At 41.7% G+C, this 288358-nt stretch overlaps 3 long non-coding RNA genes across 4 annotated transcripts; 2 read left to right on the top strand and 1 right to left on the bottom strand.

Annotated features, from left to right (window-relative positions):
* Positions 1–84045: 84045 nt before the first annotated feature.
* On the top strand, positions 84046–86523 carry LOC122459357. 2 transcript variants are annotated; one of them, XR_006279984.1, is made up of 2 exons: positions 84046–84176; positions 85504–86523. It is a non-coding gene; the product is annotated as an uncharacterized LOC122459357 (long non-coding RNA). The 2 variants fall into 2 exon arrangements; XR_006279983.1 differs by lacking the exon at positions 84046–84176 and adding an exon at positions 85147–85393.
* Positions 86524–101139: 14616 nt separating this feature from the next.
* On the bottom strand, positions 101140–270524 carry LOC119854099. Its single transcript, XR_006279981.1, has 11 exons — positions 269596–270524; positions 268447–268803; positions 267864–267935; positions 253902–256924; positions 252411–252578; positions 217810–217907; positions 115049–115149; positions 107017–107160; positions 106659–106829; positions 106273–106366; positions 101140–102119 (listed from the first exon to the last, which is right to left on the bottom strand). It is a non-coding gene; the product is annotated as an uncharacterized LOC119854099 (long non-coding RNA).
* LOC122459356 lies at positions 184777–265503 on the top strand. The gene is made up of 3 exons (XR_006279982.1): positions 184777–185358; positions 217719–217932; positions 264432–265503. It is a non-coding gene; the product is annotated as an uncharacterized LOC122459356 (long non-coding RNA).
* Positions 270525–288358: the final 17834 nt, after the last annotated feature.

Here is a 288358-nt window from a genome sequence, read left to right as displayed (position 1 = left end):
TCATCAGTGACCACTCTGGAGATCATTCTCAACTCTGCTGCTCTGCAGCCAGGTACACAGGAAACGGCCCCTTCCCTGATAAAGGCCCGGGAATTTTTGATTTCCCTTTTCCTGTTTGATCAGCATTGGGAGCATACCAGCTTGAGCACAGCTGATCATGGAGACTACACTTCCTAAACGTGCTCCAGCCTGACCTGCACAGGAGGTGGTGGATCTCATCACTGTGTGGGGAGAAGAGTCTGTCCAGGCAGAGCTCTGATCCAGCAGAAGAAACGCTGACATCTATGCAAAGATCGCTCATGGAATGGGGGAGAAGAGCTACACGAGGGACACACAGCAGTGCCATGTGAAAATAAAAGAACTTCGCCAAGCGTACCAGAAGGCAAGGGAGGTGAACTGTTCTTTGTGCTGAACCTCACACATGCTGGTTCTACAATGACCTGCATGTGATTCTCAGGGGTGACCCTACCAGCACCCCTACAAGCAACATGGACACCTCACAGGTGTATGAGTCTAGGGACAACAAGGAGGATGATATGGTGGATGAGGAGGAGGAGAGTGGGAGATAGGCGAGAAGTGGATCCATTCTCCCCGAGAGCCAGGAAATATTTTTTAACCCTGGAGCCCTGTGGGTTGCAGGACATCATGGTGGCTGACAGTGATGCTGGGGAAGACACCTCTGGTGAGTATACAGTTACAATCAAAGTCCAGTTAAACTTTAGTGGGCACACACACATTTGGTAGTATTGCATGTGGCGAGGTGCTGTGGCTCTTTGCTTACAAGAGGTGCTCCAGCTATGCAGAGGGTGGCCCCTGGAAAAGATTATGTGGACTGGGATAGCCTGGGAATCCTCCATGGATATCTCTGGGAAATTTTCATGGAGGTACTCTGCAATCTCATGCAACTCCTGAAAGAATTCTGCTGGCATCATTGCAGTACACATCATAGCAGCATAAGGACCAGGTCTATACCCAGACACTTGCAGCATCTCCTTCCTTTCCGCCTCTGTTACCCAAAGGAGACTGAGATCACACAGGGTCTCCTAGGGGAAACAGGGGAAGTTCTCATTAAAAGTGCTCTTTCAAGAGGGGGGAAAAAAAAAGGGCATGTAGACCCACCCCACCCACACACATTCCAGATCACCAATCACGCGGCCACTAATGTGCCTTTACTGTGCTCAGCATGGGTTGGCAAGTAGTTTATGTGGCTGATCAGGACTGGGGCTTCACATGTTAGATTCTGCAATTTGGGAATGAAAAGTTTCCCCCGCCTCATTCGTAAAATTTCCTGTGGTGCTATGGTGAAGGGCCATTATTTGACTAGCTACCTCTGCTCCCGACATAAGCCTGCTATAAACTTCATTAAAAGTGCAGTCACCCATGACGCGGGGGGCCTACTCATCACGGCTGGAGTAGCAAAACGGCACAGTGAACAGTTGCGGATTCTGATTATGTTATGGCTTGCACCTAGTGTAATAAGGATTGGTGTTTTATGAAAATAGCCTTGCTGTAGAAACATTTTATGCATGTACAATGGATCCTTTATTTTTTCCCATGACTGACATCTGGAAATGTTTCATCAACACCTGAAAGCAGACTTTCGCTGATTAGAAGGAGGAGAAAAAGTAAGTGGGAGGACATATTCACTGAGATAATGAACACCTCCGGGACAGCTGACACAGAGCTGAGAGCATGGAGGATTTCTTTGTCTGAGAATTTAGACATGGACATGGAGAGCAGGAAAGCTTCCAATGAGCGACAGTGTGTGATGCAGGCTGAGATGTTTTGGATTATGAGGGACCAATCAGACATGTTGAGGCATCTGGTTGAACTGCAGGAACAGAAGCAGGAGGGGAGAATCCCTCTGCAGACCCCTGGTGGACAGCTAGGCAGCATGACCTGGCGCAGAATCACTCTCCCCCAAGCGTTCCAAGAGGCGTGGGTGAAAAGTGCATTACCCCTTTTGCTTAACTCAGGGGGAGGATACAAAGAACAGAAGGAGGCCATTCACAGACCTTTGATTGTCTGAAATGCGGTGTTATGTTACACAGCTGAAAATGTTTTTCCCGTTCCAACTTTACAACCCCCTTTCCCCAAGGTTACCTTTTCTTTCTGTTCTCCCTCTTTACTTATATTTGTTAAATAAAGTAAATGGATTTGAGAAATAAATTTTCTTTATTGAGTAGAAGCAGTGGGTTTGGGGAGGTTGGCTTTACAGGGACAGAGATACAAGCCAGGTGAAGGTTTGAAAAAGCACAATGCAGACAAGCAGCTCACATTACTGTGACCCATTACTGAAATGGCTTTTCAAAACCTCGCAGATATGCAACACCCCTTGCTGTGCTCTTCTAATTGTCCTGGTGTCTGGATGCATAAAAATGGCTGCCGTGCTATCTGTCTCAACTGCCCATCCCTGTGGAAATTCCCCCCCCCCCTTTTTTTTCTCAGATATTATGGAGCACACAGCAGACAGCTATAACCATTGGGATGTTCTCCTCACTAAGGTCCAACTTTGTTAGTAAACTTCTCCCACGCCCTTTCAAATGACCAAAGGCACATTCAACCACCGTTCTGCACTTGCTGAGCCTATAGTTGAACTGTTCCTTACTGCTGTCCAGACGGCTGTTGTATGGCTTCATGAGCCATGGGAGCAAGGGGTAGACTGGGTCCCCCAGGGTAACTATAGGCATCTCAACATTGTAAATGTTCATTTTGTGGTCTGGAAAGAAAGTCACGAATTGCAGCTTTTTGAACAGATCAGAGTTCCTAAAGATGTGCTTGTCATAAATCTTTCCCGACCATCCTATGTTGATGTCATGAAATGCCCCCTGTGACCCACCAGCTCTTGCAACACCATTGAAAAGCATCCCTTTCACTTTACATGCTCTTTGGCAAGGTGGTCTGGTGCCAAGAAGGGGAAATGCATGTCATCTATCGCCCCACTGCTATTAGGGAATCCCATTGTGCCAAAACCATCCACTATGTCCTGCACATTTCCCAGACTCCCTACCCTTTGTAGCAGAAGTCGATTAATGGCCTAGCACACTTGGAGCACAGCAGCTCCCATGGTTGATTTTACCTACTCCAAATTGATTCCCCACTGACAGGTAACTGTCTGGCGTTACAAGCTTCCAAATAGTGATCGCATCTCGTTTTTGTGTTGCGGAACTACAGGGCAGGGGAAACCTCTGCACAAAATTCCTGGAAGGTGGTCTTCCACATCTGAAAGTTCTGCAGCCACTGCTTTTCATCCCATATCCACAAAACAATGCGGTCCCACCAATCAGTGCTTGTTTCATGGGACCAGAAATGGCGCTCAGATTGCAACTGCTCTGTGACTGCCAGCAGCAACTGTGAATTGTTTGGGTTTTTTTCCAACGGCTTGCAGCAGGGCTGCTTGCAAGACATCGCTATGTTCTATGGGGCAGACCATACTTCGGCTCTGGAAATACTGCAGGAGAAGGCACGAGGTGTTTGAGATGTTCACAGCAAGAGTGCACAACTGAGCAGGCTCCGTGTTTCTGGGGTTATGGCATACGTGCGGTGGTTTTAAGGCATGAAAACCACTGGGTGGTTTGCCGTTGATATAAGGGAGGGAGCACAGTGCATCATGGGATGCCGACACAATGTTCCCATTCTCCCCTGTGGCAATGTTTTGGTCCCATGAGGCTGTGCACAAAGTTCCCAAAACACACTGTGGCAAGTTGCACTTTGGGATTGCTACCCACAATGCACTGCTTTGTGCATCCATGCAGGCGCTGCTAGTGAGGACACACTCTATTGAGACAATGAGCATGGTGTGGCCACGCACAATTGACTTAATCCAGAGGCTTGAGGTTGAATTAGATAAAGTCGACTTAATTTTGTAGTGTAGATAAGCCCTAAGTGGTCTTGGTGCCACTAGAGGGGACAGAGCACCACACCCAGGAAGTGTGTGGGTTACATATTTCCCCTAGCTGAGGAAGCGTGTCCTGAGCTTCAGAGACATCTCAGTTGAATTCCTAGATGAGCCCCCACTTGTAACACCAACAGATCCCGGTCAGGATTGAACCTGGAACCTCTGGAGCTAAATGCATGAGCTAAAAGCTACATGGCCCTTAGCTTAGCCTGTAGCAGACTCATTAATCTCTATATGGTATCAGTGCCAATAGAGGGGGTCAGAAAACCACATTCAAGAGGTGTGTGGGTTACACTATGGTGGAGCAGCTGCAGCATTTTAAGCATAGAGAAGCCCTTGTTGTGTGTAGTCCAATATCCTGTTTCCAACAGAGGCCAGTGTGGCAAAGTATCTTGTTCTCCTCAGCAAACTCAGTCCTTTTTAGCCTTGGTGACACTGGCTTGGGCAAGGCAAATCCTTACAAGTAGCACAGGGTCCGGTTATTCCTTTCCCTAATCAATCCCTTGTGCTTGCTTTCCTTCCCTTCTGGGGAGGGAGTACAGCCTCCCTTCCTGGAAGGGTTGGGTGTCTTGCTGCCTTTAGCCTACTGGCAGCTTCCCTGCTTCTCTCAGTCTCTCACCCCCCATCCTTCCACACAGGGGAGGGTTTTAAAAGGTCTCCAGCAGTTGGAGCCAGCTGAACCTAATTAGCTCCCTAGCAACCCCTTTTCCAGCTGAACCTTATTTCCCAGTGGTTCTCCCCAGTGGACAGGGAGAGGCCTTTTAATCCCCTGGGACTAATTACTACCCCTCCTTTTTTTGTAGCTGTTTGTCCTGGGTTTACCACACCAGTAACAGCTGCCAAAAGAAAGGTTCAAGAAACTGTGCAATAAGCTTCTTAATTCTTGTTCACATGACTGCACCAAAGACCTTCAGTCATGGATCGGGACCGAGTTGTGCTAGGTGCGGTACAATCACAGAACAAAAAGTCATCCTCTTCTCCAAAGAGCTTACAATCAGGCATCGGATAATCTGCTCCAGGAAAAGTTTCCTCCAAAGTAACCCCCAATAGTTAAAGGTTGGCTTATACTCTTCCAGAACTCTCATTACCTTAATGTTGACTATTAGAACTCATGATAAGGTTGTTAACACTATAAATCGCCAATGTTATTTTGAGGGTTCTAAATGTTATGATATCATGGTCATTGTTTCATGGGACATTACTCCCGTAGCAGCTTTTGGGGTAAAAGTAATCAAGGTAATGGGGAAGATTATTAGTAAACTAGTTATTAAATTTTATCTAGAAGAAGAAATAAACTTTGTGACAAATAACACTGAGATAGAGGAAGAGAAGACAAGGAAACAAAAAAACTGCTTAGGATGTTATTTCTAGCTGAGAAATACCTCAGAATAAGTGTATGGAAATCAGCGGGACTGACTGCTTTCTCACAGAACTTGGTTACAACATGTAATAAAAACGTGTGTTGCGGGTAGGTAAAGGGGAACTCACCTATCATTAAAAACACAAAATAAAATACCTCCCCCAATTCTTATCATTTTGGTCCCCCTCACTTGATCACTTTATTTGTCCTAATGAGCACCACCGAACCAATGAATAATTGAAAACTGTAGGGCTTCATAGCCTTAAGTAATGTAGTATCCTGAAGCAAAAGAAGAAGTAATAGGAAAAGGAAACCATACACAACCCATTTGGGGAAAAAATGTGCCATTGATATTGGCTCTATCACTTGGGAAATTAAATAGAAGGTGCTGTTAGAACTGGATATTGTTTTGGTCAATTTTTTTTTTTTTTGGTAATGCTTACGCAGTTTTCTCCCAGGGAGAGGAAGGGAGAAAGAAGGAAAGAACCACATATGACAGATGCTAATCAAATTGCCTTTCACACTACAAGAAGGTACCCAAATACAATGGAGCTGTATGGGGTGCACAAACCTGATTAGAATAAGTTTCAATGGAACAGAAATAATATCTTTTCTTTTATTTAGAAAAGAAGAAAAGAGAAATGTGGACCCTGATAGTATTTATTATTCTTATTATATTTATATTATTATTTAATGCCTTTTACTATTGCAAAATATTATTCTATTGTTCTTTTTTGCTGGTGTATTTGTACATGCACTTGAAAGTTCTTCATTACAAATCAAATCAAAACACATGATGTTGCAGTACTCTGATCCAAAACATTGTGGCTGCATTATCGTAAACTATAGTGTTTTGGGCCATTACTGTAGAAATTTATTGTATGCTTTTTAAGTGTACTATATTAAATCTTCTTATGGACAGCCAGGCCTCCCATGAGTTGTGGGAAGTCACAATATGTTCCCTGTAATGATGCAAATGCTTAACAATAGAAGCTCTATACCATAGTTCAACTATACACCATAGTTTGTCATGGGAAATGAAAAATAATACTATATCCACCAGAAAATGCTTGTGCCTTCTTCTGGGGGAACACCCTTCAGCGAGGGCAGCAGGAACTGCCCTCACATCAGCACTGAAAAGAAAAAGGGAGTCTATATAGTGGGAAATAATCTCCAGAGTTAATGTCCTGATCCAGTCATAGGAAAGGGAATCTTTAATTTAAAGTCCTGTGTATGAGAACAAAGTGACAATATTTCAATGTAATGATGACAGTACTGTTGACACTTACAAGAATATTGCAGTGACTGTCATCTGTGAAAGGGTAGTATATATATTTCTATTAATACCTTACATTAAAATTTAAGATTCCTGGCTCAATTAGTATTTGTTGCTTTGAAACAGAGCTTACATAACGGAGCTGGCATATAGTCAAAACAACATTTTATTTTTTTGTCAAGAAAAAATCCCAAAGTCATAAAAATGAAATCTATCCAGAGAGGCTAGTGGAACATATAATTTACCTTCTGAACCCATACACAGTATTTTGTCTTCACTCCATACGGTAACTCACTCAGGAGTTTATGAATGACACAGTGCTCCAGGGAGACTGTGGTTATCTTTTCTTTCAAGGCTACAGTGTTAGCCCCTGTGATAACTTGAAATCCCCTCAAAGAAACTTCCATAATGCAATAATGGGCGGGAAGGGAAAGAACTGGAAAGCCTATAAGTCATGGCGGGGAAAAGCTCTAAACAAAGTATTTTATTGCAAAATATTCCTGGCAGAGTTGGGGAAGTCTGTTTAGCCATTTCTTTATAAAAGGAATCTGGGAAGCATGGATGTTTATGTACTACTCTGGCAGCTACTCTGGTACACGTGTGTGCTTCCAGGAGTACTTGAGACACATCGAACAAAACAGTCACCCAGAGAGAAATTAAATGGTAAACTATTTTAGATGCTATCCACGGTTATGTGAATGTGTATACACAATAAGTTTGTATATCCAATATACAACATTTAGTAAAGCTGTCCTACATATAAGTGGTGTCCAACCTTTTCAGATTAATGGCTGAACGGATTCTTTCAAAAAGGCCAAAGAGTCACAACCAATACTAGGAAGCAGAATCTCTGCCCTTTCCATTCCATTTGCATCAGTCAGGCAGCACAAAAGGAAAAAAGAAAAGGAGTACTTGTGGCACCTTAGAGACTAACAAATTTATTAGAGCATAAGTTTTCGTGAGCTACAGCTCACTTCATCCGATGAAGTGAGCTGTAGCTCACGAAAGCTTATGCTCTAATAAATTTGTTAGTCTCTAAGGTGCCACAAGTACTCCTTTTCTTTTTGCGAATACAGACTAACACGGCTGCTACTCTGAAACCTGTCACAAAAGGAAAGGAAGCTATCCACAAGTCTATTTGGGATTGCCCTGGCATAAGGGATCCCAATGGGGGAATAGCCAGCACAACCTGTTCCTAGGCCTCTCCGCTCACATCCCCTGATTCATCTCCTGTGCCAGGGTCTGGTGGTAAAGTGTGCTGCATGCTGGCTCCCCTCAGCATGGGGATACTCTCTTGGAGAGCCATCACTAGCTGATGCAGGTAACCTGCCTTGGGGCCGAGACTAGACTGTAACTGGTTGTTGGTTCTTGGCTTCTTTTTCTCCGCTCCCTTGAGTGAGATCGCCCCAGTTTTACAAACTTGGGAGGTTCAGAAAGTCTGTGCGAGCGTCACCCAACTACTTGAACTTCAGGATGCTTTTCAAAAAGAAAGCTGATCTCTGGTGCTTTCAGGATTTTCCCATCAATTCTCTCTCCACAAGACATGATAGTTCGGGAGGGTTTTTATATATATACATATACATATTTACTTCCCTGGGTCTTCTAGATGAGATTGTTTTGTAAGCAGTGAATTGGTTTTTGTTTTGTAAAAGATAAATATTTTATGAGGAAAAAACATTTAGGAACTGACATGGTATCATTTCTTACTCTCTGAGTGGGACCTGTTATGTTAATTCTGAGAGAAGCAAGAAGAGGGAAAAAATATCAGTTCTGAATTTGATTTACATCCTACTCATAACACAGTATAGATTAATATTTGTAAAGCCAAATACTTATGAGTTGTTGAGATAAAGTACACTTCAGGAACTGATGTTCTCTAAAGAAAGGCAAGCCTTGAATAACCAAATTCAGACCCGTACCAATTGCCAAACTCCTTGGTAACCACAAGAGGCAGTCAAGCAAAGGGATTTTTCACCGAGAAAACTCAGTATATAGATAAAAAAGCCCAGGAATTTTCCATGTGGTGGAAACAACAATAGAAAAGCCATGACCTTGGGATGGCGCCAGGCAGCTGAACAGCTTGTCTATTGTGTGGGAACAGCTGACTTTTGCACAGGAAGCAATCCCTGTTGATTAGAGATTGCAAAACCCCAGCCTCGAATTTCATCCTTATCTGCTACATTAACGTTTGCACCAGCAGCCCTTCTATGAATCAGTAGGCACCTTCATGGGCACCTCTGCTCATCTACAGCATCTGTAGCTATGGCAGTATATCCAAGGAATGTAATTTTAGGAGAATATTCTTATTCTGCCCTTTTTAGTCCAGTACTCTTTCGCCTGCCACTGCCATCTGATATACATTATATTTCCTCCCACATGCCCTGCCCCTGCACCACTCTCTACCCACTGATGCATGCTTGAAGCATTGCCTCATACCTATACTTGATCAGCAACTTTGTGGGCCAGATTCTCTGCTCTAGTACTAGATAGAGCTACACCAGTTGAAGATCTGGCTTTCTGTTTTTACTGACTTGAGTTAATCCCAGAATGTCACAATCAAAGCAGGAATTTTGTTTTTAACATTTACTTTCCTTCCCACCAGACCTCCCAATCTTTGATGTGACTAGCAGGACTGTCATGGTGTATCGATTAGTTAGAAGTTAAATTAATGCTAGGCAGGCCCTTGTGTCAGCTTCAGGGTTAGCTCCTCAATAGTGACTCACAATGGTGAAAGGCTTCTGTCTCGGCTGACTTCGACATGCAGGGAAAATAGCAAGTCACAGAACCAAATTGAACTGCTTTCATGTAGGATATATAAAAAATCATAGGCTTGCTCACAGTCCCTTAGTTTTGTTCAATTGATAGCTCCAAATCAAATGTATATAATAGACAGGCATGAACAAAAGAGAGGACGGAGCAGGAAAAGGAAAGGAAAGTGTGCATGCTCCTTTTACACTTACACTTACAAGCTGAGTGACACAGCTATACCTCTGTAAGAGTGCTTGTGTAGCCATTTTATGCCGACGAGAGAGAGCTCTCCGGTTGACATAATAAAACCAACTCAATGAGAGGTGACATAGCACTGTGCACATGAGCGCTTAGGCCGGCAAAACGTATGTCACTCTCGGGGGGTGGTTTTTTTCACACCCCTGAGTGACAAAAGTTGTGTCGACATAAGTGCTAGTGTAGATATGGCCTTATGATTAGATTCACAAGGGGGGCTTAGGTGCCCAATTGTCCTGTCAGGTGCCTGAGGGCTGGTCTACACTGAAAAGTTACATCAGCATAGCCACATCTCTCAGGGGTGTGAATTTTTCACACACCCCTGAGAGGCGTAGTTAAGCCAATTTAACTGCCACTGACTGATAAAGTCATAGGCACTGACTCCATAGGTGCTCCAGGGCTGGAGCACTCACAGAAAAATATTAGTGGGTGCTTAGCACCCACTGGCAGCCAAGCTCCCCTCCCTCCCCCTGCCATGCCTCCCACCTGCTGTGGATGAGCTGTTCCGTGGTGTGCAGGAAGTGTTGGGAGGGATGGGGAGGAGTGGGGAATGAGGCATGCTCAGGGGACGGGGCAGAACTGGGCAGGAAGAGGCAGGGTGAGGTCCTGGGATTGGGAGAAGGGGTGGAGTGGGGGTGGGACCTGGGGCTGAGTGGGGTTTGAGTACCCCCAGTGAAATATGGAAGCTGCCACCTGTGGATAAACTGTCAGTATGATAGCTAGTGGTGAAAGTCCCAAAGGTAAAAAATATGTCTCCAGATCTGGATTGCAAGCCCCTTTAAAATGTAAGGGTGTTCAGATCTATGGTTTGGGATCTGGCCTAGATCTAATAAGTAGTTCATTGCAGCAGAGTCCCTTCACCAATATCATCCTGCTGTAGTTTGAATCTTCATGACATATTTCAGGGCAAAGGATGCCAAAAGAAGAAGTAAATTTGCTTCACTCTTTATATGATGCCCTGTAACAAGGAAGGTAATGTATTCCCCAGAATTCAGAGAGAACATTTGCTTCTTACTATTTGCTTTTATACTGTGAGGTTCAATTATGTAGCTACAGGTGTTGCATGCAGACAATAACACATAAATTACTCATATGTACATGAAAATAACCTTTACTTCAATCTTTGCTAAACACCTACAAGTGCATTTAGTTATAAAACTTTGCCAAAAATAACAAGAGCAAAGCCAACAAAAAACCGCAAAAGCTGAAACAGAACTTTAACTTGCGGCACAGTGACAAGAAAAACGCTGATTCTTTTCATGGCTAACGTGTCTTTTTCCTAATGACACTGGTTTTTTTATACTGCATTCCTTTAATAATCAGGTTTGTATTGTACAGAACATACTGTATGTGAATCACAGTAGTCTCCTATCAGCAGTAGTTTACCCACATTTCCAGCGGAACCCTCAAAAGAGTATCAGAGGGGTAGCCGTGTTAGTCTGGATCTGTAAAAGCGGCAAAGTGTCCTGTGGCACCTTATAGACTAGCAAACATATTGGAGCATAAGCTTTCGTGGGTGAATACCCACTTCGTCAGATGCGCCAATGCTTATGCTCCAATACGTCTGCTGGTCTATAAGGTCTGCCACAGGACTCTTTGCCGCTCAAAAGAGTGTACCATTTAAATCTTACCACATCATGGGTGTACATGACCTTTTCTTGAAGTGAAAGCACTGATTCTCATAGGATCACTGATGACAGATTTGTATGCTTTTAGACAGTTTTATAACAAGTGTGATGGCGAGGTAAATAAAAATACAGTCTACTTCCACTATCGTGCTCACTGGGGAACCTTGATTACCTAGCACTATTCTTTTCCAAAGTAAAGAATAATGCTCTTTACCTAATTATATTGTATGTCTGCCTAACCGTGCTGCCTTCTGTCTGCAGCAAACAAAGGAAATGCATCAGGAGCTCACAGCTACAGATGGAATGCACATCACCAAGCAGGAATCACACCATAAGATTCCTCAGATGAAAACGATTTCAATGAACATTGTGTTTCAAAGCCCACTTCCTTTTGCTCCTCAAAGCTTAAGAAGGAACATCCCACTTCTGTCTGCCGACACAAAGGAATGCTGTGGCTTGAGAGATGTTATCGGGCCTTCCTGTGCCACTGCAACAGTGCCCCAGTTGTGTCTCGCAAGAATTACTCATTGTTTCAGGGGAGGACTGACTCCTTTGGGTGGGATCCCAATGGCATCTAATTCAGTGGAAGTAGGTGGCGTTGGGAGGTCAGCCAGGCGCATGACACAGTTCTCTGGCTACAGAGGAGCCAAATATTGAAGCCAAGACAACAGAGCTCTTAGTAATCCTAGATTGATTCATAAAATGCAGCCTTTTATGTTTTTTTAAATATAGTTAGGAATAAAAAAGTAATTGGATAACGTTAAAAGCAGCTTTCTGAAACTGAGACAGCCTCGTTCGGCCTGTTTTCTCTTCATTTTCAAAGGTAATATTAATTCTTACAAATAGTTTGGCCTAATTTGCAGCCTGAGGCCCAATGCTCTGACCATATGTGCAATGGGAGAATAGGGATCGTGGTTTTTAAAATAACTTGATTTGAGGGCAGAAGCTTTCAAGTAGTACTAGGAAACCTCTAAAGACTCTGCCTTCAGTTCAGTTCCTAACAGCCTCTCCAAATGTGGATGCATATTCAAATTATCTAAACCACTTCAGTTACCAAAATTAGACTGGGAAGTATCATAAGAGGCTCCCTTGTGAGATTTCTAGTACTTGTGCTTCCACTTCTGGCTAAAGATACTCTGTGAACAGCAGCTTTTCTCACAGTATTTTGGCACTTATGCTCCCAGATAGAACCGGAAAGTGCATAGATACAAAATGGAAAAGAAAGAAAGATCTAGATATTTCAGGGCCTCAGTAAAAAATTGTTTTCAGTTGGATTCTCAAATGTGCAGGTATTTTAATTTTTTTTTAAATCAGCCCTCTTATTTCTGCCTATAGCACACACTATGTTTAAGGAGGCCAGTGAAACTTAAATTGTGAAATAAAAACAAAAGCGTCATCTGCCAAAGGAGACATTTTACATCAAAATAATAAAGATTAAAAACACATTTTTTATGTGGGGCTGAAGGAGGGAAACAAATACAGGCTTTCCAAAAGGAAAACATTTAGCCTATCTTCAAAGGATAGCAATTTCCAAGTTTAGACATTGTGCTATAGGCAAATGTACAACACTGTTGGCTAACTACATGGAAAAAAATCCTCTTGTAATTCTATCACTCTTGTGAGAGGAATGAGACAAAGCCACTAAAGCACATTCGGGGACAGTGGCAATTTTCTGCTAAGGCCTAGAATATGTGCATTCAGTTATGTGTATTCAGTATTGAATACTTGTTCTTGTGCCAAAGAAATATCTTGTTATCATCCAGTAAAATATGAACTTGCAAATTGCCATCAGTGGGAATGCTGTAAGCCCCAGCTACCGCCCCCAATAGACAGCATCCTTAATGACTAAGTGAGCCCCGTGAACTAGTGGCATGAGTTAACTGCATAGTTAGCCTAAAATAACACTGTTATTTTGTGAAAACTATGCAATAACTCCATGGCAACTCCACTGAAGAAGATGGTGACTAAATTGTGACAACAGTGCCACATTATCGCCTGATAATGCTCATGTCCCCATTTGTTGAATGTGTTGCCAGCCTAGTCAGACCCCCTATGGCATGTTGCCATCAGCTAACTAGAGAGAGAGAGTGAGAGAGAGAGAGAAGGGTCATATTGCATTTGCTTCTGAGAGAATTGTGGGCATATATGGTCAAATGTAACCCTGCTGTAATTTTTTGCTTCAGCACTTACATCAGGGATGAATGGGACTCATGGATATGTTCAAGCCACTCTAATAGGGTGTATGCCATCTCTGTGGAGGAGTGGGGAAAAACCTGTGACACTAGGACACAATTAAATTGAAATTGTGAAACTGTGTGTTAAGCTACCTACCATGGAGTAAGGAAGGTATCACTAACACCTGACTGGATAGTATATGAAACACACGGAAATAATTAGAAAGTGTGGCAGGAGAACACAAGACACTCCAAAATGAAATCAGTGGTCCAGATCCAGGGCTGCAACTGATGAATGGCTCAGTGGGAGGGGAAGGCACAAAACCATATTCGTGCTCTCTCCCAATCTTGAACTGCTCTGTGTCAGACTGGTGCTTGGTGCAAACTATAGTTGGCTGCTGAAGGATCCCAATGATAGCAGCTGCCATTAGCCCCAAGGGGCCAGTCCAGTAGCCAGGTAAAAGTGGGGCATAAGGGAGTTCTGGCCATATCCCCTTTCCCCTAGTTACACCCTCTGGCAGCAGACAGGAGAGCAGGGTCTATAGGCCCTGAGAAATCTGCTATGTGTCGAGGTAACCTGGCAATCTGCACCTGTCACTGAGAGCAGTTCTGCCCTACATCCAGGTAGTCCCTAGGGTCAGTGGGGGTGAGTGTATGTAGCTGAGGGCAGAATTTGAGTCTAAAACATGAGTGAAAAAAAACTGGAAGTCCTTCACTAGCAATGCAGGGCCAGATTTTCAAAGGTATTTAGGCAACTTCAGATGCAAGTAGGTGCCTAGTGGGATTTTCAAAAGCAACTAGTCACCTAATTCATTGCTTTAGATATTAAGTACCTGGTTACTTTTTAAAATCCCACTGGGTGCCTATCTGCATTTGAAGGTGCCTAAATGCTTTCAAAAATCTGGCCCACAGTGTCTAGCTCTTGGAATTAGAGCAAAGGCTGATACTCAAGGTGAAACGGAACAAAGTGAAAACTATATATTTGAAAGCAGCTTTTATTAACCGGTCTCCCTACTTTATCTCAAAGGCAAACCCATCTGCTCCACCTGGAAGAACTCATTTCGAGGTATTGAGGCTCCATAACTTCACCACTGAGCAGTATTATCTGCTTGCCTTGGGCATACCGACAACAAGGGAGCAGTAGCTTTACTGAGTTAGCGGAAATCTCTGAGAGCTGCACATGTCTTTAGTGAGACAGTGATAAATACTGACAGATTTTGGACCAATCTAAAGAGCTGCTGAAAAACTGTCTTCCTATAGTCTTATTCTGAGAAACATAAACAGTTTTGTCACTGCTCCTGATCTTCCCATCCCAGGATGCCAGCTCAAAGTGACTGCAAGGCAATTTCAAACTAGTGAGCTTCATAAGCCTGACAATGGAAGGAGACAGGCCAGGCACTGATTTTTAACAGTGTTGCATAAAATTCTGGAAAATGCCCCTAAAATGACCATTCTAGCTAAATATTTCTTTGGTTAAAAATGTACCTCTGCTCTGTCCACCCCCAAGACCTAATGATGACACAAACCATTTTTTACTGCTTTCAGCATTCAGTGCCTCGTATGATGAATTGAAGGAAACCCACTCTTGAATTTTAATAGGTCTTTTGTCTGGTCCAGAAGTCTTGCACTCTCAGATGAGATAGATGATATCTCAGCAGCTATGATGCTGACTGAGTCTTCCATTTTCAGTTAGCAGAGAGGAAAATGGTCAGCTGGCTTCTTCCACAAGTCAGTTACACCACTTTAGCACAAAACACATGTGTGGCCTTAAAGCAATGCACTGTAGAGCCCAGGAACAAACTGACTATTTTTCCTCCCAGTAAATACTACCAAGTGCTATTCTAGGTAACAAACCATAGAGTGGAGTGGCAATGCAAAGCCCTTGGGGCCATCTATATATCTCAAAGGCAAAGCTAGCATTTGAGGCAAGATTTTCTGCTGTGTCTGAAATCCATTCAGTGCAACGAATAAAGGGGAGCTGTCAGGGAGCCATTTCTGATTCCTTGTTTCTCTGCTTGCCTCCCCACCAGCCCCAGCATATATTAGAGCAACCCCTCAGGCTGCTCTTACCTACACCACTTAACAAGATCCTCAAGAGGCCATACACCAGCTGAGGATGGCTACTTTGACCATCCGTTTGTCCACTCCTACAAATGTCTTTGTGTGTCTACCACATTCTAATGCACACAACTTCTTCCCTGGACTGATCCATAAGGCTGCTTAACCTCTTTGCCTTCAAATCCCTCCTCAAAACCCATTCCTTCCATGACATTTTCAAGAAACCAGCCAGTGTATGATGCCAAGGCTGGTGCGTAGTTGGGGAAATGTAATTTTATGGACTTGTAGAAACTGAAGCAGTTGCAAAACTTTCTTTTTTTAAAAAAAGTTATAAATGTATCTAGAACTCATATGAACTGAATGTCTCCCTTTCTTTAATCTCTTGATTCATTTGTTTTTTTAGACAAAACTCTGGCACAGCAGGAGCCCAATCCTCCTCAGGAACGCTGGGCCCTACCCTAATGTAAATATTCAGTAATAATGAGCTAATCTGTTTTTTTCTGATTGTCACCTCATTTCAGGCTATGTGATGGCACCATCTTGGTTTGAATGGAGGTCTGCTAGAGCTAGAATATATATAAAGCTGTAGCTTATGAGATATATCTATCTATCTATATATCTAGCTATATATATAGCTCACAAGCTGCAGCTGTTTTAGCTGGAGCCCAATCAGATTCACCTTCCATAGATCAGCGTGGAGGGGGACCTGTAACACACAGCTACCAGTGAGTTACTCCTGCCAATGGTGCCTGAGTGTGTCAAGGAGAGGCGATACTAGAGAGCTCCCTTTGTGTGCCCACTGCTAGAGGGCCCCTGGCAGAGAGGGGCAAGATGCCTCTCCCTGGCATTCCTTTTAGGAGAAACTTATGGCCCAGAGGACACTTAAAGAGACTACCACTGGTCACCGGGACAGGACAGTTGTATGGTGTCTGCACCTACACTAGCATGACTGGGTCTTGAGTACCACAGATGCCAAAATCCTAATGACATAATCCTAATTCCCACTTTTTTATCCTCCCCACCTTTTCCTCAGGTTTGTGCCCCCTTGTGCAAGAAAGTTTGCCCACTGAGTTTTTCTGGTTCTGCATATGCACTAATTATTGGGCTTGCTTGTCAGCTGTGCTTAGTGCAGGGAAGAGTCAGTGGGCATGAGGCTCTATGCAGCCTCAAAGTAATGCAGAGCTTCTGCCAGGTACCGCTAAATTGCATCACTAGAAGAGAGTCCTCAATGGACCCTGTATCAGTAGAGGATTGACATGGGGGAGCAGAGCTCTGGCATGCCCCACCCCTTCACTGACATGCTCCCTCTCTCCCTTGACATACACCCTACTTCAGGGTAAGCAGCACAGAAGCACAGGGCTTGGTTGCAATGCAGATGCACCTGCAGGGAGTTCCTCAGTATTTTCTGCTGGGCATTTGTGGCTGGATTAGGACCTTCTTGCCCAATAACCCAGTTTGAGAATCTGGCCCCGTGCTTATTTCCTAACTATTTCCAGGTGCAGGCACCAGATGCTAATTAAGAATCAAACCCAGGGATCAATTCCATCAAGGCCACAGTCTTCAGCCCTGTAAGGCAATACAGTGGTATCAGGGTTGCTACTATAATAATTAATAGAACTAGTAGAATATTTTCTGCCAAAGTCTTTTTTTGTTGAAATGGAAATTTACGCAAGAAATGTCTTTTTAAAATTAAATTTGGGGGGCATTGTTGAAAAAAAGAATTCCTCCTCCCAAATTTAGTATTTGAGTTTTCAATAAAAAAAATCCCCGCAACATTAAACAAAAATTGACAGTATCAAACAAATGTTCATTTCATCATATTTTTTCACTGAAAAAGAAAGTTCTGACCAACTCTAATTATTATTAATAATAGTTAATGCTTTAGTTAAGTAATCTTTCAACTAAGGCTGAATTCAGGCCCTGAAAGTCTGACTTTGACTTTATAACTTGATAAAGGGTAGAAAAATGTCTCAAGCAATTCCAGTATCCTCTTAAATCCAGATCATCACAGTATATGGAGCATAGATGTCATTACACAGTAAGGTAAAGCTTGTATGTCACTGAAAGTTCTGTGCAAGAAAATGATTTCCCCACTCTATTGCAATATCCGAATATGTACCCAAGATTAAATGAAAGTTCATTCTTGGTTGAGATCCAAACTGACATTATTCAAAAGAGTTTAAAATATTCATATTCAGAAAACCCGCTCTAAATGTGTTTTCATTAAAACAGCTAGAAAGTAATCTACTGTAGAATGAAACATCAATCAGTTTGGCTGCCAATCTAGGCCTCTTTGTAGGTGTGGGGAGAAGGATTATGACTGTACTGTTTGAAACCTCCCGTGTTGACTTTTTTTCTAGAATGGGTAATTGATAAATTGGATGAATCAAGTTTAAATGGATTTATTGAAATGTATGATGAGAGATGAACCAAGGGGTATGTACTCAGATCAACATTAAGTTAAAGCTAAGGTTTGGTTTGAATTCAATGGTGCCAAATTCTAATTAGAGGTTCACTTTCAGTTTTAGAGGGCAAAATAGCAGATATCATACAAGTTTACCAATTTTTACAAGACTTTTCCACCTTTTTGAACAGTAGCTGAATTAGACCTGGAAAGGGAATCCTAGATTCTGATTCTAGAACTAGAATTTGGTTGAAGACCCAACCTGGGTCCAAACTCATAGTTGCAGGTTTAGATCCAGGGATCAGGACATAATTCCCTACCCCAGAAATTCAGGGTTGACAGGGTTGTAATTGATATTCTGGTTTATTGGATATCCACACTACCCTTTTGCCCTCCTTCCCCCTACCAAGCCTACTCAGTGAATCCTCTCTATGCATTTATCCCAGCAGGGCTGACAGATTTAGAATGCTTTTGTAGAACATAAATGCAAAACAAAGGAAAACTAGCACTCTGTTTTGTTGCTGTTTTGTTTTACTCTAGGAAGTGAGGAGACACTAGCCCAGACAGCAGAAATGACAGGTCATGGAGTGAGCTCTTCCTGTGAAGCAGGAACCTGCCTCACCCTGCTGGCTGCTGACTTCCTCTTGGTCCTTTGTACTTTTATTGCCATGTTGTGTGCAGTGGATGCTCAGAGGGACTGTTACAATGGGAAAGGCAAGGCACTGCAAAGGAAACTGTCCATACAGCTTTGCATTCTGTGTCAAGTGCTGTGAGCACACAAAAGGCTCTGGCTGAGTTATGAAGAGCAGTGTGATGCAGATGCAATTACTCTGAATACCAGAAATTTAATCAGTGAGTAGCACTGACATAATATGCAGCTAAAAAAGTGTGCAGCATGAACGGGATGTTCCTATAGTAAGCATAGATGGAAAATTCCCAAACTGCTTAAAAGGCATCTTTGTTTTCTCTCATACCTTAATATACTCCCTAGCTCTTTTGGCCACAGCTTCACACTGGGATCTCCTGTGCAGCTGATTGTCCACCATGATCTAAGCTCCCTGTAAGCTGCGCGGCCACACAGCTGCACAGCAGCCTATTTAGCGCCACACAGGGGCTTAGGGATCTGCCTGGGGACCTGCCATGGTGGGGGGAGGGGCACCCCTCCCCCAGCCCCAACTCACCCTGCTGCCTGGACCTGCCGCGGCTGGAGCAGCCTGAACCCAGCCGCAGCTGGATCAGGCCCAGATGCAGCCACAGGTGCAGCGGGGGCAGTGTGGCCGGAGTGGAACGGACTTAGCTGCAGCCGGATCAGGCCCAGGTGTGGCCCGGGTGGCCCGGCCCTGCTGGGTCTGGCGGGAAGGGGCGCCTGTCCTGCAGCCCCAGCCCCAGAACTCCCACGGCGGCAACAGGTGCCTCTCTCCACCAGCCCAGGTTCTGCTGTGGGGAGAGCGCACTGGGGTGAGTCTTCTCTCCCCACAGTAGCCCTGGAGAACCCTCCTGCAGCCCAAACCCCTCATCCCCGGCCCCACCCCAGAGCCCGCACTCCCAGGCGGAGCCCTCACCCACTGCACCCAACCCTCTGCCCCAGCCCTGAGCCCCTCATCCCCGGTCCCACCCCCAGAGTCGGCACCGCCAACAGGAACCCTCAAGCCCTTGCACCCCAACACTGTGCCCCAGCCCTGAGCCCCCTCCGACAAGAACCCCTCAGCCCCATCCCGTCACATGAATTTTGTTATGTGCACCGAGATGAAGTTGATGTGTCACACATCACCTCCATATTGGTGCACATAACAAAATTCATTCCACACATGGGTGGAAAAAATTAGAGGGAACACTGACCATGACTCCCAAATCTTTTTCAGGTTTCAGAGTAGCAGCCGTGTTAGTCTGTATTTGCAAAAAGAAAAGGAGTACTTGTGGCACCTTAGAGACTAACAAATGTATTTGAGCATAAGCTTTCGTAAGCTACAGCTCACTTTATCGGATGCATTCGGTGAAAAATACAGTGGGGAGATTTATATACACACACAGAGAACATGAAACAATGGGTTTTATCATACACACAGTAAGGAGAGTGATCACTTAAGATGAGCTATTACCAGCGGGAAGTGGGGGGGAGGAGGAAAACCTTTTATGGTGATAATCAAGGTAGGCCATTTCCAGCAGTTAACAAGAACGTCTGAGGAACAGTGGGAGGTGGGTTCGGGGGGAGAAAAAACATGGGGAAATAGTTTTACTTTGTGTAATGACCCATCTACTCCTAGTCTCTATTCAAGCCTAAGTTAATTGTACCCAGTTTGCAAATTAATTCCAATTCAGCAGTCTCTCGTTGGAGTCTGTTTTTGAAGTTTTTTTGTTGAAGAATAGCCACTCTCAGGTCTGTAATCGAGTGACCGGAAAGATTGAAGTGTTCTCCGACTGATTTTTGAATGTTATAATTCTTGACGTCTGATTTGTGTCCGTTTATTCTTTTACGTAGAGACTGTCCGGTTTGACCAATGTACATGGCAGAGGGGCATTGCTGGCACATGATGGCATATATCATATTGGTTGGTGCGCAGGTGAACGAGCCTCTGATAGTGTGGCTGATGTGATTAGGCCCTATGATGGTGTCCCCTGAATAGATATGTGGACAGAGTTGGCAACGGGCTTTGTTGCAAGGATAGGTTCCTGGGTTAGTGGTTCTGTTGTGTGGTGTGTGGTTGCTGGTGAGTATTTGCTTCAGGTTGTGGGGCTGTCTGTAAGCAAGGACTGGCCTGTCTCCCAAGATCTGTAAGAGTGATGGGTCATCCTTCAGGATAGGTTGTAGATCCTTGATGATGCGTTGGAGAGGTTTTAGTTGGGGGCTGAAGGTGATGGCTAGTGGCATTCTGTTATTTTCTTTGTTGGGCCTGTCCTGTAGTAGGTAACTTCTGGGTACTCTTCTGGCTCTGTCAATCTGTTTCTTCACTTCAGCAGGTGGGTATTGTAGTTGTCAGAATGCATGATAGAGATCTTGTAGGTGTTTGTCTCTGTCTGAGGGGTTCGAGCAAATGCGGTTATATCGTAGAGCTTGGCTGTAGACAATGGATCGTGTGGTGCGATCTGGATGAAAGCTAGAGGCATGTAGGTAGGAATAGCAGTCAGTAGGTTTCCGATATAGGGTGGTGTTTATGTGACCATCGCTTATTAGCACCGTAGTGTCCAGGAAGTGGATCTCTTGTGTGGACTGGTCCAGGCTGAGGTTGATGGTGGGATGGAAATTGTTGAAATCATGGTGGAATTCCTCAAGGGTTTCTTTTCCATGGGTCCAGATGATGAAGATGCCATCAATGTAGCGCAAGTAGAGTAGGGGCATTTGGGGACGAGAGCTGAGGAAGCGTTGTTCTAAGTCAGCCATAAAAATGTTGGCATACTATGGGGCCATGTGGGTACCCATCGCAGTGCCGTTGATTTGAAGGTATACATTGTCCCCAAATGTGAAATAGTTATGGGTGAGGACAAAGTCACAAAGTTCAGCCACCAGGTTAGCCGTGACATTATCGGGGATACTGTTCCTGATGGCTTGTATTCATAGATATTCATAGAATATCAGGGTTGGAAGGGACCTCAGGAGGTCATCTAGTCCAACCCCCTGCTCAAAGTAGTCCATCTTTGTGTGGAATGTTGGTGTAGAGGGCTTCTACATCCATAGTGGCTAGGATGGTGTTTTTAGGAGATCACCAATGGATTGTAGTTTCCTCAGGAAGTCAGTGGTGTCTCAAAGATAGCTGGGAGTGCTGGTAGCATAGGGCCTGAGGAGGGAGTCTACATAGCCAGATAATCCTGCTGTCAGGGTGCCAATGCCTGAGATGATGGGGCGTCCAGGATTTCCATGTTTATGGAACTTGGGTAGCAGATAGAATACCCCAGGTCGGGGTTCCAGGGGTGTGTCTGTGTGGATTTGTTCTTGTGCTTTTTCAGGGAGTTTCTTGAGCAAATGCTGTAGTTTCTTTTGGTAACCCTCAGTGTGATCTGAGGATAATGGCTTGTAGAAAGTGATGTTGGAGAGCTGCCTAGTAGCCTCTTGTTCATATTCCGACCTATTCATGATGACAACAGCACCTCCTTTGTCAGCCTTTTTGATTATGATGTCAGAGTTGTTTCTGAGGCTGTGGATGGCATTGTGTTCTGCACGGATGAGGTTATGGGGCAAGTGATGCTGCTTTTCCAGAATTTCAGCCCGTGCACGTCGGCGGAAGCACTCTATGTGGAAGTCCAGTCTGTTGTTTCGACCTTCAGGAGGAGTCCACCCAGAATCCTTCTTTTTGTAGTCTTGGTAGGAAGGTCTCTGTGGGTTAATATGTTGGTCAGAGGTGTGTTGGAAATATTCCTTGAGTTGGAGACATTGAAAATAGGATTCTAGGTCACCACAGAACTGTATTATGTTCGTGGGGGTGGAGGGGCAAAAGGAGAGGCCCCGAGATAGGACAGATTCTTCTGTTGGGCTCAGAGTATAGTTGGATAGATTAACAATATTGCTGGGTGGGTTAAGGGAACCACTGTTGTGGCCCCTTGTGGCATGGAGTAGTTTCAAGAGTTTAGTGTTCTTTTTCTTTTGTAGAGAAGCAAAGTGTGTGTTGTAGATGGCTTGTCTAGTTTTTGTAAAGTCCAGCCACGAGGACATTTGTGTGGAAGGTTGTTTTTTTATGAGAGTATCCAGTTTTGAGAGCTCATTCTTAATCTTTCCCTGTTTGCTGTATAGGATGTTGATCAGGTGGTTCCACAGTTTCTTTGAGAGTCTGTGGCACAAGCTGTCACTATAGACTATGTGGTATGTAGATTGTAATGGATTTTTTACCTTCAGTCCTTTTGGTATGATGTCCATCTGTTTGCATTTGGAGAGGAAGATGATGTCTGTCTGTATCTGTACGAGTTTTTTCATGAAGTTGATAGATTTCCACTCCATATGGCTAAATTCAGTGCCTTGCATAATGACAGGTTTCAGAGTAGCAGCCGTGTTAGTCTGTATTCGCAAAAAGAAAAGGAGTACTTGTGGCACCTTAGAGACTAACAAATTTATTTGAGCATAAGCTTTCGTGAGCTACAGCTCACTTCATCGGATGCATTCGGTGGAAAATACAGTGGGGAGATTTATATACACACACGGAGAACATGAAACAATGGGTTTTATCATACACACTGTAAGGAGAGTGATCACTTTAGATGAGCTATTACCAGCGGGAAGTGGGGGTGAAGGAGGAAAACCTTTTACGTTGATAATCAAGGTAGGCCATTTCCAGCAGTTAACAAGAACATCTGAGGAACAGTGCGGGGTGGGGTGTGGGGGGGAAATAACACGGGGAAATAGTTTTACTTTGTGTAATGACCCATCCATTCCTAATCTCTATTCAAGCCTAAATTAATTGTATCCAGTTTGCAAATTAATTCCAATTCAGCAGTCTCTCGTTGGAGTCTGTTTTTGAAGTTTTTTTGTTGAAGGATAGCCACTCTCAGGTTTGTAATCGAGTGACCGGAGAGACTGAAGTGTTCTCCAACTGGTTTTTGAATGTTATACCATAAAATGAGATTATATCATCTGTTTTTTTCTCAAGATACAGGGTAGAAATATTTATTGAACAATTCTGCATAGTTATTGATAATTTTACCATTACGGTCTAGTAACAGACCAATATCATTGTCAGGATTCTTTTTTATTCCTAATATATTTTTAAAACTCTTTCTTATTGTCTTTAATTCTGGTGACCATAGATTTCTCCTTGGCTTCCCTTAACAATTTTCTACAATTCCTAACTTCTGATTTATATTCATTACTATCAACTTCCCTTTTATTCCATTTGTTATACATACACAACATTATATGTCTGATGAAGTCATGATCACTTACATGTGGGGATGAGCTGCCATCCACATGTGTGTCCCATATATATATATATATATATATATATATATATATATATATATATATATATATATTATAGCTTCATTCACTTCCCTTTTAAAGTAGGTTATTTTTTTAACAGTATGGCCTTAATCCTCATTTGTGGGATTGTGTTTTTTGGTCATCTAGTAAAGTATTCTTAAATTATTTTCAATTATCATTCACATTTGTTTGATTAAATTCTTCCTCCCAACTGATTTGGCTCATAATTGTTTTCATCTCTGTGAAACTGGCCCTGTTAAAGCACCAAATACATATATTATTGGTCTGGACTTTATTCTGTTTGCACATTATAAATGTGATCAAGTCATGATCACTTACTTATACCTAAGCTACAATTAACTTTTAGTTCTGTGATCAGTTCCTCTTTTTATGTTAGAACAAGGCCTAATATAAAATTCCCTTGTGTTGGCTGCAACACTTTTTGAGATAGGAAATTGTCATCTATAATATTGAGAAATTCCAAGGATATTTTAGTACTGGCAGTCCCCTGTGACTATACAGCTTTTTTTCCCCCTACTAATTGTAGATAGGTGCACAAGTGGTCATCCTTTTCTCTGGTGTGATCCGGTGGTCTGTAGCAGACATCAACCAATACCCCATTTTATGCTTTATCTGTTAGGACATTCACCCATAAGCATTCAAGATAATTTTCTTCCAAGTTATCAGTAACTCAGAAACAGGTAATGTCATCTGATATAAAGTACCACTTCCCCTCCCCTTTTGCCCATTTAATCTTTCCTAAATAGATTATAACCATCGATTCCAATCATCCCACCAGGTTTCAGTAATTCCAGCTAGATCAAATTTATGTTCATAAATGAGGAATTCCAATTCCTCTTGTTTGTTACCCAGGCTCCTAGCATTGATATAGAGGCAAATTCATCTCTTTGTGTCCTTTGGTTCCTTGATTAATTTTGTTCTCAACATCTCGATTTTGTGCTGAGGCTCATATCTTCCCTCGTTTTACCCTCCCCTTTTGCTATTAGTTTAACTCTCTCCTGACTACTTTAGGCCCCCTTTCCACTGAGGTGGAGACCAGCCAAACTATGCAGCCCTCCGCTCCATAAAAGGTAGGCCAATGTTCCACAAAACCAAAACCCTCCACCATACACCACTTACCTAGCCAGTGATTCACTTCTAGAATCTTCTGCCTTCCTTTGCTCATGAAACAGAAAGGATCTCAGAGAAGATTGCTTGTACATTATTCTTCTTCAGCACACTTCCAAGTTCTCTGAAGTCATCGCTATTTGTGAGATATCCCACACGCAGTGTCATTAGTACAGATATGAACCATTACCAATGGATGCTTGCCTGTCAGAAGCCCATAGGCACTGGCTTTCTCCTTTCACCCGGGGTGCTCAACCCCCGCTCAGCCTCAGGCTCCGCACCCACTCCACCCAAGATCCTGCCCCGCCCCCTCTTCCCACCCCTGCTCCACCCCCAAGCACACCCATCCCCACTTCTCTCCCTCCCCTCCCAGCACCTCCTGGACACTGCGGAACAGCTGACTGCTGTGGGCAGAAGGCGCTGGGAGGGAGGGGGAAGAGTTGATTAGCAGGGCCACTGGCTGGCAGGAGGCACTGGTAGGGATAGGGGAGCTGGCTGCTGGTGGGTGCTAAGCACCCACTAATTTTATCCATGCGTGCTCCAGCCTTGGAGCACCCACAGAGTCGGCACCTGTGCAGAAGCCTATCCAATCTTGGAGTGATATTTTGTGTCTTGACTCTGGGAAGGTAGCACTATTTCCTATTGTCCACCAGTCCTTTGCAGAATGTTCTTTCAATTCTTCAAAGTACTGAATCCCCAACAAAGGTCATCTGTCTTCTTTGGATAGCAGAAAACTCTTTGTGGGTAAACTGAATTTTCTTACAGGTGGGGTTGAGCTGCTGTCCACTTGTGTTCTCACACATCTCTCCATTCCCTTGGACGTGCTGGATTTTGAGAGAAAGAAACAAAGAAAGAATCAGGATCACTAGTCTGTTTTTAGATATTTCTCCAACACTGGGAGATGCAGTTTCCCACTATTTGTACAGTACTCATAGAAACTGCTTCTTTGTGGCTGCATAACCTCAACATACTCTGTTGTCATAACTATTTGTCTTCTACCACCATATAAAGGGAACTCTTTTGTAACGGTGCAAAAGTATTAGCTCATTAGTCAATGTTTGTAAAATACTTTGAACATGAAAAAGCTATAATTATTTTATTTTTTATTAAAAGGTGTAGCTTTTGCCCCCAAAAGTAGTCACAGACTGATATTTTTTCAAGTATTTTCAAAATTCGTCCAGGATGAGATGTTTTCATTTTAACTAGCTATGAGAAGAGTGGAACTCCTCTAATTGGGCAAACCCAGGCATTTTCTTCAAGCCTTTTTTTCTCCAAAAGGACAGTTTTTAAGTGTGACAACTGCTTCCTTTGTTGTATAGAGAAAGGGGGGGAATCAAAGTAAGAACAAAGACCATTCCTCTTTTTATCCAGTACATGATGAAGCCTAGACACATGATATCTTATTAAAAGATTTATGATCCCATGCTGTATGTCAGTCAGTTGTTGAAAGACATTCTGAAATATTAAATAAAATGACAGAATCAGTGATTCAGAGAAAGAGCATATGAAGCAGACTGCAAAATAGGTCTCATAATGGGATCCGATTAGTTCCTGAGTTTCGAGGAAGTGGCTTTCCAGTGATTAGATGTCTGCCTTGCAGTAACATTTATCTCTGTCTTTTTAATGAAGACACTGGGCCAGCAATATCAAGTTGTCTGTCAGCTGATGCAGCATGATATAAAGGTAATAATCAAAGACGGAAAGTATTAGTAAGCAATGAAGCTTTTCAGTGAATATGAAGGGCCTAATTCATCCATGGTGACATCCCATTGAAGTTACTGGAGTAGTTACACTAGAAATGAATTAGGTCTGATGAGCTTTGTTTGTCCTAGAGAAATGCATCATTGCTACTTTCCCCTGTGTGGTTGAGCCAGTGCAAGACATAGCAGCACAGCGTGTCCACGCTTACCAGCCCATTTCAGGTGCAGTATTGCCCCACATCAACACACAGCACTCCTTACAGGTGCTTGGGTGGATATAGATGGTTGTCTTTTCCCCCCGATTCCTGACTCAAGTCCCAGGTGCAGGGACATAATGTATAGTATATGGGATATAATGTCTGTTCAGAATTTGATTTATTCCAAAAGATGCTTTGATTGACACTGCCCTGTACAAGTATGCACATGCAAGCAAGCTCATATTGGCATGTTGGAGGGTCATCAGCTCCTGCCTCACCTGATGCCCAAATTACTCTTGGCCTGGAGATCCATGGCTTTCAACGGTGAGCACCAGCACCTCTGAGTAGCAGTGCTCAATGGGGAAAGGAGCGGATGGTTTCTTTTCTGCTGTTCTTTTCATTCATGCAATGATTTTATGTTTTGTTGAGTGGTTGTTTTGCTTTCTTGGTTTCTTTTGTTGTTCTTGTGAGTTCATCTGATGAGCAAATGCAGTTCAGGAGGGCAGAGATCCAAACAGGACACTCCAGGAAGCCCAGTCAGTGCCCTGTTCCTCCTCCTGTAGTGCAGGCTGAGGCATGTGTAGATGGTTGGGAGAGCTGTAGGGGGCAGCCGGGATTATTTTTTAAAGATGTTTTCTTTCACATCATCATTATATTGTTTCCAACTAAACTAAACAGAAAAAAAAATGTAAGGGAGAACTGTGCTTGGAAGGGATTGACTCAGTGTGAAATCCTTCAATATGTTCGTAAATCTGGCTGTTGATCTTTCCTGTCCCTACAACCTACCATGCAGAGGTCCTGTCCCCCTACTACAGTATGTGAGTAAAGCCCATTTCAATCAATGGGAGCTGCCCATATTATCTGATAAGAAAATAGGGCCTAAGCAAATACTTGGGTTTCATTTCAGTTCCTGAGCAGCTTTCTCATCATAGCAGGTGAAGAAGAAATTTGCTGCCAAGAAAATTTCTTCTTTGTATATGTAAGAGGTTTCTTTATAGACACTAGGTAATCTGAGCCTTTGATAATAGCAAACTGGATTTAGCTTTAATTGAATATTATAGATTTTCTTTTGGCAGTGCCCAGCTACAGTAATAACAGTTATTTATTTGCATAGTGCCTCCCACCCTGAAGAATCCCAGAGCACTCTATTAACTTAACACATTTATTTTATGGAGCAGTGGCAGCCATGACGGCTAAGAATGAAGATGAGTTTGCATTTTAAACTGATTTCTCCAAATCTTTGAAAGGATTTTCAGAATCTAGGCTGCCCTCAATCCCATCCTTAAAAGAAGTCTATTGGTTATTGGGAAATTAAAAAATGGGTCTGGGAAGTAGCTTACTATTATATTTCATTTCTGTTCACTCAGCGGATAATACAGTCCCCTCTATGATTCTGGTTTAATATCACTCAGGGGGGAGTGTTAAAAAAACTACTAGTATTAGACTAACAGAACCCATTGAAACTGCTGTTTTCATGAAGAGGAAATAAAGTTTTTCTGAGTGTAACATCGCTATATTTATTTTTTAAACCCTTTATTTTTAAATAAAATTAAAGCACATTTCAAGTCCCACATTGGTTTCAATGTTATTCCCACTTGCAGCTCTTTGCTTTGAATAATTCAGCAGATTCAGTAGCCTATGCCAAGCATAACCCCACATTTACAAAACTTATTTTAAAGGTTCTCACCCTAAGAGGTACATTTCATAAATTATGTATTTTCCTCTAATATACATTTTCCAATGGATTGCAAATAGCCCATACATTATCCCTGATACTATTCATTTTCACATTAAAGGAAGAGAAAAGCTGAATATGGTATAAATATTTCCTTAGCCAAAAGCCTGAGTTTCTATTCTCCAAATTTCACCGTGAGAAAATTTGGCACAGTAGAAAAGCCATTATAGGTTCCTGCAATCAGTACTAGTTACAACTGTATGCAGAAAATGAGAGGTAAAATTCCAATTAAACTTATAATGATCTCATTGTTTAATTTACCAAAGATATAATGTATTGTACATTTACTGAGAAAAATACAGAAGAAGGAATACTCTACATAACCTGGTAATTAGCACACAGGCTTAACAGTTTCAAACTAGAAATGGGCTTGAGCTGCAAATTTTAGATTTGGATCCTGATTTTAAACACTCTAAAGTTTAGGGGTGTTCAGATGTGGCATTTTAGTTGAGGCCAATGAAAAAGATATGGGCCACCTTTCAATAGTTAGATGAACCTGTTTAGATTCCAAAACACAGTGATGGTTTCAAGTGCAAGGTTTTGGTTCAGAATAATTACCCTATACATGAATAAACATAATACAATGTAATTAAAATGTTAGCTATGAAGCTGAAGGGCTAGATCAGGGATCAGCAACCTTTGACACATGGCCCATCAGGGAAATCTGCTGGCGGGCTGGGGTGGTTTGTTTACCTGCAGCATACGCGGGTTTGGCCGATCGCAGCTCCCACTGGCCGCGGTTCGCCGCTCCAGGCCAATGGGAGCTGCAGGAAGCAGCGTGGGCTGAGGGATGTGCTCAGGGCAGCATTGTAAAGTTACAATGCAGCCTTTAATGTCTCTGAGCCAAACCTTTGTTTAAATGTATCCAGTCCAATACATATTAGATTTTGCCTTCTCCCCACTTCTCATTTTTTCCCTCTGGAATTGAACAGTGAGAAAACCCATTAGGGCTTGTGTTAGTAACAGTCAGTGTTCTTGTGAGCACATGTAGGGTGAATCAATTCATTTCCATTAGTCTGAAAGCATATGGTGAAAGCATAGCATTGGCCTAATATACAGATCCTTTTTTGAATGACTTGCCTTATTCCTCTGTGTTTGCACTAAGAGTGAACTTTATGCATTAGCCTGATGCCAAATTAGGTTTAAAGATACAAATTGACTTTACAAACCCTATATAATGCCTGCAGAGAAAACTGTTTCACATTTTGAAATGCAGTAAGTTTTTGGGGTGGGTGGCTAGGGCAGCAATTACCTAGCTTACTTAACTGAATTACACTTCTAACTTGTAGAAGTGTATCACAATGAATCACTTCCCAGAAATAAATTATTATTTGTATTACAGTAGTTCCCAGAATCCCTGATTGGGGCCCCATTCATTGTGCTAGGGGCTGTAAAAATATATACCCAGAATAAGTAAAGGAGACCGAACCTGGCCCAAACATTCTTGGGACCAATCGCCAAGAGCCAGATTCTGCTGTCCTTACTCATGTTGATTAATCCTGCAGTGTGAGACACCCTGCTGACTTCAATCAGACTTGTGGTGAAGCAAAGTACTATACAGTGTGCTGGCTTGTGGAACTCTCACTCCAGCTGGTAAGTAATGACTTACACGAACACTCCCACTGAAGTCACTGGGACTCGTGTGAGCGACAGCTCACACATGGGAGTAAGGAGTTCACAGTCTAGCCTAATGTGACTGAAAGTATCACAATCTGGCTCTAAGTAGCCATATGGAATATAATGGGAAAGGCCTATGTAACAACAGGTGTAAAGAATCCCAGAAATAACAGAAGCAATCAGAATGGAGTGAGAAATATGTAACAAAATCAAAAACTATGTGGAGTCCCGTGGCACCTTAAAGACATCAGATTTATTTGGGCATAAGTTTTCATGGGTAAAAAACCCACTTCTTCAGATGCATGGACAAAGTGGGTTTTTTTTTTTGAAGAAGTGGGTTTTTTACCCATGAAAACGTATGCCCAGATAAATGGTAGTCTTTAAGGTGCCACCGAACTCCTCATTGTTTTTGTGGATACAGACTAACACGCCTATCCCTCTGATAACAAAATCAGGTTCTCTGGGAAGATCTAGCACAAAACCAGAACCAGTAGTATCATTTATTAATAAATGTTCCTTTTATTTAATCAAAGTATGCACAAAGAGGCATGTTATTTGAAGAGATAGAACACAAAAACATAGTATAAAAACACACTTTCCCCTAAATGATATTAGTCAACCAATTCGATTCCTGCCATATCGCTAACCTATACAAACGTTCCCCAGGGCATCACTGAGAAAAATACACTGCAGTCTCCATTGTCCCTCACCTTTATTTTTTCAAGGTTTAACTGGATTTTAGCACCTGAAGAAGCATTTTGTGCCTTAATGGGAATGAAATGGCTGTTTAACCTCTCTTGGAAGTTTTGCTGGAGCTGACTGTATAGGTTCAGTCCTATTGTGAGTAATGAAATATCTATGATTGAAAATATCCAGTTTCCATCTAGCAGATGTAACCTTTGTAATTTGCCACTGTTCAGAAATAGCTGCTTCCTTTCGTGTGCTGGAGCTTGCTAGCAATATATGTTCTACCATATTCTTTCATGAAAATTTTTTCTTGAGAGCAAATAAACTGCAAATTGTAGGACAAAAGACCAGATTTTTTAAGGTTTTGATGCATCAAACTCCTATTGATGTTTATGGAATAAAGGACCTCACCCGTATTGATTTCAAGGGGAATAAGGTGCCTAAATACCTTAAAATAAATTTGGTCATAAATACCCTGCCTCCATAGAAAAGCCCATGGAAGAAACAAAAAATCAATCAATTAAACAAACAAGCACGCAAAAAACTCCAAGGCTTTTCACTTACAGACTGACCATTCTTGGAGCTGGGGGTCTGATTCCTAGCTTGAGGAGATATACTCGCACCAGCTCTATTCAAGCCAGTGCACTAAAAATAGAATGTAGCCATGGCAATATGAGCAGTGGGATAGGTTATCCTTCCTGAGTCCATGCCTAGGATCTCTGACAGGTACATCTTCAGGGAGGCTTGCCCCTCCAGCAGCTTGCTCAGCCGCAGCTCCATTCTAATTTTAGCATGGTAGTTCGATGAGAGGTGAATATGTCTCCTCAAACTGGGAATAACATCCCCAGCTCCAAATGTAGACATACCCGTGGAGATACTGATACAGGTTCCACCCAGAGGTGGAGATTTGCAGAGGGGGACAGTGGGACCAGTGATAGGCAGAGAAACCTGTCCGCATCCAAACAGATCTTGGTGCATCTGTGAAGTGAGCTGCCAGCTTCTCTGTGCTACCAGCCAGCCCCTCTCTCCTTTCTTCCTCCACCACATAATTGAATCTAGGAGCCATTCTATTTTTGAACTGTCCCATCACATCTGTGCACTCCTCTTCCCTCCTTCAAGCAGGAGGATGCACACTAGCTGTTTATGCTGGCCTGAGTTGGTACAACCCCCACTCCCTGCGGGCCCTGTTTCCTCTCTGTGTATTGTGTGACTGGGAGCTGGAGTCCTTCATACTTTGTGTTTCTGAGCTGTGGTTATAAAGGGATTCTTCTGTTTAACAGATCAAAACGTCAAGCAGTCTCCAGGGCACTCTGCCATTTGGATGGAATATCAATTGTGAATAATGGTTAATCAGACAATGTAAGAAAAGTGAAGATCTGCAAGAGTGCTAAATGAGACCTCCTACAAATTCATCTGCTATCAGATTCCAAGTACATTTTCTCTGACTAAACTCAGAGACCCAACAGAGGCAGGTCTTTCAATTAAAAAAAAAAATCAAGGAATTTGTAATAAATGGATGAGCTTCTTATTATCAAACCATCATTGACTAAAAAACTAGTAGGCAAAGTGGAAGGGGAGGAGGAGGGGAGGGCATTCAAGGGTTTGGATCATGTTCTGCTAGCTTGGCTATTTGCATAGCTTCAGAGCCATCAGAAACCCTACAGGAAACTACTGGAAGTTGGAGCGATAGGCACTATTGTTACATGGACAATCAGTTGACTGATATATGCCGTCATGTGCCAGCAATGCCCCTCTGCCATGTACATTGGTCAAACTGGACAGTCTCTACGTAAAAGAATAAATGGACACAAATCAGACGTCAAGAATTATAACATTCAAAAACCAGTCGGAGAACACTTCAATCTCTCCGGTCACTCAATTACAGACCTGAGAGTGGCTATCCTTCAACAAAAAAACTTCAAAAACAGACTCCAACGAGAGACTGCTGAATTGGAATTAATTTGCAAACTGGATACAATTAATTTAGGCTTGAATAGAGACTGGGAATGGATGAGTCATTACACAAAGTAAAACTATTTCCCCATGTTATTTCTCCCCCCACTGTTCCTCAGATGTTCTTGTTAACTGCTGGAAATAGCCTACCTTGCTTCTCACCATGAAAGGTTTTCCTCCTTCCTCCTCCCTGCTGCTGGTGATGGCTTATCTTAAGTGATCACTCTCCTTACAGCGTGTATGATAAAACCCATTGTTTCATGTTCTCTGTGTGTGTATATAAATCTCCCCACTGTATTTTCCACCAAATGCATCCAATGAAGTGAGCTGTAGCTCACGAAAGCTTATGCTCAAATAAATGTGTTAGTCTCTAAGGTGCCACAAGTACTCCTTTTCTTTTTGCGAATACAGACTAACACAGTTGCTACTCTGAAACCAATCAGTTGACTGTATCCCTTTCAAATTATGTAAATAACACAACAAATGAACCCAGAGATCTATATACAATTAACTCCCTGTCCTTGATATATATGTGCAAAAGGAAGTTGTGCTGGGGCAGTTCCTGCAGAAGAAAGCTATGGAGCTCCTAATGTGTGCAGATAAGGGCACAGCTACATTCAGTCACCTGCTCCATACCCTGCCTCTGCACGGGGAAGTTCTGAAGGTGGCTAGGAGGAAGGGGCTCTGTTCCAGAGCAGGTGCTGCCTCACAAAGTTGCTTTCTGACTTTTCTGTGGCTGCTGCCTAGACTCCACTCTGCCATTCATCCAATCCCAAGCCCGCTGGCTCACCATGTAGGCAGCATGAAAAGGGTTTATGTAACAACTTTAATTTGCAGGGCCATGTAGATGAATAGCACAGTGGGTCTCATCTGTTGATTATCAGCAGGCCAGACTATAAAAGCCTGTAGCATATTACTCTATGTTCTGATACCATCAGCACTCATAAATTAAGTGGTATCAGATGAGGTTATTACTTGGATGGGAAACAGCTGGTTGCAGTTTAAAATAGGCTTGATGGTTAAGTGTTTTTTGCCTATGAGTCAATATGGGAATGTTTCCCCAGCATGGCACATGGGTGCTGGGAAGCTGCAGACTGTTGGCCTGATTCTCCTCACAGTTACACTGCTGTAAATCAGAATTAACTCCCCTGAAATCAATGGAGTCACGCTGATGTAAAACCAAAATAAGTAACAGCAGAATCAGACCCTATGCAGCAGATCCTCAGATGGTGTAAATTACCACAGCTCCATGAAGCTATGATAATTTTCACCAGCTCAGGATTTGACTCTGTGTCTTTCTGATGAAAAACTAATTTCCTTATCCTCTGACTATTTATTACCATTAAAGCACCCACATTCTTGATAGAGGGGTCCATGAGATTTGACAATGGAATTTCCTGGGTCAAATTTTGCCAGTAAACATGACCGCCTCAGTGTTAATTAAACAGTGTTATTTTGATATATATGCAATTATTTGTTTTAAATTTAAATTTAAAAATTGCTTGTTCAGCATTGCTGTTGGAGGTAGCCTTAAGAATGTGTAAAGTGTGGTAAGAATTTTCCCAGACAGATTAGGTACATAGTTAAGTTTTATAAACTTAGTCTTAACCCTCTTTTGAAAAGCTTCTTTTCTAGGAATTCCATTAAAGCATGAACAGCAATAGTTTGATTTATAAATGTTTATCATGAAGGGCTAAATTCAATCCTGGTATAATCCTGTTGATTTCTGTCAGTTTTAGAACAGAGAGGAATTTTGTCCAAAGGTTTTGGACCAAAATCTGGTGGATGTCTGGACATAAAAACAAATGGATCAGTAAATGAATTCACAGATATGCAGCAAAAACAGTGTTAGTTTATACCTTTGGAAAGTGCAGTCTGAAGCAGAGCACCCTCAAACAGTCTATTTCTATTTGAATGCAAATAACCTGCAAAGTGGGGTTGTGCAGAGAGACTATTGCTGGCTTGGATAGCGTACATACAAAGTATGGTGATTATCACACTCCTAACCCTGCAGCATGCCCCCTGTAGATCCTGTTGCAGAAAGCCTGCTGCAGAACTGAACTACTGGGATATTTTAGGGAAGCAACTATGTGGCCTTGTCTAGCCTAGAAAAGATGTAGTGGTTTAATTGAATTGAGTTTAAATCTATCTATTTAAACTGGTGCAAAGCCCCATTGGATTGACTATTGTTTAAATCAATTTAGCATAATTTGGTGAGTTACGGAAGATTTGGATAGAAATATGATTTTGGAGAACAGCAACCAGTCAATTTTTGTTTTACACTTTGTATCTTTCATATTATTTTGATATATCAATGTTTCTTCTGTATGTGTGCAAATATCTGATTTGTGTTCACTGTTCAAAAATTTGTGCACAAAATTTGTGTGCATAATTGGCTTGTTATTTAGCTAGGTCTCCACCCAACAGGTCTTACAACATAAAGTAAATGGTATACTATGAAGCTAGCAATAGTCATAGCCAATAAACAAAAGATATTTGAGAATTTCCTATTTTTCTCTTCAACGTATTTGTGTTACTGGTAAAAGGATTGGTACTGTAGCAGCTGCCAGGTGCATGGTTTGCACATTCTGAAGCTGACATACTTATGGTGGTTTGCTCTTCCAGAAAGATCAGTGTAGCTGTCTTCTTAAACAGAAAGTTTCTGAGACAAGGATTAGCAGAGTAGTTATTAGTATGATTATATGCTTATTATTTGTTATTTTTAACTCAGTGCAAGATGTTTGGTTATATAATATAGGGTGAGATTTTCAATGCTGTAGAGAATTTTGCCACACAACCTGTAGCTAAATCCATTAGTCAGCTTTGGAATCTCAACCATATCATCCACTGTTAGGTGCTACTCTTTGAATAGCATAGTGCACTAACAGTATTGGAAACATTTTCTCCCCTGTCCTTCTACTTTTCCAAGGACCCTAAAGATTCTGCTGTCTGGCATAGAGGGGTGACAAACAGACCCTGTCCTCCACTTCATTAGAGATGGTTGAAACTCAGAATTTCTGTTCCATGAGAAATTCCAACATTTCAAAATTTCTTTTCATCCCAAATCAGAACAAAAAGTCAAAATTTCTCTTAAAACAAAAATTCCAAAAAAATTAATTTTCGGAAATATTGAAATGTTTCACAGGAACTTATCTGCAAAATGATGATTTCAAAATTGAAATGTTTTGTGGGTATTGATTTTGTCAACTTTTAAACTCAATAATATCAAAATGTTTTGTTTCAATAAGATCAAAGAGCTTCATTTTTTATGGTTTTGACATTTAAATTATATAATTCAAAATGATAAACTCAAATAGAAATACTTCAACCTTATTGAAATAAAATCTTTAGAGAATTTTTAAAGGAAAATTTTGAAAAACCCAATAAATTCCAATGAAATAGTTTGATTTTGTCAAATCAGCATTTTCCAATGAAAAGCTGTTCCATCAGAAAATTTTCAATGAGTTCTGCTGATGGTTCTCAACAGCTGTCTCCCTTGCTAACCTGGCAGAACTTTTAATGAAAAATTTCCTCTTAGTATTTGTGCAATCTCATTAATTTTTTTACTACAGTGCCTGATTAGATTTTTTGACATCTCTTTTTAGTTAACAAGACATACCAACTTGAATGTTATCAAAAATGTATTGTTCAAATTGTTTTCTGCCATTGGATCCCTAATCTTGTTAGCTAATGTACTCTCTCTCTCTCTAAATTAAAATAATAGTACCACACTTTTGGAAGACTACAAGTTCATCTCATAACACTGGTTATTCAGCATCAATCAATTGCATGTACCTACTGATATTGCACAGGAGTTCATGAAAAGGGCCAGGATTGGCAATTTTTTGACCGGAAGTTATGTAGTACAATTAACTTAACAAAATATTAGAATGTCTGCTTATATCGAGGGCTCTTTGGTTTGACCAAAGTTTGTTTTAAAGTGTTCTCATTTTGTAAAATCTAGGTTCATCTCTTTGCTAAATGTTTTTTTCTCCTCTGTACTCTACTGTCGTTTATAACTGAACTGCAGAAGGGTTTGCCAAGTGGTGATCACATGGAGAAGACTAATGCTTCAGCTGATTTTACTTTTCTGGTTTCGTATTTGGAAAAGTTGCCAAACCAACTACAAAAATGTGGCTTTTTGCCCAGCAGTGACTAAGCAAGTTGAAACTAATGCTGCTGTAAATCCCTCCCCTGAGAAGGGGGGATTTGTATGTCCTTTCCTCCCAGTGAGAGCACCTTTCACCATGCAAGCTTAAAGTTCCATTGGATCTACTTTCCTTTCTGAAGTATTTATATCCCAGTTGGTTAACACAATGTAATATATACTAGAATGAAGCAGGGTGGGTCCCATAAACAACAGGAGGTAGTCAGAGGCACTTTATCATGGCAATTCACCATGGAAACATCAAACATAATATGGTGCTCCTGTGTCTATTTATTTGTAGTGTTTAGTGATAGCCTGGAACTAACTGATGGAAATCCTGGCTGCTGGAAAGGTTCTGTCACAGGCTTCTAAAGTGACAATGTGAAGAAAAAATCGGAGTGCTTTTGTACAAATAATTTGCCCACCAATCTATCTTGTTTTTATTGTCTGTATGATGGTTGTTAGCTATGTTGAAAATGCAGCCATCTGAATCTCATCAGCATATTTATAGAAGAAAACTGGCTTTGGATAGAAGGGGGGAATTGGCGAGGGTTTACAGAACCCTGCAAAGACAGGGAAGGAAGGGTTAATTCCTTGTCAAAGGGGCTAAGTGAAGATCATTCCCCATCAGAGACAATCTGCTAAGTCTGCCAGTTGAAGAGAGAAGGTATTTCTGCAGCAGGGGTTGTTTTATATGCATACCAAAAAACGCTGCTTACTCTTCCCAAAAGAGGGACAAGAAGCAGGAGATTCTCAAACCAGGCTTAGGGGTCCTGTAGACTCTGGGAGATAGACTGGCAACCAGAGATTAAAACTTCTCACTCCCAGATAAAACTGCGTATTCTCCTTTTGCTTTGATTATCCCTCCACTGAAATGAGCCTACCTATATTTGGCAATGAGCTCTACCTGGTACATTAGGCTAAGGAAAGTCTTAGTCTTTATCTTTGTAAACTGATCAGAACAGAGAGCAGCCCAGTGCATTAAAGAGAAGTGAACTAGGTGGCTGGGTTTTCCCTTTATTTTTGGGATCCCAATACTAACATGACTTTCATTTATAAACATTGGCAAATAGCAGGTCATGGCAGTAGCAATTTTAGAAATGGATATACTACCTATATCACACAGAGGGCATTGAAGGTTTTCTCCTGCTGCAGATGTGTTCTGCCAGTTGGACATAGGGTAAGGAAAAAGGGAGGGAGTCTTTTCTCAATTCTGTTGTAAAAACTTCATACCTTCATTGTCCCTTGCTTGAGAAGGCAAATTGAAAACCTAATTCCTGGATTTTTAAGCCTGATTGATTCTAAATTAAGCCCACTTCAAGATTCTCTTCTCCCCCAACCCACTCCCACTTCTCACCTGCAGTTAGCTAGTGCTTGTATCCTAGTGTTTTGTGTTTCCTTTTGGGATTGAAGATTGAAGTGTTCCATGAATGGCTACATGAAAAGGCATCAGAAAGCAGTGGTTGCTACTTTGGAATGAGGATTCTGATATTTAAAAGAGGGAAATCAACAACATAGCTTGTACTGGCAGCATTCACAGCCGGCAAAAAGTGAGGATTTTTTTTCCTCCTTAATTAAATAAGTGGTTAAACAGTGTATTTTATACCTGTGTATGATCTCTATTACATACCTGCTTATGTACAAGAAAATTACATTCATGATATGGATCTTTTTCTCCAAACCAGTTCAACCCATTTCCACCATGAAATAATTGTGCTATTTTGCATTTGGAGAAATCAAATTAAATTGACTTTATGCTAAAGATTTAGAGAATAACAAAGCAAACTATGAAAAAAAAATATTATGTACCCATCAGTTTGTTTCAGTTCTGCCAAGAACCCCTTACCAAAATTAAGTATTACTCCAAGTGACTCTATTTCTAGTTCTTTATAACTTTAATTCTGAAAAATATCTTAGTACTTGGCACATTTACCAGAAAGAGTCCAACTGGGCTCTTTATCCAGTGTATTATATATTATTTTACTTTTATTCATTTTATTTCATGGTTCAACTAAAGCAATTGGCAAAACACTCTTCTTTTATTTCAGTTTACATAATCCAACATTAACAATGAGGAGTCTGGGGGCACCTTAAAGACTAACAGATTTATTTGGGCATAAGCTTTCATGGCTAAAACCCCCTGAAGAAGTGGGGGTTTTTACCCATGAAAGCTTATGCCCAAATAAATCTGTTAGTCTTTAAGGTGCCACCGGACTCCTCGTTGTTTCTGTGGATACAGACTAACATGGCTATCCCTCTGATACTTGGCATAATCCAACAATAATAGTCCTTTATTCTGCATGAGATGGAACTGATTTGATGAATATGTACAGATCTGTTTTGGGCCCTGTCTACACCTAAAAGGATTTGCCAGTATATCTATACGTGTGGAACTATGCTGGCAAATCCCACTGGTGGAGATACAGTTTCTATCTGCAAAAGAGTTCTTTTGTTGATATAGCTTCAACGAGTGCCCCAAACTGAATAAGCTACATTGGCAAAAGAGTCCAAAACTGCTTCTACCATAAGGCTTTTACCAGCACAACTGCGTTGGTTAGGGCCTTAGGGGGATGATTTTTTCACACTCCTGATCAACATGCTATGCCAATACAACTTTCTAGAGTGGACCAGGCCTTGGATGGAATTACATACCAATAGGAGAGACCACCATGGAGAAAGCTATTGTGCAGAGTGCCCCAAACTGCAATTCTTGCTCAGGCAAATGGCCTATTGAAGTCAATGAAATATTTGCCTAGGTCTAGGACCATAGATCACACCCATAATGTGGAATATGGTGAGCAAATTAACTGTAATCACAAGCAGTTTGACTAAAACTTGACTTAGGGTTTGTCTACACTTGCAGCGTTGTAGCAGCACGGCTACACCCTTGTAGTGCTTAGGGAAGACTCTACCGATGCTGACAGATTTTCCACACCCCTGAGCAACGTAGTTATACCACCATAAGTTTGTAGTGTAGACCAGGGCTAAGTCTCGTTGAGTGCTAGAGCTGGATGAATTGTGCAAACCTTGACAAATATTTTTAATACTTGTTTGCTTTTCAGTTCCATAATGTTATTTACCCTTTGTTTTTCCACTTCTCCACGAACACTTCTGTGAGTAGGCTTTTATTTGCATTTATTTTATTTTTTTCATATTCATATTATTATTTATTTATTTGTATTGCAGTTGCATCTAAAAGTCCCTGTCAGGATCAGAACTCTATTGTGTTAGGTGCTGTACAAACACAGAACTAAAAGATGATCCCTGCCCCAAGAGCTTACAGTCAAAGTACAATCTTCACACAAATAGCCATATTCATATGTGAATAAGGGGACTTGGGGGGAAATACAGGCATGTGCTATTTAACCCGAAGAGCGCTAATCCTGTTTGTACAATTTCAGACATCTAATCAGGCAGCAGAAACAATAACATGTGACTTGGGGAGAGAGCAACCACGCACCATGAATAATAGCAATGACTGGCTTGTGAACAACCCATAGAAATGTGTTTGCATAAAATGTTCAAACCATTAGAAACAATGAATATTTATACCAATGTAAAAGTCTGATTGTGGGTAGTTTGTGAATTTAAAAATAGGTTACACTTGGCAGACAAAGTATTGGCTAAGAATAGCTACTGCATACGTAGGTTTTAAACCCAAGGAAGAGGTAAATGGATAATTTTACTGCCAGCGCTCTGTCCATAGGTGGTACAAAAATATGAATTGAAGGGCAAAAGAAAAAGAATGGTAGAAAATCAATGTTTCTTTAGCACACTAAATATTTTCTGTAATTTCAGTTCCCTCCATTGTGGCTGCCAAGCACCCTTCATCTGAGTGTGTAGGTTGGCAGGGTAGTTGCATTGTAGAGAAACTGAACACGCTTGCATACCTTCCCTGTCCCTCCACCCTGATGTGGAGGTAGGCTTCAGGAGCTCACTTTCACAGTTGAAGAATCTCTTCTGTGACCTTTCCTATATCTTCAGCCTTTCTGCACACTAGCTCCACTGCCATAGAAAGCCATAAATGGGTGGGGCCACACTTTATAAGTATCTAGGAAAAATGAAATAAATAGTTACAGTGTCCATCTAAATATTACACTATGGGAATCTGAGAACCACTGCAATGAGTACAGGACCTATGAGCTTCTCTCTATAGCATACAAGAAAAGGAGTACTTGTGGCACCTTAGAGACTAACAAATTTATTTGAGCATAAGCTTTCGTGAGCTACAGCTCACTTCATCGGATTCATTGGCATTCATTGAAGTGAGCTGTAGCTCACGAAAGCTTATGCTCATATAAATGTGTTAGTCTCTAAGGTGCCACAAGTTCTCCTTTTCTTTTTTGCAAATACAGACTAACACAGCTGCTACTCTGAAATCTCTATAGCATGGTACAAATTAGATTGTCTCCCCCAAAATAAGGCCGTCAATGTAATTTATCTTCATGTTAGCCACTGAAAGTGTATACATCTTGGCCATTGCTGATCATGGTATGTTATTGTCCTGATATAAATATACTGATTAAATTTTTGTACTTGATTGTAACTCATTCATTAGTAGTATGTGATGTATCAAGCAGGCAGAGATCTGACCTCTTTGTGTCACTCAAGATAATACACTGGAACCAGAATGGGGCCATAAGTGGCCAGCAGCCTGTGGTGCACAAAGCTGGCACAGGTGGCTCCTTCCACCCCTTTCTCTGGAGTAAATAATATGCCAGGAGAGGGACGAAGCATGTAAGGGGTTTGGCAGAGCAGAGTTCTACTGTAACTAGCCTCTGCTGGCCAAGGGTCCACTATAGACTCTGTGCTAGTGGTATGAGTAATAAGAGCAGACCCTGAGTTTGCCACAGCTGGCTACTGACCATCAGGATCAGGGAGCTGTAACCAGCTGCCTGATGACCCTTTCTTCCTCTTTTTGGTGGAGATCTTAGTGGAGCTCATCTGCCACAGAGAATCTGGCCCTGTGTCTCTTTCTGTCTTAAAGTTCCACTACAGAACTCAACTAAGAGAGATTCATAGATTTTTAAGGCCAGAAGGGACCATTATGATTATGTATTCTGATCTGTACAACACAAAGCATATAATCTGCCCTAGATGAGAAAAGATGGAACCCACTGATCTCAAGTTTACCTAAATGCCACACAAAGAAAAAGAGCTGATCAGAGAAGGAAGCCCACATTTTCAAATTTTAGGTTTTAAAATAAAAGCAAATTAACATACACAAACTTTTCATGCAATATTGTACATGTCCATGATTTTAGGATATTGTAGTTACTATAAGGATATTTGACAATGTATCTGCCTTTTTTTAACTGTTCCTTTGCACACTTTTAATTGCTTAGTGTTTTGTCATTTCTCAGCACACATATATTTCAATTTCAATGTTAAATAGCAACCTTAACCTAAAACTAGAAAAAAAAAATCTAGTTTGTCTGATTATTAGCTGGTATTTCAGTTCATAACACAAGTATACACAGATATGGGGTTGGATTATCTAGCTAGACTAGTACTTGAATAAGGCAAATAATAATTTAATCTTTCATTTTGCTAAAGTACTAATTTGTAGACCTTTTGAAATAATGTAATTTGCTTTTTAAAATGTCTATCACATTTTCAGTTTACTGTGATTTATGCACCATTATCACCTTTTCTTAGCTAAAGCACTCACTGCTCACTACAATGGGGATTAGCTTTATTCATGTTTTCCATCAGTTTTTCTTTCTACTTTAGAAATTATTTTAGGCAGTTTTAAAATGCAGCTTGTCGTAAACCCCACTCTAAAAAATTTATATTTTAGGCCGGTGGTGACCCAGCTAGGCTAGGCTATGGTAACTGTAAGGAGAGGCGGAGGCAAACCAAGACAAAAGGGATACTTTTAATTGTTTAGAACTTTAGAAGGGAAACCCCAAAATTGTACCAGGAGCATAAATAGAACATTACCAAAGACTTACTATTTATAATAATAAACTATAGGTTGCCAACTCATTAACATTTGTGAGCTTGTACATACTGTGCATTTATTACCAAATGCAGTGTTATTAACAAGAACAAAAGAGATTACTCTACAATATACTGTATTGCTTCAGAGAAGAATGAATTTTTTGTCTCTTTGGCTGTAAATCCAGCTCCACTCTTGCTGTCCTGTTCTTTACTTCTCTTCGGCTTGAAGTGCTCCTTAGATTGGCTGTACCTCTTTGCACTGAGTTTATCCACAAGTGGGGTTTCTTTACCTACTGAGCCCTCATTTGTCCATTAGGCACCTTTGAACTGTATTCCATCAATAGATGTTCAAAGAGTAATTCTCTCTGTTCACACACTGTAGGTCCTTTGTGGGTGGACATCTCCGTTACTGTTTTTGGGATCTGTTTTCATCTCACACCACTTTTTGAACAATTCCCTTTTTCACCTATTTCCTTTCAGTTTTCTTTTCCCTTGCTCTCTCTCCGGTATGCCTGTAGATTTAATTTCCCGCTATTTTCCTTTTTGGAGTGCCTGCTCATATACCCATGTCTGTTCTTTTTTTCTGCTTCTCCTTTCCAATTTTCCTTCTTTCTTCCTTCTCACTTCCCAGTCCCCTACTTTTATTCTCCTGTTCTTCTTCTAGCTTATCCCCTCACCACCTACTGAAGCTCTAGTTCATCCACTAGCTCAGCATCTAGCCTCTTCTTATCTAACAGCTTTTTCCAGCTACCCCTTCGGGTGGATTCAGAGCCCCAACCCCCAACTCAAGCTGCCCTCTGGTTGGCAGTCTCTCTCCCTAGGACAGCATTCTGTGTTGCTGCATCGCAACTGCAGCAGGTGCTGGTGCCAGTGTGAGGGTAACTGTGCTCCATTCTGAGAAGTGTTCAGAACCAGAGATTATTATTTAATACATTTATTTATTAATTTTACTAGTCATACAAGGGTTTGTGATAGTTATATAAAAAGGGCCAGATTCTCAACTGATTTAATTCTCTATGGCTCCACTGAAATCTATGTTCATTGGTTGAAGTCAAGGGAGCCATGTTGAGTTATACTTGCTGACCATCACACTGAAAAACTAAAAAGAGAGAGTGATTTAAAATGGTCTAGGCCACATTTATCCCTGGTGTAACCCTACTGACTTCAGTGCATTTACACTGAGGATGAATCTGTCCTGTTGTAAATCAGTTCACAACTAGATAGTACAGTTTAATTACAACATGGAAAAAATACAACCAAGTGTAGTAAGTAATTATTATATTAGGAGTGGGCTGAGAAAGTGGACTCTGGATTCCATTGATTTGGTAGACAGCTAATATAATTGCTTTCATAAATACTGGTGATTACAGTTGCCTTTTGGTATCTCCACTGTAGCTCTCTTACAACATGGAATGAGGAGGAGATCCCTGTAATCTGGAAAGAGTTTTATTCACTATTGTGCCTAGGAATGGAATGGAACTTTCATTAGTTTACGAGAGATGCTCAGGATGAAATTAAAGACATAACTGGCAGTCTCTACAATTGACAAAAGATGGAGCTTGTCATGCCAGTCTCATGATAGCCACAGCTGATTTGCCTCAGTGCAGCAATGGAAAATATGCACGTTGGCAGGGTGACTGATTAATTTACCCCTGGGGAATGCTTAAGCAGCCAGTCTGAATTGTCCTGTAATTAAAGCCATCCAGACAATGTAAATAATTGTCTTATAAACTTTCTGCTTTGGAAACTTTCTACAGCTATTTGTTCATTGGTCTGACTTTGTATTTACCAACTTGCCAAATGCACTGGAAGCTCATTAAGTTTTAGTACCTGTTAAGGACTTTCTGTTCCCGTTCCCCTTGTCCTCACATGTAGCATTCCTGGCTGAAGCCTGCAAGTATAACAGTGTTAACTATTCATAGCTGAGGTCTGTATCCAGAGCATCAGCAAAGCAGGGAGGACAGCAGTCTTAGGACCTAATTTTTCAGAAGTCTATGCACTCACAACTTGAAATTAAATCAAATGAGAGCTGAAGATGTTTAACACTGCTAAAAAAAATCAAGGTCTTAACCCTTTGGGAGTTGGATTTGTATATATTATAGGTGGGGCTGGTAGCACTGCTATTAAGGTTGCCCGGTACTTCCATTATAAGAACACATTCCTATCTAAATCCCCACTATCTGGACCCACTTTTCTCCAGTTGTGCCTTTCAATACACATGAATGGAGCTGTAGGTCTAAACTCTCTTGGGCCTTGGACTCCTTCCAGCCAAAATTTGGATATACAGATCAACGCACAGTGGGGCATTGATACCTGGGGCTCCTGGGTGCTATTACATTACAAATAAATAAACAAAGTAAATAAATTATTAATGCTTAATCCATCACTGCATGAAGTAATCTTGAGGGGCCTGCATATCCTTAGCTCTCCTAAGAAATTTTCTTGTAGATCTGTCTGAGCCTGATGGGCTTCTACCAAGGTAAAAGGACTGGAAAGTTCTCCTTATATGCTCCATGATATCATTACTGTAGTAAGAAGTAAGAGTTTGAAAAGTGGTGGAGGTGGTGGTGGTGGTGGGGTTATAATTGCATATAAAATAATGAATGAGGAATGAATATTTATTATAGAAGATGCTGGTAGCCCTGCCTATTATTAAAGTTGCCTGACATTTCCCATTTCAGCTGCTTATAGCTTTGCCAAACTTTAACCATTTGGGCTGAAATTTTCCATGCTGGATATCTGCTTCAAGCTGATATATATAATTTCAGCCAAAACTATCCAGTTGCTTCTAAGAGTGGCTACAGAAAAATACATTCTTTTGGCCATGTTGAAAAGCTCTACTCCAAGCTTTGGAGCATGGACTTGAAATTTGGCAAGGGCGTGGCTTCTATGTCAAGGATGTGCCTTCTGCTGTCCTCATGAAAATCCACCCAAATTTGGCCAGGTTATAAGCCTTTGAAAAATTGCACTAGAGACGTCTTAGTTTTTAGCAGTTAAATTCCCTGATGATTCTGTCCATACTGAACATGTTGTGGGGTATGCCAGATCTCGGTCTTGGCCCCCAGGGCAAGCTTCATAGTTTTTGCCGCCCCAAGTAGTGAAAAAAACTGCCACCACAGCCGTCAAAGGAAAGAAGCTGCCGCCGAATTGCTGCCGTGCCGGGCGGAACAGAGAAGCTGCTGCCAAACTGCCGCCGCGGGCAGAGGAATTGATGCCCCTTTCTAACTGCCGCCCCAAGCACCTGCTTGGAACGCTGGTGCCTGGAGCCGGCCCTGTTGACGCCTGAACTAACAGCAGGGAGCCCCTCTCTCCTGTGCTTTCAATGATGTCCCTACTGGGCCAAGGCAGTGTGGAGAAAGAAGCTGCCTGATTTTTTTAATGCAGAGGGCACACAATCTGGGCCTGCTGCAGACGAGGGTGGGAGTAGATTACAACAAGGAGCCTAGAATGAAGAGACTGGGATTGGGGGCTAGCAGAGGGAGCAAGGGAAACTGGGACTGGGAATTAGGGTGGGTGGAGACTGGGACAGGAAGACCAGATGGGTGAGGTTAGAACTTGCTGGCCAAGAAGATGGGGATGAGAAGCCTGAGGAGTGGAGTCTGAGACTGATTAGTTGAGAACAGTACTGGGATGAGGAGCCAAGGATGGGGAAGAGGCAGAACTGGGATAAGGACAGGTTGCAGGGCATGGCTAAGAAGGGGTCAAACTTTGGGGTGAACAGGCAGAAGAGTGAGTACAGTCCCTTCCATCCCTGCCTTTGCCACACAGTTCCTGTGTGGTGCTGGGCAAGTCACTTAAACCACACTTTTCACACCTGGTCACTAACTGTATGTTCATCATTTCCTGGATGTCTGACCTGGGACCCTGAATACTCACAAGAGCTGTGCTTTGAGCAGAGAAAGTGCCATAAATGGTAAGGATTGTGAAAAATCAGGTACTAGGCATCTCAAATTGGGCACCAAAAATTAATGGATACATTTTACCTTAATCTCTCTGTGCCTCAGTTCCCCAGCTGTATAGGAGTGTTGTAAAATTAAATTTATTAATTGTAGTAAAGCACCCAGGTGCTATAGTGATACTTCCCATAGAAAAGCCCAAGAGGACAGTAATAATTCTGTCATCAGTGCAGGGATTGAAGCATGCATATTTGATAAGGCCTGGGACCATACGCTGGACAGTGATGGTAAAATGAAATCTTTAATAGCTGCTCATTAAGTGAACACCATCCATCCCATGCACTGAATGAAGCAGGCTTCCTCCTGTGGAAAAAAATGGTATGTGAGCATGTAATTGAAGACTGCACCATAATACATGTGCACTGGAGGGTTGAATTAAAGTTGTACCAACAGTCTTAATGCTGGAATGTCTTAACTTTTCATGCTTGACTATGCAACAAGTTGTGTGTGTGTGTGTGTGCACGCGCACACTATAAATACTAGAGACAAGTCAGAAACAACCGAACTTTGGAGGGTTTGGAATCTGAATCCAGACCTGGATCTGCATTTCGCAGCTGACTCCTATCTCTGTGACAGGCTGAACCAAACCCCTATATTATTCACAGTCTGTGTTAGTGAGAATTTAGATCTGAATATGAATCCCCCTAAGTGCTGAAGCATTACTTTGGTCTGCAGGTTGTATGTGGAGTGTTTCAGAAAGTCACTGACTGACAGCCCTTAAGACTGAAGTCTTCTATTTATCCACAGAAATGGTACAGAAGACTCAATGGCTATTTCCTCATGTGTGCTGGTAGGGAACCTTGTTCCCTAGTCCTGTAAGTCAGTCTGACTGACAGTTGGCATCTAACAGAAAAATGAGTCAGTGAAAGGTGAGAGTCCTGGATATTTCTTAGTTGGAATCTTCTTGAGTTTTGATCAAATGTGGGAACTTTTAAGAAGTTTGGTATGTCCTAGATTTCAATAAAAGGATTTATTATAATGCTACAGAGAGGCTCTTATGCTAAGAATACCAATGAAACATAAACTGAGGGTGAAATTCAGCCATATGAAGAGGGCCAGCTGGTGTAAATCAGCTTAGCTCCACTGAAGTCAGTTTTGCGGGTTGGCTGTTTGCTTTAAAAATCCACCGTACTTTCCCCCCAGTCTTCCTGTGTTGGAGGTTAGAATTCCTCGGCTGATTCTCTCAGGGCTTTCCTTTGAAAACGCATCTGCTGAAGGTGAACTATCATGTGAATGTTACACTTTTGCTTTTGAAGGCTATAGAACCTAAGGATGTGTATTTATTGTAAGTGAATTCTGTAAGTGAAGGGTTAAAAAACAGAATCACTGAAGGGTTAATCAAAGCAAGGACTACTGTGATACAGGTGGCAATCTAGGCCACCATCTTTCTATGCAGAAGTGGGGGCAGATGATAGCCTGGGGTACTTTTATGGACTCCAAATTAAAGAAAGCCACCTCAAAGTTAGAGAAAAGAGGAGGACTTCCCCCATGCAGCCATCCCAGAAGAAACTCAGATTTTGCTTTCAGATCTTTCCTGCTGATCACCAAATGTGATGGATGTCTGCCCAAGGCTCCACAAAGCCCCATACAAACACTGGAGCCCAGATCCTCAAAGGTTTCAGAGTAGCAGCCGTGTTAGTCTGTATTTGCAAAAAGAAAAGGAGTACTTGTGGCACCTTAGAGACTAACAAATTTATTAGAGCATAAGCTTTCGTGAGCTTTCCGATGAAGTGAGCTGTAGCTCACGAAAGCTTATGCTCTAATAAATTTGTTAGTCTCTAAGGTGCCACAAGTACTCCTTTTCTTTTTGCAGATCCTCAAAGGTATTTCAGGGGGAGTTAGGTGCCTAAATACTTTGTGTATCTGCGCCTAAGTGATTAAATCTAGGGTGGCCAAAGTTGCATTAACATTGTAGCTGTATTGTCAATATAAATGAAAGAGTCAGAGTTTAGCCAAAGGGTGTCTTTGCCTCCATAATGTTGCTTAGTGCCTCTGTGGAAAAAAAACAAATAAACATGATGTCAAAAGTGCAGTCTCCCTCTGCTGTGCTGGAGGAATGCTCCCTGATTGCTGGAATAGCACCTTCATGGCTGAACAAAGAGTCTGTGAAAACTCATCTGATTTCTGGTTTCTTTAGAGAGTGGTGGAATCTTGCCGACTTCTATAGAAACAGTTAAACCACATAACCTGAAAACAATGCAGGACGATAAATCTAGTAAGAGTCATTCACCCCTTTTGATGCATGGAGCCATAAGCTGAGTATCTCTCTGCTAAATTTTCCCCAGAGAGAAGGAGATCATATTTCTGGGTACTTCTTTTTCCTTGTTTTTTCAACTGTCTTGCTATCCTGTTTTGAAATTATAGCCTCTATTGCTTTCTGTTCACGGACACCTAATGAGCCAATAATGCAATTACTATTACTCACATTCCTCCTTTGGCACAATGTTAGCCTTTTTTTGTTTGTTTGTTTTTGTTTCTCATGTGTCAGGGAAAATAAATCTTTGACTACAAATGAGGTATTTTTTTAAGAAGGAAGGGGCATTTGCTGGAGCCAACTCTTCCTGCTTCTCTAGAAGCTTATCATATCAGAGACTTTGGTGACAGAGACAACCTTTGTTTAATGGAAGAATATTATGTTGAATAGTGCATGAAAACTATTTTCTCTTCATAAACACAGCAGGGACTCATTCTGTAACTCCTAAGGATTTCATATCTGCAAACAAACCAAAACCACTGGGCCTGATTCACCACTGTGTTTACTCCAGTTTTATGCCAGTCTGAAACAAAACTAACATCAGCAGATTTCAGAGTAGCAGCCGTGTTAGTCTGTATTCACAAAAAGAAAAGGAGTACTTGTGGCACCTTAGAGACTAACAAATTTATTAGAGCATAAGCTTCGTGAGCTACAGCTCACTTCATCGGATGCATTTCCGATGAAGTGAGCTGTAGCTCACAAAAGCTTATGCTCTAATAAATTTGTTAGTCTCTAAGGTGCCACAAGTACTCCTTTTCTTTTTGCGAACATCAGCAGAGTTACATGAGCATATAACTGAAGTAATTCAGTAGTGATTCAAACCCACCAAATACCTTTATGCAGCATTCACTGCTATATAAACTGGTCTTGTCACATTTAGAGATTTTAAGTGTTTAACACTGGTTTTCATCGTGGTTTCTTTACTTAAAATATACTTTTAGTTGTCAGAAAAGCAAAAGTAGAGAACTAGAATATACAGTTATCTGAATATCTGAACTTTCCCAGTAGGTTCATTTTAGAAATAAGGGATAGCTTCAAAAATTAAATCCATCTCAAAACCAATAATGTATAGGTCCTAGAATCTAATCTTCTGAATGTTATGTTCTGGGGAAGAAAAACAAAATCTTAAAATAATCTCTCTACACAGTACATTCCACTGTTCTGAAAAAGAATTTAGAGTTCAAGAAAGGTGTGTTGACTTGACAACCTTAGAAACTACCATCCCCTATTAATCCAATAGAATATGTACAAGAGCAGTGCAAGTTTCACCTACAGTCACATGCCATTATATTTCAAATCTAATTTGGAAGGATCACTTTAGAGCTCAAGAGGGGAGTTTGTTCTCTTTACTGCTATTATTCAGTCTGGACTTTCTTGTCTAAGGCTGCCATTGAAGACAGTAATTTTTGTGAGGTAAGCCCCTGATCATTATTTGCAAATGGACTGAAACCACCAACTCAGGCACCTGTTTTAGGAAGACCTCTGTTATAAAGCTACCCCCAATATACATTATACTGCGAGACTGATAATTGTGCTATAACTATATATTGCATTAATATTTTATTATTGGTTTGTTACTACTACCCACTACAAATGTAATGTTGTACAAAACACAGAAGAAAACAGAATCAAGTATTGCCCATCTCAGACATTCAAAAATGAGATAATTTTAAAATCATGAAATTTTAAAAGTTTTTTTAAATTGCCTTCTGGATTTTGAGTCTTTAGGATTCATGCTTTCAACTTTTTCTTTGCAATGATGAGGTTTTGAAACTCATTGTTTTCGTTTAAATGAAAGATGAGATTCTCACATAATCACATGACCCCAAAAGCTGAGGCTTTAAAAAAAGAAAAGAAAAGATCGGCTATTATCAGACTGGCAATAAGATCACAAAAGTTGGCAGTAATGGAGCCACGCCCCAAGGAGCTAACATCTATGTTAGACACAAAGGACCAAATTCTGTTGTCAGCTATAATGGTGTAAGTGTGGAATAGCACACTTACAGATTTCCACCATTGTGGGAGCAGAAATGGGCCAGCTCTGAACCTAGCATTATACTTGAAGACATTAGATTGATACATTTTTAATTTTCCGAAGAAACTAAAAATGTGGGGTGGGGAGGGGTGTCAATAATTTTTTGCAAACATTTTATTTTGAAAAAAAAAGCTATTTTTCAATTAATAAAAATTTGATTAAAAAATTGACCAGAGATATTATATATACAAACATAAAGGGCCTGATAGTGACTTTAAGCCACTGGCTGATGTAGATGCTCCAGAACACTGGGACTGCAGTGGATGGGTCATTACGCAAAGTAAAATTATTTTCCCATGTTTATTCCTCCCCCTGCCCCGCCCCCCCACTGTTTCTCAGACATTTGTCAACTGCTGGAAATGGCCCACTTTGATTATCACTACAAAAGGTACCCCTCCCCACCCAGCTCTCCTGCTGGTAATAGCTCACCTTACCTGATCACTCTCGTTACAGTGTATATGGTTACACCCACTGTTTCATGTTCTCTGTGTATATAAATCTCCCCACTGTATTTTCCACTGAATGCATCCGATGAAATGAGCTGTAGCTCACGAAAGCTTATGCTCAAATAAATTTGTTAGTCTCTAAGGTGCCACAAGTACTCCTTTTCTTTTTGCGGATATAGACTAACACGGCTGCTACTCTGAAACCAGAATACATTGTGTCCAACTCAGTACTTAGACCTTTGAAAGAATGCAGCATTGGTTATTCTCTACTGGCTGGTGCAAGAGAGGATGGATGCTCCTCCCAGTCTCCTTTGGGAAGGCTAGTACTGGTGAGGCACAATCCTTCTTATGCTTACAGAGTTCAAGGATAAATATGGTGAATAGTTTCTATGCAGGGGTGAAGAAAGTGAAGACTTCTGGTGTCTTTTCCTTTCACCCTTTTCTGTGCAGGGCTAGGCACAATTTAGCCCAAAATATGCATGATACTCAGGTTGATGGTTGCGCCCTCATGCTGTCAATGGTTTTATAAGTACTGTATACAGGTACACATGAGCCACTGACTGCATGAAAATGAACACATAAACACAGGGGCACTGGAACAATGTGTACAGTGGGGGTGCTGAGAGCCATTGAATCGAACTGTAAACCCTGTATATAATGGAAACCACTTCAAGCCAGGGGGTGTGACAGCATCCCCAGCACCTCTAGTTCCAACTCCTATGCATAACCATTACTAGCAAAAGACCCTGCAGTTTTCTGTCAAACACACACAGAGGAAGAAGCTTCACAAAAGTAGGGCGTGGCAGGAAAGAAAGGGTGGAAAAATGAGAGTGTGGGAAGGAAACAAAAGAGATGAGTGGAAAGAAAAACTAGGAAGAGCATCATCATCATCATGATGTTTCCATTATGCCTCTGGCATTTAGCTCAGTGATGAAGCTCCTCCACTCCTGTCTGTTTCTGACAAATCTTTCAATGGTTCCCCAACTCCCCCAAGTTTTTCAGCTCGGCTTCCGCAGCTCTTCACCATGTTGTTTTCGGGCAGCCTCGTTTTTACTTGCCTTCAGGTGTCCATTTTGCATAGTCAGGGAAAAAAGGAGTAAGAAGAAATGTGAGCAGAGATGTAAGTTATTTAGAAATTCCAGAGGTTGTTTGTCCTTAGCTGTAAGTGCTGAAAACATCTATTGAATGAGATGTGGAGAATCAGATAAGGTATATGCCAGTGTCCCACAAGCAAAGAACACAAGCAGCAGTAGGTATGCTTTAATAAAGTCCCCTTGGCTCCTACAAATTATGGTGATTTTTCCCCCAGAGTTATCACTTAATCCCTGGCTGCAGAGCTACTTCCTTTGCATTCTAGCCTATATTTATCCACCCCCTAAAACTAAGCTCATTAGATTGTCAAAAGTGTAATACATCTCCCTTGATCTGCCACTTCATGCTAGTTTTCCAGCATGATTAGAGGGCACCACATTCAGTGGTGCTCCTAACTTCAGTGTGTTTGCTTTTTTGGGTGTTTTTTTCAGGGATATACTTCAATCAGATTACATAAATGAGATTACCATTAGCAAATGGAACAGCCTTTTATGGTCCAGCCTGCAGCTAAACTTGTTCTTTCATTTATGGTTATTTAAAGCTGCTATTATTTAGTCAACACAAGTGATAAAGCCTTTACCTCATTCCTTTTTTATTTTTGTTTTGTTTTCTAAGGAAAAATTAAACATTTTCAGTCTCAGCAGGAAATCAAAATTACAGAACCAAACCAAAAAAAAGAGAGAGAATCAACATCTATTAAGGGAACACATGCAACAGACCTGACTGCTGTGTTATGCTGGATCTAATCATGCAGCTCTTGATTGAAATTGGGTGTTATTATAGTGCTGTTTGCCTCATGTAGGGTGGGAGAAGAGCTTGAGAATAAGCTCTTATAATAGCATGGACTTCTATGGCAGAGCTGAACTGTGAATTACTTTCTCAAGTTTTACAAAAATGAGCCCATGGAACATTTCACACTACAGTTATAAATGTAAAAAGGATAGGGAAGACATGGCATTGCATTTTGACCAGTGTATGCAAGTATTATTTTTCATTCCTACAAGTCAACTGAAAATCCAAATGAAAACACTAGATGGGGGTCCAGTGATATTTCCTTGTGACTTGGCTGGTTAAATATGATTTATTAGCCTAGCTAGAAAGGTTAAGGGGGAACTGCCAAGATACTTGCTGATTGGCTGCTTTTCCGGAAGCATTGACCCATAACTAGAGATGGCATTGAGTCAGAGCTAGGTCTTCAGTGCTCATGGGGACATAAGTTAAATGTGGGCTGTAAAGTCTATGCTCTTCAAAGCCAGCTGGAAATATGCTAAGTGAGATTAATATCAAGGTATAGCAACAATGTGGATCCTCCTATGTAAGATAAACAATGTAATTGGGTTAAGGGTGCTGTAGGATTGGAAATTGAGAGAACACTATGATCCCAGGGCAGTTTTATTGGTTTTGTGAGGAGTTACTTCCTGTCTTGGTTTACAGGAATTACAGTAATATTATGTAACTACTTTATACTTGTGTTACATTTTCAATCTGCAGTTAAAATATTACAGACACATAAAAACAGATTAGGGTTATTGTGAGATCTGGGAAGGAGCATTGTCTAATGGCTAAAGAACAGGATTGGGAGTCTGGAAATCAGCCCTTTGTTCATAACTCTATCTGAGTGCTAATGTGTGATCTTGGGCAAGTCACTTAATCTCTCTGTGCCTCTGTTTGAACCTCTTATTGGCAATCTCTGTCATGTGGGAGAACAGTGGCTGCTGTGGAAGGGGTGGTGATTCATCCTGTGGCTTCCACCTAGGGAGCACATCTCTGAAACCTGCTTCACACTCCATTAGATGAAGCTTCCTGTGAGACATGCTGAATCAGCATGTTTCACAGTTTCCCGTGGCCACTTTTTAGGCAAAATGAAATTTTGTAGGTGGCTTGTTTGGGTACATCCCCACTCCAGGTACTGCTGCAATGGACCCACAACCTGGGTTATGCCACCTTCCACTAATGCAACTAAGGGAATGCATTGGCAGAGAGACTATTACCTCAGCGTGCTGTGATGAGATTCTTTTGCACTTGCAGCTCAAAACTTCACTGTCTCCTCACTCCCCTCCCACCACCTGCCCCAAGTCTTGTCCAGTTACTGTCCCGTATCACTCCCAACACTGGTTCAAAGGTTTCTCCCTCTCACTGAATGTCTGTGTTTTGGATTATTTTGCCCCAGGCATAGAAGCCCCCATTTTTATATACTGAATCCTAGTGTGTAATTTTCACATACATTGTATTATTTGCTGATGATTGTAGCTTCTCCCAAATTAGTATAAGCTGTTAATTTCCCTAACATGCAATTTACTTCCTCTTCTATATATTAAACAAGTCAGGAATGTTAAACAAGGGCCTGTAATGTGTGTTGTCACACTCATATGAAAGGAATTCTAGAAGGGCACTGTTATTTTTGAAAGGTTTTGGAGCTTTAAGGCCCAGATCCAATAAATAACTTACACATATACTTATCTTTATGCATTTGAATAGCCCCTGACTGAAATAGGACCATCCATATGCTTAAAGTTAAACACAGGCTTTTTAGTGCTTTTTTAGATTAGTACCTTGGGCCCTGATCCAAAGCCCATTAGAAACCAGTGAGACTTTTCCCATTAATTTCACTTTGGATCAGACCCTCGGTGAGCATCCCACATGTTTGGATGCTTATTCAGTTTTGATTGGTCTTGTGGAAATTTTATGCTCTGATTACGTGTGTTTTAATGTTTACCCAAAGCTCTGGATAGGTGCTTTTTAAGAAAAATGAATAAATACATATAAATATGGGGGCCCCCCTTTCCTTCTGTGATGCAGGGCCAGACTCATGACACATACATCTTGTGCTTGGTGTCACACTGTGCATCTATTCCCCTACATATCAATGTGCTTACCAGCTGTTGCAAAAGTAGAATCAGGAGAGTTCTTATGCTGCCATGGAAATATTATTATTTGTGGCGCATCTTGCGTGGCGAAGTTGAGAAACAGCATCATGTATGAAAACTTGATGAGGTCACCACATAGACATCAGTGCTTCTTGAATGAAGATAAGCTTGAAAATAGCTTGTTTGGTGTGGTCTTTTTTCAAACAAGTCAATAACGAACTCAGGAGGTTTGTGCTGGAAAGGGAGCTTGTCAACTTTAGTGTGCACAGGATTCTAAAGGTAGTTACAGGGTAAGGAGAGAGTATTAGAAATGGTAATACAGTCTCCAAACAGTAACACCACTGTAAGTCAGGTGTGGAAATGGTAACTGAATTTTCCCCAGCTGATCAGCTTTGGGCCAGGAATTGTCTCTTAATCTACACTGCAGCTAGGAGGTGTAGTTCCCAGCTCAGTAGAGATACATATTCTAAAAACAGTAGTGTGGCTCTGGGCTAGTTACTCAAATACCTAAGGATCTCAGATGAGATTGCACTAAAGGAGGTAGCCTGAGCCGCCACGTTGATGTCGCTACCATATGGCCACTTAGTGTGCATTAGTTCATAGATTCATAGATTCATAGATACTAAGGTCAGAAGGGACCACTCTGATCATCTAGTCCGACCTCCTGCACAGCGCAGGCCACAGAATGTCACCCACCACTCCTATGAAAAACCTCACCCATGTCTGAGCTATTGAAGTCCTCAAATCATGGTTCAAAACTTCAAGGAGCAGAGAAGCCTCCCTCCAGTCAACCATGCCCCATGCTACAGAGGAACGCAAAAAAACCTCCAGGGCCTCTCCAATCTGCCCTGGAGGAAAACTCCCTCCCGACCCCAAACATGGCAATCAGCCAAACCCTGAGCACATGGGCAAGATTCACCAGCCAGATACCCAGGAAAGAATTTTCTATAGTAAATCAGATCCCATCCATCTAATATCCCATCTCAGGGGATTTGGCCTATTTACCCTGAATATTTAAAGATCAATTACTTACCAAAATCCCATTATCCCATCATACCATCTCCTCCATAAACTTATCGAGTAGAATCTTAAAACCAGATAGATCTTTTGCCCCCACTGCTTCCCTTGGAAGGTTATTCCAAAACTTCACTCCTCTGATGGTTAAAAACCTTCGTCTGATTTCAAGTCTAAACTTCCTGGTGGCCAGTTTATACCCATTTGTTCTTGTGTCCACATTGGTGCTGAGCTTAAATAATTCCTCTCCCTCTCCTATATTTATCCCTCTGATATATTTATAGAGAGCAATCATATCTCCCCTCAACCTTCTTTTAGTTAGGCTAAACAAGCCAAGCTCCTTAAGTCTCCTTTCATAAGACAAGTTTTCCATTCCTCGGATCATCCTAGTAGCCCTTCTCTGTACCTGCTCCAGTTTGAATTCATCCTTTTTAAACATGGGAGACCAGAACTGCACACAGTATTCTAGGTGAGGTCTCACCAGTGCCTTGTATAACGGTACTAAAACCTCCTTATCCCTACTGGAAATGCCTCTCCTGATGCATCCCAAAACCGCATTAGCTTTTTTCACAGCCATATCACATTGGCAGCTCATAGTCATCCTATGATCAACCAATACTCCAAGGTCCTTCTCCTCTTCCGTTACTTCTAATTGATGCGTCCCCAATTTATAACTAAAATTCTTATTAATCAATAAATGCATAACCTTACACTTCTCACTATTAAATTTCATCCTATTACTATTACTCCAGTTTACAAGGTCATCCAGATCCTCCTGTATAATATCCCGATCCTTCTCCGAATTGGCAATACCTCCCAGCTTTGTATCATCTGCAAACTTTATTAGCACACTCCCACTTTTTGTGCCAAGGTCAGTAACAAAAAGATTAAATAAGATTGGTCCCAAAACCGATCCCTGAGGAACTCCACTGGTAACCTCCCTCCAACCTGACAGTTCGCCTTTCAGTAGGACCCGTTGCAGTCTCCCCTTTAACCAATTCCTTATCCACCTTCTGATGTTCATATTGATCCCCATCTTCTCCAATTTAACTAATAATTCCCCATGTGGCACGGTATCAAATGCCTTACTGAAATCTAGGTAAATTAGATCCACTGCATTTCCTTTATCTAAAAAATCTGTTACTTTTTCAAAAAAGGAGATTAGGTTGGTTTGGCACGATCTACCTTTTGTAAAACCATGTTGTATTTTGTCCCATTTACCATTGATTTCAATGTCCTTAACTAATTTCTCCTTCAAAATTTTTTCCAGGACCTTGCATGCTACAGATGTCAAACTAACTGGCCTGTAGTTACCTGGATCACTTTTTTTTCCTTTCTTAAAAATAGGAACTATATTAGCAATTCTCCAATCATTCGGTACTATTCCTGAGTTTACAGATTCATTAAAAATTCTTGCTAATGGGCTTGCAATTTCAGATGCCAATTCCTTTAATATTCTTGGATGAAGATTATCTGGGCCCCCCGATTTAGTCCCATTAAGCTGTTTCAGTTTCGCTTCTACCTCTGATATGGTAATATCTACCTCTATATCCTCCTTCCCATTTGTCATGCTACCATTATCCCCAAGATCCTCTTTAGCCTTATTAAAGACTGAGGCAAAGTATTTGTTTAGATATTGGGCCATGCCTAGATTATCTTTAACTTCCGCTCCATCCTCAGTGTTAAGCGGCCCCACTTCTTCCTTCTTAGTTTTCTTCTTATTTATATGGCTATAGAACCTTTTACTATTGGTTTTAATTCCCTTTGCAAGGTCCAACTCTACTCGACTTTTAGCCTCTCTGACTTTATCCCTACATCTTCTGACCTCAATTAGGTAGCTTTCCTTGCTGATCCCTCCCATCTTCCACTCCCTGTATGCTTTCTGCTTCTTCATAATCACCTCTCTAAGATGCTATCTAAGATGCTAGTTCTATCAGAGGCAGCACTAACATGTGTACATCTACTTCAACAGGGAATTACACCTCCCAGCTGCACCGAAAATGCACTCTTAGCTATGTCTGTGCAGAACTCAGCACAATGGGGTCCCTAGCCCAGAGAGAATCCTTTGGGCATACCATAATATAAATGTTTACTACTATAGAAGAGTAACTCTATGTGTGGGAATAACCATTTACAGGCCTGTGCCCCAAGTACTGGTAGCATTAGCTAAATTGCAAGACTTTAACTTCAGAGTTCCAAAACCTTTCCTTTTTGCCTGTTTCCTCATCCTTAACAACAATTCATTTTGTACATTTCCCTTTGGCCAAGCTCTTTTCTTATGTGCTTTTGACAGAGACTATTTACAAGATGCGTGGTTACTCCTGGCTTCTTAAAAGAGGTTCTGGGCTGTGTGTGGGGAGCCTGACACCAGATATTGAAACCTTAGTTGCAGGTCTTCCTTTTTACTTTGAATAAACAATGGAAATCCATTATTTACAGACTGCATTGTAAACAACTGTGGCTGAAACGTACTCTTTCTGGGAGTCTGGCATCATAAACCCAACAAGAGAAGAAGGAAGGGCCAACCCATTGAGGGAAATAGGACTGAAGACATTTTAAAACAATCAGCAAGCACTCAGTGGTTCCATTTATGCAGAACATAAACAAGTAAGTAAAACTGAAGATACCTGTGGTGAAATCCTGGCCCCGCTGAAGTCAATGGGAGCTTTTCCATTGACTTTAATGGGACCAGGATTATACTCCTTGCCGTTCATATTATGATCTCAAGTAGACCTCAAAAAATGGCAATTATCTGATGCTGTGACTGGCTAACATACAAGGTGTTCATTTTCTAGAATGACCCGGTACATGTGGTAATAAGGGAAAATAACATTTTATACCTGTGATGCATGCCTGATGGCTAATGATATCATTGTCAGAAGCTGTGTTGGATGGATCTGGGCCAAGTGCATTTCCTCCTCGTCACAGTTTAAAATGCAAAGCAGAGGTACATATGCTTCTTGAAATGTAAAGATGTCTTTGTGTCATTGCTACTCATGAAATCACATTTTTGCTTTCATTGGTAACCCTTTCTACTACTTTTTTCTGAGTTTGGTATAACACTAAGGGTTTTTGTTGGGTTTTTTCCACCGAAAAATAGTTTTTTGTTTTATATGAAAAACGTTACAAACTGTTTGTATCATGCAAAATAGTCCCATTTTACATCCGAATGGAAAAAAAAGATTCTAATTGAAATTCAATATTTTTGCTTTTCAGGTGTTGAGGGGTTTTGGGGGGTGGGGGGGTTTGGTCCCTCTCTTCATTCCCTCATCCCATTGCTTTTCCAGTGGAAAAAATGGGGAGAAACAAAACAGATAGGAGAAAAAAACTGAAAACTGATTTTTGTTTCATTTTGATTAGAATCAAACACAATCAAAATGAACTTTTTCCATTTAGAACATAAGCAAAATGAACATTTTCATTTCAAATTGAATGCAAATGAAAAATTTTGTCTTGAAGAAAATCTGAAAAGATCAGTGAAAAATTGTGAACAAACTGAAAATTGTATTGTTTTCTCCTAAATGTCTTGCAGAAGTGAATTGCCATCTTTCAATCAGCCCTTCATATGATACTACAAAGAACTGGACGCCATTCTAATGTTCTTACTCAGCTAAAGCATCCATTGACTTTGATGGGAATCTTGGCTCAGTAAGGACTGTGGCACAAATTTAGGACTATGGCACTTATGTACCTTTGAGGATCTCGGGCTACAGAATTGGGTTTTCAATAAATGCCTATATTGTATCTTACGCAAAATTCTTTCCAGTATAATGAGAGACTTAGTCTAAGATTTTCAAAGGAGTCTATGTGAGTTACATACCCATCTCCCCCAGAAATTCAAAGGCTTCTTTTGTAATGTTTTTCTTGTAAACAGTAACTATATACTTAGCAGGGTTTTTAAAAACTCAAATATTGATTACACAGTTACAATTTTTGCACTATATTCATCTCTGGAGTAAATTCTATTATATTCAGTGGATTTGCACCTAGGTTGAATCTGGCCTAGTGTTGTTCGCCCAGAATAAGCTCTCCAGCAGAAGATAAATTTTGCTGTATTTATAGAAGATAAAACTAATAAAGTCATAGATTCAGAGAATCTTGAGATGGTTAGGTCATTTAATCCATCTCTATAATAATGCACAATTCATATATTTTTAACAGTTCTAGTAACTAACCAGTGGAACAATCCACCATGGGTCCATGACAGTAATTTTTAAATCAAGATTGGATGTTTTTCTGAAAGATATGCTGTAGGAATTATTCGGATGGTGGGAGGGGGAGTTCCATGGCCTGTGTTATGCAGGAAGTCAGACTAGATGATCACTATAGTACCTTATGGCCTTAGAATCTATGAAATCTAGGAAAGATTGTTCCCCACAGTATATTCTCCAGTACTTTGTGAAGACAAATTTTAAATATCTCAAGTGATAAGCTCTCCACCACTTACCCTGGGTATCTGATCTATGATCTAACAGAATATAGAAAGCTTTTGTTATTACTCAGCCTCTTTTTTCCTTTACTTAACTTTATGTCATTACTCCTAGCTAGGTAGCAAACTCCTCCACAAACTCAGCTACTGCTTTCATTTGCACATTCTCCACCCACACACACACCCAGTGACCTCTGTTATGTACCTAATGCTTAAGATCTAATTTCACTTTTGTTTTTTAAAGATTGATTTAAAGGGAATGGAGAATCATGCAAAATACTGAACACAGAGAGAAAAGGAAATGGATTAGAGACTGCAACTGCTGCCAACAAAGTTAGAGCACTCGACTTGAAGGGCTTATTAACAGTAAGTCAAGCTCAGGTCCCTTACTCCAAGTTAAAAGATAACATGGTTTAGTATGCATACCACTTTACTGTCCAAGAGGGTCAAAGTATAGAGGTGGCTGCATTAGAATCAGAGATCATGTAAAAAGATAAGTGAATTTCATGAGTCATCCAGTACTGAATCTAATCCTCAAATGCAGCCATCTCTAAACTTTGACCCACCTGGATAGTAAAATCGCTGCCCATGGCAGACCACATTAAGAGTGATTTTACATAAGCCCTGCAAGGTCATTGTTGCTGGCAGCTGCCATCTATAGTCTTAGGATATACTTCCTTATGCATACCATTTTGCAAGTTGCTCCCTGCAAGACACTTACAAACCCCAGGCATTTGCCCTAAATAATCTTTCCTAATGGAAATAATATGAAGTACTGATGACTGGAAGTCAGTGAGGCTACACAACTTCTGCCTCAGCAATGAGTAGGCCATTTATGAATCTCTCCTCAGAGTGTTTTTTTAAAAAAAAAAAAAATACTGAAAATAGCCAGATAGGGGTCATGCTGATGAAGAAGAGCTTCATGTTGCTATGGTAACACAAATGTAATTGGTTTCATGAAATGTGATTAAGAAAAGTTTTAACTGGTTATAAAAATATGATTATTTTTCACTATTGTATCAGTAATTAACTTTTAGATGCCATTGATTATGCAAAACGTCCCCAAATGTTTAATTATGAGAATTAATTAATTATCAGGATGCTGATAATCCTTTGTCATTTGAGAAGTGTCTATTTCATACCTTAAAACTTCCTCTGAATGTTTGCAAGCTTTGAGTTTAATTATTCTAGTACACAACAGCAGCCTTTCATGCATTTTGTTTTTGCTCTGTGCCACAGGGTTAGCTGGCCCTTTAAAGGGGGTTGGGACTCAGCCTCGCCTAAGCGAGATTTAGTCCACCTTCCTGCTGGGAGATAGACAAGCAGCCTGTGGCCAACTGGAGGAGATTCCAGAAAAAGTAGACTGGGAGTCAATGCTCCAGAAAGAATGAGAAACCAGTAGGAAAGGGTATAGGATTAGGTCCAGGTTGAGCCCACAGGAAGAAACTTTGGGAAGGAAAGAGAGCAGTTTGTGTTTCCAGCCCAATTGTTTAAGGTCCTGGGGCTGGAAACCTGTGGTAGAAAGTGGGCTCAGGGTCCCTCAAGTTACCTCTGTCTCTCAGGCAGCATCAACTGTTGACTAAATGTAAGAATGGTCACACTGCAACTGACCTTGAAGTCTGTTTAGTTTGGTATCTTGATTTCTGAGGATCTCTCTTTTGACCGCCTAGAATTGAAACACACATAACACTCCCTCTCAGTAGCCTGCATGATTGCTCAATGCACTGTGTTGTCAGGTATTTCTCTACATTATCATTTGCTCCAGCAGAGTCCATTATATGCCAAGTGTTGGTGAAATCCTGGTCCCACTGAAGGCAGTGGGAGTACTTGCTCTACAAAGCTTGCAATCTCTGTAGACGACCAAACAGATAAAGACTAGGGGAAGTAAAAAATATTTTCAAATGTAAGTTTATTTGTGGTCGAATGTGTGGGTGAGTCAAAAGTTGGAACGGTACAAACATAGGAGAAGAAACTACACTGTTAAGTGATCTAGAGAGCAGAACGGAGCAAGCTAGCAATGAAGAGAGGCTTGGAAGTAATAACCTGAAAGTCTCAGAGGTTGGTGAGCAAACAAACCTCGGAAACATTAACAAATAAATGTAACCTGGCAATCACATCCATCACATTAGAGAGTTTATTTTCCTCCTGTCCTAATATCACTTTTTCATGTAACCAAGCAACTCCCACCTACTATGGGGTAAGATGTGAAATTAGCCCTGTAGAAGGGAGATGGCTTTAATATGGAAAAAGTCTAAGAGCCAGGGAGTTAAGCAATTGCCTAAAGCCTTTTTTTCAGCACCCCTTTCCATTGATCTTTCCAGAGCTGACTCCTCAGCTTTGATCCTTAATCTCAGAATCGTAATAATGTTCCGAGCATTAATTGATTCTCCCTAGTGAGTGAGTTTGGAGAACCCCCAAGACCCTCAGGAGGTCTAAAAGGGTGGAGTGTGCTGTAGATTTTGCTACCTCTAACAACAGACACTGCTTGCTCATCTTGATCTTCCAACACACACTGTCTATGACTATGCTTATCTGATGCTTGTACAAGTCAATTGCATTAATTGTGTGTAGGAGAGGATGTGCTTCTATTGACATCTTTTATCTGAAATGAAATGCTATAGCTTTCATCCTGCAAGTGAAAATCCCTTCTATAAATTCTTCCCATTAGCTCAGCCCTCTTACTGGGCACACTGAACTAGTCTCCCTCATAGCACTGGATGTTCTGCTCTGCCTAATATTAATCCTTAATTGCAGTGTAATATTTGGTACAGAAATATCCTTGTCTACTCAGCATGAGCTTTTTGGGAACAAAACTCCATTTCCTTCCTGTATATTTCAGTGTTAACCCTCATTAACAGTTGTTCACTATATAGCATCTGTAGGAAATGCAGTAGTAATTATTAAGATTCAAACAACAAAACAAAAAGCATGTGTCAATGGGTGGATAAAATCTGATAGTTCAGCATTACTGTTCTGAAACATATGCTGCCTGAGAGATGGAGGGCAGAGCAGGAATTTTTATCGTAAAACCTACTCAACATTAGACGTTCTCGAGGGACAAAAAAGTCTCTTTAGAGCCAAGGTATTCCCTTGGATTTTGAGCATATCACTAAATTATTCAGCAATTCTTTCTAACTTTGCTCCAAAGAGACATCTTCGTGATCTGAAACACTCTCTTTTATTTGCCTTTGAATGTGCACCATTGAATCACATGTCACGTTGGCAGGATTTTGTACATATACTGAGTATGCACCACAGTTAATTGTCCTCTGGAAGAAATGCAAGGGGGCGATAAATATAAAAATAAGATTAACAGCATAGCTGAAACTAAATTAAGTTAGGCTCAAAAAGTTCATGGAGCGCAGATGAGGATAAAAAAAGATAGAGGAAAATATTTAGTGAGCTTCTCTCAGCAGGTTTCAGAGTAGCAGCCGTGTTAGTCTGTACTCCTTCTCTCAGCAGAAATGCCAGTATGGGAAGTGGGCCAACCTTCCTGCAGGTCATGCTTTTTCACCCTGCTTCTACATAAAATTTTGCTATGAGGTTATGTGCTGCACTGGAGCCAGAAAAACTGGAAGTAGTCTCCTTATATAGCATTGCTGCGAACTCTTCAACCACTGCCACATTCCACCCCAGCAGTGGTTGCATCTCAGTGGTTGGTGAAGTAGTTCCTCTGTGCATAGATGGAGTACACAATCCTTCCTGCTGAAAAAATCTACATAAACATAATCTATCATTAGTTCTATTGCTATTATTAATAATGTTGTTGGCCTATGTCACTTTTCTCAATCAGATGGGGCCTGATCCAAACCCCATGCAAGTCTATGGAAAGACTCCCACTGATTTAATGGGGATTGGAGCAGGCCCATGTTGAACAACAAATGCAGCTACTGAAATCCGAGTGGTCCAGAGTCCTGCTGTGCTAATCTTCCCCTCAGTGTGGCTGGGGGTAGGGGCATCAGGGAACCACTTACAGATTCCTGATTCTCAGGATGGGGTCTTGCCACCCTGTACCTCAGCAAAGGCTGTTCTAACTTCTGATTACAGGCTACTGTCCCTAAGGCTCATACTCTGGCCATACCGACTACTGCCTTGACATGCCGTCAATGTGTCTTCTCTTCTAGGGTCAGTTGGGGGTATGGCAGAGCAAGAGCCACCTGTGCTGGCTCTGCACCAGCTGATAGTCCCCTGCATCGGGGAAATTCTCATCTGGGCAGAACTAGCTTCTTTTCAAGTCCTTTGAATTGCTCAGGTGACACAAGGGGCCAGGATGCAAAGGAGAAGCCAGCTCACAATCTTCAAACAAAACTCTGAACAAAACATTGAGGTCACTTTGGAAGGATCATCCAAGGTTGTTTGTTAGTTTTTAATATCTTCCATATTTAATATTGTTCATATCTGTAGGAGGGGCATTTCCCAAGTACCATCGCTCTTTGCTGGTTTTGTGTTCCTTGTCAATTCTTCCTGGGGCCTAGGCACTCACAAACTCTAGAAAAGTCCATTTTGTGTATGATTCTGCATGCTTCAGCAGAATTGCAGTCCAAATAAGCAGCAAGGTCACCAGGGATTATTCATCAATCTCCCCAATGAGCTGTTCTTCCTTTTCAGCATGCATGTGTGCTGTTGCTGATGCAGGTTTCCTACTTAGAGGCTTGTCACAATTGCTAGTTTCCTGATTTGAAATGTTTAAACCCTCTCTACACATCTCCTGAGATCATGGTTTCATCATCATATCGTTTGCATATACTTATGAATCTCCTTGCCACTCTAGCTTTATATATAGAGGAGTTCTACCATCTCACATCACTTAAAATTCAACTCTGACCTGAAAAGTAACTCAGTAAAAATGGCACCTTCTCTCTTTTGACATACCTTCTCCCTGTGGGCAGCCAGAGTGGCATTTACTGATGTCAGTGGCAGTTTATTTTACTATTTTGCATAGGCAGCACATGAATGCCCCCTTCAGGGAGGTTAGCCCCCAGGCCCCCCGCCAACCTCATTCCTTCCATACACCCCACACCACCCGAACCCAAAGGCCCCCCCACACTATAGTCGGAGGAGCCCCGGCCAAACCGCTGTGACCCCCGGCTGCCCGTCAGTCCCCAAGTGCTGGCCCAACCCCGAGGCTGCTGGCCAGCTTCGAACCATCCCGGACCACCCCTGGCTGCAGGCCGAAGCAGCCAGCTGGCCAAGCCCTAGCTCCAGGCTACCAGCCTGAGCTAAGACCCTGCCAGCTTCGGGGAGAGCAGGAGCCAGGCTGGGACCTCGGGCCAGGCCGTGGGTGGGACTACAGCCTGGGTTGGGGAGGCTTACCCTCCCCTGGCCTATGATACCCACCGCCCATGCTATTTTGTAGTCACTTTTGCACTGCAGAGTCAGTACAACTACAGGAGAGGGAACCTCATTTCAGTCTACTTTGTGCTTCGTTAAAAGAACTGATTTTCTGAATTCTGATAGTGCCTATTAGTTACACCTGTGCAAGCCTCTCTGAACGTTGCAGAGGTGTCACTGAGGACTGTCCTGGTTACCAGGCAACCTGTACTTTAGGCCTTCTTGAGTGCCCCTCTCAGGTGACAGGTCTGGCAATCTTAATTTTCCTCAAGGGTGTAATCAAGTAGTCCCGACTCTCTTAGGGTTTGTCTTCACTGTATTGTTAGCTCAAGCCATAACTCTAGTTTTATCCTAACCCTGCTCCCATCCACTCACAAAATCCTGTAGCTCCAGTTATGTGGCACTTTTAGTTTGCTCTAGCTAACATGTACTGCTGTCCCTTGTGCTAGTAATGCAGTAGATATGCAGCTCTCCAGCTGCTAATGAAATCACTGTGCTAATCCAATAACTCTGTGTGGTTCCAGCGTTTTGCTGTGTTGTCATTCTCACTTGCACTAGGCTAGCTCAGGTGAAGTACCTCAAGTCCTCGAGCTAATGGTTGCAGTGAACACAAACAGTGAATCTCTGGGCTGCAGCCCTCTCTGTCTCCAAACTATTAATCCAATAGGCCAAATTGAGTTTGCCACCTAAAACCCATGTTGGAAAAAAACATCCTTTTGCTTGTCATCTGAACAGATTTGATATGGAAATAAACATGGAATTCCACAATGACATTGTCACACTCATTCATAATGACTCAAACCTTATGTTTAGCTGTGACACTCTGAGTGTACACTCTGTGTAGCTCAAAAGCTTGTCTCTTTCACCAACAGAAATTGGTCCAATAAAAGATATTCCCTCTCCCATCTTATCAATATATCTGTCATCCAAATCCCAAGCACCCAGACCTGATCATGAATTAACATCTTCAGGCCGTTACTGGGTTAACCTTGTATAGTGTGTGCTATGTCCTTCCCCTCTAGTCTATCAAAAGTAGTTAAGAATTAATCAATTGTAACCCATTGTCACCAATTAGTTACCTGTTTCTCATAAGTTTCAGATTCTCTGGCAGGGCACAGTTCCTTTGTTGCTAAAGGCAAAAGTCCAGATGGAATAATGCAGCTTCAGTTTGAACTGTAATAGTCAGGGTCAAATTCTCATTTACACTAAAGCCCATTCACTCTGCTCTGGCACCGTAAAGGAGCCTTGAAGTAGGTACAATGTAACTTATGCTTACTGTCAAAACAGTGTTAAGGGGCCTTAATATAAATGAAAACCAGGCCCAAAAAGTTCACAGTAAAGATATTTACTTTAGAATACTAGGAGCTGTAACCACACACCAAGTCCTGCCAGTGCAAACCGGGGCATAGGGCCCGTAGCAATAGAAAGTCCACCGCAGGGTGGGGGAGTATTGCAGCGGTGCACAAGCAGGAGACTAAAGCTAGCTTGAAAACAAATCAAGTTACAGGTGTTGTGCAGATACCACAAACTCTTCTGGTGCACACGCATACAGTTGCAGTTCTAAGTCTCAGGAATCAATCAACACTTAATACTCTGGAGCCAAATCAGGACACAAAACTGGACATGTTGTTCTACTTCTCAGCTTCTTTAGTTTCCACAGTTCCCTTTACAGTCTGTCTGTCTCAACTCTTCCAGTTCCTGAATCCTTCTGCTCCTCTCTGCCCCAAACATTGGATGTGTTATATTCTCTTTATGCAAATAAAGGGATACTCAGATAGTGATTCTTTGTGACTGCTGAATAGACCTCTCAAATATTTGATGTGGATGTACTCCTCCCAAGCTGAGTGAGAAGTGGGGAGAGAATGGGGAAGACACATAGGGCATGTCTACACTACAGTTAAACACCCATAGCTAGCCAGTGTCAGCTGACTCAGGCTCGCGGGTCTTGAGTTACGGGGCTGTAAAATTGTGGCATTGATATTCAAGCTAGGGCTGGAGCCCAAGCCCTGAGACCCCATGAAGAGGGAGGGTCTCAAAACCTGTGCTCCGATTTGAGCTCAAAGGTCTCGACTGCAATTTTACAGTGCCACAGCCCGAGCTCCGTAAACCTGAGTCAGCTGACTCAGGACAGCCATGGATGTTTGCTTCCAGAATAGACATACCCATAGCCTGAATCAAGTGTCCCTAAGCAGACAGCTTTGAAATACAGCTGTCAGCCAGGGAGAGGGTGGAGCAGTCCAGAGACAGAGGAGTAGAGGGATACCCCTCCAAAGGATAACAATTGTCTTGTTTTCATACCAACACATATTAGGGACCCTTGGGCCTATTTTTCCTACAGCAACAGGTCCTTAAAGTGACTATGATCTCCCGGATCTTTGAAGTGGAATGGGTTGAGAGAGGGACCAGGAACGGGTTTTGGAGTTTGTGGAAGGGATGGAAATGAATATGTGGTATGGTCAGAGAATGAGCTAGGGATGGGAGATCAATGATCATAAACCTGATGCAGAGTTACTTGGGTAGTATTGCTTGAGGTCAAAAGATTTGGAGTTTTAAATAAGGCTGCAATAAGCATATGGACTTCTGGCTGTTAATCTGAAATAAAATCTTGATCTTTGGAGGTCCACACATCACTAGCTTCCTGCTGCAACAATATGGTGCTGTTGTTTTTTTGTTCTGTAACCAAAGGAAACGTGCATTCCAGTCACTATGTTTAAGGCTGTGTCATAAACCACCAATACCCTAGGAAGCAAATTATTCGAAGTGCAGGGTGACACAACATCCTGAATTGGTCGTTTTGTACCTACAGCTATGGCCAGACTCTTAACATCATACATTCAGTTAAGTGCCGTAGGTGAGGAAACACCTAAGGATAGAATGTCACCCTCATATGTCAGTGTTTTAATTAGCTCATTTAAAATTATGCAACATGTCTGTTTGATCCCAAAACTTCCCCAAGCGGTTTCAGCACCCAACAGAAGGAAACAGTCACACAATACACAAAGTGACCAAAACAACACAGCAGAACTTGTGTGCGATTTCACACTCATGTAAGAGTTATTTATACCACATAACACTGAAAAGTATAGTGCAGGCACCCTGATGAAGAAATTCAGGCCACTAATGTCTCTGATCCACTCTTTGGACCTGCTGTGTCTTTATGCTACTGACTGTTTGCATTCAAATAGCTGGCTTCCTGATTTTGATTATGCTGTCATTTGTTCTCCCTGGGGCTGAGACAGAAAACCAGAACTACGGGGTGCAGTCATCACTTCATGCAATGTATCGTATGGTTAACAGCTGGAGAGCCTGTATTTGCCTGGGTCCTAATGCACTCAGGCTTCAAATAATTGTATTAAAGTGAAGCTCTTAACAAAATGCTGTTGAATTTGCCCAGGTCTAACTTGGCATGGTTACAACAATGTAGTCTGATACTGCGGATGCTAATGGTACAGCCCATCATTTTGTCTGCTGTCTTTCTTTTTAATTTCCATGTAATATAATCTAGGTCACCTAGAGCAGGGATATTGTAATATGTGTAATAATTGTGTTAGACTCTGGTTGGAGGTGATTGTCAGACACATGTGGTGGGCCCATTCTGTGAGGCACTGAGTTGGTTGCAGAGGGAGTTGGGGATACCCAGTACTTTCTTGGAGCTTTTCACGTGATTGGTCCCGGTGTCAGCGAGTACTGAACCTTGGACATAACAATTTCTAAGACACCTAGGAATTAAAACTTATGGTTTCCTATCCACACTGTATGTGCCTGTGTGTTCAAGTTGAGTAATACCAGCCAGTCACCCTCTTCTTCACTTATGACTTGGAAACTGACTTCTTGAAGCTCCCCCTTACAACCCATTTTTCTGTCTGTTTTGTCTTTCTTGGGGCAGGCACTGTGCCTCCTGTTGAGTTTGTGCAGCACCTGGCACATTTGAGGCATTACCAGAAACAAAAGCTGGTCACTTATGCAGGCTGTAATGGACATTCTGGAGCATGTGTAGATGCACCCTCATCTAGTGCTCAAGCAATTAGGTGCCATGGATCAAGCAATGTTTTTTCCATTCATAACTGATGCACCAGGCTGCCCGGGCTATGAACTGCCAAGCCTAGAGGTGCCAGGGCTCAGCCCTGCAAAATTAAGCACTGCTCTCATCCTCTCTACCCTCCCTGCTCACTTCCATGTTTGCTCCACTTTGTCTAATATTTACATTTTGTGTTCTCCAAGCCAGCAGCAACCGTCTTTTTGTTGTTATGCTCTGTCATGCAGCTAATACACTTTTGAATGCTCCATCAGTAATAGTAAGAAGATGAATATTATTTCTAGAGCTGCTCAACATTTATTATTTGGAAAGTATTCCTGCTGAAAAATGCAGTTTCATTGAAAATGATTTTTTTCAGACGGAATTGTTGATTCCGATGAATATTTTCAAAATTTTCTTAACAATAATTGTCATTTTGAATTGACATTTAGAAACAAAGCAACAATGTTCCATCATAAAATGTCATTTTGGTTTTAAAAAAGAAACTAAGTGACATTTTTGTCAAAACAACAATTTTCGCTGCTTTATTCAAAAAAAATCTTTTGTTTTAACATTTCTAATTTTTGATTATTTTGTTGATATTTCAATTTTCTGTTCCATCTTGGAACAGGGCTTAGTCGCAGGTCTTTATTTCAATGTAGAGGTACCTTAAGGATCTTTCCAGCCCAAGAGCCCTGACCTTCCTCCACAAACCTGCAAAATTGAACTCATCCTCTTTCAGATGGCCCCGCCGATCAGCACCTCCCCCTCCCTCCCTGGACCTCCCACCCGCTGTGATTGTGGTGGTTCGTTCAGGAGGCTCTGGGGAAGAGGGGGTAGGGGGAGGATGCTGTGACCTCGGAGGAGGGGACGGAACTGGGCGGGAAGAGGTGGGCTGGAGGTGGGGCCTTGGGGGAAGGGATGGAGTCAGGGTGGAGTCTGGGGCAGAGCCAGGAGTGGAGCCCCCCCATGGCATTTTGAAAAGTTGTCGTCTGTGCTAGACACATTGAATGACCCTATCAGATTATGTCAAAGGTGTGCAAAATCAAAAGAGTTTTCTTCTTATATAGTAACCCTTCTTTCATTAATAGTGATAGCCATGTATCCAGGACAGTTTACGCTGTGTGAATTTGCCATCTAGACTTTCTACAAAATCGCCAATGTTCTTCTCAGCTGTAAAATTAATAAATGCCACTCAGGCTCAAGTACTAACAGTGGGCAGTGCTTCTGACATGATGCCAGCTGGAACCATATTGGTTTTTCTTTTATTTCAAAAGCCAAGGTGGATGAAGTGTTTTGTTAATCTAGACTTCCCTACCCGAATAACCTTGAAGGACTCCATAGACTAAACATGTATCCTGCTGTCCATAGACAAAGACTTCCTTGTATCCTACAGTTAATGAAAAAACTCCAGCATGCTCAGGCAGAGCACACAAGAAATGTTTCTGATTTCCTTCCAAAAGATCAGTGTGTCCCTAACATTTTCTAAATTCTCAAGATATTGTAAGAAAAGTTATCCCATGTGGGGGTGGAGCAGCAGGAAGGAGTATTTTTCTAAGGTTTAAAGCTTTAATACACATTTACTAATCGGTTCCTCTTCAAACCACAAGACCACTAGTGTCTTGTCCAGTTCCAGTCAAACATGTCTTCTGCATTTCTGTCATTCCTGCTATTGCCTATCAACCAACTACTCTAGTAGTACTTGTTGTAGGAATCATATTACAGATGGATCAAGACTGGAGTACTATTGTGCTGGATGCTGTAAAAACATAAAATAAAAGAACCCCTGTCCTACAGATGGCCTTTAGGGCAGCAGCTATATTATATTATATTATATTATATTATATTATATTTATTTATTTATTTATATTATTATTTATTTATTAATATTTATTACTATTTATTTATTATTATATATATTTATATATATATATAATACACACACAGACACCATGCAGAACAGCCTAAATCATTCACTAAACAAAATGGACCAGAGTCTCAATGCAGTTCCAGTCCGTTAGTGCTGCTCTGATGGTACCAGTATACCAAAAAGACAGCTTAACAAACTAAATGAGAATTTCTCCTAGTGTGGGGGAATACCCAGGTGGCAGAGGCAGCTTAGTGGGCTCTACACTACCCCCTTTTAAGCCCTTTGTAAGGGGATGTGGGTGCGTGAAGAGGTGGAGTTTGGATATAGCTGCACTCGGGTTACCCCTAAATGGTGGAACAATCCCTTGTGGCCAGCAACTGGGAGAAAATTAGAGCAGGCCTCAGCTTAAATTTGTATCTAAGGTCACCCCACCCTGAGGATGACCACAGGACTGGGAAGACATAAAGGTGCTGTAAAGCCACCTTTCTACCACTCCCCCCCCATGTCCCTGGAGAGGTGCAATGTGTGCCAGAAAGGCCAGGGAGAAAGAGGCGGTTGCAGCTGTCAAGACAGGAGATGACAACCTGGAAAAGAATTTTGGCAGTGAAGCCAGAAAGAAATCATGGGTGGCGGGTACAATAGGCCAGGCGAGGCTCTGCCTTCCCTGGAGCTGCCGTGGGACACCTGATTGTGGATTTGGCAGGGGAAGTTTTTGCTTTATTTGCAGGTTCCAGGGCAGCGAGGAGGCAGTATGTGGTATTCAGCTTCCCGAGTCCATCAGTAATCTCTCTGGATTTCAGAAAGATTACTGATGAATCCAGAAAACTGAGTAGCAGATACTGCCTCCTGGAACCTGCCTGGGGCATATCAAAAGCTCAGGTTCTTTTTCAGAAAGAGACATTGTCACGCTGTGGTGTTTCCCGAACAGTTTGGAGTCTGGGGAGAGGAGGGGAGGTGCGACGCGGCTGTGGCTAGTTCAGGGCTCCTCCAGGCAAGTGTGAGGAGGGGCTCTGGGCTCCTCTGGGTAGGTGCAGGGGTTGGGGAAGGCTTGGCACCCAAGGCGTCGGCCAGCCTGGGGCTCCTACAGTCAAAGGAGTGGGGTGCTTGGGGCTCCTCTGGGTGGAGGGGGGCTCATTATTCCAGCAGCAGGAGGACAGGAGGTCTCAGGGCTCCAGCTTCAAGTGCGGAGGGGAGGCATAAGGGGTGGAGCCATGGGCTAGCCACCCCAAAGCTGGGCTCCACCCACCACCCATGAAAGAAATGTTTCTATCTTGTAAATGCTGTGGAGGAAGAAGCAACAAAACCTGGACACAATCTGGACATGTGAAGCTTGAGGGAGGACAGAAGCAAAGATGACACCCAGTCACTGGCTGGATTAACAGGGATGGATGGTGGTTTTGTCAACAGCTGAAAAGAAACAGGGGAGTATGGAGTAAATGGGAAGAAAAACAAGGAGTTCAGTTTTGATCATGGTGAGCTGAAGTCAGTGGTTCTCAAACTTTCTGTATTGGTGATCCCTTTCATGCGGCAAGCCTCTGAGTGTGAGCCCCCCTTATAAATAAAAAATGGGGTTTTAATTTAATTTAATTTAATTTAATTTAATTTAATTTAACGGGGGATTGGGGCTGTCAGTCCCACACATGGTCTGGCTCGTGACCCCCATGTAATCACCTTGCAACTGCCTGAGGGTCACACCCCCAGTTTGAGAATTCCTGGCTTAAGTTAATGGGAAGACATCCATGAGGAGATGTCAGGGAGAGAGAGAGAGAGGCTGAGGTTGGGGAGACATGTCTGGAATAGAGAGAAAGATTTTTGAGTCAGTGTATAGATTGTAGCTGGAGCCATGTAAACCGATATGGTCACCCAGAAAGAGAGTTTAGTGGGAAAAGAAGAGGGGGCCAGGGTAGAGCCCTGTGGAAATCACACACGAAATGGGAAGGAGGAAGAGGACGATCTATCAAGGAGACACTGAAGGAACAATTAGAGGTAGGGAGAGGACAGGCTTGAAAACTGAGGAAGGACAAAATTTCAGGACATAAGGTTGGTCAAAACAACTGAGAGGTTGAGGATGAAGATGTACTAGAGGTTTCCTTCTAAACATGAATGACTTCATCTGCTCCATTAATTTCATCTACTACCTGTATGATGACTCACAAACTCTCTCTCTACCGTCAGCCTCCCCCCACTGTCCAGTTTCATATTTCTGACTGTCCTTCCAGCATCTATTCTGATGCCCCATTGTCATTTCAAACAGTCTTGATACTTTTATCCCTCTACAACATATTTAAAATGTCCATTTTCCTCTCCATCTCCATTGTAAAAATCTGATCATGTCATCTGGCCACTTCTTCCTCCTCTCCACATCTCTCCTCTGGCTCCTTTTCCTTTTCTATAACAAGTGTAAGTCTTTTGTCCGCACAACTCTGTCCCTGGCTACACATCTACTTTCATTTCTGGCTGCCCACCATCTTGTTTGCTACATCGCCCTACCTTCTGGATAATTGCTTCTTTGTGTCCTCTTCCTGCTGTTGTGTTTGCACTTCCTTCATGTTTTTACTTATACTTGTAACAATCTCCCTTTCCTCATGAACCAAGTAACTTTCCTTTTATCCTTCAAATCCCTCCTTAAAACACATTTATTTCATACACTCAGTTTCTGCATCTCTTTGCATTAGAAGTGTGCATTGTATGTGTCTGAATTCGACCATCCGTAAACTCTTCAGGGCAAAGATCTTGTCTTCTAGGTGGTTTTAGAGCACTATGTACATTCACAGTCTGGCCCTTTAAAGTTCCTCCTGTCTTGCAGCAAGGAAGGTGTATTTCCCATGGGTGCTCAGTATTATTCAATGTAATTCACCCTGGATAAGCAAGAAGAATTTGAAAGAGTCAGGATTGCAAAATACTTTAAAATGATTAAATAAAAAAACATACTCTATACTGGTTCATTGTCCCTATTTTATCCTGAATGTATTCATTTCATTGTACCAACTCCTATTTCACTCACTCTTTCAAAAGTAATGGGAAAGTTCACTTGTCAGTTTTCCCTTGTATCTGGCTTTCACACATACAATTTGGGAGATCATATCAGTTCACTTTAAACTACTGAACTGACTGGATTACTGTACACTCTGTAATGTGACTGTGCCCTTGTACAAACATAATAAAACATTAGTCACCTAAAGCATCGCGTTCCCTTTACCTTCTTTAATATAAGTCCCTCCTTAGACATCTTGCAATTATTATGCTCAAATAAATTTGTTAGTCTCTAAGGTGCCACAAGTACTCCTTTTCTTTTTGCGAATACAGACTAACACGGCTGCTACTCTGAAACCTGTCAATTACTTCCTGTTTCTTCATGAGGTGAGTGACTCTTTGTACGTTTCAGGTATTCTTGTTATAGGTATTCCTGGGTTTATAACCTAGCAAGAGACTTCCTGTAAGGTTAACAGCTGTTTTGGCATGTGGCATATAAATGTAAACAATTCTGAACCTTGAGTCTGTATAATGTTCTACTGGCGTCTTCCAAAATGAATTGTGAGCCTATGTCTTTGATTCATCAAACTTTAGCTTCATTTTAATTGTATAAATTACCACTCTAAAAGTTACTTCTCAAAGTCCATAGTAAGATGAATTCATGTGCATTTGATTCTTCTATTATTATTGTCTACTGTGGCACAGCCTAGTTTATCATAGCCAGATTTCCCTGTGATTGATACTACACTACACTGCTGAGCTGTGCTGCCAAGGGGCTCCCTTTGCATTAATACAGAGGGAAGATTTGGGGGTTAGGGAGGAGACCCCTGGATCGGTCAGGCACTTCCCTCTGTGAAGGGGACCCAGTGGCTCTAGGGGCTTTTGCAGCCCTGAAATTATAGTGGTAACTTTCTCCTACCCGCCAAACCCAAACGATGAAGAAACCAATCAGCATCTAGTCTGGGTACCTAACCTGGACAATGGGAACAGGATTTCTTTCACCTTCTCAGAGTAGGAATGTAGGCCGTGATCCTCAGCAGTAGCCAAAGGGGGTTACAAAGTAACTCAGAAAGGCTGTGTGTTTAAAGGTGGACTTGATATCACTGGGGCATGAGCTGATCACTCCGGGCCTCCTTACTTGATTGTTGTTCTCCTCTCCCTTTCCCAACCCATTTCTGTCTGTTTTGTCTTTCTAGACTGTAAGCTCTTTGGGTCAAGCACTGTGCCTCCTTTTGAGTTTGTACAACACCTGGCACATTTGAGGCATTACCAGAAACAAAGCTGGTCAGAAAATTGTGCTAAAAAGGAATTTTTTTTCAAAAATTGGAAATGAAAAGTTTAGAAACTTTTTGCACAAATGGAATCTTATTTCCTGATCATCATCATTGTTAAGGTGAGGTGTCATTAGAGGAGGTTTTGGAACAAACTGATAAACTAAACAGTAATAAGTCACCAGTATCAGATGGTATTCACCTAAGAGTTCTGAAGGAACTCAAATGTGAAATTGCAGAACTACTAACTGTAGTCTGTAATCTATCATTTAAATCAGCTTCTGTACCAAATGACTGGAGGGTAGCTAATGTGACGCTAATTTTTAAAAAGAACTCCAGAGGTGATCTTGGCAATTACAGGTCTGTAAGCCTGACTTCAGTACCATGCAAACTGGTTGAACCAATAGTAAACAACAAAATTGTCATACATATAGATGAACAAAATTTGTGGGGAAGAGTCAACATGGCTTTTGTAAAGGGAAATTATGCCTCACCAATCTACTAGAATTCTTTGAGGGGGTCAAGAAGCATGTGGACAAGAGGGATCCAGTGGATATAGTGTACTTAGATTTTCAGAAAGCCTTTGACAAAGTCCTTCACCAAAGGCTCTTAAGCAAGGTAAGCTCTTATGGGATAACAGGGAAGGTCCTCGTATGGCTTGGTAACTGGTTAAAAGATAGGAAACAAAGGATAGGAAAGGGATAAATGGTCAGTTTTCAGAATGGAGAGAGGTAAATAGTGGTGTCCCCCAGGGCTCTGTACTGAGCCCAGTCCTATTCAACATATTCCTAAATGATCTGGAAAAAGGAATAAACAGTGGAGGTGGCAAAATTTTCAGATGATACAAAACTACTTAAAATAGTTAAGTCCCAGGCAGACTGCGAAGAGCTACAAATGGATCTCTCAAAACTGGGTGACTAGGCAACAAAATGGCAGATAAAATTAAATGTTGATAAATGCAAAGTAATGCACATTGGAAAACATAATCCCAACTATACATATAAAATGATGGGGTCTAAATTAGCTGTTACCGCTCAAGAAAGAGATCTTGGAGTCATTGTGGATAGTTCTTGGAAAACATCCACTTAATGTTTAGCGGCAGTCAAAAAAGCGAACAGAATATTGGGAATCATTAAGAAAGGGACAGATAATAAGACAGAAAATATCATATTGCCTCTATATAAATCCATGATATGCCCACATCTTGAATACTGCGTGCAGATATGGTCACCCCATCTCAAAAAAGATATATTGGAATTGGAAAAGGTGCAGAAAAGGGCAACAAAAATGATTAGGGGTATGGAACATCTGCAATATAAGGAGAGATTAATAAGACTGAGACTTTTCAGCTTGGAAAAGAGATGACTAAGGGGGGATACTATAAAGGTCTATAAAATCATGACTGGTGTGGAGAAAGTAAATAAGGAAGCATTATTTACTCCTTCTCATAACACAAGAACTAGGGGTCACCAAATGAAATTAATAGGCAGCAGATTTAAAACAAACAAAAGGAAGTATTTTTTCACACAATGCACAGTCAACCTGTGTGGAACTCTTTACCAGAGGATGTTGTGAAGGCTAAGACTATAACAGGGTTCAAAAAAGAACTAGATAAGTTCATGGAGGATAGGTCCATCAAGGGCTATTAGCCAAGATGGACAGGGATGGTGTCCCTAGCGTCTGTTTGCCAGAAGCTGGAAATAGGTGATGGGATGGATCACTTGATGATTACCTGTTCTGTTCATTTTCTCTGGAGCACCTGGCATTGGCCACTGTTGGAAGACAGGATACTGAGCTAAATGGACTTTTGGTCTGACCCAGAATGGCCATTCTTATGTTCTTAAGAAATAATAACAATAGTAATTGTGCCAGAGAGACAGTTGGTGCAAGAAGGGAGAAGATGTTGGTGTGATCTAGTGGTGGCTGTAAGAGACGTGAACTTGGTGGGTGCTAAGTGAACACTTCCATGCTGTCGCTTTTCAAAGGCCTCTATCATTATTAACATGTTTCTCTTTGATGCAATATTTTCTCTGTTGGGACCTATTGTCACATCGCTGGCATTAAGCATGAGGATTATAGACCCTTGGCTTTGATAGATAGTGACCATACATGAACAATGCTGGCTGGCACTGTTTGTAACTGGTGCCGGCCGAAATTAGACAACAGAAGCCTCCTCCAGCTCTGTAAGAGATTCTGTTAGCCTGACAGTGACTCACTGTTTACCCTTGTCATACATATAAAGGGAAGGGTAACCACCTTTCTGTATATAGAACTATAAAATCCCTCCTGGCCAGAGGCAAAACCCTTTCACCTGTAAAGGGTTAAGAAGCTAAAATAACCTCACTGGCACCTGACCAAAATGACCAATGAGGAGACAAGATACTTTCAAAGCTGGAGGGGGGGAGAGGGGAACAAAGGATCTGCCATTGTCTGAGTGATGCTTTTACCGGGACCAGTTCAGGAATATTCTTCAGAACTCCTGTAAAAAGTTAGTAAGCAATCTAGCTAGAAATGCATTAGATTTTCTTTTGTTTAATGGCTGGTAAAATAGCTGTGCAGAATGGAATGTATATTCCTGTTTTTGTGTCTTTTTGTAACTTAAGGTTTTGCCTAGAGGGATTCTCTATGTTTTGAATCTGATTACCCTGTAAGGTATTTACCATCCTGATTTTACAGAGGTGATTCTTTTACTTTTTCTTTAATTAAAATTCTTCTTTTAAGAACCTAATTGCTTTTTCATTGTTCTTAAGATCCAAGGGTTTGGGTCTGTGTTCACCTATGCAAATTGGTGAGGATTTTTATCAAGCCTTTCCCAGGAAAGGGGGTGTAGGGCTTGGGGGATATTTTGGGGGGAAGACTTCTCCAGGTGGGCTCTTTCCCTGTTCTTTGTTTAACACGCTTGGTGGTGGCAGCATAGGGTTCAAGGACAAGGCAAAGTTTGTACCTTGGGGAAGTTTTTAACCTGAGCTGGTAAGAATAAGCTTAGGGGGTCTTTCATGTATGTCCCCACATCTGTACCCTAGAGTTCAGAGTGGGGAAGGAACCTTGACAACCCTGTACAATGCTGAGCACATGGTTGGTGCTTAACAAACAATACATTAGAAAATGACAGCGGGGCTCCTCCTTCTGTCCTGAACATGGGGTTCACCTTCCTCTTTCACTTATAGAGGGGCACAGATCTTATCTGGCTCCTTTGGTCTCACTTTTCATAATCATTCCTTGAAAAAGAACCATTCAGATAATAGCCTTCCACACAAGAGAGGGTCTGGGATGCTGCCTTTTACTCAAGTTTGGAAGCTGCATGTTTGCAAATGCTGAATATTTTTGTTTATTGAAATGGATAAAGCTTGTACCACAAACAGCCAGGCTTATTTGTATGATACAAGGAATGCCCTGAACTTTTCCCAAAGTTTGCTTTTGTTGTGTGGAAACTATGTACTCAAAGCTTTACAAGTGGGAATAGGCATAAAGCATAATATTGTGATGAGACACGGCACCATAATAAAGCCACAAAGAACATTCTAGTCTTGTGATGGTAAACTAGGTAACAAGAGTGCATGTAAGTTTCTCGCCTCTCCTGGTCTTTTTAGAAGCTTCTATGTGCTGTGAGGGAAAATGAGCTAGTCTAGATCAGGATTCAGCCGTGCTGGCCTTATATGTTGTTAAATATCTCCCTCCTTGTCTCCCCTACCTGGAAGCTTCTGCTTCTTTCCATGAGGTTTTCATCACTCTCATCCCATTCTATAATCTTACTATTTTTTAAAAAGTATGGCTTTATTGCCACTAAATCCCAGCCCTAGAGCTCTGAACACCAAAGGGAACACCACAGGCAAGGGGCACCATGTGGGGATGCACTGAGCACCCACCTGTAGGCCCAGGCTCAGCTTCCCAGACAAACAACATTATTTTGGTTCCACAATTTCCATTCCTTGTGGCCTACTTTTGCTGCCTATATTCGTTTCTCATCTTATGTAGTTATAGCATTTTACCCAAGTCTAGGAAATTAGAGCAATTGGATTTCTCCAAAGTTGATGCTTTTTCCACATGCAATTTGGCACTGGGGAATTTGTCCAGAGATGTTGCAAAACATTCCTTCCTTATCCCCATAACCTGATCCAGGAGCGAGGATATCCACTCCACAACTGGAATGCCCAGGCTAATATTATGCTCAGATCCCCCACCATGGTGTACGAAGGTAAACTAATATCTCACCCATCAGGCTAGCCACAGCTTTTAATAACCTCCATTGCCACTCACTTTGCAAACTCTGCAACACGTAGAGGGTGAGTGCCTTTACAAATATAAAGTCAAACCTCTCTTTGTCTCTTTTGTTGTGTACTGGAATCTGAGGCTTCTCCATTGTCAAGTTATGTTTCCCTGTGCAATCTGGGGCCTTGCCAGGTATTTATGAAATCTGAATAATGACATAAATGTGTTCAGTGTTAGGTTTTAGTGGTTCTAGTGTGTTGCCTCCACGGTTCATCTGCACTAACCCCAATTGTAAATTGGAATTAAGTTCCAAAATTCAGGTACGAAAAACGAGTTCACACACACACTTTTTTTACAGAAAAAACACCTCACCCAGTTCCTGCAAACATTCTTCTATTTCCAGCAGATTCAGATACGGGACTCACTGGCTCAATCAAGTTGTTCTGTGGAATAGGAGTGGCCAATTTACCTGTTTATTTTCTGTATCACTACCACATCACAGCACCAGCTAATCTTGCATGAAGCATATTTTCTTTAGGGTTGTGGCAGCAGATGGAATACACTAAATGACAAGTGCTGCCCTTCTCCTTCCTGTTTGTTAACATTTTGTGGCTTTTCTTGACCTTATTTCCCTGCATTTTGAATAAAGTAGCCTTATCTTAAGTAGAATGATGAAGTAGCAACTATAGTTTTTCCTCTGAGGCTCTGTATTGTTCTGCGGTAAATCAAGGCCTACAAATCTGTAAAGCCTTGTTAGTCTTGTGGTGTTCACTGAGTCCAAGATGGAATCTAAAAAGGGCAGGTAAATAAGATAGCAAGTAAAGTATAAGTAGGCATGTGACATTAGAAATGCTAGGTGCTTTGTGTCCTCTACCTATCAGGCATTGCAATCTGCCATCCACCCCACCTGGACCGCACCAAATTCCTGTTCCACTCTGAGACACACATACACATACAGGCCAAATTCATCCCTTGTATAATTCTGCTCATTTCAATGGAGTTATACTATTTGAATTTGGTCCTATGTTTTCCTACTTTAAGAGAGCACTATGTTGGCACTGTTCACAAACTTCTACTGGTAATCTTCTTCTAAAATGACCGTGAAGAATTTGTTAGTTTTTAATTGATGTAGCAGTGGATAAAGTCCCACTGCTTCACAGAGCCAATGAACACTTAAAGTCTGATTCACAATTCTTCATCAGTGGAAAAGAGCCAAATTTAATAAGTGCATCGTTATTAACATGCTGCACACATAAGAACAGATATACTAGTCCATGTGACACAATTAACATTTGTCCCTATTACTAGTACAGTACTAACAAAATAGCATTGACATTAGAAAATTGTTTAGAAATTAATTTCTATCAAGTTATGTATATTATACTTTGCTGTAAATAATGAAGTGGTGTTTGCTTTCTTTTTCAAAAGGATGTTTTTGCTGATCGCCTTGGCAATTAATGAGATGGTGTGTGATGCATCGCTACTCATCTGACCATAAAATAAAATGAACTCGCATTGTGATGGTTCATTGTTGGTGTGTGCTATTTCTTAGAATGACAATTATGTCATTAATTGTTTGTATTTTATTGGTTTATGCTGAAACAGGGATTGGATGATGGCTGTCCCCCGCTAGGACACTCACAACAATAAGATGTATATTGCTCATGAGCAGACTCTAAAATAAATAGACACAAATTAGAAAAGTCATTGTGAGCTGAGGCTCTTCACTGCTGGTATAATAATGATGTCCACTATAGCCCATGAGCAGGGTTACAAGCCATGACCTTTAGCTCCAAAGCACAGATCACTTGACTAACTCCATTAGCTGGCAGAGGTAGTAGGCTGTTATAAGGGACGGGAGGAAAATCCAACATACAGTTTACAAGCCTGTTAAACTGGAATGTGAGCATGGCATAAAAAGAGACTGACAGCCTCAATACTGAATACTGTGTTAATTCTAGACAATCAGGCAGACAGCTTTAATATCTTTAGTGCCTGATGCAAGTACAAGACCGCAAGCTCCCAGAAATGGAAAGGAGGAAGAATTAGGCTATAATTTTTCTGTCTGGTCCCATCTGCCAGAGGGGTAAGGTGTCTGGCAGAAAGTAATTTCCTCTCTCTCTCCTCCTGGAGTGAGCAATAGGGAAAGTATATGCAAGGCTTACATACAGGGCTTTGGAATGGAGCCCATGGAGCAGCTCTGGAGCAGTGGAGCTGCAGGTTTTTGCCTGGAGCTGGAGCCGAGCCAGAGGACAGCTCCAAAGCCCTGCTTACATATAATGTGAAAAACCCACAAAAGCATCACACAGGCATCCTCTTATAATGAAGGCTGGCTCTGAAGAACTGTCAGTAATAAATAAGAGCATCTTGGGACAGGCAGGCTTGCAAAAAGCTTCAAATAGAACACAGAAATCCAGTTGGAACTCATCCTGCAAGAAGCTTTGGTTAGTAATACTTTTTACAGTTGCAGATTGTAGACATGAGGGAAAAACCTGATTACTGCTGCCAAATTTAGACATGATTTATGTAACCTTACCTTAGCAATTTACCCATATTACTGCTGAATACCAGGCGATTGTATTTTATAGTGATCATTTATTTGGGTAAAATTCTGCTCTTGACAGGTTAGCTTTAGTGTGGCAGTCCAGTGTGTCTTCTGCTGAAAGGGGATTCATAGGGGAAAGCCAAAGCACAACGCTGGGAGATACTTTACTACTTCTTTGAGAAGGCTTGGACCATCTTCAATCTAGGATTTGAACTGATGGACACATACATACTAAGCAGTGAATACCATCTCAGACCACATCCCCTTGAGCAGGGGTTCTCAGCCAGGAGTCTGGGGTGCACTGAGGGGCTGCGAGCCGGTTTCAGGAGGTCCACCAAAATAAATGAAAGAGCAGGCCAGTGATAGACTCACTGGGGCCCAGTGCAGAAAGCCAAATCCTGAGCCCCGCTGCCCGGGAATGAAGCTGAAGCCTGAGCAACTTGGCTTAGCAGGGCTCCCTATGGCATGGGGCTCTGGGCAATTGCTCTGATTGATACCCCCTAACCCAGCTCTGGCTTTTCACCTACTGAAAAACAGTTGTTGTGGCATAGGTGGGCTGTGGAATTTTTATGGCATGTTGGGGAAGGGGAGGCATGGAAAGAAAAAGGTGGAGAATCCCTGCCCTTGAGGGGCAGGGTAGGCAGGTAGAGATCTGGCTGGCACATTAGCAGGGCCCAACTCCAATGCATTCCTGTGCAATGTGGAGTGATCCTGGCAGCTGTTTATGAAGAGAAAAGAGGCTTTTTTTCCCACTTGCTCACCAGTATAGCCAAAAAACCATAAATTAAGAAGAAGCAAAATATGTGGGTTTGTGAGTGTGTGAGAGAGACAGACAGAAGAACTGCACATGTTTAGTGCCTCGCTGTTCTCCAGGAGGCAAAAGGGAAAAAAAGGCAGAGCTTGACTGCAATCAAACACTGTATCTTACAGGCAACTCAAACAGACAAGTGCATAACTAGTGGCATAACCAGCAGCATGGCATAGCACACCATGGTCATATAAAGAAGGTTGGCTGATACAATCATCCTCATTGATTACACCTGCCATCAAGAGAAGCAGGTAATGTAAATCCTGGCAATCAGTGATGTTGGGATTGTGAACCTGGCATCTGGCAGTATTTCCTGAGGGAGGCAGGAGATGTTCACATACACATGAAGTATCATTAAAAAAAGATATGCATGAGGATAAACCTATGCTGTCCTGAGTTCTCTGAACATGTGGCACACATGAAACATTCCTAGATCTAATGGTTATTTGAAATGCTTGGGCTGCTCTTTAATCGCCAAAGTGCTGCTCACACTCATAGATATTTGACATGCCCTCACAGATCAGCATGACCTGCTGCTGCACTTTCATCTGTGCCCTATTGACACAGCTTGTGCTTGCTTGAGAACCCTCATTACTGTTGCTGGCTCCAGTGGCATATTAACGCCTAGGCCAACCAGGTCTAGGCCTAGGGACGCAAATTTGCAGGGGCGGCAAATTTATAATAGCAGCCAGAGGCTGCTCCCCCCGGTGCCTGTTCGTGCCCTCCACCCCTGGCCCCGCCCCAACTCCACCCCTTCCCCACCCCCTCCCTGCCCCATTGGTCCCCTTCCCCAAATCCCTGCCCTGGCCTCGCCTCCTCTCCTGAGTGCACCATGTTCCCCCTGCTTCCCCCCTCCTTCACAAACCTGTTTCATGCACAAGCACTGGCAGGGAGCGGGGAGAAGCAGGACCCGGTGATTCAGGGGAGTAGGCGGAGGTGAGCTGGGATAGGGGGCCTGGGGAGCTGCTGTGGGGGGACAATTATTTCAGGGCCTAGGGAGTGGCAAAATCATTAATCCGCCACTGGCTGGCTCCTTTGCCCTGTGACTAAAGTGCAGGGCAAAGAATGGGGCTGAGAGCAGCCCCAGGTAGATCAGATCCCAGGCTACAGCTGAACTGCAGACAGTGTGCATCAATGTATATGTGGGCAAAAGGGGGCTTATAGGTGGCCACTGGCATCTTCAACACAAAAGCTGCTCAGAGCAGAGGATTGACAGGCCACTGAAGTGAACTGAGTAATTGGGGATTTTCCCTCCACTCCTCTATAGGCAGTGTTTTACTATTGTAACTATGTTCACTGAAATGGGTTCTGCTGTGTTACTGGCTGGTGGAGGAAACAAACCTGGAAAGAATTAAGAGAAAATAAGAGCAGTGGCTGGGGGACTGAGTGGACAAAGGGATAAGGAGCCTTTCAGCAATCCAAGTCAGTGCAGCCTTGATCAGCAGTGATGGAAAGGCCGTAGTATCTGGTGAGTTATAGTCACTAAGATGGTGGTCTCCGCCCTTTGCTAGCTAACAGATGTCCGCATTAAAAAAACTTAAACACCAAAACACTCTCATACTTTGCATTATTTGCCAGTCTCAGCAGACAATCCAAGAGAAGAAAGATGGTTCTTGTGGAGACGGCATCAGACTGGGACTTGGACGACTGGCATTCACTTCCTGGCTCGGACTTCCTCTGTGGCATTGAACAAGTAATTTCATGTATCCTTCATCTCAGTCAGCTGTCTATAAAATGAAAATAACATTTCCCTGTCTCAGAGGACTGCTATAAAGATAAATTCCATTAATGATTGTGAGTCAGTCAGATGTTATGGTAATGAGGGCCATATAGCTGTCAGCCCGAGAAAGAATGAACTCCCTCCTGATGAAATGCTCCCTCTGAACTGAGCCGTGTGGTGAAGAAGTTGACTAGCCCTTGCTGTTGTGTGAAGAGAGGACTTCAGTCCCCACAGCTGTTGATTTGGCACCTTTCACTAGCACTAAGTTCACTTTCAGAACTAGCTGATAAGTAATCGAGAGGAAAAATCCTTTCTGAAGGCTGTGTGAAATAATATCTATTGAACTTTGTCTGTAGACAGCTGTTATCTTAGGAGAGGCTTGGTTTGAGTTGTGTTATATAACTGTGTTCTGTCTCTTTTCTTTAATTCTCTTATTTGGCTTTTGCTGCCCATGCCAAGACCTTGTCAGTATAGCCTGAGTTAGCAAAAGAACATCTAGTGATCCGGAACCAGGAAGGTGTGAGCTACATGCAAATGTTTCCAATTACATGCTTCATTTGCCTTCTGGGAGGAACGCTCACCTGGACTCCTGTTCGTGCTTAGAGTGTGATTAGAGACATAGTGTGTGAGGAGACCTATCCCTGGCACTTATCCCACACTTAGCACCTGCCAGTGAAGCTAGCTGGCCACAGCAGGAAGTGCATCCCTGAAGGATTTAGCATGCTCCCCTACCTTCAAGAAAGGGACCTGGGCTCATTGTAAGCAACTCAATAAAACCAGCTCAGTGTGCTGCTGTGGTCAAAAAAAAAAAAAAAAAAAAAAAAAGCTAAGATGTTAGGATGAAAAAGAAATGGGATGGAAAATAATATGGAGAATCTGATAATACTTTTTTATATATCAATGGTGCAGTCTGACCTGGAATACTGTGTGCAATACTGGTTAACCTGTTTGTAAAATGGCTGTATTTCTAAAGGAATATTGCAGAGCTGGAGGGGGTTTGGAGAAGGGTGACCAGAATGGCCAAGGGTATGAAAAAAACTCTCAGATGAAGAGAGATTGGAAAGATTGGGATGGTTTACCTTAGAAAGGAGATGAGTAAAGTATGTAAAATAATGAATGGTACAAAGAAGATAGAATAGGAATATCCGTTCTCCCTGTCTCATAACACAAGAAAAAGAGGACATCCAATGAAATTAAAAGGTAGCAAATTCGAAACTGACAAAAGGAAATACTTTTTTCATACAATGTGTAATTGGACTGTGGAACTCAGTGCTACAGGAAATCACTCAGGCCAAGAACTTAATAAGATTCATAAGGGATTGGACATGTATGTGGATATCAAGAATTATCATAATTAATTACAATAAAAATGTTGGAAGGAATATGTAACCTTATGTTTCAGGGTTTAAGCCTATCTCTAAGAGATGAGCATGAGACCTAATGTGAGGCACAGTTTTATCCCCCATCTGACTACTGTGGGATTCTTACACCTGCCTCTGAAACATCTGATTGTAGCCACTGTCAGAGACAGGATACTGGGCTAGATGAACCTTGGGTCTGATCCAGTCTGACAGTTCCTATGTTCCTTGCCTGTTTGGGAGCACAGAGAAACTCTGGAGCCTAAAACACAGTATCTCTGAGTTCCCAGGGAATGGTGTTCCTCTCTATTGTGTTCTATAGCCCATTTACAATCACTAACTATTTAGAATATTTGTGCTTAATATAATTTCAGTTCTAGTTTGTCCTATGTGTATTGTTGTGGGGAAAGGAATTCCTTCTCAAGTACTCCTGCATGATGCTAGAAAGATTAGGTGGGAGGTGGTATAGCATTATGTAGCCCTCTACTCCCCCCCCCCCCGGGAATTTGCCAACAGAACATTGCACCAAGACATTGTGATCCTCTTAGGAAAGTGCTCTCCCTCTAAGAGAGAGTTAAGATTCTTTGAGCAGTCCCTGAGGCCCCTGGAGCCTTATTCCCTCATAACCAGAATTTAAACAAATATTGTGAAGGTTATGGAAAAGGAGACTATCCATTGAGACAGATTTTATACACCGTTACAACCATTCATGTTATTTACAGAGAGAGAGAGAGAGAGAGAAAGGATCTTGGAAGTCATCCTGTTGGGCTTTTTTCCAGAAATTATTTAACAGTAAATGATGGTCTCTGTTCTGATCAGGAGTCTGTTGAGCCTTCTAAAGCTAATGTCAGCTGACAAGGTCTGTCTTGCTTTTCACTAATTGCATGCTTCTCAGTTCTCTGTATAAAAAAATGAGCGAACACCACAGCAGAGGAAGAGAGGTTTCCAAGAAAGGCCCAAGCACATTTGGAGAAAAGGGCAGTGTTTATGAGAGATAAATGTGGATGGGAAAGGAGGGGAAGAGAGACATTATGAGCTCAAATTAGGAATGTTTATTAAAGCATTTGTCGTTGAGAAATATGTTTTATTATTACTATTTGTTCTACAGTAGCATCTAAAGAACCCAGCTGAGATCAGAGCCTCATTGTGCTAGGTGCTGTGTATAAAGAAAAACAGAGACAGTTGCTGCTCCGAAGAGCTTACAATCTAAATAGACAAAGCAGACAAAGGGTGGGAGAAGGTAAATATTATTATTCAGCTTCTGCAGATGGTGAATTGAGGCACACAGAGGTCTGCTGAAGGTCAGAAAGGAAGTCAGTACCTGATCCATGGACTGAATGCAGATTTCTGAGTCCTAATCCAATGCCTTAACTGCAAGACCAACATTGTGCTGTGTGGACCACTATAATAAACACAATTTAACAAAGGTCTCAATGATAGGGCTCCATAAAATAATTTAAAATGACCTTTTGTTTGTATCATAGTAGTGGGCAAAGGCCCCAATCATGATTGGAGGCACAATTGTGCTAGACATTCTGCAGACTCAGCAAGAAACAAGTTGCTGCCCAATCGAGTTCAAGACAAGATGCAACAAGTGGGAGTAGCAAACAAATGGAGGGCCTGGACATTTTCTATCTTTATTTTTAAATCCTTCATCACTCAAGGGATTATCTTCCTGGTGGATGAGTGTCCATTTCCAGTTGACTTCATATTGATTCGGTCCCTGATATTACTTTTAAAGTATTCTTAATGGGCCTGATCCAGAGCTCACTGATGTCAATGGGAATCTTTCCGCTAATTTCGGTGGGTTTTGGATCGTACCCTATGGGACACGCTGAATTAGAAAACTGATCTAAGTGACACATTTGTGCTGAAAAAAGTCATTCAGCATTCTTTAAAAGCTTCCTGAAAGGGACTTTTTTTCTTTATGCTCATTTTGCCCCCTCATTAGGTTCTAAAACTTAGCCTTAGCAATGTTTAAGTGCGTGGGGGTTGGGTACATTCTGGTTAAGGTAAAGCTCTGTAGTGATGGAGCTGAAGCGAGTAAGTTTGCAGCCTGAGTTATCTCGCCTATATCCTTAAAGCATGATGTTCTGTCCTAATAGAATATGGTGTTTTACTGTATATCCAATTGGAATGGAGATATCCATGTTTTACAACCAAGACCTTTGTACCTAGCTAGTGCAATGGGATTTTCCTGGTTTCATTGCCCTTATTTCAAACAATATTCAGCAACATAATATGTTCTGAGTACAGAGATGCCACAAAATAGAGATCAGGACACTTTCATTCGATTCTGAGTATTACCTCCTTTTTCCATTTAGAAATAAATATACATAAGGAGGATAATATTTGGATGAATCAATGGTGTACTTAGCCACAATAAGCCCATTCTGAGTCAACTGGTTCCTTGCATGATATGACCATGACATTGTATTGAAAAAGTTATTTATATTCTGCTCACCCACAAGTATTGAGATGCTTTATGGATATACACTGCAAGTTTGTTGTCAGCAGGCTTTGAAATGAACTTTTCTGCTTTAAAAACATTTATTTCTTCTGTCTGCAGACAGCTTGGTCGTTCATCAGTGAGACTTAAAACGTTGGGATCATGTATGCAATCATTTAGGAAAACCAAGTTTCCAATCATAACAAACATACATGAAACATGGTGGTTTTTTTTTCCTCCAAATGCATCCGATGAAGTGAGCTGTAGCTCACGAAAGCTTATGCTCTAATAAATTTGTTAGTCTCTAAGGTGCCACAAGTACTCCTTTTCTTTTTGCGAATACAGACTAACACGGCTGCTACTCTGATACATGAAACTCTATCAGAGGAACACAGTGCATTTTAGTGCAAGAGGCAGGAAAGCCATTCTCAATCCTATGGACAGTTTTCATGCTTCTGTTCTTACTTCTCATTATTTCAGAATGTGCGAGCACAAATAATGAAGGACTGGCTGGACAGATGCCTGCTGTTCCTTCTCCACTGGATGCTCAGCCCATGATTTTACACAATACTGCTATTCTTGATAGATCTCTGACACACCACCTTTTTAAGGTGCTGTTAGGCTGAGAGAACTAGCAAAGTCTTAATAAAAGACTGAGGCGAAAAATAAAGCTAGTCTGCCAGTCATCACAAAAAGCATTGCCTCCAGAATATTAAACACTGTACACAGCTGAGTAAATCCCATATGTCTACATACACCCATGAGCCCTGACTGACAGTTGCTTTGTTCATATTCTTAGCTTTTACACCACATTTATTCTAGGTCTGCCAGGGACTGCTTTCCTACCAATGGAAGTGAGAGCAATCTCAGTGTTGTGCAAATTTATGCATTGCCACCATGAGTGGCTGAGAATCCCATACTCCCTCCCTGCCCTAATACACACACACACATTATCCTCCTTACAGCAGAGGGCATGCAAGGAGGGATGGGTCTAGAACTGCTCTGTATCTAAAGAGGTGTCCCCTGGGAGCTTCCTTCCTCCTTTGTGGCCCCTTTATGTCTCCGGAATAGCATGAACAGGACAGCAGCACTACAGGGAACTGGACTCATAATTTCTTTTAGTTGCTCCTGTTGAAAGATAGGCAAGACAGAGTGGGTAATCCTTTGGCACACACCACACACCTAACTATTTCCTCATATCTAATTTCAATGCTCTATCTTTCCTTGCATTGTATGTATATTTATTATAATCCAAACATATTTACTATATTCTTCATCAGCTGAGCATTAGGAGTCTGGCAGCTGCACCTTCCGCCCTGCCAGCAATGGCCGCACGGCTGAAAACAATTCAGGTCAGGAAATTAAAGCTCTAGCCTCCACTGACAGTCTGAGATCTTACCAACCATATGTAATGAAAATTCAGCTCAGGTTTTGAAATATATTGAACTGCTAAAATCAACAAAAAGCTGGCACATAATGTACTTTGAGGTTATTTTTAGATGGAATCTGAGTGGACTTTTGACACCTATTCAGAATGTGCCTTGGCACGCAATGAACTAATTTATCAAAACTCTGAAAACGTTTAGACAGTAACTACTTCATTTGCTAGTAAATTTCCTTCCTTCTTGATCTATCTCTCTCTCTGTCTCTCTCTCTTTAAAATGTTGAATTTGGATACCAAACCCTAATCATGTGATATGCAGGAGGTGATGTTCTTGGAAAAGAGTTACAACTTATGACCCAGAAAAGAGCTTATCTTTTCCATGGAAAAGGACAAGTATGCTCACTGAGATAAAGTCTTAGTTGGAGCAATTTCTAACCCTTTAATGAGCTGTAATGATTAAATTAGTACTTTTTTACTGTACACATATTTATAACAAATACATTAACTGTGCATATGGGTATATATGTTTCATAAAAAGAAGGGCATACATATGCATTACATATATATAATTCACACACACACACACACATATATTTGTATTCTATTTATAATAGTCCGTGTAACAACTATTTCTATTCCCCTTTCAGTTATTTACATTGTTTCCTTTTGCAATAGTTTTCTGTACGCGCACACACACTGAAATTGAATATAGTATATATTCAACTGATGCAAAGGATGCAATGTACATAACACAAAGGAGAATATGTATTGTCTTTTGTGTATTCTAAACAGCATAAAGGGGTTAACTTTGTAACATTTTATATACATATACTCATATACAGTGTATCTTTATACAGCTAGAGCAATACATGTCATGGTAAATTTAACTGCTGCTATCTTTCCATCTGAGCCATTTCTTAGTACTCAGAGGCGTAACGGGTGGTGATTCGAAATATGCAATCGCTTACACTCAGATATTCAGTTCACAAGTTAGTAGCAGTGTAAGACACACATACACACACAAAATAAACCCCCACAACTACAGGGGTTAACAGCCCTTCTCACTAATGCCATTGGATCAGGTACACACTGCTATACTACTCATGCCAATAATAAAGGTCTATCCATTTAGCTGTCACTACCCTGCCTTAACTGTTCAAATCCAGCACCCCAGTAAAACAAGAGAACTAGGCCTTTATGCCTCTAAGCCACCTTGGCCTTGAGCTGCAGTTCTGCAAAACATATTGTTTACTTAGTCACTAAGATCCATCATTGAGCCTTCCCTACTCAGTCCTCTGTCTATCAATTTCAAGGCAAAAAAAAACCAAAACCAAAAAACACACAAATAAAGTTAATAAAATACCCAAAATGCAAAAAAAGCTACAAGAAAGTAAAGAAAAATGGATCTCTTTTCATTCCATAACTAACAATGTCATTCTCATGGATGCCTACAGAAACATCCTACATGGAGCCCACTCCCAAAGGAGGGTTTAATTAAAGGCCAGCACAGACTTCTTCCTGGTAGCTAATTCCAATTTTATCTTAAAATATAATACTAAAGAACAGGGAATGTCCCTTACAAGAGGCTTTAATTAAGCATGGGGGCACATGAATTGTTAGCATAGAACATAGAGCATGGAACTATTGCAAAGCTGGAGGTGCTTCAATAAGCTTCAAATAAAATCTGGTGGTTTTACAGAGGTTGAGCAATGAACATGACAGGCCTTAAAATGAGTGGGCTGCTTTAAGTGATACTTCCTCTTTAGCATAGTTAGCTTTGTTATAAGCAGTTACTGCACATAAACTTCTCTCTTGCCACATGGCTTTATTTGTAGGTGATAATGAGGAAGGGCAATATTGCCTGATGGAAGAACAGAACAGAAATGCAGAACACCATGTCCAGCAGAACTTTTATTGCATTCCATTCAATTTGACTTTGTCACGAAAGCTTCAGAGCACCGAGCTAACCTTATCAGTAAGGTTGTCTTAGGTTAATGATTCTCGCAAACTATATTTCCCCCCCTCCAAATTAGGCCCTGATCCTTCAGTAAGAACCACACAGGCAGACCCCTGCACCAGTGTAGAATCCCATTGATGTCGATGGGGCTCTGCATTTGTACATGAGCCTGTTCACATGTTTCTCATGATAGGATCTAAGTTTGAGTTTGACAAGACTTTTCCCACTATTTTAAGCCCATTATGTTCCATAGGGTGAACAGGTTTTAGAAACAATGCCAATGTGTTTTTCTAGCTAAAGGGAAACCTGTGCCAAAATGAAAAGGAGTACTTGTGGCACCTTAGAGACTAACAAATTTATTAGAGCATAAGCTTTCGTGAGCTACAGCTCACTTCATCGGATGAAGTGAGCTGTAGCTCACGAAAGCTTATGCTCTAATAAATTTGTTAGTCTCTAAGGTGCCACAAGTACTCCTTTTCTTTTTGCGAATACAGACTAACATGGCTCCTACTCTGAAACCTGTGCCAAAATGAGTGTCCTGTTTAAAGTGTGTTTATATGGGGAGAGGGAGGGAGGGAGGGAGGGAAGAGTATCGCCATGTATCATTCTCCAGATTTCTGCTCCTCTTTTCAGACTCCCTCTAATTGTTTTTATTTTACACTGCCCCTCTTCTTCTGCTTCTTTTTCACCCTATTTTTTTCTCCCTACCCTTCCCAGCTCCCACTCTTTTTTTCCTGAGCAAAGCAGGAACCCAACAGTACTGTACTTCATGTCAAACTTTGCAACATACATTGTTTGAGTAAGTTCATAATTCTAGAGGTTGAATTCACCCATCCCTGCTTATTACAGCTTCCATTAATTGTGTTGTAGCAGGTCACAGGAAAGCTTTTGGTGTGTGTGCAAAGTCTACTTTATAAATCACAAGTAATGGAGATGAAAGCTTCTAGTGCAGTCTCCTGGAGAAAAATGATTACCGCAGTAAAGTATCATTTTTGCAAGAAAGATTGTGTAATAACAACTTGATGGGATTTTATATTACTCTGTAACCCAGAGATGAGCAACAAGGTGCACTGTGTGCATTAATAACGTGTGTGTAGGTGGTAAATTTCCCATTGCTTTTGTGAGTTTGAAGCATATTTGAGATATAGTTATACAGCACACTCAGTACAAACTATTTGACCCTTTGTACAGTTTCATCCCACGTACCATGCATGTGGCATCTAGCATGTAGCGTACATTCATATTACATCATGCATGTAGGTGATTTCCCCCTCCCCCCATGAATAGTATGTATTGCTTATTAACACAGGGTGAAAATCCTCCATATGGAAAAGGCCAACACAAGTCAACCATGCATGACTTATGTCCCACTTACACCCTCAAAATAGAGCTTACGTGGTGTAAAAGTTTTGTTCTGCCCTTTGGTATGGAGGTAAATTTCACCCATAAGCAATAACTGGAATGTGTGCATAGCAATGCCTATTTAGCCTGAAACAGCCTTGTATAGGCCTTTGAATGTACTGTACACTAAGGCTGCACATAGCGTGAGTTCCACATTTGGATAAATTTTTGAAGATTGTGGACTAAATCATAGTAAAAGATATGAATACAAATAAATTCTGCTGAGCATAATAAAGGTGATGTTTTCTAGGACTCTGTGGAGGGGATAATATTTGCATTCCTTTTTAGCTTTCCAGGCAGTTTTGAATTGAATTACAATTCATTACAAGCTCTTCTTAGCTAGTGAAAAAAAAAAAGTGGTTGTGTTCCCCACCCCCAAAAGAAATAATTACAAAAATTACCTATGGGGTTTCTGACCCTTGAGGAGCCTTCTGAGCCTCCAGACTCTTTTGGTGACATTAATGGCTTGAACAGAAATTATTTTTAAAAAATTGTTTAGAAGCCCTGATGCCATTCTCTCCATCCAGGTTTTAATGGATCCCAGAAGCCTCAGTAAGTCATAAAAATAGTGGACCAGGCTAGGACATGAACCATTTACATTGGGGTGGGGAGAAATCATCTGAAATGGGAATAGGGTACCTCCTTCCCCAATTGTTATTCTAGACTCTCTCTGTCTGTGGTCAGCTACTACAAGCCATTATTTGGAGGTAAATAATTAAAGAATCATTGGGCCAGAGAAAAAAAGTGAGCAAATGACTCTGTAGCCTGCTGGTTAGGGAACCTTCCTCAGAGGTGGAAGACCCTGATGCCCAACCCCAGTGCTCCAATCACTCTTTCATTATTGATCTACAGTGGAACAATTTATGTGAGAAGGAGAAACTGAGGGAGCCCCTACATCAGAACATCCCACAATTCAGTGGTTAGCACATGTTCCTAGGACACCCCTTATCAATCCTTTCTTGCCCGCTGGCACACAGGGGGAACTGAACCTGGGTCTCCTACACTCTTGGCTAAAAGTTATAAAACAGGTGGTGGCACCTCCTCCTCCAGCCATTTTGTGTGGAATGAGGCAGCTGCTTAACTCATTCTCACAAGAAATGCCTTCGGTGACTAAGCCACCTGCCTCCAGAAAAGACATTCCCATTCATGGATCACCAGCAGAGTGAGGCACCTCCCTACAGCCTGGACTTAGGTGCCTATCACTGTGAGGGAGCAGACCTTAGCATACATCCCTCTCATCAGCATCTCCCATTGGTTAGCTTAGGCAGCTCCCCACTTAACGTGCTGGCTTTTGTGAATTGCATTCTGTGGCACCAGTCTCTCTCCAGGCATTGGCTAGGGAGCTGAGGTGCTTAACATTTGTGAAATGTAGTGTTGTTCCAGTGATTTCCCAAGCATCTAAAAGTTAGAGTTCAGAGTAGCAGCCGTGTTAGTCTGTATTCACAAAAAGAAAAGGAGGACTTGTGGCACCTTAGAGACTAACAAATTTATTTGAGCATAAGCTTTTGTGAGTTACAGCTCACTTCATCCGATGCATTCATGCCATGCTCAGTGTCACATTGCCTAAATCCCTTTGTGACTCTAGCCCATAGTGACAAACATGATGAAATGTTTTTATTCTGATGTGGCAGTATTTTGTAGTCACTTTGCACTGGTGTAGATGGCTACACAGGATTCAGGGAAAGAGAATCAGGCCCATCATTTTATATATAAAACATTAACAAGAGAAGCACAAACATGCATATTCATTCCAGTGCAAATAATTAACTCGCAGCACAGCTTACAGAAGTTTCAACAAGAAATAGCCCAAAGAGAACTTTAGAGGCTATTTTTTTCAAATATTTAATATTGGAGTGTGCTTTGTACTAAAAGAAGATAAGAAATCACCAAGAAATTGTAGGTGTGGCTGAAAAATGATTTGATTATTACCCTACCCTCACACACTCACAAACAGAACAATAAGTGATTTGATTCTAATTGTGGTTAATGGAACAAACTTAAAGCCCCAAAGTAGAAAGACTATAAGGGTACCAGTCTCTTTAAAAAGTTTGAGAAACATGTACACCTTGAACTTTTGTATCTTTAATTTCCTGGCTGCTTGCCATCTCAGATTATCTTTTATCTGTCCCACATGGGGTTCCTTGACACTGAAACTGACTGCATTAACAAAGCCATTCCATACTGATGTTGTCCTGAGTGACAAAGGCCCAGGTAGTAAAATCCTGTTTGTCAGTCAAAAAGAAGTAGACAGCGTTCAGGCTTTTAATTGTTACAGAGCTTTAGACTGTGAAAAATTTATCCACCACATCTAAATAAAGCAGTGATTTCTCCTAACCTGCATTTTCCATTGCCATTCTACAAGTAGAGATATAGAGCCAACCTGATCATTCTTTACAGATGCAAGTTGATGTGGAGAATAAATCCAAGTCTGGGATCAAATATAATTACAGCTATGCTTGCAAGATATGGAGTTTATAACTTGGCCTTAAAAATGTGCTGCTAGCTGAAATCTGGCACATAAATTCTCAGGCCCAGAGTACATTTAAAAAAATTAAACATCCATTTGGCTCTTTTAAAATTATAAAACTGTCAACAATTGACTGCCTTTTTAACTACTTCCTAATGCAGGTTACATGTTTTTTTCTATATTAAAAAATAAGCAAAGTAGCTGAGATTTTGAAACATCTACGAATAGAATACATCTTGTTTCTAAGGATTATCATTCTAAACATGTTACCAATGGAATCACAATGTGCAACCATATGTTTTATGAATCTTCAAATGAGCCATAATACATATGAAAGGTGACCTGCACGTGTGGAAAAATTGGACTTATGCCTCCTTTTGTGTTTTTATGATGAATAAAGAGAAACCTGAAATGGATTAACTTGCTCTAATAAACCAAAATATCCTTAAATGTATTAAGGAATAATAATGAAAAATGCACCCAATAGTTCAAATCCACATTCAGATCGTACAAAGAAAGCCCAAAAGAGTGTTGCCCTCTATCAAGTAATTCACGATGTATGAAATGCAGAGATTGTTTTTGTTACCTCTGCTTGCCAAGCTCTTTGTTAGCTGTGACTGGCAAGAAGGTTGTGTCCCTTTCTCTTGGATAAGGACCTCTCTCTGATTATCTGTCACCTTGAGGTTAGATTTTTGCAACGTGCTCTGTGTGGAATTAAACCTTCAAACCATTTGGAAACTAGAGCTAGTGCAGAGCACAATGGCTCAGTTTTCTTGCCAGGAGCACATGAATTCTGTGCTGCCAGACAGCTGATTACAGAGTGAAGTCCAAAGGGCTGATTTTAACCTATAAAAACCAAAATGAGCTGCTTGAGAAACTGCATCGTTCCCCATGTGCTACTATTACAATCACCCATTCTGTTCCCATTAACAGACACCTCCTTACTTAGAAGAGGATGGGGGAGGGAGTAGGACATTCTTGGTCCTTGGCCTTGTAATTCAACCACTTGCCTCATTAGTTTGCCAGAGGTTAGATTCAGAACACACTGACAGAGTCAGCTGTGAAGAGTCCACATCTATAAAATGGGGATAATGATACTGGCCTCCTTTGTAAAGCACTTTGAGAGCTAATGATGAAAAGTGCTGTATAACAAGAAGGGATTAGTATTCTGTTTAACCTGGTAGGAGGGTTGCATGGAGGATAGAGTGGATTGTTGGGAATGCACCTTGGAACTACAAAGCGTGTTTCCTTAGGGGGGTCTACTCCTTTTATAGTCGATTTGATATGGTTTAATTTTTTTATTTGAAAACTGAGACCAGGGTATTGGCTCATCTGAAAAACCTCTCAGAAATGGCCTGATGCAATGCCCATTGAAATCAATGGTGATAATCCCACTGACTGTACCTGTTGCAGGTTCTGGGATGAGTGGGCCTAGGCCAGAAGTGGGAAAACTACGGCCCGCGGGCCACATCCGGCCCCCAGGACCCTCCTGCCTGGCCCCTGAGCTCCTGGCCCAGGAGGCAAGCCCCTGTCCCTCCCCCGCTGATCCCCCTCCCCCACAGCCTCAGCTCACGGTGCCGCCGGCGCAATTCTCCTTTGGACGGCAGGGCGGCGAGCTCCTGCGGCAGCGCAGCTGCAGAGCCGGGGCCTTACCTGGTGCTCTGTGCTGTATGGCGGCATGGCTGGCTCCAGCCGGGCGGTGCAGTTGTAGCACCACCAACCACCGGTGCTGCAGGCAGAGTAGTAAGGGGTCAGGCAGCAGGGAGGATTGGATAGAGGGCGGGGGAGTTCAGGGTGGTGGTCAGGGGGCAGGGGTGTGAATAGGGGTTGGGGCGGTCAGAAGCCAGGGAACAGGGGGGTTGAAGGGGGCAGGGGTCTCGGGGGGTTGTCAGGGAACAGGGGGGGTTGGATGGGGCAGTAGTCTGGGGGGGGCAGATATGGGGTTGGGGCCAGGTCATGCCTGGCTGTTTGGGGAGGCACAGCCTCCCTTAAACAGCCTTCTATACAATTTCCAAAACCTGATGTGGCCCTCAGGCCAAAGAGTTTGCCTGCCCCTGGCCTAGGCTCACTTAGAACTAAACACCCACCCCCTCACCCTAGGTGGAAGAACCACTGAACTCAGACCACAAATGAATTATTGAGGCAACAAATAATAAAACAGGAATGAGAGTGAGATCAAAGGTTAAAAATCTGGGAACCGGAAAGGGACACTAAGCAGAGAACCCTCGACAGTGCTCACTACTCCTCAAAGGCAGCTAAGGTGTCAGTGGACACTGCCCAGAGGAACTCTTCTTGGAGATGTGATTTGACCAGGAACTGGAAATAGACCCCACAGTCACAGAGTACCCCTCCCCTCCCCCTCCTCGTGTGATGGATGGCCACCTTGGCCAGCACCAGGAGGAGGTTGACAAGGATGTCTTGTCTTGACCTTGTGGGGACATGGGAGGGATGTGCAAAGACAAACATGTGTGGGGGAAAATGCAGCCAGATTTTCAGTAAGAGGTTCTGGAGGCAATAGAAGAGTGGCTGCAGCCTGACACACTCTACATAGACATGTGCCAGGGTTTCCCTCTTGCTGCAGAAAGAATAGGTGTCTGGGGATTCTGTGAACCATGCCAGGTACATGCCCATGCTCATAGCTCCATGGAGGAACTGCCAACTAAAATCCCCTGTGGGCCATGATGGAAAACACATGAACCAGAATGGAAAACACACTGGCCCACTGGGGCTTCCTGCCCTCTGCAGATGGCAGTAAGTTCCACATCTTGGTGCTGGAGTGGGACACAAGGGCAAGGAAGTGGATGGTATGAAGTTGTACAGATGATCTCTGGTGTGGTTCAAAGATGGAATGGCTGGCTGGCATTCAGTCTACTCAAGTTGTGTGTCGGGGCAGTGGGAGGTTCTGTGGGCAGGAGCCTGATGAGGCGCTCCAGTTCCACTGATTGCAATGGGCCTTGGACTGGGCCCCAACAAGTATAGATGTAAAGTATTATTGTTCAAATTCAAAAGCAAAAAAGGAAATACTTTTTCTCAGAACATACAATTAGACTGTGGAACTCATTGCCACAGGATGTTGTTGAGGCCAAGAATTTAGCAAGATTCAGAAAGGGATGGGACATTCATTTGGTTATCAAGAATATGAAGCATTATAATAATGAATGCTAACAAAATTTTGGAAGGTATATCAAACCTTTGGCTTACGTTTTGAAGCCTATCTCTTATTCTTTAAGATCAGGATGAGACTTAATGTGGGGGCGAAGATTATCCCACATCTGCTGATTGTGGGGCACTTGCATCTTCCTCAAAAACTTCTGGTATTGGCCACCATCAGAGACAGGTTATTGGACTAGATGGACTTTGGGTCTGGTCAGGTGTGTCAATTCCTATGTGTGACGGGTTGGATCACAGAAACCCCCTGGGGGCTGCCAACTGATGTGCCAAGACTACTTCTGCCTCTACTTTCTTGCCCTGGCAGCTTAGGACTTCAGTGCCCTGCTTGGTTTGAGCCAGACCCACTAGCCTGCTGCAAACCTAGACCCACGTCCCCTAACAGCTGTAGGCTTAAACTGAAAGCAGCTTAAGAAGTGTTCCTGTCTTTAATAATGCTTATGCAGGGTAAACTCATAAACTGTTCATCCTCTATAACACTGATAGAGATAGGCACAGCTGTTCCCCCCCACCCCAGGTATTAATACAGACTCTGGGTTAATTAATAAGTAAAAAGTAATTTTATTAAATACAGAAAAGTAGGATTCAAGTGGTTCCAAGTAATAGCAGACAGAACAAAGTAAATTACCAAACAAAATAAAATAAAACATACAAGCCGATGCCTAATACAGTAAGAAAACTGAATACAGATAAAACCTCGCCCTCAGAGGTGTTCCAGTACACTTCCTTTTACAGACTAGTCTGGGTCCAGCAATCACTCACACCCCCTGTAGTTACTGTCCTTTGTTCCGGTTTCTTTCAGGTATCCCTAGGGGTGGAGAGGCTATCTCTTGAGCCAGCTGAAGACAAAATGGAGGGGTCTCCCACAGGTTTAAATAGACTTTCTCTTGTGGGTGGATATCCCTCCCTCCCCCTGTGTAGAATTCCAGCTACAAGATGGAGTTTTGGAGTCACATGGGCAAGTCACATGTCCTGCATGACTCAGAATTTACAGGTGGCATCCATGGTTCACATGCTACCTTGAAGGTCCTCATGTAGACTTCTTATGTGGATGGGAGCCTTCCAAGGTCCATTGTCCATTAAGTGCTTCTTGATTGGGCACTTAACTTGCAAATTCCTTTCTAAAGAAGAAAAAAGAAAAGGAGTACTTGTGGCACCTTAGAGACTAACAAATTTATTAGAGCATAAGCTTTCGTGAGCTACAGCTCACTTCATCGGATGCAAAGTGAGCTGTAGCTCACGAAAGCTTATGCTCTAATAAATTTGTTAGTCTCTAAGGTGCCACAAGTACTCCTTTTCTTTTTGCGAATACAGACTAACACGGCTGCTACTCTGAAACCTTTCTAAAGAAGCTGACCAAATGCCTTACTAAGGTTATTTAAAATCAAACAAGTATACAGCCAATTTCATGACTTCGAATACAACGACACATGCATACAAATAGGATGAATATATTCAATAGATCATGTTACATGGCATATGTAGCATAAAACATATTCCAGTTATGTCATATATACATTCATAAGCATATTTCCATAAAGCCTTATGGGGTGCACCATCACACTATGTTCCTATTAATGAATTAATTATAATTTTTCATTTAGATAGGGTATTAATGGCATTTAGTCATAATAAATTGCAGCTTATTACTATATGTGAGTAAACCCAGAGAAGCTGAGATTCAATTAGTGTCCGTATGGTTTTATTGACACAAACTCCAGCCTGTGTCCCAATGACAAGCTCTTCTGGACTACTGCTGGGAAATTGTTGTCCCTCTCCTATTTTTCATGCTCCAGACCTGGGCTTCTAGAATATGGGATTTTTCTGGGACAGCTACTGTGAAGCAGGTGACTCAACTCCACAGTACCATATATGATGTTTGTGACACAATGCAAACATTTATTATTGTTAACTGTCATTACTACTTGTTCTTAAACCTACATAGTACCAGAGATTTACACAACTTTCTGCAAAAAATAAAGTAGGCCATATTGCCTATCCTGAAAAGCAATTCATAGCATTTAGCTCCTTAAACATTGTTGATTTGGATAGATTCTGATTCCTGCCTGAACCATTTGCCCTATTTTATTTAATTGGTACAGGGTTGTGTAGAAATCTTTACAGCTTTGTGCATCCAGATGCTGAAGTTCTTACTCAGTCCTTATTCAGGCAAATTTGCATCAATGTCTGGGTAAGGAATGAGTAGATATTGGGAAAGGACTTCATGCTTTGGCTCCTGATGAATCAAGAAGTACCCTTTTTTTTATAGACTTCTTACACACCATCAACCCTGTAAAAATATAAGGTTACTCAGACTGAATGTTCAGCATTTGAAATTTGTATTCAGTTTAAGTTCTTATACTTCACTTCTCACCCTAGTATCTGAGCTTACCCAAAATGATGAGCATGTGCTTTTAAAACAAGTGTGTATGTCAATAGAAGCCCTTTTTATGTTAGACTTCTGACACTTGGCATCACATGATATGAGAATGCATCAGACATATGATATGGTAACCTGACATTCTCTATGGGTTTTAATGACAGCATAAGCAAGTTTGCAATGTCAGATCAACATGTCTGAATAAACTGAAAATGCAAACAAGCCAACAGTTATAATATTGCACTCCTTCATTAAATAGCAAAATGTATACAGGGTGCAGTCCAAATGGCTATTTGTATTTTTTTTTAATTGAACAGATGAAATTACAGGGATTTTTTTTTAAAAACAGTATAGCTCACGAAAGCTTATGCTCAAATAAATTTGTTAGTCTCTAAGGTGCCACAAGTGCTCCTGTTCTTTTTTTAGGGACTTTCTTGTTACTTATTGTAGGGATTGAATGTGAAAGTGAAGAAAATACATAAAATTGTGCATCAACATTTTTGTTATTTCATTCCCTGACATTTCAAAAGCCAGAAACATGATGTTTCATGAAATGTTTCAAAATGAAATGATTTCCACAAAGAGGACAATTTTCTCATTGAAAAGATGCAAAACTAAATATCTTGCAATTTTTAGTCAGAACAGGACCATTTTTTGAAGTAAAGTTACATGAAACTTCATTTCAGAGTAGCAGCCGTGTTAGTCTGTATTCGCAAAAAGAAAAGGAGTACTTGTGGCACCTTAGAGACTAACAAATTTATTAGAGCATAAGCTTTCATGAGCTACAGCTCACTTCATCGGATGTAGCTCACGAAAGCTTATGCTCTAATAAATTTGTTAGTCTCTAAGGTGCCACAAGTACTCCTTTTCTTTTTATGAAACTTCATTGTTTGTAGTGGCGTAGCTGTGTTGGGCCAAGGACATTAGGAAGACAACGTGGGTGAGATAAAATCTTTTATTGGACCAACTTCTGTTGGTGAAAGAGACAAGCTTTCAAGCTACACAGAGGTCTGGGAAAGGTTACAGCTAAACACAAGGTGGAACAGATTGATTAACCTAAGTAGTTAACACATTTTCTAAGGGACCATTAATGGGCCACTTCACCTTGAATGGTCTCTTAGAATATGTGCTAACTACGTATGCTAAATAACTTGTTCCACCTTGTATTTACTCCAGTTTCTTTGAGAATGTGTGGCACAAGCTGTCAGCATAGTCTGTGTGGTATGTAGATTGTAATGGATTTTTTACCTTCAGTCCTTTTGGTATGATGTCCATCTGTTTGCATTTGGAGAGGAAGATGATGTCTGTCTGTATCTGTACGAGTTTTTTCATGAAGCTGATAGATTTCCACTCCATACGGCTAAATTCAGTGCCTTGCATAATAACAGGTTTCAGAGTAGCAGCCGTGTTAGTCTGTATTCGCAAAAAAAGAAAAGGAGTACTTGTGGCACCTTAGCGACTAACAAATTTATTTGAGCATAAGCTTTCGTGAGCTACAGCTCACTTCATCTAATGCATCTGATGAAGTGAGCTGTAGCTCACGAAAGCTTATGCTCAAATAAATTTGTTAGTCGCTAAGGTGCCACAAGTACTCCTTTTCTTTTTTGCGAATACAGACTAACACGGCTGCTACTCTGAAACCTTGTATTTACTGTACACTTTCCGATGAAGTGAGCTGTAGCTTACAAAAGCTTATGCTCAAATAAATTTGTTAGTCTCTAAAGTGCCACAAGTACTCCTTTTCTTTTTGCGAATACAGAATAACACGGCTGCTACTCTGAAACCTTTTCCAGACCTGAAGAAGAACTCTGTGTAACTGGAAAGCTTGTCTCCTTTATCAACAGAAGCTGGTCCAAGAAATGGTATTTCTCTTTACTGAAACTTCACTGGCAGTTCATGATATGAGACCATTTTCTAACATACAAGAACCTCTTTTATTTTTAGTTTTTCCATCCCACTTTCAATTTTTTAATCACAGCTTTTCTAGGAATGATCTTTATTTGTTAATGAGAATTATTTTAAAAGTACTAAACTAAGTTCAGAATGTTCTTTTCATGTTGCATAGAGTTGAAAGACTGTCTTTCATCTTCTACTTCCAGATGCTTTATAGATCGAGTCTTACAATAAGATATATTTAAAGAAGAGCATGTCCCCATCTGTATATAAAAAGGAGGTGATGGAGTGGTTTTGTTGGAGTGATGATGATGTAAACTCAGGAAGATGTTGTTAATGTGTACTAGAACATTATGTGCCCTGTCTATTGGTTGTATTTTATTTCACCTCCTAACAAGTGAATTTTGGCAGGCTCCTGAGCAGCGCTTTGCTGCTCTTAGTTTCCTTGAGTAGCAGGAAGTGACACAGTGAGTTCTTCACTGTTTATCGACTTTGCAAGGGGTGAGATGACACTCCTGTGTGGAGGGTGTGGTCAATTTACATCCCCAAAAATTAGTTTAAATGGGACATAAGAGGTGCATAGACATTGGACAAGCTTTTTGCTCAAGGGTGAATTTAATGCAAAGAATGTGGTTTATAGGCCCCTTCAGTTTGGTCCTAGGAATGTTTTCCTGTCTCTAGGTATCAAATAGAAATCACCAAATCCACTTGCTCTTCAAAGCTGAAGTGACTGAAAAGTAAGCTCCAGCCCAGAGTATACACAGACTACACTGCACTTCACCAATTCCTTTACTTTGTCCTATGCAAAGTGCCATCATGGATATCAGGGATTGGAACATTAGCAGTCTTATTAATAGGGATGCATAAATTAGTTCATATCCTCTAAGTACTGACCTGATCCTTCACCCAGAACTCAAACTGAAGTTGCACAGAAGAGTTTTCAAAGTTCAAAATATTTCAGTTAATTTTAAAGACAAAAAACCTATATTGGCCAGTTTTATGTGTCTCTTCTAGTTCTGAGTCAAAGTGCCAAAATACTTTGAACAGAATAATTTCTTTTGCTGTGTTTCAAACATGAAAAGACCAAAATAAATCAGATGTTTCTTGAGAAACTTATGTTTTACCATGAATTTTTAAGCTCAGATTTGCAGAGTTCAGGATGTTCAGATGGGTGAAATAAGAATTGGATAAGTATCCAAACATTTGCTGGGTACTTACCTGGAATAAATCTCCAGCCTTTTGAGCTTCACCTACCAATAATTATAACTATGATACTAGTTCATATTATTCCAGATCATGTCTGAGTCTGACATCAACACTGAGTGACAAAGAGAACAGAATAGTCCTGACATCATCAGAAAATTGCATTCTAGCTTCCATCAACAAAATATGCAGTCATTACTTCTTTCAGAGTAGCAGCCATGTTAGTCTGTATCCACAAAAAGAACAGGAGTACCTTAGAGGAGTGGCTAGGTGCAGCTGCGCCACTGTAAACTCTCTAGCGTAGCCATAGACCAAGTGTATAAGCCCCCTACTGCTGATGGCTATAAATTGAATCCTGAATGACTATGGCTTCAGGATAATGCCCTTTACTAATGAAGACTTCTCTTCTCCAGACTAAACAAACCCAATTTTTTCAATCTTCCCTCAAACATGACCTATGAGGGAAGACTGAAAAAATTGGGTTTGTTTAGTTTGGAGAAGAGAAGACAGAGGGGACAGTTTTCAAGTACATAAAAGGTTGTTACAAGGAGGAGGGAGAAAAACTGTTCTTAACCTCTGAAGATAGGACAAGACGCAATGGGCTTAAATTGCAGCAAGGGTGGTTTAGGTTGGACATTAGGAAGAACTTCCTAACTGTCAGAGTGGTAAAGCACTGGAATAATTTGCCTAGGGAGGTTGTGGAATCTCCATCATTGGGGATTTTTAAGAGCAGGTTGGACAAACACCAGTCAGGGATAGTCTAGATAATACTTAGTCCTGCCTTGAGTGCAGGGGACTGTACTAGATGACCTCTCGAGGTCCCTTCCAGTTCTATGATTCTATGACAAATCTAAGCATCAAATGAATTAATCAGAGATGACCCTCAAAATGCTTGAGACTGTTTGGATAAACACCCATACATTTGGAAGCTTCTCCAAGCTATCTGATCCCCTTGTGGAAAACTTACAGCTTATCAAGAGGTTTTTAATACTTCCTGCTTGTAGTCCATCCAGATCACAGCCATTTCTCATGGGGTGTCAGTGAACATAACATGGAAGCATCTAGATGTGTGTAAATTAAAAATATGGAAAAAACTAAAGTTAGCCTACCTTTTTCAAACCTTATACAACACACAGTTTTGGGTGAAGGTTTGGTGGGTTTCCAAACCAGTTAACTCATACCCAGAATAAACATTCATTGTCATATTACACAACCATGAGAAATGGGACTTATAAGATGTAATGGGAACCTTATAGGCCATTAAGTATGCTGGTGAGAGTTGCTCTCTGTAAAAGATATTATTTCACAGTTGACCGAGTGTCTTCCTGAGCACCTCCACAAAGTTGAGATTACCTGATACAGACCTTGGAGTAGAATGTCTCGGGGTAGGCATGTTCAGCAGAGGTCTCTTGAGTCCCAAATTCTCTTCTTCCCCTGGTTTGACAGAGCCTGAGTCTGTTGACCTTCAGGACACATGAACTGCCTGACAGTTTGCTCAGGCTTTTAGCTGAGAGTTTATTATAACTGCTGGGAGAGATGGTGGCTTATGTTTAGACCTCTGCTATTGAGTCTATAACATTCTGCTTGCTATTGGTGAACTAATTTTGTAGAGTTTTAAGAAAGTTTTCTGCCTGTAACTCCAGAGATAAGTGTGATGGGTACTTTAAATAAATATATTACATTAAATGAATCTTTTTTTTAAATTGCTCACCCTCCCTTATTTCTTCTGTTCCTCTTAGGTTCTCAGCTTTTTACTGGCAAAGCCTGTCCTGAAGTAGCTTCCTTCTGCATCCCATCTCCATTTTGTGAGCAGTCACCGTCTCCTACTGCTGTTTCAGTACAGCAGGCAGGCCAGCTGCAAGGACAATTAGGACATGGATTCATTGGCAGGGGGTATGTTCTGCAGTGGTGCAGATGGCTTAGTACTTAAATGTATGGGCCAGTCACAACAGGCTCATGGTGTGAGACCTCCCCCACCCCATGCTTCTTTTGCAATCTAATGAGCAAAGCAATTAGTGAGTCATTGTTTATTCACACAGATTAACTGTGAAGAGTGAGGAAATTTAGATAATAGGTTGCATATTCCCCTTCTCTTTCCCATATTCAGGGTATGTTGATATTTTCTCATATTATTTATCATGATTTAGCAGTGCAGATGAAACTACATACAAACCCCAGAAACACATATTGGAGAATGGTCATTAGCCAGCACACATTTTAAGAGATAAACTAAGTATAAGTGAAAAGAGAAAAGGAGGACTTGTGGCACCTTAGAGATTAACAAATTTATTTGAGCATAAGCTTTCATGAGCTACAGCTCACTTCATCGGATTCATTCAGTGGAAAATAAAGAAAAGTATAGGTGGAGCAAATGGAGCCATTTGAACTACATGAAGTAGTGCTAACATGGTGTCAAATTTCAAAGGGATGTCGCACCTGTAAAGCACTGTCTAAATCATGGTAAATTTAAAGTCAGTATCAACAGTTTTTGTCCACACTATAAGATGCATTATGAAATTGTATTTGAGTCTTGTAGGGAGGTGACCAAACATGGTCCTGAAGCATTGTTAGTATTCTGTTGCTCAGCAATCAAATTGCTTCTGAAACAGAAAACAGAGCACTTGTGGCACCTTAGAGATGAAGTGAGCTGTAGCTCACGAAAGCTTATGCTCAAATAAATTTGTTAGCCTCTAAGGTGCCACAAGTACTCCTTTTCTTTTTGCGAATACAGACTAACGTGGCTGCTATTCTGAAAAGAAAACAGAGCGGTTGTTTTAGATTTAATGCTAGGAGGACAGTACTTACGATATCTAATAATTTACCGTGGAGTGGTGTAATGTAAAATAGAACTGAGCTCTTCATGTCTTCACCTTAATAGATGAAGTTACAAAACAAATACAACATATGTTGAATTTTAGACCAAATCAGGTTGTGCTCAGGCAAAACCCTCATTAATGTCAATGAGCTTTAGAATTTGGCCTTTCCTTTGCATATAACTTGATCTAGCTAAAATGCAGCTTTCTAGATACCAGTGCTCAATAATCCATGTCGGAGGAAGGAAAAATCATTGTAGTGTTATTGTTATTGCTATTTTTGTTTGTTTGGCTGGGTGGTGGAGGAAATAAAAAGCCTCATGGCAGAGAAAACACAAAACTATACTCAAGGATTTGCTATCAGAGCAAGTGAACAAACAGTGTTATCTAAAGCAGCTGCTTGGACAGAAGATTCTCTTAGTCTGTTTCTTCTCCTTTAATAAGTCATTAGCTAACATTTTTCCTGGGATGGTGATCACAGGAGGCGCTCCCCCCCAACAATGTCCCTGAATTGAAATGAAAACCACCCTGACATTTTACAGTTATCAGTATGTATAAATGACTCACTAATCCTATAATGACAGGTTTCAGAGTAGCAGCCGTGTTAGTCTGTATTCACAAAAAGAAAAGGAGTACTTGTGGCATCTTAGAGACTAACAAAGAGTGCATCCGATGAAGTGAGCTGTAGCTCACGAAAGCTTATGCTCTAATAAATTTGTTAGTCTCTAAGGTGCCACAAGTACTCCTTTTCTTTTAATCCTATAATACTTCCGTTTGCAATGGGACTCAGGTGTAACTCGGAGTGACTTAATCCTCCTTGTTTAAAGGGGCCATGCCCTTTTAGTCTATTCCCTTGGGTTGTCGTTTTGTGTGTGTGTGTGGGGGGGGGGGGGGGGTTAAACAAGCAAAACAAGACAGAGCCAGTGGGGAAGTGAAGCAAGAACCTAGATCTCTCTTAGCCTGCTTAGGAACACACTGTTTCATTTGGTCAAAGATGGTTGATTAAAATCCACTGCTCCCAATGTGACGCTGCATCCATAACTCAAAGAAACTTTATTGATCGGGTGGGGAAGGCTGGAGTAGTGATCAGGCTTCTGATAATTAAGGAAAATTTTGCATCTAATTCTGCAAAGAAAATGTCCTTTAAATGTGTATTGGGTCAAGAAAGTACCATTCAGACATGTCGCCTGTGTTTTAGTCTAGTAGCCAATAAATAATGACAAATAATTAATGGGGATATCATGTGTGTGTGTGTGTGTGTGTGACTGAAGTTCATTCAGTGCAGGAGAGAGAGGAGTATTCAAAGCAATCTGGGCTTTACCACTCTGGCCCTATCACAGATGGAAGAAAAAAGGATTAAATAAATAATGAGGTTGTCTTAGTGAATCAAGACTCTGAAGGAATTCATTTGATTTAGGCTGTGGGCCTATACACACAGGCAAATGGAGCATGTTGGGTGAAGCTCATCCTGATTGTCTACTAAAACTTTTGCCTGTGCAGATGGAACCAAACTGGGTTTCAACCATGTTACTGAAGTATGTAAACATCATGCTTAGCCCTGTAAACATCAGGAGAGAAATTCACTCAGGGTTTGCTTCAAACATAAACCCAGGCAGACGTCCCTGAGACGGAAATTATGCCAGAGGAGCCTGGAATGGTACAGAAACACAACTTCCCTTGCACCACAGTGGGCCAGGGAAGTCCCAAAGGTGGGTGGCACTGCTGGAAAAAGGGCTTAACCAGGATGGCTAGGGGACCATTGTTTCAGGATATCCCCTCAACAGCCTCTGCCAGTGGGGCTTCCATGGAGTTCCAGCCATAACCTGTAGAAATCCTGAGAGAAGTTGCTAGCAGTAAGAACATATGGCCGTGTTTGGGTGACTATTGGGAGAATGTGCCCAGAATGCAAAGACGTGATATTTACACCATTTCCCTGCATGAGCACTAATGAACCTGGTACCAGATTTGTAACACAAAATGGTAACATGGTTATCATAAATATAAAGGGAAGGGTAACCATCTTTCTGTATACTGTGCTATAAAATCCCTCCTGGACAGATGCAAAATCCTTTCACCTCTAAAGGGTTAAGAAGCTAAGGTAACCCCGCTGGCACCTGACCCAAAATGGCCAATGAGGGAACAAGATTCTTTCAAATCTGGAGCAGGGGGGAGGACTGCCTGTGTAATGCTTTTGCCGGGATCAGATCAGGAAGGAAGCCTTACAACTTTTGTAAAGTTAGTAAGTAATCTAGCTAGAAAATGCGTTAGATTTTCTTTTGTTTAATGGCTTGTAAAATAAGCTGTGCTGGAGGGAATGTATATTCCTGTTTTTGTGTCTTTTTGTAACTTAAGGTTTTGCCTAGAGGGATTCTCTATGTTTTGAATCTGATAACCCTGTAAGGTATTTACCATCCTGATTTTACAGAGGTGATTCTTTTACCTTTTCTTTAATTAAAATTCTCCTTTTAAGAACCCGATTGACTGTTCATTGTTCTTAAGATCCAAGGGTTTGGGTCTGTGTTCACCTTTATCAGTTGGTGAGGATTATTATCAAGCCTTCCCCAGGAAAGGAGGTGTAGGGTTTGGGGGGATATTTTGGGGGAAGACGTCTCCAAGTGGTCTCTTTCCCTGTCCTTTGTTTAAAACGGTTGGTGGTGGGTTCAAGGACAAGGCAAAGTTTGTACCTTGAGGAAGTTTTTAACCTAAGCTGGTAAGAATAAGCTTAGGGGTCTTTCATGGAGGTCCCCACATCTGTACCCTAGAGTTCAGAGTGGGAAAGGAACCTTGACAATGGTTAAAGCACCTTTGGTCCTTTCTACATGGGAAAGACAAAATCACCTTATAACACTGCCCAGGGTTCATTGGTTTAGAACTTGATCCTCCAATGTAATCAATGTTTGCGTAGACTTAGTTGCTTAGAATTTTTCTCCTGGGACAATCAGAGATAAAATCCTCCCCAAATAAAATCCTCCCCAAATATGCAATCATAGAAAAATGATGATTGGTTCCATCAGTTCTTCTGACTGGTGGACATTCAGTTATAATATGTAATTTGAGTCTGTCTTTAGGGCAGAACAGATAAACGCTAAAGACAGGCCTACCATTGCAGACATGTGGAAACAAGTTTTGGTGTTCTCTCCATTTCAGTTTCTTCTTGGTGACCTCTATTGCAGCTCCATAAAGCCATAGAAGCTGGCAGGTGAGAATAGCAATATTGCCAACTCCAAATGTTCAAAAATCATGAGTCAGGCTCAAAATAGTCATGAGTTTGGTTCTAAAAACATGAGAATATGTAAAAATAATAGTTTTGGTGTTCTCTTTATTTGTCTTTTGCTTTTCTCTGAGCCTCTAGGGTGCACATTTTAAGCTTTCTCCACAGGCACGAGAGCTAGAAACTAACTTTTTCTTTAAGAATGAAGGCTGAAATCATCACATATCCAGGAGCTGGGGCTTAAGGAAAGCAATAATTATCATGAGACTCATGATAAAACCATGAGAGTTGGCAACACTGACAATGATGAGGTGGGGTTGGCTATGGAGAAAGAAACGGCTTGTCCTCCCTTAAAACTGAATGAGGGTATAAGACACCAATAACTGAAACAAATGCTGAGGAGCAAAAGTCCATCAAAAATCAGCAAGAGCAATAACAAGAGTAAAAGCTCCAACTGGCACCACACATTGCAGTGATGTGCCACAAATTTACAGTATCTGCTGTTAGCATATATATTTTTCAAAGACCCCAAGAATTCTGCAACAAATCCCTATCAACTTTAACAGTGATGTGGATATTAATGACTGTGAATGAGAACCTCTGAATAACAAGGCATTTAGTGGGAGCATTAGTAATAAGAACTGCCTCATGGATGACCCTGAAAATCAGACCTAAGCACCAGTATCATCTAACAAAAGGGCCCAGGAAAAAAAAAAAAACCTCAAAATTCTAAACCCTAAACAAAGCCAAACTCCCACTACTTGCTCTGGTTGTATGCGTTCTGTCTTAATCTCACTTGTAATGAAAAAGGACAGCATTATCTTCTGTATCCTTAGAGTATTTCTCATCAGTAAATTCTGTAGAAAGGGCCACTTTATTTATCACAGCCCTGGTGATACTTGCCATACTATTTGTGTGCATTGCACAGAACTCATGCAAGACTAATCTGAGTTTCTCAACCATAATAAAACAGATGATGAGAAGGATGGTCTAGTGGTTAAAGCACTAAATAAGGGTTCTACAGACCAGGGTTCAAGTACTTGCATTGCCACAGGATCCCTGTCTGACCTCAGAAAGGTCACATTGTCTCTCTGACTGTTCCCCACCTTATATATATTTATAGGGAATACACTTTCCTTTCAGGGGTGTGGTAAAGATCAGTGTGTGTTACAAATTGTGAGGTGGTTAGATGCTATTATAATGAAACTCTACAATTACCTTAGATATAAAACATCTTCACCATTCCAACAAAATACTAGATATGTCTGGGTGAGATATTAGCTGTCTTTGGATAAGAGTCCTTTATTTTCTACTTGTGAATAGTAACACAGAGCAGAAAAAGAGACAAGTGGATAACCCAGCTCACAATTTATTTGAACTTTCACAAAGCTTTTTACAAAGTCCTCACAAGAGGCTATTAAAGAAACTAGTAGTCAGGCGGTGAGAGGTAAAGTATTACCATGGATTAGAAACTAGCCAAGACATAGAAAATAAAGAGTAAGGATCAATGCATTCAATTTGCCATATGGGAAGAGATTAACAATTAAGTGCCGCAAAGATCTGTACTGGAAACATTGTTTAATGTATTTGCTAATGATCTGGATAAAAGGGTGAACATTCAGGTGGAAAAAAATCTGCGGACAATACGAAATTGTTTAATTTAGTCAGCACTGGAGCAGACTGCGAGGAACTCCAGAGGGACCTAACACAATGGTAGATTAAATTAATTACAGACAAGTGCAAGGAAATAACACTGTAAGGAATATTTTGAACTACTCATATACAATGTAAACTCACTGTGTCTAAGGAATGAGGCCTGAACCTTTGGAGATTCCTCCATTGCTATTTTTAATCTAGGAAAGAGGAGTTCCAGGAGAGTTCATTAACTCAGCCAGAGATTAGGGGTCTACTTCAGGAGTGGGTGAGGTTCTGTGGCCTACAACATGCAGGAGGTTAGACTAGATGATCACGATGGTCCCTTCTGACCATAAAGCCTGTGAGTCTATGAGTTCCTTAACAGATCATCATGGCACACTCTTTCTACTACATAGTTATAAAAATGTTTTAAAGGACAGACTTAATTTTTTTTAAGGTTAAAATGCTTCAGATTAACAAAAATATGTGTCAAAATTCTATATTTGGAAAAGCCATAATACTGCATAATATGGCTCCTTCGTGTAGGGGCAGCCAGGGGGCTCTGCTCCGCATGCTGTCCCCGCCCCAAGCACCGCCCCACAGCTCCCATTGGCCAGAAACCATGGCCAGCGGGAGCTACAGGGGCGACGCCTGTGGACAGGGCAGCACGCAGCAGAGCCACCTGGGTGCGCCTCCACGTAGGAGCTGGAGGAGGGACATGCTGCTGCTTCTAGGAGCTGCTTGAGGTAAGCACCACCCGGAGTCTGCACCCCTGAGCCACCCCACTACGCCCCAACCCTCTGCCCCAGCCCTGATCCCTCTCTTGCCCTCTGAACTCCTCGGTCCCAGCTCGGAGCACCCTCCTGCACCCCAAATCCCTCATCCCCAGCCCCACCCCAGAGCCTGCATGCCCAGCTGGACCCCTCACCTCCCCCCCATGCCCCAACCCCCTTCCCCAGCCCTAATCCCCCTCCTTTACTCCAAACCCCTCGGTCCCAGCCCAGAGCACCTTCCTACACCCCAAACCCCTCATCCTCAGCCTGCACCCCAAGCCAGAGCCCTCACCCCCCCTGCCCCGCACACCCCCTGCCCCATCCCAGAGCCTCCTCCTGCACCCTGAACTCCTTATTTCTGGTTCCACTCCAGAGCCTGCACCCCCAGCCAAACCCCTCATCCCCTCCTGCACCCCAACCCCAATTTTGTGAGCATTCATGGCCCGCCATACAATTTCCATACCCAGATGTGGCCCTTGGACCAAAAAGTTTGCCCACCCCTGCTCTAGGGTCTAAAGCAGTGCCTTCAACCTTTTTTCATTGGGGGACCCCTAAAAAAATTTCAAACGGAGGTGTGGCCCCTTTTGGAAATCTTAGATATAGTCTGAGGACCCTCATGAGTCCATGGACCACAGGTTGAAAACCACTAGTCTAGAGTTCTTAGATTTGAATCTAAGATCAGATGCCAACTTCAATCATATTGGAAACCCTTTCTTTCAAAAGCAGAAATATAAAATACCACTGCACAATATTTAAAAATTCATTCTTCCTGGGTGAACAGAAACATAAATGATAAAGGAATTCAGGAGTATAAAATAAAATGTTTAACCTATATTTATACAGCACCCTTCCTGATGAAGAATCCAGAGCATTTTATGAACTACTAGGATATACCATATAATAATAACTTCTCCCACCATCTAAATGCTGCCACTGCTGCAGTGGAAAGAGGCAGCTGTTTAACAGCACATGGTATTATTATAAGAGTTTAGTACTGGAAGTGAAAGACACCATATTCAATTGAAATGGCAAAGGGAATTTAGATAGAGAGAATTTAATAACCCAAATTAGAATTTAGCCAGGAAATCAGGGCTAACACTCCTTAGTAAGAATAATATTGTTTGTTCTACCCTTTTTGTAAAGAAATAAAAAGAACTGGTTTACAGGATGAAGTTGTTTGAGTTTTTGTTGTCAACTGCAGTCCCATATAGAGACAGAAAATTGGCATGTGAAGGGTCTTGCAGGTTCAGCATAGGCCAAGCTCTAATGCATAAAAACAGAATGTATTTATACTACTTCTCAGCACAGTACCTCCAGGCTCAATCCTGACAAAGCTCCCATCGACTTCACTCGTTCAGGACCAGAGTCCGCCCCTTCCATTTTTCTCTCAGTTTGTAAAAGATCCTTTTTAACTGTTTCATAAAGGAACACAATAAGTGAAATTCTAAATGAGAAGGGTGAGATCAGTTCTTTTTCTATAATCACGAGGTGTGTTGGTATACTCGTTATATATGTATAGTTGAAATAGCTTTAGAGATGTCTCTTCCCTCTCCTTATACTGCTTTTATGGGAAGTGTTTTTTGTATGCCCCCCTGCTGAGATCTTGCAAGCTGCTGCCCTTGGACTGCAATATTTTGTGAATTTTAACAGGCACCCAGCTAATACTTCACCTGGTACCATCTAATAGGCTCCGCATAAATGTTTAATATAGCCATCTGGAAACACGATATCTTGGAGTCCATAGCTGAATCAATTAAATGATCCAATTCATTTGTTAAACCACCTGGGTCACTGAAATGTGATGCCCTGGGACCAACTTCTGATGTGATTAATTGATCCATTTGTCCATTTCACATGTTTTAATTTGAAGAGTAAATTGAAATATTGTTAATTTGTTAACCTATATGCCATTGTAGTTAGCTTGTAATCTTTAAAACATGGACTGAATGTCACGGTAAGGAATCACTGTATATAAGTAGAGGTAACACAGTGAACAAATAGAGATAGTACAGCATTCTTTATGCAACTATTTCCTTACAGTGATTAATTTAGACTAACAAACTCAATCATCTGATTTGTATTCTCCAGGGTAACGTTGTCATCAGCTTGGTCTTTTAACCAGGAAGAGTTTGCATGCATAGAAAATAAGGACATTTATGGGAGGAAGGAAGACTGTTAATCTTTAGGTTTAGTAGCCCAGTTAGATTACTAGACAGGGAACTACTAATCCTTACCAGTGTCCAGAATTAGTTCAGGTCTGATGTCATTCAGTGCTTAAAATAAAGACTTCACCTTATCAAAATAGAAACTGAAATATCCCTTGGAAAGCAGGCAATTCCTTCTGAGGTGCCTTGTTCACTGTAGGCATAAGGGTAGTAAGTGAATCCTCTACATGTAGTGTGATAAGAATAGACAATACCTATTATCCAGCTCTATCATTACTATGGAAACAATTACACATTTAAGAACTCTAGCAGCATTAGCTGTATCAAGATTGCATCTAGGAAAGGAGATTTTTTTTCAGTGTGATATTGTCAGGAATTACACTGTAATGGAATCGCTTCAGAAATAGACTTCTGGGATGCTGTATGGTAATTTTCAATAAACATGCACTACATTTTCATTTTGATTCACTACTGCCTTAAAATGAATTGTGTATATACCCATAACAAAGTCAGCTATTTATGTCATGTCACAACATGCCATCTTTTAACCTATCATCATTTAGTTGCATCAAATATTTACTCATTAGACATTTCAGTATAATAACAATTAGGATGCTTCCTGTTAGTTCAGCAATAATTATCTTGTGGCTTAATAATTGAGATGAATGATTAATGACAAACGTTTTGCTGGATGTTGTATTTGAAATGTGTCACATTAAAGCAGTGGTTCCCAAACTTGTTCCATCGCTTGTGCAGGGAAAGCCCCTGCCGGGCCGGGCCAGTTTGTTTACCAGCTGCGTCGGCAGGTTCGGCTGATTGCGCCTGCCACTGGCCGCGGTTCGCTGCTCCAGGCCAATGGGAGCTGCTGGAAGTAGCAGCCAGTAAGTCCCTCGGCCCACGCTGCTTCCAGCAGCTCCCATTGGCTGGAGCAGCGAACCGTGGCCACTGGGAGCTGCGATCGGCCGAACCTGCTGATGCGGCAGGTAAACAAACTGGCCCAGCCCGGCAGGGGCTTTGCCTGCACAAGCGATGGAACAAGTTTGGGAACCACTGCATTAAAGCATTCACTTATTATTGTTCCATCAGCTCTAGTAGTAAATGCCTTGGATTTGGACTTGGTTTGCTCTACAGGTGCTGTAGGATCATTCTGCAACATTGTGACATCACAACAAAACATCCCATGGTGCAGACATCACAAAAATATACCATGACATTGTGGAATGATTATGTTCTTATTTGTGAGGAAACAATTTTTCAGGATATTTAAATGCTCCTACAATTACAGCTTCCAGAATGTGATAAAATCTTGGATAATCCTACAAAAGCTGAGGTTTCTGCCTCAAAGTTTGTTTATCCCAGGAGATGGTTGTTATAGTACTTTATGAACAGGAAACACTCACATTTTGTCATCTAAATAACACATGGATAGGTGTGTTACTCACTCTGCAATCCATGCTAAAAAAATTCTTGTAACAGATGATTTTATGCCAGTCAGGTGATAGCCACTAGGCTGAGAAGTGAGAACCACTTTGTATGAGGATTGAGAGTTAAGAGGTTATAGGAATAAAACAAGGATGGAGAGAAACAGCTGGGAGGAAACAGGTGGAGGATGGAGGAGGGTGATGCAGCAACAACAAATGGTAATTTGTGAATGTTGTCGATCCATTGCTCATGCTTGTGTTTTTTCTATGCCAGTGGACTCTTTCAATAAAACTAGAGATGGGTCACTCATTTATTTTCTATTTATTAACTGGATTTCTAGTATACTGGAAAAATTTCCCCAACTTTCCTCTATTATTTGAATGTAATTCCTAAAACTACGTATAGTATCTGAATGGAATTCTTAACAGCACTTACAGGCACTGATTTTCAAAGGGTTTACCAGACACAATCCCTGGGGAAAACAGCAACTTAGAAATTTCACTTTCTGCTTTAAACTACAACTAGTTCAACCACTTTACATCCAGCCAGCCTGCAGAAGGAGGTGGAGTAGCCATTTTATTCCCTTCCAGCTCAAATGCAGGAAAAACTCACTAAAATCAAAATGATTTGAATATGTCCATTTAATCTATGAGACCACAGAGACAAAACTGAACCGGACATCCTGCTAATCTATAAACCACAAGATATCACTGGCTTCCCAGAGAAGCTGGTAAAATACATTTTCTGACAAGGTGATAAAGTTCTTAAGAATCAACATCAGACCCATTGTCTTGGTAGACTTCAGTATCCACATAGCTGAAGCCTCTGTTATGACAGTCCAAAGCCCTTTACCCAAACACTCCACTTTGGTTTCTCCTAGGTGATATTTTCCCCCCAGCTGGCTGTTACTAGAATGAATTTTTGGACTGGGCGTGGACATCAGAAATGCAAAAACCACCATCCTATCCTGGTCAGATCATTTCTACCCCCAGGCAGAAACTCTTCCCATTGCAAGGTCAGAAGAAACCACCACCATGGTCCATCCCCAAATACTCTCTCAATGCCTAGCTGAATCCAGCACCTGAATGAAAAGCAGCTAGTTAAAACTGAATGCAGGTAAGAATAAAGAAATGTTCATGGACAAAGAGTTATTTACCCACAGCAGTTAAACTTTCCTGCATGCATAATCACTTTTGTTCTTCAGTTTGGTTCTTTGTCACACCCTGCACCCCACTTTTGGGTTTGGAAAGAGGGAGAGGTATGCTTCTGATTTTTATGTCATTCTGTAGCCTTTAGGTCCTTTGGGCCATTATGCTATTGATGTGTAAATAGCCATGGTGACAAAAAATGTACATATCCATGCTCTACTGGCCAGAAGATTGCACCCCATCTTATCAGACACAGACCTGGCCAGGGTGACCAATGCATTTGTGACTCTTGGGCTTGATTACTGGAACTTATATCTAGGAACAAAGCCATACACCCTAAAAAAGACCATTTGCGCAGTAAACCAGTGCTCCACTCGGGACTTGATCCAAAGCCCACTGAAACCAATGGGAGCCTTTCCATTGACTTTAGTGGGGTTTGGGTCAGACTACCTCTGCATTGGCTCCCAATAAAATACAGAGTCCAGTTCAAGGTCTGTCCTGATAGTCAAAACCTTCCATTTAATTGTTCCTAGCTATTTGAGAGATTGTCTCTCCATCCACCATGTCCTCCTCCAGCTATGTTCCATTAAAACCATGAAACTGTCAGCCAATGAGGGGAGCTCCCGAGTGTGGGAAACAGAAGTTTCACAGAAGCTGGTGCTAAACTTTGGAGTCAGAGATAAGAGTGACCATGAATCACACCACCTCCCAGACTAAAGTTGCTTTCCCACAATAATTTGTGCAGAGAGAGAAAAAGAGAAACAAAGATCCTACAAACATAGGAAAGAAAGAAAAATATTTGAACAATTTTAAATCCTTGGGAGATGCTCAAATACTATAGTACTGATGAGACAGAGACAGAGAGAGAGAGAATCTGGGAGGTGTCACATTGAGCTTCAGATCTGTGAAACTCAAAGTTCTATGAAAAGTATGGTACAAGCCTGGGGACTATGTCAGATTGGGAAATCATACTTGATAAGAATGAGATTATTGAGAAATATGGAATTATGGAAAACATGGGAACCTTAAGACTGTGACTGAAGGAAAATGATCTGCTGTCTAGTAATTAAGCACTGGAAAGCAAACACCTTTGGGGGTGCAGGGCATAGGCTAATGCAGAGCCTGATCTTGCTTCCAAGGATGCAAATAGAAAAACTTCAGTGGGAGCAGGATTGGGCCCTTAGGCGAGGACATTAAGAGCTATTTACATAGCAGCAGCAGTGAAATAGAAAGACCACCGTCCAAGACAGGTAATTGTATATGTGAGTTCAAAGGAGATTTTGCATTAATGTTTGTTAACAGACAGGAGATGGAAAACAAACCTATTGGGCAGAGAAAACGGATATTAATTACTTTGCTCAGCTAGAGCACCTGTACAAATATCACCATCCCTATTCAGGTAAAACTGAGCACTCCATGGCTAATATGACAATGCTGATTAACACCTGACCACTTCACAGGGAGCAAAGAATAAAACTGGCAGGTCTGCAAAGCAAAAAAAGAGAGATTCTAGGGAGAGAAATGGAGACAAGGGACTTGTCTATACTGACAGTGCTGCAGCTGCACCAGTCAGCTGCGCCCTGTAGCTCTTCTAGATACTCCACCTCCTCAAGAGGTGGTAGCTCGCTGGTCGACATAGCGCTGTCTACACCAGGGGTTAGATAGGTATAACTATGTCATGCAGGGGGGGGTAGATTTTCCACACTCCTGAGCAACGTAGGTAGACCAACATAAGTTTGTAGTGTGGATCAGGGATAGAGTTGTGGGGGAAATGATTTGCTCATGAGAATTTTTGAGATTTTGAATTTTTTCCCATCCCAGAGCAGGACAAAAAGTCAAAACTTTGAAAAAATTTGGCAAACCAAAAATCAGATTTTTTTTTCATTGAGTCAATCAAACATTACATTTCCATAATTCTGAAATGTTTCATTGTGATTTTGACCTTTTTATTTTATTTTTTACTATAAAGTACCAAATTTCAAAACAAATGTCATTTCAACCTGAAAAACCAGAAATTGCATTTAAAAATCGATATGGGATGTTTCAACAGTTTCAAAATGCACTCCATTTTGTGTTTGTTTTATTTTTTATTTGGGGGGTTTTGTGGTTGTTTGCTGTTTGTTTTCCAAAACCCGGGATATTCGTCAAAAGTGACCCTTTCCTGCAAACAGTTTCTGTTTAAAAGAATCAGTGTTCTGACCCAAAAAAAAGGCTAAAAATTCCCCACTAGCTCTCATGGGAACCCCTTTCAGAAAGACTGAACTTCACAGACATCAGGGGCTGGAACATTGATTCTACGATGACAAGAAAGCCATTTTTCCCACCATGCACTGCTCTTGGGGCAGCACAATAGCATGCTACTACTTCCTAAGCACTGCAGTGGGACTCAGGAGACCTGAGTTCTAGTCCTGGCTGGCCTGCTGGGTGACTGTGGGCAAGCCACTTCATCTCTCTGTGACTCAGTTTCCCCAGCTGTAAAGTGGTAATAATGATATTGATCTCCTTTGTAAAGTGCTTTGAGGTCTAGTGATGAAGAACACTATATCAGAGGTAGGTAATAATAAGGATATGGTCTAATTCTTCTTTAGAAACCTAAATAGGGACTTGGATGCTTTACTCTAGGCACCCAGTTAAAAAAAATTATGTCCATAAAGTTGTATGTGAAACCAAGAGAAAGGCTTGATAAAGAAAAGAATTGGCAAGTCACCTTGAAAAATGTCCCCCTTCTTCGGAAATACAAATCTATAGATCATGGAGAGCATGTTCTATCTCTGGCTACATTCAAGATACAGGGACAAAGCCATTCAGGCTTACTCCATTCACTCCCCATGATCCTCAAGCAAGTGCACAACATCTAATGATCAAAGATGTCAAAGAATGCTAAAATCTAAAAGAATCAGCACAGACCCCTGACTTTACTCCATCACTACAGAGAGGTTATAGAACAATGGGACCAGTATAGTCTCTGGATCATGTTTAGATCTGGAGATGGATTAATAGAACTCAGAGAAACTAGACTTCTGATGCCAGTGTCACAACATAGAATCATAGGGTTGGAAGGGACCTCAGGAGGCCATCTAGTCAAAGCAGGACCAATCCCCAATTTTTGCCCCAGATCCCTAAATGGCCCCCTCAAGGTTTGAACTTGCAACCATAGGTTTAGCAGGCTAATACTCAAACCACTGAGCTACCCCTCTCCCAAATGCAGGAGGGGAGTCAGAGAAAGAAACAGTGACCTGTTTCCACCCAGTTTCAAACTGGGGATCTTTCCTGTTTTAGGCGAACGTGATAACCGCTACATTACGGAAACCCCACTTAAAAACAGGGCTGTTTCTGCCTGGTTCCGAACCAAGGACCTCTCGCGTGTGAGGTTAACATGATAACCACTACACTACAGAAAAAAAATGGGAGTAAGGAACTGTTCCTTTTTCCTACAGCTATGTAGCTTCTAGCTGACCTCAACCTCAGATTAACATGAGGTTTATTACAGGTTAAGCAAAACTGTTATGTAACTAGCAACAACTGAGCAGGACAGAATCAAAATAGCCAAGCAAAGTGTCAAGGGCATCTCTGGACCTACCATATCTAGCACCAGCTGGTCGTAGCTTATTTGCAGCAGGTTATTAGAAGTGTAACAAAACAAAAACAAAACAAAGAAGATATGATTGATTTACAACTTTCTTGCATCACTCCAGACAAATACCTAAAATTGAGACACTACTATATTTATGCTTCAGCTTTTGCTGATTTGGAGCTATAACTGACCCTGCGGAAGTATTTTCCCTCTAACACTCATACGCCCCCTCAAATTTCTAAGCTGTCAACATACAGTGCTGAGAGCTTATTAAAGATTACAGATGACTGAATCATCATGAAATGATTTTTGAGAGCTCCAGGCAAGCATTTATAAAAGAGTTTTCACAAACGGAAAAAAAGAAGGAAACCCCTTTAGCACTGATTGTGATCTATATGCAGGGCATCAGAATTAAAGCCTATAAACTAAGTTTGTTTCAATTTGTTCCCATCAGAGCTTTGCTGAACAAGACAGAGAAACATTGGCAAGCAGCCATTGACGAGACAGTACTGACAGGAAATAAGGGGAAACACACTAACAGACAAGCGTACTGTGTCTAGTTGATTTCAAAGTTACATAGAAAGAAATCCCAATATAGGAGACTATTCCATATACTGCGTACGCTGATTTCTCACAGGGATAATTGCTGATTTGCAAAGAAGTACCAGGATAGAAAGGAAAATTTATATCAAACCATGGATTTCAATGAGATCTGGAGAATAGAACTTGGTGTTCAGGAGAGAAAAATAAAATAGAAAGAGGATCTATTGCAATAAAATGTTGCCATGGAGCACAATGGCAAATAAATATGTGAAACTAACTTAAGGGAAAGTAAGTGGAGAGGAATCTAGCTATGGGAGGATAAAAAATAAGTTCACAGCACCAAACTGAGGAGAACATTTTCAGACAAGATTTGTACTTGTTTACATACTCTAACTGGTCACGTAGTTAGTTATTATTATTAATCATGTTTATTCGGGGATATGCCTAGGGACTAAGGGTGTGCTCTGGAATTTAAATTTGACCGTTAGAGCAGCGGACAGGGGCTGGGTCCAGGGCTAGAGCAGCAGCTGGGGCTGGAGCAGCAGCTGGGGCTGGGGCAGTGAACAGCAGTCAGTTGCTGGGGCTGGAGCAGCAGCTGGGACTAGATCTGGCGCTGGAGCAGAAATATATATATATTTAGATGAATACTGGGGCGGAGAGGGATGCACATGCTTGTTGCCCCTTCTGCACGTTCTTGCCAGGGACTAACCAAGAATGGGCCCCATTGTGCTAGACACTGTACAAACACAGCATAGTAACTGGTTCCTGCCCCTGAAGAGCTTACAATCTAAATAGTCAAGATGGAAGAAGGGTAAGGAAAGGGGATGTACCAGAGTGATCGACGTGATGGCAGAAAATATCATGTTAGTTCCACAGCTGGTTTAATTATTTGGGCTGGATTTAGCAGAGGGTGGGATAAATTAAACAGAAAGACAAAAGAAGGGAGGGGATTGGGGGGTGGGAGGACGGGGACAGAGCGGGGTTATGAGGGAGGGGGAAGAAATTTGGAGGGGTAGTGAGATGAAGGGACTGTGAGCAAAGCGGTGGGAGGTGGTTGTAGCAAACAGCCAATCAGCACAAGCAAGTCGAAACTGTAGAAAATATTATAGGTATCCATGGGTCCCTAATGAAACTGTTTTGCAGCTACTCTGCCAGGTTCAGTGTCTGTCTGGCTCCTCCCTGCAGTTTCTTTCCAAAAGTCACATTGCTGGGAGGATGGGCGACACCACTTGGTCCTAGTCCCCTCTTCATCTGAGTGTGGGGAGTGCTGGGCAGAATCTGAGGCCACTGGGATTCTCAGGTGGAGGAGCAGTGTGGAAGGTTTGCAGTTGTGTTAAGCACAGGGATCAGAGTTTACACTATATGTTACCCCCCATGTATTTATTGTACTTTATTTAATGCATTTATTTATTTGTTTTCTTTTGTAGAATGATCTAAACACCTGTACAACAAATATAAACATACATTCCAAAAATTAGAGATTTGATCCATATAACCACTAAATCCTCTCCACTCATCCAACCCAACCCAACAGTAACTTTACTTACCTCAACCCACTCACACCCTCCCTCAGCAGCCTGGGGAAATAGAGAATGACACAAAGGTCAACAAATTCAAGCTCTGTGAAACCAAGGGGAGAAGTGTGCTCCAGTTGAGGGTCTCTCACTGAGAGCTCCTTCCTAGAAATACTCTTTCCATATAAAACTGAGGGCTCCTAGCTACAAGTACCTCAATTGACCTCTACAGCTGTAGTATCACATGAAGAGATGGGAAGGCTCTAAACCATTCATGTTCAGCCTTTGGGACTTAAAGGTCAAAAGCAACACCTTGAATTGCACCGAGGAATGAAGCGGAAGCCAATGCAGCTCATGGAGCATTGCGGAAATGTATGCCCTGGGAGGAGCCTCAGTCAACAAGCCAACAGCTATGCTTTGCTCCAGTTATAGTTTCCAAAGAGTCTTAGAGTGTAGCCAAATTTTGCAGTGTTCAAACTGTGCAAGGCACTTGGCAGAATAAATTAAGAGACAAATTTCCTGTCCTGAATAATTTACAATCTAAATTTAGACATGACATTACAAATGAGGTGACACAGCAGAAGTGATTAGAAGGTATGAGGAGAGGATGTCTTTCCTTCCATATGGGACAGTGTCAGAAGATGGATGAAGTCAGGAATGGGAGAAGTGAATGAAGAGCTCATCAAAGCTTTTGTTATTGATGGGGTTGAGGAGCAGAATGGGGAACCAAATAGGAGAGAAGCTCAAAGAGGTAGGCCAGGCTGAGTCACAAAGCCAGGAAAGCCAGAATAAGTAGTTTGAACTTGATATGCTGGGCAATGACAAGTCAGTGGGGGGAGGAAGATGATTTTAGCAGCACCATTTTTGGACAGTCTGAAAAGGAATGACGGATCAGGATGGCAAGAAGGGAGAATGTTGCAATATTAGCCATGCCTTGCAAATGGCCATGTCAAATACAAGACCTCCCCAGAGATCACTGCTGCCAAGTGGTCTTCTACAAGCACGGAGTGGGGACCAAGATTTGCTGTTTCCATGGACATACTGACAGGCAACAATAACACCCAGAACAGGAAAGCAATTGTGCTATACAATGAGGCTTTTGACAGGAAACACATAGGGACTCATATTTTACAGAAACGTATCCACATTAATAGCAGAACCTTATAAAGTGGCTAAAAGCATGACAGAATCTGATGCCATCCAGAAGAGATCGAAGTTAGACAAACATGCATTCACACACCTACTCAGAGATTGTGGATTTTCTTGTAAATTCAGTGATAAATGTTTACATGTTCATACTTCTCCCACAACCACCATCAAAATACAGGTGTGCAAATCAGTGCAAAAGGGGGTGATGAGGGTGGAGAACATGAATAAATCAAGTCTGGGAAAGTACATATTGCCTAATTTTGAACTCACTCATGCTGTGGGTTTAAAAATTCAGCCTGAATTCAAATGCAGTTGGGTTTGTGCTCCATTAGAAGAGACTGTAAAAAAGGCAGCAGAGAGTGGAGTGATAAACATTCTCCTGGGAAAAATAGTATGCAGCACATACCCGCCCCCACTCCCCCCCTCCCCGACTCATTTGTGGCGGCCTACCTTCTTAGGGCTGTTCTTCTGTCCTAATAATATCATAGGCTTCCCTCCAGATAACAAATATGGGCTAGATCCTCAGCTAGTGTAAACTGGTCTAGTGCCACTGATTTCTGGCATGATATATTTTTAAAAGCTGAATCATCCCTGGTGAAAATGGGTTTAAATTACAGGTGGAAGTTTTGGAGACTAGAAACAGTTTTATAAGCCTAAAATATTTTGTGAGGTTCTCAAAAGCTCAGAGTTTATAAGGCTCACTACCACTATAAGCAATAGAGACATCTTGCCCAAATGAGAAAATCCATTGTATTCTTCCCTCTTGCTTGATAACCTAAGAAACAGTCACTGCAAGTTAAATCTGCCAAAGACGCAGTTTTACCTCATGTAAGCCCACCTCTTTTCCTTGTTTCCAGTTCTGCAGAACCAGCTTTTGACTGTCCTCTGCACTAGTATGGATGGGGAAGGATAATCTTTCCTTACTTTATGCTCTTCACAATCAAGGACCAGTCACAACTGTAGTCCTTGAGCACAAGGGCTGTGTGAGGCTAACAAGGATGGGAAAAATCCAGATGGAACAGATGTTCAGCCAGAGAGGAGACCGCACTCAGATCAGCCATGTAAGGAAGCACACTTTGAACCTTGTAGCAAGGCCCGTAATCCCCCTCAACACCAGTTCCTCAATGAGACACACAAGGTCTCCCATAGCTTTCAGTGAGTTATGGCTGCCTTGCAATAGCCCTAGTGTGATTCAATGTCTTAAAAGCAATACAGTGCCTAGAGCTGGTTGAAGGAAAATGATGACCAGCTTTACTCGAGAGTTTTAAAGGCTGGGGGTGGGGAGGTGTAAACCATTGATGAAAAAATTGTCCCTTTTTCAAAATGGAAATGTTGTGTCCCTGATATTTGATTGCTATCCTCCTTACTTTTGTATGTCCCTAATCTCAAAAGTCAGATCCTTTCCCTCTTCTAAAGGAAACCATCTTTGCCTCCCACAGTGTTTCATGTGGGAGCGGAACAGGTTACATCAGTTCTGAGCAAATCTATGGAAAGCAAGTGTTTCCCAAGATAGCGCTGGCCTGAAGAGGAGAGCACCTCATCTAAAGCATACTGAATAACAACTGAGACCACATTTGTAGCATTTGCATTTGTGTGTCTGCTAGGTACAGAAAGAAAAACACAACTGAGGCAAAACCCAACTCCCATGAAAATCTAAAGGATTCTTTTTCGTTTACTTCAGTGGAAATTGGATGAGGTTCTTGATTCTTGTAACAAAACATTCAATTTATGAGAACAACATCTAGTTACTGGAAGAAATTCAATGCAAGTGTACATACAGCCAATAACAGTAGAGCCTTATGCCTCTCACTTCCTCAGTCTTCTTTCCAGCTTCAGGATCTTACTTCCCAATACCAATTCTACAGATATAACAACAACAATTTCCCTATTGTGTTCCTATTGTGCTACAATAAATGCCAAAAGATACATACAGTCCAGTGAGTGCAGAATAGCTCTTCTGTTTACTAATTTAGAATCAAATCAGAAATGACTTTCAGCATATGCATGTATGTACTTTGTGCCTGTTGATCAACCATCTTAATGCATTTATTAAATGCAAGGTCCTTGTGGTATTTAAAAAATGTGATGCACTATGAGGCCATCCCTGTCATGTGGAGAACAGGAAATAATCTCCATGTTATCAGAACTGTGATTCTTACCCTGGCAGATAGAGACAGAAAAGCAAACTCCTGCCATCTTTTCTCAAATGCATTCCAACATGGAGGCCTATTACCCTGTGACTAACAGCTTTCACTTTGAAAAATATCCACCTGCATTCAAATAAGCCCTGATGTATCATCATGGCAATATGTATTTTAATCAGACTCTCTGAGTGGAGCTTTCAGGGAAGGGTTGTTTTGGGGGCATTCCAAAAATATATGGAAATAAAGAGGAAAGATATAAGAGCACAATGACTCATGACACTTGGGGTATAACTCTGGGGAAAGAGGGTGTCTCCTAGCACGAAATGGAAGAGCAGATGAGCTTTTGAAATGAGTTTGGAGAAGTGATGTGGGAACATACAGTAACTCTACAAAATAAACATCCTTGGTCATTACATTGCTCTTCATTTACTCTCTTCACTTACAATATTATGGTCAATCTACAATGATGTATTTAAACACCCCCGCTAGCAAGTGCATATGACATATTAGGCAATATAACTGCTGATTCATACACATTTCTTTTCAAATAATACCCACTCTAGTCATGTTCATGTCAGGCTGACCCCAATGCATGGGGCGGGGGTGGGGGGTGGGGAAGGACGACTCACTGTCAGAATTCAGAAAGCTGCCACCTCCTCCTCTTTTAAATCCTTCTTTGAAAACTTCCTTTGGACTGGCAGCCCCCTCCTGCTATTACAATCACTGAGACGATTAATTTATGCAAACATATCCAATCTTTACTATTATCTTGCCTCCCTCTCCCCACTTCACCGCTTTTTGTTCTGTTTATCCACCTGTTTCGTCTTGTCATAATTTTAGCTCTCTGGAAGGAGAAATATCTTTGTTTTAGTCAGATGTACAATGCTCCCTAATCCCTGACTGAGACCTCCAGGCACCATCACAATAACAATAATCATCATCACCATCACCATCACCACCAGCATCACCCCAAGGGAATTTTCAGGTGTCAAGGTGAGTTTGTTTCCTTCCTCTTGACAGAGTCCATTTAGGACCATCATTTTTGAACTCAAAGGCAAATGATCTTCAAAATCTCTAGAACTGTGTAAGCAATGAGGGTACAATCTCTGGATGAGTGAGATGTTGCCTAGTAATTTGTGGGTCTGTGTTACTAGCCTGTAGTTTTCTGAGAGTACAGTATATGAGGTTTTTTGTTTTCTGTTGTTTTGGGCAAGGTAGAGCTTACTGAAGAGGAAGAATATCTAGTTTCATGACCTTAGAAGACATATAGTTCCATTCTATACTTTCAAACTTCTCTGGAAAGACATCTGCTTCCATTTACTCAGAGGCAGCTCCCACTTTTCTGGCTGAGTAATACATATGGATATGGATATACCACAGAGGTGGAGTTCCAATCGGGCTAGTGATCAAAATTACTTTTAGGATAGAGTTTGAGGCTTGGGTTTCAGGCCAGATCAGGGATTCTTTTGTCTTTGGATTCAGTGGCTCCAAAATCTCAGTGATGTTGGGCCTCAGCTGATCTTGAAAGATTTCTGCCATTTGCATGGTGGGAAAAACATCTTACAAAATCAACTGTTCTTTTCAGATTCTTACCATGAAGGGTTGAACTCTTGCTAAAACAACTATTCCTGTGAAATTTTGGCTGTAACTGGAAAACAAAGCTGTTTGGAACTAAAGCCTTAGGGACAGTTTTTTAGTGTCTTATAATGCCACCCTTCATTGTATTTGGGAGTTCAAATCTGAACTGCCCAAATTCAAAGGACTTTGGTTTCGAGGGTCCTTAAAAATTCATTTAAAAGAAAGAGTCATTGAGAAGGTTTTATCTCTTTCTCTCAAACCTTTCGTTACAAAGCACAAGTTAACCAGGAAGGGGAGAGAGACTATGAGGACTTTTTGCCCAGGATATGAATCACCACTCTTTTTCAGCTCTATTTTTCTAAACAGTTTATATCTGGACCACAGCTGTTTTGAAGATGAAATCAAAGGGAGGATCTGGGTCTGAGTGTTTATCCTTATTGGTGTTCTCAGCAGAAAGGCAAAAGACTAAATGATCGTGGAGAATGAACTACCCTTCCATCCCCAGAAGTTATTGCTCCAGCTCATAGTTGAGGCATATTGATGGGAAAGCTTGTACTGCTGGAGCTTTTGCTAAAGCATTTCTATGGATAAACTGTGGGTTTCACTCCTAACATTGACAGGCTGCCAACTTTCACTAAATTATCTACAAAAAATAACCTTTGGCCACAGCATGTTCTGCATTTTAAGAGACCAGGGCCTCATTCTTTCAACCGAAATTATCTGTTTGTATTTCTACCCCAGGGTTTCTGATAAATCACAATTACATTTGTTAGTGAGTGAACAGGTAAAACAAGAACATAGGGACACACCTGAGGCACTTGGTCCAGAAAGCTCCCTTCCTTCTCTTTACATGGAGAGCACAGATGCAGCTGGGAGAGAAGACTTCACAGCCTCCTGCCATTATCTAATCTATCTATCCAGCTACCTACTTACCTGCCTTCATAGCCCTTATCATAATCTGACCTCCTCCCAAGTATTTGAAAGAAACAAGCAATATTAAGGTCCATATAAACACATAGGGAGATGGGGAAATAGAGAGTTAGATAATGGCAGAAAGAAAAGGAATACTTGTGGCACCTTAGAGACTAACAAATTTATTTGAGCATAAGCTTTCGTAAGCTAAAGCTCACTTCATCGGATGCATTTGGTGGAAAATACAGAGGGGAGATTTATATACACACACAGAGAACATGAAACAGTGGGTTTTATCATACACACTGTAAGGAGAGTGATCACTTAAGATGAGCCATCACCAGCAGCGGGGGGGGGGGGGGGGGGGGGGTGGAGTGGAGGAAAACCTTTCATGGTGACAAGCAAGGTAGGCTATTTCCAGCAGTTATTTTTTTCCTGCACCTCCGGGTCTGCCCAACAAAATCACCACAAAAATTGAAATGCACTTTGTACAGATTTTTATATTGACTTATGTAAGAGGCATGTGGACGGGGCAGAGTTGTAAACTCTTTAAGGTGAAAACTAGGCATGATTCTCTGTTGATGACACTAACAGGGAAAATAACATGCTCATGGAGAATATTTTCCGCCAACAATCTCTATACCAGACAAAGCTATTTATTTAAAAATAAAAGGAAATTCAAGTAAGTATTTAGCCTGAAGTCAACAAGTATGTTCTGTTACTCTTTTAGAATCTTCAAAATGTAGACAAAAATACTATACAAAGCTTTGCAATTCTCTTTTAACAATATTGAAGAAGGGGGTGGGGCCATAGTCCAGGCCCCGGTGTGCCTCCCTTGCCCCTCCCACTTCTAGGGAGCTTCCAGCGCTCAAGCCCTGACTCCCTAGATGCTGGAGTCACATGCCACCCATGTGAGAAGGAACCACCAGATGCCCAGACTGTAACTATCTTACTCACTGGTGAGCAGATAATCACAGTGCAGTCAATGGGGCTGCTTGTGTAAGTAACTGGTTACCAGTGGGAGTATGGAGGTCCCCATCTGGCCCCAAATGTGGAAGATACTTTCCTGAGGAAAGTTATTCTCATGGTGATCTTAGCACCAACTCATACACTCAGATTCTGCAAGGACACTCAGTTGTGATGGTATGACACAAAGTGTTTGCAGCATCTTCACCAGCTCCCCAGTAATGCAATAAAATGGGAGTCTTGCAGAATTCAATTAATTCACCTCATAAAACCCAACAAAGAGAATAATTAAATGAATTGTCTCAGGTCTTTTCAGAATATCATTCCATACGCTTTTCTCTCAAAGGCTGGATTTTAACTGATTTTTGGTGCTTCAGTCACTGATTAAAATAAGACAGGTTTCAGAGTAGCAGCCGTGTTAGTCTGTATTCGCAAAAAGAAAAGGAGTACTTGTGGCACCTTAGAGACTAACAAATTTATTAGAGCATAAGCTTTCGTGAGCTACTGCTCACTTCATCGGATGCATTTGGTGGAAAAAACAGAGGAGAGATTTATATACACACACAGAGAACATGAAACAATGGGTTTATCATACACACTGTAAGGAGAGTGATCACTTAAGATAAGCCATCACCAGCAGCAGGGGGGGGGGGGAAAGGAGGAAAACCTTTCATGGTGACAAGCAAGGTAGGCTAATTCCAGCAGTTAACAAGAATATCAGAGGAACAGTGGGGGGTGGGGTGGGAGGGAAAAATACCATGGGGAAATAGTTTTACTTTGTGTAATGACTCATCCATTCCCAGTCTCTATTCAAGCCTAAGTTAATTGTATCCAGTTTGCAAATTAATTCCAATTCAGCAGTCTCTCGTTGGAGTCTGTTTTTGAAGCTTTTTTGTTGAAGTATAGCCACTCTTAGGTCTGTGATCGAGTGACCAGAGAGATTGAAGTGTTCTCCAACTGGTTTTTGAATGTTATAATTCTTGACGTCTGATTTGTGTCCATTCATTCTTTTACGTAGAGACTGTCCAGTTTGGCCAATGTACATGGCAGAGGGGCATTGCTGGCACATGATGGCATATATCACATTGGTAGATGCGCAGGTGAACGAGCCTCTGATAGTGTGGCTGATGTGATTAGGCCCTATGATGGTGTCCCCTGAATAGATATGTGGACAGAGTTGGCAACGGGCTTTGTTGCAAGGATAGGTTCCTGGGTTAGTGGTTCTGTTGTGTGGGGTGTGGTTGCTGGTGAGTATTTGCTTCAGATTGGGGGGCTGTCTGTAAGCAAGGACTGGTCTGTCTCCCAAGATCTGTGAGAGTGACGGGTCGTCCTTCAGGATAGGTTGTAGATCCTTGATGATGCGTTGGAGAGGTTTTAGTTGGGGGCTGAAGGTGATGGCTAGTGGCGTTCTGTTGTTTTCTTTGTTGGGCCTGTCCTGTAGTAGGTGACTTCTGGGTACTCTTCTGGCTCTGTCAATCTGTTTCTTCACTTCAGCAGGTGGGTATTGTAGTTGTAGGAATGCATGATAGAGATCTTGTACGTGTTTGTCTCTGTCTGAGGGGTTGGAGCAAATGCGGTTATAGAGTAGCGCTTGGCTTTAGACAATGGATCGAGTGGTATGATCTGGATGAAAGCTAGAGGCATGTAGGTAGGAATAGCAGTCAGTAGGTTTCCGATATAGGGTGGTGTTTATGTGACCATCGCTTATTAGCACTGTAGTGTCCAGGAAGTGGATCTCTTGTGTGGACTGGTCCAGGCTGAGGTTGATGGTGGGATGGAAATTGTTGAAATCATGGTGGAATTCCTCAAGAGCTTCTTTTCCATGGGTCCAGATGATGAAGATGTCATCAATGTAGCACAAGTAGAGTAGGGGCATTAGGGGACGAGAGCTGAGGAAGCGTTGTTCTAAGTCAGCCATAAAAATGTTGGCATACTGTGGGGCCATGCGGGTACCCATCGCAGTGCCGCTGATTTGAAGGTATACATTGTCACCAAATGTGAAATAGTTATGGGTGAGGACAAAGTCACAAAGTTCAGCCACCAGGTTAGCTGTGACAGTATCGGGAATACTGTTCCTGATGGCTTGTAGTCCATCTTTGTGTGGAATGTTGGTGTAGAGGGCTTCTACATCCATAGTGGCTAGGATGGTGTTTTTAGGAAGATCACCAATGGACTGTAATTTCCTCAGGAAGTCAGTGGTGTCTCGAAGATAGCTGGGAGTGCTGGTAACGAAGGGCCTGAGGAGGGAGTCTACATAGCCAGACAATCCTAGCTGTCAGGGTGCCAATGCCTGAGATGATGGGGCGTCCAGGATTTCCAGGTTTATGGATCTTGGGTAGCAGATAGAATACCCCAGGTCGGGGTTCTAGGGGTGTGTTTGTGCGGATTTGTTCTTGTGCTTTTTCAGGGAGTTTCTTGAGCAAATGCTGTAGTTTCTTTTGGTAACTCTCAGTGGGATCAGAGGGTAATGACTTGTAGAAAGTGGTGTTGGAGAGCTGCCTAGTAGCCTCTTGTTCATACTCCGACCTATTCATGATGACGACAGCATCTCCTTTGTCAGCCTTTTTGATTATGATGTCAGAGATGTTTCTGAGGCTGTGGATGGCACTGTGTTCTGCATGGCTGAGGTTATGGGGCAAGCGATGCTGCTTTTCCACAATTTCAGCTCGTGTATGTCAGCGGAAGCACTCTATGTAGAAATCCAGGCTGCTGTTTCGACCTTCAGGAGGAGTCCACCCAGAATCCTTCTTTTTGTAGTGTTGGCAGGAAGGTCTCTGTGGGTTAATATGTTGGTCAGAGGTGTGTTGGAAATATTCCTTGAGTCTGAGACGTCGAAAATAGGATTCTAGGTCACCACAGAACTGTATCATGTTCATGGGGGTGGAGGGGCAAAAGGAGAGGCCCCGAGATAGGACAGATTCTTCTGCTGGGCTAAGAGTATAGTTGGATAGATTAACAATATTGCTGGGTGGGTTACGGGAACCATTGTTGTGGCCCTTTGTGGCATATAATTAATTTGCAAACTGGATACAATTAATTTAGGCTTGAATAGAGACTGGGAATGGATGAGTCATTACACAAAGTAAAACTATTTCCCCATGAAAAGAAAAGGAGTACTTGTGGCACCTTAGAGACTAACAAATTTATTAGAGCATAAGCTTTCGTGAGCTACAGCTCACTTGAGCTTTTCTTTTTGCGAATACAGACTAACACGGCTGCTACTCTGAAACTTATTTCCCCATGGTATTTCTCCCTCCCACCCCACCCCCCACTGTTCCTCTGATATTCTTGTTAACTGCTGGAATTAGCCTACCTGCTTGTCACCATGAAAGGTTTTCCTCCTTTCCCCCCCCTGCTGCTGGTGATGGCTTATCTTAAGTGATCACTCTCCTTACAGCATGTATGATAAACCCATTGTTTCATGTTCTCTGTGTGTGTGTATATAAATCTCTCCTCTGTTTTTTCCACCAAATGCATCCGATGAAGTGAGCTGTAGCTCACGAAAGATTATGCTCTAATAAATGTGTTAGTCTCTAAGGTGCCACAAGTACTCCTTTTCTTTTTGATTAAACTAAGTCACAATTGATAAGCATGCAGATAGAAAGCAGAGTTCCCTCCAAGGAACTCATACTACTGTAACTGCGAAATCTTGCCACATATGCTCAAATTCCTTTAAGGGTGAAAAAGCAGATGAAAATTCTTCTGTGTACCACTGTGCAAATTATATGACTGAAAAATATGGATGCTGCTTGCTGCTTTCTTTTGATTAAATGATCCCAAGCAGGCTGTACTGGGGGGTCAGGGGGTGTTATTGGCACCCTGCTAAATCAGCACAGGAAAACAATGAGAGCCCATTCTTCCTAATGGCCTGTATCTCTCACTTCCTTTTGAAGTGTTGAGAGTTCTGTGAATTGGATTGCTCTCCTCTGATGTACTGTAGGTGAAAGTCAACAAGGCTGATGTTATGCATTCCAATATAGTCATTTATCACTCATGATAGGAAAATTAAAGGTATGATACAATGCTCATTGCTGCCTTGCTGGACATGCTGATATATCATATGCATAGGAAGCCAGCAAGGAAAATGTTATATATTTAATATTCTGACATAGCTACATACCCATACGTATATTTAGGTCCTGTCTCTACCCCAAATAAATTTGCAATGAGTGCTTTATTCAGTGAATGTAGTTCTTTTTTCGTTCAGAGAATATCCATGAACAGATTTTAATTTGCTTAGTTTTATTTATGATTTGAATATATTCAATGTTTTAAAAAAAATTCTTTAGTCTAGGGACAAATAGTGACTATTCAACACCTGAGCTGTGCTGCTTAATTGTGACTGGTCAAAACAAGCTACATGTCCCTCCTCGTTGATTGGATGAGCATGCAATCAAAGAACCAGCCAGAAATTCCAGCTAGTAGGAACAGCCTGCAGAAGCAGCCAAAGCCAGGACCTTCAGACATTCAGAGAACTTTCTACAGTTTAGATGGGACTTTCTGTACCCTGTGCTGATTGGCTGTTTGCTCCAGTCCTCCCACTCCCTCACAGTCTCTTCACCTTAGCTTCATCCACACCTACCCCTCTTCCTCCCTGCCCTGACCCCCTCACTCTCCCTCCCTTCAATGTCCCCTCTCCCTTCATTTTTACTTCCATGTACCTTATTCTCTCTTAAATAAACCCACCCCACAATAAATAAATAAATAAAAAGTATGGAACTAACATGGCAATTGCTGCCATCAGTAGTTCATTCTGTATGTTCCACCCCTCACACAACCTGTGTCTGTCTTGTCTATTTAGATTGCAAGCTATTCAGGGCAGGGGCTGTCTACTACTCTGTGTCTGTACTGTGTCTTGCACAATGGGGTCCCATTCTTGCTAGAACTTAGGCACTGCCATAATAAACATGATTAATAAGAATAATAATTAATAATAATAATTCCAGCATGAATACTTGTATGTGCAAATTTAAAATTTTTGCTCCATGAGTATTCAAGCATGGGACTTTGCAATTTCCTTTCTGTGAACAATTTTACCTATAAAACCCAAGTGATCTAATGTTTGCAGAACAAGAACCCAAAAGGTATGTGAGCAGAACCAAAGTGAATTCGTAAGGAAAAGCTCAAGTAAATATTACTGGAAAGAAATCACTTGCATTATTTTCTCAGCTCTAACTACAAACATGGCATATACATAAGTGACTCCTAACAGAGTTAGGTCACTGCCTTACAGAACCATACTTTGGCTTCTACCAAGTTCAGGGGCAACCACATTCCCAGGTCCCCCAGCAACTGCATTGCATTTGTGGAGCAGAAGGGACCTTAGAAGTTGCCTTCCTGTAGGGCTTGCATGATTTACCTGTGATAATTATATAATCTCCATTACTGTAGTATCTGAGCACCTCACAATCTTTAATGTACTTAGCCTCACAACACCCCGGTGAGACAGGGAGTTATTAGTATCCCCTTTTTCAGGCAGAGACCAGAGAAGTTAAGTGGCTTGTAGAGGCTCTCACAAGAAGTCTGTTGCAGAACATGGACTTGAACCCACACCTCCAAGGCATAGGCTTGTACCATAACTGTGGAACCTCCCCTACTAATGAGCAAGCTGATGATGATCCAACAAAGTATTTAAAAATGAGCTTAACTTTAAGCACACGAAGTAATCCCAATGGAGTGGATGGGACTATTCATGTGCTTTAAATTAAGTATGTGCTTAAATGTTTTGCTGGATTAAAGCCAGGTGTTGAACATCTTGCAGGTGAAGCTCTTAGTGTCTGAATCTTTATCATGCAGTTTTTTAATAGAAGCTGTCCTCCTTTAGAAGCCGGATCATTACTAGGCCAGCCACAGGGGAAAGTAATTAAATGTGATAGAAGTCATGTTTTCTAAAGAAAGATATAAGGTATGTGATTCACAGACCTCTTTTTAGATGAATGCTTTAGATCATCTTAATTTTAATTAGATTTTACATTTTAATTATTTTATGGTCTGTAGCCGTGAGTAAATGCAAAACTCCATTTAAGGAGGGGAAAATGGGTCAGTTTAACTAAAGATTTCCAACCCCCACCAGCCCACTTTGACCACATGACCACTTAATAAGTCAGAAGCAACTCAAAGGGCTTGTCTACACTGGCAATGCTAAAGTGCTGTTGTGCTCTAAAAACCCCACCTCCATGAGGGGCGCGGCTCCCAGCACTGGTGCACTGTCTACACTGGCGCTTTACCGGGCTGAAACTTGCTGCGCTCACAGGGGTGTTAGTGAATCAAGGAAATAAGTTCTGAGAGAGAGATAAATCCCACCGATAACCCTCATGATGCCTATGTTCTTAAGTTCAGCATCTTCATAATTGTGTTTCTGTAATGCTTGTCTGCCTTCCCCCACTGAATTTCTCACCCTCTTACTTTAAGGCCCAATCCTGCCATGTGGGGCATGCAGGTGGACTATTGCATCCTCAGGAATTCCATGCAGGCACAGAAATTTACTTGCACACTACAAGTTGCAGGATCAGGTGCCCTTAGGTCTTTGAGATAGTGACTTTGGGTTCTCACCATAGTATGAGTTCGGTGTAAAGTCAGTGGGCTTACACCAGTGTAAAAGCAGTGTAAACAAAGTGAAAATCAGACTACAAAGTTAGGTTGTCTTAACTACATCACTCAAGGCTGCAAAAAATGTCACACCCTGTATGATGTAATTAAGCTGAGTTAAGCCTCAGGGTAGACATTGCTAGGTTCATTGATCAAGCTACCCCTTGTGGAGAGGTGGATTTTCCACAGCTGTGGAAGAACCCCTTCTATCACTGCAGTAAGTGTCTGCACTATAGCACTACAGCCAGTGGCTATATATGTAGTGCATGCATTGCATGTCCCAGAATTCACAAAAATGTGATTGTGGTCAATCTGGTGGCCTGCAGGCTGGATCTGGCCCAAGTGACAATTCCATCCAGCCACCGAATGCACACTGTAGAACAAAGTAGCATCTTCTACACACTGTGACCTCTCACAAACCTCATGTGCCAGCTGGAAGACACCATCTTGTGGAATGTCACTAGAAAGTCTGGACCACCTAGGACAGCCAAGAGTAGAACTGAATCTTCCATGATAGAACAGAGCTAGCAGGACAAATTATTCTTTGACAGGATGGAAAGTTTAGTGCAAAATTTGTTCACTAAAAAGTTGCTGCGTGCCTGACTAAAAATGTCACAGCATGCCACAGGATACAACTGCACAGCTTCAGCACTGTAGGTGTGCTGCTGTAGGATTCTAGCGTAGACATACCTTCATTGTCTTTTATTTCTATGCCATATGCATTTTGTGGAGCTGTATAAATAAACAACAATATAGCAATCATTAATCATAATAACAAATACCACGTCAGAAGACCACCATGGTTGACACTAGAAGTAGGATTTCCAAAAGTGTATAAGAATTTAGGAGCAGTAATGCCATTAGTTTTCTGTTAGACTTGTCCTCCTAAGTCCCTTAGATGTTATTGAAAATTTTAGCCTAAGGTCCTGCCCTCGCTTCAAAAATAGCGGTTTACTTTTAACAAAAAAGTGCCCCCCCAAAAAAATTTTTAAGAAAGAATTTCAGGTGCTCAATATTTCTAAATGTGTGGGGTTTTTTTAAATTCAATTTTAATTGACTAGATGCCAAATTCAGATGTGATGTGAAAGACAGTGAAGGTCAGTAGAAGTGGGCCAAATTCAGTAGTGACAAACACTGGTGTGCATAGGAAACAGGTGCAGGGTGTAGAGTAGAAAAGTAGTGTAACTTATACCAAATTAGGTATGCAAGGGAGGTAAAATTAGTGTAGCATATGTATTAAGGGGAAAGGAGGTATAAACAAGATGTCACAAGAAAAGTATCTAGCAGGAGAGTAAAGCAGCCTCCTGTACACACTTTAATTTACAGTGCAACAACCCAAACACTCCTGGTGTCAAATTCAGTATATTTAACAAAATATAAAGACATTTGATTATGTAGAACAGTGTTTTTCAAAGTAGTGGGTCGTGGCATGTAAGGCTTTGGGTTAGCTGGCTCAGCATCCAGGGACCCTAGCGGCATTAAAAGTCCCGTCGGCGGTGCTGACCAACTAAGGCAGGCTAGTGCCTACCTGTTCCGACACTGTGCTGTGCCACAGAAGCAGCCAGCAGCAGGTCCAGCTTGTAGGCAGGTGGTCCACGGGTCTCTGCGTGCTGCCTACAAGCTTCGCCCTGAGCACTGGCTCCACACTCCCATTGGCTGGTTCACGGCCAATGGGAGCTTTGAGGGGTGGTGCCTGAGGGCGAGAGCTGCGCGCCTCCGCCTAGGAGCTTGACTTTCTGTTGGTCACTTCCAGGACACAGTGCGGTCTGCGGTGCCAGGACAGGCGGGAAGCCTGCCTCTGCACCCCCACTGCATCGCTGACTGGGAGCCGCTGGAGGTAAGTCTGCACCCCAACTCCGTGCTCCAATCCTGTGCCCCAGCCCTGAGCCTCCCCAAACCCAGAACCCCAGAGCCTGCACCCCCCAGCCCAGAGACCTGACCCCATCCTGCATCCCAACCCCCTGCCCCAGCCCAGAGCCCCTCCCACACCCTGCACCCCTCATTCCCAGCCCCACCTCTCAGCCCTTACCCCTGCATCCCAACCCTCTACCCCAGCCCTGAGCCCCTCCCACACCCCAAACCCCTCATCCCCAGCTCTGTTGGGTCATAGGCATCAACAATTTTCTTCAACTTGGTCCCCAGAAAAAAAGTTTGAAAACCACTGATGTAGAATAATACCTGGGCAAGGGCCTCCCACAATCTTGCCTAGAGAGTATACCGAGTTATAGATCAAAAGTCTCTAACAATACTAAAGCCAGGAACTTAAGTGAATCCAGACTATTTTTAGAAGTGCTGACCAGGCATAGCGCCTATTGTTGGGGCTCAGCACCTATGAAAATCAGTCCACTTTTATTTGTATGCCTAAATTTGAATATAGATGCTTAACTTCAGGCATCTATATTAAAAATTCTGCCCCAAATGATGTTCATTGGATATAAATGACTGGGACCCACTCAATAAGTAAATTCAGTGGGTAAAATTCAATCATTATATTAATTATGTAAAATAAAAACTGGGAGTCAAAGGCCTCCAGGGAAAGGAGGAAAGAGGAACCTCTGAAGGTGACCTGTGCAGTGCTGAGCCCACCCACCATCATCAGGCCCCAATGGGAGGACCTGGAAGGTGGGTAGTGCGACACAGAGGCTCCTAGGCAAAGGGCCCCCTGTTCTTTGCAAACAACTCAGATCTGACAAACTACCCCAAACACATGTCCTACAGGATACTTATCCATAAAGAGTAACACATATGGTATCTACAGAAAGATTGTAACTTGTCAAGAATCATAATCACTGCAACTTGCAAGATGTATTTATGGGTACTATTTAAGGTACAATGATGCGTTATGGACTTGGAGTAAAACTTAATCACCAGGGGACACTGTGCCTCAGTGATGGCCCATTCAGGCAAGATGGTGGTGTCATCCTGCCCGATTTAGCTGGTGATGCAATGCAAGTATCATTTGTTTAGACTTACTCAATACCAAGACTTTCCATGGAAAACCATCAGAGACAACTGAAAACAACTGAAACCTCTTGAAGATTAAAAAAAGTGACATAACAAGACATCTGTTTCTATTCCTAAACAGGGCAAACCAAAGACTGTTTCAGTATAACACAGAGGAGGGAGAGGTACCCTGAATCCATTCACTGAGGAGACATCTTGGAAGTGGGGAGATTCTGATGAAAGTTTGGATTCTGATTCCTGTGAAGCCAACCAGCTGTGCAACAGGCTGAACTTTGTAGGGAAAACCTACTTTATTAGAAAGGAAACCTAACTATTACTAAGTGTAGGCCCAGGTTCACATTTTATTATTTTGTTTGCTGTTGTGACCATTTGCTTCCACCACCGTCTGTCAGTTAAAACTTTGTTCATTCTGTGAGTAGCCAGTGATAGTGGCTGGATATCACAGAGGAATGATTCCATGGGACTCAGGGACTGTAGTTCACCTCTTGTTAACCTGCAAGGTGAAGACAGGGCTGGCATAGACCAGAGGAGAGTGCTTGAATGACTGAAAGGCAGTGGTTTTATTGGGTGCTGGGAAGTGGGCGGACGCAAGCTACTACAACCAAGACTGCCTGGAGGCAGGGGGTAACAGGGTGGCTCATAGTCCTAAATAACAAAGAACCATCACATGTAGTGAATGAGGCAGAGGTCTGCAGGAGGAGAGAGTTGAATGCCTGACATGAGGCCCTGGGAGGACAGCGGCTTGCCTTTCCCTCAGCGCAGCGGTGGTGGGACATGGGGAAGGTGCGCGCCCGGCTCTTCTGCCATGACTACACCTGGGGTGCCAGCTGATGGAGGGATGCGGTGATAGAGCAGTTGGAACGGTAGGTCTTAGAGCTGGAGAGGTGTCTGGCCGCCAGCCCCAAGGATCCATCCCTCTGCGGAGCATGTTGGAAGAAGTGGGAGGAGCTCCGGGCCCTTAAGACCATCGGGCCCAGGGTGCCTTTGTTCGATCCCGCATCTATCTTCTTCAGGAGATGGATAGCAGCTCCCGCTTCTTCTATGCCCTGGAGAAAAGGAAGGGGGCCAAGAAGTTTGTCACCTGCCTTCTGGCAGAGGACAGCACCCCTCTCACGGATCTGGTGGAGATGTGCGGGAGGGCTAGGGCCTTCTACACAAGCCTTTTCTTCCCAGATCCGACCGATCCTAACCCTTTCAGAGTGCTCTGGGATGAACTCCCTATGGTCAGCACAGGTGACCGAGACCGGCTAGAGCTGCCTCACTCTGGCCGAGTTCTCGGAAGCCCTCTGCCGTATGCCCACCAATAAATCTCTGGGCATGGACGGGCTGACCGTGGAGTTCTACTGTGTGTTCTGGGACGTCCTCGGCCCAGACCTAGTCACCGTCTGGGCCGAGTCTTTGCAGAACGGGGTCCTCCCTCTTTAGTGCAGGCAAGCCATGCTTGCCTTATTTCCGAAGAAGGGGGACCTCCACGATTTACAAAATTGGCATCCCATGTCGCTCCTCAGCACAGACTACAAAGTCATAGCGAAAGCCATCTCGCTGCGGCTAGGGTCCATGCTGGTGGACGTGGTCCACCCAGACCAGACCTACACCATCCCGGGCCGCACCATCTTTGACAACCTGTAACTGGTCCGGGACCTCTTGGAGCTTGGGTGTTGGGATGGTCTGTCATTCATCCTCCTGTCCTTGGATCAGGAGAAGGCATTTGACAGGGTGGACCATGGGTTTCTCCTGAGCACTCTGACAGGTTTCAGAGTAGCAGCCGTGTTAGTCTGTATTCGCAAAAAGAAAAGGAGTACTTGTGGCACTTTAGAGACTAACAAATTTATTAGAGCATAAGCTTTCGTGAGCATCCGATGAAGTGAGCTGTAGCTCACGAAAGCTTATGCTCTAATAAATTTGTTAGTCTCTAAGGTGCCACAAGTACTCCTTTTCTTCCTGAGCACTCTGTGAGCGTTTGGCCTCAGACCCCAGTTTGTGGGTTTTCTCCAGGTTCTGTATGCCTCCGCAGAGTTTTTGGTCAGGCTCAACTGGACCTGACCAAACTGGTCAGCTTCGGGCGAGGAGTACAGCAGGGGTGCCCCCTCTTGGGCCAGCTGTATGCTCTGGTGATTGAGCCCTTCCTCTGTCTCCTCAGTAGGAGGTTGATGGGGTTGGTGCTGCAGGAGCCAGAGCTGCGGCTGGTCCTGTTGGTGTACGCTGATAATGTGCTCCTCGTGGTCCAGGACCCGGATAACTTGGCACGGGTGGAGGCTTGACAGGCCATCTATTCGGCAGCATCCTCCGCCCGGGTCAACTGGGTCAAGAGCTCTGGCCTGGTGGTCAGGGACAGGTGGCAGGAGAGCTCCCTCCCACCCGCGCTTCAGGCCATCCAATGGAGCATGGGTCAGCTGCTCTATCTCAGCATTCACCTTTCTGACATGCATTTGTCTCCGCCAGAGAATTGGCATGATTTAGAGGGCAGGTTGACAGAGCAGCTCTGGAAATGGACAGTACTACTCCGGTGCCTCTCCCTTCAAGGGAGAGCACTGGTGCTTAATCAACTAGTCCTGTCCATGCCCTGGTACCGGCTCAACACCCTGGTCCCAGCTCCAGGTTTCCTGGCCAAACTCTGGACATCGATTCTGGAGTTCTTCTGGTCAGGACTGCACTGCGTCTCTGTGGGGGTTCTCCATCTACCCCTGGAGGAGGGAGGGCAGGGCCTGAAGTGTCTATACACTCAGGTCCCTGTCTTCTACCTCCAGTCCCTGCAGAGGCTCCTTTATGGTGCAGGTAGTCCGGCATGGAACATACCGGCGCACGCCTTCCTGCACCACTTCCAAGGGCTCTGATATGACCAGCAGCTCCTTTATCTCCATCCGAGAGGTCTTCCGCGAAACCTCTCTGGGCCGCTGGTCTTCTACCAGGACCTCCTCTGGACCTGGAAACTGTTCTCAGCGACCAGGTCCATGGTGGCCACCATGGGGGAAGATCTCCTCATGGAGCCCCTGCTACACAACCCCCAGCTCCGTATGCAGGTGGCAGAGTCCCCCTCGGTGAGCCAGAGGTTGGTCCTGGCAGAAGTCACAAGAGTCGGAGACCTCCTGGACTATGACTGGGGAGACTGGCTGGATCCCCTGACACTCACTCAGCGCATGGGGCTCTTCAGGCCTTGTACTCCCCGGCACGTACTTCAAGAGGTGAGGGCTGCTTTGCTGCCCGCTGCTCAGGTTTACCTCAACTGGATCCTGCATGAGGGCACGCCCCGCCTACCCTCCACTCCAGGCCCTCTGGACCTTTTCATTGGGCCTCTGCCGTGTGGACCCAACTGTCCCCCCGCCTCCCCGCCCCTTCACTGTGAGCCAGCTGCACAATCTGCAGCCAGTCTGCTTCCAGACCACACCAAGGAAGCATCTATACACGCTCGTGCTCCACACCCTTCACGTCCTCACCCTCACGTCCCGCCCTGACACAAAGTGGTGGGACCTCCTGCCAACTCTAGAGGGTGAGGAGCCCTGGTGGACCAGCCTATACTTTACCCTGGTCCCGAGGCTCGCCGGGGATATAAGTTGGCGGCGCCTCCACGGGACCGTGAGCACATGTGTGTACTTGACACAGTTCCCTTTTGCGGTGTGAGGGAAAGCCTGGCACACATTTACTTAGAGTGCACCAGGCTGCAGCCCCTATTCCGACTCCTCTTAGACATTTTGTTAAGGTTTTGGTTGCACTTTTCTCCTCACCTTCTTATCAATGCACTCCCTATCCATGACCCCACAAAGTCAGGAGACCGCCTGGTCAATCTCCTCCTGGCCCTGGCTAAAATGGCCATCTATAAAACCAGGGTGAGGAGGTTGGCCGATGGAGTCTCCTGTGACTGTGGGGCCTATTTCTGATCCTCCGTCCGTACACGTATCAGGGCAGAGTTCCTCTGGACGGCGTCCACTGACTCCCTTGACGCCTCTGAGGAGCAGTGGGTGCTGTCCTGGGTTCTCTGCTCAGTGTCCCCATCTGGTTCCCTTCATTTGACCCTTTGACCACACTCCTGTCCCTGTTATTTCATTAGTTGTCCCTCGTACTCATTTGGTTTCCAGGTCCTGTGGATCCCCCTCTTAGGCTGGGTGGGGGATCCTTTAGCACTTTCCGGATCCTAATAGGATGAGGCCATGGGTTTGATTTGCTGGAGAGCTGAGCACTCACACCTGTAACTGAAGACAATAAGAGCAGTGCTTTGGACATATTAAGAGGTATAGAATACTATGCAGGCTCAAAAATCCATTTTGAATGGGGGGGGTCTCCCATGTCTCAAGAGGGTGCTCTAACCACTGTGACATGTGATAGCCTGATACAGCACACCAACCACTTTAATTCTGGCATTTCCTAACTTTTGAATACCTGACTTTTCAAACTTAATAATGTTACTTTAATGTAACCTTTTTGTGTGTAATTAGAGTTTAATGACTGTGGAGTGAATATATTACATAACATAATGGTAGATTTACAATTCAAATGCTGAGGCCAGCGTCTGTATTAAACATAAAATATTTATTGGGCAGCCATTAATTAGTTCATATTGATACATCTTTGTGAAAAAGTGAAGTGTAACCCATGCCTGCTTGATGTGATGCTCTGTTTCCCCTCTAGTGACACCTCAACCATCTAGAGATTGATGAGTCTGCTACAGCCTTGAGTAAGAGGCACGTGGCTTTTAGCTTATGCAGCTGAGGCTCATACAGTAAGCTTCAGAGAGTTCCCAGGTTCAATCCCTCTGATCGGCACTGTCAGCATTACACAATGCGCTGTATAAGTGCTTTCCCTCCTTACCATGAAATGATAATTGGGGAGCTAAAATGTAATATAATGAGTGCAGCACTGTCATTTTGGGGGTCTACTCTAGGTTTCTGTATGAGCCATTAGCAAGTTTTAGTAATGCTTGGATAAATCCCCCATCAATACAAGCTTTCCCCTGTTAATCACAGCTAATGAATAAACTTAATGAGCACAGAGGATTAATGAACTGAAAGGTCTATATTAAACTTCAGCCTGACTATTTGGAGGTGAAAAGGAGAGGGGAAGGAAAAACTCAGGAAAAGATCCAATTATCCCATCAGACACATGTCATTTTTTCATCCCCAGTTGAGATATTAAAAAAGGACTGACCAAATTCCCCTTGAGCTCTCCGTAAAGATGAGCTACACTCCTCAGGCCAGTGGCTAAATGCTGCAATTAGGCCCAGTAATATTTCCCTGTACATTTACCTTTTTAAATAAATAATTGTAGTTTTTGCCTCACTTGCCTACCAATTTTTGAGTTCAGAGTACTGTCTTGGTGGCTTTCCAGCTCCTAAACCAAAGCATTTTCCTACACACTCTGAACTTGTTTAAATGTGATGTACTGTAGTAACAAAAGATACTGGAACAGATCAAGGCTTCTTCTAATGTGGCATCCTATCACTGGGAGTGGCAAGTGCTGACTGCTTCAGAGGAAGACGTAAAATCTGATGATACACCTAACTCCAATGTATATTACTGGGGGAGGGGAATGTCTCCTGTCCCCAGCTGGTGATAATTTTGTACCCTGAAGCACAAGGATACATAGCCCATATCATTGTATCCTAGGCAGTAAAGTCAATGTCTTTTGCATTGGAAACTTGATTCCTGAAAGCACAGTCTGGGAGCTAATAGAAGGAAAAAGAGAGATCCCAACATTTTAAACTGCAAATGTATTTGTAGTGGTTCAGTTAGTGCTTTAGAGCCCACTCAGGCCCGCTCCTCCTACTGACTGTGGATCTGGGCTGGCTTTACTGATCCTAAGGCTGGTCAGGATAGTCTGGCAGGGAGCGCAGAGCTGCTGCTCAGCCACTCTGTGACTGGAATCTGCAGAGGCCCCAAAGGAGACAGGGAGCACATGAGCTCCTTGCTCCCGCCACTGATTCTAAATTTCCCTCTCTCCTGGCAGCCATTAACTCCCACTGATCCTCCTGTGTGGGGCAGAAAGGCTGTGGCACCAAAATCAGGTGTTTGAGGTGAGGGGGCTTGGGAGGTAAAGGGTGCTCAGAGGTTCACTCTCTGCTACCTTTCCCTGGGGATATCTTTTGGGCCACTACAGAACGGTCAGCCTGGTCCAGTGCCGGAGAAGGAGGCTGCTCAGCCCCTTGTTATCTCTCAGCCAGGAAGACCTCACTCATTATGCAGGAACACTGAAGGATGCATCACCTACCTGCCAGCATCATTCCTCTGTGCTGCTCCACTGACATATATGACAAGAAGGGGAGGCTGAGTATGGGACTGTGAATTCAAGTGGGGGTGGGCAGTGATGCTGCTGCTTAGGGAGGGCGTCCCCCCACTGTGGCCTCATTCTGGAGAGCAGGATCCTTTAGTTTTGTAAATGGGGTTTTAAAATGTACACCTGGAGGGCCAGACTCCTGTCTCAGGCTTCAGCTGGGTGTCATATGCCACTGAGAGTCGTATTTGGCCCAGTATGCTTTGCCCCTCATCTGCCTACCCACGTTTTCCTAGGCGCAGCATGGTAGAATGCAGCACTGATTGAACTGTGGCGGTTGCCCACTACCCTGCCATAACATTTGTTTTCAATAGTTAAGCTATTTGGATTTGACTAAAATCACCAGGAATGCAGGCAGGGATAAACCAGTGGGCAAATGATCAACTGACCAAATCCAGAAAACAGCCTGTGCTACGGTCACTAAGGATAAATCCTCAAGAAGTATAACAAGGAATTCTTTGTATTATACTGGGTTTTACCATCAACAACCCCATCATGCTCACAACAGGCACACCCCATGCCATGCACTTTGAAAAGGAAAAGCTCCAGCCGCGGATCATATTTTTATATTTATTATAGAGTGTTTATTTTCATAGGGGCTTTTTCTTCTCTTTTTCTCATTGTCATCCCTGCCTCCTGCTTCTTATCCATTTGTAATCACAGTGCCACATGTACTTACGCAGGTAACACTGGCTGATAACAGCTTGCCCTTTGGATTACCAATATCAGTGCCTGCATGCAGCCTCTCACATTTGGTGAACTCCAGCATTTAAAGGTTGTAATATTATTTGGCTTTATTATTTTAATCTAATAGAGCAGCTTGTGATCAATAAAGGTATGCTTTTATCATACATGCCAGTCTTTTATTCATAAATATGCAGATTTTCTGCCTTCTAGCCACACTGCTTGTGATTTTAATATTCATGGAGAAAATGGAGTGATTTCACCCTACCTTTAAGCTGCCTGTTTATGTCTACTGTGATAAAATGAATCTTTATTGAAGTGGTACATGGATTATGCTGATATCACAAAACATATTGCTTCTGTGTCTTTAAACATTTTGGAAGTGCTGTATTGTATTAGTCATTTATGGAATGAGGTCACTTCCTTTTCACAAGGGCCTGATTCTCATTTACAGAAAGGGGCCTTACAATGTTTCAGTAGTTTAATTGGGCCTTAATGTGGGAGTAAATTATATTTGCATTTCCTATTAAACATCTCATTGAAACTATGATCAGATATGCTATAGTGCAACATATTAATCCATGAACAAATACTGAATGGCTTAGATGACAACATGTGACAATGAACTAATGTAAGTTATATAATCACCCTCCAATCATTTAGTATTAAATTGATAATTTAGAGTAACTTCCTTGGCTAATAGCTGAACCAGAAACATCACATGACCTTTATTCTCCATATAGGAGGGACCATACCTAATAGGGCTTGCTCAAAAAATAAATTAATATAATTGTTGTTGTTATTTTGCTTAATACGTTTGAAAGGCACTTGAATGGTCAACATCTGAAGAGTTTATGACCTTCTGGTAGAAAGAGGAAATGTGATTGTTTTAATCTGTTTTGGCAGCCATAATGAATGCACTGAATGTCAAGATTCTAGTTCAGTGGGAACCTGAAAAGTGATTGTGTCACTTAGTCATCTGTTGAAAACTTCTATAATATACAGACACACATGATATAATGATCCCTAAATGTGATACTATATTGCATATGCTACTTTCCCATGTCAATCCATGCACTGTTCCAGTGATGCTCACTTTCCTGGAACTTCTACTCCATCCACTTTCCTGGAACTACCACCTCCACCAACTCTGCTCAGGAACAACAACTGTGTGCAGTGAGCCCTGCATGGATGTATTAACAGTCAGAAGGTGATGACTAGTTACATCAGTCTGGACTTGCTCAAAGTCATAACTGGCAAAACAAACTTCGCTGCGTGCTCCAACCTGTTCTTCTGTTGATGACTCACAGCACCAACTGGAGTATTTGTAAGCAAGTTTCTACTAGCATGATTCCCAATCCACTATTAGAGCTAGAAGAGGCAGGATATTTCCCCCTCTTTAACAATCATTACTATTGAGGATACTCTAGGTAGGGCTCAAACCTAGAGGAATTATTTACATTATCTCACTATTATTTTCATACAAGAAGGCAACAGTACAAAGAAATAAGTTGATTGAAAGAACTAACCCAGTACTTCTGGTTCTACTGAGAAGCTTCACTTCTATTGCTTACAGAATAACTTCTTTCACAACAAAAGGCTTTGTAAAACCCAGTTAGTAATGATTATAAAGTGCAGCGGTGGCCATGTGCTGTATTTGTGCAATGTTAGATTTTTTTTTTCACGTTTTCCCATGCTCTGTTTCTCTATCTTCAGAAAACACAGGGCATCTTTTGCCTAAATGATATAAAGTGGACTTTTCAAAACTGCCTATATAACCTAGGATCATGAGTCTCATTGAAAGTCAATTGGACATTTAAGTGCTTTTGAAAATGTTACCTGTATAGATGGCTGAGGAAGGATCTTGCACTATACTGGGACTTGGGATACAAATATTCAGTTCCTGGGTCAGTCACAGACTTCTTGTGTGACCTTGGGCAAATAATTTAGTCTCTCTGTGGCTCCCCATCTGTGAAACTGGGATAATAATACTTCTTTTCTCCTACACGTTGTCTGTCTTGTCTATGTCAGTTGTAAATGCTTTGCAGCAGTGACAGTTGTTATGTGGTTGTACCATACCTAGCATAATAGAGTCAGATCTTGGCTGGGGCCAAGGTGTTATAGGAATATAAATAAATAATGCTGATGGGATGTGACTTGTAGAATAATATACAGTACATCTGTAATTCTGTTTTCTAGTTATCCTGTGACTCTGGCCTGGTTTACACCTAAAACTTAGGTCAACCTAGCTACATCACTCATGGCTGTCAAAAATTTCATGCCCTGTGTGACATAGTTAGGTCAACCCTAAACCCTTAATGTAGACACCACAAGGTTGTCAACCAGATTCTGTCAACCTAGCTACCACTTCTCCGGGAGGCGGATTACCTACATTGATGGAAAAATCCCTTTCGTCAATTTAGGAAGTGTCTACTACACTACAGAAGTATAGCGGCATAGCTGTAATGGCATTATAGCAGTGCTGCTATATGCAGTGGTTCTCAACCTCTGTACCATTGTGGCCCGCATATACAGCTCTCTATGTGTGTTATGTTGGCTGCATCCATACAACATATATACTACCTATATGACCCTGAGGATGTCACATGGGCCATATATGTGTCACATGTGCGCTGATTGGGCCACAAGCGGCCCACCGATTGAGAACCACTGCAGAGTGTAGCCTGTAACTGCACTTCTATTACCTATTTAGCCAAATTCATCCCTATTGTAACTCTACTGACTTAAATGAATTTGGCCTATTTGCCTGGACAGTAGTTCCACAGGAGCAACAAAACAGAGAAGCAGGTCCTGTAGTTCATTACTGCTAAAGATCTGAGAGTGTTGGAACTAAAGGGGAAAAAACCAAGTAGGAGGTGCTGAATAGTTTACTGTGAAGTGCGGCAGGGAATTGAACTGATTCTTTTTGGGAGGCTCTTGTAAATGCTTGCTGCTTGTGCGTCCCATCCCTACTAATGCATTCAGAAGACTAAGGGCTTTGATGTCCCGATCTCTCGGATCACTCACTTTTTTTCTCTTCACATTAAACCTCTCATTTGTAATTATTATGATTATTACTGAGGTTCATAGGAGTCCTAGTCATAAACCCATTATTCTAGGCACCTCTTCCTCTTCCATGGGTTTCCTATCCTAGGCATCTGTCATTAAAAAAAAAAAATAACCCCTTAAAAATTGACAGAGTCCATTCATTCAGTCAGTTAGGTAACTAATTTGTGCTATTGAAGAAGCTTTTTGTTTCCACATCTGAGACTGCGCTGCCTCCACATCCCATCAGGGTAACTCCACTGGGACACAACAGCGTTTCTCTTTCCAGTGACTGTGAGGAGTTCTCACACAGGTGCCCTGCTCCCACCCGCACAGTGACAGTGTCTGTCTCTCTTTATATCTGTATCACAATTCCTGGCACATCAGTTAGGTGTGGAAGGGATACAAACAGGGCCCTCATTGTGCTAGTTCTCCTTCTCTTCTCACCGTAGTAAGATTCTTGTCCCATTTTATGCAAATATTATAATAAAATAATAATTAATATAGATCTATAAATTATAATAGTATATATAATTATATACAACTATAAATGATACTAAAACATTGTGTGGCCAGCCTCCCAAGCGGCTCCAGCAATAGACGCTCCTGAGCTGTCTGCTCAGAGCAGGACTCTGTCAAGGCGACAGGGGCAGTGCTGGGGAGGGGCAGGGTCACAGCCATTCCCCACACAATTAGGTATTTATCCAGCTTCTATGACAGATTTAGATTTTGCAGATTCCGAGTGTGCTTTCTTTCTTCTTTTTCCTCTCTCTTCCCCCCCAAGTAAGTTTCTATCCTTTACTGTTGTAAAGAAAACCTCCCAAACACAAACCAAATGTAGCCAATGCAGAGAATCTGCAGACAACTTCGGATAGATGTGAACTCTGCCATTCATCTTAATGGAGTATTAACACTTAAACCTATGGCAGAGGTTTTAATAGCCACTTCCGAATAATGCAGGTGTGCCTGTGCATCTATGCTGCCCAATTACCACAGCTGTGTGCAGATGGGTGACAGCATGTGCAAAGGGCCAAAACAAACATTTATGAACTTCACTAAGGCCATATTCTACACTTGATCTTTGTGTGAACTCTAGTCAAAGGTTGTGGATTGAGGGTAATTTATGGCCCTAATTTGGGCTTCTTGTCCACATACCGTAACTAACATTATGATTTAGCCTCCTTGACTTTCCTAATTTAAAAACACCTTAGCAGATTCATGAAAATCACCTGATGTGTAGTATAGACCAGGGCATTTTACTGCACAAGAGAGCAAATGTAACTAACAGCTTGGTATGATCTCCTTGCACACCTCTACACGTCACTATGCCATGCACCTGGATTCTGATCCACAGTCTAGTATATATTGCAATACTGTGTCTCTCCTGCATAGGCAATACCAATTGAGACAGATGAACTAGTTATTTTGTGATACAGATAAATATCTTGAGGATTAAACTAATAATCCTAACTCACATTTGAACTAAAGGTGTTTTAGGAAAGGGATTGGTTGTTTGTATTTAAGATCTGAGCCCAGGATTTTAAACATTGTGTGTGAAGTTAACTACCACACCTTTCCCTAGCTGTTTTGTACATGTATATTTGGACATAATTTAGATTAATTTGCCATAAATATGCTGTCAGTTGTCTTACATGACAAGGCAAGTGAATAACTGGGAGTATAGTTGAAATACAAACTCCAAACTGGCTTTGTTGTGACCTGCCTGGTGAATCACAATTTATTATAATTATCCTATGAAAAAAACAGAAGAAATGTGTTCTTGTTACAATGGGACGATTCTCCTGGAGCTACACTGGTGTGAATGAGAACTGAGTTTGTCCATATATTTTCAAGGGCTGTTCTTGTAACATTTCAGTAGCTCCCTGCCCCACTGACCCCACATCTACTTTGACACTTGTTTCAAATGTGCTTTGTGAGTAAAGCAGTGGGTAGCTTCAACCTTTCCTTGTTGCTCCTTCAGTCACTCAGCAGCAGGCTCTGTGGTCTCCTTGTACTATTGCTATAACTCTAAGACATGATTATGCAGACTGTGTGGGTTGGAGGGCAGGGCAAGGCAAGGCTCCTTACCCACAAGCTTGCTGCAAGTTTTGGCCAGTCATGTGGTTAGCTTGTAAATGGTGCATAGGAAATGTTTATTTTAGAAAACCTCTTTTTGGTGCAACATTTAACAATAATTTAATGGAAACTTTCTGTGAACGTTCAGGTTTGTAAAATCTTTTCAGAAATCTCACTGTTGGGCCTAAACTATCTCAGTGATCCTGCCCATATCCATACTTCTTAATTTCTTTCTCCCTTTGCTATTATTATTAAAGAGCCCGATCCAACTCTCATGGAGGTCAATAGGAGCTGTACAGTGACATTAAAGAGAGCTGGCTCAGGCCCTAAGTCTGTGTATATAAAATGTAACTCTGTAAAGTATTTTGGGATACATTTTTTAATGAAATTCTAGACTCTAATGCATAGGATGCTAGATGCTATGGAATCTATTAATAAAGTAATGTTATGCTGGAAGGTTTTAATGGTTACCATCAAGCACATCTTTGATCTATAGACAATCATAGACCTCATTAATGTGGATGACACTTCTTTCAGGCTAATGGGAAGGAAAAAATAAATCTCTTTATAGAGCGAGAAAATGAGAGACAATAGACACTACTGTCCAAGGTAACTGGTCACACACAGCAAAGCCTGAGCAAGTCATGTGGTCTGAAAGGTTTTCCTAGGACTTATTGAAAATGTAGAAACTAGGGACTTGTTTTGAAAGCCGTGTGAGAGAGTAGGAGAAAGCCACCAAAAAGTCAGCAGACAGCAAGAGAAGCATCTGTGAAAGTGGCCCTGAGCGGGAGCTCTTTGGGACACAGGGCTGGCTGGAAAAACAGGCTTGTAAATTGTGAACAAGGAAACTGCCTGCTATTGTTTGTTTCTACTGTGTTCAGGAAAACAGGGCTTTGTGTACATTCTTTGTAAATAAACAGGATCTTACCAAAGAAATGCCTGCCTTGTTACACTTGTTACAGTGTGTATGGTAACACCCATTGTTTCATGTTCTCTGTGTATATAAAATCTCCCCACTGTATTTTCTACTGCATGCATCCAATGAAATGAGCTGTAGCTCATGAAAGCTTATGCTCAAATAAATTTGTCAGTCTCTAAGGTGCCACAAGAACTCCTTTTCTTTTTCCCTCAAAAAGGCTGTTCACAAATTGCCTACGCTGGAAAGAAACCTGATCTAAAAATGCTCTGATGACATTAAATCACTATAAACTTATAGTCTTTAGGGCTATAAGTCTAAATAAGCAATGTGTGCCTACACTGCAGTGCTACTAAGAGACCCTTCACATGCTCACCTAGAACACTAAGGGATAAAAGAGTTACTTTCTCCAGAACATTTTGTAAACCATTAATCAGACTTGCTCATTGCATGAGGGATTAGTCATGCAAATGTTCTTCACCTCATCTTCCGCACAGAATGAATAAATCCGATCAGCCAACCCTAGTTGCTTATCAGACCCAGCTGGGAAATGATCAGGTAGTTTCCAAAAAGGGCCGAGAGAGCTACAGGAGGGAGCTTGGATTGCATGACTAGCCCTGCACCAGAAAGAGAGGCATTGTCAGTGAAAGGCCTACAGGCCCCTGCGGTCCACGGTGGTCAGGGGAATAGCTATGTTTGGTGTTACTTTGTGAGTTTTTTGTTTGAATTATTTAATTGTGGCCTCAGGGAAGGGCCTAAAAGTCCTGGGTGTGGCATTAGTCTTCCTGGGTAATGGGGAGACAGGCCAAGAGCCCTCCAGGCCTTCACCGAGGAATATGGGAAAGTTGTTCATTTAATTACATCTGTGCTTAGCAGAGGTGCTGTAGGGAACAAGGTACACAAAGCTGCTACCATTGCAATGCTGTGACTGCTTTAATCCAGTGACAGCAAGTTACTGAACTGTTGATTTCTGCAGTTTTAGGGCAAAAGTCTCACCAATCAGCTTCTGTAGATTTGTGTTACCATACAACATGCTTGGAAGAAAAAGTACATACGCCTTACTTGAGAAGTCGATTCTGTGATAATTATATTAGCAATTGCCACCATTATGTGAATGTTGGCTTCAAAGGCTTCAATTTTAATGATAAATGCCAATAAAATGATTTCACCATACACACAAACTGGTGGAACAATATTTTCATACAACAATAATTGAAAATTAGAGAAACAAGTAAGGCAAATGCTGCTTGAGAACTTAATAGAGTTTGATTTAAGGCTACCTACTTTGTATATTTTGACACATGATGTTGACAATTTGTTTTAAGAGTTATAAAGCTTTAACTTTTTAAATCTCAGCATCTACTGCCATTAGATAATTATCTGATCCCCCAATTCTGACACCCTCAGATTTTTTTGCAACTGTGAAAATTTATATCAAAATTGAACACTACTTAAAAATAAATCATCAATATTAGCTGTCAAAATTAAAAAATAAAAATAAAATGTTGCCAAGGCAAATTATATGGATAAAACAGCAGAATTCCTTACAATTTTCTTCCCCACATAATACATTTAATTGTAATTTTCACCCTTTCTTCCCCCCTGCTCCCACCCCATTTTCTTTTGCCTTTGTTATGACTGATGTACCAGCCTAGACTCATAGGGGTAAATTGTGGCTTTGCTACAAGCCCTATCTATGAGTAGCCTAGGAAGCAAATTGTGACTCAATCCCAATCTGCCTCCTGGTTTCTGTCTGCTCTGTGGTGTGGGGGAAGAACGTACCCTGTACCAACCATATATTTTCCACTACTTATGTTATCTGGCATGCTGGCTCAGCTGCAGGGCCCCTGACATGAAGTGAGGATGGAGCCAATGGCTCTGTCCACTCCCCATTTCCACCCACCCACCCACCCAGCTACTCCACGGATACTGCTTCTTTTTATCCCTCACCCCATGCTGCTACCCACAATGTGGGTAGTGAGTGCAGGGGATCTAAGAGTCTCCTTTGTCCCCCTTCTCCCCCCCTTGGACATACAGGACAGGCCATGGTCTGGCCAATAATTTCTTCTCTTTTTGACTTTAATTTTTTCTAACTCTTATGTTGTGGACTCATCATTAATTAACAACATGTTCTGGTAGTTAGGTGGATATGCTCACATTATGTTAACAAATACAAAATGCTAGGCCTGGATTGCCAGAAATCTATGGATGAGGTGGAACATCCCTTTGGCTTTGGGCCTGTAGACTCACCTCCATACACGATAGATCTGTCTAGTATCTTATTGCATTGCCACTCAATGCTTCAATCATGGTAGGTTGTAGAGTCTTTGCCAATGTCATCTGAACAGCCTGTTACACTTGTGAAAAAGTGGGCAGTGTTGCTACCTGTCAATTGCTTTGTGGTATTATTGATCAAGGATTATAGTGCCCACTTTTTCCACAACTTCCGTCCACTGCTCCTGCAATTCACTCAGTAGAATTAGCAAGAGTCATGCTGTGTCACACACCAATATTACATGCTTTGAACTCTTCACCTCCTGTCATACCTGGAGCTTTGCTTTTTAATAGCAAGCCCAGCATTATTGCCAGCTGACCAGAAAATGCATGTCAGTATTAATATTAGCAATAGTACTTTGCACTTATCTATAGAGCGTTTGTCTTGAAACACTTGAGGAGCTAAAAATAAAAGCTAATTCTTTTAGTGACATGCATGGAAGATCTTATTTAAGAGATGAATTGTGCCTTTAAGCATAGTAGCTGCAGGGTATGAGTGAGATGGGAACATGCAAAGTAGTTACTGACGATGGGTAGCCTGAGGCATTCTGCTTGTGTAGGACAGAGAGAGATGAGGTGGGTGAAGTGCTGCCGCTGGGAGTGGTGCGAGGAACGCCAGGAGCTTGGAGTCCTGGTGCCGCAGATCAGGTCCAACGACAACACCATGGTCACCTCAAGCGCCAGGGGCATGTTGGAGAGGACCCTGAAGACAGCCATCCACTCACTGTACATGGAAACCCTGAAGCGTAAACTGGACCAGGGTAAAGCCTTCGAACTGACCAGCAAGTGGGATGCCAGCAACCACTTCCTCGCTGGGAGTGGCTTCACGCATTTCGCTGACTGGCAGTTCATCCACCATGCCCGGCTCAACTGCGTCCCGCTCAACGGAGCCGTCCACCACGGGAACCGAGACAAGCATTGCAGGAAGTGTAGCTATTCCAACGAGACCCTGCCCCATGTCCTGTGCAGCTGCAAGCCCCACTCCAGAGCCTGGCAGCTGCGCCACAATGCCATCCTGAACTGCCTGATAAAAGCCATCGCACCGCGCCTGGGGGAGGTCACCGTGAACCGTGAAGCCCGAGCTCGCCCTGGCCGATACCGTGAGAGTGAAGAGCTATGAGGTGCAGATGGATTCCCTGATCGTCGGAGCCCTGGGGCTTGAGACCCCTGCAATGAGCATGTGCTGCAGACCTGTGGAATCGGTCAATGCTATGCACGGCTCATGCGGCATCTCATGATCTCGGACACCATCCGATGGTCCAGAGACATCTACATTGAACACTTCACCAGCCACCGACAGTATTAGGAGGCGTGAGCCGGAGTGACATCATGCATCAACTACAAGAAAGGGACCAAGAGACTTTTTCCATTGGACCATATAAACTGGAACCATACACTCACTGAACATTAAATCTCACCAAATGAGGGTAAATCCACCCTCATCATCGTATCCACTCATTCTACTCCACACCTGAACATAGCCATCATATGAACAACATACCCTCATATCTCAATGTCTGTACTTTGACTCATTAACCTTTTACCCCCAACCGGGGATATTGCAGATTATGTATTCCTTACGCCACCCAATCCTAAACCAAACTTCGTACCCCTTGATAATCTGTACTTTATTCCCTGATAACTAGAAACTTCTATGCTTAAACTCTGTACTGTTTTCTTTTTATTTTAAAATCGTCTTAATAAAATTATTAAATCTTTTATTGGACCAACTTTTATTGGTGGAAGCTTTCAACCTACACAGAGCTCTTCTTCAGGTCTGGGAAAGGTATCCAGAGTGTCACAGCTAAATACAAGGTGGGACAGATTGTTAATCATAAAGGGTTAGCACATGTTGCAGGTTTCAGAGTAGCAACCGTGTTAGTCTGTATCCGCAAAAAGAAAAGGAGTACTTGTGGCACCTTAGAGACTAACAAATTTATTTGAGCATAAGCTTTTGTGAGTATTTTCCACTGCATGCATCCGATGAAGTGAACTGTAGCTCACAACAGCTTATGCTCAAATAAATTTTTTAGTCTCTAAGGTGTCACAAGTACTCCTTCACATGTTGCAAGAGACCATTTGAAATGAAGTGGGCAATTAACACCTCTACAGTCATAGGACAAAGGAGAGTTTAGAGGCAGGCAGAATGCCTCTGCGTCCTGGAAGTAGCATGCTAAACATCTGTAAAAGGATGCAGTATGTGCTTCCCATCCATTAACTGAAAGGAAGAAGGTTTGACCATCCCCTCTGTCATCCAGCTACCCCCACTTTGGGGTGTAACGTTAGCAGCGGCATCAGTAACCTGACTGCCCTGCACTATGTGAGGGTAAAAGGTGTCTTCTACACTCTTCAACTCAGTTCTCCAGCAGAGGAACAGCTGCAATCTGACCTAACTGGATAAAGACTTGGGGTGAAATCCTGGTCCCATTGAAGTCAATGAAAAAACTCCTAATGACTTCAAGGAGGCCAGGATTTCCCCTTTGTTTCTCTATGTGAAAAAAAATGTGGGTTGCAAAAGGATTGCTGAAAATGTCCCCACACATGTGCTCTGATGCCAAACAAACCCTTCAGCTTATATAGTAACAAGAACCATTTGCACTATGTTCATCACAAAACAATTTTGAGCATTACAAACAGATTTTACTCAAATGAAGATGATTATAAAGTATATGGATGGGGGGGCTGTGAAGCGTTAAAGTACATAAAAACATTAGAACAGAGAGAATGGTTCATAAGTAATAATGTATTTGACTAATTTGTTTTCTTTCAGCTTGCAGAACATCCTCAGCAATTTGCATTTTCCTGAAATGTACTTGTTGTTTGTACATATTAGAATTGATTTAGTTGATTACATTTTGTATATTAGGGATCGTTCATGCATAATTGTAAACTGCACTACTTAGTTGTGAGTGGTCAGATTAGTCACAGATTTTCTTCCCTGACTGGGGGATAGAAGCATTTCAAGGGCAAAGTGTGCATGTTTAAAACTTGGTTACCATGATTATGTGCATGTAAATTGCTTTTGCACAAACATTTGGGCCTATACAACTCAATAGCTAAAATGTTCATGGAAAACAAACACAAAAGTAAATCTTCATGGCAAAGCACTGTGTGTGCGCACATCTCCTTTACATAGGCTGCACCAATTCTGAGAACAAAACGGCTGCTGTCCACACACAGTCAAGAATCAGAGGGGTAGCCGTCTTACTCTGTATCCACAAAAACAACAAGGAGTCTGGTGGCACCTTAAAGACTAACAGATTTATTTGGGCATAAGCTTCCATGGGTAAAAAACCCACTTCTTTAGATGCATGGAATGAAAATTACAGACGCAGGCATTATTATACTGGCACATGAAGAGAAGGAGGCTACCTTACAAGTGGAGAACCAGTGCTGATAGGGCCAATTCAATCAGGATGGATGTGGTCTGCTCCCAATAATTGATGAGGAGGTGGCAATACCAAGAGAGGGAAAATTGCTTTTATAGTGATCTAGCCACTCCCAGTCCGTATTCAAGCCCAAATTAATGATGTTAAATTTGCAAATGAATTGTAGTTTATGTGACCATCACTTATTTAATAAACACCACCCTATACTGGAAACCTACTAACTGCTATACTTAGCTACATGCCTCCAGCTTCCATCCAGGACACATCACACGATCCCTTGTCTACAGCCAAGCCCTAAAATACAATCGAATTTGCTCCAATCCCTCAGACAGAGACAAACACCTATAAGATCTTTATCAAGCATTCTTAAAACGACAATACCGACCTGGGGAAGTGAGGACACAGATTGACAGAATGAGACGGATACCCAGAAGTCACCTAATATAGGACAGGCCCAACAAGGAAAATAACAGAACACCACTGGCCATCAACTACAGCCCCCAGTTAAAACCTCTCCAGCACATCATCAGTGATCTACAACTTGGAAAACAATCCCTAACTCTCACAGACCTTGGGAGGCAGGCCAGTCCCCACTTACAGACAGCCCCCCATCCTGAAGCAAATACCAGCAACTACACACCGCACCACAGAAACACTAACCCAGGAACCAATCCCTGTAACAAACCCCGTTGCCTACTCTGTCCCCATATCTACTCTAGTGACACCATCATTGGACCCAACCACATGAGCCACACTATCAGGGGCTCATTCACCTGCACATCTACTAATGTGATATATGCCATCATGTGCCAGCAATGCCCCTCTGCCATGTACATTGGCCAAACTGGACAGAACTACATAAAAGAATAAATGGACATAAATCAGACATCAGGAATGGTAACATACAAAAGCCAGTAGAAGAACACTTATATCTCCCTGGGCATTCTATAACAGATTTAAAAGTAGCCATCCTTCAACAAAAAAAACTTCAAAAACAGACTTCAAAGAGAAACTGCAGAGCTACAATTCATTTGCAAATTTAATACCATTAATTTGGGCTTGAACAGGGACTGGGAGTGGCTGGCTCACTACAAAAACAATTTCCCCTCTCTTGGTATTGACACCCTCCTCTTCAATTATTGGGAGTGGAACACATTAAATTGGCCCTGTCAAAATTGGTTCTCCACTTGTAAGGTAACTCCTTTCTCTTCATGTGCTAGTATGTATATTTATGCCTGCATCTGTAATTTTCATGCATCTGAAGAAGTGGGTTTTTTACCCACGAAAGCTTATGCTCAAATAAATCTTTTAGTCTTTAAGTTGCCACCGGACTCCACACAGTCAAGAGTTCTTCTAAAAGTAAAGGTGAAGCACAGAAAACAAAAGCATCACAGTTTCATAGCTTCCTGCACTACACTGAAAGAGCGTGATAGGAAGAAAGTGAAATACAGCCCAAACCTAACTTCCAATCAAGAATATTAACGTACCCTATGGGCTGTTAGAAATGATAGGGCCTTACTAAAGATTTTAACTTCAAAGAAATGTTGCCAACATAAACCATCCCTCTTTTTGTCTCATTAGTAGGCAGAAAGGCTATGAACATAACTGACAATCCTTGAGCACAGGAAACAAAGAACTCAATTAGGGGGAGAGATAGCTCAGTGTTTTGAGCATTGGCCTGCTAAACCCAGGATTCTGAACTCACTCCTTGAGGGGGCCATTTAGGGATCTAGGCCAAAAATTGGGAATTGGTCCTGCAGGGGGTTGGACTAGATGACCTCCTGAGGTCCCTTCTAACCCTGATAGTCTAATCTCCAGTACCATGTCAGATAAAATACCACATGGACAAGTAGCTATTTGAAAATGCATGAACAGAACAAAGTGGTAACATGTTTAAAGGAAACATATGAATGCCTAATGAACACATACCTGTGAGTGTCCTTTCCAGCTCAGAGCTGAAGTGCCTGTGTGGTTACTTGTTAATGTCCCTGTTGCAAAAAGCCTGAAGAGAAGAATGAATTGTAAGGTGTGGAATTAATTATTGGTGCCAGTGTCCTGTTTTCTCATTGCTTGGTTTTCTGTACCTGCAATTTAATTGCCAAAACTCTTAGCACTGCTTGCTGTAAAAAGGCAACCTTCTGTTATTTGAAGAGTAGATGTGTCTTGGAGGTGTTTGCAATGGAGATGTGCACCTAGTCATGCATCAAATGCTATCAGACATCTGCTGAACTTGCCTAGAGCTTTGTACCATCTGTATTTTGCAGGTACACAATGAGCTAATTCTCATGGCTGCCTCATCCCACCAGTGTGATCTGAGTTAAATCTGTAGGGCACAATTACTGCATAGAGGGGAGAAAAGATTAATAATAATTAAAAAGACATAAGAAAAGGTTTTGTACTTTGATGTTCTTATTCGTTTGATAAAATAATCTCAGCATTTGTCACCTCAGCAAAATTTACCAATCATTTATTTCAATAAAGATTAAATGAACTGGCATTGCATGAATAAGATCATGCCCAGTGATTTTAATTAGCTCAGCCTTTTAGGCCCAAATCTAACTCTAAGAATTTGACTTTGTTCACTATACCATGGCTCAATGAATTTCAATAGCATTTTGAGTCTTATCTAGCAGATTCCACTGGTCAAAACTCATTAATTTCTCTGATTACACTTTGTGTTTTCCTTTCAGTATATTGCACAAATGGATTGCTTAGTAGTTTTCTTTTCAGTACCACAGCACTGTGTTTTTTTTTATACCCTCCTGGCTTTCATCAGCTCTATTCCCAGTTTATTATACAGAGGGCAAATATAACAACTACCCTGTGACATCAAATAAAGGCTAAGGGAAGCAAGCCATAAACCCAACAAACAAAATAAAAAGAAGTTCTTTCTTGTAATAGCTTTCCAGAACACATCTGAAGGAGTGCTTAGATAGCACAAAGAGGACGTGCAGATCCATTCATTGCTACAGCAAGGATTATCGTTAGACATTAATGATGATAAAATATATATCTGCAGCACATCCTGTTACAAAATTATACCTGATCTGGAGAGTATATGGGGGGGGGGGGGGAAATGTAATGTATTATTTAGCAGACAATCTCAGGCCTGGATTTATCACCTTGTGTAAAATGCTTCCAAATCAATTGTAGAACATCAGACCAAAAGGCTTTTGATGTGGGACAAATCTCAGAAGAGACAAAGATGAGTTTCCCATTTAGAACAGTTGTGACTTCAGTCAATTTCGTCATCAGGGCTGGCAAAACATATCCCAACTATAGAAGTGTAGTCCACTGCAATTAAGAAAGATGGAATGACTCACTTCCTCTATTAGATTATCAACTGACCTATCTGAGGAACAATGAGCCAAACTAGGTGCATTTATAAATAGAATAGCTGACAATGTTTACAAAGTGTGTGTATACCTGTTGTAATTCATAACCTATACCAAGGGTTGGCAACCTTTCAGAAGTGGTGGGCCGAGTCTTCATTTATTCACTCTAATTTAATGTTTTTCATGCTAGTAATACATTTTAACGTTTTTAGAAGATCTCTTTCTACAAGTCTAGAATATATAACTAAACTATTGTTTTATGTAAATTAGATAAGGTTTTTAAAATGTTTAAGAAACTTCATTTAAAATGAAATTAAAATGCAGAGCCCTCTGGACCATTGGCCAGGACCCGGGCAGTGTGAGTGCCACTGAAAATCAGCTCGCATGCCATAGGTTGCCTATCCCTGACCTATACTGTCTAACTTCACTGCATTCCTTTACTTTTTTTGTATTTCTCAATCTGTCTCTTAATAATTAAGCAAAATACCATAAGATAGACTGTCAGTTATTCTGTTTATCTTCCATAAAAGTTAGGTCATGTCTACATTACCACTTATATCGGCAAAATGTATGTTGCTCAGGGATGTGAAAAAAAACACAACCTTGAGCAACATACGTTTCACCAGCAAAAATGGTAGTGTGCACAGTGCTAGTGGGAGAGCACTAGTGGGAGAGCTTCTCCCGCTGACAAAGCTACCACCACTTGTTGGGGGTTGTTTAATTATGCCAATGGGAGAGCTGTCTCCCATTGCCATAGAGCGACCTTAGTGGCGCAGCTGCATTGGTACAGCTGTATTGCTCTAAGCTCTCTAGTGTAGATATAGTCTTAGTAACAGAAATGGTTCCAGATCAGAATGGGAGCATTTTACATCCACTTTGAGTTCACTTTGCCTGGGCGTAAGCAACAAGACAAGGTATAGGGAAACTGAGTCAGGCCCACAGACTGTTATGTAATTAGGTCTTGTGTGTGAATTTGGACATAATTAAATAAGGTCCATTTGCAACAAATCCCTAGCCACCTAGAACTTCCACGGTCACTGAGAACTTCCCAGTGTGAGTGAGACTAGAACTCAGACTCTCCTACTGTGCTTTTACTGTACTGTGATGACCATTAGCTTGATAGGGCCTATGATACACAAAACAGTGGTTCTGATTTAATCTGAAAGAGGGTACTGATACCTGTGTCTGCTATCCAGTTCATTAGAGTCTCTTTCGAAGCAAAAAACACTCATAAAATGCAGGTGAGAATGAAAATAACAAAGCTATTGATAATCTTAATTTCTCTACATTTGGACAAAAAATATATTAAACAATACATCTTTTTCAATATAAGTTCAACCAGACTGTTCTGTGACTGTGAGGCAACCTTTTCCAACTAGTGCAACTATTGCATGTAGACAAAGGATACTATTTTAAAGTGCCCATGTGACTTAAGAGCTTAAGGTCTATTTTCAGAAGTGATTTAGGAACTGAAAAGCTTAAGGCTCATTGAAAATCAATGAGATTTACACACCTCAACTTGAAAATTTACTTAAGAGCTATGTTAGAACTGTGTGCATCTCCAATTGAGGTCATCAACAAATGGAAAATATTATGGAAAAAAATTGAAATTTCAAAGATGTTTCCTTTTCTGCAAGGTCCAAACCCTGGCAGAGTTGCAATGTTTCACTTTTGCTTTTGCCTCTCTGTAAGAGTCCCTTAACTGAGGAAGTTTTGACAAGTTACAAAATAGTAAACCATAGCGTCAAAATTAACAAGTGGGGGGGGGGAAGAACAGGGTCAACCCTCTCCCAAAGAAAGTAGACAGAGGACTTTCAATTGCATTCAGTGGCACAAAAAGGAAAAAGGGAGATAAAGGGGAAAAACACCCCCAAAGATGACATTTCAAAATTCAATACATTTTAAAATTTTAAATTTTAAAACGATCCATTTCAGTGAGAAAACAAAACTTTTAAAAAGCTAAACGCTTTCAAGGATGGAGAGAAAGCGCCCAACACGAGTGTTCTGTGACAGTGTAGAATCAGTGTAGGATGGGAGCACATTCATTTAAAAAGTGGATTAACCTGGCTACATTAATATGGCTGTTCCCCTGACTGACTATGCTCACTAGAAGCAGCAGTATAATATGCAACTCTTTTGTAATATTCCCTGAAGAGTGGCATGTAGAAGAGATACTGGAGTTCAGATCATGTGCCATCAGTGCAGAAAGCACAATGCAAGCAGCAGCCAAGTGAGCATATTTGCATTTTGTTTTGTTTGTGCTGTTCAGTGAACTCAATAAACTCCCCTGTTTGTTCTGGTTTATAAATGCAACCTTGTCAAGGTTCAGCTCATAATTGCTCACACTGAATTTCCATAAAGCTGGGTGATGATCCAGCCTTGGTTTTTTATGTAGTTCCAGAGAGAATATCTAAAACTGACATTGAAACTAAATATATTAGATTAAAAGAAACAGCAATATATAATAAGTCCCAAGTTACAATGCTGGAACATCAGAAGAACATTCTGAAACCAAGAAATCTCTTGAACTCTGTAGTGGTTTATAGTTCAGTATTTATCAGTGCTAAGTTGAATTCCTGTGCATAATTACAGAGTGCAGCTAAGCTTTAGCATATTTCACCCAACCGGGTATAGAGATTTGATTCTATCAGTCTAACTATAACATTAGAAAATGTCAAAAGGACCATTTTTTATGGTCATGTTATCTGATGTTGGTCTACTTATCTCTTTGGTACCTATTGTGTCAGTCATGTCACACCTTCACTTTGAATCTCTCCCTACCCACAGACATAAGGAACACTGTTGTTCTCTTTAAACCAAACATTAAAAAAAGGAGGGACAGCAAAAAGGAGGGGAGATTGGCTTTGCAACCCAATATAAAAAACACAGAAAAGAGCTTGGTGCACCCTTGAGAAGTACCCAGACCTTTCTGTTTATTTCCACACTTTGGATCTTAACACTGGAGATGGAACTGAATCATGAGGTTCTGATCAGAGGCCAGATCCAAAATATTTCAAAGTTCTGGTGTATTTGGATGTGGGGTTTAGACTAGCCCAGAACACTTCCAAAATTTGGTTGAAGGGTTGCGGGAGACGTTGGAAGAAAGTTTTTAGTCAGGTTCATCTCTGTTGAGAACATCTGTGAGCCAGAAGTGAGTTATGAATACTGACATGCAGTGAGCATACCAAGCCATTTATAATTCCTATGATACCGCAAGTAGCTCTTAGAACTAGTTTTTCTAGACCACAGTGTAGACACACATTTCACTCCAGTAGGGCTCATTGTCAGCCTATCACAGCAATCAGGAATGCTAGCGGTGAATCTGGGTATAACAAATGATGAAACTGCACAAAGTTGAAGACGCACAGCTTCGTATTCAGTTGTTAACAATACAATCTGCAGTAATGTGTTAAACTATTGTATATCTTCTGTAACTCTGCCACACAGATGCCCCCTTATCCATATACCCTCTCTGCGCTTCACTCCATTTATTGCTTTATCTCAATGAAACTTTCCCAGACAGCCAGAAATTGTACCTTAAGGTAGCTGCTGCTGATGCAGTTTGTTCTGGATTTGCAGCCAATGGGTCAGGCAATATTTAATATGCCATTCATTGAGATGCTGGAGGCAATGGGGTGCTTTTGGCCATGACCTGTGAGTTGGATATATGTTACCCTTGGGTGGTGAAGGCCAGTGGGGAAGTACTGGGCTCACTGGTGGATAATACTGTCAATTCCTCCCTTGAGAATGCCATTTGGTCTTAAGAAAGCTATTTCCAGGCCTTTTCTCAAGAAATCATCTATTGACATTTACAATCTTGTTAGCTATAGACCTATATGCTACCTTCCTTTCGGGGAAAGATAATTAAGAAGATGTAGCTGGACAACTCTTGCGGTATTCAGGGTAATTTAGTTTTCCTAGACCCGTTCAGTCAGGTTTGGGAAATGAACAGAAATTGAATGGTGGTTTTGATCATTTACTTCCTCCTAATGATGGATGACAAATGCTTGATTCCCCTCTCACTTACACTAGCCTAGTTCTCTTGACTTCAGTGGAGTTACTCCTGATTTGTAAGTGTAGGGCGAATCAGCCCAAAAGTGTTCATGATCATTGTCAACAGTATCACCTGAAACTTTGTAACACAATCAAGTGTTGTTGATACAACTGTTGTCCCAAGTAGGGTGAGAAGTTCCAGAAGATAGTTTCTCTGCCCTAAAAAGTTCTTAATGCAACATTCAGTATTATCACCACTCCTCCTCTCCCCACATTGAGCCATTAATAAGAAGATATGCACATGCATCAATATGCTAATGAGACCTAGCTCCCTCTGTCCATTTCATCAGACCCATCTGATATAATGGAATGACCCAGTGTCTGAATAGGTTTGGGGTTTACTTCTTGAGAAATATCTGGATGGTGCCTCAGCCAGCTATAATTCAGGTAACACTCATGGGCTACAGAAAGCAACCAGAAGTCTTAGAAAAGATTCTCCCTGACTGCATCTGCCATTCATAACACAGATTCACCATTTAGATTCTGATCTGCTCTTGGATAATTAACCTCTGTCTACACTTAAAATACTATAGTGTCACAGTTGCAGTTGCACTGCTGTAGTGCTTCAGTGTAAACACAACAGGAGAGGTTCTCCCATCACTGTAGTTAATACACCTCCCTGTGGTAGCTAGGTTGATGGAAGAAATGAAGCCCATGGTTCCAAATGAAGATGCCTACCACAGGATGTGTTCTATGAGGGAAACTCTAGCCCCCTGTGGCCCACTAGAGCCTAGATTTGCTATCCTTCTAAGCAAGCTGTGAACCTCATCATTATTCTTGGGCATTTGGGATGAGACAGGCTGAGGAATTGTCTAATGAGGGCTTCTTAAGGGACCTTTCAATTAGTAACTTGCAGTTTTTAATATGATATTGCACACATTAATTATTATAAGATGCGGACAATCAAAATAGTTAAATAAATACATCCACATAGTTAGCTATACAAGTGTACAACAGAAAACCAAAATGATGTAAATTTAAAAATTTACATTGATGAGTCAAAACCCTAACTCGAGGCACTACACAAGGCCCAACATCATAATACCATAATTAATTTAATAGTGGTTGAAAAAATAGGATGAATTTTTGTGAACATTTTTGTGAAAAATGTGCCCCCTTTTTTGTCTAAAAATGTCAGAATTTTATATATTTTTGGGCAGCTCTTTAAAAATAGGTTCTCTTTTACCCTTCATAGCCAAGTCTATCTCTGGCATATGTTGGAATACCCAAGCCTTGATATCTTGGTGTTCTTTCTCCAATCCTCAGTTCTCAAGACTTTCCCTAGCTTATGACATTCTGATACCCCTAATTATAAAATGAATTCTCTCTGAATTCCTAAAATATTGGTTGAAGGAGACAATCCATTTTCTCCATATGCTAATCTGGATGATAGGAGATTATGGCCAAATTTGCCAATTATATTTTTTCCAATATACAAAATCTTCAGGATGTCCTGATGCATTTGATGAAGAATATAGGTGCACCATAATTAGTTAGAGAATGTGCTTTTGCATGAATATTAATTATTTAATATACAGTCCACTTTTAACATTCTCTGAATCTCAGACATTTATTGTTGTTGATCAGAAGAGTTGTCTGGCCTATCTGAAACTTCATGATGTGTGACTGCCTACTTTGATTCCACTAATATTTCACAGATATAGCTGATTCATTCTTTGTGATCCAGATGTTATCACAAATTCAAAAATAAAAACACCTTGTGAGAACTAGTTAAGGTTGCTAAGGGACAATAACACAGAAGTGAAAACCACAAAACCCAGAAAGTACAATGAAAAGCTACATATCTACTTATATAAGCTTCTCAAATATACATGGATCCAAATACTCACAAACTCTCAGTGTCTGTTCCCATAGCAAGTCAAACCTGTTCAACCACAGTCACAAAGGTCATAACCAGACAACTTTAATTCTAAGGCATAAAGAAGAAAAAAAATGATGCTCCTTGTCTGAAAATTGGAAACAAGTTGTTTTCTGAAACAGTATTATTTAAAAACTACATATCTTTATAATCCCATCAAGTGACTGTACTGACATATGCTGGTGTGGTTTAAATCAGTAGGATTTGAGGGAATCTTGGAAGTGGGGTGCCTATTTCATGAGGCTACCCAAAACCGAAACATTTATAAGGAAAATTTCAATTTCATCATGCTAAAATAGTTCCATTTCTTTGTGTTTACATGATATCTTTGCTATCTGGATGTATATCAAACATAACATTAACTAATAATGTTAGCTGAAAGCTAAATCTTACTCCTGCTGACTACAATAACCATAATTCAGAATTATGTAACTCCTGTCAAGGAACATTGACTAATGGAACTAAGAAAAGACCCAAATCAACCTGAAAACCAGAGCTTTAGTTTCAGGTATTACTTTCCTTATATCTTGGACAAATCTTTGCCTTACTTTTGCAAAGGAAGATGGAGAAAGATTGACATTCCCCAAATTTTCAGATTGCAGAATGCTGATTTTTGGAGGAAATCAGATCTCTTTCCTATCCCACTCACTTGAGTGAGCATAAGGCTTGCAATACAATATTGATAACAATTACACTGAAAACCTCTCTCACTCTCAACAGCTAGGCTCCCTGCTATGGGCTAATGTTGTGTGGCTTCTGGTTTGTATCCCAAATCTGTTGACACATTAGAAATATTCCTCTTTTTATCCTCTATGATGCCAGACCTAGTCTGGCTTTGGACTGACCACTGCCTCACTCCCCCTCCTCAGGCTCCCCAAAAACTTTGTCAGAGATTTTTATGCATCAGGTAACACTCCTTTTTGGGGTCTTGGTTTATTAACAAAGTTCAAAAAGAAACACAAAATCTCCCACATCATCTTCATAGCTAGCTCAAAAACCCTTGGTGGAGGACTCTTAGTCCTGTCACTGCTTAGGCTTTCTTCTACCAGACTTGCATTCCACACTCCTGCCTTCTTAGCTGGCTCCTGTTCCAGGCAGGCTTGCATTCCCCAGGCTTTCCACCTGTGAGCTGGGGACCATCTCTCTGTGCAGAGCACCTCATCCAGCCCTCCTTTTCCATTGAGTCTCTCCCTGCTCTTTATCAAACAGCAACATCCAAAGTTTTCTACCTAGAGTCTTTCCTTCTCTCTTCTTTATCTAGCTACAGGCTTCTGTCCTATTTGTACCCCCAGAAGATCTGCATTAACCATATGATCTAACTGTCATGTGACATTGTTCATTTTCTCCATCTGGGGTGGGTAACTAAATGGGTCTCAGGTGGGGCTGGACACATCTCAATTTGAAGGTCCAGTCACACTCTTTTAAATACACTTAGCCATAATGAGGTTTCCATGGTTTGGGAACAGCTTTAAAGAGATGTTGCCTTTTTAGGTCACTCCATAGCTATAATATTCTCCAGGGATAGAGGAAGTGCTGAGAAGCTGGTAAAAGACACATGACTGATCAGATTTTTAATATTATTATTTTATACACCCCACTGTGTGCTAGACCCTGCATGTGAAATACATAGAAGATAAGTTCCCTGCAACGAAGAGTTTTCAGTCCTAGACCTGGATCCTGCCAACATTTATGCATATGAGAAATCCCAGTGAGTTCACTGGCACTACTCACGTGCATGAAGATACTCTCATGTTTCTTTGCAGGATGAGGTGCCTGCAGGATGCAGGATCATGACTTGATCATATTTATAATGTGCAAACAGAATAAAGTCTAGACCAGTGATACATATCCTTGATGCTTTAAAAGGGCCAATTGCAAAAAGCTGAAAACAATTATGAGCCAAATCAACTGGGAGAAAGAATTTAATCAGAAAAATGTGATTGATAATTGGGAATTTTTAAAGAACACTTTATTAGGTGCCCAAAAAGCTGCAATCAAGGAAGAAAGCAGTATTGGTTTGTGAAGTTCTGGGGTTCAACCCAAACCAGTGAGGGGTTGTGTCACATCTGACCTGTAATTCTGGGTGCTTAAATGCTCTGCTGCTGTGGCTCACAGCCCAGACACTGGCAAGCAGACAAGCATGCAATTCCTGTAACGTCTGTGTGGTGCAGCCCTAGTTTATCACCCTGACCCCAGTAGCCTGCCTACAACACAACAGCCTCACCCTGGTCTCCACCAATCTTAGTTACTACATGTAGGGTAACCCCCACACACTCCCAGTCTCAAATTTCTCCCCAAATTGACTTCCCTGAAGAGTCCAGCCCTCTCCTGAAACACTCAGAGAAGTAATAAGGTTCATTGATCCTTTAAAGAGACAAAAGCATGGCTTACTACTTTAACTGGAGCTAACAGTCACTTCAATTCAAACACTGCACCAGTCTGGTTTAGATAAAAAATAACAAGTTTATTTAATCAAAAAGAGAGAGCTTTCTAGTGTCTAAGATATAACAAACTACAGTCTTTAAGAACATAAGAATGGCCATAATGGGTCAGACCAAGGGTCCATCTAGCCCAGTATGCTGTCTTCCAACAGTAGCCAATGCCAGATGCCCCAGAGGGAATGAACAGAACAGGTAATCATCAAGTGATCCATTCCTTGTCGCCCATTCCCAGCTTCTGGCAAACAGAGGCTGGGGACACCATCCCTACCCACCCTGGCTAATAGCCATCAATGGACGTATCCTCCCTGAATGTATCTAGTTCTTTTTTGAACCCTGTTATAGTGTTGGCCTTCACAACATCCTCTGGCAAGGAGTTCCACAGGTTGACTTCCCAAGTGTCTGTGAGTCTCTCCCTTTATTTGTTCACAGACTTTAAAGAGTAAAAGTTAGTGAATATCCATAATTCCTCATAGAGTGTTAATACATATAGTTCACCATTATATTAATCCCCAGTGTGTCACCAGTTTGCATATGATACCTTACACAACACATTTGAGATACTGATTATGACAATAGTTGAGGTACACTGGGTGGTCAAACCAACTGAAACTCACTGCTACATACCAGGGAGTCCCTTCCCATCTGGCATTTGGGGAGTGCTCTTAGGGTCACACTTCCCTCCTTACAAAACTGCAGGAGTTTTAGTCACTGGCTGTCCCAGAGGTGCAGGTCAGAACCCTCTTTCCTGGACAGGACATCTGCCACCATACATTCTTTCCCCTTAATATGGAAAAAGCTGTTTGGTCCCCTTTGTCTGTTCACAGTCTCCAAGACATAATGTCAGAGTACCCATAATTTCATCTATAAACATTTCACAATGATAATAATGACCACTGGACCATCATTGTTGATTTTCAATCAGTCTTGGAACAGACGGAAGTTCCAGATGACTGGAAGAAAGATAATGTTGTGCCAATATTTTAAAAGAGTAAACAGGATGACCTGGATAATTATAGGCTTGTCAGTCTGACATCGATCCCAGACAAGATAATGTAGTGGTTGGATCTGGATTGTTTGGTAAACATTTTAATATCATTAAATGTAAATATAAACATCTAGGAACCAAGAATGTAGGCCATACAAACAGAATGGGGGACTCTATGCTGGGAAAAAGTGACTACAAAAAAGTTTTGGGAGTCCTGGTGGATAATAAGATGAACATGAGCTTCCACGATGATGCTGTGGCCAAAAGATCTAATGTAATCCTGGGATGCATAAACAGGGGAATCTCAAGTGGACTCCTAGATCAAACTTGCCACTGGCAGAAACATGAGATGGGTTAAATGAATCCACCATGTCCCTATTACTGGAGGCTCCAACTGTGGGGCTATTTCATTTCTGTATAGATATTCAGGCTCAGGCCTGCAGGGTCCTAGAGCCCAGGTTTGAACATCTGCACCCTAATTAAACCCAAGCCCTGTGATCCCAAGTCAGCTGGGATGAGCCCGCCACAGGTTTTTAATTTCTGTGTAGACATACCCATAGAATCATTCCCATATTTGCCTCAGCTCACCCACTCAGACCTGTACCCTTCTTCTCCTCACATACCCCAGGAATTGCCTCCTCTTTCTTAATACCCCCTTGCAAAACAAACTGGAGGATCTGTAACTACAGTGCTAGAGCTTATGAGGCATTTCTGTGGCATGCTCAATAGAGACGATGGGGAAATCCCTGTATCAACAGATGCCCTCTAATGATCCAGATGAAAAAATGAGAGGGTCATCAGTGAAAGAAAGAATCAGCTACTGGCTTCCAAGAGACATTACAAGACAATTAAGGCATTGTGAGCCCAGGACATGGGGATGACTAGTTGATTGCCTCTTTGAGGGAATTGGACTACAGCAGTGTTTTGATACCAGGGACCGGTTTACTGCTTTCTTAAACTGTGTCAGGGAGATCTCAGGAACTGGCGCTGGTCCATTGACTGGTCGTTGAGAAACACTGGACTAGAGGAAGTGAGTAGGTGAATTGGATAGCCCCAGCCTATATTCAGAAATCTTTCCTGGACCTGTCCTGAAATTCTTGAAAATAATAGACTCCCAAAATGATCATTAAGGTTTGTTCTGAGATCTACTGAAGTGATTCACACATCTTTAGTACTTGGACACTAAATGCCAATTTGAATGAACCTGTGAGAGTTAACTAAAACAGCCAAATTTGAAACTGGGCCTACCAAATCAAATGGATGAAATCATCAAAGGTTACTTTATGGGCATTTTATACCCTCTCATAAAACTGCCAGCATTTACCAATGTCAGAGACCACACGGGCTCTTGATATGTTTCAGAGTAGCAGCCGTGTTAGTCTGTATTCACAAAAAGAAAAGGAGTACTTGTGGCACCTTAGAGACTAACAAATTTATTTGAGCATAAGCTTTTGAGAGATACAGCTCACTTCATCGGATGCATTCAGTGGAAAATACAGTGGGGAGATTTATATACACACACAGAGAACAAGAAACAATGGGTTTTATCATACACACTGTAAGGAGAGTGATCGCTTAAGATGAGCTATTACCAGCAGGAAGGGGAGGGGGGAGGAGAAAAACCTTTTGTGGTGATAATCAAGGTGGGCCATTTCCAGCAGTTAACAAGAACGTCTCAGGAACAGTGGGGGGGGGGGGAGAAATAGCATGGGGAAATAGTTTTAGCCATGATGTGCCATGATGCCAGGCTTGCATGTGCCAGCAATGCCCCTCTGCCTTGTACATTGGTCAAACTGGACAGTCTCTACGTAAAAGAATAAAGGGACACAAATCAGACGTCAAGAATTATAACATTCAAAAACCAGTCGGAGAAAACTTCAATCTCTCCGGTCACTTAATTACAGACCTGAGAGTGGCTATCCTTCAACAAAAAAACTTCAAAAACAGACTCCAAAGAGAGACTGTTGAATTGGAATTAATTTGCAAACTGGATACAATTAACTTAGGCTTGAATAGAGAATGGGAGTGGATGGGTCATTACACAAAGTAAAGCTTATGCTTAAATAAATTTGTTAGTCTCTAAGGTGCCACAAGTACTCCTTTTCTTTTTGCTCTTGATATGGTAATTCCTATGGAGCAGCTTCTGTTTAATAATGCTAGGACTAATGTGGTCATCAATACAGATTTACTGACGTGTCACACTTAGCTTCATGTCTTGCCTCAGAGCGTCCAGGCCTGTGAGTCACCATGTTCTCCTCCTGCCTCCAGCATGGGGGAGTCTTCCTTGTGGTAGCTGGATGTTAGCTCTTGACATGGCCAGCCCTTCGGCCATGCACGCACTCTTCCCTGGGCTCTGCCAGCCCCACCTTTGCCTTGTAGGTTAACACTTTGTGTATCCCAGTCCCCGAACTCCCCAGAAACATCTCCCCGTAGTATCCAGCCACTGTCACAGGGCACTCACAGCAGTTACCAGGTATACTGTCCCCAAAGAGACAGTTTTCAGAGTAGCAGCCGTGTTAGTCTGTATTCGCAAAAAGAAAAGGAGTACTTGTGGCACCTTAGAGACTAACAAATTTATTAGAGCATAAGCTTTCGTGAGCTACAGCTCACTTCATCGGATGCATTTGGTGGAAAAAACAGAGGGGAGATTTATATACACACACAGAGAACATGAAACAATGGGTTTATCATACACACTGTAAGGAGAGTGATCACTTAAGATGAGCCATCACCAGCAGCGGGGGGGGGGGAAAGGAGGAAAACCATTCATGGTGACAAGCAAGGTAGGCTAATTCCAGCAGTTAACAAGAATATCTGAGGAACAATGGGGTGGGGTGAGGTGGGGGGGAGAAATAACATGGAGAAATAGTTTTACTTTGTGTAATGACTCATCCATTCCCAGTCTCTATTCAAGCCTAAGTTAATTGTATCCAGTTCGCAAATTAATTCCAATTCAGCAGTCTCTCATTGGAGTCTGTTTTTGAAGTTTTTTTTTGTTGAAGGATAGCCACCCTCAGGTCTGTAATCGAGTGACCAGAGAGATTGAAGTGTTCTCTGACTGGTTTTTGAATGTTATAATTCTTGACGTTTCATTTGTGTCCATTTATTCTTTTACGTAGAGACTGTCCAGTTTGGCCAATTTACATGGCAGAGGGGCATTGCTGGCACATGATGGCATATATCACATTGGTAGATGCGCAGGTGAACGAGCCTCTGATAGTGTGGCTGATGTGATTAGGCCCTAGGATGGTATCCCCTGAATAGATATGTGGACAGAGTTGGCAACGGGCTTTGTTGCAAGGATAGGTTCCTGGGTTAGTGGTTCTGTTGTGTGGGGTGTGGTTGCTGGTGAGTATTTGCTTCAGATTGGGGGGCTGTCTGTAAGCAAGGACTGGCCTGTCTCCCAAGATCTGTGAGAGTGATGGGTCGTCCTTCAGGATAGGTTGTAGATCCTTGATGATGCGTTGGAGAGGTTTTAGTTGGGGGCTGAAGGTGATGGCTAGTGGCGTTCTGTTATTTTCTTTGTTAGGCCTGTCCTGTAGTAGGTGACTTCTGGGTATTTTTATATTACATATTAACCCACAGAGACCTTCCTACAACACTACAAAAAGAAGGATTCTGGGTGGACTCCTCCTGAAGGTCGAAACAGCAGCCTGGATTTCTACATAGAGTGCTTCCGCTGACATACACGAGCTGAAATTGTGGAAAAGCAGCATCGCTTACCCCATAACCTCAGCCATGCAGAACACAGTGCCATCCACAGCCTCAGAAACAACTCTGACATTATAATCAAAAAGGCTGACAAAGGAGGTGCTGTCGTCATCATGAATAGGTCGGAGTATGAACAAGAGGCTACTAGGCAGCTCTCCAACACCACTTTCTACAAGCCATTACCCTCTGATCCCACTGAGAGTTACCAAAAGAAACTACAGCATTTGCTCAAGAAACTCCCTGAAAAAGCACAAGAACAAATCCGCACAGACACACCCCTAGAACCCCGACCTGGAGTATTCTATCTGATACCCAAGATCCATAAACCTGGAAATCCTGGACGCCCTATCATCTCAGGCATTGGCACCCTGACAGCAGGATTGTCTGGCTATGTAGACTCCCTCCTCAGGCCCTATGCTACCAGCACTCCCAGCTATCTTCGAGGCACCACTGACTTCCTGAGGAAACTACAGTCCATTGGTGATCTTCCTAAAAACACCATCCTAGCCGCTATGGATGTAGAAGCCCTCTACACCAACATTCCACACAAAGATGGACTACAGGCCATCAGGAACAGTATCCCTGATAATGTCACGGCTAATCTGGTGGCTGAACTTTGTGACTTTGTCCTCACCCATAACTATTTCACATTTGGGGACAATGTATACCTTCAAATCAGCGGCACTGCGATGGGTACCCGCATGGCCCCATAGTATGCCAACATTTTTATGGCTGACTTAGAACAACGCTTCCTCAGTTCTCGTCCCCTAATGCCTTTACTCTACTTGCGCTACATTGATGACATCTTCATCATCTGGACCCATGGAAAAGAAGCCCTTGAGGAATTCCACCATGATTTCAACAATTTCCATCCCACCATCAACCTCAGCCTGGACCAGTCCACACAAGAGATCCACTTCCTGGACACTACAGTGCTAATAAGCGATGGTCACATAAACACTACCCTATATCGGAAACCTACTGACCGCTATTCCTACCTACATGCCTCTAGCTTTCATCCAGATCATACCACTCGATCCATTTTCTACAGCCAAGCTCTACGATATAACCGCATTTGCTCCAACCCTTCAGACAGAGACAAACACCTACAAGATCTCTATCATACATTCCTACAACTACAATACCCACCTGCTGAAGTGAAGAAACAGATTGACAGAGCCAGAAGAGTACCCTGAAGTCACCTACTACAGGACAGGCCTAACAAAGAAAATAACAGAACGCCACTAGCCATCACCTTCAGCCCCCAACTAAAACCTCTCCAACGCATCATCAAGGATCTACAACCTATCCTGAAGGACGACCCATCACGCTCACAGATCTTGGGAGACAGGCCAGTCCTTGCTTACAGACAGCCCCCCAATCTGAAGCAAATACTCACCAGCAACCACACCCCACACAACAGAACCACTAACCCAGGAACCTATCCTTGCAACAAAGCCCGTTGCCAACTCTGTCCACATATCTATTCAGGGGATACCATCCTAGGGCCTAATCACATCAGCCACACTATCAGAGGCTCGTTCACCTGCGCATCTACCAATGTGATATATGCCATCATGTGCCAGCAATGCCCCTCTGCCATGTAAATTGGCCAAACTGGACAGTCTCTACGTAAAAGAATGAATGGACACAAATCAGACGTCAAGAATTATAACATTCAAAAACCAGTTGGAGAACATTTCAATCTCTCTGGTCACTCGATCACAGACCTAAGAGTGGCTATCCTTCAACAAAAAAGCTTCAAAAACAGACTCCAATGAGAGACTGCTGAATTGGAATTAATTCGCAAACTGGATACAATTAACTTAGGCTTGAATAGAGACTGGGAATGGATGAGTCATTACACTACATAAAACTATTTCCCCATGTTATTTCTCCTCCCCCCCCACCGCACCCCCCCCCACTGTTCCTCAGATATTCTTGTTAACTGCTGGAATTAGCCTACCTTGCTTGTCACCATGAAAGGTTTTCCTCCTTTCCCCCCCCTGCTGCTGGTGATGGCTCATCTTAAGTGATCACTCTCCTTACAGTGTGTATGATAAACCCATTGTTTCATGTTCTCTGTGTGTGTATATAAATCTCCCCTCTGTTTTTTCCACCAAATGCATCCGATGAAGTGAGCTGTAGCTCACGAAAGCTTATGCTCTAATAAATTTGGTAGTCTCTAAGGTGCCACAAGTACTCCTTTTCTTTTTGCAAAGAGACAGTGTATCCACAGCTTGACTGGTAATACTCAGGATCAGGTTCTTTAACAGAACAGCCCTGAAGTCTATTTATAGCAAAAACAAATATATAATTTTATTTCCAAAAATTAAGATTTAAGAGACAGTGGCCAAGGATAATAAGAACAATGGGTTACAGTTAAAACAATAGGTATAATGCACTTCTTAGAGACTACACTTAATGCTAAGGATAAAATCCTTGTCTAAAGCAATTTCTAACTTAAAGCAACATCTTATCTTCACTAGGCCACATGGCCGAGATCCAACCTTCATGAATGCAAAACGCACTGCTCTTTTTTTGCTTCCTCAGTGAACCTGATAAAATGTCTTTTTGCTTCTCCTTTATTTCCCCAATCTCATTGTTTTCTCCTCCCTAAGACAGAAAGACTCCTATGGTCCCTTCCCTGTGGTGCTGGCTCAAATGTGTCTTCCTATACTCCTATTTGAGCTAAAACAACACTCTGAAACCTATATTACTATTTGTTTCACATCCCTCTGTTGACCTGTTTTTCCTGTTGACTTGCACATGTTAATGGGGCTTCCACTGTGTTGGCTTTACAATGATTAATTTACATACAAACAGAGATAGGCATCTGAAAATACACCCTGCCTGGCAAAACGAGTTTTTACCTCTGCTGGGGAGTAACACCTTAATACAAACTGTAAGGACATGTTCTCAGTAAAACAGACATAACTTTTTAAATATAATCATTGCATACATTTGTTAGGTGTAGTAAGTTTGTCAGGCCTGATAGGAGTTCCTGTTACACAACAGTGAACCCTTTGCAAGTTGGCATCAAGAGGTTCTTAGTGTCACACCAAGCTTGCAAAATCTCTGTAGCAAACTTCAAATGGAATCTAGGCAGAATGATAGACTGTGTGTTCATCTCACAATCTATGGATATGATTTCCTACGTCTCCTAAAGCCATTAACTCTTTCATACTGGTGATCATACTGCTGACAATTAGCCAAGGGTGATTATTAATTATTTCAGACATAATTTTTTGCAAGCCTGGGCAGCTGTTATAACCCTATAAACGTCATATATTTTGTTTTGATCCATCAAAACTCAGGTCATTTACTATATCCACGGAGTCAGCTACTATAAGGACCAAAAGTTCTCTGTAGCTGGACCATGCATTAATAATGTCATTATTTCTCTCCAGCCTCTTTAGTAATGTTTTGACATTGACCTATCCAAATGAATGTGCCAGAGGAGGGAGTTGCGGAAGTAGGAGAGTGCGTGTCTGCATGTGTGTGTGAAAAATATATTCATCATAAGACCTTAATTTGAACATCAGTGCTTTTTCATCTGGAATCACTATTGGTTTATATTGTTTTTATACAAGGCTGATTATATTTTATCATTTATATATTTACCTTCACACCCTATTAATGAGTATATATAAACATGTAGGGTATTTCCCTTTGGTTTTAATTTGGCTTCCTCCTCCTTAGTTAGCTTCATCTGTTAGTCTGTGCTTAACATCCAGCAGCACTTTGTTAACAGCTATGAAATTCCCATTGATGCTGGAATGTTACACACACACACAATGTGAATGAATGGAGCAGAGCTGCAGAGTTTGCATTGAGAATTCATTCAGTGTCAGTGTTGACTGTGGGACAGCCTGTGTAATAAAGGATATGGATTTGCTGGGACTGCTGCCGAATGAAGGTTTCTCTCTGTGAATGGATTTTATAAATGAAAGAGAAGCTCCGGAGAAATATGGGTCTGATAAGATTTCCAGAAAATGCTATCTTTTTTCTAACATTGGTTTCACACGCTTTGAAGCCTAAGTCCTTACTGATTAATCTAGATATAGAAGGGAAATCTAATTAACTGTGACAATAATGATGATCTTGCTCTACCTTGTTTCTCTAGATTCAATGCTTTTCAGCACTGGTATAAGTTCAGCACTGGTATAAGTAAATACATCTCCATCAATTCCAGTAAAATTATGCCTGCTTAACACCTGGGCTGAATTTAGCCCTTTTTTGTCTTTTTTTATGAGAAGATCTACTTTATTTTATTTATTACTGCTAAATCCTTGCAAACAGGACCATACGAAAAGAGATGCCTGAGGTAATTAAATAAGAAGAAATCAAATACACAAAAGTTAAACACCAGCTATAAATACAAATAGGAAGACTCTGTGGCTCAGCTGATTGATGCTGGAATGTGGAGATTTTCACCATCTGAATTCTGTTCAGGTCAGCAGCAACCAAAACTCATTATCATCTGGGGATTAGTTAGTGGCCTGTAGTATAGATGGATGTTTTCCTTCAGCAGAATATGTTATATATTTATATTTCACGATAGTCTGGAAACATGAACTACATACTACTGAAAATAAAAGAGATTCCCAGATTTCCAGTGGGACACAGAACAATTGCTTCTTGGCCTAGAAGGTCGTGCAACATCAGACCTTCAAATTGCAACAGTTATAATGTATGCAAAAGCTATTGCAGGTGATTTTAAGACTTATTTTAGTGCTAAAGAACTATTAAATCTCCTTCACTAGTCAGCCAGTGTAGGTTGCTAAAGACTGGAAGTCAGTAAATCATCACCTAAAGAACAGGAAGGACAAGAGTCCCTTGTGGCTGTTCCCCAACCCAACACTGCTCTAGTTGTTCCTCTTCTGAGCCCTCCCTACAATGTTATTTCTCCCTCTTACAGCTTGGAAATTCCCCTTTCTCTGCTCCTTCCTCCTTAGCACAATGTGTCATTAGCTGGCCTAGAGCTGAGAAGATGAATTATATTCAGACTGAACTATCTGACTCCAGGGAGACAGAACAATGACTTACAGGAACAAATGTTTGGTCTTTTCAGTTTGAGTTTCAGTCTTACACAGTTTCAGAGGAGCTCTGAGTGGGATCTGTGTCTTTTCTGGCTGATGAAGACCAGTGGGGAAGTACAGGATCAACTGTTGGAAATTATCAACATTTCCCTACTAGGAATGGAAAGGATAGAGTGCTTGTTGACCATAAGCAGCTATTGTACAGCTCCTGTTTAAGAACCTAGTGTTTGACATTGACAAGCTATTTGCATTACCATACAAAGCATATTTTCTGTACTTATCATAGGTTTGGGCAACATTGAGAACACTACATGGAGAATGAATCAAACCCAGGCCTGCTAGACCAAATACCTAAGATTTTCTCTCGAAAAAGAAGAAGAATGTTAGGCTGCTGTTGTACTGAGACCTCTGCCCATCATGCTGACCAATATAATCTCATTGTTTCCAAGTGCTCTTTTATCCCATATTGTATCTATTGTTGTCTCTTGTCTTATACACAGACTGTCAGCAGTCTGGTGCAGGGACTGTCTTGCTGTTCTGTGTCTATGCTGTGCCTAGCAAAGTGGGGTCCTGATCCTTGACTAAGGCCTCTTGGTTCTATGGTAATACAAATAATAAATCATGACTAACTGAAGAAGATCTGAGAGATCAGGATCTCCACCTATTGGACTGTTCTCCAGGGTTTTAGGAATTACCTTATACTTTCTCACTGACTGAAATCTTGTAACTAGAGTATTTGTAGGATTTCTTTCCTGACAACCCTAATAAAAACTCTCTTATTAGCTGGTGAGCATATGAGTTTACAGCTTAGTATTTGAAGTACCTACAGTACTTGCTTTTATGCTACATCTGGCATGCCACTTAGTATATGAAAGGCTTTGGTGTTCTATGACACTGACAATGAAACTCTGCAAAGGGGGTCGACTATACTTGTTCAAACTCCTTATGAGTTTCCTACTCAATTTGTATGCCTTTCATTTGAAGTTAAATGCAATGAACAAGGGGTTTTATGTTTATTTCAGGTTTAATTATGGAACTGTACTTTGACTTCATAATAAAGTCAAATAGATTTTCTTAGGAAAACTCTTGGGCCTTAAGTCATTATTACTACTGGATTCTGGTATAAAAACAGCTGTGATCTGCATCTTTTCCATAGCCATTTATGACTTTCACACTCCAATGATAGCTTTAAGTCTTGCAATCACCAACGAAGCATGGGACAACTTGGCAAAGCATTAGGAAACATGATCTTATGAGCCCATGGAGATAAAAGAATTTCTGATAAAAAGAATTCTTGTCAAAATCTGGACATCTCTGGGCCAGGTTACATAGCTGAGAGCAGCTCACCTGGCTCAAAAGAACAACTCCTAAGACATTTTAAAACTATGAAGCTATTTTGAAAGCAGCTATTTCTCTAATGGGAACATGGTTGGCCTAGCTGATAATAAGTCCAGTTGAAAGTATGCCAGAATCCCAGGAGAAATAAAGAGCAAAAAAAGACCTGTCAGGTATGTCTCTGATTAGACTTTGAAGGCAGAAGCCCTGGCACCAGGAATGGTAAAATAAAATAATGCTACTAATTATTAATCAATTATTATTAAATAAAGTAAAATAAAATAAAATAATTAATGGACATAACCAACAATACCACTAGTGTGGTGGGTGCCAGGTTTAAAAGACTAGAAGGAGAACAGATGCAATTTAATATTTTCCTCAATGATCTGGAGGTTAATATAAAACCACTGCTGATAAAATTTGCAGATAACATAAAGACTGGTGGAATGGTAAATAATGATGAGGACAGGACAGTCCTACAGGGTGTTCTGGATCACTTGGTAAGCTAGGCAAATTCAAACAAAGTTCATTTTAATATAGCCAAATACAAAGTTATACATCAAGGAACAAGGCATGCAGGCCACACCTACACAATGGGGACAATGTGAGGGGTTGGATCACAGAAACCCCCTTGGGACTGCCATCTGATGTGCCTAGACTACCTCTGAGCCCGTTTTTCCTGCCAGTTTGGGACTTCAGCACATTCCCTTGTTTGAGTCAGACATGCTTGCTTTCTGCAAACACAGATCCAAGTCTGAACCACATCCCCCACAAGCTGCAGGCTTAACTGAAAACAGCTTAAGAAGTGTTCCTGTCTCCAGCACTCAGACACCCAGCTCCCAATGGGGTCCAAACCCCAAATAAATCTGTTTTACCCTGTATAAAGCTTCTACAAGGTAAACTCATAAATTGTTCACCCTCTATAACGCTGATAGAGAGATATGCACAGCTGTTTGCTCCCCCAGGAATTAATACTTGCTCTGGGTTAATTAATAAGTAAAAATTGATTTTATTAAATATAAAAAGTAGGATTTAAGTGGTTCCAAGTAATAACAGACAGAACCAAGTAAATTACCAACAAAATAAAATAAAGCACTGAAGTCTAAGCCTAATACAGTAGGAAAATGGATACAGATAAAATCTCACCCTCAGAGATGTTTCAATAAGCTTCTTTCACAGACTGGACGCCTTCCTAGTCTAGGCCCAATCCTTTCCCCTGATACAGTCCTTGTTCCAGCTCAGGTGGTAGCTAGGGGATTTCTCATGACTGCAGCCCCCTTTGTTCTGATCCACCCCCTTATATATCTTTGCACAAGATGGGAATCCTTTGTCCCTCTCTGGGTTCCCACCCCTCCTTCTAAATGGAAAAGCACAAGGTTAAAGATGGATTCCAGTTCAGGTGACATGATCACATGTCACTGTTAGACTTCATTACCCACTTGCCAGCACACAGGTATACAGGAAGACTTACAAGTAAACAGAGCCATTTACAACCAATTGTCCCGGTTAATGGGAGCCATCAAGATTCCAAACCACCATTAATGGCCCACACTTTGCATAATTACAATAGGATCACAGAATTATATTTCATATTTTTAGTTTCAGATACAAGAACTATACATTTATACAAATAGGATGACCACACTCAGTAGATTATAAGCTTTGTAATGATACCTTACAAGAGACCGTTTGCATGAAGCATATTCCAGTTATATTATATTCACACTCATAAGCATATTTTCATAACATCATATGGAGTGCACTGTCACAGATGGTATCCTGGAAAGCAGTGACTCTGAAAAGGATTCAGGGGTCATAGTGGCAAACAACTGAACATGAGCTCACAGAGTGATGCTTTGTGAAAAAGGGCTAATGCAATCCATGGATATATATAAGTAGGAGAGTAATAAGTAGGGGTACGGAGGTGATTTTATCTCTGTATACAGCATTGGTGAGACCAATGCTGGAATACTGCATAAAGCTCCAGTGTCCAAATTTTTGTTAAAAAATTGGAGACGGAGCAGAGAAAAGCCACAAAAAAGATTTGAGGACTGGAGAGAATTCCTTATAGTGAGAGATTTAAAGAGCTCCATCTGTTTAATTTATCAAAAAGAAGATTGAGCGGTGACTTGATGACAATGTCTAAGTACCTTCACAGTGAAAGAATACTGGGTACTACAGGGATCTTTAATCCAGTGAAGAAAAGACACAACAAGAACCAATGGCTGGAAGCTGAAGCCAGACAAATTCAAACTAGAAATAAGGGACCAATTTTTAACTGTGAGGGTGATTAGCCATTGGAACATATTGCCAAGGAAAGGGGCGGATTCTCCATCCCTTGATGTTGTCAAGTCAAGACTGGATGCCTCTCTGGAAGGTATGCTTTAGCCAAACACAAGTTATGGACCTCAATATAGGCATAACTGGGTGTCATTTAATGGCCTGTGATCTACAGGGAGACAGACTCAAAGAGCTAATGTCCCTTCTGTCCTTAAAATCTGTGAATCTGTGCATCTAGAAAGGAACACAAACCTGATTGAATTTGTATGTACCTATTTACTGCATTTCTACAGCAAATGTGACAATGGCATTTCATGGGAATCACTGCTTTCTTTATACTCAAACTTCTCATGTAGCTTTAAGGCTTTTCTTTCTATATTGTGTCCTGTCATAAAAAAATCAATTTAAAAAACCCCCTGCAATGGCATAAGTCATCCAAAGGCTTTTTTCCAGAATAATATCATCTAACCTGGTGCTTTGATAACAAAACAAGAACAGAATTTTTTAAATGACTCAGGTCCCCCCTTCTTTTTATACCGAGGGAGTCCAAATGTAAAACAAGATCTATCAGCATCATCCTATTGCCTTTTGGTACTTTGTGCCCGGAGCCTTCCTCCCATCCCTGATAGGATTGTTTGTGCACTGCTGCTCCTTCCTGTGCATCTCTCTCTTGCTCTTTCTCTCTCTCTTTCTCTGCTGTTGCTGAACTGCAGCTCCCACTGGAACTTGCACAATCAAAAACAGCTCTTTTCTCATACACCAGTGAATCATATCACCTGAAGAAGAAGAGGAGCAAAAAGAATGCACCAGCCTGGTTGCTTATAAAACAAGAGGAGCACATCCAGGGGAAAGGCAAGGATTTATGTGAGACCCACTTAGCCTGAGCTTTGCTGCCTGTGGTTTGTGGGCTGTCACTGGATTTTATAGGAGTTTACGGTTAAGGAATGTTTAAGCACAGCTGATCGCCTATTGCACCCGAAAGCTGGCAGAGACTGCTGCTGCAGTAGCTGTTGCAGCAGAATGAATGTGTGAAAGATAGTCGCCTGGGCACTGCTTGTGAGTCTCCAGTCCTACTCTGTCTTCATTAACTGTCTGGAGAAGAGACACTGAAGATAACAGATGCACTAACTAAGCAAGTGCCACACTGGATCTATCACTGTGTACTCCTTACTGTGGAAAATGGTCAACAAAGACATGAATGGATTCCCAGTCAAGAAGTGCTCAGCCTTTCAATTTTTTAAAAAGAGGGTAAGGCTTTTCTTTCGGTTGTTCTTTCTTTTACATGCCGTTGTAAGGGGGAGTCCGTGGAGGAGGAAAGTGTTTTAGTAACAGTGTCCTACTGTAAGTGGAAGCATGAACTGCTAGTTTTACTATACACCAAGAGCCATGAAATTGTACACAAAGGGGGGGATCGAATGATGTAAGCAATGTTTGTTGTGGAACGTATATCTCAATCACAGCTGTACCACAGAGCTTGACGTAATAAGACTGGATAGTCAGAACAGAATAAAACACTCTGAATCAGAGTCCAGGGATGTTGCAGCATCTCTCACTCTCTGCCTTCCTCCCCCCACACCCACTTATGGGTTTGACTTGCTCTACACCTTTCATTCACTAGTCTGAAGTGCTGCATTACCCTCTTCATTCATCACCATGAAAAAAGATGCTCATGTTCTCAGCAGAATCTGTCAGTCTATAATTTGCCACATAGCCACAACCTGTATTTACCTTCAAGGCAGGAGGAAAGCACCAGCTAGTTTGCAGATCTGCGGGACACCTGTCACTTAAATCTCTTGATTTTTTTCCTCTTCTCTTTTGGATAGTATGGCAGAATGATTGCAGCTCATTTCTTAGGTGGAAAGCTGCAGGGTGCTGTATTTGACTATTACTGTCCTCTTGAAAATGTATGTCTTAAGCTTCGCATCGCTAATTTAACAGCATTCATTGTGTTTCCCTGACTCTTTAGGGACACAGTAATGCTCACTCTCCATTCAACTCTGCTTATGACAAAGTCATTTCCATGGGCAACAAGAATAGAGTTTCTGAATAGACCTGGGCAGAGAGGGAGCAAAGATGCTAAGCATCAGAGACAGGCTGACAGCAGGAACTGGAGAGGAGTTACTGAATGATTAAAAATATAAGCTCTCACTTTAAGAAATGGAGTAGAACTAGATAAACTGCTCCATTCAGTCATTCATTCATTTCACTCATTCATTCATTCATCTCTCTCTGTGTTATGGTCACTCCATTTAACCCTCCCATCAAAGACAGTGAAGCCTTTTCCAACCACTGAATTATGAGCAGAGACCAACAAATTCAAAGTGCATCAAATGGCAAAATTTAAAGGGAAGAAGTGGAAAAAATACAAGCAGTTTGTCATGGAAAGGCTCATTTGGAGAAAACATATCTTTGTTCATATTTGTTATTATATTATTATTTGTTTGTATTGAGAAATTGTAGATACGATGCTAGGCACTGTACAAACACAGTGTACAAAAAAAGTCTGTGTCCTAAAGAGTTTAAACGCTAAGTAAATTATTTTTCATACATTTACATTTCATACATTTCTCATCAGTAAGGCTTTCCTGGGATCCAAAGCTTCCAAAAGGTCTATAGATAAAAACAAATATATTATTAAAGGAGGGGGGGGGAGAATCACTTGCAGTTCATATTTGAGGTTAAACACTGCCAGGTTGTCTCCTATTTCCCTGTACAGTAATAAGACTATTTAATGTGGGGATCTATTGCATCTACAGTCTATGAGGTAGGAGAATTGTCTTTGCAGGATGAACTTATTGCTCCCTGATCTTCAATAAAATTCCCTTAGGAGGAGGGTTTTTTTTTTTATGACTGTTGTATCTGTAGAAAATATCCTAGTGAGAGTCTCAGAAAAATGGAATGATAGAAAATTTTCATTGTCAATAACTGAGTGTTTCAATTTATCAGGTTTTATATTTGATACTACTGGTTCAAAGGCAGATGAGGTCTTTTTAAAAATCAGTAAAACTAATTTAAAATCACAAAGGTAGAAAACTCCGTCATTTTTATCGATATGTAAATGTACTCATTGAACTATCTGTTAACCACATCATTCCCCATTCACAAAAAGCCCAACACACAAATATCACTTACAAAGTGCCTACATCAGTCCTCAAATGACATGCAGTACAAGGGGAGAAAGCTGCCTGTTCTTAATGTGAACGTGTTGAGAATGATGCAGGCTTACAGCAAATTACCTGCTGTGTATGCTGAACTGGCTAAACATATTGTATTTGACTAGCTGGGAGATTGTTAGAGGCAGAGCCAATTCTGTGCCAAACTGGTGTTCTGGACCCATCCTCGGAAGTCCACCAAAGAATGGCAAGGGAAAAATACATGAGACGTCTGGGGAAGCCTATGGGTTAAGTTAATTGAATCAAACATGATGTCCTGTTTTTTTCTTATTTATTATTGTTGGGATTTCAGTAGCATCTGCACTGGAGGTCCCTCATTGCAAATAATCTAGATCTCTACCCAGAACACAAACCAGAGAGTTTTAAAGATTAGGAGAGCTATGGAATACAAGTGACTGGTCAGCTATTCAACATAGAAAATTTTCTAACTTATTTAGAGACAAAACTAACTTTGACTGACTGACTCTCCCATGATACCAGTACTTTCAAGTTAGGCACTATGTTTCTAGAACTTTCTAGAAAACCTGTTGTGTATAGAAAGAGAACTTTAATAGCAGCAATGGCTTCTGGGCAAGTAGGAAACAAAAAAAACCCCCTAATTTGTATTAATCTTTGCAGACAACTTTAATAAATTAAAAATTTTCCATACATGACATGCTATGAAAAAGACCCAGATAGACACATTACCCCAGAGAAATGGGATTTGATCTGGAAAAGATGACCAGCAACCTCATAAAGCATGATAAAAGCAAATTTTCTTTAAGATACTGTTTCTTTAAAATACACACCAGTCAGATTAAGAATATTTAGAGACTAAGTGGGGATAAATGTTAGAAAAATTGTGGTGAAAGAGGAGATTTTATGCATATATGATGGATATGTCCAGTCATTAGACAGTATTTGCAATCTGTAACCAAATAACACTAATTGTTGGATATTTATTACCAAATGCTCTTTTAGTAATCCTCCTGGGACTTCCCAGAGGAAATGGTCACGCAAAAGAAAATGAAGAATTAAAATATTATCTGCTATGGCTATCGATAGCCTCTCATTGGAAAAAGAAAAATAGCCCAACCACAGAGAAATGGTTAAAAAAAAAGGAGATTGTTATGGAAAAATCAACACTTCAATTCCATACATAGCAAAATAGACAGAGGACAGATAGATACTTAGATGTTTGATTACCTTTTATTCAATATTCAGAAAAAAGAAAAAGAAAAAGAAAAAAAAAGAAAAGGGACACTAAACTATCTAAACTACTACATGCCACAAGGGGCCACAACAGTGGTTCCCTTAACCCACCCAGCAATATTGTTAATCTATCCAACTATACTCTGAGCCCAGCAGAAGAATCTGTCCTATCTTGGGGCCTCTCCTTCTGCCCCTCCACTCCCACGAACATGATACAGTTCTGTGGTGACCTAGAATCCTATTTTCGATGTCCCCGACTCAAGGCATATTTCCAACACATCTCTGAACAACATACTAACCCACAGAGACCTTCCTACCAAGACTACAAAAAGAAGGATTCTGGGTGGACTCCTCCTGAAGGTCGAAACAACAAACTGGACTTCTACATAGAGTGCTTCCGCCGACGTGCACGGGCTTAAATTGTGGAAAAGCAGCATCGCTTGCCCCATAACCTCAGCAGTGCAGAACACAATGCCATCCACAGCCTCAGAAACAACTCTGACATCATAATCAAAAAGGCTAACAAAGGAGGTGCTGTCGTCATCATGAATAGGTCGGAATACGAACAAGAGGCTGCTAGGCAGCTCTCTAACACATTTCTACAAGCCATTACCCTTTGATCCCACTGAGGGTTACCAAAAGAAAACTAACCATCTGCTCAAGAAACTCCCTGAAAAGCACAAGAACAAATCCGTACAGACACACCCTAGAACCCGACCAGGGGTATTCTTTCTGCTACCCAAGATCCATAACCTGGAAATCCTGGACGCCCCATCACTCAGGCATTGGCACCCTGACAGCAGGATTATCTGGCTATGTGACTCCTCCTCAGGCCCTATGCTACCAGCATCCCAGCTATCTTAAACAAACCAATGACTTCCTGAGGAAACTACAAGCCATTGGTGATCTTCCTGAAAACACCATCTAGCCACTATGGATGTAGAAACCCTCAACACCAACATTCCACACAAAGATGGACACAAGCCGTCAGGAACAGTATCCCGATAATGTCACAGCAAACTGGTGGCTGAACTTTGTGACTTTGTTCTCACCCAGAACTATTTCACATTGGGGACAAGGTATAGCTCAAATCAGCAGCACTGCTATGGGTACCCACCTGGCCCACAGTATGCCAACATTTTATGGCTGACTTAGAACAACGCTTCCTCAGTTCTCGTCCCTAATGCCCCTACTACTTGCGCTACAGTGATGACATCTTCATCATCTGGACCCATGGAAAAGAAGCCCTTGAGGAATCCACCAGGATTACAACATTTCCATCCCACCATCAACTTCAGCCGGGACCAGTCCTCACAAGAGATCCACTTCTGAACCATACGGTGCTAATAAGCGTATGGTCACATAAACACTAACTATACCAGAAACCTATTGACACTGTGCTTACTAAGGAATGAAGCTTCTCCAGACCACACCACACGATCCATTGTCTATAGCACGCGATCTACGATACAACGCATTGAGTCCAACCCTCAGACAGAGACAACATGACAAGATATCTATCAAGCATTCTTACAACTACAATATCACACCGCGAATGTGAAGAACAGACTGGACAGAGCCAGAAGAGTACCAGAAGTACTACTACAGGAGGCCAACAAAGAAATAACAGAACGCCACTAGCCATCACCTTCAGCCCAACTAAAAACTCTCCAGCATCAAGGATCTAAAAACCTATACTGAAGGACGACCCACAATCTCACAGATGGGAGAAAGGCCAGTCCTGACAGAACAGCCCCAACTGAAGCAATACTTAACCAGCAACCACCAAACATCAGAACCACTACAGGAACCTATCCTTGGCAACAAAGCACGTTGACAACTCTGTCCACATATCTATTCAGGGGATGCCATAATAGGGCCCTAATCACATCAGCCACACTATCAGAGGCTCGTTCACTGCGCATCTACCAATGTGATATGCCATCATGTGCCAGCAATGCCCCTGCCATGTAAATTGGCCAAACTGGACAGTCTCTATGTAAAAGAATAAATGGACACAAATCAGACGTCAGAATAACATTCAAAAACAATCGGAGAACATTCAATCGATTACAGACTAAAAGTGGAAGTCTTCAACAAAAACACTTCAAAAACAGACTCCAATGAGAGATGGAATTGGAATAATTGCAAACTGGATACAATTAACTTAGGTTTTGAATAAAGAATGGGAGGGAAGTGTCATTACACGACATAAAACTATTTCCCCATGTTTATTCCCCCCCCCCCATTATGTCACATGTTCTTGTAAACTGCTGGAAAGGGCCCACTGGATGAGGAGCTACAAAAGTTTCCCCCGCTACACGATACGATCTCTTTGGGGTAATAGTAACTTACCTGATCCTATTTTACAGTCGGTATGGTAACACCAGTTGCCATGTTCTCTGTGTATATAAAATCCACTGTATTTTCCACTGAATGCATCCGATGAAGTGAGCTGTAGCTCACGAAAGCTTATGCTCAAATAAATTTGTTAGTCTCTAAGGTGCCACAAGTACTCCTTTTCTTTTTGCGAATACAGACTAACACGGCTGCTACTCTGAAATCTCTCTCAGCATGCATATCATTTCCTGATGTATATTTGGGGAAGGCCCAATTTTTAATGAATCTGAGCCACATTAATGATACTCCTGGATATATACTAACACGGCTGCTACTCTGAAACCAGATAAAGTATGTCCACCTGAAAAAAAAAAAGCACACCTGTCCAATTTTTTAATGTTAACATTTAACATGTTAAATATTTGCAATCAGAGATTTCACTCATTTTAATAAAATGAGTAGAAACAACATATCACAGGTGTTGTAATGATGTCCACTCTGTATGGTAATACCCCATTAAGTAGAGAGGTCTGATTATATATTACTGCACAATGCATTTTAAACAAAAGATCATTGTTATGATCAATGTTTTGTTTCTGACATTTGCATGGCAAGAATTTGTAAACCTGTTAATACTTCCTAAAAAGAAAGAAAAGAAAAGAAAAAAGAAAAGAAAAGAAAAGAAAAGAAAAGAAAGGGGAGGGGGCACTGTGCCTAGTATTCAGAGTAGCAGCCGTGTTAGTCTGTATTCGCAAAAAGAAAAGGAGTACCCGTGGCACCTTAGAGACTAACAAATTTATTAGAGCATAAGCTTTCGTGAGCTACAGCTCACTTCATCGCATCCGATGAAGTGAGCTGTAGCTCACGAAAGCTTATGCTCTAAGAAATTTGTTAGTCTCTAAGGTGCCACGGGTACTCCTTTTCTTTTTGTGCCTAGTATTGTACATCTAGTTATAAAGAGATTGTCCCTGTCCTGCAGAGTTTACAATCTAAATAGACAAGATAGGCAGTAGAAAGGAAGCATTATTACCTCCATTTTACAGATAGGCAACTGAACCACAGAGACACAGATTCCCATTGACTTTAATGGGCATTGGTTCAGATCCTAAGTGACTTTCCATTGATCATACAGGGAGTCTGTGGCAGAACCAGGAGCTGAAACCAGATCTCCTGAGTTCCGGTTCAATGCCTTAAAACCAAAAGCCCATCCTTATGTCACAAATGCTTTCATGTCCTATTCTAAAAGTTTGTTTCTATCCAGATTATGCCTGCCAAAATTGCATGGAATAATTCATTTATTTTCTGTTTTATATTATATGGTATTGTTTTATATTGTGTGGTGTTGTATTATCAATGTTTTTATTTTGAATACAGCATTTTGTTTTCAATGAATGCATTCTTCTGTGGTCCCCTGCCACATGTTCTGAAATAGTTCTGGACAAAGGACTGGCAGTGCTCATTGGATTTTGACTAGGCTGAAAGTGTACTCAAATATTATAGTTTTAATTATTGTCTTTAATTTCAAATGTGTTTCATTCTGTCACTTTTCCCCAACCTACTTTTAAAAAAATAAGTCTAGGCTAGTCTTTAATGACAAAGCACTAACCCCTCTGAGATTTAAAACCACAGCACATGATTCAGAGCATAGGATGATCATCTCTGAAGATCAGGAGAATAAGGGAGTGTTTGAAATCAAAAGGCAAATGTAAAAGGAAATAGAATATTATGCGATGCTTAGAAATAACCTGTGGAACTCATTGCTGTGGGGTATTACCGCACGAATAGGTTGCAACACCATCAACTTGAAACCTTGTCAATTTTTTTAAATGAGTTAAACAGAGTTTCAATTATTACACCTGGGTTTTTTTGACTTTGCAATAATCTTAACTGTTAGTTATAACTAGAGTAGGTACACAATGTTCGGACACTAGCATGAGTTTTAAGTTAACAGTACTCCTGCAGTTTCAAAAAAAAAAAAGGATTTGACATTTATTTGAATAAGAAAAGCATCTGCAGTTACATTGGGATACACTTACAAAAGCTACTGTAAACATTCTTATTCTTCATGGTATAAGAGGACCACAAGCAGTTGAGGATGGGAGTTCAGGAAGAAATTATCCTTGTAGTGTATATAATTGTACAATTAGATACATGATGAAGGTTTACACTTTGCTCTGACATACCCATGCACTGGCTGTTTCTGTCAGAGACATGATATGCAGTTAGGTGGGCCACTGGTTTGGTTTGGCAAGGCAATTCCTACACCACTAAAGAACATCTGTTCTTCTCAATACTGACAACATCTTAACTTTTATAAATAAAAAGACTTAACAATATTCAGGTCCTGGTGGAAGGTGTGATCCCTTTTATGCCTCAGAACCTAGCAGAATAACAAATAGAATTTGATGCTATCATTTGATAAGTTCATTGCATATTGAAAACTACAAATAAATTATTGAAATTCACCTGGCAGGCCTCCCAGGAGAGATACATTAGCCTTCTTATTTACATCTGCCTAAATTGCTACCAAATGGTTTCAGTAAGGGCTGGTTTGGGATATTTGCATTGTTTTCCTCCCCTACCCTTGCCACCTTTTCTGAAAAAAGAATTTGGACAACATCTTATGACATGTGACCTCATGAAATAACGTAACATGACATGTAACAAACCAAACAAACACAAAATGAAGTTTATAGTTGTGCAAATGCTTAACTGTCCATACCATTTAAATACAGGCTGATGATACTGTAAGCTCAGCAAACCCATTACTTTAGAAACAAGAGCAAATGCACATTTATTCAAGATGTGAAGAAGATAAATGAATGATAAGTGAAACAGGAAAGTCGCTATCCTAAAGAGAGAGATATCTAGGGAATGTTTTATAATGGATGTTTATGGCATGAATTCAGGATTCGTGGCTCTGAAATCTGACTAGGGAAACCACATCTATCATTTTTTCACTGAGAAAATTTTACATTAATTAATAATTTACATCAAGCCAAAGAGACTTCTCAGAAGGAAAGAAAAATCCCAGCTTCGTGTTTATATGCACTTTTCAAACCGGTGTTTATGCAAACTGCATTTCTCATTTCGAGGCAGATATTTTGCCTCAGAACACACCGATGGCTTTCTCCACACACAAGCCAGAAGGGCTAAACACAAGCAGCAGCATACATGAAACTGGACAGCTGAGCCTAAGATATATCCGGGGAAGGCTGCTGATGAGGCTGCAGAATTACCTACATGCCTCTTTGCTAACTATCGCCAGTATTGGCTTACAGTAATTAGGCAGCCCAAGCTGTAGCATAAATAGTTACACAGATTTCATGTGAACTAGTGTTTCTTCTTACAGATTCTGCCTAGAGGACCCCGCTTCTGGTCCCACATTCCAGATCTAGAATCGGTTCCAAGATTAGGCTCTTTAGAATGATTGTGCTTCTACTATTGAAAAAATAAAGATCTGAAGCTGAATGTGTCTTAGAAAATGCCAACTCTACAGGACAGGGGCTCATTTTCTTAATTGCTTGGGCCAGTGTAATAAAAGTAAGTAAAGTTTTAAGCAGCTTTCCAGAGAAGATGATCTGGCTGACTGCAAGCCAGATAAGATGTCACTGAAAATCTCTTTCCCATCTCACTTTTTCTGCCTCGACACCTCAGAGGTGCTGAGCATCTGGAACTGGAACTGACATCAGCTGAAGCTGTGAGTGCTCAGTCCCTCTCAGGATCAAGTCCAAATATCTAAGTCTTGCACACAGCAACTACTGCAGGCACTCTATGTAGTAAACAAATGGGACTAGATAAATCAGAACCAAAACATGTTTGAGACAGGCTATTAACTAACCTTTCCTTCAGACAAACAAGCCTGTTTATTAGACACAATGGACCAAATCCTGAAGTCAGTGAGAGATTTGTCTGAATGAGAAGTGAGTAGCAAATAGGACAACATTTCATGAGACAGAACAGGTCAGGTTAGGGCCAGGATGGGTATTTAAGTCTGCTGCTTAATGTAAAGAATGGAGGTTTTCAAGAGGTAGGGGAAAGGATTTTAAGAGGTTTGAGAGATAACAACTCAAGAGAAAAAGCAGAGCAGGAAAGAAAAAAAGAGAATATCAGAACAAAAGGGAGAGTGAGAGAAGAAAGAATACAAAAGGGCAAAACTTCATCCTCCTTTTTCTATCTCCATCTTCCCTTCCTTCTCCTCCTTCTTCCTCGTTCAGAGCTCTTCATAGTTATTCTACCATTTCGAGACCTCATTGTACATGAATACAATGGAATAATGATGAGGTGCAGATTTCTTTGATTTCTTCAAGAACCTGCTTTGGTTCATTCCTTTGAAGACCAGATTAGATATTTCTTGGATCTGAATAGCACCTTGGTCTCCTTCTCTTTCATGTCAGGGGACTTACTGATGATGATATGTATCTGGGGAGGTGATGGTCATGAGATGTCTATGTCTTCTGCCAATAAATATAACTCTTTAAAAGGTCATAGAGCCTGGGACAAAATTCTTGGAGTAGCTCTTCCCTTAACATAATGATATCACTGCTATCGCAACTCGTCTCAATATGCTCGGCACTGGCTGCAAACCAGGGCAACATGTGACTCTCAAACAGTTCTGGACAGGAAGAACAAAGTGAGAGAGCTCTGATCTCTAGCAGCTTGTGTCAGAAGAGGTGGTGCAAACCATGGCACTGCTTTAGATGGAAAGCAGGCAGCAACATCTGATCCCCTTAAAAAATCAATGTGATTCCCCTGCCACACTGTGAAAGTGATAAGTAATCTGCAGGAGCTGGTGAGAGCTAAGGGTTTGTAGTGCCTTGATGCATATACTCCTCCATAGCTTTGTATTAAATTTAGTCTTATTAGAGGATAGAAGCCAAGCCATTCAGTCAGATTGGTCGGAGGTTGGGTCTCTGGGGACAAGAGTCAGGGAACTGATATAAAGGGGGAAACTTTCATCCTTCTAACCAGCAGGATCAAACACGCTCTGATGCCAGGGAGAAAGGCCTTGCCAGAACACATGGAAGGAAAGCAAACACATAAGTAAAAAGCTTCTGCAAATGGGAAAACTGTGTTGATTAAAAACAATGCTACAGCAAATTAAAACCAAACAAAATCTCCCCAAAGGACTAATATTAAAGTGTGCCAAACAGGCGAGAAAATCCAAATGAATAATAGAAAGGCTTTTATTAAATAATTATGTTTTTATTTTCTGTATGTGTGTACAGTTCACACATCATACAGTGGCAGGCGCATCTCACCATGTAAAGGGTCTATGTACCACAACACTGAGTGAAAATGTCTGCAACTTTAGCTTTAAAATGAATCCATGGAAGGCTTTTCATTTTTGAATATAAGATGCTAAATAATAGAAGACCAGTGATGGCCCACACACGGGCTGTTAGTGTCTGAGATTGGCACTGCTGACCAGCAGAAGATATGGCCATGAAGGGAAGGGAAAGACCTTTCTAGTCAGGGGCTGTGATGTTGGAACAATCTCCTCCTTGCCTATTCACTGTAGCACATTTCTAGTTTCCTTCAGGACTGGGCTGAGGACATTTTTAAATTGATTCCTACACTGGGTCTCAGGCAATCTATGTTCTCTTCCTGGTTCTGCCACTGATCTGTTGTGTGATCCTGGGCAAGTCATTTAACATAAGAGCGGCCATACTGGGTTAGACTAAAGGTCCATCTACCCCAGTATCCTGTCTTCTCACAATGGCCAATGCCAGCTGCCCCAGAGGGAATAAACAGAACAGGTAATCATCAAGTAATCCATCCCCTGTTGCCCATTTGCAGTTTCTAGCACAGAGGCTAGGGATACCTTTCCAGCCCATCCTGGCTAATAGCCATTGATGGACCTATCCTCCATGAATTTATCTAGTTCTTTTTTGAACCCTGTAATAGTCTTGGCCTACACAACATTCTCTGGCAAAGAGTTCCACAGACTGACGGTGTGTTGTATGAAGAAACGCTTCCTTTTATTTGTTTTAAATCTGTTGCTATTAATTTCATTTGGTGACCCCTAGTTCTTGAATCAGAGGGGTAGCCATGTTAGTTTATATCCACAAAAACAATGAGGAGTCCGGTGGTACCTTAAAGACTAACAGATTTATTGGGGCATAAGCTTTTGAAAGCTTATGCCCCAATAAATCTGTTAGTCTTTAAGGTGCCACCGGACTCCTCCTAGTTCTTGTGTTATGAGAAGGAGTTAATAACACTTCCTTATTTAATTTCTCCACACCAGTCATGATTTTATAGACCTCTATCATATCCCCCTTTGACTCTTTTCCAAGCTGAAAAGTCTCAGTCTTATTAATCTCTCCTTATACGGCAGCTGTTGCATACCCCTAATCATTTTTGTTGCCCTTTTTGGAACCTTTTCCAATTCCAATATATCTTTTTTGAGATGGGGCGACCACATCTGTACACAGTATTAAAGATGTGGGCATACTATGGATTTATATATCAGCAATATGATATTTTCTGTATATTCTCAATCCCTTTCTTAATGATTCCCAACATTCTGTTTACTTTGTTGACTGCCGCTGCACACTGAGTGGATGTTTTCTGAGAACTATCCACAATGACTCCAAGATCTCTTTCTTGAGTGGTAACAGCTAATTTAGATCCCATTATTTTATATGTGTAGTTGGGATTATGTTTTCCAATGTGGATTACTTTGCATTTATCGACATTGAATATCAGCTGCCATTTTGTTGCCCTTTCACCCAGTTTTCTGAGATTCTTTTGTAGCTCTTCGTAGACTCTGTCCCTCAGTTTCCTTTCCCAAGCTTTGTCTGCCTAGACTGGAAGCTGTTTAGGGCAGGGATTGTCTCTTACTATGTGTCTGTACAATGTCTGACACAATGGGGCCCCAATCTTGATGGAAGCTTATAATAATAAAAATTTGGTTGCGGGGTCGTGGGGGGAGTGAGAGAGAGAGAGAGATCTGGTGGGTTTGGGAGGAAGTGCTAGCTATGTTCTTTTTATTTCACTTTCTGCTCTGAATTTATCTTAATTAGCCTCTTTTGCCTCATTCATTAATTACTGTGTACTAATTTTTGTTGAGGCACTAAGAGGCCTTCAAATTGTGGCAGAGAGAAAAACAAACAATTATTATTAAGCCACATTCCAAAGTTGAGGAGCAGCAAGCAGATCCTTACATAGGCTGGAAAGTGCTGTTCTTTAAGAGGCAGATATTTCAAAAGGTCTCAGCACATTGAAAATCTGGCCTAAAGATCTGTTAAACCTTATGAGCAATCCCAGAACTAGAGAAAGAAAAGATGGCTCTTTCTGTATCCTTCTGGTGCTAATATGGCCTCACATTTGTCTAATGAAAGAATGGAAAACTTTAACAAGCGTAATGGTAACTAAGTTAAAATAGTTTAAAATGGGAATTCAATTAATGATAAGTAATTGGTAGGTTTTATACTGATAATGTAAGCCATTATGCTTAGCTGACAAACTTGGCTGAATCACCCAAATCTTTGGGTCCATCTTTCCTGTATAGTCCTTCCTGTACAATTAATGATCAGTTTACAAAAAAAGTCACCAAAGGAAAGAAAATCAATAGTTCACCCTAGATTTGGTAAAATGGGCTGGCCTGGTTGGAGTTTTGGACTGAATCTTTGTGTTGTGAGACAGTCACAGCAGGAGTGTTGCTACACATTAGAACAAAATCACTACTGGATTTCTCTGTATGGAAGTTTTTTGACTAGTACCTAGACTGAACGACAGTGATCCGTGCAAAGAAAAGGAAGCTGAACAGAAAGATAATAGGAAAGTAAGATGGAGGGAGGACATACTGTGATATCAAAAAAACTATAATAAAGTTAAAGACACTGCTGCAACTGAAGATACATAGTTGGTAGAATGCCCAGTGTTATGAATTTTAGGACCTGCAGCTAATAATTATGAACCGTGGTGCATTTCTTGTTTAAACTTTCAGAAAATTGCCTTCCCCTATAAGAATCCTTGAAATTAAAGGTTGTGTTGAATATTTAAATATTAAAAATGATTATGATAATAATCATTCAGTATATGGTGCTCAAAAAAATCACCTCTCCCCTTTAAATAAAGGCAAGATCTCCATTAAATGTAGGGGTAAATTCACCCACAAAAGGCCTGATCCAAAAACCATTGACATCACTAGCAGCTTATCCACTGACTTTAATGTGCTTTGGATCAGATACTTAAGATTATCACCCATATGCCATTGTCAGAATGTACCTCTAAATCATTTTTCCAAATTTGTTTCAATCTCACTCCTCCATTCTGTTGGCACTGCCTTAACCAAACTGGCTGACTATGTAATCCATAATCTGATGCAATTGCATGGAGCATTGGAATTGTGTTGATAGATAGATTTTAAATGCATTTATTTTGCCTGAAACCTGCATTAATAAATACTCACACAAACTCAGAATTTGCCTTGACGAATGAGCTCAAAGGAAATGCAGAAAAAGCACCTATAAAATGCTAACTAGTACTGAGCAAGCAAGTAACGATAGGGTAAAATGGGAGATTATCCTACCTGTATGTGAAGAGCACCCCAGTAAATCTTTTCAGGTAACTTAGCACATATGTAACTCCTGTGCATAAAATCAATGGAATCTGAATGCCAGTAATCAGCTGTTTTCAGAACCAACCCCCTTTGCTATACATGCTAACAAGCCTGAGATGAGATCAGGAACAAGCCTTTAAAGAACTCTAGGTCTGGGTTTATTTTATATATGAGTTGGATATATTTTATAATCTCTGCCACTCTACAGGCAGATGTTTCCCTCCATAATGACACATGCTGAATTAATTTACTCAGGTGCTCACTTTCATCTCAACCAAATCCTTTTGAATTAATCCAAGCTGATTTAAAAGATGAGCAAAGGGAAAGGAAGGTGTAAAGCTAGCTTCTTTTCTTTAGAGCCAGGTTGTTTCAGATTTCACTTTCAGGCCTTCTCAGAATTCTCTCTCTCTCTCTCTCTCTCTCATTAAGCAGCACTTGGGCTTTGTTTTCAAAAGATTTATTCTTTAACCAGAGAAGGGCACTAATCAGCAGGTTCACATGCTTATTTAGTAACCTTGTTCACAGAGGGATATGAAGTAAATGAATTGGTTTCCCTAAGGATTGAGGCCAGGGTAACTGTACTCCCTTGCTGTTCATCGTCAGGCAAGTGCTCTGACTTCATTGCTGAAAAGGTATTTGGTTTCACGGTAATTTAAAAGAACTGAACAATGCTGATGCTTCCATTCTCTCCGTGGAAGTAGGGCTTTTGATCCATCCACTACTTATATTTTCAGTAGCTTCTCTACCAAGTTCATAGTCCCTGGTGTTGCTGCTCTTTTACAGCCATGTTACCAGCCGCCCCAAGCAAAGGAGCTCCGCACAGGGACCTACATGTGGTTGGGGAAAAAGAATCTTACCCTTGACCTGGAGCCAGGGCATAGCACCGCTGAGTCACCCCACTGTGGCCACTGCTGCCAGCTCCTTGGCTTCACTGGAGTGAGCTTGAGTTACACCAGCTGAGGATCTGGCCAACATTGTACCTAACTTGCAACTACAAACTAAAGTATGTGCATGGCATGAGACGCAAGTGCGCCTCTACCCCCTCCATGGCCACGAAGCTCCCCCGCTGAAGCAGAACCAGCATGGTTCCACTGTGCAGGAATGGAGTGGGATTTGTGAAGTCTGCAAAGGGACAGCACCTTCTTATAAGTCACAGAGCTGAGCTCCATGGGAATTCATCATGTGCTGTCACTTGGTGGCGTTTGGTATGGAAGAGAGCAGGAACAGGGTCGACGGATTCGCCACCAACCCAGCCATTGACTCTTATAGTATGGGAGTGGCAGCTGCAGCGCAGCACTTCAGATGTTCCATGGTGGGGGTTGGGGAGTTCCTTCCACTGAGAATTTCACTGCACAGCCTGGCTAGCTGAACTGCACAGGATCTGGGCCAAAATAGGTAACTATTCTCTTTCCAACCTCCTTTCACTTCTCTTCCTGCCCCAAACAATAGGATGATTTTTCATACTCTATGGTATGTGCAGCAATTCCTAAGCACAATGGAGTGAGTTCAGTATGGGGCTTATATTGGACCACGAGCTTTGTTTGAACACTACACTTGTTCACATGTAATGTGTTCAGTGAGGATAATTTACACACTGGTCTCATTGCCTCTGGGCTCGAGGATGCTAGGTGGAAAGGAGACTCAGAAACATTTGTGAAAAGGTTTTTTTTGGTTGTTTTCGAAGTAATATTTCATGTAGTGTGTCATTTAAATGCCTCCCCCAGAGCAGGGTCTCTATCATTACCAAGCCTCTCTGTGAAGTAAGAAGCCAATCGTCAGTGCAAGCCTCAGGAGGGAGATTCTCAATTCATTACCCTGGACCTATCTTTTAGAGGGTACATTTCAGTTTGACAGTGGTTCCTCAGTGCACTTGGGGTTCCAATGCACTTGGGGGAGATGGGCTGTGACTACATTTTTGATAACAAGATTGTAAGAGTTGATTTATGTTGTTAGATGCTTCCTTTAACACACTTAATGCTGGTTCCTTCTTGAGTCCATGGCCTATACAATACACTCTTCTCTAGTCCTCTCAAAAGGGAAATATTTCTCTTTTAGATCCGTATGCTTCTTTATTCCATATGCCTTTGTTTCTTCTATTCCACTTCAATTTAGAATGGATTGAGGGAGCAAAGGTGATTCCTGTGGGATCTCTTAGCTTAAATGAATTTATTCTTTTCTATTTAAGATTCATTAAGAAACTTTGAGGGGAAAAATATATGAAACATTTTGAGACTGGATGTTCTATTCTCTGGCCATCCAGGATATTTTGTGTCTAAACTGTATTATCTGTCCATTTTGGATTATAAACTTCATTGGATAAGACCAGGCCTGCCCCTCTTCTTGTACAGCTCTGAACACCCCGACAGTGCTCCATAAATAAATATATAAACAAATCATTTTCTGCCCACTCATGTTTCTTCTGTTTTTCTGATTTGCCCCCTTTAGTGTTTAACTCCTGGTCCCACACAGTTAAACAGGTTGTGCATTGAGTAGGGCCATGGAGGTCCAAGGAACAGACTGTTCCTTCGCGGGCGGTGGAGTCCCAGGTTGGCTGGTGGATCCATGTAGCTTTTGATACCAAGGTCTCTGAGGTGAATGGCAGGGCTTGCATTAACTTTGGTAAGGCCCGTAGGGTAAAGTCAATGGGACGTAGGCACCTAAGTCCCATAATCACTTGAAAATAGGAATGGACTTAGGATCCTAAGTCACTTGCGTGCTTTTGAAAATGGTACCGTTAGTTACAAACTCACTTCCCAAATCAACAACAATAAGTTTAAGTATGAGGTTTGATTTCCTTTGTTTCATTGACTTCACTTGCATAACTGAAAGCTCTCCAATCCTTTTAAAAACCTGGGTAACTTGTCTGTCTCAGTCATTTCCTCCGCCTCTTTCCCTCTTTGCTGTTTTGTTTGTTTCAGCTAAAGTAACTCTTTTGGCAAAGTGGGCCGCTGCTTTCCTATTTCCTTCACACATTGACATGGAGTAAAATACTATTTGCCAAGACCACGAGGACTGTGAAATCATTCAGCTGCCAAATTGAAATCACATATGTCTGCCTACCAGCAGGGTTTTCAACGAGAGGATATTCTTCCCTGATGTAATACACATTGTTTAACTTAATCAACCTTGACCTTCTAAAATGTTGGCTTGCTAAGAGGAAAAAAATTGTTAGCATCAATGATGTTTACCGAAACGACTTTGGAAATTTAGTTTGCACAGATTGAAAAAAGCCGAACATGTGGAATAGGGGAGTCAAAACAAGCTGCCTCAGGGCTGGTCTACATTACACAGTTAGGTCGACCTAAGGCAGCTTCTGTCAACCTAATTATGTCAGTGACTACACTACAGCCTTCCTCCTGCTGCTCTAAGTGCCGTACTACACCGACATAATAACTCCATCTCCATGAGAGGCGAAAGGTTTATGTCGGTGTAATTAGGGTGAGGCAGTGTGGACCTTGTGTTACTTACATCAGCTGTCTTGTCAATTTCATGGCAGAAATCATGAAATTGACAAGAAAGCCCTGCTTCCCTGGAGAGCTGGGCAGCTGGACCCTGCTCCTGTCTGGGAGCTGGAGTGAGGGCCCAGAGGGGAGCTGAAGCTCAGGTGGCTTCAGACCTGTTCCCTGGGAGCTTGGGTGAGAAGCCCAAGCAGCCCCCTCACCCGCTCGCTGCCTGGAGCCAATCAGCCTTGTCAATTTCATGGCAACTGGCCCTGACTCCCTGGTGGTGAGAAGCCCCAGAGAGCTTTCCCAGCTCCCGGTGAGGAACAGGGAGATGAGAAGCCCTGGGTGGCTTCTCCCTGCTCCCGGTGGGGAACAGGGAGCAGGTGCGGAGCAGCCTGCCCAGAGCCCAGGAGCCTGTGGGGCAGCCAGGCTTCCAGCAGAGCTGAGAGACCGGGCTCTCAGTTCCCCACACTGCCCTCTTTGGTTGGTGGAAGCGCTCCTGGGAAGGACACACATCACTGAACCAAAGAGGGTGCTGTAGACATGCACCACTGCAGTAATTATTGCGGTGACTGTAATTTGACCTAGCATAGATCAACTTACATTTGTAGGGTAGACATAGGCACCGACTCCACGCATATTCCAGGGCTGGAGCACCCACGGAAAAAAATAGTGGGTGCTTAGCACCCACTGGCAGCCAGCTCCCCTCCTCCTTCTTCCCTCCTCCCCCGCCGAGCCTCCTGTCTGCCAGCAGCCCTGCCGGTCAACTCCTCTCCCTCCCTCCCAGCTCCTCCAGCCCACCGCGAACAGCTGTTCCGGGGCATGCAGGAGGTGCTGGAGCAGGGGGGGAGGCGCTGGAATGGGGCGCACTCAGGGGAGGGGGAAGAACTGGGTGGAAAGAGGCAGGGTGGGTGTGGAGCAGGGGCAGGAAGAGGTGGGGTGGGATGGGGGCTTCAGGTAAGGGGGGTTGGGGGCAGGGCCTGGGGTGGAGTGGAGGGGTGAGCACCCCTGGGGCCCAGAGGAAGCTGGCACCTGTGAGTATAGACATACCCACAAAACCCAGACTAACCATATGGGAGACTCCAGCCCTGAAGCTGATGAGTCATTGTTGGTGGCTTCCACTTCAGCTTGTGTTTCCAAAACAAAAGGTTTTTATTTTAATGGTCCTGAAAGCATATGCAGGCCCATTGAGGATAAAAATGCTCAGCAATATACTTACTGTGGTTTGTGACCATGCCCTTGAAAAAATACCGGCCTAAGAAGAAGGGATATCATGTAAACTGAAGAAGTCTTTGTTGTTATCGTATTTTTATGCGTGTGTGAGTGTTGCATCTGTTGCTACATTCTTGCTGAAGACTTTTTTTTTTTTTTAAAGGAAGGACTGTTAATGAGTGATAGTATGTAATGCGGCTTTTCTCCTGTTAACTTGTTTTTTGTCCACAGCACTTAGCCGTCTTTAATGAGCAGTTCTCTCAAAGGGATATAGTTAAACTGTGAAGAAAAACAACTTGTTGAACCATTTATTGATATACCAGGCAGCTTAGAGAGGCGCAAAAGAAAGTCTTTACATTTCACTACTTGAAGCATCTGTAGTTTTACAGGTTATGTCATTTTGGAGGGACGGGGGCAGAGAGGATTCTTGTTATTTGTTGAGTCCTTGGTATATCAAAAGTCAGCATTTTGGTGGGAGTCAAAACAGAATTAAAATTCAGGGCAGACAAAAATGTGACTAGAAAGTATTAATAATATTCCATTGTTATGGGAATGCACATAAGGTCACATCAAGCTCTGTATCAAGAAAAACCACAAATACTACCTCTCCCTTTCATATTTACTAACCTCCAGGCAGATAGATTTCTTCACAAATGTGAAAAGAAGTCATGCTCATGATTCTTAACCATCCAACAAATTCAAACCTAATAAAGTCAACTTATTAAACAGTTTCAGCCTCTCTGCATGCAAGTTTTGGGGGAAGGGTGTGCTGTGGAAGTGTCTTTACAAATTGTTCAGACTCATACATTCTTTTCTGCAGTGATAGGTAAATCTCAAATGGTCCCTGCACCCATGAGTTCACACCTGTCAGCACACATGTTGGAAACAGTTAAGAAAAAGATAGTGAATGATCTTCGGAAAATTAATCTTCTTTGGTTTTATATGACATTGCAAAGCAAATCAATTGAACTTTTCCTAAACAAAATACTGAAAGGTACTGTAGAAGAAGCCTTATGGTCAGTATATCTCAAAGCATTCTTATCAGCTCAGCAGCAAGGGTGATTAACAATTGGAACAAAGTACCAAGGGAAGTGGTGAATACTCCATCTCTTGCTGTCTTCAGAGCAAGGTTGGATGCCTTTCCAGGAGATATTCTTTAGCCAAACACAATTTATTTGGCTAAACACAGGAGTAAATGAGTGAAATTTATAGCCTGTGATATAAGAAGATCAGATTACATGATTTAATAGTCCCTTCCAGCTTTAAAGTTTATGAATCATTATGATGATATAAGTGCCTGATCTTGTATAACAAATCTATCCTTTGCAGTTTTTGAGAGCAAGAGAAGCAGCATTAGGTTCAAACGAGGAGAACACCCAAAATGTCCTTTACGCGTCTCATTATGACAACACTTTTCATCTAACAGCGAATGATTGGAGTTAAATGATGTTTGAGACTGTATCTCACAATTCATCATGTTCTGCATGCATTATTACATAATACAGCAACAAGTATTATTATATTGAAATTATATTTTATCTTGAAGTGCTATTTCAGCCAAAACTATTGAAGGATGCAAAAAATGATTGCTGCAAGTGATAATCTGAAGAATGAATTTCAAAAGGAAAAAATACAGTGATAAATGTATATTGAAAAATATGAATCAACAACCTTTGCAACCCCTCACTTCCAAGCATTTCTTGGTTTCAGCTAGAGTATCTGGGCCTATATGTCGACACAATTACATAGTTATTATAGGTTTCAGAGTGGTAGCCATGTTAGTCTGCATCAGCAAAAAGAACGAGGAATACTTGTGGCACCTTAGAGACTAACAAATTTATTTGAGCATAAGCTTTTGTGGGCTAAAACCCACTTCATGGGATGCATGCAGTGGAAAATACAGTAGAAAGATATATACACACACACACATAGAGAACAGGAAAAAATGGGTGTTGCCATACAGTTAAGATGAGCTATTCAGCAGGAGAAAAAAAACTAGGCGACTACTAGAAGGCTTGCTAAGTTTGGGCACTTTTGGTTCCTTCAGCTTCTTGAAGTCACTGACTACAGGACAGGCCCAACAAAGAAAGTAACAGAACACCACTAGCCGTCACCTTCAGCCCCCAACTAAAACCTCTCCAGGGCATCATCAGGGATCTACAATCTATCCTGAAGGACGACCCATCACTCTCACAGAACTTGGGAAACAGACCGGTCCTTGCTTACAGACAGCCCCCCACCTGAAGCAAATACTCACCAGCAACCACACAACACTAACCCAGGAACCTATCCTTGCAACAAAGCCCTTTGCCAACTCTGTCCACATATCTATTCAAGGGACACCATCATAGGACCTAATCACATCAGCCACACTATCAGAGGCTCGTTCACTGCACATCTACCAATGTGATATATGCCATCATGTGCCAGCAATGTCCCTCTGCCATGTACATTGGCCAAACCAGACAGTCTCTATGTAAAAGAATAAATAGATACAAATCAGACGTCAAGAATTATAACATTCAAAAACCAGTCGGAGAACACTTCAATCTCTTTGGTCACTCGATTACAGACCTAAAAGTGGCAATACTACAAGAAAAAAATTTCAAAAACAGACTCCAACGAGAAACAGCTGAATTGGAATTAATTTGCAAACTGGACACCATTACATTAGGCTTGAATAAAGACTGGGTGTGGATGGGTCATTACACAAAGTAAAACTATTTCCCCATGCTTATTTTACCCTCCTACTGTTACTCACACCTTCTTGTCAACTGTTGGAAATGGGCCATCCTGATGATCACTACAAAAGGTTTTTTTTCTCCTGCTGATAATAGTTCACCTAACTGTATGGCAACACCCATTTTTTCATGGTTCTCTGTGTGTATATATCTTCCTACTGTATTTTTCACTTCATGCATCCGATGAAGTGGGTTTTAGCCCACGAAAGCTTATGCTTACAGACAGCCCCCCAACCTGAAGCAAATACTTACCAGCAACCACACACCACACAACAGAGCCACTAACCCAGGAACAAAAAGAAAAAGTACTTGTGGCACCTTAGAGACTAACAAATGTATTTGAGCATAAGCTTTCGTGAGCTACAGCTCACTTCATCGGATGCATTCAGTGGAAAATACAGTGGGGAGATTTATATACACACACAGAGAACATGAAACAATGGGTATACCATACACGAAAGCTCACGAAAAGCTGTAGCTCACGAAAGCTTATGCTCAAATAAATTTGTTAGTCTCTAAGGTGCCACAAGTATTCTTTTTCTTTTTGTGAATACAGACTAACACGGCTGCTACTCTGTAACCCAGGAACCTATCCTTCCAACATAGCCCGTTGGCAACTCTGTCCACATATCTATTCAGAAAACACCATCATAGGGCCTAATCACATCAGCCACACTATCAGAGGCTCATTTACCTGCGCATCTACCAATGTGATATATGCCATCATGTGCCAGCAATGCCCCTCTGCCATGTACATTGGCCAAACTGGACAGTCTCTGCGTAAAAGAATAAATGGACACAAATCAGACGTCAAGAATTATAACATTCAAAAACCAGTCGGAGAACACTTCAATCTCTCTGGTCACTCAATTACAGAGTGGCTATTCTTCAACAAAAAAACTTCAAAAACAGACTCCAACGAGAGGCTGCTGAATTGAAATTAATTTGCAAACTGGATACAATTAACTTAGGCTTGAATAGAGACTGGGAGTGGATGGGTCATTACACTACATAAAACTATTTCCCCATGTTTATTTCCCCCCCCCAGCCCCCACTGTCCCTCAGACGCTTTTGTCGATTGCTGGAAATGGCCCACCTTGATTATCACCACAAAAGGTTTTCTTCCTCCCCCCCACCCTCCCTACCTGCTGGTAATAGCTCATCTTAAGTGATCACTCTCCTTACAGTGTGTATGGTAACACCCATTGTTTCATGTTCTCTGTGTGTGTATATAAATCTCCCCACTGTATTTTCCACTGAATGCATCCGATGAAGTGAGCTGTAGCTCACAAAAGCTTATGCTCAAATAAATTTGTTTGTCTCTAAGGTGCCACAAGTACTCCTTTTCTTTTTGCGAATACAGACTAACATGGCTGCTACTCTGAAATCTCTCTCAGCATGCATATCATTTCCTGATGCATATTTGGGGAAGGCCCAATTTTTAATGAATCTGAGCCACATTAATGATACTCCTGGCCTGAATAGAAATGCTGGTGTCAAGGTTCCTTCCCCACTCTGAACTCTAGGGTATAGATGTGGGGAACTGCATGAAAGACCCCCTAAGCTTATTCTTACCAGCTTAGGTTAAAAACTTCCCCAAGGTACAAACTTTGTCTTGTCCTTGAACCCTATGCTGCCACCACCAAGCGTGTTAAACAAAGAACAGGGAAAGAGACCACTTGGAGATGTCTTCCCCACAAAATATCCCCCCAAGCCCTACACCCCCTTTCCTGGGGCAGGCTTGATAAAAATCCTCACCAATTTGTACAGGTGAACACAGACCCAAACCCTTGGATCTTAAGAACAATGAAAAATCAATCAGGTTCTTAAAAGAAGAATTTTAATTAAAGAAAATGTAAAAGAATCACCTCTGTAAAATCAGGATGGTAAATACCTTACAGGGTAATCAGATTCAAAACATAGAGAATCCCTCTAGGCAAAACTTTAAGTTACAAAAAGAGACAAAAACAGGAATATACATTCCATTCAGTACAGCTTATTTTACCAGCCATTTAACAACAGGAAATCTAACGCATTTCTAGCTAGATTGCTTACTAACTTTTTACAGGAGTTCTGAGCTGCATTCCTGATCTGTTCCCAGCAAAAGCATCACCCAGACAGACAAACCCTTTGTTTCCCCCTCCAGCTTTGAAAGTATCTTGTCTCCTCATTGGTCATTTTGGTCAGGTGCCAGCAAGGTTATCCTAGCTTCTTAACCCTTTACAGGTGAAAGGGTTTTGCCTCTGACCAGGAGGGTTTTTATAGCACTGGGGACAGAAAGGTGGTGACTCTTCCCTTTATATGTATGACAGCTGGACTCTACTTGGGCCTCAGCCCATTTTTTGTAACGCAGCCACAGAGAATGGCACCTGATAATTACTCAGGGACTGTTCTTCATTTACTTTCTAAAATAAAATGTGATCAGTAATAAATAAAGTGATGCATTACAGAGTTTTGAAGAAAATAGCAGTTTGAGGTGCTCTGACAAATTGATTCTATTGCAGTGTTACTTTTCCCCTGGGACATAACAAATTATATGACAAAGCCAAATAGAGAGCAGTGATAAATCTCCATTTGGACATTAATCAGCTTCCCTCTCATTTACCATCTTCTATTTAATTAGCTGACTGTACACAGTTTGAACAATGAACCTTTCATTCAACAATCTCCATAACTGTAATTTAAATGAATTTCCTGAAAGTTGCCCTCCAGGCTTCAGGGAGATGATTCCAAGAGCTCTGTGAACACTGTACGTCTTATATAATGGAGGAAAATTCAAATCCTGCTCTGAGTTGTAATTAGATAATGCCAGGAGAAGGGAGGAAAGGATCAGATGAACTGCAACTGGAGTAGGAGAAAAGTGCATTTGATATCACTGGGATACAAAGCTAGCACACAAACAGCATGAGATGACAATTAAGGCATTTGATACTGTCTGGTAGGAAAATGAATATTCATGTCAGAGACACTGCAATGAGACTCTGTAGAGGAAGCAGTAAGCTGACTGAGAGGTATAAAAGGCAATGAGATTATACAAAGAGGAGCATGCACCAGTAGTGGGAACCTTGACTCTGTAAAATTCCAACCAACACAGTTAAAGCATTTTTTTCAGTCCCACCAAAAACTGTCCAGCAGCCCCCCATTGTTTGTTGTCTTAGGGAAGCAAACTGTGAAATACACACTCACTGAGTTCAGGTGGGTTTGTACTCGCTATGGCTAGGCCATGGCTCCACTGCCATGGCCCATGCTACTGCAGCTTCGCTGCTATTTATACTCACTCTGGCTCTATGGGAGCTTGTGCAAGTGTGTGTACGTGGGCAGAGGGATCACACCCGTAGCTCGTAATGTAGGCAGCCTTAGTGTACAGAGTAGCTGTTGTGTATTCTGATGCAATGAGACTACAGAGACCAACGGTCATCCTCCATTTTGGAAGATGGGGATCTGGACTGCAGGGGACAGGACAGTGGCTGGCTGAAGCAGGTGCTGATCCTCTCCTGGCAGCTACTCTCCACCCTCAACTCCCATTCTTTTCAGCATCCCTGAAAAATGGAGCCCTTTGCAGACAAGCCTGTGGGCTAAAGACAGGCCCAACACAGGCCAGAAGGAGTCTTAAGGAGGATCATCGTATCAATACTCCCCAAACCCAAGGATGACCCCAAAGACCACCGTGAAATAGGGTAGTAACAATTTAGTAATGGCACCTGTGGGAGCTCAGTAGAATGAGGGCAGCTCTAAGTGCTAGGGTGCTCTGTAGAAGAAGTTGATGTTTCCCTCATGGAAAACATTGCTTGTGATTACAGTAAATGGGACTGATTTATGAATTAATACCTGTCTACAGTACAAAGAGTGCTGAGTCAACTGATGCCATTGACAGCTGAACCATATTGAATTAAAAGCTATATCTGTTTATTATTACATAAGAGGAAAAGCCAAGAGTGGAAAAAACCTGGAATTTGGCAACCTCATTTAATCACATCTGGCAATATTCTAGTCTGAGGGATTATCGCTGCTGGATATCAGGCTTTTAGAAAGTAGATGAAACAAAGAAACTAGAGCAAGCTAGACTCAGAAAATAAAGAGCCTGATTTATTTTTTATTTATGAATGTGTGTTCACCTTTCAGTAAGATTATAAGTATACTTGACAAAGGTGTATTTGGCACAATTCCTTTGGAGTAAAGATTTTGTTTAAGTCAGCGTTAGAACAATTCTAATTCAGGTTAGGGTTAGTGATGGCTGACTCTCAAAAGTTCAGGTGGGGATCAGATAAACATCGAGGAGCTTAGATGCTTATGCAAAGTTTGCCTGAACTACCTTGAAAACCTGGCATGAGTAAGATTTTCTTGTGAAAGGTACGTCAGTTCTGCTTACAGAAATACTGCAAGAACAGCTTTGGCAAGCTATTATGGCATTTCCTGTTCCAGCAGACCTTGAGTGCAAACACATTTCAAAATGTGAGAAGGAAATTATGTGCAAGGTTGGTTCTGACAGGGGATGAAGGCTCATAAGTGTGAAGGGGATTATTTTACCAAATCATTTGCTCTATCTTTTGCTAATTAATGTTAAACATTTAGGGCAACATTTAGCAAGTCTCATAGATTTATCATATGAAGCATGGATTCCAAATAGATCACACAGTGAGATCCAAGCTTCATAGATGACCTATATCATCAGAACATAAGATGTATATACAGGGTCAGACCAATGGTCCATCTAGCCGAATAGTCTGTCTTCCATTAGTGGCCAGTGCCAGATGCTTCAGAGGGAGTGAACAGAACAGGACAATTTATCATGTGATCCATCCCTTCATCCAGTCCCAACTTCTAGTAGTCAGAGGTTTAGGGAATGGAGTTGTATCTCTGACCATCTTGGCTAATAGCCATTGATGGACCTTTACTCCATGAAGTTATCTAATACTTTTCTGAACTCAGTTATACTTTTGGCCTTCACAACATTATGTCCAAATACTGTGACGAAGTCCACTACAGACATGTAGCAATATGAAATTGGAGGTTTTTAAGAACAGGTTGAACAAACACCTGTCATGAATGATCTAGATTTACTTGGTCCTGCTCTACACAGGGGACCGGACTTAATGACTTCTCGAGGTCCCTTCCAGCCCTGCGTTTCTAGATTCTATGAAGTTTCCAATGGAGATGGGGAATAGATGAGGAAAAGGCATGCAGATCCTGTTATCAAGACTAGGCAAAATTAAACTGAGAGCACTTTCTCATTTTGGTCTATTCTATTAAAGTGATGCCAGCCCAGCTGTGTGGATCAGTTGCTCCTGTTATGTAGGCATGAGGGAAATTTTCTGGAGGGCTCAAAGGGTCACCCTTCACATGGCAATGCAGGGATCTGTCAATATTATTCAGAAGAGAGCTCGGTTTGGAGCAGGTAGATAAAAAGTAATAATAAAAAACCTATTTGTTTAATGCAATCTCTCCTTTAATATGAAGAACAATGTTTTTTTTATTATTTTTATTATCCTAGAACATAGGCATTCTAGTCACAGACCGGACCCATTGTGCTGAGCGCTGTTCAAACACAGAACAAAAACAATCTCTGCCCCCAAAGAGCTTACAATGTAATTAACAATGTACCCAGCACCCTGGTATATGAGTGCCTTCTAGTACTGCACTCGGCAATTTAGCTAGCATCAGTTACTTGTGATTCAATCTTTTTTTGTGTCTTCCTCTGCCAAGGCAGATAATTGGTTGTGGAATTTCTTTTTAAAGTTTGTTATTTGTGCTGTTCTAGGTGTTTTTTTAGGGGATGCACGATCAAAGAAGTGTGCCTTGCACTTTGAATGGAATGTGGCAAGGTTTTATAGAGCCCAAGCCAAACACAATAGATATGGGGTATACTCTTAGTGGAAATTAGCCTAGTAACTATATAGTCACCCTTTGAAATGCATTAGGATTATAGGTGGTCAAAGGCCTATGTGTTGACTTAGAATTAATGTGACTAACATATATACATAACATTTCAATAAACTTAAGTGTGTCAGTCTGAAAAATGGTAATATTAGTTTACAAAATTCTATGGAAACCTGAGATTCACTCCTACAAGCCAGGCTCTTCCCTGCTAAACCCAGGGAAGTACTTTTTCTTTAGAAGTTGACAGCTGATTTTAAAAACATGTTGCCAGTCCATATTTCCAGTTTGAAGTCAGATTTTAAATGCCTTTGGACAGCTATAAATGTCATAAATCAAATATAAATTATTTTATTTTCCACCGTGTGTACCAGGAATAATAGTTGTACTTCTCTGTGCATGTTATGCGAATTGTTTGTGATATCTAAAAAATAGACTAAGGGCTGGTCTACATGGGGAGCTATTCCAAATATCTGTCCCTGATTAACTTCATTTTTGGATGTTCTTATTCCTGATTAAGAGTGCCTTACTCTGAATCAGTTTAATTCACTTGGTTTAAATTAATCCGAAATAAGGCATCTGTATTCTGGAATAAAGAGTCCACACATGGAGTTAATTGTGAATAGTTAATTTTATATTTAAATTCATACCCTACTTCATTCTGGATTAACTTTCATGTGTAGACAAGCCTAAGGGTATATTTCATTTTCTAACCCGGATATCCTGCCACTCACAAATCAATAAAAATTCCTACATCTACATGTCTTTTGAGATTCCATGAAAAGAACAGCCTCAATCTTCAGATCAGATTCCAGGAACCTTAAGCCAAATTGTTCCTGAATTAGTTGACTTAAATGGGGCTTCAACTGAGCAGTGGGGAAAAGCTTAATTTAGTTCAACCAAAATGGCAAACCATCTGGACTTTGTCTAATCCAACTTGGGAAAGTTGGGACCTTTTCCAACCTTAAGGTCTGCCAATCTATATGAATTGATTTTGATTAAAAAAATGCAAATTCATTCAAACCAAAACGCGAATGCTGTGGAAATTTCAGCAGAAAGAACGAGGAGTACTTGTGGCACTTTAGAGACTAACAAATTTATTTGAGCTAAAGCCCATTTCATCAGATGCATGAAGTGGAAAATACAATAGGAAGATATATCTATATTCAGAGAACATGAAAAATGGGGGTTGCTATACCGACTCTTAACGAGACCAATCGATTAAGGTGGGCTATTATCAGCAGGAAAAAAAAACTTTTGTAGTGATAATCAGGATGGCACATTTCCAACAGTTGACAAGAAGGTGTGAGTAACAGTAGGGGGAATATTAGCATGGGGAAATTAGCTTGGGGGCTGAAGGTGATGGCTAGTGGCATGGATGAGTTATTACACTAACTAAAAACTATTCCCCAAGCTAATTTATGTTACACTGCCGCACAGGCAGCACAGCTTGCACTTGCCCACCTCCAGGCTTACTAGGCTAATAAGCCAGTCCTGCTGCTCTGAGCAGCATGGTAAGGGGAAGGGGAGGGCAGGAGGTCACGGGGAGCAGTCAGGGACAGGGGGCTGTTGGATGGGCGGAGGTTCGGGGGTGGTCAGGAGACAGGGAGTGGGGGGGGGTGGGTGGGGGGGGGGGGTGGGGGGGTTGGATGGGGGTGGGGTCCCAGGGGTCAGGGAGGACGGGAGCAGGGGGGGTTGGATAGGGGTGGGGTCTGAGAGGTAGTTAGGGACGGGGGTTTGGATGGGGGCGCTCAGGGGACATGGAGTGGGAGAGGATGGTGGGTTGGTCTCAGGGGGCCTGTCTGGGGTTGGGGTGTGGATAGGGGTCGGGGCAGTCAGGGGACAGGGACCAGAGGGGGTTGGATGGATTGCAGATTCTAAGGGGGGCAGTCAGGGGGCGGGAAGTGTGAGGGAGCGGATGGGGTGGGAACCAGGCTGTTTGGGGAAGCACAGCATTCCCTACCTAGCCCTCCATACCGTTTGGCAACTGCGATGTGGCCCTGGGGCCAAAAAATTTTGCCCACCCCTGCTCTACGGTGCCACAAGTACTCCTTGTTCTTTCTGCTGATACAGACTAACTCGGCTACCACTCTGAAACCTGTGGAAATTTCATGCACTCAAGTTCTCTTATCAGATTTCCCTTACTTCCTGGTTGTCTTAACCAGGCAAGAATTCCTATAAGCACAGTCTTTGTCATCATGTTTCTGTATTTCCATTTTCAGTCCTGGCTGTAACTACCAAGAGCACTTAAAATTGTATTTAGATATTTAATAAAATAAAGATAATGTAACTTTTTTAAACAGTAAAAACTAGATTCAGTATGTGACATGAGTCTGAACCAAAACCAGGAGTCAGCCTGGAATAAAATGAGTAGTGAAACTCTCCCAAGCTCCATCCATAATTCAAGAATCACCTATTCAGGAGGCCATCATGAGGCGCTACTAACAGCAGCACTTCACAATGCAAGTGTCCCCTTTCTTTCTTACACTCTTTAATCAGCCATTGAAATAGGTAACAATATTGACAGCTGATATTTAAATTACCAAGGCTGGGCTATTAAGTGAACATCTCATTGCCATGAATAGCTCTCGGAACTATTGTTCCAGGCTGCTTGCTAGCTCAGGCAGACGTTGCTGAATTGGCAATGTTCATATTTTGAAGACTTTCTTTAGAAACACATATGCTAGAGAGTTTTCTTTTTAAATGAAAGCATAGATTCTGAAGCACAAAATGAAGCCCACAAAGAAACTGACTTACTGAGCCATCGTGAATCAGCCCATTTTGAATGCGGACCTAAATCCCAAAATTGAATACTAGTCAAACCTACAGAAAGTTCAAATACAGAATTAGATTTGAATTTCTTGGCTGGCCCATTTCTTTATATTTTACTGAACCAAAGCACTGGAACATAACCCTTGAATTCTGAAGCTTGGATCTGGAGCAGGTCCATCTCTGCTTCAGATTTGTTTCATGTTTGGGGAGAAGTTTTAGGAAGGTTCTTCTTTCATGTACACTGATTTGTTCATACCTACTTATGACACAGAGGCTGAAAGGTATAATGAAAAAGGACAGAACTACTGCAGGTGAGTGTCACTAGAAACATTTAACTGACCACCAAGCAGGATTGGAAGAGTAAAAGAAAAGGTCAAATAAAGTGACATATACCACATCAAGAAGAAATTCATATATTATACTTGCCTCCCATAATAAAACTAAGTTGGAAAATAAAGCATGACTTTGTGTTCTGGAAAAAAATTGTTCTTGTCAAGTTCTGGAATTACGTTGAGACAACCATGAATTTACTTGGAGAGTAATATATTTAGTGATGTGCGTAACAATCATAGACTCAACTATGTTTGGCAAAATAAATGTGTTGAAAATCTGCCAGCGTCAAAAGATTAATTTCAAAATATATTTCATAAAACAACCAAAAAACCAACCACCCCAGCTGAGCAACATGAAGCCGAAAAGCTATGAATAAGGAGAATGGTGAAGAACAGTCTTTCTACCTATTAAGGAATTTAAGAAATGTAAAAAAAGAAAAGTTGAATCGAAACCACATTTGGCTTTAATATCATGGAAAATGATTCCACACAGCTCTAACCTCTTTTTTTTTTAACTTTAATACCTTTTTGCCAAGGCATGCAGACACTGTGTGTGCCATATACCAAAATTCAAGGGATTGATTGTAAAGGACAAGAGGGTAACTGAGGTCTGAATGAAATATCAAAGTATCGGAAGTATACATTACAACATTCTGCGTATATTAGTGTCTCTGAAACAAATGTAAATAGCACAATAACAAGTGCCACATATGCCCCAAGAATGACATCTTATTTGTTTGGTTTCCATAGAGAGGAAAGAGAGTTGTTCATATGATTTTCTGAAGACTAGCACAGCATGAGCAATTGTGGGCTCACTGCTCACCTACCGGTTACTAGAGGATGTTCTGGCTAGCTGCATTTCATAATGTTTGTTTATTGTAAGTGACCCATTCACCAGTTGCTGAGATTTAGACTCTCACTGCTAATGCAGCAACAGGCCTGGTGGTCTTGACTAATGTAAGTATTATTTTCTAATTTACAGCACTTGACTGGTCTTCTACTTACAAACCATCTCTATGTTGAGGCCAAGTTCCATTCTGGCCTCCAGCCTGTGGAACCTGATTACAATCAATGGGTTGTGAATCAGCACTGTCTCATGCTAGAGTTCTTGAGCCATCCCTTTGCAGACATCTGGGTCGAGACTTTCTAAGCCAAATAAAGATTCTGTCACAAAGTTCCCATTAATTTCAATGGAAGCTATGTAGTTTAATCTTCTAGTCAGCTCAGACAGTCTCAGCTTTTCAACCTCTTATTGATAAATAATTCTGGTATAAACTTCCACCTTCCTATGTTAATTTCCTTCAAGCTTTCAAAAGCAGAATAAAAAGGGAACAGTGGGGTTTTTACATTTCTCTTCATTGTATTTTAAGCTGATCTAGCACAAAAGGAACATGGATCATGTGGCTGACTCTTTTTTGTTTTGTTTATAAAATGATTTAGGAAGAAGTCCAGAAAAATCCCTGATTTCTGCAACAAGGAGAACTAATTTATTAATCCACGTTAAGAATTCCATTACACATTGCAAATAATTCATATGTCAAGTGGGAGGCAATAACAGAAACAAAGTAGATTAAATATAGCATGTACATGAGAAACATCGAACCTTGAGAATACAATATCATTTACTTTTATATGGGGTTCTCAATGCACAGTATTGCAAAGTGCTACACAGTAAGCTAAAGACAAAAGGAGGAAGGCAGGAGAGGATGGTTCGGAGGGAGGCAGGGACAGAGTTTAAATGGCCAGCACAAACAGTGACTCCCAAATGTAATGGAGAGTCATAAGGAGAGGAAAGAGAATCAGTCAAGATAATAGAAGTAGAGAGAGAGAGAAAATCCAGACATCCTACATGGTATCAGGTTCTTGTCCATGGCCTATAACTGTATAGCCACATCAGGATACCCCTGAGAAATTACAAGGTTAAAGAAGTTGAAGGGAGCTCATAAATTCTTTTGTGTTTGCAGGTACGAAGATGGATTAAGAGCCCAATGGTCAGCATGGAAAAGCACCAGAATACCAACCTCAAATACACAGGGTCCACTGTGATGCACATACCTCAAGGGGAGCCAGAACTTGAGTCTTCACTATGCCAGACATGCTTGGGTGACCACTCTTTTCAACGAGGAATTGTTCCTCAGGAGGCAGATCGTGTCCTGGGAAAGCCACAGAAGTTGTAAAGTAAGCTATCCACTTCTTCACTAAGGATTAAATAATGATCAAGCATGTGCAGGATGGATTTTTGATGGGGAAAGCCAAGAGAGTATTTATGGAAGAAGGGTTTGTGGCATCTTAGCCTTTTATATTAATTTCCAATTTAGAATACATTTGGAGTACTTACAATTATTGTGCTTACAATTGTAGATGGTGTGGGACTGATATACCAAACCCAAACTGATATTTTTATTTGATGTGTGCAAAACTCAGGACTCACTATGAGCTTGATCCAAAGACCACTGATGTCAATGGAAAGGTTCCCATTCAATAGATTTCAATGGATTTTGACTCAGGATCTGTATTTTTTCATTACTGAAGGGAGTAAACTACTGGGAATTATGTTATAGATTGCAAGTTCTTTGGAGCAAGGACTATCTTTTGCGGTCCTCATTCTCTGAGACATTGCAGTAATAATCATAAATAATAATTTATCATTGTGAAAATGTTGAGGAAAATCTAAGGAGAACAAGTGCATTTGAGCACCTGAAATGCAGGAATTTTGTGGAGGATTTAATCAAATTCCTGACTATCCAAACTTACAAGGTCAGGATTTATTGGTGATTCATGGGGACACATTTTAGACAGTAGCTTTTCCTTTTTGTGCTTAAAGATCTTATACGTTGAAATGGATATTTTTAAAAATATCCCCATGATGTAACACTGAGGAATAATAATAACAAGAAATGACCAGAGAGAATTCCAGAAATGTGTTTGTTTATTTATTATTATTAAGATGGTGGTGCTTGCTGAAAATGATATCATACATTGCATAACTCTCCTGGTTATTTAATAAAGGCAAATAACATTTATATGGCCTTTTCATCCATAGATATCAGTATAAATAAGTATAATTATCCCTGTTTACAGAGGGAACAGCAAGGTTAAGTGACTTGACCAAGATCATCCAGAGCATCTTTGGACGAGCTGGGAACAGAACCCAGAGAACTTGAGAAATTTTTTATCCTGTATCTGTGCTGCGACAGGTTACATTCTGTCAATTCGCTGTATTTCACATTTGTGCGATTTAGTCTAACATGGATTGTAATAATACTTTAAACTTGTATAGCATCTTCCATCTGAGGAACTCAAAGTGAATTGATTTAGTCTCACAATGTCCATGGAAGCTAGGTAAGTACTATTTCCCCATTTTACAGCAAGTGAGACACGGAGAGATAAAACAACCTGCCTAAGTTCATATGGAAAGACTGTGGTGGCGCCAGGAACAGAACAGTGGAATACTGGTTTCCTCATTCTCACTCTGATGACTTAATTTTGAGACCATCCTTTCTCTCCTGAGCAGCCTGGAGCAGGGACTGTGATTTTCTCTATAGACTGTATTGCACTAAACGCACTGTCAGGATTCAATAAGTAATAAGAATTTTGCTTAGGATGTTTTTCCATAATCTGATGTACTGATTCACTGTGCCAAATTGTGTAGTAGTTTACACTCCATGCAACTTCACTGACTACTGTAACATTGCACTGACTGAGTCTAAATTGGCACAGAATTTGGCTCATTGTGTGAAATTGGTGCTTTATCAAAGAAGGGTGAATTTTTCCACACATGTACAATCTGCCCGTTGACTTCATCCGTCAAAATGCATGTGGTGAATGATACAGTGTACTCTTATAAGGATAAAATGATTAGTCTCGTAGGGCCAAATTTTCTCTCAATTATGTCAGTGCAATGGGGTTGTGCCAGTGTAACAGAGAGTAGAATTTTGTGCAGATTGTTGTCAAGATATACTTAGTTGCTTAGGAGGGAAGGAAATAAGTAGGTCTGAGATTTAGTGAGATTACCTTCTTTAAAACATTATTTTCTAGTGTAGAAAAGTACATTAAAATTAGTTTCTATAATTTAAACCCCCTTCAGTTGTATGTGGAAAATCCAAACACCAGGAAACAAAGTCATATTCAGAAGCAATTATTTTGATGAAAATGTTTGCACAGACAGAACCCGCAGGAATCTTAAAACAGAGACCACAGCTAAACAAATAAGCATAGTTCCAACAAGGAAGCTGAGCAAATGTGACAAGGATGTCCCTGATTAGCATATACCCAGGCACCATCACAAAAGCTCACAGCAGAAACATTTTTCATCACAGGTGCACTTCATCTTTATGCAGACAAGGGAGAGAGAGAAATTAAAATACAGCTATAATGAAGCATACTATACCACAGAAGGCCAGCAGAGGCTGTTACAATGAAACATGTACAAATTTGAAAAATTAAATATTCCTTCATTTGCCTTCATTAGCTGAAAATGAATTTCGTGCAGGCTGAAACTTTAAAAAATTAAAGCTTGAAGACAGGATTCTGCAAATCATTATGTCTGCAGTGAATCATATGCATTCCTGTGCAGTTACATGAAAGGGCCTCACAACTGATTTTCATTAGGTTTGCACATGCATATGGGACATATTTGGCTGAATGAGGATTTCCTCAGCCCTCTCTGTCTCTCTAGACCACTAAAAGGTGCTTAGTCAGCAGTGGGAGTCAGCAGCAAAAGGACATTTTACATGTTGCTTTGGAAACCATGTAGTTCAGTAAGAGAGTCCTTGGATAAAGCTATCCTAAAGAGTCTTTTAACTAATTTACTGCACACAGTCTGATATGATTAATCTAAGGTCACTGCCTCTTTTTCTTATAGCAGAAGCACACTGTAAGTTTTTAGTAACAAAGGCTCCATGCAGCTCCATGTCTGAATCTGACCTACTCCTTTTCAGGCTTAAATAAAGCTGCTGGGTCAGTTTCTGTTCAGGTTTACCACTGCATTAATATGGAATAACTCCATTGATTTTAAACCAATAGACTTAGATGGTATTACTCCTTATTTAAGTAAGGGCAGAACCTGGTCTCTATTAACTCTACAAACAGTATAAATTGATGCTTGTCATGTGCCAGCTACAAATAACTTCTAATTTGTTTCCTCTTCTTTCTCTCTCTCCCAATATTATTAGCAGATGCCCCAACCATGATTGTAGTGTTCTTATGCTATTCACAGTAAAACACACAGTAAGAATTCCATTCACCCTGTACTTTTACTCTATGGCAAATTTGTTAATAAAGTGATCAGCTGTGAAAAATTACTACCCATAAAGGAAAGGAGTACTTGTGGCACCTTAGAGACTAACAAATTTATTTGAGCATAAGCCTTTGTGAGCTACAGCTAACTTCATTGGATGCATTCAGTTAAAAATAGTGGAGAGATTTATATACACAGAGAACATGAAACAATGGGTGTTACCATACACACTGTAAGGGGAGTGATCACTTAAGATGAGCTATTACCAACAGGAGAAAGGGAGCGGAGTGGAGGGACGGGAGGGGGGAAGAAAACCTTTTGTAGTGATAATCACGGTGGGCCATTTCCAGCAGTTGACAAGAACGTCTGAGGAACAGTGGGGGCGGGGGGAAGAGGGGGAATAAACATGGGGAAATAGTTTTATGTAGTGTAATGACCCAACCACTCCCAGGCTCTATTCAAGCCTAAGTTAATTGTATCCAGTTTGCAAATTAATTCCAATTCAGCAGTCTCTCATTGGAGTCTGTTTTTGAAGTTTTTTGAAGAATAGCCTCTCTTAGGTCTGTAATCGAGTGACCAGGGAGATTGAAGTGTTCTCCGACTGGTTTTGAATGTTATAATTCTTGACCTCTGATTTGTATCCATTTATTCTTTTACCTAGAGACTGTCCAGTTTGACCAATGTATATAGCAGAGGGGCATTGCTGGCACATGATGGCAGATATCACATTGGTAGATGCGCAGGTGAACGAGCCTCTGATAGTGTGGCTGATGTGATTAGGCCCTATGAGGGTGTCCCCTGAATAGATATGTGGACAGAGTTGGCAACGGGCTTTGTTGCAAGGATAGGTTCCTGGATTAGTGGTTCTGTTGTGTGGTGTGTGGTTGCTGGTGAGTATTTGCTTCAGGTTGTGGGGCTGTCTGTAAGCAAGGACTGGCCTGTCTCCCAAGATCTGTCTGTGAGAGTGATGGGTCGTCCTTCAGGATAGGTTGTAGATCCTTGATGATGCGTTGGAGAGGTTTTAGTTGGGGGTTGAAAGTGATGGCTAGTGGCGTTCTGTTATTTTCTTTGTGGGGCCTGTCCTGTAGTAGGTGACTTCTGGGTACTCTTCTGGCTCTGTCAATCTGTTTCTTCACTTCAGCGGGTGGGTATTGTAGTAGTAAGAATGCTTGATAGAGATCTTGTAGGAGTTTGTCTCTGTCTGAGGGGTTGGAGCAAATGCGGTTGTATTGTAGAGCTTGGCTGTAGAAAATGGATTGTGTGTGATCTGGATGAAAGCTGGAGGCTGACAAAGGTTTTCTTCCCCCTGCCCTCCCCCCCGCACTCTCCTGCTGGTAATTGCTCATCTTAAGTGATCACTCTACAGTGTGTATGGTAACACCCATTGTTTCATGTTCTCTGTGTATATAAGTCTCCCCACTGTATTTTCCACTGAATGCATCCAATGATGCTGTAGCTCACGAAAGCTTATTCTCAAATAAATTTGTTAGTCTCTAAGGTTCCACAAGTACTCCTTTTCTTTTGCGAATACAGACTAACACGGCTGCTACTCTGATACCCATAAAGGCTTATTCAAGATAATACCTTTACCATATCTCTAACTACTCTGATCAGTTTCAAGAAGTCGCTATTAAAAGCACACCTGAGTAAACAACATGGCACTACAGAACATAGTTCTGTATTTTGTTTCCATTCGAATCACAAAAATAGATTAAAAAAACCAATGTTGTGTATTGTTTGTATAGTGCCAACGTGTGATGGGTGTTTTATAGACAGATATGAAAATAAGGTTCCTATCTCCACATAATTTATAGGCTAAGTAATATATATGAGGTAGTATCGAGACTCAGAATGTTTAAAATACTGAGATTTCAGTGATTAAATATTCCCCTGGGTTTTCTACTAAGGTGCATGCCATTTGAAGCTCATATGTGACTATTGTTGTTAACACCACTAAATTGCCTCCATAATTTGAATAACACAGGAATGGTTTGTCATCCTTTGAGAACACTCCAGAGTGGACTAGATCATTCTCAAGGAACTATTATGGGACAAACAAGCTAAATTACATAAGACTTAAACAGGTGCATGTTTTTCTTGTTACTGAACCAGAATGGCTTTGTAGGCACATTTATCCATTCTAACAGAACTGAGTTTTCCATATGCTTTTACGTACTTTAATCAATGTAAAGCTTATCGTTTAATCAAACGTAGCTTACTAATAATTTTGCTTTCAGAATGAATCTGCAGCATTATATTAACTGTTATTGTAAATAAGCCACTTTTGAAAGAGCTGACCAAACAAGTTTTAAAACCAGTTTAACATTCTGGTACATGGCTACATCTAGTGTGGTAGTGTGTTTTAAATCTCTCAAGTGAGGATGCACCACTCTTGGGTCAGCTCAGGTAAACATTACTCAAACCATGGGTGATGGCAGGCACATGTCATTTATGCCAGAACATTCTAGTTGAAAAATCCACTGTGGGGGCTGTTGTCATGCAAGTGTGCAGGGCTATTAATCATCTCCTACTACAGAGGACTCTGAATCTTGGCAATGTATAGGACATAGTGGATGTCCTACAATGGGGTTCCCAAACTGCAAATATGCATTCATATCCCTATTTTTCCACCTGACCACCTTGCCACAGAGTACATCTTTGAGCTACTTTTTCTATGGTTATGCAAGCATTGTTGGATCTCTGGGGATGCTGCACCAACATCATTGTAATGGCTGGTCAGGGAAGGTGCATGATGCTCACATCTTTCAGAACACTGAACTGTTCAGAAAGCTACAAGCAGGGACTTTCTTTCCCTAGTGGTGGCTTAACAAAGGTGATGTTGAAATGCCGGTAATGATCCTGGGCAACCCAGCTCAACCATTGCTCGCCTGGCTCAGGAAGTCATACATCTATTATCTTGAGGCATCAAGGAAAGATTCAGCTACCAGCTCAGCAGCTGCAGAATGACAGTTGAATGTGCTTTTGATAGATTGAAGGCATGCTGGCATTATTTACTCACAAGATTGGATCTCAGTGAAAAATTGTTATAGCTTGCTGCTGTGTCCTGTATAACATCTGTGATGCAAAGGAGTAAAAGTTGCCACCTCTTGGGTGGAGGTTGTCCTTACTGTCACCCAGTGTGGAGTGGTAGCAGAAGGGACGTGACCTCCTGATGCCATATGGAATGTTGGGGGAGGGGGGTATGGGGCAGTGCTGTAACTGAGTTCTCTGTGAACTGCAATGGAGGCCCAGGATTGATTGTTTAACCTGAAGATCCACCAGAGTCTGCAGCATCTGTGTTTGCTTGCACCATTATGTCTTCGTACAGCTCCCTCTCCTTTTTCTGCTTGGACTCCTGGGCCTTTCTCCTGTCTGATCTTTCCTTCTCTATACAGTCTGAAATATTCATCCTCCAGGTCCTCTGTTCACAGTCCAGTGCAGCACTTGCTTGCAGGATCTCATTGAACACATCATCCCGAGTCCTCTTCTTTCTCCCCCTTATCTGGCTAACGCATTCCGCAGGTGAGGAGGGGGAATCCCTCAAGACTGCAACAGCAGCAGTTGTAGATAAAACCCACAGAGGTACCAATGTCAGTATAGTCACAATGGAAAGTGAACGTTAACATTCAGAACAACTTTCCCCTGCTCCGCTAAAGTTTTAAACAAGATATGCTTATTGACACTTCTGCCTCCGAGTGCTTGTGCACAGAGCAACTCACAGCACCCACCACGGTGAATATGGCCCACCAGGAGTGAGGGAAATGAGGAAGGAATTGCTTGGTTGCATGAAACTATGGGTATAGAGCAATGGCACTGAATACTGCCACCATTTTCCACAGGCGGTGGTGATTTTAGCTGATTTCTCACACCTGAGTGTGACAAAAGCACCAAGAGCACATCTACTACTGCTGTCCTGAAGTCACCCATACGCTGCTACCCTGTTTACTGCAATGGTGTCTGACAAAGTTATTACTGACTGGCATGGGAAAGTGTCCTGCCACAGAAGAAGAAATTAGGGCTGCCTTCCCTAGAAACCTTCAGGAGAGGATTGCATAGTACCTTCTTGAAAGTTTATTGAGATTTCTCAGGAAGATTCAAGGGACATCCCTGGGTACATAAACAAACTGTTCTTCATGGGTCCCCCTGCCTAACTCTACAGGGGAATGAAAAGCAAATAACAACTCTACCTCTTGTTGTACCACTGCCCCTTCTAGCATGAGTAAATTAATGAAAAGTTGTAGTTGTGTCCTATTAAGTTGGAGGCACCATGCCATTGTAATGGGAATACATTTTTTCACTTACCTGAGGTTCCTTCCCCTGCACTGGGCTCACCCATGCTCAACTGCTGGGACTGACTGGACTGTGGTGGGGTGTAAAACAGGTCCTGGCTAGTGGTAAAGCTGGACCCTCAGTCACATGTCCCCCTTCCTCTTCATATTCCTCATCCTCACTGTTCACAGCAGGGACCTGTGACTCGGGCTTCTCTGAGGTATCTCTGAGGTGTTGTGGGGGCCAGTGGTAGGGCCTCTGTCAGCAGTGGCATGCAACTCTTTATAAAAGTGTCAGGTATGTGGCTTGGCACCAGATCGACTGTTGGCCTCTCTGGACTACTGATATGTCTGCTGCACTTCCTTTGCTTTCATACTGATGATCCCTGTCATATTTCTTCTCCTCCATCCCCCATGCAATCTGCTCAAGGGTGTTCACATTTTTATGGCTGATCCATAGCTGTGCCTGCACAGCCTCTTCTCCCCCTGGCCCAGGAGATTCAATATCTCCAGTCTACTCCACGCCAGAGCACAGTATGGTCAGCTGGGCAGTTGCACACAACAATAAAGTTAAAAGGAACAAATTTAAAACCAATACAGGAAATATATTTATACAACATATAATTAACTTGTAGAACTCACAGCCACAAATATATTGACTCCAGGAATTTAGTAGGATGGGGGAAAAAATTAGACATTTTTATGTGGCTAAAAAAATGATAATCAACAGTTACACTACCAGAAAATGTCTAAGGGATATCAACACTCATAATTCAAGACATAATCTAACCACTACGGCCCACATTCTCAATACCCTTGAGGATCTATGCCGAGCTGCCTGAGATTAGGGGCAAAAAATCTTCCCATAAACATGTAATTTAATATTCCCCATTATATAGTTTCACATCTTCCTCTGTTGTAACCAGTCAATGCTGGAGAGGATACTGGACAATTTGGTCTGGTATTGCACATCTGAGCATGGTAATCCTTATCTTCCTCATATTCTGTGACCTTTATTTTACTTTTTATCATCAACAAGTAAAATCGGATATAATATTGTGCTCCAGAAATATATTACAGTGTTGCATAAAATCTAAAAGTAGACTTAGAAGAGTAAAGTGTTCAATAACACTTTACAAACTTGGACAAACAATTAGACTGTTCAATAAGAGTACTTTTTTCTTTTTATTCAATAAACCTGGCTGCAAAGAATTTACATTATTTGGGTTATCATAAGCGCAAGCCATGGCTTAAGTCTGCAAATAGAAAATTCAGTTTTGCAGACATAGCTCACAGCTATTTCCCAAATACTTGGTTTCTAGTTGACTGGACTAAAGCTTTTTAGCTATTGATATAAATGTTTTGCTAATAGGTTTTTGATGGAATTTGTGACTAAGTACATTTGAGTGCATCTCTATGCCCCGATGCACGTGTCCGGGTGCATGTGTATCTATGCCTGCTCATATGTGTTATGTACCTGTAAATGTGCATGTGTGTGAGCACACAGGAATAACATTGATTAAAATGTGGTTTTATTGAAGATCCTATAGCTTTAGAAAGAGCAAAAGCAATTTTCATTTTCTTCTTTGCTGAAATCTCAGCAGCTGTGAAAGCAACAAGCAAGTGAACTGGGATAAGGCTTTGTTTAAGGATTAAATCTAAATACAGTATGTACTTTCATGGATTTATAATGGATTGATATAGAGTTATTATGGATAATATTTATTTAGACGTGTCAGACACGTTTAGCACAAAAGAGTTTTGAAATGGAAATGGCAAAGAACAATCTGCAAATGCACAGTCTAAAATTATGTATAATGTCAGCATTCAGCATAAACTGAATAGCACACAATTGGCTGTGGAGGGGGGCATTCAGTTCTAAATGACAAAGCAAACGTCTACACTGAAGAGAGCTTATCGTTCAGTTCCAGGACTCAAATCTGTGATGTGCTATGCCAGTTGCCTGCTTTATAAATAATGATGAAGCACCAAGCATTTGTAAATCAACCTGGAATCTTTATAAGTGATATAAATTTAGTAAATGAACTACACTAGCCCAATTTCAAGAGACAAGTTTTCCTCCTCCTTGAATGCTAGTTTAACACTCAAAAAATAATTCAGATGTTTAATATTTTAAACAAACTATTTGCCAGGCACTAGCATGTTCTCCTTAGCGTATTACAGGAAGCTGAAAACCCATTTACAGTAATTTACATAGGGCTTCCACACTGCCTGTATCAAAAATGATGTCACTTTTTTAACAAGATAATAATATTGCATATTTGCAGGTCACCTTTTTATCCGTAAAATAGCAAATTACTTCACAAATGATGTTCATACAGCACCAGCTGGCATAGTAGCAACCAGCAGGCACATGGCACAGTGGGAGGGCAAATTTTGACCAGGGGTACTAGGTTAAATTTCTGGTGTTCTGAAACATGCCTTAGGATTTTTTAATGGTCATGAAGTACAGACAAGGACCTTAGTTTTTAAGTCCTTAGCTGAAAGAGTACCATACAGTTAATTGTGTCAAACTCAATTTATCCAACTTGGAGTGAGGGGCTGAGCCAAAAGTCATGATTTCACCTGGATACAAACAGATGGTTTCAGCAAGCACAGGTATTTAAACTCAAGCTCAAATATGTAAAGTTAAGTCCCTAAAGTTAGACTCCTAAATCCATATTCAGGATCCTAAATAAGGGTCCTTGTGGATTTTCAAAGATGCTGAGCACCTCGTTGACTATACCAGGCGCTACATATGCTCAGTTCCTCTGAAAATCAGGCAGCTTATTTAGGAGCCTGAATACCCAACTTTGAAAACATTGGCCCTGTTTCTTGAGCCATGATAACTAGCTTTAACACTACATCCTTCTCCCCAAGTGCCACCAAGAGTAGGTTCAGAAATGCCAAGTGGAATATATGTATTCATGTGTCATAAATATAAAGGGAAGGGTAAACACCTTTAAAATCCCTCCTGGCCAGAGAAAAAACCCTTATGACAGCATGTGACCTACACAGTTTAGGTGTGGTGATAAGTGCTTCTAAGCCCATGCATGATCTATCAGGCTGTTAGATTAAGAAAAATGGGCACGGTTTTCCTTTAGGTATTCTATGAGATGGCCGTTTTGCAGAGATGTCCTATTGAAAATCATATTTTAAAAGCAATTAGCTGTATACATTAATTACATGATAATATGACCATGTACATATTTAAATTTAAACCCAAGTATTTGAATCTTAATTCCACCTGACTGTAAGAATGGCACTTTAATGGCTGTAAGATAAACTGTTTGCGAATGGGAGATGCCTAAATGCCTGAATGAATTGTATTCAATATGCTGAGCAGGTGTTTAAATTCATATGCAAAGTACTTTAACTTGAGAGATTGGGTCAGGGGTCTGGGGCAGGTTTGGTCTATACAGAACTCCAGGATTCATCAACCTTTGTTCTTAGACTGAATTATTTAAATTTCACCAATGTCATGTTAGTTTATTTTCTTGTTATACATCTTGTGATGGGTCTTTGATATGTGTCTTTGATTGGTCTGAGGCAAACCAGGACTGGGTCATAGGAACTAGGGATGAGATTAAAGAAAGCCCCCAGATCTGAATAGCCATGAACATTGGCACGTTCTGATCCAGAGTTTGTGGGTTTGTTGCAATTTCTGTAAGGTCAATATGGTCTCCCCCAAACTTCAGCAGTCTTTGGATCTTGATCTAAACATGACCCTTGTGGTTCTGCCTCCTTCCCTACAGAAGCACATGATTTGCTATAACAGACCAGAACAATTACCCATCTACTCAGTGTCCTGCCTCTGATAATATTCAGTACCTGATGCTTATGAGGAGGGTGAACAAAAAATTAAAACCATAAAGCACTTTGTTTAATTCTGAACATGGGGAGAAAAAATTTCTTCCAGCTTCCTACATGCATTCGCCTTATTCCCTGAAGCTTTAGATTGGATGGAGACCACTGGGGCTTTTCTCCTCTTGCATTGGAGTTTATGCCTAATCATTTTATTGCCTGTCTCTCCATTGCTGCCTGGAGTAGCGCTGCTTTTTTTTATTATTTTTGGTTAGTTCTTTGTAGATGAATGAGTCTGTTGGGTCATGTATGCAGTGTAGTTGTAGCTGTGTTAGTCGTGAGATATTAGAGACAAGGTGGGTGTGGTAATATCTTTTACTGAATCATCTTCTGTTGGTGAGAGACCAGCTTTCGAGCCACACAGAGCTCTTCTTCAGGTCTGGCTTCAGATCTGTCTGACCTGAAGAAGAGCTCTGTGATGCTCGAAAGTTGGTCTCTCTTGCCAACAGAAGTTGGTCCAATAAAAGATATTACCTCACCCATGTTATGTCATGTGATACTTCATTAAAAACAAACAGCCAGATAATTAATACTCCTCCCTGTGAAGGAATGACAATGGTACAACATAAAAAACCGCTCTCGTTCATGCATGTGTAAGAACCTTAAACAGGCAATTAAATATCAGGTCTGTAACACACTTTAGTATTGGTTATACATTTCAGTCTCCTCTACAAAGGGAAAGCTAAACCATGTTTACAGGTTTCAGAGTGGTAGCCGTGTTAGTCTGTATCCGCAAAAAGAATGAGGAATACTTGTGGCACCTTAGAGACTAACAAATTTATTTGAGCATAAATTTTCATGGGCTAAAACCCACTTAATCGGATGTATGCAGTGGAAAATACAGTAGGAAGATAGATATACACAGAGAGAACATGAAAAAATGGGTGTTGTCATACTCTCTATAACGAGAGCGATCAGTAAAGGTGAGCTATTATCAGCAGGAGAAAAAAAAACCCAAAACCCTTTTGTAGTGATAATCAGGATGGCCCATTTCTAACAGTTGATAGGAAGGTGTGAGTAAGGAGAAAATATGCATGGGGAAATAGTTTTACTTAGTGTAATGACACATCCACTCCCAGTTTTTATTCAAGCCTAATTTAATAGTGTCCAGTTTGCAAATTAATTCCAATTCAGCTGTTTCTCGTTGGAGTCTGTTTTTGAAGTTTTTTTGTTGTTGTATTGCCACTTTTAGATCTGTAATCGAGTGACCAGGGAGATTGAAGTGTTCTCCGACGACTGGTTTTGAATGTTATAATTCTTGACATCTGATTTGTGTCCATTTATTTCTTTGCATAGAGACTGTCCGGTTTGGCCAATGTACATGGCAGAGGGGCATTGCTGGCACATGATGGCATATATCATATTGGTAGATGTGCAGGTGAACGAGCCTTTGATAGTGTGGCTGATGTGATTCGGCCCCATGATGGTGTCTCCTGAATAGATATGTGGACACAGTTGGCAACGGGCTTTATTGCAAGGATAGGTTTCTGGGTTAGTGTTGTTGTTGTGTGGTGTGTGGTTGCTGGTGAGTATTTGCTTCAGATTGGGGAGCTGTCTGTAAACAAGGACTGGTCTGTCTCCCAAGATCTGTGAGAATAACGGATTGTCCTTCAGGATAGATTGTAGATCCCTGATGATGCCCTGGAGAGGTTTTAGTTGGGGGCTGAAGGTGATGGCTAGTGGCGTTCTGTTACTTTCTTTGTTGGGCCTGTCCTGTAGTAGGTGACTTCTGGGCACTCCTCTGGCTCTGTCAATCTGTTTCTTCACTTCAGCAGGTGGGTACTGTAGTTGGAAGAACACTTGATAGAGATCTTGTAGGTGTTTGTCTCTGTCTGAGGGTTGGAGCAAATACAGTTGTATCTTAGAGCTGGCTGTAGACATTGGATCATGTGGTGTTGTCCTGGATGAAAGCTAGAGGCATGTAAGTAAGTATAGCGGTCAGTAGGTTTCGGTATAGTGTGGTGTTTATGTGACCATCGCTCATTAGCACTGTAGTGTCCAGGAAGTGGATCTCTTGTGTGGACCGGGGTGAGGACAAAGTTATGGTGAGGACAAAGTCACAAAGTTCAGCCACCAAGTTTGCCGTGACATTATCGGGGATACTGTTCCTGACGGCTTTGTAGTCCTCTTTGTGTGGAATGTTGGTTGTAGAGGGTTTCTACATCCATAGTGGCTAGGATGGTGTTTTCTGGAAGATCACCAATTGTCTGTAGTTTCCTCAGGAAGTCAGTGGTGTCTCGAAGATAGCTAGGAGTGCTGATAGCATAGGGTCTGAGAAGGGAGTCTATGTAACCAGACAGTCCCGCTGTCAGGGTGCCAATGCCTGAGATGATGGAGTGTCCAGGATTTCCAGGTTTATGGATCTTGGGTAGCAGATAGAATACCCCTGATCAGAGTTCTAGGGGTTTATCTGTGCAGATTTGTTCTTATGCTTTTCAGGGAGTTTCTTGAGCAGATGGTGTAGTTTCTTTTGGTAACCCTCAGTGGGATCAGAGGGTAATGGCTTCTAAAATGTGGTGCTAAAGAGATGCCTAGCCACCTCTTGTTCTATTCCGACGTATTCATGATGAGACAGCACCTCCTTTGTCAGCCTTTTGATTATGATGGTAGAGTTGTTTCTGAGGCTGTGATGGCATTGTGTTCTGCGTGCATGGGCTGAAATTGTAGAAAAGGAGCATCACTTGCCCCATAACCTCAGCCATGCAGAACACAATGCCATCCAGAGCCCCAGAAGATGTATTACAAGCCATCAGGAACAGTGTCCCCGATAATGTCACAGCAAACCTGGTGGCTGAACTTTGTGACTTTGTCCTCACCCAGAACTATTTCACATTTGGGGACAATGTATACCTTCAAGTCAGTGGCACTGCTATGAGTACCTGCATGGCCCCACAATATGCCAACATTTTTATGGCTGACTTAGAACAATGCTTCCTCGTCTCTCGTCCCCTAACACCCCTACTCCACTTGCACTACATTGATGATATCTTCGTCATCTGGACCAATGGAAAAGAAGCCCTTGAGGAATTCCACCATGATTTCAACAATTTCCATTCTACCATCAACCTCAGCCTGGACTGGTCCACACAAGAGATCCACTTCCTGGACACTACAGTGCTAATAAGCGATGGTCACATAAACACTACCCTATACCAGAAACCTACTTACTGCTATACTTACTTACATCCTGCAGCTTTCATCCAGACCACACCACATGATCCATTGTCTACAGCCAAGCTCTAAGATACAACCGTATTGCTCCAACCCCTCAGACAGAGACAAACACCTACAAGATCTCTATCAAACATTCTTCCAACTACAATACCCACCTGCTGAAGTGAAGAAACAGATTGACAGAAACCAGAGGAGTACCCAGAAGTCACCTACTGCAGGACAGGCCAACAAAGAAAGTAACAGAACGCCACTAGCCATCACCTTCAGCCCCCAACTAAAACCTCTCCAGGGCATCATCAGGGATCTACAATCTATCCTGAAGGACAATCCGTTATTCTCACAGATCTTGGGAGACAGGCAGTCCTTGCTTACAGAGAGTCCCCCAACCTGAAGAAATACTCACCAGCAACCACACACCACACAACACTAACCCAGAAATCTATCCTTGCAACAAAGCCCTTTGCCAACTCTGTCCACATATCTATTCAGGGGACACCATCATAGGACCTAATCACATCAGCCACATTATCAAGGCTCGTTCACCTGCACATCTACCAATGTGATATATGCCATCATGTGCCAGCAATGCCCTCTGCCATGTACATTGGCCAAACCGGACAGACTCTATGTAAAATATAAATGGATACAAATCAGAGGTCAAGAATTATAACATTCAAAAACCAGTCGGAGAACACTTCAATCTCTCTGGTCACTCGATTACAGACCTAAAAGTGGAATACTACAACAAAAAAACTTCAAAAACAGATTCCAACGAGAAACTGCTGAATTAGAATTAATTTGTAAACTGGACACCATTAAATTAGGGTTGAATAAAAACTGGGAGTGTATGGGTCATTACACTACATAAAACTATTTCCCCATGCTTATTTTTTTCCCCTACTGTTACTCACACCTTCTTATCAACTGTTAGAAATGGGCCATCTTGATGATCACTACAAAAGGTTTTTTGGTTTTTTTCCCCTCTTGTCAATAATAGCTCACCTTAACTGATCACTCTCATTATAGCGGATATGGCAACACCCATTTTTGTTCATGTTCTCTGTGTATATGTCTATCTTCCTACTGTATTTTCCACTGCATACATCCGATGAAGTGGGTTTTTAGCCCACAAAAGCTTATGCTCAAATAAATTTTTTAGTCTCTAAGGTGTCACAAGTACTCCTCGTTCTTTTTACTAAACCATGTTGTAGCAGTCAGGGGACCAACATGTCAGACATTGTTCAGATACCCATATAGATGGCCTCTTACACTAACATTTTTTGATCAATTAGTATAAATTTTTGATCAATTAGTATAATCCTTCAAGTGTCAACTTTTCGTTTCTCAATCAAGAAGTAACCTACAACTCAAGAGATTTTGTGTGTGTTTTATATCATTCACTAGATTCTCTGGAATTACCAGATTGTCAGACCCCAGAGCTGATTATGTGGCATTCCCAACATTGTGATAGGTATAGTTAATTAATAAATAACTTTGTCCTCATTATAATCCATTCCACTTTTTGGACTATGTTGTGGATAAGTATTGAATTCCTTTGCACTTTATAATCTACTGTAGTTGCTTATCTACTGAGACTTAGAACTTCCTGGTAACCTTTCATTTAGACGTTTTGTACCTTTACGAGGCAGGTCATAATTGGTTAAGGCATCATGGACAATGTAATGTATTCTGTAAATCCTATTAGAGTATTAATTAATATGATGCATGCTGCTCATTTTAGGTAATTGTAACGCAATTCCCAGATCCCAGAAGTCTTTGGGGTCTCCTACAATGCACTTGTTCTGTATCCAATTATTTATTCCATTTTGTCAAACATTCCATTCCTCTGGATATCAGCACAGTATGTTTAAGTGATCTAACAAGTTACTATAATACACTCTTAGGATTTAAGAGACATTGGAAATGAGTTTGCTTTATGTCCAGTTATACTAATTGAAAGATTATTATTTCAAAGGCAGCAACACTGCATCAGTCTTCAGTTTTTATGGAAAAGTTTCTATGAGAACAAATTTACTTGTTTTGGAACAAAATGAAGGAATTTAAGGAAGGAATTAATACTTCTTAGATTCTGGCAGGGGAGAAAAGCCCACAAATAATCTATTGGGCAACGTTCTCTAATTTCCAAAATATATTTTGGAGCCCTGTTAGCATGGAAGGATTGATGGGGGGGAAATCATTATATAGGAATTTGGGCAATTAAGGCAGGGCATGTAGGGGCAGGGCACGTAGGGGCAGGCAGGAAACAGCCTCATACTTTCTTCAGTGATAATAAGCTTTCAGGAAGGGTCATTCATACCTATTAAGACTAATCAGACCTGATCCAAAACCCGTTGAAATCAATGGGAGTTACACACCCAAGCAGGGGTGCTGGAACAATTTGTATCGTGGCAGTGCTGAGAGCCATTCAACCAAACTGTAAACCCTGTATATGATGGAAACCACTTCAAGCCAGGGGGTGCTGCAGTACCCCCTACACCTCTAGTTCCAGCACCTATTGGCCTAAGTACCTTTGAGGCTCTAGGCCTTAGTCCCACGCCTAATTTAGAAATGCCCAATTCAAGGAATAGAGAATGAATCAGGGTTTTCTTAATTAGGAATATTTAGCTATCAAAAGGCAAAAGTGACACAAATGCAGGTTTATTTTTCTTTTGCGGAAAATCGCCTCACCTTGATTCCAGAAAAACACCAGAAAAGAAAGGAAAGACAACTGTCATGCAGTAATCACCTGGACTTCCAACACCACCTGCAATGTCTGCCAACAAGCCTGTGGCTCAAAGATCGGACTCCTCGGTCACCAAAGGACCCATAAAAAATAAAACCTGTGAAAGAGAGATCATCCTTGACCTCGAGGGATCACCAATGACTAGACCTATTGTTCTTATGCAACATAAGAGAATGAGAAAGTCTTACCCTTCCAGATGAAAAGAGAGAAGTATTCAAAACTTCTTTAGAGAAAATACAGACGTTTCTGCTTAAAACACTTCCTCTTTCATCAAAAACCAAGGATATATCTACTAAATATAGATATATATATCTGTGCATCAAGTCAAATGCATATGAAAATACAAGGCAGTCCTTCTTCTGCATAATAAAGGATAGCTAGTAAGGAAGTGGCTACAGATGAAAGAACAAAACTGTCTTTCTTTCCAAAAACACCAAAGGGAAATGCATGAAACAATGAAACTGTTGAATGGGCCACTGTTGAGAATAATATCATCTAGCTAAAATAAAATAGCTTGGGTTCAGATTTTTTCTTGAAAGCTACGGCACCTGCACATTTTATATTTCAGAAACCTAGCAGTTTGATCAGTGCAACCTTGTTTACGGTAGGAACACTTGTATCTCTGCTAATACTGTGATATCAAATACACTGAATGAGAATTTCAAACCAGAAGCTGCATGCCTGCTTGATCTACATGGTAACTGTAGAAGACCTGGGTTTCTGTCAGCACATCAGTTCCTGAGGGCCACATGAAATAGTAGCTCATTAAGCAGAGCTCTTATCAGAGGTTGTATGATTTTGACACATCACACATTCAGCATATCCACAGCACTAACAGATGTTCAATTTCTGACCTCCATCCAGAGAAATGTTCAGCACTCTACAGCTGTTGGAGGTCTTTTATTTGTGTATGAATATTCATAAATATCCATATCTTCCCGACATGCACGAATACTGGAGTAAAAGCTGTGTAGCCCATTTAACTTTTCTTGTACAATCCGTGCTTGTAGGGGCCCATCTCCCCTACAGATGCAACTGAAAGGGGGGACTCCGTTGCCTTCTGATCCATTTGCAATATGTTTCCTACTTTTATTATAGACAGTACCTTAAATTACACATTGGAATTATGTCATAACCCTGGTCAGAAGACAATCAACGTTGTTCCAGATTTGGCCCCTGGTTATCATCTTGGGCCTTATCTACACTTGCAATGTTTGGGAACTATAGCACCCTTAGCACCTGTTCTAACAACATTGGGCGTGCTACTGTAAATTACATACTGGTGTGTTTTGAGAGCAAATCTAGATGACTTATTGGTAAAAATTGTGCTGGCCAATCTAAACTAGCATGCCGGCCATTGAAGGTGCATCAGAAGAAATGTGAAGAAAACGGCAAGTGTAGCTATTACCATAGTCTCTTACTGCAAAACTGCGCATGCATCAGGGCAGTGCATCTACATTAGGGACCTGCTTCTTATTTACACTAAAGCTACTTTACACTTCTTTAGCAGGGTAATATAATATAGATAGATATACATATATACAAGATAACATACAACACTTGGAAATCCACCCAAAACACACCACCAAACTCACCCACATCAACATCAAATATAACAACAAATATTTTGTCCAAAGCATGGGAATAGCCATGGGTACTAGCATAACTCTCCAATATGCCAACCTCTTCACGGGCCACCTCAAGGAAGAATTTATGGAAAATGCACCAGGAAACCGATGATATACCTGAGATACATCAATGATATTTTCATCCTCTAGTCAGAAAACCTAAGCTCCCTCAGAGATTTCCGCCACTACTTCAACAACAACCACCCATCCATCGAATCTCTCTAGGCCACTCCCTCACCAGCATCAACTTCCTGGACACTATGATTAGCTAAAACAATGGAATTCTACAAATGACTATATATGAGAAACACACCAATCACCACATTACCTTCACAGATCCAGCAACCATCCCTGACACATCAAAAAATCTGTTTTCTACAGCCAGGCACTCAGATACCATAGAATTTGCTTCAAAGAAAAAGTCCAGGATACACACCTAAACACACTTAAAACTGCCTTTACTAAACAAGGACACACCACCAGAGAAGTAGAATCTTTTCATAGAAAAAGGCCACACAAAAGACCCAGGAGAAACCTGCTTCAGTACAGGAAAAGGAAACGTACTGACTGCACACCCCAAGTTGTCACCTACCATGCCACACTGGACCCATACTGGGTATTATCAACAATTACAACCCTTATTTAATGGGAACCATAGCCTGAAAAAAATCTTTCCCAAACTCCCTGTTCTGGCCTTCAAAGAACCCCCTTCCCCCCACACACACACACTTCACCAAGCTCATCATCAGAGGCAAGCTCCGCACAGACCAGGACCCACCAACTTAAAGGAGCATCAGATTCTGCCAGAAGAATAGATGCAAAATCTGCAGTCCTATCTCCATTGCTGTGATAATCAATACCCCCCACAACATACCTTTGAAGATCTATAGGTCTTACACATGCTTATCACAACATATGGTTCATCACATCCAGAGTATGAAATGCCCCAGTAACAACAATGTGGGTGAAACAGGACAATCCGAATGCTTTCAAATGAACTTGCACAGAAAAATGATAAAAGTCAAATATACCAAATATATCACTCTTGTTGGTTACACTTTACATTTTCATATTTTGGCAACAAAATTCTGGTGGAGGCTGATGAAAATAGGATTGTTATCAATATCACACATCTGACTCCACTTTAGTTTGGCATCAGCTTGATTATGCAAATTGGGGGCTTTCAGAGCACTTTGGTTACTTCTGTATGAGTGCCATGTAAATTAAACTGGAAGAAACAGAGAACATTCTAAGATCAACATACAAAGCCTGCAAATCAGTTACCCCTTTGATGGCCTCAGTAGTAACAGTGGAGGAACACTTGGATGAGTTGTGCTACATATGTTTGAAAATTATGTGAACAACTTGAAAGAATGTTGCCCTGTATACAATAGAGCTTTAGGAAAAGCTAACCACCTGCTTCTCTGGACAGAAATTAGCATCTTCTAATGCATCCAGGCCTGGTCTACACTAGAAAATTAGGCCAGGTTAACTATGTTGATCAGGAGTGTGAAAAATCCACACCCCCGAACAGCATAGTTAAACCAACTAAAGTCCCCTTGTAGACACTCCTAGGTCCAATGAGATATTCTTCCGTCAACCTAGCTACCACCTCTCAGGGAGGTGGATTACCTACACTACAAAGAGAACCCTCCGTTGGGGTAGTGTCTACACTGAAGCCTACAGCGGTGCAGTTGTGCCATTGTAAGCATTTAACCATTATTGGTATTCTGAGCTTGGTGAGTCCCAATCATCACTCAGCAAAATAAGATATAGCACTCCTGCTTGGGCTACCTATGGACAGCTCTGCAACTTGAACTGCCACGAATCTCTATAGTGGTGCACCACTGCAGCTGTGCCACCGTAGTACTTCAGTGAAGAAGCTGCCTATTCAGACAGGAGGGGTTCTCCTGTCAGCATAGGTAATCCACCTGCCCAAGACATGGTAGCTAGGTAGACCGAGAATTCTCCCATTGACCTAGTGCTGTTTACACTGAGGGTTAGGTCACTTTAACTGCATTGCTCAGAGGGTGTGGATTAGTTATACCAACCTAATTTCCTAATGTAGACCAGGCCTGAGTGTCAGTAAACATCCAGCGAAGTGGGTATTCACCCACAAAAGCTTATGCTTCAATACATCTGTTAGTGTATAGGTGCCACAGGACTCTTGGCCGCTTTTACAGATCCAGACTAGCACGGCTACCCCTCTGATACTAAACATCTGAACTCCTAAAGCAGCAGCAACTGACATCCCATAGCTTCTGTGCCTGTTTATTCGTACACGTGTCTATTTTTGAATATAACCCATTTTCTTTGGCCCAGTAAGTGAATGTTGGGCCTTTTAGTGATATATAAGTTGGAAAAAAATATGCTGGAAGAAAAAGTATGGATACACTCTCCAAAAGAATCCATCTGAAAGGTCTGATAAGCTTTGCAATAGGTGTCCCTTGCTCTACTCTGACTCGCTAAGCTCAGTATCGCCATATAAGCTACACAGACATTCCACGGTCTGGAGAGGAAGAGGATTAAAGGTCAGCCCATCTCCTTAGTAGCAATGCAAATAGTTACATATTGAACTACTACACTGCAGTCTAACTCAGCACTATGTGTCCATTTACTGCAAGGTCAAGTCCTGTTAATTATCACACAGCCAAATGTCAAGTTGTAAAGTGCACAGAGTTTGGACCCATTGTAAATGCAGATTTTTATTTTTTTTTTTAATGGCTGCATTTTTGAAATAGCAGCATTAGTTAAAGGAATGAGCAGATCAGGAAGTCAGCTTACAAAGACCAAGCAAAGGACACAGATCCTATCCACCTTTAAGCCCCAACCACAATGGGCAGGGAGTAGGGTTAAGTGGCTGTGTTTAAATCTGATTACATGAGGTTCCAGCAAAACTGGGTTATTAACATTGCTTGGCTCAGACCGTCTCATGCCAGAAATATTATTTAAATAATGCTTTCTAACTTAAATGTCTCCATTCCCCATAACTGGAACACATTAGAACCTGACTATACTAGAAATATTATCATGTTCAGGGACTGCTTTATAATAAGATATTGCCCCAAGTAGTTCATAGATAATATGGTTTGGGTCTTGTCCATGTAGACATGATCTTTACAAAGTGGCCATATTATTATATTCACTTTGATTCTGCATCCATAGGGAAGACCAGACTCAAAGTACTACCAAGTTAGTCATACAGTCCCCTGGCATGATGACACTTTCTGTGTAAAAAGACCCTTTTATATAGCTGGCTGGATTAAGTGTGTCAGAAACAGGGAAAAGCTAGAACTGTGCTTAAACTTTAGGGAATGTTTAAAACCATCCAGACTCTACCCACACTAGGAAAATGACTCATGGGTGCCAATCGTGTCGACAGCACAACTTTGGCTCACTCACCCGAACGGGTATTGGAAACAGATGGGTTGCTAATGGAAACAGGGAGAAAAAGTGTGCTATACCCATCAGCCTTTGCTGCACTGGGGAAATGCTGCAATATTGTCCCACTGTTGCTAACATTGGTTCAGTCCAATCAGTGTCAGAAATGTTGTGTTCTCATTGTGACAAGAGGTGTTTTAAGGCACCACCTAACACTGCCTAGAACAGACCTAGCTGACATGGTGCTTAGAACACCAGCAGCCCCCCTACTCTAGTGGTCCCAACTTTGCTAACGACCTGGGAACTAAACCAGCAGTAGCAATGGTGTGCTGGAGGCAGGGCCCTCTCTAACCAATTATGGTGCCCTACACCGTCCGAGCATCTGCTCCCCGACCCCACCACGGAGGGTCTGGGCTGTGCTCAAGACCTGCGGGGCCGGGAGCCAGGAGCTATGGGACTGCTTTGGGGGGCCCCAGAGGCCCAGAGTGGCCTGGGGGATTAGCAGGGGGCCTGGCCCTGGCAGCAGGAAGCAGAATAACCCGGCCCAGCCTGCTCCACTCCCCACCAAGCCATGTCGCTCAGGGGAGGGGTCTTGGGGGAAGGGGTCCGTTCCCCCTGTACTCACCAGCAGCAGGAAGTGGAGCGGAGTGGGATGGGGCCGGGTTGCTCCGCTTCCTGCCGCTGCTGGTGATTGTGGGGTCACTGGTGGAAGAGGTTTGGGGAGAAGAGGTGGAATGAGGGTGGGCCGGGGGCAAGAGCAGTGGGGAGGACTAAGAGGCGGGGCAGAGGGCCAGTCGGGGGACAGGGCTGGCCACCGGAGCTGGTGCTGCATGTGAAAGCAGCAGGCAGCTGCCTAGGGCAACCATGAAATTTGGGGCAATTTGGTGCCCCAAATTTCATGGTGCCCTACGCAGCTGCGTATTCTGCGTATGCTTAGGGACGCCCTGGCTGGAGGACGAATGGCACTATATATGAAGAAAAGCATAGAGTTAAATACAGTAAAAATCTTAAAGCACTCAAACTGTACCATAAAATCTCTATGGATAGATTTCCATGATTGAATAATAAGAATGTAGCAGTAGAGATATACTACTGACCACCTGCCCAGGATGGTGACTCTGAAATGCTCCAGGATATTAGAGAGGCTATAAAAATAGAAAACTCAATAATAACGGGGGCTTTCAACTATCCCCATATTAACTTGATATATGTCACCTCAGGCAAGGATGCAGAGATAAAGTTTCTAGACAACAGTAATGATTGCTTCTTGGAATAGCTAGTCCTGGAACGCACAAAGGGAGAGGAAATTCTTGATTCAGTCCAAAGTGGAGCACAGGATCTGATCCAAGAGGTGAATAGCTGAACAGCCTGGTAATCACAAACATAACATAATCAAATTCAACATCCTTGTGGGGTGAGAGTGTAAGGGAAATATCGAAAAAGCTCACCACAGTAGCATTTAACTTCAGAAAGGGGAATTACACAAAACTGAGGAAGCTAGTTAAATGGAAATTGAAAGGTATAATCACAAGAGTGAAATGCCTTGTTGAGAGGTCAACAAGGTGCATGGAAACTTTTTAAAACACCATAATAGAATCTCAAATTAAATGTACACCCTAAATGGAAAAAAAAACATATTAAGAGAACCAAAAAAATGCCACCATAGCTAAACAACAAAGTAAAAGAAGCTGTTAGAGGCTAAAAGGCATCCTTTAAAAATTGGAAGTCAAATCCTAATGAGGAAATTAGAAAAGAACGTATACACTAGGCTCAAGTCAAGTGTAAAAGTATAATTGGGCCACTGGACAATTGAGGTGCTAAAGGAGTACTCACAGAAGTCAAGGCCACTGCAGAGAAGCTCAATGAATTCTTTCATCAGTTTTCACCGCAGAGAATGTGAGGGAGATTCCCACTCCTTAGCCATTCTTTTTAGCTGACAGATCTGAGGAACTATCCCAGATTGAGGTGTCAATAGAGGAGAATTTGGAACAGATTGATAAATTAAACAGTAGTAAGTCACTAGGACCAGATGGTATTCACCCAAGAGTTCTGAAGGAATTATCAGATACATTGATGAACACGATATGTTGGGGAAGTAAACACAGCTTTTGGGAAAGGAAATCATGCCTCACTAGTCTATTAGAATTCTTTGAGGGGACAACAAACATGTGGATAAGTGCGATCCAATGGATATGATATATTTGGACTTTCAAAAAGCCTTTGACAAAGTCCATCACCAAAGGCTCTTAAGCAAAGTAAGCAGTCATGAGATAAGAGGGAAGGTCCTCTCCTGGTTCAATAACTGGTTAAAAGATAGGAAACAAAGGATATGAATAACTGGTCAGTTTTAAGAATGGAGAGGTAAATAGTGGTGTCCCTGAGGGGTCTGAACTTGGACCAGTCCTATTCAGCATATTCATAAATGATCTGGAAAAAGGGGTAAACAGTGAGATGGCAAAATTTGTAGATAGTACAAAACTGCTCAAGATAGTTAAGTCCAAAGCAGACTGTGAAGAGCTACAAAGGGATCTCACAAAACTGGGTGACTGGGCAACAAAATGGCTGATGAAATTGCATATTGATAAATGCAAAGTAATTCACACTGGAAAACATAATCCCAACTATACATACAAAATGATAAGGGCTAAATTAGATATTATTTCTCAGGAAAGAGATCTTGGAATCACCGTCGTTGGTTCTCTAAAAACATTCACTCAATGCACAGCAGCAGTTAGGAACCATTAGGAGAGGCATAGAAAATAAGAGAGTAAATATCATAATGCCACTACATAAATTTATGGTACACCCACTGTTAGGGGGCTTATTCTTTCACCCACTTATTTCCCTGGTCCTTCTTGCATGAACGGAGAGCAACAATACCCGAAGTCCAAAGGTGCAAACAATTTGATGTTTATTGGGGCGAACTTCCAGCAAGCATGATTCCAGTTTCCTTCCTTAGTGTCCCCCTTCCCAGCTCTGACACCACAGAGGCTTACCTGTGTCCCTGTTCCCATTTCCCCCTTTAGCTAAACATGATTCCAATTTCCCCACCCCCATTCCCTGTTCCCATTCCCCCCCCCCCCACACACACCCACACACCACCCACTTCCGGATTGACTGCAAGACTATATGCAAAACTTGAGTTATGCTTAGCTATACCTTAACCAATCACATTAACTTGAAAATTTAACTAACCAATCCTAACATATTGTAACTGATTAGCCAACCAATTATACCCCCACCTTAATTAGTTTACACCCAGCAAAATTAATTATACAGCAGATAGAAGCAATCACAGAACCAGGCAGAGATTATACAGACAAAACAATGGCAAAGTGGGAACTATAATGACAAACATACAGAAGTGAGGATTTCACATCCCAACTATTGATAAGTGATTCTTGCCAGACAGGATGCTATCAAACTAGTTTCCTTTTACATCTTCTAAGCACTTCCCTTTCTCTGAGGCGATAGGCATTATCAGGACAGGATTGTATTCCTAACAGCCCAATAGTACCATTATTTCAATGTGACTAGTTTGGAATGTGAGGAGGTGACCGGTCCGCTTCCAGCTTATGGCTGCCTCCGCTGCTTAGCCAAAGGCCTTAGCCTAAGAACAGGGCCACAGACTGTCACAGTAAGAGAAGGACCTTACACAGCAGACAGTGATTTTGATTCTTTCTTTTATACCTCTAGAACTAGCCAAGTGATAAGAATACACCAAAATTCTTAGAGTATAGGCCGTTACAGACGGGCCTGAATATCTATATCCTAACACCACATCTTGAATACTATGTGCAGTTCTGGTCATTCCATCTCAAAAAAGATATATTAGAATTGGAAAATGTACAGAGAAGGGCAATAAAAAATTATTAAGGGTATGGAACAGCGTCCATATCAGCAGAGATTAAAAAGACTAGGGGCTATTCAGCTTGGAAATGAGACCACTAAAGGGGGATATGACAGAAGTCTATAAAATCATGACTGGTGTGGAGTAAGTGAATAAGAAAGTGTTATCTTCCGCATCACAGAAACACAAGAACCAGGGTCACCCAATGAAATTAATAGGCAGTAGGTTTTAAACAAACAAAAGGTAGTACTAGACTTCACACAATGCAGTCAACCTAATTGCCAGAAAACTTTGGGAAGGGCCAAACCTATAAATGGCTTCAAAAAAGAATTAGATAAGTTCATGGGAGGATAAGTCCATCAATGGCTATTAGCCAACATGGTCAGGGATGCAACTCCTTGCTCTAGGTATTCCTAAACTTCTGACTGCGAAAAGCTGGACGACAGGAGCTGGATCACTCAATAATTGCCCTGTTCATTCCCTCTGAAGCATCTGCATTGGCCACTGCACTGTCAGATGACAGGATAATGGCTAGATGTATATACATAGTTCTGGTGACTGGTGGAATGAGCACACTTTATGTAGGAAGTAAAATAACTAGGTTGGTCTCATTGACACCAGTGATCAAACCATTTTCAGCCCCAGTTGTGGGAGCCAGGAGACACCCATTGTTGACAATGGGTCATTTCCCCAGTGTAGACACACCCAAAGTACGCAATATTTGCTAAGATTATTTTGTTTCTGTTTCTCATTCTAAATAACAAAGAGCAATCCTTACATTCATTCCTGGTACAACAGAGAGCTATAGAGCCAGTATCACTTTTCCTCCATCTTCTCTTTGAATGTGGGTGTAAAATGCCATTGCCCTGTTTCATTTCACTTCATTCAAGTGGTGCATGCACACTAAATACAGACTAACTATTAATGTATCTGTTTGGCATCCCATGTAGAACTACATTGTAATGGCAGAAATAAAGTTTGCTTAATGTATTTCTCTGAACAAACCTGAAAATGAAATCTCAAACCCTGGACAGAAAAAGGGGTTGTTTTGCTAAAGTGCTTTCTTTCCCTGTAGATATTTGTAGCAGAGGTCAAACCCCAACTGATTTTCACATCCTTCTGTTAATGAAACTATTGTCAGTCCCATCTAGAATGTGGCATTTCATTTTTCTTCTTCCTAAGGGTTAGGGGCACGATCCTGCTCCCTCTGAAGTCAGTGGGAGTTTTGCCATTGACTTGAATGGAAAACAGGATCATGTTCTTACTGTTTTCAGAGTAGCAGACATGTTAGTCTGTATTCGCAAAAAGAAAAGGAGTACTTGTGGCACCTTAGAGACTAACAAATTTATTTGAGCATAAGCTTTCGTGAGCTACAACTCACTTCATGGCCTCGCTGTGCTGCCAGTAATTGCAGGAAGCAGGGTGAAAAATATAACACACGTAGACAGCGAATCTCTTGTTTACTAAATGCCCTTATCTGCTTGTGTTTTCACGTCATGTGACTCCTTACCCATGGAAAATGAAAAAAGATGTGGAGAAAGTAAATTGCTACAGTTTTGGGCCTGTTATCTCATACAAAAAATTCACTCCATTCTTATAAAAACATGGGCTTGATCCTGTCGTAAAAATACTGAACTAAAACACTGAGAAAATATAGCACTGCTGGTGGGTAAACCTTTTAAAAGATGATAGCACATATAGCTGATCCACAGAGAGAGCTGTATTCTGTCACCATCAGGATACATGTCGCTTAATGCCATCAGTGGTGGAAGGTGCCCATATCTACTGTTTTGAGGACCTGGAAGTTGCCACCAGATGCATTCTGCCAGGGAAGGTGGAAGATTCCTAAAAGTCACTGGAGAGAGGTCACACCTGAGTTCAGTCCCATCTCTGCTCCCCAACAATCTCATCTTCCATTGGTCAATAAAGCATATATTGCCTTAGTGCTCTAAGGGCCAGTATGAAATATAAGGCACTTGGGTAATACATTGCCTCTGCTCCTTTTGCTGTTTTAAAGGTCTTTGTGTTTCAACAAAGATGATAGGAAGGATTCCCATCCAGCCACCCCACCACCAGCCATTCCAGTCCCTGTATGCCACTTCAGAGGTATGCAGGGCTCCAAGGGGCCAGGGGAAAACTCTCCCAGTTCAGGCACTGTGCAAGGCCACCCAGTGGGGGCAGGAGGAAGAGCCCTGTGGTGAGCATGGAAATGGAGATTCTCAGCAGTTCCAGTTTTCAGAACTGTCCATAGGCAGATCAAGCATTACTGCTATATCTTAGAGCACACTTGGGGCCGCTTTAAATTGTGCGAGACGCTGCAACTGGCCCCCACCCAGCCCAGAATACCAGGGGCACAAACTAGGCTTCAAATCAGCTTTGCCCCCACTTTCCCCCAAGCTGTGCCTGTTTGTGTTGGGTGCTTACATTGCAATCAGAGGTGTGATGGCAGCACCTGTAGACATACCTGAGGGTAGCTTTGATCTAGCTAGCTCACATAACAATAGCAATTAAGCCATGCCAGCAAGGGATGTACAACCCCACCTGGATCTCTGGAGCTGAACAGTCCATCCTGCCTTCCGTGCTGCTGTGGCTTTCCTACTATTGCTAGATCAAAGCTAGCTTGTGAATGTTTATGCATGCTGCAGTCACAACCGTTGGTTGACGTGAAGATACAATATCTTATTATACAATATACAATATACAATATTGTATAATATACATACCGTTTTGTTCAATATCTTCATAAATGATCTGGAGGATGGTGTGGATTGCACTCTCAGCAAATTTGCGGATGATACTAAACTGGGAGGAGTGGTAGATACGCTGGAGGGGAGGGATAGGAGACAGAAGGACCTAGACAATTGGAAGATTGGGCCAAAAGAAATCTATGAGGTTCAATAAGGATAAGTGCAGGGTCCTGCACTTAGGATGGAAGATCCAATGCACCGCTACAGACTAGGGACCGAATGGCTCGGCAGCAGTTCTGCGGAAAAGGACCTAGGGGTGACAGTGGACGAGAAGCTGGATATGAGTCAGCAGTGTGCCCTTGTTGCCAAGAGGCCAATGGCATTTTGGGATGTATAAGTAGGGGCATAGCGAGCAGATCGAGGGACGTGATCGTTCCCCTCTATTCGACACTGGTGAGGCCTCATCTGGAGTACTGTGTCCAGTTTGGGCCCCACACTACAAGAAGGATGTGGATAAATTGGAAAGAGTACAGCGAAGGGCAACAAAAATGATTAGGGGTCTAGAGCACATGACTTATGAGGAGAGCTGAGGGAGCTGGGATGTTTAGTCTGCAGAAGAGAAGAATGAGGGGGGATTTGATAGCTGCTTTCACTACCTGAAAGGGGGTTTCAAAGAGGATGGCTCTAGACTGTTCTCAATGGTAGCAGATGACAGAACGAGGAGTAATGGTCTCAAGTTGCAATGGGGGAGGTTTAGATTGGATATTAGGAAAAACTTTTCACTAAGAGGGTGGTGAAACACTGGAATGCGTTACCTAGGGAGGTGGTAGAATCTCCTTCCTTAGAGGTTTTTAAGGTCAGGCTTGACAAAGCCCTGGCTAGGATGATTTAACTGGGACTTGGTCCTGCTTTGAGCAGGGGGTTGGACTAGATGACCTTCTGGGATCCCTTCCAACCCTGATATTCTATGATTCTATGATTCTATGATTCTATGATACCCTATGAGGCACAGCACACAATCTCAGACCTTATTTCTTTATGAGCCAAGGTTTCTTTCTTCTTTTCTAGATCCTGCTGTGCAGTCATGATCCATGGAGTCAGTCTGCTGCCACAGAAATATTTGTCAGGTAACAAAATTCAGCACCGTAGTCAAAATTCACTTCTGTGCAGAAGGCCAGCACAAAACCTATGCACTATTTAAATCCCATTTGAACCCTGATTTGAGGCCTTGTGCTGGGCCTCTGACTGAAGGCCAATTTCAATCCTATATGAATTCACTGCAGGCTCAAATGGGAGGAAATGGACTGCAAGAGACCAATCCCTAACTAGTTGGGTGAATGTCAAGAAAAATGAATTTTAAAAAGGGGCAGGAAAGAGAATTATTCCTACCAATAAGAAATCTATTTTGAGTGTAAGCTTTTCTTAAATGTTGATATCTACAAATACGGATTATTTTACTCTTGTAATAATTTATTATAGGATATGGTATCGTTATGAGGAGCAGTGGGGGGACAGAGAACTGGATTCTATTTCAGATTCTTCTACTGACTCATGTGTGAACTTAGACAAATCTCCAAAGCTCTCTGTCCCCATCTGTAAAATGGAAATACTAATATTTACCCATCTCCATGTGCTTTTGAGATCTAATGCTGAAACGTACTCTATGGGCCCGATCCTGCAAGGTACTGAACATCACTTCCTGGGAAGTGAAGTTCAATGGGAAGTGAAGACAGTCAGCACCTTGCAGGAGGCACTCAGCATCTCATGTGATCAGGTTCTGTGTTATTGTCCTTATTTCCTCATGGATCCAACAAGACAGTGGGAATGATTCAATGGTTCAACTATGTCCCATCATTTTACCTATGATTGTAACCAGTGTAAAGACACTGTTTAGAAAGCCAGTAAAAAGCCCACTGAGTTAATGTACTTAATATTTGAAGCAGAATCTTGCAGGCTTTGAGCCATTTGGCAGTAGAATCATGTCTCTGGAACTGTCAGAGCATGACAAGTGAGTCATGTCAGGTACATTTTGTTACTGGTACATTTAATTTGTTCAGCCATGGCAGAATTCTGCTTGGTAGCCCATAAGCAATGCCAGTGTAAACCAGGAGCATGCAAAGGTCACTGATTATTTCTGAAGATTCAACACAGGGACAGAGAACCAGTTCAGACAAAATAAGAAGTGACCCCAACCTTTGCCCAAGCTTAAACCAAACCTGAACTTTTTCAGTTAACTTCAAAAAAGTTCAGTTAACATTGGTGGGTTTTTCTGCACTTTTTTGTTTGTTGTTGTTTCTGCACTTACTTCTGGTGGCTGGGACTGGAACAATATACTAAAAGGATGATTTACATATAGTATTTCTGTTCTAGTCAGAACCAGAAACTACCAGAAAACCTGTTATGAGATTTCCAGCTGATTCCTAGACAAAATCTATTTCAGTTAAGCATGTTCTGACACATGCACAAATCAAATTGATCGAAAACCTGTGAAAGTTCTGCCACCACTAATTAATATACTCTGATTTTTGGGTTTTGTCTAGACTCAGAATAAAGGAGCTCTTTTCCAATCTAGTTATCTCAATCAAATTATTTTAACTTGATTAAAAAACCCCACTTAACACCAATGCAGACAAAGTATAACACATTTGTTACAGAATAGTTCAATTTTAGCAGGTTGACAATCTAAAAATCTAAAATCTAAAGGCTGAAAATCAAGTTAAGGGTGTTAAATTGTGTTAAAGCATCTTGCATACAAGGCCTTGGCTTCCTAAATGTTGGGTTACATGGATATGAATTTAAACAGATGTAGATAATTTGGTGTAAGGGTATGTGTGGACACTATTATTTTTGGAACAAAAGGGGCAAAATTCAATTTAGTTCATAGTTAGTTTTAAGAAATAATTTAGTTAAATCAGTGCAAGTTTGCAGGTAGACCAGTCCCAACTGGTTTAAGATTTAGGACATCCTTTATATTCATCTGGAAATGTGTGCTGATGCCATGCCATTCATTTTAATTGCATTCATGCACACATATTGAGGCCCTGTTCTGCCCCACTGAAATTAATAGCAAACTCCCATTCACTTCAAAGGGCCTTGGATCAGACCCTAAGTCAGACCTTCATCTTTGTCTGTTAATCAATACAGGTATAAAAATGACAGAGGTGATCTAGAGGTGAGCCTGTACCACATAATTTAGATTTTATTGCATATCAGAAGGGTTCAGTAAGAGTTATAAGAATGATGGCTATACTGGAAAATGTACCTTACAGTGAAAGACTTAACAAGCTCAATATATTTAATTGATCTGCAAGTACTAATTAGGAATGAGGGTTTCTTGACAGAGCAGGGATCTTTGATGTAGCAGAAAAAGGTAAAAGAAGTAGAGCAGCAAGAAATTCTTCAGCAAAACTTTTTTTGCCAAAAAATGCAAATTTATGTTGACCAAAACACTTGACAAATTCATGTAGAATTTGCCAAATTGTTTCAGTCAAAAACTAAAAATCAGAAAAAATAAAAAACATTTGACATCTGAAACAAAAATGAAATTGGTATTTAAAGTTACTTTTCATTCAAAATTTGCTTCATTTTTATTTTGTGAAAAGGGTTAAAAGCCCCTCAAAAACAAAATACAACATTTGGTTTTGGCTTGAATGAACTGTTTGACCTACAATGAATTTTTTTTTGTCTTTTTGGTGTACCAAACATTTTTCATTTTGGGTCATTCAGAAACTATTTATTTTTCAGATCAGAGCATGAACAAAACAAAAACAGTTATTTGTTATTTGTTACTCTAATAACAAGATGCAATGATTAAAAATTTAAACCAGAAATAAGTTGCAAAAAAAATATAGCAAGGGTAATTAACCATTGGAATAATTTACTAAGGATGTGATGTATCTCTATCACTTGAAGATTAGATCTCTTAAAATACATGCCTAGATCTCAACCAGAATTATGGGCCTGAGGCAGAAATTACTGGGTGAAAGTCTACGGTCAGTGTTATGCAAGAGTCAAACTAGATTAACATAATGATCCCTTATGGCCTTAAAATCACTGAATCTCTGAACCTTGATTCACATCTGAATCTGAACTTCATCAACATTCTAAGGGGTTTCACCCAATGTACTGTCACAGAGTTAAGGTCACAGTGACCATGTGGACGTCCTGTACATCCCAGGCCACTAAACACAGTCCAGTCATCCCCACACCAATCCTTACAACCAGAAGTACATCAAAGTACTACAACCCTCAAGAGACTAAACTATTGCATGCCACAGGCAAAGAATAGGAGGGACTGAGGTGCACCAGTGCCTAAGGCCTGTACAGTGACAGGGAATTGATTAATAAATGGCCCACACTGGAAAAGACAGATCTGGATCTGAATCTGAGTCTTAATCCAAATTCTCTCAAATCCAAGCTCATCCAAAATGCTAGGGTGGAAGGACTTGGATCTGGAGTTCTGGTTATGGTCTGTTCCAGAATTAAAATAATAATTATTTTATCAGGAAGAAATACCGATTGGATTTTATTTGACATTTTGATGCCACCTTGTTTCTTCATTTAATGGTATTATAGATGACTTGCCATTTCTATAATGAATAACCAGAGGAAGGGCTTCGCTGTGCTATGAAAATTCAGAACCTTTTTTTTGCACTAGTGGAGCTGTATTGTCGACAGGCCATGGGTGAACCTGCGCTAGTGGAACCCCGAGTGTAGACAAGAAAAGCCATGATTTTCATCAATGGAATAGATAACCCCTCATACTTGCACCAATGGGGTATCCCTGATGTTAGTATGACTGGTGGCAGTGCAGTGTATCCACACTAATGCTGAAAAATGCTGCAGTTTTAGCCAGCATTCACACTGTACTGCAGCATTTGCAGTTCCATTGCTCTGTGAGTGCCTATCCCATGGTTTCCAGCACAGCTCTCTGAAGCTATGCCAGTATATCCAGTTAAAACCTCATTGTCTTCACATATAATTAAAACAAAGTTCCATCTTGCACTGTTGAGGGATGAACCATGAGGGATTTGGCCCTATTTTAACAATGTCCTTGAATTTGGTTAAAGTCTTGGATATAATCCCCCAATTTGAGGACACTGTCAAAATACAGGTAAGTCCTCTCTATACTGAAAGACAGAACCATCAATCTTTCAGCTGTGCAGTGAATAAACATATTGTAAAACTGGTTCCGGAACCTGGCTGAATTTTGTAGATGGGAGCTATCTGTAGTCAGGCTTCATTTTGACAAAATCTAACTTAGTTAAGATAACAAGCATCAACTGATCAATAGCATGTTTACAAAATCTTAAGTAATCAGTTATTCTCCTGTTCGGGCCAAAACTATTTTTTTGGACCAGTGAGATTCTTTTAAGTTTAATTTCTCAGAGCAATAATAACCACTCTCTCTTCTCTAGTTAGGAAATAATGTCAGTGGAATTAGGCGTTAATACACAATAATGGTCTCCCGCTGCTTGACAAATGACAAGGTGCAGGAAAGTTATTTACTAAAAATAAATGTTGCAGCTCGAATGAGCAATTCCTTATCCTGCAACAACTCCCTGTTCCAAATACTTTATTACTGTACTGGAGCAAATGACTGAAGAGGAGGTAAGGTACCGGTGGAAGGCATTCTACTGCTGCCTTCCCTGGAGGTTCAACCAGGGTACAGCAGCTTTAAAATCCAGTTGGAGATTTAATATGAGACCTGCCAATGGAAGCTGCTTTGGAGAAATTCCAAGAACACAGAAAACAAAGGATACTAGTTAAAGAATATAAAGCAAGGCTGCCCCCATCCCTTGCATCCAAATGAATTCATTCACCTCTCCATGCAGCTACAGCACCTACTCATTGCCTCAGTTCTCCCAAGGACTGATATATCCCTTGAAGCCCCATTGTATTAGGTCCTCCCTCTCTCCAGACCCAGGCCCAGAGACTCCTATCTCTGGATCCTAGAGGGAGATGCAGTCGATAGGAAACCAATAGTTCAGCTGAAAACAGAGCACAAAATATTCAAAAATAACAAAAAGGGGGGGGGAAGCACCAAAAATAATAATAATAATTAATATTATTATTATTATTAATAATAATAATAATAACATGAGACAAAATACTGAATAAAGCAATGAAAATAATAAAATCCAGCTCCTTGCCAACTCAACCACAACCACCCAAAGGTTGGGTGCTCACCATAATACCCCAAGGCTTCTCTGCCCAGAGTCACTCTGGCAGCAAATCTGATCATAGATGTTGATACTCCAGTATAGCACCCAGAGGTGCTGGAACAATTTGTACAGTGGGGATGCTGAGAGTCATTAGAGCAGACTGTAAGCCCTGTATATAATGGAAACCACTTCAAGCCAGGGGGTGTGGCAGCACCCCTAGTTCCAGCACCTATGATAGCACCTGCAAGTGATACAGTGTAGCAGGTGTAGTCTTTGTTCCTCATGGTTCATGCGTGGATCTTTGTGCAGAACATAAACATCTGAAGTGGGAAAATCAAAAGAGGGAACAGGTGTAAACAGGTATGTTAAATTCCATTGACTTGATGCATTTGCTCCAGTGGAGATCCAAGGAGATGTGTCTGGAACTGTGGAATAGGCACAACAATCCACAGGCCCAGCAGCTGTTGCAGGGGATTGTGTGCGGATGCGGTGAGCCGCGTGCACACAAAACAGGATGACTAATCTGGAAACACTGCAGCAAACTTGTGTGGTTCAGTAGATGGGCTTACCTTCACTATACAAGTCATGCATGTGCAACCACTTAAGTTGGTGGGCCTTGGAAGTCAGTGGCCACATGGCAAAATCATATTCAATTTACTGCATCCACACTGGTACTGCCCTCATTTGTGTGCTATGCTAGAACTTCTGGGGGCATATCCCAGGGTTCTTTGCACTGGACCAATCTGAGCTGAATTCTTTTGCAGTGTATTGTGGGAGAACTTATCTGTCATATGAGTGGGAAATTCAGGCCTAGCAGTTTCCAGATTTCAGACCAGTGGCACAGCATGGCATGATGTTTTGGGGACCACCCAGACCAGTAAGGGATTCTATCACAGTTTTGAGGGCCTTCGTGCTGTGCAACTATGGTTCAATTCCCTGACACCAGTAGCCAGCTCACACACATAAGGTCTCACACTGGCTTTCACCAACCCAGTTACTCTTTGCAGGATGATACCAACAACACTTCCAGTTCCGAGTCTCCCCAAATACATCCTCCCTGAGTTCTTAATTACCCCAGACATCTAGATCATTCCCTTCTGGTTCATCACCCCCACAGGTGTGAAACCAGCCTCCCAGACATCAACTTACTTTGGAGCACACAATCCACACACTTTGCACACCAGGGACCTGCTTGGGATGAAAATAAACAAAAAGTTTACTGAACAGAAAAAACACAGATTCAAAGATGAAATAGTAAGGGAGAGTGAATGTATACGAGTTACACAGAAACTAAACATACAGAGACAACCTCAGGCTTTACACTTTCATATTAGGGCTTGTCTGCATTGGAAATGCTACAGAGGCACTGCTGCAGTGTTGCAGCTGCACCGCTGTAGTGCTTCAGTGTAGACGCTACCTCACCAATAGGAGGGGTTCTCCCATAGCGTGGGTACTCCACCTCCCCGAGAGCTGGTAGCTAGGCCAATGGGAGAATTATTCTGTCTACACCAGGGTTCACGTTGGCTTAACTATGTTGCTCAGGAGTGTGGATTTTTCACACCCCTGAGACATACAGCTGGGTTGAGCTAGACCAGGCCTTCGATAAAATCCCTTTTCTAATACAGGTTGCCTATTGTCTTAAAACAATTTCTCAGTTTACTTCCTAGCTATAGGAGGGATCCAGCATTCACAGATAGCTTCCTGTCTCAAGATTGTCCCTCCAGTTCTGAATAAAAACCTCAGTTCCAAGTCTTTGAGCTGTAGCTCACGAAAGCTTATGCTCAAATAAATTTTTTAGTCTCTAAGGTGCCACAAGTACTCCTTTTCTTTTTGTGAAGTCTTCTTTTAAAAGTCTTTTTCCTTTTATTTTTCTGCCGGTCCATGATGACTCATGGTTAATCAGAGTGGGGGAATTATCTCCTGACTTCTGAGATGGGGAAATGTTCTTTTCACTTTTGAAATGTCTCAATGTCTTTCCATTAATTTTAATAGTCCAACCTTATCTTTTCCTGGACTGGACACTGCATAGTTACTTGAAGCTGGTTTTGTGTAAACAACTGGCTTGGGAGATACCCGACCCCGCCTGCCTGCTCACTGCCCTGCTGCAAGGTGGAGCTGAAGTTTATGAACACAGTGTTCTATATACACAAATACATAAATTCTTACTCCTGGTCTCTATGCGTATATCATAATGATCATCAAGTTCAGAACACAACAAGCTTTTATAAAAGATCTGACAATTTCTGTTCTCTCCCGGGGGTGTCTGACCGGGTTTCAGCCGGAACACCCGGTCAAAAAGGAACACTCCCCAGCCCGTTGAAAATGGGTGACCGAGTGAGGGTGTGGGAGAGTAAGCAATGGAGGGGGAGGAGGGATGGAATGAACAGGGCAGGGCCTCAGAGAAGGGGCGGGGCAAGGCTGTTCGGTTTTGTTCGGTTAGAAAGTTGGCAACCCTATGCCACATATAGATGATACTTTGAGCAATGATCTGTGCCAAATGCTGACATTAATGTAACCTATTTCTGTTCTTAATTTGAGACAGGAAGTTGATACAGGGCATGAAATGATGTGGTGTGCATTTTGGCAAGGGCATTTTGGCATGAGAAAGTGGCAACTAAGGAGAGCACAAACAGGCTGTTTGTGGAGTTGGAAGACTGGAAACAGGTGCAAGTTTGAATGGTGCAATTTTCTAGTGTAACAAGGCTTTTGAGTCTGAGAGATAGTGAACAATAGCATCAAGAGTAATGTGACCAGCCCACTTTTTATCTGATTGGACTTTTAACTTTAAAGCCTAGTTACAGTCATTTAAGAGTCATCCAGGTTATTAGCCTTTTCACTTCTGACCAGCATTCCACAAACATCATGCGCATATCTAGTATATGTACATAGCTGTCACATTCTGACATGCGATTCACTTGAAAGGATGGTCTATAGGAATAAAGCTGTACATTTTGAATAAACAAAGTGTCAGAATTCGGTGGCTTATATAAATATTTGAGACGCTTCTTACTGTCCTTAAAAGTAAGGGTAAAACTGTTGTATATAGTGCCAGCACATGAGCTAAACAATACTGGACTCTCATGGTGCATGGCATGTTGCATAGTGTAGCTTTCTATACAACATGACGTAGCAGCAGAGAAGACAGATATTAACCTTAATAAACTAATGTATTTCTGTGTTTGTGAGGAACGTTTTTCCTTTTAGTACAAAGAGGTTATAGTATTTGGTCTGATAACGTATTCTGTGTACACTCTTGTTATTTATGTCTTTCAAGTGAACAGAATATGCAGTTATTGACAAGATGTTCCTGTTAAGATCATCAACAGTGCAATAATTGTCAACATTGACATGAAAATTGTCATCATTAGATTACTAGGCTTCAGAGTTTAAGTTCCCTTGAGATGAATAGGGCAATTCACACTTTTTTCAGGCCTGGGTTCAGCACAGCACTTTAGCACTTGCTTAGCTCTAGGCATGTGAGTAGGTCTCTATCAGTATACAGCCACTTAAGCATTTAAGCATATGAGCATTCCCATTAAAAGTACATGTATAAGTGTTTTGCTGAATCCCTTGTCTACTGAGGAAAGTTTTAGTAGCTATACCAATATTGTTATGTAGGTATAGCTATATTCCATGAGATAAATTCAGAGCCTGCCTATACCTTCTCCCTTCCTTCAGTACAGGTGGTACAAACTGCAGCCCTGTTTTCCAACAAGGGCAGTTATGTCTGAGGGAAGATGAACCCCCAGCAGGTGGGAGTGAAGGAGAGAGATGTTTGCACTGCCTGCATCCCCTGTGGGTTCCACAATTAGGTGGAAATAAAGTTCCACAATGGGGTGTTAACTTTAATTTAGTCAGGGCTCCATAAGAGTCAATGGTGGAAGCTAAAGGAAATCAGTTGTTTCAAGGTCTCTCTCACTCTTGTAAAACACTGACTCCAGCCAGCTCCAGGTCCCCACAGAGCGGGAATTTGGTGCGTTTTTTGCAACACTGTGACTCATCCATTCTCCATGCCCTAGGCATCCGGCAGCCCTAGGTTATGCCAATAGAGGCTGGCATATCTGGGACTGAATAGCGCTATGTGCCTGAGGCAGATGTAAGCATGGGGAAGAAGATGAGGTGAATTCAGGTTTTGAGGTGCTGTGGAGGACAGACTTTCAGCTTTCCTCTGCCTGTAAAACAAGCAAAAGTGAGATAATGTAAAACAATACTATATATATATATAAACTTTGAAATGAAGCTAAAATCAGCATTGGAAGTCAAGTGCTGTTTGTAGTGAAATCCATGCGATTCATATTCTTTCTATCCCAGTTCACAATATTTCCTAAACATCGCAGCCTCTATGCACTGAGGCCAGAATTATCCAGAAACATAGACTAGCGCCTATTAAACTCTGATTAAGAAATGGGTCCACTAACATGGTTTTATCTCCAGCACAGTAGAGGCCATAGTTTTCCACTACTGTCTTTTATTCCAGGCCTAATCCTCTAGACCCTTACTCATGGGAGTATTCCATTGTAGTCAGTGAGGAAGGGTTTTCAGGGTCATGCCCCTGTTTTGTTCTTGCCCCCATCTTAGTGGAAGAAATAAGGAGAATGGATACATTAAGTTTTATGATCTCTTAGACTGTATTTTTTTCTTGTCTAACTGACTATTGTGTGGATATTATTTAAAAATATTTGACAAGTTAAGGTGTTCTTTGCCAAAGCTTAAGAGTATTGGGACAGCACAAAGGGGAAAGACTTGGTTATTGATGTAAAGCAATTTGCCTTGATTACCTAAATTGAACTTTATGCTACACTGTTGATCTGAAATAGAGCTAATCCAGGATTTAACACACACTGTGATAAGCATGTTCCTCCATTAAGGTCCAACACAAAGTAGGGCTTTCGGGACGCAAATATTTTTAAAGGGAAAAATATGAAAAAGGAAAGGCACCCACAATATATTTTATATTTGTGGACTTAGCAACTTTTCTGGCTTGCTAGGACATTTCTATTTGGGAGTCAGAAAAACTGAAGTGCCTATAGAATAGCCAGTGTATAATTATAATGGATTGTTCAGTTCAATAAGTAGTAAATAAAATAAAAACAGACACTAAAATCCCCTATTTTTATTTTCTTAGGAAATTGCTGGAGTCTCCTTTGTGAGGTGACACAGTTGAGTTTGCTTTCATTGATTCAATGAAAGCAAAACAAAAAACAAAAAAAATTGTGAGTAAAGATTAAAAACTCCTCTTTGTTTTTTCTGTATCACTGTAGAGATGGATAATTGTTGTGCATTTTAAAGAAGAAAAAGAGAGGAACTGAGCAAGCAAAAATCATTATCCTGTGTATAAATATTTAGTCATTTCATGAATGTAAATTAAAACATAGTAAAATCCTCTGTGCTCAGTCCTGAAAGCACTCCCTACAGGGCTCCTATTGGGCAAGATCCTCTAGCTATCTACTTCTGACAGGTTTCAGAGTAGCAGCCGTGTAGGTCTGTATCCGCAAAAAGAAAAGGAGTACTTGTGGCACCTTAGAGACTAACAAATTTATTTATTCGTGAGCTACAGCTCACTTCATCGGATGCATTCAGTGGAAAATACAGTGGGGAGATTTATATACACAGAGAACATGAAACAATGGGTGTTACCATACACACTGTAATGAGAGTGATCAGGTAAGGTGAGCTATTACCAGCAGAAGAGCAGGGGCGGGGGGAACCCTACTTATGTGGCTCTTATTACTGTAGTATCTGAGTACCTCACAATATTTAAGGTACAATACCCCGTGAGGCAGGGAAGTGCTATTACCCCATTTGACAGAGGACCTGGGCCACACAGGAATTGAATGCAGGTCTCCGTGTCCCAGGCCAGCACTCCAGTCACTGGACCATCCTTCTTCTCAGGAATTGGCACCCAGTGCAGCTCAGGGAAGATGTAGATCTCTGATTTTCATAGTACTGTACACTGCACCAGTCCAGAGGAGCAACTTAGGATAGCCTTAGGGCTACTCTAACTTGTGCAAGCTGTTAAGGCAGCCAAGGATCACCAGTGTCCAAGGACACTCCAGCCACACCCCTTCTTCCTCAGCTACACAGCCTATGCTGAGGCTGCAGAAAGAAGAAGGTGCATATTGCCAGCTAGGCTACTGGTGGATCCTCAGTCTAACAGGCCATTGAAACTGGGTTGTGAAGTGAAGTATCTGACATTTGCATTTGTAAAGGTGTTTTTTTAACCTGAATTAATTGGCAATAAATTAAATTGAGTTAAAACCAGAACAAAAACTCTAGCCATCCCTTTGGACAACAGCCTGCCAAAAGAATGGTGTCAAATTAATTCAAAAGTGATGAGGTTGCTATTTTGGACTTGGGAGGTCAAGGTTCAAGTCCCTGCTCCACCCCAGATCTCCTGTGTGTCCTAGGGCAAACCATTTAGGCTACGTCTTTGCTTCCAAACAAGTGTGTGTTGGGGTGGGGGAGTTACACCATGATTATCCCACTGTAAAAACACACCACTGTGGCAGTGAAGACATAGCCTTAGTCTTGCTGTGCTTCACTTCTTCATCTATAAATCTCCTGGCAAGGGTGTTGTGAGGATGAATACATTAAGGATTGTGAAGTGCTCAAATATTATGGTAATAATGGGGACCACATAAATACCTTTGGGCTTGTCTACATGGGGAAATTGACTGCAACAGCTCTCCATGTGTGGAATTCTGGAATAATTACACTGCTTTGGAAGTGCGCAAATTATTCTGAAATCACATGGAGAGCTGCTTCCGAATAGCATATTCTGCAATAGCCATTCCATTCCATTGCCCTGTGTAGACAAACCTGATAGATAGTCTCCGATTGCTTATTTACACAGCCCAAATAGGGGGTGGTTTTGATCAATGTAGCTTGAGTGAGTTAATTTAACTCAATTAAAATTTGCATTAATATCCAGGTAGACACAGTTTATCACTTTAAAGATGGTTTGATCTGGTCATGTTGTAGCGTAGATGTCTGCAGGAGCATTAAGAGGAATTTTCAAACAAGTTAACTTAATTGAACTATCAATTGAAAAAAACAGGTTTTATTTTACCTGTATAGACATGGCCAAAGCGAAATTCTGTTGAACCCACCAAGTTTCTTCTGACTATATCTAATCCTTATAGAGATATACACAGAAAAGTAAACACTATTTTTAGTTACCTAGCTATATGCATATGCAACTGTTCCTACAGATGTTTAGCACTAACTGAGTAGGTGAAAAGATTAGGCAGTTTGTAACCCAGAGTATTCTGAGTTCCATAGAACCTGATTTTCTAATGAGGTGCAAAAATAACCTGGGATCAGATTGCCAACCATGTAACTATTAAGCAATTTATTATCAACTCAGAAGGTCTGAGGGAGCTTCCAGTTGCAACTCTACACTTTGCATGGTCGTCAGACCTTCTATGACAATCCAGACCATGCTAAGCATTCATAAAACACACTTGCTATCATATTAGTATTCACTGAGATTGCTAGTATGCCTCCTTCTTTCTTTCATTCCTCTCCCAAGCTGAGAATCATTCCTTATTCATATCAACACTGTGCCAAACAAGTTCCCCTAAATGGACTATTCATCCCTCTAACACTTCATGAACCCCCTAATCTGTACTGGAAAGTGATGTTTCACATACAATAGAACAATTTGTAAGGTACTGTAGCAGGCATCCTGCATAATAGCTGGACTTCAGCGGTGATCACATATGTCAGTATTGAAGATGGAGCATATTACTATTGCTGTTTATGGGCTTGATTGAAAAATGATTTGTATAGCACTTACATGGCAATTTCACAGAGGTCAAATTAGATTCCACTTCCATTCCTCTCTCAGTACACAGAAGGCACTGAAATAAAGTGTAACCTGATGTATTTGTATAGTCAGAAAATCCCAGTACACTGGGTAAAATTCCTCATTCTTTGGTCCCTCTCCCATGAAGTGTGAATATTCTAGAAGTGGGAAAGGGATCAGCCAAAAGGAGGGATTCTACCAATTCAAAAAATGGATGCATTTATTCAGGAAAAAGGTAGAATCTCACATCTGGAGAGGCCTTGGTAGTGCATTGTACAGTAGAGGAAAGAAAGGTACAGATCACTGTAGGCACTGTCAAAAGATACACACCGTGCAGCAAACAAGACTGTTGTTATACTCCACTTTACACACTGAATTGCAGGCAAGACAATGCCACGGGTGCATACAACTCTAACACTGCACTGAAGAAAGTGAGAGTAGTTACACAGTAGGGGCCACAGGAAAAGCAAACATTTTCTGAGAACATTCAACTCCATGCATGTGTAGATATTGGGCCAATTTCTGATTTCCATATACATAATAATATCTACCTTTTCATCCATAGATCTCAATGTACTTTACAAAGGAGGACAATATCATTATCCCCATTTTACAGACAAGGAAACTGAGGCACAGAGAGTTGAAGTGACTTGCCCAAGGTCACCAGCCAAGCCAAGCTTAGAACCCAGATGTTCTGAGTCCTAGGGTAGCATGCTATTTACTAGGCCACACTGCCTTCCTAAATCAGATATAACTCCATCAAACTCCAGATTTACATCTCTCATTCTGAAGTGACCCATTAGGTACAAAGGGGAGGGTATATTAAAATTGACAGAGGCCACTTTCAGGTACATTACAGGCAGGTCTACACTTATGGTGGCATGTAAAGTACAGACACTGCACACCCAGCTGGCATGGGTACAAATGATAGTGTAGGCAGTGAGGCACTACGTCAGTGAGTAGAGTGCAGACACGCTAGATCATTAGGGTATGTACCCTTTACAGGGGTATGTACCCTACACAGCTCACTACATGTCCAAGCCATGCCTCTCATGTCTAAGCATGTTTGCTTCCTCATGGGAATTACTTTCTACATGTGAGTTGCCTATCTCTCACTACTGCATGTAGCTCCAGTGTACCTACCACCATAACGTCATAGAATCTAGGCACCAAGGAGTTCTGGATAATTTTATATCTTATTCCTAGGGACCTGCCAAATTCACGGCCATGAAGAACGCGTCATGGACTGCGAAATCTGGTCTCCCCTGGTGAAATCTGGTCTTGTGTGTACTTTACCCTATACTATACAGATTTCACAGGGGAGGCCAAAGTTTCTCAAACTAGGGGGTCCTGACCCAAAAGGGATTTGCAGGGGGGGTTCACAAGGTTATTTTAGGGGGGGTTGCAGTATTGCCACCCTTACTTCTGTGTTGCCTTCAGAGCTGGGCACCTGGCCAACAGCCGCCAATCTCCGCTGCCCAGCTGCCCATACCATACCATGGCATCCTTACTTCTGCACTGCTGTCTTCAGAGCTGGGTGGCTGGAGAGTGGTGGCTGCTGACTTAAGGCTCAGCTCTTCAAGCAGCAGCGTGGAAGTAAGGGTGGCAACACCATACCATGGCATCCTTACTTCTGTGCTGCTGCTGGCGGCAGCTCTGCCTTCAGAGCTGAGTGCCCAGACAGCAGCCACCACTCTCTAACTGCCCAGCTCTGAAGGCAGCATCGCCTCCATCAGCAGCGCAGAAATAACGGTAGCAGTACCGCAACACCCCCCTATAACCTTGTGACCCCCGCACAATTCTTTTTTGGGTCAGGACCCTTACAATTACAACACTGTGAAATTTCATATTTAAAGAGCTGAAATCATGAAATTTATTATTTTTAAAATCCTACAACCATGAAATTTACCAAAATGGACCATGAATTTGGTAGGGCTGTACTTATTCCTGCAGCTTCTGCTCCATGAAACTTCCCTGAACTCCTGATTTGACTTTGCAGAGTTGTCAATGTGATGCCTCCAACTCTATGGAATGGGAACCAAGATAGGAAGTTGAAAGGAAACAGTTGTTGGATGGAACAGTGCAAGGGTTTTGCAGCTGGTGTATCAGCATGCCTTTGCTCCTCCTCTGTAAGCATTATGCACATCAGTACATCTCTTTCCATCCCTTGACATGACCTTCCATTCCTTGTTGTGCACATGCTTAGAGACATGCTTTTCAGAGGCAGAGGTTCTTGTGTACTGTGAGCTTCGTTTTTTGCATGTTTTTGTGAGCAGTCTCACCGTGCAAGTTTTCTTACATGATCATAATTCAGCCCAGAATATGTAAAATAAAATTATCTCTCTCTGCCCCTCACTTATGTTTCTTCTTTTCTATATTCACCCTGGGTACTAACTTTAATTACAGGATTATGCAGTAGCTAGAGCTGTAAGCTGCCCTGAATGCAAATTTCTTTTATGTAATGAATCAGGTGTTTGAATGCCTGGATAAAAATATTCAGAAATAGCCCCTCAAATAAGCAGAACCCTATCTTTCAGTGTGGTTTTGGGCTTTAGTTTTAGAACTTTGGAAATCTTCCACCAATCAACTTTAAAGCCTTCTGTAGTACTTGTAATACAATGTAAATATAGTGGCAGGTAAAGTTTCAAAAAAAAGTTTGTACTGGGAATCATTTGATGGAAAACATTTCTTAAACTGGAGAAGAATAGCTTACTGGTTGAAGAATACCAGATTTGAAAGAGCTACTAGACTCACTGGAACCTCAGATTCAAAGTCATTAGGCTTTTAATCCTTTCAAAGTAGATAAATTGAGCCATTTACTATGCGAGCCTCTTTAAGATCAGACTTTAAAAAACAAGGTACTGTCTTCTTAGTGTGGACATTAAAGATCCCATGACACCTTTCATTGTAAGGGTTTATTCTGCAACCACTGGAAAATTTTACTCTCCTCCCTTACTTGTGCAGCATATTCACTGCCTGATTGCTGCTTCCCACCCCAGAGCTGGGTGATTCATTTCAGTGGTTCAGTATGTATAGTAGGGGATCCCTGAAATTGCAAGGTACATAAATGTAAAATACTATTGGGTCTGACTCCCCATTTATACTGTTGTAATCAGAAGCAACATCACTGAAGTCAGTAGAATTTATACCCTTATAAAGTGGTACAGGAGGAGAATCAAGCCTGTTATTTAAAAAGGAAAATGCCTTTCTGGTGACCTGCTACTGAAGAAAGACTCATTTAGCAGTAGCAAATCAAGGATGCATTCTTTGATATGACACAGGCCAGTTAAGATATGGATGTAGAAAGAAAATTTACATGGGGCTTACTTTACTTTTCCTCTACTAGGCCTGTTTTACACCACTGTAACTCTTTTGGTTTAAGGGAGCTACTCCTGTCTTACACCAGTTTAAGTGAGAGGAGAATCAAGCCTATAATGTACAAGTATAGTCAAAATACAGGGGGCGGTCTGCTCATCACAGCAGCTGGGTTGGGAGGCACCAGCAAACCAGTTACAGCTCCCTAACATCCACAGCTGGGAAGCTGCAGGCAGTTTCCACTCCCTTTATGCTATGCTGTCTGAGCAGGGCAAAAGGAGCAGAGCTGGGCTAAGAATCTGGCTGAAGGATGTAAAGCCCAACATGCACATTTTAAGTGGAAAATGTAAGTCCAAGCAGGAGAAGGCATTTCCTTCCATTTGAAGAACCGTTGTACCCAACTCCTCAAATTTGCCCATGATGTTATAAACAGCTGGAAATGAGCCTGGCACTCCCATGTGAGTGAGTTCTTTTGAACGGAAAGGAAGCCGCAGTCTTAAACACTGAAATTAATAAAAGAAGTTCTTACAGCTTGTTTTGTTCCTTCCATTTAATAGATAAAGGAGTCCTGTAGCAAAGGCGACCTGCTGGCTAAACCTGATCCAAGAACCTTCTGGAATAGAGCTGACTCAGGTAAGGATGGAACTCAAAGTACATGTAAACACACACGGATGTATTCTGCAGAAAGAGGGCTTTCCCTTTTGATATAGTTCTATTCAAGGGTTACGTACTTTGTACTAAAGCCAAGCAAAAATCGATTATTTTTAATACAGAAATGAAGTATAACAGACATCCTCTCACACACATAGTGCTTGCTGGTAAAAACAATGTTTCAGAAAATAGATTTAGCATATTATGTGGTTGGATACATAATGATTCCCGTGGAATAATGCCATAACATAATGATGCAAAACAAAATTACTACAGCAAAACTGTTTTACAAACTCTGAGCCAAATTCTACCCTTGATCCACTGTGTAAATGCAGTTCCTGTTAACTTCTATAAAGAGTCATGCGGACACATCCAAAGTCAAAATTAGACACTATCTGTCCCCAATTGAGCAAAGCATCTGAGTACTGTGTTAAGATTTAAGCACATAACTAGCCCCACTGGCTTCAAAAAGAGAAAGAAAGTGAAGGTGGGATAAACTGAATAAAGTGAGATAGCCAGGCAGTTGGTACGCTCTGAATGCCAATCGTTATTAGACCAAACTCACAATCTCGTCACTGTTATCCTGTCCAACCTTCTGTTTTGATTTGTTGTCCTCTCTACCTGTTGTCTTGGCATTGTCTACAGGAGAAAGCTGTTGTGATGGTTAGAGTAATGATACTGTAGATAGTAGATTTTGCTGACAGTTTGGATAGGGAACAACTATGTTAAAACTTTTTTTTAAATTTGTAAATGTTCTCTAGCCACCAATGGTTCCATTTAATAAGGCCTTAAAAATAACTCACTGCTTCAGTTAGCTAAAGTTTATTAAAACCCACTTGCCTTTTCCTATCAATTAAAGTACAGCAAAAGTCTAGCCCTATAGCCAATCAACACACTCTTGTGAAAATGCCAGAGGGTTAGAACTAAGAAAACTGAAAAACAAGTTAAACAGTGTCTTTTTTCAGGTCATTTCCTTGGGTAGACCAACAATTATCAGGCAGTCTCGTTTAACACCTGAGTGAAGATTCCCAGTCCCTTAAGACAGGACTGATGTAACTCTGCTTCAATTCTAGTTACATATTAGCTTTTGATTACTCTTTAGGACTTGGAACCAGGGGTTTGAAAACTAGAGCTTGAACTCTTGCTTTCCACTGTGGTTCCAAGCCCACCGTAGACAGGATCTATGGCATTGTCTCTTTTACATTCTGTTTGCACTACAGAAACGGCTGTCTTTAAGGATACCAGCTGTGAAGGGAGGAACACAACTGTTTTAAGGCAACTTGGTCTTATCTGGGAAACCATCTCAGCCTTGTCTGATGGGAATTTCTATTCACCTGTTAAACAAGACTGTCTGTTAAGGGCTGTAGCTAAGCAACCTGAAAAGAAATGCTGTTTTAACCTGCTCATTGGGTTATTTTGTTGCAGCCCTCCAGTGTCACTTTTATAGACATATGTTAATTGGCTATGGGGCTGGACAATTGCTACTCTTCGGTATATATGAAAATGGGGGAGCTGTAATGAACATTAACTAATTGTAGCAGTAAATGCTCTCTACATTCTTTTTAAGTGGAGATTGTGTGATCTCCTATGTGAAAATGGTAGGGAATTCTCCCATCTGAGGTCTTGCACCACTGCTACAAATAGAAACACTTCTGCAGGCCAGCCACCAGGATTTCTACCATTGTCTCTTCTGGAACTGTTCTAGGCAAGGTGAGATGATAAAAACAGTCGTGCCCAGGCTGCACTAGAATGTCTGCCCATTGCTACTTTTGGGCACGTCTACACTACAAACTTTTGCTGACAGAAGTTTGATCAGCATGAAGCCACTGCAGTTAGTATATCGCTTGTGCACTTGCATACTTTGGCACTGCGCATACTCACCAGGAATGCTTGTTTCGATGCATAGTGCAGTGCACCATTGTTAGGTATTCCAGTATGCAACTTGCCACCATCCAGCACTCTGTCTTTTGGGAAGTTATGGCAATGAATGGTGTTGCAGAAATGAGTCACACAGGCATGACTGGGAGCAAGGGGTCAGGTTCCCAGCAAGCAACCTTCTCTACCCCAGAGTGCCCTCTATAATCCATAATTTTCATGCCTATTTTGAGAATCCCACAAACCCACCAGGACTTGTTGCTGTCTGCCATCTTTGACAGATGCATGGAGCCTGCACAGCTCTGCACTATTGTCTTGAGCACTGCATGAGATGCAGCACGATTCTCTGGAATTTGCAGAGCCACAAGAAGATCTGCAGGGAACATGAAGACTTTTTGGAGGGCGGATTGCTGTGGGACATAGCAAGAACCAATTCAAGGTTGTTAGTAGTGTTTATAGAGCAGCTGCAAACTATGGAGCGCAGCTTCTGGGCCCAAGAAATGAGCACTGACTGGTGGGATTGCATCATAACACAGGTTTGGGATGACAAGAACTGTCTGCACAACTTTTAGATGCACAAGGCCACATTCCTGGATCTGCGTGCTGAAGTCCCCTCCAGTACAGGAACATTAGAATGCGAGCTGCATTGACAGTAGAGAGGCAAGTGATAATCAAACTGTGGAAATTTGCCGGATTACTACAGGTCGGTGGGAAATCATTCTGGAGTTGGAAAATCAACTGTAGGAGCCATTGTCATGCAAGTATGCAAGGCCATTAATCATCTCCTGCTACACAGGACTGTGACTCTCGTCCATGTCCAGGACATAATGGATGGATTTGCAGCAATGGTGTTCCTAGACTGGAGGAGAGGGGAGGGCTAGCTCAGTGGTTTGAGCATTAGCCTGCTAAATCCAGGGTTATGAGTTCAATCCTTGAGGGGGCCATTTAGGGATCTGGGGCAAAAATTGGGGATTTGGTCCTGCTTTGAGCAGGGGGTTGGACTAGATGACCTCCTGAGGTCCCTTCCAACCCTGAGATTCTATGACTACGGTGGAGAAATAGACAGAATGCATATCCCTACTTTAGCAACAGATCACCTTGCCACAGAGTATATCAACAGAAAGGGCTATTTTTCTATGGTTGTGAAAGCATTGGTGGATCACTGGGGATGTTTCACCGATATCAGTGTTGGCTGGTCAAGGACGGTGCATGGCACTTGCATCTTTAAGAACACAAGACTGCTACCGGCAAAGACTTTGTTTCCTGAGCAGCAGATTACTGTTGGTTATGTTGAAATACCAATAGTGATCCCAGGGAACCCAGCCTACCCTTTACTCCCCGACTCATGAAGCCATACAGCTTGACAGCACCAAGGAAAGGTTCAACTACTGGCTCAGCCGGTGCAGAAGGACAGCTGAGTGTGCTTTTGAAAGATTGAAGGTGCACGGCCATTGTTTACTCACAAGACTGGATCTCAGTGACAAAGATATTCCACTCGTTATGGCTTCCCACTGCATCATGCTGTGTCGCAATTTCTGTGAAGCAGAGGAGGAAAAGTTGCCACTGGGGTGGATCAGCTGTCTGCTGAGTTTGAACAGCCAAACAAGGCTATCAAAAGAGCCATATGGCTCAGGGAGACTTTGAGCAGGCACTTTAGCAGTGAGCCACAGTAATGCCTTGTGGTGTACTATGCTCTACCTGGCCCTGCACTACCTGGTGCTTGGTGCACATCTATGACTATGACACTGACAAGGCACCTATTCATTCTGTGGTGCTAATTTTGGATTATTAGATTGTGTTTGTAACTGATCCTAGGAGTTGCATCACAGTGTAAAGTAACCAGTAAGTGGGTGCTTTCCATGCTGCCGCACATGTTGGAAACTAATGCACGTGAATTATTTTCCAAACCATACTCTATATTGAGTGACAAAAACACTTCAAAAATGTTGTGCAAATTAAAAGCAAATGCATTAAAACCTTAATACATGTGTGGAACAGAGCTTAAAGAAAGAGAAGGAACATTCATGTCAATGTTAACACACTGACCTATGAGAACCACAGTTGGTGTATGTGTGTGTAGGGAGCTGCTGTAATGGAATTCTCCATGGAATGCAGAGGGAGAGGAGCCCAGGATTGTTGAATCTGTAGGTTTGCTGGCAAAGGAGCGCCATTATGTCCCTCTCTCTCCTTTTTCTGCTGGGATTCTTGGTCCTTTCTCCTGTCTGCTGCTTTTTCCTTCTCTATACAGCCATTCTTCAGGCCCTCTATTCATGGTCTAATGCAGCACTGCCTTGCAGGATCTGACTGAACATGTCATTCTGAGCTTCTTCTTTTTCATCCTTATCTAGCTCAGGCATTCTGTGGGTGTGGAGGGGGAACTCCTCAAGACTACGACAGCAGCAGCTGCAGATAAAACACAGAAGTTACATTGTCAGTATAGTAAGAACGAAAAGCAAAAGTTAAGATCAAGAACTCCTTTCCCTTGTTCCCCTAAAGTTTTAAACAAGACATTGACTTCTGCTTCTGAGTGTTTGTATACAGCACCACTCACAGTACAGCCATGTATCAGGGGGTAGCCGTGTTAGTCTGTATCCAATAACAACCTTAAAAACTAACAGATTTATTTGGGCATAAGCTTTCATGGGCTAGAACCCACTTCATCGAATGCATCCTTGTTGTTTTAGTACAGCCATGGTGAGTATGGACCACCAGAGGTGAGGGAAAGGAAGGAGGAGGGAATTGCTCAGTTGCATAGAACTATGGGTATAGGACAATGGCATTGAATACTGCCACCATTTTCCATAGACAGTAAAAGCTCACTCCTGAAGGTAACAAAGGCACAGAGAGCATAGCTGCTGGTGCTGGCATCCCACAGCCACCCAAGCCTACATGCTGCTAACCTGTCTACTGCAATGGTGCCTGCAGCAGTTATCAGTGACTGGCATGGGAAAACATCCTCCCGGGGAGGAAGAAATAAGGCTGCCATCCCTAGAAACCTTTGGCAGAGCATTGCAGAGTACTTCCATGAAAGTCTCATCAAGATCATTCAGGAGGATTCCAGGGACATCCCAGTGTACATAAACAAACTGCTCCACGTACTCTCCTCCCTCACCACCTAACTGTACAGGGGAATGAAAAGCAGTAATGGTGCCCCCAACTATATCATTGTAATGGGAATTAAATGTGCACACTTACCTGAGGTTCCTTCCCCTCAATCAGTTTTGTGGTGCTCAACTGCTGGGATTGACTGGACTGTGTTGGAGTCTCAAACAGGTCCTGGCTAGCTAGACCCCCTCTGTCACATGTCCCTCATCCTTCTCCTATTCCTCCTTCACCTCCTCCCTCTCATCCTTGCTGTTCACACCAAGGCCCAGTGACTCAGGCTCTTCAGAGGTATCCACAGAGGTCTGTGTGGGGTAGCGGTGGGGGAAGGTCTCCACCAAGCCTGGCATGCAACTCTTTGTAAAAGTGGAAGGGCTGCAGCTCAGCACTAGATCAACTGTTGGCCTCCCTGGCCTTCTGATATGCCGGCTGCAGTTCCTTTGCTTTCACACAGCACTGCTGCTGGTCCACATTGTAATCCTTCTTCTGCATCCCCCGGGCAATCTGCTCATAGATGGTCATATTTCTATGGTTGGTCCATAGCTGTGCCTATACAACTTCTTTTCCCCACAGGCCCAGGAGATCCAAAAACTCCTGTCTACTCCAGGCCAGAATACACCTGGAGCATGTAGCCAGCATTGTCAGCTGGGCAGTTGCACACAACAGTGGAGAGCTGCTAGGAGTGCTCGCCACAATGGACAATCAGGAAACAGCATATCAAAAATTCACAGGGTTTTAAAGGAGGGGTATGGCTTCCAGTCTCTGTGAGCCCCAGGCAATGGAGTTCACAATCAAGACCAGAACTGTCAGTGCTGGGCATTGCAGGACAGCTGCTGAAAGACTGTTAGGGTCAACATAGCCAATGCAGTGTCTACATTTGCACTGTGCCAACCTCAATACACCGACTGTGGCTCAACAACGCTTGGGCAGAAGGTGTTACTATGTTGGAGTAATGAAGATCTTACACTGGTGGGCGACAAATTTAAGTGTGGACATATGCACAACTAGGTTGGTGCAAGCAAGGCACCTTACATCAACCTCACTTTGTACTGGTTTCAGAGTAGCAGCCGTGTTAGTCTGTATTCGCAAAAAGAAAAGGAGTACTTGTGGCACCTTAGAGACTAACAAATTTATTTGAGCATAAGCTTTCATGAGCTACAGCTCACTTCATCGGATGCATCCTTAGTCTCTAAGGTGCCACAAGTATTCCTTTTCTTTTCATTTTGTACTGTAGACCAGGCCATGGACACTTATGAACGTTATAGTCCCTGCCCCCAAGAGATTGCAAGCTAAGGGCTTGATCCATCAAATCACTTTAAGTATGTGCTTAAGTTTAAGCATGTGAGTTGTCCTATTGACTTAAGTGCTTTGCTGGATCAGGGACAGAGTGCTCAACACCTTGCAGGATCAAGACCTACGTAAACATTTTAAATCTAAGTTGTGTAGTACAGACAGAACTATCCCAAACAAAATCATCAAGATTTGATCATAACAATCAAGGCAATGATTATATACTAAGTGACACTCCTGTTGTCAAACTGTGATAAGGGTAGGGGCTTCTACAGCCAACTCCTGTACCAGGGCCTGGACACAGGACTGGAGCCCAGCCTCCTCTCCCCCCATCTGTGGCTTACTCTACCCGATTGAATTAGCCCTGTTGTTTCATTAACAAAGCAAATGTTAGAGGCAAATACTTCACCTGTTATAAATGATGGGCTCAGAGCTATCAGTATTTTGTAAAGAACAGTTAAGCAACAATCAAACAAAGCAGCTGTAGGAGCATGAGACAATAAATCAAAGAAAAAAGAAAGAAATAATGCACATGGGTCAGATTCTGCTCTCAGCCATGTGTGTGCAAATCCCATTGAAGATAATGGGAATTCCATGTGTGAATCTGGAGCAGGAAGAATTTTTGGCTCATGTTGTAAAATCCAAAGTGATCAGTTCATGGCTCTGAAGTGTGCTCTCTTTCATTCACTGCATCCCTCCATTTGTTTTGTTGTTACAATTTATTCTGCCAGTTTATGGTGATCAGAAGGTTTCTGATGTTCATCTCAGTAGCAAAAACCTCAAATATCATGACAAAAGTCAGAAGAGTTGAAAACTCCGAATGAGCATAATTTGCATCCATTTGCCCAGAAAGGCCCGATTCTCCAATACTTGGCACCTAATAATTTACATCTGTGCAGAATGCTGCTATTCTAATTTGGTAGTTTTTACATCTTCTTTGTAGTCACTTTGCACAGGTGTCAATGACTACTGAAGGTGCAAGCCAGTGAACAACCAGCTCCGGTGTCCGTTTTCCACAGTTCCAGCTGAGGGTTTGTTCCATAGACTGCTTGATAACCTTGGCATTTTAATGCTCCCATCCCAACTAGACTCTGAAGTTAACAGCCCACTGAACAGAGGGACATAGTTTCCACTTTTGCATCTGTTTGTGGACAGTTTCTCTAGCACACATGGAAGGCTATCTTTACAATGGGAATGTATGGAATGTTCCATTTTTTAACTGAATGTTTGTATTCTGTAGAGAAGAGCAAATAATTGAAGCACAATCCCAGAACAGGAGGGATTGCTACTTCGTAACACCTGAAATTTTCCACAGGTGCTGCACCATATCAGATGGCTCTATTTCATATCTGTCTGCCAGGCAAAATGTAATTTCTAAACATTATACAGACACTTTACACTCTGCCCTCTGGAATTTATAAAGCCACTGCAGGGTACATAACTTCAAAGTATTCAGTGTACGTATAGGACATTACTATGGATTGAAGGGACTGGGACAAGATAGGTCACTCCAGGCTCTCTCAAAGAGCCCCAGAGAAAGAAAGAAAAAACCTTCATGATGTTTTACTGACATGGATATAATGTGTGTGGGGTGTCTGAGAATCAGGGAAAAGGGGCTATATACTCACCATTGAAGCAGCACTCCCACTTTGTACACCTACAGCCAGATCTGCCAAAGCTGCATCTCCCCCACTAATGAAAGCAAACCTGGCCATCGGGCACCTGCCTTTCGACAAACATCTACCTCCTTACATTGCAGCACTATATTGGTATGGATTATTTGTGATGGTATTTTGGCAAACTATCATAGCTTGTTTCAGAGTAGCAGCCGTGTTAGTCTGTATTCGCAAAAAGAAAAGGAGTACTTGTGGCACCTTAGAGACTAACAAATTTATTTGAGCATAAGCTTTCATGAATCAGATGAAGTGAGCTGTAGCTCACGAAAGCTTATGCTCAAATAAATTTGAGCAAATAAACTCGGATGCTCCCACAAATACTGGTAATGGGGAAAACCCTACAGTCAGCATTCTATTTTGTTGGGGGAGATATAAAATATTCCTAAACTCCTCCATTTCCAGAAATGTGGAGTGACAGTCTACAGGGCTTGAAACATAACAAAAAAACAGTTATCTCTTTGCATTGGAACAACTGGTCTGATAAATTTGGCTGTGGAAATTGAGAGTTTGATTTTCAGACTAAAAATCAGAATGGAACAAGTCCCCTTTGCCTCCCCCCACCCACCAAACATAAGCTGAGCTCTATTTGGCAAGCTATATCTTTCAACACAGTGCTCTAGTCCAAAGAAATCTGTTTCTATTGCCAATCTGTCATATTTCCAAAACACTACCATTTCACTTCTCAAACTAACAATTTGCTTTTCTGATTCCCTTAACACTTTTTTTTCCCATACTTTCAAGTCAGTGATATCCCTTTTCCTAACCATGCATTTGGGTGCTATTTTTTCCATCATTTTCTCCCATAAAGATTTTTTTAAAACAATTAAAATGTAATAAACCAGATCAAATGCCATTTTGAATCCAGATTTTGTAATTTAGGAAAGTTAATTATTTCATATTTTAATTAATTTGCTCTTCATTCACGCATTCATGCAGACCAACATGGTGGCAGATCAAAGGTCTAATGGAGTTTAATTGCAACTAATATAAAGCTTTTGCTGTATATAATAGTTTGCTTATGCAAAAAAAAGAGATCTGATAGAGGTGTGCATGTAAGAGAGAGAAGTGATTTTGAATTTGCAGCTTCAGGGGGTTTTAGGATGTGCCTCATGCTTATCAGCTGTTGATCAGTTTTGAGCAAGGCTTGAAGTGAGCCAGAAACTGTGGTCTGGAAGTGAAGTTTTTTAGAGACTTGTCAGTTTCTAAACAATTTAGGTTTTTATTTGAAAATTTATGGTTTTAGCCATTGTAGTTGGGAGGAAAAAAGTGTTACAATTATGTGCCAGAAGTAACCAACTCAGTGTTTGAATCTATGGACAAAAAGCTCAACAAAAGGTGTCAATTGCCCCATTCATCTCAACTGCATGTTAACTTCTTAATGCAAACAAGTATCAGAGGGGTAGCCCTGTTAGTCTGTATCCACAGAAACAAGGAGGAGTCCGGTGGCACCTTAAAGACTAACAGATTTATTTGGGCATAAACTTTCGTGGGTAAAAACCCCACTTCTTCAGATGCATGGAGTGAAAATTACAGATACAGGCATAAATATACCGGCACATGAAGAGAAGGGCTCCCTCTAATTTTCACTCCATGCATCTGAAAAAGTGGTGTTTTTACCCACGAAAGCTTATGCCCAAATAAATCTATTACTCTTTAAGATGCCACTGGACTCCTCCTTGTTTTAATGCAAACAGTTCAGATGTCAGAATTGTTAACTATTTCACTGCTTGAGCGCTTTAGTATAAACATCCAGCTAGCATCCTCATCCAATGTGATAGGATGTGTCATACAAATTAGAGATTGAAAAGATTTATTAGGCCATTTTAACCAGTCCTTGAGGCCACATAAGGATTTTTTCCTTACAGCCAGTCCTCTTGTGCTTTTCCAGTCCAGCTTTAAATGTCCCACTATCTTTGAGAGCCTGTTCTACAGCCCAATATACCTTTCAGCATAATTCTTTTTCCACCCTGTTTTTTTTTACTTTCCCTCCTATTATCCCTTAGGACTCTGAGGGTGTGTCTACATGACAGAGACTATACCAGCATAGCTATGCTGGCATCTGCCCATAACATAGATGAAGCCTGCACCGATGGAAGGAATTTTTCTGTCTGTGCAGGAATATCACCTCACCAAACAACATGAGCTACATCAACGGAAGCATTCTTCCATTGACATAGAGCTGCATCTACACTGGGGGGTAGGTGAGCAGAGCTATGTTGGTCAGGGGTGTGTTTTTCCACACCACTGACTGACTGTCACAACCAAGATGTAGACAGTCTGACCTACTGGTCAGGGAAGGAGTCAAGCCAGGTCAGATACTACAAGGTCAGAGTCCAAGAAAGGCCAGAGGGCAAACCGGGAGCCAGGCATCAGTAAGCAACCAGAGTCAGATTACCAGATTAGAGTCTGAGACAGGCCAGAGGGCAAACCAGGAGCCAGATGCCAAGAAGAAGTGGGCAGGGTCAGGTTACGAGGACATCAGAGTCAGGCAGTAGGAGCAGGTAGTGTAAGGGAAGCAGTCTAAAGCAGAGGGAACCCAGCTGCATAGACAACTTTCTGTTCCTATGCTTGGTTTAAATAAGAGCTGGAAACGTGTATGGACCTCCAGTGTTCCATCAATCAGAGCCCAGGACTGGAGTCCGCTGTCAGAGTTCAGCTTCTATTCCGGGATCTGTTAGCAGGTCACTGACTGGCAGGTTAGATGTGCCTAGTGCCTAAGAACTCTGTGGATTGGGGTTCAAGACCTGCAGTCCCTAAGTATAACTTTCAAGTGTAGACCAAGCCTGAGATGAATGTGAAGGAAGCAGCATCTAAGGCCTGGTCTGCACTACAGACTTCTGCCAGCATGGCAAAGGCCCTGTCTACACTGCCACTTTACAGAGCTGCAACTTTCTCGCTCAGAGGTGTGAAAAAACACCCCCCTGAGTGCTGCAAGTTTCAGTGCTGTAAAGTGACAGTGTAGACTGTGCACCAGCACTGGGAGCTACTCCCCTCATGAGGGTGGGTTTTTTACAACGCTGGGAGAGCTCTCTCCCAGCACTGGTGCCACAACTACACAGCCCCGTTAAAGTGCTTAACGTTGCTAGTGAAGACACCCTAAATCAGGAGAAATTGTGATTCTTTGACAAACGCAGCTGAGCTGGCAAAAACTCTTAATACAGATGCAGTTTTACTGGCACTTTACCAATATAGCTGGTTTTGTTGGGTGTTGGGGGCGGGAGTGAGTTTGGGGGGTTACAATATTGGTCAAAGCACAGCTTTACTAGTGCTAATAAGCGATGGTCACATAAACACCACCTTATATCGGAAACCTAATGACCGCTATTCCTACCTACATGCCTCTAGCTTTCATCCAGATCATACCACTCGATCCATTGTCTACAGCCAAGCGCTACGATATAACCGCATTTGCTCCAACCCCTCAGACAGAGACAAACACCTACAAGATCTCTATCATGCATTCCTACAACTACAATACCCACCTGCTGAAGTGAAGAAACAGATTGACAGAGCCAGAAGAGTACCCAGAAGTCACCTACTACAGGACAGGCCCAACAAAGAAAACAACAGAACGCCACTAGCCATCACCTTCAGCCCCCAACTAAAACCTCTCCAACGCATCATCAAGGATCTACAACCTATCCTGAAGGACGACCCATCACTCTCACAGATCTTGGGAGACAGACCAGTCCTTGCTTACAGACAGCCCCCCAATCTGAAGCAAATACTCACCAGCAACCACACACCACACAAAAGAACCACTAACCCAGGAACCTATCCTTGCAACAAAGCCCGTTGCCAACTCTGTCCACATATCTATTCAGGGGATACCATCATAGGGCCTAATCACATCAGCCACACTATCAGAGGCTCGTTCACCTGCTCATCTACCAATGTGATATATGCCATCATGTGCCAGCAATGCCCCTCTGCCATGTACATTGGCCAACTGGACAGTCTCTACGTAAAAGAATGAATGGACACAAATCAGACGTCAAGAATTATAACATTCAAAAACCAGTTGGAGAACACTTCAATCTCTCTGGTCACTCGATCACAGACCTAAGAGTGGCTATACTTCAACAAAAAAGCTTCAAAAACAGACTCCAACGAGAGACTGCTGAATTGGAATTAATTTGCAAACTGGATACAATAACTTAGGCTTGAATAGAGACTGGGAATGGATGAGTCATTACACAAAGTAAAACTATTTCCCCATGGTATTTCTCCCCCCCCCCCCCCCCACTGTTCCTCTGATATTCTTGTTAACTGCTGGAATTAGCCTACCTTGCTTGTCACCATGAAAGGTTTTCCTCCTTTCCCCCCCCTGCTGCTGGTGATGGCTTATCTTAAGTGATCACTCTCCTTACAGTGTGTATGATAAACCCATTGTTTCATGTTCTCTGTGTGTGTATATAAATCTCCCCTCTGTTTTTTCCACCAAATGCATCCGATGAAGTGAGCTGTAGCTCACAAAAGCTTATGCTCTAATAAATTTGTTAGTCTCTAAGGTGCCACGGGTACTCCTTTTCTTTTAGCTTTACTAGTATAGCTGAGTTCAAAAAGGAGTGCTTTGCCAGAGTAGCTATACTAGTAAAGCAGTCCATTAGGGTGGACATAGCCTAAGGGATTGAAGGAAGGAGAAGATCAGAAGACAAGCCTTCTGGGGAATCAGCAGCATGTGGGAAGAAGGGAAGAGAAAAGAAGTTGCCAAAGAAGATCGTCTAGAGCAGGAATTCTCACAACAAATTTTTTCAGGTTTTAGAGTAGCAGCCGTGTTAGTCTGTATTCGCAAAAAGAAAAGGAGTACTTGTGGCACCTTAGAGACTAACAAATTTATTAGAGCATAAGCTTTCGTGAGCTACAGCTCACTTGGCTTCAGACTGCAGCCACCAACTCTTGCTGGTGGCCGCACTGACACTTTTTCCTAAAATTATTTATTTTTCGTAAAGTTAATAAAGTAATATGCACATATATACATCATAATCATTGTAATTTATTTATGAAAGGTTTTGGGTTTTTTTTTTTTTGCAGATTCAGTAATAAAAATAATGCACAATTTTCCCTATTCTTTACTGGACCTAACAGAATAGAAACACAAATAAAGTGCTTTACACATTCTTGGTTTTTTTTTTTTATTATTCTTTCTTTTGCTTTTTTGGTAAAAGTGGTTGTCTGTACAACAATTCTGAAGTAAATTTAAAAATGCTTTGAAATAATAGAAGTCCAAACAATAATGAAAAACACATCTGGGCAGCTTGGATCTGGGGAAGGATTGGAGGGGAGGAAAGACACAGCTGCAGCTGGCCCCGGGCTCCTCTGGGCAGGTGCGGGGGCTCAGGGCTTCGGCCAGCCCATAGCTCCTCTGGGCAGGTGTATGTGTGTGAGGGAGGGACAGTCTTGGGGCTTTGGCCAGCCTGGGGCTCCTCTGGCCGAGAGGGGGAGGGGTGCGCTAGGGGCTTCTCTGGGGGGGGAGAGGCTTGTGGCTCCAGCCACAGGGTGGGGCAGGGGTCTTGGGATTCCAAGTGCGAGAAGAAGGGGTGGAGTCAGGGGCTAGCCTCCCCAAAGGGGGGCTCCACCCACTGTCCATGCGCCCACCACTCGCCTCCTCACCCCCCAACCTGCTGCTTGTCTCCTGCGTTCCTCCTCAGTCCCCCACCCACCACTCGCTTCCTCACTTCCCTGCTCGCAGCCAGTCCCCCCTGCCCGCCTCCTCACCCTGCTGCTGGGTTGCCACTCACCTCCTTACTCCCCCACCAGGCCCCCCCACCTCCACTCGCCTCACCGCTTGCCTCCTCACCCGCCCCCCCCAGCCAGCCTCCTCACCCTGCTGCTGGCTCACCGCTTGCCTCCTTATTCCCCCGCCAGGCTCCTGCCCATCACTTGCTTCGCTGCTCGCCTCCTCGCACCCCCGCATCGCCTCCTCACCTGTGTGTCCCACCTGTGTCTCCAGAGAGGCGGTGCATGCAGGAGCAACCAGGGGAGGTTGATGCTCCCCCTCCCCACTGCCCAGAAAACTGCCATGGCAGCAGGAAAATCCCCTGGTGGCCGCATGAGGTCATGGTGGCCGCATTTGAGAAATGTTGGTCTAGAGTGTAGGACATGGGTAGAGTAAATTTCCATCACTTTCTTCCTACTTTGATCCTATTTAACAGAGACCCAGAATGGTGTAATGATAACTGATAATAAAGTGTTATCTATATTGCTTTATTATCAGTGGTGAAACCTACCAGCTACAAGTGAAGAGCTGAAGGGAAGACTTTACTTTTAATCTTAATTATAGACATGGTTCTGAACCAAACCTCCCACATTTGGGGATATTCAGATCCAGATCTCAACTTTGCTCTAGTTCTAATGCTTATTAGCAATCTTATTTTTTCCAGCCAGTATCTGAATTCAACTTTTTTTTTTTACCCAGGTTCTGTCTCCCCAACAGGTATCCCCCGCACCCCCACCCCACACACACTTCTTTTGGTAAATCTATTGGAAAAGCAGCTGAGATCTGGAAACTTACCAGTAAATAAAGCACCAGCCATTATTTGAGGTTGTTACATTTTTTAGAAGCAGGATGACAGGCATCATTCATAACTCTGCTGTGTGGTGTGTAGCTAAGCAATCAATCACAAAGGCACACGCAAGAGAAATATGCAATGACTGTTGGAGAACTGTGATGCAGAGGGAAGGTTAATGCCATGACTCTCCTGGATGGTCAGTTAAATTGCATAACTGATGCCATAAAATGATCTATTGCAATTCTAAAATGTATTTTATAGGGAACTGAAGAAATCATAAAAAATAAGCTATTAAAAGCTCCATAAAAATAAAGGACATATTGAATGAAAAAAACATAGAAACAAAAATCATTGGGTACTATATTTTGTATCTTTTAATTCTTTTTCTTTTAAAGGCACTGTGTCAGGGAAACGAAAGTGAGTGAGCACCCTTTTTGCTTCCTTACAATGGAGAAGACCTAAAAACATTATAAATTCAAGTCTTGTCTACCTTGTTTTTCCCTGGAAGAGTCTTTGTAGGACAGCTAGGTTTATGGCAGCATTTTTCAAAGGTTGGTGTAGCAGGAGGAGGAGTGAAGAACAAGACAGGATAGAGCACAGAAGATGTATACACATTCCCCATGCAATTCCAACACATGGTGGAATTGCACAGGGGGCCTGCAAGTGGCTAATTGTTTAAGCCAAGTCTACACTAGAAAAGGTTTGTCAGTATAGCTGGGCTGACAAACTCTCCTAGTGTAAAAACAGTTTACACCAGGAAAAAAGTACTTTTGCCAGAACGGGTTATATTGATTCAGCAAATGAACTCTAGTAGCAAAAGAAGCTTTATGCCAGTATAACTGCATCTACACCAAGGCTTGTGCCAATATAGAAATGTCACCAAAAAAATCACATCCCTGACCAACACTGCTATACCCAGCCAAAGTTTCCAGTATAGAACTAGCCTTAGTCTCTGTGTCACAGTTCCCCATCTGTAAAATGGGGCTAACAACACTCCCTTACCTCAGAGACCTATTGCCAGAATAAATATGTTAAAGATTGTGAAGTGTTGACACTGCAGTGATGGTGTGCATATATATGTATATGTATGGGGGCCTTAGCTAGATTTCTTGAAAGGGAGCTTGTGACGAAGTGGGGATTTTCCCTTGTTATGTTGTATGAGTCTTACTGTTGAGCCGATGTGGGTTTTACTGTTTTGCATGAATATTGTGTATGCCTCAGTTTCCCTGTGTGCTGCACCAATACCTAGGGGGTGGGAATAGGGGCGTGTGACTTTGGCTAAGACCTCTGGGGCAGGTGAAGCTGCTCCAGCTGCCTGTACATATGCTATGACCGGTGCCCTTCGTAACCTGAGACCCAGGAGGGGGATGCAACCAGGTGAGGACCAGGTGACCCTTTGCCCAGGAAGCAAGACAAAGACAAGGAGGAGGAGCAATGGGGTGTCTGAGATCGGGTTGCTGGAAGCTGTCAGTCTGTTTGAGGGGGACTGGAAGAGGGGGAGTCCAGGGCTTCTGACCCACGACTCCCCAAGATGGACTTGGCTGAAAGTCACTGATATATGTGCTAACAAATTCTGTTCCATGCTGTGCTCCTGTTGACTGATAAACCTTCCATGTTATGCTGGCTGAGAGTCACGTCTGAATGTGGAGTTGGGGTGCAGGGTCCTCTGGCTTTCCCAGGAGCCCTGCCCGAGTGGACTCACTGCGGGAAGTGCATGGTGTGGAAGGGGATGCTGAATGCGCCGAGGTCAGACCTAGGAAGGTCGAAGCTGTGTAAGCTTCTTGCCCTAGAGACAGTATGTTCAGAGAGAGGAGGCATGCTCCCCCAGAGTCCTGGCTGGTTTCATACAGAGTAGTTTCAGAGCATCACCCCGGTGACTCTGTGACAGAGCTCAGGTCTCAAAAGTTTGAGAAAGGCTGGTTTATGACATCAGAGACACCATGAGAGTGAAACCTGAGTACCTGAGAAGGGATATAATTTTTATTCATACTGATAAAATCATTTGGGTTTTTTTATCTTGTTTTGTTTTGTTTTGTTTTGTTTTTTTGGGAGAATGGCTTATCTCAGGGGTGTGGGTTTTGTTATCACCTTGTTAAGTTAACTGCCAAAGAAATGCTTGGGTGGGCCAGGGTTATCACCAGCCTACACAATGTCTTCCCCCCACCTCAAATCCTGTCAACATTCACTTATTAGAGACCCAGTGTGTGAGGTAATATCTTTTATTGGATCAACTTCTGTCAGTGAGAGAACAAGCTTTAGAACTACACAAAGCTTTTCTTCAGGTCTGAGAAAGAAACTCTCAGTGTCACAGTAAAATGCAAGATGGAACAGATTGTTCAGCATAAGTAGTTAGCACGTATTGTAAGGGACCATTTAAGGAAGAGGGGCCTGTTAACACCACTGCAGTCATAGGACAAAAAGAGCCTCGGACTGGAGTTTAAATTCATTGCTCTGCTAGACACCCGAAATCATGTATTGAAGAAAGACATTGGATTTATGGTTTATTACAACAATCTGTAACCTACTAACCCTCTCTTTTTGTCCTATGACTGCAGTGGTGTCGTTCTATCTTGAATGGTCCCTTACAATATGTGCTAACTACATATGCTAAACAATCTGTCCCACCCGGCATTTTGCTGTGACTCTGGGGTTCCTTTCCTAGACTGAAAGAAGAGCTCTATATGTTGCTTGAAAGCTTGTCTCTTTCCCACACAGAAGTTGGTCCAATAAAAGATATTACCTCATCCACCTTGTCTCTATATCCTATCCTGGGATGGACATTGTTACAACTACATTGCATGCAACACTCATTTATCTACTTTTCCCATTCATGACGGCTGTGTCCAAGCTAGACTTTCTTTCCTAAAATTTTCCCCTTTTACAATCACAGGTGCAGCTCCATTGCCTCTGAAGCACCATACCATCTAGCCCTGAGGTCTAGACAACACAGTGTTAAACACATTGGCAGGCAATGTAAATAGCAAGAGTGGGAAATAAGTCTAATGTAGACAACCAAGGCCCATGTGGAGAACTCCCCAGAGTGACAGACAGTAAGGATATCACCTAACATGGTCCTGCATGGTAAAATTAAAGTGCCTGATCTTCACTGTGTTTTTACCTCAGGATAACTCATACATGTTAAAAGAAAAGGAGTACTTGTGGCACCTTAGAGACTAACAAATTTATTTGAGCATAAGCTTTCGTGAGCTACAGCTCACTTCATCGGATGCATTCCTATGGAAATAGCCACACAGGAAAGGAGAAGGCCCTAAATCATTTTAAAAAAGCCATCCTCAATGGATTGCATCTGAAGAGTGGGGTTTTTACCCACAAAAGCCCAAATAAATCCGTTAGTCTTTAAGGTGCCATCGGACTCCTCGTTGTTTTTGTGGATACAGACTAACACGGCCACCCTTCTGATACTTATCCTCAATGGATGCTTTTAAAATTACAAATGAAATGTAAAAGTAGTACTGATGAATGTTGAAAAACTGTTAAAGACTACCATCATGGCAGTGCTGATGAAAGAGCAGAGCAAGAGATTTGGTCTAAGAAGCCCACATTAAAAAGTAGTAATTTTAAATTATGTAAATAATCATTTCACTACAAATAGTTTGAAAGATATGTACTATATACACCTTGCCAATCAGCAAGGGTACTTGCAGGTAGGCATATGAATAATAATTCATTGATTAGGCAAATGAATTCCAAACTCTGCTGTTATAATGAGATATTTATATGGTTGGAATCAAATTGCTCAATTTACCGAAAATATTTTATATTTCTCATTTAGCCTATCACGTCACTGGAAATATGATTGTCAGAAGATAATTACTGTGGAAACCAAGTTCTTATCTGCATAAAACTCAATAGCATATAATCATTAGCTGCAAATTAAAACAGCAGCAGAAATATTGTAGCTTTTAATATACAGTTATACAAACAACAGTGTATTACATGCACCACGGGAAATAATTACAGGAATATGAAAAACTATATTAACCATAAGCATGTGTATAATTATATTGAAGTCAATGAAACTGTTCATGTCTTTAAAGTTAAGCACGTATATAACTGTCTGCAGGATTTAGCAAAAAGAAAAGGAGTACTTGTGGCACCTTAGAGACTAACAAATTTATTTGAGCATAAGCTTTTGTGAGCTACAGCTCACTTCATCGGATGCATTAGATAAAGTGAGCTGTAGCTCACGAAAGCTTATGCTCAAAAAACTTTTTAGTCTCTAAGGTGCCACAAGTACTCCTTTTCTTTTTGCGAATACAGACTAACACGGCTGCTACTTTGAAACCTGCAGGATTTAGGTTTTAGGTCCTGATCTTGCAAAGTGATCCATCAGGGCATAAGGGTCTGCTCACAGAGACTTCTTTAAAGCATCAAGGCCTTAATCTTTACTTTGTGCCTATAGATCTGTAAGCAACTGAAGCAGTGCTATAATCTATTTCCCCAGGTTAAGTATCCTCACACCTTCTTGTCAATTGTCTAAATGGGCCATCTTGATTATCACTACAAAAGTTTTTTTCTCCTGCTGATAATAGCTCATCTTAATTAATTAGCCTCAGTTGGTATGGCTACTTCCATCTTTTCATGTTCTCTGTATATCTATATCTATATCTATATCTATATCTTCTTACTATATGTTCCATTCTATGCATCCGATGAAGTGGACTGTAGCCCACGAAAGCTTATGCTCAAATAAATTTGTTAGTCTCTAAGGTGCCACAAGTACTCCTGTTCTTTTTTCTTAAAAATTGTACAACCATATTTTATATGGAATGCAGAAAGTCTTACTGAAAACTAAAGAACAGGAGTACTAGTGGCACCTTAGAGACTAACAAATTTATGAGAGCATAAGCTTTCGTGGGCTACAGCCCACTTCATCAGATGCATAGACTAGAACATATAGTAAGATATATATATATATACATACAGATAAGTTGGAAGTTACCATACAAACTGTGAGAGGCTAATTAGTTAAGATGAGCTATTATCAGCAGGAGAAAAAAAAACTTTTGTAGTGATAAGATGACCCATTTAGACAGTTGACAAGGAGGTGTGAGGATACTTAACTTAAGGAAATAGATTCAATATGTGTAATGACCCAACCACTAAAGAGACACCACTGTTTAAATAAATAAATATATAAGAGTTAAAAGTATTATTAGATACCTCACCTGTCCCATGGTCCTCATGGCCATTTTGGTGGTTTTAAAATCTCATTTCACTTTAAAAGGAATTCTCTACTTTTGCTATGTAAAAGAACCACCGCAAATAACAGGGAAAACTGACTGACTGCTTGTGTATGGCAAAGTGTGATGCTGACTCCGCACAAAGTGCTGTCAAATACACAAAATAAAAAACTGAACAAAAAAAATTAAGATTTTTTTCTCTAATCTCTTGCACTTACAGTTGTCAGATTTCAGAGTAGCAGCCGTGTTAGTCTGTATCCGCAAAAAGAAAAGGAGTACTTGTGGCACCTTAGAGACTAACAAATTTATTTGAGCATAAGCTTTCGTGAGCTACAGCTCACTTCATCAGATGCATAGTATGGAACATATAGTAAGATATATATGTATACATACAGATAAGTTGAAAGTTATATATATATGCATCCGATGAAGTGAGCTGTAGCTCACGAAAGCTTATGCTCAAATAAATTTGTTAGTCTCTAAGGTGCCACAAATACTCCTTTTCTACTTTCAGTTGTATTAGTGTAATTTATAACAATAGTTGAGAAAACACATTGTGTCAGCTGTGTGATTTTTAGCTGATGATGTCCCTTGAAGAGTAAGAGGATGGATTTGGCTGTGAGTAGCAGAAAGCAGAAGGGAGGAATAAAAGGGATAAGACAAAAGTGAAGTAGATGGAACAGACTGAAGAAAAGATCACTCACAGGAGGAGAGGAAAAAAGAGAGATACAAAAAGGGGATGAGGAGAAATAAAGAGAGTGGAAGGGAATAGTGAAGAGAATTATGTTCCATCTGTATTGGAAACTGAAACAGGTCACAGCTTCAAATTGGGCTCCATGGAAGCCAGCACCCCAGTCACTTAAAATACCTGTGGCACTGGGGGCAGTTAAGGTAGAAGTGAGCAATTACATCCGCTGGTAGCCTGATGAGTTAATGAGTAATTAGCACACAAGTTGGAGAACCAGAGAAGAAAAACAGGCAGTAAGAGGCCATGCCTACAGTTACAAGCTTACAGTGACACACATCTGTACTGATACAGCTGTGCTGTTGTAAGATCGCTCATGTAGCCGTATTATGCCAACAGGAGAGAGCTCTCCGGCCAACAGAGCCCTGTGCACACCCCTATGTTTTTTCATACCCCTGAGCAACAAAAGTTTTGCCAACATATATGCTGTGTAGACATGGCCAAAGGCTAACCCAGGGAGCAGGAAAGGGCTGGTCATAATTGCTGCTATATGGATATACTGTGCCTAGAACCAGAGCCGGCTCTAGGCATAAGCAGACTAAACAAAGGAGCCTTCTATTCGCTTTTTATTATAAGAACTTGTCTATTATAAGAACTTTGCCCCCCCCAAATATTCCTGTGTAGGGCCCCAAATGGGCTAGCACCAGCTCTCTCTGGAGCTTAAGAATGAGACAAACAATAAACACAGGTGGTGATGGTATCATGGTGGACCTCTGTGGTGCTTAATTCAGCAAGAGAACTTATCAGCCAGGGTTTCCAGGAGCTGAAGGGGTAACCCATTCACATGGATTAAGCTGTGACTCTGAAGTGTTATAAGGGAGAATGGAAAATTTACAGAGCAGAGGGTAAATAACCACACAAATGCTTTCTCTAAAAATGACTTCCTTGAAATAGGCAATCGTTTCCAAGAGATTTTACTCATGAGGAACATGCACAAAGCCTAATTCTAAAACAGAAGTTCCACCAACACAGCAGCTACAATATAGACAGTAATGGTTATAACATGGTTAAGACATAGTTCAGTCTTACCTGTGTAGACATGTTTAACAAGATTGCCAAATCATATTACAACCCTGGGGTGAGATATTCATTCCCCACCACCTGCTCTGGCCCATTTATGCCAGGCAAAAAAGCTGGAGTGGCATAAAGAGACTCTCAAAACCCAATATTCAGCCAGAGGAGGATTCCTCTGGTGCAGGCATTATGCAAGACAGCTATAAGGCTGCTCATCAGCACCCCCTTGCAAGCCCTGGCATAGGGGACATACACATGGGGGTGGGGGTGGGGCATGAAGGGCGTGTTGGGGAAGCACAGTGGCCCATAGGGCAGCAGATGGAGGCTGCTATGACTGACCCATATCAGGCTCTCCCAGGCACTGGACTAGCCCGGGGTCAGAAGGGTGCAAAGATGGTTTAATGGTGCCTTAGCCCCTGCCTTTTATGGGTTGCAAGTTCTAGGCACAGCTCAGAATCTCACCCCTAGACTGTAGAATAATTCAATGCCATCTACACGGAATGTGTTTTAACCATGCCAATATATACTACTGTCTTGTAACTGTGATACACAACATAGCAGTTTTGTAGTGCAGCTATCACTGTGCACAAGTCACAGTGATGTTTAATTTTACATTTCAAAATTAATCTACATAAGCTGCAGTTTCAACTGGGTATTGTATTCTTCACATCCTGTCCTCAGCTGTTGTGTAGCGTTGTTACATGCTAATACTAACAACTGTGTTTCACTCCAGAAAGTGCCTTCCTTTCACTGATGAGGGAAGAAACAGTGAACCCAAGTCATGAGAAACAAGGTGGTGAGGTAATATCTGTTATTGGACCAACATCAGTTGGTGAGAGAGACAAGCTTTCAGGCTTACACAGAGCTCTTCTTCAGGTCTGGGAAACGTACACCCGTGTAAGCTTGAAAGCTTGCCTCTGTCACCAACAGAAGTTGGTCCAATAAAAGTATTATCTCACCCACCTTGTCTTTCTAATATTCTGGGACCCACATGGCTAGAACAACACTACATAACCCACATAGGAGAAATTTCTTCTTATCCCTGTCAGAGATGAGTTTAAGCAATGAACTGAACTTACATGCAGGGATTCTGAGGCCCTGCTATCACAACATCCCTTAATATTTAAAAACACTATAGTTGATATTAAACATGAATTCACTTTGCATCATATGGATTAGGAGGAATTTAAAAAACAGAGATGGGTGCTGCTAATTTTATCAATGATTTCAGTACTCACAGTTAATGACATCACAACCCTCCAATTACAGTTTTGTAATCATATTTTCCCATTAGCCTATCTCTAATGAATGAGATTACTGATCCTTACATCCTTTCCGTACACGTAATAACCTTCTTAATTAATACAAGACCATGAACAGAAGTGTTTTATGTTACTCTATGATTCAAGTCATCTGGCCAAAGAACAGCGAAAGTGCTCTAGTTGTGGTTGCAACATCAAAACACAAACATTCCTCAAATAACTGAGGTGAATGCTCTGGGGATCTCATGATCCCAGATCTTTCACCAGCATGACCTCAGACTGGCTGAAAGAGTCAGAAGTACTGTGGATACTGTTCAGATGAAATAAACTGTGCTGATATATATCTTTACAATAAATATTTATTAAAGCATCACAGCAATAATTACAGATGCTCACATGACTGCTTACAGATTCACATGAAACACAAAAGATAGGATGAACATGGTTTGGAAGAAGGTTTTAAGGGATTTACCTACAGATAGGGTTGGGTTATTTCACTACCATTTATTACCAGTCTTCAAACAGATAAGGTACAGTCTAAAGCTGAACTACACAGGCAAATCTGTTACTTGTTTCCATTTGACTTTGTATGTCTTCACACTCTCATATCTCAGAAATAACCAAATCGAATTTTATCAAATTTTCCAAAGAAAGTCACTTGAGATCTGCAAAAAGAAAAGGAGTACTTGTGGCACCTTAGAGACTAACAAATTTATTTGAGCATAAGCTTTCGTGTTTCTCTAAGGTGCCACAAGTCCTCCTTTTCTTTTTGCGAATACAGACTAACACGGCTGCTACTCTGAAACTTGTGATCTGATCATTTCTTACCCAAAGGGTAATTTTGTCAAAAGATGCAAGTCTTGAAATTAGAGATGGGTCAAAAGTGGAATCTGAATATCTTTGAATTGTGAGGGCAGAATGGGTTTTGATTCAGCAAGATCAGCAAGAGCCTGTTTTATTGTTCTGCTTTGGATGCAGCCAGAATCTCATGTGAACAGCCATTTAGTAGGGAGGTTCAACATCAGAATGGGAGCCTTCAACCTCTGCCACAGAATTGGCATTTAACTTTAAGCAAGTCATTTAACTTCTCTGTGCCTCTGTTTCCCCATCTTTGAAATGTGTATATTAATACTTGACTTTGTAAAGGCCTTTG

The sequence above is a fragment of the Dermochelys coriacea genome, chromosome 3 (genome assembly GCF_009764565.3).
Source record: "Dermochelys coriacea isolate rDerCor1 chromosome 3, rDerCor1.pri.v4, whole genome shotgun sequence".
NCBI lineage: Eukaryota > Metazoa > Chordata > Testudines > Dermochelyidae > Dermochelys > Dermochelys coriacea.
The sequence above is the reverse complement of the archived record's forward strand: the minus strand, read 5'-3'. Positions and strand labels throughout refer to the sequence as shown.